Source organism: Pholcus phalangioides, unplaced genomic scaffold, assembly GCF_987345545.1.
Source record: "Pholcus phalangioides strain wild (caught in Gottingen) unplaced genomic scaffold, Ppha-v1.0 ptg000049l_1, whole genome shotgun sequence".
NCBI lineage: Eukaryota > Metazoa > Arthropoda > Arachnida > Araneae > Pholcidae > Pholcus > Pholcus phalangioides.
Window position 1 is genome coordinate 1,650,671 of NW_028301633.1, and position 288,358 is coordinate 1,939,028.

Sequence of the window (288,358 nt, forward strand, 5' to 3'; positions counted from 1 at the left end):
ATGGTTACCTTTTAGCTTGAAATTTTTTTTTCTCGAAAATCCACAGTACCCTCCCTTGGAAAAATGACTCCGAAAAATCATGGCATTCGAAACAGATTTTTTCGATTTTTTTCTGACGGGTACGAGTTACGCGGTTGCGGTTGACTTTTTCTTATTCGAAATCAGATTCTCTATAAAATGCACCTAATGGTTTCCTTTTAGCTTGAAATTTTTTTTTCTCGAAAATCCACAGTACCCTCCCTTGGAAAAATGACTCCGAAAAATCATGGCATTCGAAACAGATTTTTTTCGATTTTTTTCTGACAGGTACGAGTTACGCGGTTGCGGTTGACTTTTTCTTATTCGAAATCAGATTCTCTATAAAATGCACCTAATGGTTTCCTTTTAGCTTGAAATTTTTTTTTCTCGAAAATCCACAGTACCCTCCCTTGGAAAAATGACTCCGAAAAATCATGGCATTCGAAACAGATTTTTTCGATTTTTTTCTGACGGGTACGAGTTACGCGGTTGCGGTTGACTTTTTCTTATTCGAAATCAGATTCTCTATAAAATGCACCTAATGGTTTCCTTTTAGCTTGAAATTTTTTTTTCTCGAAAATCCACAGTACCCTCCCTTGGAAAAATGACTCCGAAAAATCATGGCATTCGAAACAGATTTTTTCGATTTTTTTCTCACGGGTACGAGTTACGCGGTTGCGGTTGACTTTTTCTTATTCGAAATCAGATTCTCTATAAAATGCACCTAATGGTTTCCTTTTAGCTTGAAATTTTTTTTTCTCGAAAATCCACAGTACCCTCCCTTGGAAAAATGACTCCGAAAAATCATGGCATTCGAAACAGATTTTTTCGATTTTTTTCTGACGGGTACGAGTTACGCGGTTGCGGTTGACTTTTTCTTATTCGAAATCAGATTCTCTATAAAATGCACCTAATGGTTTCCTTTTAGCTTGAAATTTTTTTTTCTCGAAAATCCACAGTACCCTCCCTTGGAAAAATGACTTCAAAAAATCATGGCATTCGAAACAGATTTTTTCGATTTTTTTCTGACGGGTACGAGTTACGCGGTTGCGGTTGACTTTTTCTTATTCGAAATCAGATTCTCTATAAAATGCACCTAATGGTTTCCTTTTAGCTTGAAATTTTTTTTTCTCGAAAATCCACAGTACCCTCCCTTGGAAAAATGACTCCGAAAAATCATGGCATTCGAAACAGATTTTTTTCGATTTTTTTCTGACGGGTACGAGTTACGCGGTTGCGGTTGACTTTTTCTTATTCGAAATCAGATTCTCTATAAAATGCACCTAATGGTTTCCTTTTAGCTTGAAATTTTTTTTTCTCGAAAATCCACAGTACCCTCCCTTGGAAAAATGACTCCGAAAAATCATGGCATTCGAAACAGATTTTTTCGATTTTTTTCTCACGGGTACGAGTTACGCGGTTGCGGTTGACTTTTTCTTATTCGAAATCAGATTCTCTATAAAATGCACCTAATGGTTTCCTTTTAGCTTGAAATTTTTTTTTCTCGAAAATCCACAGTACCCTCCCTTGGAAAAATGACTCCGAAAAATCATGGCATTCGAAACAGATTTTTTCGATTTTTTTCTCACGGGTACGAGTTACGCGGTTGCGGTTGACTTTTTCTTATTCGAAATCAGATTCTCTATAAAATGCACCTAATGGTTACCTTTTAGCTTGAAATTTTTTTTTCTCGAAAATCCACAGTACCCTCCCTTGGAAAAATGACTCCGAAAAATCATGGCATTCGAAACAGATTTTTTCGATTTTTTTCTGACGGGTACGAGTTACGCGGTTGCGGTTGACTTTTTCTTATTCGAAATCAGATTCTCTATAAAATGCACCTAATGGTTTCCTTTTAGCTTGAAATTTTTTTTTCTCGAAAATCCACAGTACCCTCCCTTGGAAAAATGACTCCGAAAAATTCATGGCATTCGAAACAGATTTTTTCGATTTTTTTCTGACGGGTACGAGTTACGCGGTTGCGGTTGACTTTTTCTTATTCGAAATCAGATTCTCTATAAAATGCACCTAATGGTTTCCTTTTAGCTTGAAATTTTTTTTTCTCGAAAATCCACAGTACCCTCCCTTGGAAAAATGACTCCGAAAAATCATGGCATTCGAAACAGATTTTTTTCGATTTTTTTCTGACAGGTACGAGTTACGCGGTTGCGGTTGACTTTTTCTTATTCGAAATCAGATTCTCTATAAAATGCACCTAATGGTTTCCTTTTAGCTTGAAATTTTTTTTTCTCGAAAATCCACAGTACCCTCCCTTGGAAAAATGACTCCGAAAAATCATGGCATTCGAAACAGATTTTTTCGATTTTTTTCTCACGGGTACGAGTTACGCGGTTGCGGTTGACTTTTTCTTATTCGAAATCAGATTCTCTATAAAATGCACCTAATGGTTTCCTTTTAGCTTGAAATTTTTTTTTCTCGAAAATCCACAGTACCCTCCCTTGGAAAAATGACTCCGAAAAATCATGGCATTCGAAACAGATTTTTTCGATTTTTTTCTGACGGGTACGAGTTACGCGGTTGCGGTTGACTTTTTCTTATTCGAAATCAGATTCTCTATAAAATGCACCTAATGGTTTCCTTTTAGCTTGAAATTTTTTTTTCTCGAAAATCCACAGTACCCTCCCTTGGAAAAATGACTCCGAAAAATTCATGGCATTCGAAACAGATTTTTTCGATTTTTTTCTGACGGGTACGAGTTACGCGGTTGCGGTTGACTTTTTCTTATTCGAAATCAGATTCTCTATAAAATGCACCTAATGGTTTCCTTTTAGCTTGAAATTTTTTTTTCTCGAAAATCCACAGTACCCTCCCTTGGAAAAATGACTCCGAAAAATCATGGCATTCGAAACAGATTTTTTTCGATTTTTTTCTGACAGGTACGAGTTACGCGGTTGCGGTTGACTTTTTCTTATTCGAAATCAGATTCTCTATAAAATGCACCTAATGGTTTCCTTTTAGCTTGAAATTTTTTTTTCTCGAAAATCCACAGTACCCTCCCTTGGAAAAATGACTTCAAAAAATCATGGCATTCGAAACAGATTTTTTCGATTTTTTTCTGACGGGTACGAGTTACGCGGTTGCGGTTGACTTTTTCTTATTCGAAATCAGATTCTCTATAAAATGCACCTAATGGTTTCCTTTTAGCTTGAAATTTTTTTTTCTCGAAAATCCACAGTACCCTCCCTTGGAAAAATGACTCCGAAAAATCATGGCATTCGAAACAGATTTTTTCGATTTTTTTCTGACGGGTACGAGTTACGCGGTTGCGGTTGACTTTTTCTTATTCGAAATCAGATTCTCTATAAAATGCACCTAATGGTTTCCTTTTAGCTTGAAATTTTTTTTCTCGAAAATCCACAGTACCCTCCCTTGGAAAAATGACTCCGAAAAATCATGGCATTCGAAACAGATTTTTTTCGATTTTTCTCTGACAGGTACGAGTTACGCGGTTGCGGTTGACTTTTTCTTATTCGAAATCAGATTCTCTATAAAATGCACCTAATGGTTTCCTTTTAGCTTGAAATTTTTTTTTCTCGAAAATCCACAGTACCCTCCCTTGGAAAAATGACTCCGAAAAATCATGGCATTCGAAACAGATTTTTTCGATTTTTTTCTCACGGGTACGAGTTACGCGGTTGCGGTTGACTTTTTCTTATTCGAAATCAGATTCTCTATAAAATGCACCTAATGGTTTCCTTTTAGCTTGAAATTTTTTTTTCTCGAAAATCCACAGTACCCTCCCTTGGAAAAATGACTCCGAAAAATCATGGCATTCGAAACAGATTTTTTCGATTTTTTTCTGACGGGTACGAGTTACGCGGTTGCGGTTGACTTTTTCTTATTCGAAATCAGATTCTCTATAAAATGCACCTAATGGTTTCCTTTTAGCTTGAAATTTTTTTTTCTCGAAAATCCACAGTACCCTCCCTTGGAAAAATGACTCCGAAAAATCATGGCATTCGAAACAGATTTTTTTCGATTTTTTTCTGACAGGTACGAGTTACGCGGTTGCGGTTGACTTTTTCTTATTCGAAATCAGATTCTCTATAAAATGCACCTAATGGTTTCCTTTTAGCTTGAAATTTTTTTTTCTCGAAAATCCACAGTACCCTCCCTTGGAAAAATGACTTCAAAAAATCATGGCATTCGAAACAGATTTTTTCGATTTTTTTCTGACGGGTACGAGTTACGCGGTTGCGGTTGACTTTTTCTTATTCGAAATCAGATTCTCTATAAAATGCACCTAATGGTTTCCTTTTAGCTTGAAATTTTTTTTTCTCGAAAATCCACAGTACCCTCCCTTGGAAAAATGACTCCGAAAAATCATGGCATTCGAAACAGATTTTTTCGATTTTTTTCTGACGGGTACGAGTTACGCGGTTGCGGTTGACTTTTTCTTATTCGAAATCAGATTCTCTATAAAATGCACCTAATGGTTTCCTTTTAGCTTGAAATTTTTTTTTCTCGAAAATCCACAGTACCCTCCCTTGGAAAAATGACTCCGAAAAATCATGGCATTCGAAACAGATTTTTTTCGATTTTTTTCTGACAGGTACGAGTTACGCGGTTGCGGTTGACTTTTTCTTATTCGAAATCAGATTCTCTATAAAATGCACCTAATGGTTTCCTTTTAGCTTGAAATTTTTTTTTCTCGAAAATCCACAGTACCCTCCCTTGGAAAAATGACTCCGAAAAATCATGGCATTCGAAACAGATTTTTTCGATTTTTTTCTCACGGGTACGAGTTACGCGGTTGCGGTTGACTTTTTCTTATTCGAAATCAGATTCTCTATAAAATGCACCTAATGGTTTCCTTTTAGCTTGAAATTTTTTTTTCTCGAAAATCCACAGTACCCTCCCTTGGAAAAATGACTCCGAAAAATCATGGCATTCGAAACAGATTTTTTCGATTTTTTTCTCACGGGTACGAGTTACGCGGTTGCGGTTGACTTTTTCTTATTCGAAATCAGATTCTCTATAAAATGCACCTAATGGTTTCCTTTTAGCTTGAAATTTTTTTTTCTCGAAAATCCACAGTACCCTCCCTTGGAAAAATGACTCCGAAAAATCATGGCATTCGAAACAGATTTTTTCGATTTTTTTCTGACGGGTACGAGTTACGCGGTTGCGGTTGACTTTTTCTTATTCGAAATCAGATTCTCTATAAAATGCACCTAATGGTTTCCTTTTAGCTTGAAATTTTTTTTTCTCGAAAATCCACAGTACCCTCCCTTGGAAAAATGACTCCGAAAAATCATGGCATTCGAAACAGATTTTTTCGATTTTTTTCTCACGGGTACGAGTTACGCGGTTGCGGTTGACTTTTTCTTATTCGAAATCAGATTCTCTATAAAATGCACCTAATGGTTTCCTTTTAGCTTGAAATTTTTTTTTCTCGAAAATCCACAGTACCCTCCCTTGGAAAAATGACTTCAAAAAATCATGGCATTCGAAACAGATTTTTTCGATTTTTTTCTGACGGGTACGAGTTACGCGGTTGCGGTTGACTTTTTCTTATTCGAAATCAGATTCTCTATAAAATGCACCTAATGGTTTCCTTTTAGCTTGAAATTTTTTTTTCTCGAAAATCCACAGTACCCTCCCTTGGAAAAATGACTCCGAAAAATCATGGCATTCGAAACAGATTTTTTTCGATTTTTTTCTGACGGGTACGAGTTACGCGGTTGCGGTTGACTTTTTCTTATTCGAAATCAGATTCTCTATAAAATGCACCTAATGGTTTCCTTTTAGCTTGAAATTTTTTTTTCTCGAAAATCCACAGTACCCTCCCTTGGAAAAATGACTCCGAAAAATCATGGCATTCGAAACAGATTTTTTCGATTTTTTTCTCACGGGTACGAGTTACGCGGTTGCGGTTGACTTTTTCTTATTCGAAATCAGATTCTCTATAAAATGCACCTAATGGTTTCCTTTTAGCTTGAAATTTTTTTTTCTCGAAAATCCACAGTACCCTCCCTTGGAAAAATGACTTCAGAAAATAATGGCATTCGAAACAGATTTTTTCGATTTTTTTCTGACGGGTACGAGTTACGCGGTTGCGGTTGACTTTTTCTTATTCGAAATCAGATTCTCTATAAAATGCACCTAATGGTTTCCTTTTAGCTTGAAATTTTTTTTTCTCGAAAATCCACAGTACCCTCCCTTGGAAAAATGACTCCGAAAAATCATGGCATTCGAAACAGATTTTTTTCGATTTTTTTCTGACGGGTACGAGTTACGCGGTTGCGGTTGACTTTTTCTTATTCGAAATCAGATTCTCTATAAAATGCACCTAATGGTTTCCTTTTAGCTTGAAATTTTTTTTTCTCGAAAATCCACAGTACCCTCCCTTGGAAAAATGACTCCGAAAAATCATGGCATTCGAAACAGATTTTTTCGATTTTTTTCTCACGGGTACGAGTTACGCGGTTGCGGTTGACTTTTTCTTATTCGAAATCAGATTCTCTATAAAATGCACCTAATGGTTTCCTTTTAGCTTGAAATTTTTTTTTCTCGAAAATCCACAGTACCCTCCCTTGGAAAAATGACTCCGAAAAATCATGGCATTCGAAACAGATTTTTTCGATTTTTTTCTCACGGGTACGAGTTACGCGGTTGCGGTTGACTTTTTCTTATTCGAAATCAGATTCTCTATAAAATGCACCTAATGGTTACCTTTTAGCTTGAAATTTTTTTTTCTCGAAAATCCACAGTACCCTCCCTTGGAAAAATGACTCCGAAAAATCATGGCATTCGAAACAGATTTTTTCGATTTTTTTCTGACGGGTACGAGTTACGCGGTTGCGGTTGACTTTTTCTTATTCGAAATCAGATTCTCTATAAAATGCACCTAATGGTTTCCTTTTAGCTTGAAATTTTTTTTTCTCGAAAATCCACAGTACCCTCCCTTGGAAAAATGACTCCGAAAATTCATGGCATTCGAAACAGATTTTTTCGATTTTTTTCTGACGGGTACGAGTTACGCGGTTGCGGTTGACTTTTTCTTATTCGAAATCAGATTCTCTATAAAATGCACCTAATGGTTTCCTTTTAGCTTGAAATTTTTTTTTCTCGAAAATCCACAGTACCCTCCCTTGGAAAAATGACTCCGAAAAATCATGGCATTCGAAACAGATTTTTTTCGATTTTTTTCTGACAGGTACGAGTTACGCGGTTGCGGTTGACTTTTTCTTATTCGAAATCAGATTCTCTATAAAATGCACCTAATGGTTTCCTTTTAGCTTGAAATTTTTTTTTCTCGAAAATCCACAGTACCCTCCCTTGGAAAAATGACTCCGAAAAATCATGGCATTCGAAACAGATTTTTTCGATTTTTTTCTCACGGGTACGAGTTACGCGGTTGCGGTTGACTTTTTCTTATTCGAAATCAGATTCTCTATAAAATGCACCTAATGGTTTCCTTTTAGCTTGAAATTTTTTTTTCTCGAAAATCCACAGTACCCTCCCTTGGAAAAATGACTCCGAAAAATCATGGCATTCGAAACAGATTTTTTCGATTTTTTTCTGACGGGTACGAGTTACGCGGTTGCGGTTGACTTTTTCTTATTCGAAATCAGATTCTCTATAAAATGCACCTAATGGTTTCCTTTTAGCTTGAAATTTTTTTTTCTCGAAAATCCACAGTACCCTCCCTTGGAAAAATGACTTCAAAAAATCATGGCATTCGAAACAGATTTTTTCGATTTTTTTCTGACGGGTACGAGTTACGCGGTTGCGGTTGACTTTTTCTTATTCGAAATCAGATTCTCTATAAAATGCACCTAATGGTTTCCTTTTAGCTTGAAATTTTTTTTTCTCGAAAATCCACAGTACCCTCCCTTGGAAAAATGACTCCGAAAAATCATGGCATTCGAAACAGATTTTTTCGATTTTTTTCTGACGGGTACGAGTTACGCGGTTGCGGTTGACTTTTTCTTATTCGAAATCAGATTCTCTATAAAATGCACCTAATGGTTTCCTTTTAGCTTGAAATTTTTTTTTCTCGAAAATCCACAGTACCCTCCCTTGGAAAAATGACTCCGAAAAATCATGGCATTCGAAACAGATTTTTTTCGATTTTTTTCTGACAGGTACGAGTTACGCGGTTGCGGTTGACTTTTTCTTATTCGAAATCAGATTCTCTATAAAATGCACCTAATGGTTTCCTTTTAGCTTGAAATTTTTTTTTCTCGAAAATCCACAGTACCCTCCCTTGGAAAAATGACTCCGAAAAATCATGGCATTCGAAACAGATTTTTTCGATTTTTTTCTCACGGGTACGAGTTACGCGGTTGCGGTTGACTTTTTCTTATTCGAAATCAGATTCTCTATAAAATGCACCTAATGGTTTCCTTTTAGCTTGAAATTTTTTTTTCTCGAAAATCCACAGTACCCTCCCTTGGAAAAATGACTCCGAAAAATCATGGCATTCGAAACAGATTTTTTCGATTTTTTTCTGACGGGTACGAGTTACGCGGTTGCGGTTGACTTTTTCTTATTCGAAATCAGATTCTCTATAAAATGCACCTAATGGTTTCCTTTTAGCTTGAAATTTTTTTTTCTCGAAAATCCACAGTACCCTCCCTTGGAAAAATGACTCCGAAAAATCATGGCATTCGAAACAGATTTTTTCGATTTTTTTCTCACGGGTACGAGTTACGCGGTTGCGGTTGACTTTTTCTTATTCGAAATCAGATTCTCTATAAAATGCACCTAATGGTTTCCTTTTAGCTTGAAATTTTTTTTTCTCGAAAATCCACAGTACCCTCCCTTGGAAAAATGACTCCGAAAAATCATGGCATTCGAAACAGATTTTTTCGATTTTTTTCTCACGGGTACGAGTTACGCGGTTGCGGTTGACTTTTTCTTATTCGAAATCAGATTCTCTATAAAATGCACCTAATGGTTTCCTTTTAGCTTGAAATTTTTTTTTCTCGAAAATCCACAGTACCCTCCCTTGGAAAAATGACTCCGAAAAATCATGGCATTCGAAACAGATTTTTTTCGATTTTTTTCTGACAGGTACGAGTTACGCGGTTGCGGTTGACTTTTTCTTATTCGAAATCAGATTCTCTATAAAATGCACCTAATGGTTTCCTTTTAGCTTGAAATTTTTTTTTCTCGAAAATCCACAGTACCCTCCCTTGGAAAAATGACTCCGAAAAATCATGGCATTCGAAACAGATTTTTTCGATTTTTTTCTCACGGGTACGAGTTACGCGGTTGCGGTTGACTTTTTCTTATTCGAAATCAGATTCTCTATAAAATGCACCTAATGGTTTCCTTTTAGCTTGAAATTTTTTTTTCTCGAAAATCCACAGTACCCTCCCTTGGAAAAATGACTCCGAAAAATCATGGCATTCGAAACAGATTTTTTCGATTTTTTTCTGACGGGTACGAGTTACGCGGTTGCGGTTGACTTTTTCTTATTCGAAATCAGATTCTCTATAAAATGCACCTAATGGTTTCCTTTTAGCTTGAAATTTTTTTTTCTCGAAAATCCACAGTACCCTCCCTTGGAAAAATGACTTCAAAAAATCATGGCATTCGAAACAGATTTTTTCGATTTTTTTCTGACGGGTACGAGTTACGCGGTTGCGGTTGACTTTTTCTTATTCGAAATCAGATTCTCTATAAAATGCACCTAATGGTTTCCTTTTAGCTTGAAATTTTTTTTTCTCGAAAATCCACAGTACCCTCCCTTGGAAAAATGACTCCGAAAAATCATGGCATTCGAAACAGATTTTTTCGATTTTTTTCTGACGGGTACGAGTTACGCGGTTGCGGTTGACTTTTTCTTATTCGAAATCAGATTCTCTATAAAATGCACCTAATGGTTTCCTTTTAGCTTGAAATTTTTTTTTCTCGAAAATCCACAGTACCCTCCCTTGGAAAAATGACTCCGAAAAATCATGGCATTCGAAACAGATTTTTTTCGATTTTTTTCTGACAGGTACGAGTTACGCGGTTGCGGTTGACTTTTTCTTATTCGAAATCAGATTCTCTATAAAATGCACCTAATGGTTTCCTTTTAGCTTGAAATTTTTTTTTCTCGAAAATCCACAGTACCCTCCCTTGGAAAAATGACTCCGAAAAATCATGGCATTCGAAACAGATTTTTTCGATTTTTTTCTCACGGGTACGAGTTACGCGGTTGCGGTTGACTTTTTCTTATTCGAAATCAGATTCTCTATAAAATGCACCTAATGGTTTCCTTTTAGCTTGAAATTTTTTTTTCTCGAAAATCCACAGTACCCTCCCTTGGAAAAATGACTCCGAAAAATCATGGCATTCGAAACAGATTTTTTCGATTTTTTTCTGACGGGTACGAGTTACGCGGTTGCGGTTGACTTTTTCTTATTCGAAATCAGATTCTCTATAAAATGCACCTAATGGTTTCCTTTTAGCTTGAAATTTTTTTTTCTCGAAAATCCACAGTACCCTCCCTTGGAAAAATGACTCCGAAAAATCATGGCATTCGAAACAGATTTTTTCGATTTTTTTCTCACGGGTACGAGTTACGCGGTTGCGGTTGACTTTTTCTTATTCGAAATCAGATTCTCTATAAAATGCACCTAATGGTTTCCTTTTAGCTTGAAATTTTTTTTTCTCGAAAATCCACAGTACCCTCCCTTGGAAAAATGACTCCGAAAAATCATGGCATTCGAAACAGATTTTTTCGATTTTTTTCTCACGGGTACGAGTTACGCGGTTGCGGTTGACTTTTTCTTATTCGAAATCAGATTCTCTATAAAATGCACCTAATGGTTTCCTTTTAGCTTGAAATTTTTTTTTCTCGAAAATCCACAGTACCCTCCCTTGGAAAAATGACTCCGAAAAATCATGGCATTCGAAACAGATTTTTTCGATTTTTTTCTGACGGGTACGAGTTACGCGGTTGCGGTTGACTTTTTCTTATTCGAAATCAGATTCTCTATAAAATGCACCTAATGGTTTCCTTTTAGCTTGAAATTTTTTTTTCTCGAAAATCCACAGTACCCTCCCTTGGAAAAATGACTCCGAAAAATCATGGCATTCGAAACAGATTTTTTCGATTTTTTTCTCACGGGTACGAGTTACGCGGTTGCGGTTGACTTTTTCTTATTCGAAATCAGATTCTCTATAAAATGCACCTAATGGTTTCCTTTTAGCTTGAAATTTTTTTTTCTCGAAAATCCACAGTACCCTCCCTTGGAAAAATGACTCCGAAAAATCATGGCATTCGAAACAGATTTTTTCGATTTTTTTCTCACGGGTACGAGTTACGCGGTTGCGGTTGACTTTTTCTTATTCGAAATCAGATTCTCTATAAAATGCACCTAATGGTTTCCTTTTAGCTTGAAATTTTTTTTTCTCGAAAATCCACAGTACCCTCCCTTGGAAAAATGACTCCGAAAAATCATGGCATTCGAAACAGATTTTTTCGATTTTTTTCTCACGGGTACGAGTTACGCGGTTGCGGTTGACTTTTTCTTATTCGAAATCAGATTCTCTATAAAATGCACCTAATGGTTTCCTTTTAGCTTGAAATTTTTTTTTCTCGAAAATCCACAGTACCCTCCCTTGAAAAAATGACTCCGAAAAATCATGGCATTCGAAACAGATTTTTTCGATTTTTTTCTGACGGGTACGAGTTACGCGGTTGCGGTTGACTTTTTCTTATTCGAAATCAGATTCTCTATAAAATGCACCTAATGGTTTCCTTTTAGCTTGAAATTTTTTTTTCTCGAAAATCCACAGTACCCTCCCTTGGAAAAATGACTCCGAAAAATCATGGCATTCGAAACAGATTTTTTCGATTTTTTTCTCACGGGTACGAGTTACGCGGTTGCGGTTGACTTTTTCTTATTCGAAATCAGATTCTCTATAAAATGCACCTAATGGTTTCCTTTTAGCTTGAAATTTTTTTTTCTCGAAAATCCACAGTACCCTCCCTTGGAAAAATGACTCCGAAAAATCATGGCATTCGAAACAGATTTTTTCGATTTTTTTCTCACGGGTACGAGTTACGCGGTTGCGGTTGACTTTTTCTTATTCGAAATCAGATTCTCTATAAAATGCACCTAATGGTTTCCTTTTAGCTTGAAATTTTTTTTTCTCGAAAATCCACAGTACCCTCCCTTGGAAAAATGACTCCGAAAAATCATGGCATTCGAAACAGATTTTTTCGATTTTTTTCTCACGGGTACGAGTTACGCGGTTGCGGTTGACTTTTTCTTATTCGAAATCAGATTCTCTATAAAATGCACCTAATGGTTTCCTTTTAGCTTGAAATTTTTTTTTCTCGAAAATCCACAGTACCCTCCCTTGGAAAAATGACTCCGAAAAATCATGGCATTCGAAACAGATTTTTTCGATTTTTTTCTGACGGGTACGAGTTACGCGGTTGCGGTTGACTTTTTCTTATTCGAAATCAGATTCTCTATAAAATGCACCTAATGGTTTCCTTTTAGCTTGAAATTTTTTTTTCTCGAAAATCCACAGTACCCTCCCTTGGAAAAATGACTCCGAAAAATCATGGCATTCGAAACAGATTTTTTCGATTTTTTTCTCACGGGTACGAGTTACGCGGTTGCGGTTGACTTTTTCTTATTCGAAATCAGATTCTCTATAAAATGCACCTAATGGTTTCCTTTTAGCTTGAAATTTTTTTTTCTCGAAAATCCACAGTACCCTCCCTTGGAAAAATGACTTCAAAAAATCATGGCATTCGAAACAGATTTTTTCGATTTTTTTCTGACGGGTACGAGTTACGCGGTTGCTGTTGACTTTTTCTTATTCGAAATCAGATTCTCTATAAAATGCACCTAATGGTTTCCTTTTAGCTTGAAATTTTTTTTTCTCGAAAATCCACAGTACCCTCCCTTGGAAAAATGACTCCGAAAAATCATGGCATTCGAAACAGATTTTTTTCGATTTTTTTCTGACGGGTACGAGTTACGCGGTTGCGGTTGACTTTTTCTTATTCGAAATCAGATTCTCTATAAAATGCACCTAATGGTTTCCTTTTAGCTTGAAATTTTTTTTTCTCGAAAATCCACAGTACCCTCCCTTGGAAAAATGACTCCGAAAAATCATGGCATTCGAAACAGATTTTTTCGATTTTTTTCTCACGGGTACGAGTTACGCGGTTGCGGTTGACTTTTTCTTATTCGAAATCAGATTCTCTATAAAATGCACCTAATGGTTTCCTTTTAGCTTGAAATTTTTTTTTCTCGAAAATCCACAGTACCCTCCCTTGGAAAAATGACTCCGAAAAATCATGGCATTCGAAACAGATTTTTTCGATTTTTTTCTGACGGGTACGAGTTACGCGGTTGCGGTTGACTTTTTCTTATTCGAAATCAGATTCTCTATAAAATGCACCTAATGGTTTCCTTTTAGCTTGAAATTTTTTTTTCTCGAAAATCCACAGTACCCTCCCTTGGAAAAATGACTCCGAAAAATCATGGCATTCGAAACAGATTTTTTCGATTTTTTTCTCACGGGTACGAGTTACGCGGTTGCGGTTGACTTTTTCTTATTCGAAATCAGATTCTCTATAAAATGCACCTAATGGTTTCCTTTTAGCTTGAAATTTTTTTTTCTCGAAAATCCACAGTACCCTCCCTTGAAAAAATGACTCCGAAAAATCATGGCATTCGAAACAGATTTTTTCGATTTTTTTCTCACGGGTACGAGTTACGCGGTTGCGGTTGACTTTTTCTTATTCGAAATCAGATTCTCTATAAAATGCACCTAATGGTTTCCTTTTAGCTTGAAATTTTTTTTTCTCGAAAATCCACAGCACCCTCCCTTGGAAAAATGACTCCGAAAAATCATGGCATTCGAAACAGATTTTTTCGATTTTTTTCTCACGGGTACGAGTTACGCGGTTGCGGTTGACTTTTTCTTATTCGAAATCAGATTCTCTATAAAATGCACCTAATGGTTTCCTTTTAGCTTGAAATTTTTTTTTCTCGAAAATCCACAGTACCCTCCCTTGGAAAAATGACTCCGAAAAATCATGGCATTCGAAACAGATTTTTTCGATTTTTTTCTCACGGGTACGAGTTACGCGGTTGCGGTTGACTTTTTCTTATTCGAAATCAGATTCTCTATAAAATGCACCTAATGGTTTCCTTTTAGCTTGAAATTTTTTTTTCTCGAAAATCCACAGTACCCTCCCTTGAAAAAATGACTCCGAAAAATCATGGCATTCGAAACAGATTTTTTCGATTTTTTTCTGACGGGTACGAGTTACGCGGTTGCGGTTGACTTTTTCTTATTCGAAATCAGATTCTCTATAAAATGCACCTAATGGTTTCCTTTTAGCTTGAAATTTTTTTTTCTCGAAAATCCACAGTACCCTCCCTTGGAAAAATGACTCCGAAAAATCATGGCATTCGAAACAGATTTTTTCGATTTTTTTCTGACGGGTACGAGTTACGCGGTTGCGGTTGACTTTTTCTTATTCGAAATCAGATTCTCTATAAAATGCACCTAATGGTTTCCTTTTAGCTTGAAATTTTTTTTTCTCGAAAATCCACAGTACCCTCCCTTGGAAAAATGACTCCGAAAAATCATGGCATTCGAAACAGATTTTTTCGATTTTTTTCTCACGGGTACGAGTTACGCGGTTGCGGTTGACTTTTTCTTATTCGAAATCAGATTCTCTATAAAATGCACCTAATGGTTTCCTTTTAGCTTGAAATTTTTTTTTCTCGAAAATCCACAGTACCCTCCCTTGGAAAAATGACTTCAAAAAATCATGGCATTCGAAACAGATTTTTTCGATTTTTTTCTGACGGGTACGAGTTACGCGGTTGCGGTTGACTTTTTCTTATTCGAAATCAGATTCTCTATAAAATGCACCTAATGGTTTCCTTTTAGCTTGAAATTTTTTTTTCTCGAAAATCCACAGTACCCTCCCTTGGAAAAATGACTCCGAAAAATCATGGCATTCGAAACAGATTTTTTTCGATTTTTTTCTGACGGGTACGAGTTACGCGGTTGCGGTTGACTTTTTCTTATTCGAAATCAGATTCTCTATAAAATGCACCTAATGGTTTCCTTTTAGCTTGAAATTTTTTTTTCTCGAAAATCCACAGTACCCTCCCTTGGAAAAATGACTCCGAAAAATCATGGCATTCGAAACAGATTTTTTCGATTTTTTTCTCACGGGTACGAGTTACGCGGTTGCGGTTGACTTTTTCTTATTCGAAATCAGATTCTCTATAAAATGCACCTAATGGTTTCCTTTTAGCTTGAAATTTTTTTTTCTCGAAAATCCACAGTACCCTCCCTTGGAAAAATGACTCCGAAAAATCATGGCATTCGAAACAGATTTTTTCGATTTTTTTCTCACGGGTACGAGTTACGCGGTTGCGGTTGACTTTTTCTTATTCGAAATCAGATTCTCTATAAAATGCACCTAATGGTTTCCTTTTAGCTTGAAATTTTTTTTTCTCGAAAATCCACAGTACCCTCCCTTGGAAAAATGACTCCGAAAAATCATGGCATTCGAAACAGATTTTTTCGATTTTTTTCTCACGGGTACGAGTTACGCGGTTGCGGTTGACTTTTTCTTATTCGAAATCAGATTCTCTATAAAATGCACCTAATGGTTTCCTTTTAGCTTGAAATTTTTTTTTCTCGAAAATCCACAGTACCCTCCCTTGGAAAAATGACTCCGAAAAATCATGGCATTCGAAACAGATTTTTTCGATTTTTTTCTGACGGGTACGAGTTACGCGGTTGCGGTTGACTTTTTCTTATTCGAAATCAGATTCTCTATAAAATGCACCTAATGGTTTCCTTTTAGCTTGAAATTTTTTTTTCTCGAAAATCCACAGTACCCTCCCTTGGAAAAATGACTCCGAAAAATTCATGGCATTCGAAACAGATTTTTTCGATTTTTTTCTGACGGGTACGAGTTACGCGGTTGCGGTTGACTTTTTCTTATTCGAAATCAGATTCTCTATAAAATGCACCTAATGGTTTCCTTTTAGCTTGAAATTTTTTTTTCTCGAAAATCCACAGTACCCTCCCTTGGAAAAATGACTCCGAAAAATCATGGCATTCGAAACAGATTTTTTTCTGACAGGTACGAGTTACGCGGTTGCGGTTGACTTTTTCTTATTCGAAATCAGATTCTCTATAAAATGCACCTAATGGTTTCCTTTTAGCTTGAAATTTTTTTTTCTCGAAAATCCACAGTACCCTCCCTTGGAAAAATGACTTCAAAAAATCATGGCATTCGAAACAGATTTTTTCGATTTTTTTCTGACGGGTACGAGTTACGCGGTTGCGGTTGACTTTTTCTTATTCGAAATCAGATTCTCTATAAAATGCACCTAATGGTTTCCTTTTAGCTTGAAATTTTTTTTTCTCGAAAATCCACAGTACCCTCCCTTGGAAAAATGACTCCGAAAAATCATGGCATTCGAAACAGATTTTTTCGATTTTTTTCTGACGGGTACGAGTTACGCGGTTGCGGTTGACTTTTTCTTATTCGAAATCAGATTCTCTATAAAATGCACCTAATGGTTTCCTTTTAGCTTGAAATTTTTTTTTCTCGAAAATCCACAGTACCCTCCCTTGGAAAAATGACTCCGAAAAATCATGGCATTCGAAACAGATTTTTTTCGATTTTTTTCTGACGGGTACGAGTTACGCGGTTGCGGTTGACTTTTTCTTATTCGAAATCAGATTCTCTATAAAATGCACCTAATGGTTTCCTTTTAGCTTGAAATTTTTTTTTCTCGAAAATCCACAGTACCCTCCCTTGGAAAAATGACTCCGAAAAATCATGGCATTCGAAACAGATTTTTTCGATTTTTTTCTCACGGGTACGAGTTACGCGGTTGCGGTTGACTTTTTCTTATTCGAAATCAGATTCTCTATAAAATGCACCTAATGGTTTCCTTTTAGCTTGAAATTTTTTTTTCTCGAAAATCCACAGTACCCTCCCTTGGAAAAATGACTCCGAAAAATCATGGCATTCGAAACAGATTTTTTCGATTTTTTTCTCACGGGTACGAGTTACGCGGTTGCGGTTGACTTTTTCTTATTCGAAATCAGATTCTCTATAAAATGCACCTAATGGTTACCTTTTAGCTTGAAATTTTTTTTTCTCGAAAATCCACAGTACCCTCCCTTGGAAAAATGACTCCGAAAAATCATGGCATTCGAAACAGATTTTTTCGATTTTTTTCTGACGGGTACGAGTTACGCGGTTGCGGTTGACTTTTTCTTATTCGAAATCAGATTCTCTATAAAATGCACCTAATGGTTTCCTTTTAGCTTGAAATTTTTTTTTCTCGAAAATCCACAGTACCCTCCCTTGGAAAAATGACTCCGAAAATTCATGGCATTCGAAACAGATTTTTTCGATTTTTTTCTGACGGGTACGAGTTACGCGGTTGCGGTTGACTTTTTCTTATTCGAAATCAGATTCTCTATAAAATGCACCTAATGGTTTCCTTTTAGCTTGAAATTTTTTTTTCTCGAAAATCCACAGTACCCTCCCTTGGAAAAATGACTCCGAAAAATCATGGCATTCGAAACAGATTTTTTTCGATTTTTTTCTGACAGGTACGAGTTACGCGGTTGCGGTTGACTTTTTCTTATTCGAAATCAGATTCTCTATAAAATGCACCTAATGGTTTCCTTTTAGCTTGAAATTTTTTTTTCTCGAAAATCCACAGTACCCTCCCTTGGAAAAATGACTCCGAAAAATCATGGCATTCGAAACAGATTTTTTCGATTTTTTTCTCACGGGTACGAGTTACGCGGTTGCGGTTGACTTTTTCTTATTCGAAATCAGATTCTCTATAAAATGCACCTAATGGTTTCCTTTTAGCTTGAAATTTTTTTTTCTCGAAAATCCACAGTACCCTCCCTTGGAAAAATGACTCCGAAAAATCATGGCATTCGAAACAGATTTTTTCGATTTTTTTCTCACGGGTACGAGTTACGCGGTTCCGGTTGACTTTTTCTTATTCGAAATCAGATTCTCTATAAAATGCACCTAATGGTTTCCTTTTAGCTTGAAATTTTTTTTTCTCGAAAATCCACAGTACCCTCCCTTGGAAAAATGACTCCGAAAAATCATGGCATTCGAAACAGATTTTTTCGATTTTTTTCTCACGGGTACGAGTTACGCGGTTGCGGTTGACTTTTTCTTATTCGAAATCAGATTCTCTATAAAATGCACCTAATGGTTTCCTTTTAGCTTGAAATTTTTTTTTCTCGAAAATCCACAGTACCCTCCCTTGAAAAAATGACTCCGAAAAATCATGGCATTCGAAACAGATTTTTTCGATTTTTTTCTGACGGGTACGAGTTACGCGGTTGCGGTTGACTTTTTCTTATTCGAAATCAGATTCTCTATAAAATGCACCTAATGGTTTCCTTTTAGCTTGAAATTTTTTTTTCTCGAAAATCCACAGTACCCTCCCTTGGAAAAATGACTCCGAAAAATCATGGCATTCGAAACAGATTTTTTCGATTTTTTTCTCACGGGTACGAGTTACGCGGTTGCGGTTGACTTTTTCTTATTCGAAATCAGATTCTCTATAAAATGCACCTAATGGTTTCCTTTTAGCTTGAAATTTTTTTTTCTCGAAAATCCACAGCACCCTCCCTTGGAAAAATGACTCCGAAAAATCATGGCATTCGAAACAGATTTTTTCGATTTTTTTCTCACGGGTACGAGTTACGCGGTTGCGGTTGACTTTTTCTTATTCGAAATCAGATTCTCTATAAAATGCACCTAATGGTTTCCTTTTAGCTTGAAATTTTTTTTTCTCGAAAATCCACAGTACCCTCCCTTGGAAAAATGACTCCGAAAAATCATGGCATTCGAAACAGATTTTTTCGATTTTTTTCTCACGGGTACGAGTTACGCGGTTGCGGTTGACTTTTTCTTATTCGAAATCAGATTCTCTATAAAATGCACCTAATGGTTTCCTTTTAGCTTGAAATTTTTTTTTCTCGAAAATCCACAGTACCCTCCCTTGAAAAAATGACTCCGAAAAATCATGGCATTCGAAACAGATTTTTTCGATTTTTTTCTGACGGGTACGAGTTACGCGGTTGCGGTTGACTTTTTCTTATTCGAAATCAGATTCTCTATAAAATGCACCTAATGGTTTCCTTTTAGCTTGAAATTTTTTTTTCTCGAAAATCCACAGTACCCTCCCTTGGAAAAATGACTCCGAAAAATCATGGCATTCGAAACAGATTTTTTCGATTTTTTTCTCACGGGTACGAGTTACGCGGTTGCGGTTGACTTTTTCTTATTCGAAATCAGATTCTCTATAAAATGCACCTAATGGTTTCCTTTTAGCTTGAAATTTTTTTTTCTCGAAAATCCACAGCACCCTCCCTTGGAAAAATGACTCCGAAAAATCATGGCATTCGAAACAGATTTTTTCGATTTTTTTCTCACGGGTACGAGTTACGCGGTTGCGGTTGACTTTTTCTTATTCGAAATCAGATTCTCTATAAAATGCACCTAATGGTTTCCTTTTAGCTTGAAATTTTTTTTTCTCGAAAATCCACAGTACCCTCCCTTGGAAAAATGACTCCGAAAAATCATGGCATTCGAAACAGATTTTTTCGATTTTTTTCTCACGGGTACGAGTTACGCGGTTGCGGTTGACTTTTTCTTATTCGAAATCAGATTCTCTATAAAATGCACCTAATGGTTTCCTTTTAGCTTGAAATTTTTTTTTCTCGAAAATCCACAGTACCCTCCCTTGGAAAAATGACTCCGAAAAATCATGGCATTCGAAACAGATTTTTTCGATTTTTTTCTGACGGGTACGAGTTACGCGGTTGCGGTTGACTTTTTCTTATTCGAAATCAGATTCTCTATAAAATGCACCTAATGGTTTCCTTTTAGCTTGAAATTTTTTTTTCTCGAAAATCCACAGTACCCTCCCTTGGAAAAATGACTCCGAAAAATCATGGCATTCGAAACAGATTTTTTCGATTTTTTTCTCACGGGTACGAGTTACGCGGTTGCGGTTGACTTTTTCTTATTCGAAATCAGATTCTCTATAAAATGCACCTAATGGTTTCCTTTTAGCTTGAAATTTTTTTTTCTCGAAAATCCACAGTACCCTCCCTTGGAAAAATGACTTCAAAAAATCATGGCATTCGAAACAGATTTTTTCGATTTTTTTCTGACGGGTACGAGTTACGCGGTTGCGGTTGACTTTTTCTTATTCGAAATCAGATTCTCTATAAAATGCACCTAATGGTTTCCTTTTAGCTTGAAATTTTTTTTTCTCGAAAATCCACAGTACCCTCCCTTGGAAAAATGACTCCGAAAAATCATGGCATTCGAAACAGATTTTTTTCGATTTTTTTCTGACGGGTACGAGTTACGCGGTTGCGGTTGACTTTTTCTTATTCGAAATCAGATTCTCTATAAAATGCACCTAATGGTTTCCTTTTAGCTTGAAATTTTTTTTTCTCGAAAATCCACAGTACCCTCCCTTGGAAAAATGACTCCGAAAAATCATGGCATTCGAAACAGATTTTTTCGATTTTTTTCTCACGGGTACGAGTTACGCGGTTGCGGTTGACTTTTTCTTATTCGAAATCAGATTCTCTATAAAATGCACCTAATGGTTTCCTTTTAGCTTGAAATTTTTTTTTCTCGAAAATCCACAGTACCCTCCCTTGGAAAAATGACTCCGAAAAATCATGGCATTCGAAACAGATTTTTTCGATTTTTTTCTCACGGGTACGAGTTACGCGGTTGCGGTTGACTTTTTCTTATTCGAAATCAGATTCTCTATAAAATGCACCTAATGGTTTCCTTTTAGCTTGAAATTTTTTTTTCTCGAAAATCCACAGTACCCTCCCTTGGAAAAATGACTCCGAAAAATCATGGCATTCGAAACAGATTTTTTCGATTTTTTTCTCACGGGTACGAGTTACGCGGTTGCGGTTGACTTTTTCTTATTCGAAATCAGATTCTCTATAAAATGCACCTAATGGTTTCCTTTTAGCTTGAAATTTTTTTTTCTCGAAAATCCACAGTACCCTCCCTTGGAAAAATGACTCCGAAAAATCATGGCATTCGAAACAGATTTTTTCGATTTTTTTCTGACGGGTACGAGTTACGCGGTTGCGGTTGACTTTTTCTTATTCGAAATCAGATTCTCTATAAAATGCACCTAATGGTTTCCTTTTAGCTTGAAATTTTTTTTTCTCGAAAATCCACAGTACCCTCCCTTGGAAAAATGACTCCGAAAAATTCATGGCATTCGAAACAGATTTTTTCGATTTTTTTCTGACGGGTACGAGTTACGCGGTTGCGGTTGACTTTTTCTTATTCGAAATCAGATTCTCTATAAAATGCACCTAATGGTTTCCTTTTAGCTTGAAATTTTTTTTTCTCGAAAATCCACAGTACCCTCCCTTGGAAAAATGACTCCGAAAAATCATGGCATTCGAAACAGATTTTTTTCTGACAGGTACGAGTTACGCGGTTGCGGTTGACTTTTTCTTATTCGAAATCAGATTCTCTATAAAATGCACCTAATGGTTTCCTTTTAGCTTGAAATTTTTTTTTCTCGAAAATCCACAGTACCCTCCCTTGGAAAAATGACTTCAAAAAATCATGGCATTCGAAACAGATTTTTTCGATTTTTTTCTGACGGGTACGAGTTACGCGGTTGCGGTTGACTTTTTCTTATTCGAAATCAGATTCTCTATAAAATGCACCTAATGGTTTCCTTTTAGCTTGAAATTTTTTTTTCTCGAAAATCCACAGTACCCTCCCTTGGAAAAATGACTCCGAAAAATCATGGCATTCGAAACAGATTTTTTCGATTTTTTTCTGACGGGTACGAGTTACGCGGTTGCGGTTGACTTTTTCTTATTCGAAATCAGATTCTCTATAAAATGCACCTAATGGTTTCCTTTTAGCTTGAAATTTTTTTTTCTCGAAAATCCACAGTACCCTCCCTTGGAAAAATGACTCCGAAAAATCATGGCATTCGAAACAGATTTTTTTCGATTTTTTTCTGACAGGTACGAGTTACGCGGTTGCGGTTGACTTTTTCTTATTCGAAATCAGATTCTCTATAAAATGCACCTAATGGTTTCCTTTTAGCATGAAATTTTTTTTTCTCGAAAATCCACAGTACCCTCCCTTGGAAAAATGACTCCGAAAAATCATGGCATTCGAAACAGATTTTTTCGATTTTTTTCTCACGGGTACGAGTTACGCGGTTGCGGTTGACTTTTTCTTATTCGAAATCAGATTCTCTATAAAATGCACCTAATGGTTTCCTTTTAGCTTGAAATTTTTTTTTCTCGAAAATCCACAGTACCCTCCCTTGGAAAAATGACTCCGAAAAATCATGGCATTCGAAACAGATTTTTTCGATTTTTTTCTGACGGGTACGAGTTACGCGGTTGCGGTTGACTTTTTCTTATTCGAAATCAGATTCTCTATAAAATGCACCTAATGGTTTCCTTTTAGCTTGAAATTTTTTTTTCTCGAAAATCCACAGTACCCTCCCTTGGAAAAATGACTCCGAAAAATCATGGCATTCGAAACAGATTTTTTCGATTTTTTTCTCACGGGTACGAGTTACGCGGTTGCGGTTGACTTTTTCTTATTCGAAATCAGATTCTCTATAAAATGCACCTAATGGTTTCCTTTTAGCTTGAAATTTTTTTTTCTCGAAAATCCACAGTACCCTCCCTTGGAAAAATGACTCCGAAAAATCATGGCATTCGAAACAGATTTTTTCGATTTTTTTCTCACGGGTACGAGTTACGCGGTTGCGGTTGACTTTTTCTTATTCGAAATCAGATTCTCTATAAAATGCACCTAATGGTTTCCTTTTAGCTTGAAATTTTTTTTTCTCGAAAATCCACAGTACCCTCCCTTGGAAAAATGACTTCAAAAAATCATGGCATTCGAAACAGATTTTTTCGATTTTTTTCTGACGGGTACGAGTTACGCGGTTGCGGTTGACTTTTTCTTATTCGAAATCAGATTCTCTATAAAATGCACCTAATGGTTTCCTTTTAGCTTGAAATTTTTTTTTCTCGAAAATCCACAGTACCCTCCCTTGGAAAAATGACTCCGAAAAATCATGGCATTCGAAACAGATTTTTTTCGATTTTTTTCTGACGGGTACGAGTTACGCGGTTGCGGTTGACTTTTTCTTATTCGAAATCAGATTCTCTATAAAATGCACCTAATGGTTTCCTTTTAGCTTGAAATTTTTTTTTCTCGAAAATCCACAGTACCCTCCCTTGGAAAAATGACTCCGAAAAATCATGGCATTCGAAACAGATTTTTTCGATTTTTTTCTCACGGGTACGAGTTACGCGGTTGCGGTTGACTTTTTCTTATTCGAAATCAGATTCTCTATAAAATGCACCTAATGGTTTCCTTTTAGCTTGAAATTTTTTTTTCTCGAAAATCCACAGTACCCTCCCTTGGAAAAATGACTCCGAAAAATCATGGCATTCGAAACAGATTTTTTCGATTTTTTTCTCACGGGTACGAGTTACGCGGTTGCGGTTGACTTTTTCTTATTCGAAATCAGATTCTCTATAAAATGCACCTAATGGTTTCCTTTTAGCTTGAAATTTTTTTTTCTCGAAAATCCACAGTACCCTCCCTTGGAAAAATGACTCCGAAAAATCATGGCATTCGAAACAGATTTTTTCGATTTTTTTCTCACGGGTACGAGTTACGCGGTTGCGGTTGACTTTTTCTTATTCGAAATCAGATTCTCTATAAAATGCACCTAATGGTTTCCTTTTAGCTTGAAATTTTTTTTTCTCGAAAATCCACAGTACCCTCCCTTGGAAAAATGACTCCGAAAAATCATGGCATTCGAAACAGATTTTTTCGATTTTTTTCTGACGGGTACGAGTTACGCGGTTGCGGTTGACTTTTTCTTATTCGAAATCAGATTCTCTATAAAATGCACCTAATGGTTTCCTTTTAGCTTGAAATTTTTTTTTCTCGAAAATCCACAGTACCCTCCCTTGGAAAAATGACTCCGAAAAATTCATGGCATTCGAAACAGATTTTTTCGATTTTTTTCTGACGGGTACGAGTTACGCGGTTGCGGTTGACTTTTTCTTATTCGAAATCAGATTCTCTATAAAATGCACCTAATGGTTTCCTTTTAGCTTGAAATTTTTTTTTCTCGAAAATCCACAGTACCCTCCCTTGGAAAAATGACTCCGAAAAATCATGGCATTCGAAACAGATTTTTTTCTGACAGGTACGAGTTACGCGGTTGCGGTTGACTTTTTCTTATTCGAAATCAGATTCTCTATAAAATGCACCTAATGGTTTCCTTTTAGCTTGAAATTTTTTTTTCTCGAAAATCCACAGTACCCTCCCTTGGAAAAATGACTTCAAAAAATCATGGCATTCGAAACAGATTTTTTCGATTTTTTTCTGACGGGTACGAGTTACGCGGTTGCGGTTGACTTTTTCTTATTCGAAATCAGATTCTCTATAAAATGCACCTAATGGTTTCCTTTTAGCTTGAAATTTTTTTTTCTCGAAAATCCACAGTACCCTCCCTTGGAAAAATGACTCCGAAAAATCATGGCATTCGAAACAGATTTTTTCGATTTTTTTCTGACGGGTACGAGTTACGCGGTTGCGGTTGACTTTTTCTTATTCGAAATCAGATTCTCTATAAAATGCACCTAATGGTTTCCTTTTAGCTTGAAATTTTTTTTTCTCGAAAATCCACAGTACCCTCCCTTGGAAAAATGACTCCGAAAAATCATGGCATTCGAAACAGATTTTTTTCGATTTTTTTCTGACAGGTACGAGTTACGCGGTTGCGGTTGACTTTTTCTTATTCGAAATCAGATTCTCTATAAAATGCACCTAATGGTTTCCTTTTAGCTTGAAATTTTTTTTTCTCGAAAATCCACAGTACCCTCCCTTGGAAAAATGACTCCGAAAAATTCATGGCATTCGAAACAGATTTTTTCGATTTTTTTCTGACGGGTACGAGTTACGCGGTTGCGGTTGACTTTTTCTTATTCGAAATCAGATTCTCTATAAAATGCACCTAATGGTTTCCTTTTAGCTTGAAATTTTTTTTTCTCGAAAATCCACAGTACCCTCCCTTGGAAAAATGACTCCGAAAAATCATGGCATTCGAAACAGATTTTTTTCGATTTTTTTCTGACAGGTACGAGTTACGCGGTTGCGGTTGACTTTTTCTTATTCGAAATCAGATTCTCTATAAAATGCACCTAATGGTTTCCTTTTAGCTTGAAATTTTTTTTTCTCGAAAATCCACAGTACCCTCCCTTGGAAAAATGACTTCAAAAAATCATGGCATTCGAAACAGATTTTTTCGATTTTTTTCTGACGGGTACGAGTTACGCGGTTGCGGTTGACTTTTTCTTATTCGAAATCAGATTCTCTATAAAATGCACCTAATGGTTTCCTTTTAGCTTGAAATTTTTTTTTCTCGAAAATCCACAGTACCCTCCCTTGGAAAAATGACTCCGAAAAATCATGGCATTCGAAACAGATTTTTTCGATTTTTTTCTGACGGGTACGAGTTACGCGGTTGCGGTTGACTTTTTCTTATTCGAAATCAGATTCTCTATAAAATGCACCTAATGGTTTCCTTTTAGCTTGAAATTTTTTTTTCTCGAAAATCCACAGTACCCTCCCTTGGAAAAATGACTCCGAAAAATCATGGCATTCGAAACAGATTTTTTTCGATTTTTTTCTGACAGGTACGAGTTACGCGGTTGCGGTTGACTTTTTCTTATTCGAAATCAGATTCTCTATAAAATGCACCTAATGGTTTCCTTTTAGCTTGAAATTTTTTTTTCTCGAAAATCCACAGTACCCTCCCTTGGAAAAATGACTCCGAAAAATCATGGCATTCGAAACAGATTTTTTCGATTTTTTTCTCACGGGTACGAGTTACGCGGTTGCGGTTGACTTTTTCTTATTCGAAATCAGATTCTCTATAAAATGCACCTAATGGTTTCCTTTTAGCTTGAAATTTTTTTTTCTCGAAAATCCACAGTACCCTCCCTTGGAAAAATGACTCCGAAAAATCATGACATTCGAAACAGATTTTTTCGATTTTTTTCTCACGGGTACGAGTTACGCGGTTGCGGTTGACTTTTTCTTATTCGAAATCAGATTCTCTATAAAATGCACCTAATGGTTTCCTTTTAGCTTGAAATTTTTTTTTCTCGAAAATCCACAGTACCCTCCCTTGGAAAAATGACTCCGAAAAATCATGGCATTCGAAACAGATTTTTTCGATTTTTTTCTGACGGGTACGAGTTACGCGGTTGCGGATGACTTTTTCTTATTCGAAATCAGATTCTCTATAAAATGCACCTAATGGTTTCCTTTTAGCTTGAAATTTTTTTTTCTCGAAAATCCACAGTACCCTCCCTTGGAAAAATGACTCCGAAAAATCATGGCATTCGAAACAGATTTTTTTCGATTTTTTTCTGACAGGTACGAGTTACGCGGTTGCGGTTGACTTTTTCTTATTCGAAATCAGATTCTCTATAAAATGCACCTAATGGTTTCCTTTTAGCTTGAAATTTTTTTTTCTCGAAAATCCACAGTACCCTCCCTTGGAAAAATGACTTCAAAAAATCATGGCATTCGAAACAGATTTTTTCGATTTTTTTCTGACGGGTACGAGTTACGCGGTTGCGGTTGACTTTTTCTTATTCGAAATCAGATTCTCTATAAAATGCACCTAATGGTTTCCTTTTAGCTTGAAATTTTTTTTTCTCGAAAATCCACAGTACCCTCCCTTGGAAAAATGACTCCGAAAAATCATGGCATTCGAAACAGATTTTTTCGATTTTTTTCTGACGGGTACGAGTTACGCGGTTGCGGTTGACTTTTTCTTATTCGAAATCAGATTCTCTATAAAATGCACCTAATGGTTTCCTTTTAGCTTGAAATTTTTTTTTCTCGAAAATCCACAGTACCCTCCCTTGGAAAAATGACTCCGAAAAATCATGGCATTCGAAACAGATTTTTTTCGATTTTTTTCTGACAGGTACGAGTTACGCGGTTGCGGTTGACTTTTTCTTATTCGAAATCAGATTCTCTATAAAATGCACCTAATGGTTTCCTTTTAGCTTGAAATTTTTTTTTCTCGAAAATCCACAGTACCCTCCCTTGGAAAAATGACTCCGAAAAATCATGGCATTCGAAACAGATTTTTTCGATTTTTTTCTCACGGGTACGAGTTACGCGGTTGCGGTTGACTTTTTCTTATTCGAAATCAGATTCTCTATAAAATGCACCTAATGGTTTCCTTTTAGCTTGAAATTTTTTTTTCTCGAAAATCCACAGTACCCTCCCTTGGAAAAATGACTCCGAAAAATCATGGCATTCGAAACAGATTTTTTCGATTTTTTTCTGACGGGTACGAGTTACGCGGTTGCGGTTGACTTTTTCTTATTCGAAATCAGATTCTCTATAAAATGCACCTAATGGTTTCCTTTTAGCTTGAAATTTTTTTTTCTCGAAAATCCACAGTACCCTCCCTTGGAAAAATGACTCCGAAAAATCATGGCATTCGAAACAGATTTTTTCGATTTTTTTCTCACGGGTACGAGTTACGCGGTTGCGGTTGACTTTTTCTTATTCGAAATCAGATTCTATATAAAATGCACCTAATGGTTTCCTTTTAGCTTGAAATTTTTTTTTCTCGAAAATCCACAGTACCCTCCCTTGGAAAAATGACTCCGAAAAATCATGGCATTCGAAACAGATTTTTTCGATTTTTTTCTCACGGGTACGAGTTACGCGGTTGCGGTTGACTTTTTCTTATTCGAAATCAGATTCTCTATAAAATGCACCTAATGGTTTCCTTTTAGCTTGAAATTTTTTTTTCTCGAAAATCCACAGTACCCTCCCTTGAAAAAATGACTCCGAAAAATCATGGCATTCGAAACAGATTTTTTCGATTTTTTTCTGACGGGTACGAGTTACGCGGTTGCGGTTGACTTTTTCTTATTCGAAATCAGATTCTCTATAAAATGCACCTAATGGTTTCCTTTTAGCTTGAAATTTTTTTTTCTCGAAAATCCACAGTACCCTCCCTTGGAAAAATGACTCCGAAAAATCATGGCATTCGAAACAGATTTTTTCGATTTTTTTCTCACGGGTACAAGTTACGCGGTTGCGGTTGACTTTTTCTTATTCGAAATCAGATTCTCTATAAAATGCACCTAATGGTTTCCTTTTAGCTTGAAAATTTTTTTGCTCGAAAATCCACAGTACCCTCCCTTGGAAAAATGACTCCGAAAAATCATGGCATTCGAAACAGATTTTTTCGATTTTTTTCTGACGGGTACGAGTTACGCGGTTGCGGTTGACTTTTTCTTATTCGAAATCAGATTCTCTATAAAATGCACCTAATGGTTTCCTTTTAGCTTGAAATTTTTTTTTCTCGAAAATCCACAGTACCCTCCCTTGGAAAAATGACTCCGAAAAATCATGGCATTCGAAACAGATTTTTTCGATTTTTTTCTCACGGGTACGAGTTACGCGGTTGCGGTTGACTTTTTCTTATTCGAAATCAGATTCTCTATAAAATGCACCTAATGGTTTCCTTTTAGCTTGAAATTTTTTTTTCTCGAAAATCCACAGTACCCTCCCTTGGAAAAATGACTCCGAAAAATCATGGCATTCGAAACAGATTTTTTCGATTTTTTTCTCACGGGTACGAGTTACGCGGTTGCGGTTGACTTTTTCTTATTCGAAATCAGATTCTCTATAAAATGCACCTAATGGTTTCCTTTTAGCTTGAAATTTTTTTTTCTCGAAAATCCACAGTACCCTCCCTTGGAAAAATGACTCCGAAAAATCATGGCATTCGAAACAGATTTTTTCGATTTTTTTCTCACGGGTACGAGTTACGCGGTTGCGGTTGACTTTTTCTTATTCGAAATCAGATTCTCTATAAAATGCACCTAATGGTTTCCTTTTAGCTTGAAATTTTTTTTTCTCGAAAATCCACAGTACCCTCCCTTGGAAAAATGACTCCGAAAAATCATGGCATTCGAAACAGATTTTTTCGATTTTTTTCTCACGGGTACGAGTTACGCGGTTGCGGTTGACTTTTTCTTATTCGAAATCAGATTCTCTATAAAATGCACCTAATGGTTTCCTTTTAGCTTGAAATTTTTTTTTCTCGAAAATCCACAGTACCCTCCCTTGGAAAAATGACTCCGAAAAATCATGGCATTCGAAACAGATTTTTTCGATTTTTTTCTCACGGGTACGAGTTACGCGGTTGCGGTTGACTTTTTCTTATTCGAAATCAGATTCTCTATAAAATGCACCTAATGGTTTCCTTTTAGCTTGAAATTTTTTTTTCTCGAAAATCCACAGTACCCTCCCTTGGAAAAATGACTCCGAAAAATCATGGCATTCGAAACAGATTTTTTCGATTTTTTTCTCACGGGTACGAGTTACGCGGTTGCGGTTGACTTTTTCTTATTCGAAATCAGATTCTCTATAAAATGCACCTAATGGTTTCCTTTTAGCTTGAAATTTTTTTTTCTCGAAAATCCACAGTACCCTCCCTTGGAAAAATGACTCCGAAAAATCATGGCATTCGAAACAGATTTTTTCGATTTTTTTCTCACGGGTACGAGTTACGCGGTTGCGGTTGACTTTTTCTTATTCGAAATCAGATTCTCTATAAAATGCACCTAATGGTTTCCTTTTAGCTTGAAATTTTTTTTTCTCGAAAATCCACAGTACCCTCCCTTGGAAAAATGACTCCGAAAAATCATGGCATTCGAAACAGATTTTTTCGATTTTTTTCTCACGGGTACGAGTTACGCGGTTGCGGTTGACTTTTTCTTATTCGAAATCAGATTCTCTATAAAATGCACCTAATGGTTTCCTTTTAGCTTGAAATTTTTTTTTCTCGAAAATCCACAGTACCCTCCCTTGGAAAAATGACTCCGAAAAATCATGGCATTCGAAACAGATTTTTTCGATTTTTTTCTGACGGGTACGAGTTACGCGGTTGCGGTTGACTTTTTCTTATTCGAAATCAGATTCTCTATAAAATGCACCTAATGGTTTCCTTTTAGCTTGAAATTTTTTTTTCTCGAAAATCCACAGTACCCTCCCTTGGAAAAATGACTCCGAAAAATCATGGCATTCGAAACAGATTTTTTCGATTTTTTTCTCACGGGTACGAGTTACGCGGTTGCGGTTGACTTTTTCTTATTCGAAATCAGATTCTCTATAAAATGCACCTAATGGTTTCCTTTTAGCTTGAAATTTTTTTTTCTCGAAAATCCACAGTACCCTCCCTTGGAAAAATGACTCCGAAAAATCATGGCATTCGAAACAGATTTTTTCGATTTTTTTCTGACGGGTACGAGTTACGCGGTTGCGGTTGACTTTTTCTTATTCGAAATCAGATTCTCTATAAAATGCACCTAATGGTTTCCTTTTAGCTTGAAATTTTTTTTTCTCGAAAATCCACAGTACCCTCCCTTGGAAAAATGACTCCGAAAAATCATGGCATTCGAAACAGATTTTTTCGATTTTTTTCTCACGGGTACGAGTTACGCGGTTGCGGTTGACTTTTTCTTATTCGAAATCAGATTCTCTATAAAATGCACCTAATGGTTTCCTTTTAGCTTGAAATTTTTTTTTCTCGAAAATCCACAGTACCCTCCCTTGGAAAAATGACTCCGAAAAATCATGGCATTCGAAACAGATTTTTTCGATTTTTTTCTGACGGGTACGAGTTACGCGGTTGCGGTTGACTTTTTCTTATTCGAAATCAGATTCTCTATAAAATGCACCTAATGGTTTCCTTTTAGCTTGAAATTTTTTTTTCTCGAAAATCCACAGTACCCTCCCTTGGAAAAATGACTCCGAAAAATCATGGCATTCGAAACAGATTTTTTCGATTTTTTTCTGACGGGTACGAGTTACGCGGTTGCGGTTGACTTTTTCTTATTCGAAATCAGATTCTCTATAAAATGCACCTAATGGTTTCCTTTTAGCTTGAAATTTTTTTTTCTCGAAAATCCACAGTACCCTCCCTTGGAAAAATGACTCCGAAAAATCATGGCATTCGAAACAGATTTTTTCGATTTTTTTCTCACGGGTACGAGTTACGCGGTTGCGGTTGACTTTTTCTTATTCGAAATCAGATTCTCTATAAAATGCACCTAATGGTTTCCTTTTAGCTTGAAATTTTTTTTTCTCGAAAATCCACAGTACCCTCCCTTGGAAAAATGACTCCGAAAAATCATGGCATTCGAAACAGATTTTTTCGATTATTTTCTGACGGGTACGAGTTACGCGGTTGCGGTTGACTTTTTCTTATTCGAAATCAGATTCTCTATAAAATGCACCTAATGGTTTCCTTTTAGCTTGAAATTTTTTTTTCTCGAAAATCCACAGTACCCTCCCTTGAAAAAATGACTCCGAAAAATCATGGCATTCGAAACAGATTTTTTCGATTTTTTTCTGACAGCTACGAGTTCCGCGGTTGCGGTTGACTTTTTCTTATTCGAAATCAGATTCTCTATAAAATGCACCTAATGGTTTCCTTTTAGCTTGAAAATTTTTTTTCTCGAAAATCCACAGTACCCTCCCTTGGAAAAATGACTCCGAAAAATCATGGCATTCGAAACAGATTTTTTCGATTTTTTTCTGACGGGTACGAGTTACGCGGTTGCGGTTGACTTTTTCTTATTCGAAATCAGATTCTCTATAAAATGCACCTAATGGTTTCCTTTTAGCTTGAAATTTTTTTTTCTCGAAAATCCACAGTACCCTCCCTTGGAAAAATGACTCCGAAAAATCATGGCATTCGAAACAGATTTTTTCGATTTTTTTCTCACGGGTACGAGTTACGCGGTTGCGGTTGACTTTTTCTTATTCGAAATCAGATTCTCTATAAAATGCACCTAATGGTTTCCTTTTAGCTTGAAATTTTTTTTTCTCGAAAATCCACAGTACCCTCCCTTGGAAAAATGACTCCGAAAAATCATGGCATTCGAAACAGATTTTTTCGATTTTTTTCTCACGGGTACGAGTTACGCGGTTGCGGTTGACTTTTTCTTATTCGAAATCAGATTCTCTATAAAATGCACCTAATGGTTTCCTTTTAGCTTGAAATTTTTTTTTCTCGAAAATCCACAGTACCCTCCCTTGGAAAAATGACTCCGAAAAATCATGGCATTCGAAACAGATTTTTTCGATTTTTTTCTCACGGGTACGAGTTACGCGGTTGCGGTTGACTTTTTCTTATTCGAAATCAGATTCTCTATAAAATGCACCTAATGGTTTCCTTTTAGCTTGAAATTTTTTTTTCTCGAAAATCCACAGTACCCTCCCTTGGAAAAATGACTCCGAAAAATCATGGCATTCGAAACAGATTTTTTCGATTTTTTTCTCACGGGTACGAGTTACGCGGTTGCGGTTGACTTTTTCTTATTCGAAATCAGATTCTCTATAAAATGCACCTAATGGTTTCCTTTTAGCTTGAAATTTTTTTTTCTCGAAAATCCACAGTACCCTCCCTTGGAAAAATGACTCCGAAAAATCATGGCATTCGAAACAGATTTTTTCGATTTTTTTCTCACGGGTACGAGTTACGCGGTTGCGGTTGACTTTTTCTTATTCGAAATCAGATTCTCTATAAAATGCACCTAATGGTTTCCTTTTAGCTTGAAATTTTTTTTTCTCGAAAATCCACAGTACCCTCCCTTGGAAAAATGACTCCGAAAAATCATGGCATTCGAAACAGATTTTTTCGATTATTTTCTGACGGGTACGAGTTACGCGGTTGCGGTTGACTTTTTCTTATTCGAAATCAGATTCTCTATAAAATGCACCTAATGGTTTCCTTTTAGCTTGAAATTTTTTTTTCTCGAAAATCCACAGTACCCTCCCTTGAAAAAATGACTCCGAAAAATCATGGCATTCGAAACAGATTTTTTCGATTTTTTTCTGACAGCTACGAGTTCCGCGGTTGCGGTTGACTTTTTCTTATTCGAAATCAGATTCTCTATAAAATGCACCTAATGGTTTCCTTTTAGCTTGAAAATTTTTTTTCTCGAAAATCCACAGTACCCTCCCTTGGAAAAATGACTCCGAAAAATCATGGCATTCGAAACAGATTTTTTCGATTTTTTTCTGACGGGTACGAGTTACGCGGTTGCGGTTGACTTTTTCTTATTCGAAATCAGATTCTCTATAAAATGCACCTAATGGTTTCCTTTTAGCTTGAAATTTTTTTTTCTCGAAAATCCACAGTACCCTCCCTTGGAAAAATGACTCCGAAAAATCATGGCATTCGAAACAGATTTTTTCGATTTTTTTCTCACGGGTACGAGTTACGCGGTTGCGGTTGACTTTTTCTTATTCGAAATCAGATTCTCTATAAAATGCACCTAATGGTTTCCTTTTAGCTTGAAATTTTTTTTTCTCGAAAATCCACAGTACCCTCCCTTGGAAAAATGACTCCGAAAAATCATGGCATTCGAAACAGATTTTTTCGATTTTTTTCTCACGGGTACGAGTTACGCGGTTGCGGTTGACTTTTTCTTATTCGAAATCAGATTCTCTATAAAATGCACCTAATGGTTTCCTTTTAGCTTGAAATTTTTTTTTCTCGAAAATCCACAGTACCCTCCCTTGGAAAAATGACTCCGAAAAATCATGGCATTCGAAACAGATTTTTTCGATTTTTTTCTGACGGGTACGAGTTACGCGGTTGCGGTTGACTTTTTCTTATTTGAAATCAGATTCTCTATAAAATGCACCTAATGGTTTCCTTTTAGCTTGAAATTTTTTTTTCTCGAAAATCCACAGTACCCTCCCTTGGAAAAATGACTCCGAAAAATCATGGCATTCGAAACAGATTTTTTCGATTTTTTTCTCACGGGTACGAGTTACGCGGTTGCGGTTGACTTTTTCTTATTCGAAATCAGATTCTCTATAAAATGCACCTAATGGTTTCCTTTTAGCTTGAAATTTTTTTTTCTCGAAAATCCACAGTACCCTCCCTTGGAAAAATGACTCCGAAAAATCATGGCATTCGAAACAGATTTTTTCGATTTTTTTCTCACGGGTACGAGTTACGCGGTTGCGGTTGACTTTTTCTTATTCGAAATCAGATTCTCTATAAAATGCACCTAATGGTTTCCTTTTAGCTTGAAATTTTTTTTTCTCGAAAATCCACAGTACCCTCCCTTGGAAAAATGACTCCGAAAAATCATGGCATTCGAAACAGATTTTTTCGATTTTTTTCTGACGGGTACGAGTTACGCGGTTGCGGTTGACTTTTTCTTATTCGAAATCAGATTCTCTATAAAATGCACCTAATGGTTTCCTTTTAGCTTGAAATTTTTTTCTCTCGAAAATCCACAGTACCCTCCCTTGGAAAAATGACTCCGAAAAATTCATGGCATTCGAAACAGATTTTTTCGATTTTTTTCTGACGGGTACGAGTTACGCGGTTGCGGTTGACTTTTTCTTATTCGAAATCAGATTCTCTATAAAATGCACCTAATGGTTTCCTTTTAGCTTGAAATTTTTTTTTCTCGAAAATCCACAGTACCCTCCCTTGGAAAAATGACTCCGAAAAATCATGGCATTCGAAACAGATTTTTTTCGATTTTTTTCTGACAGGTACGAGTTACGCGGTTGCGGTTGACTTTTTCTTATTCGAAATCAGATTCTCTATAAAATGCACCTAATGGTTTCCTTTTAGCTTGAAATTTTTTTTTCTCGAAAATCCACAGTACCCTCCCTTGGAAAAATGACTTCAAAAAATCATGGCATTCGAAACAGATTTTTTCGATTTTTTTCTGACGGGTACGAGTTACGCGGTTGCGGTTGACTTTTTCTTATTCGAAATCAGATTCTCTATAAAATGCACCTAATGGTTTCCTTTTAGCTTGAAATTTTTTTTTCTCGAAAATCCACAGTACCCTCCCTTGGAAAAATGACTCCGAAAAATCATGGCATTCGAAACAGATTTTTTCGATTTTTTTCTGACGGGTACGAGTTACGCGGTTGCGGTTGACTTTTTCTTATTCGAAATCAGATTCTCTATAAAATGCACCTAATGGTTTCCTTTTAGCTTGAAATTTTTTTTTCTCGAAAATCCACAGTACCCTCCCTTGGAAAAATGACTCCGAAAAATCATGGCATTCGAAACAGATTTTTTCGATTTTTTTCTGACGGGTACGAGTTACGCGGTTGCGGTTGACTTTTTCTTATTTGAAATCAGATTCTCTATAAAATGCACCTAATGGTTTCCTTTTAGCTTGAAATTTTTTTTTCTCGAAAATCCACAGTACCCTCCCTTGGAAAAATGACTCCGAAAAATCATGGCATTCGAAACAGATTTTTTCGATTTTTTTCTCACGGGTACGAGTTACGCGGTTGCGGTTGACTTTTTCTTATTCGAAATCAGATTCTCTATAAAATGCACCTAATGGTTTCCTTTTAGCTTGAAATTTTTTTTTCTCGAAAATCCACAGTACCCTCCCTTGGAAAAATGACTCCGAAAAATCATGGCATTCGAAACAGATTTTTTTCGATTTTTTTCTGACAGGTACGAGTTACGCGGTTGCGGTTGACTTTTTCTTATTCGAAATCAGATTCTCTATAAAATGCACCTAATGGTTTCCTTTTAGCTTGAAATTTTTTTTTCTCGAAAATCCACAGTACCCTCCCTTGGAAAAATGACTTCAAAAAATCATGGCATTCGAAACAGATTTTTTCGATTTTTTTCTGACGGGTACGAGTTACGCGGTTGCGGTTGACTTTTTCTTATTCGAAATCAGATTCTCTATAAAATGCACCTAATGGTTTCCTTTTAGCTTGAAATTTTTTTTTCTCGAAAATCCACAGTACCCTCCCTTGGAAAAATGACTCCGAAAAATCATGGCATTCGAAACAGATTTTTTCGATTTTTTTCTGACGGGTACGAGTTACGCGGTTGCGGTTGACTTTTTCTTATTCGAAATCAGATTCTCTATAAAATGCACCTAATGGTTTCCTTTTAGCTTGAAATTTTTTTTTCTCGAAAATCCACAGTACCCTCCCTTGGAAAAATGACTCCGAAAAATCATGGCATTCGAAACAGATTTTTTCGATTTTTTTCTGACGGGTACGAGTTACGCGGTTGCGGTTGACTTTTTCTTATTTGAAATCAGATTCTCTATAAAATGCACCTAATGGTTTCCTTTTAGCTTGAAATTTTTTTTTCTCGAAAATCCACAGTACCCTCCCTTGGAAAAATGACTCCGAAAAATCATGGCATTCGAAACAGATTTTTTCGATTTTTTTCTCACGGGTACGAGTTACGCGGTTGCGGTTGACTTTTTCTTATTCGAAATCAGATTCTCTATAAAATGCACCTAATGGTTTCCTTTTAGCTTGAAATTTTTTTTTCTCGAAAATCCACAGTACCCTCCCTTGGAAAAATGACTCCGAAAAATCATGGCATTCGAAACAGATTTTTTCGATTTTTTTCTCACGGGTACGAGTTACGCGGTTGCGGTTGACTTTTTCTTATTCGAAATCAGATTCTCTATAAAATGCACCTAATGGTTTCCTTTTAGCTTGAAATTTTTTTTTCTCGAAAATCCACAGTACCCTCCCTTGGAAAAATGACTCCGAAAAATCATGGCATTCGAAACAGATTTTTTCGATTTTTTTCTGACGGGTACGAGTTACGCGGTTGCGGTTGACTTTTTCTTATTCGAAATCAGATTCTCTATAAAATGCACCTAATGGTTTCCTTTTAGCTTGAAATTTTTTTCTCTCGAAAATCCACAGTACCCTCCCTTGGAAAAATGACTCCGAAAAATTCATGGCATTCGAAACAGATTTTTTCGATTTTTTTCTGACGGGTACGAGTTACGCGGTTGCGGTTGACTTTTTCTTATTCGAAATCAGATTCTCTATAAAATGCACCTAATGGTTTCCTTTTAGCTTGAAATTTTTTTTTCTCGAAAATCCACAGTACCCTCCCTTGGAAAAATGACTCCGAAAAATCATGGCATTCGAAACAGATTTTTTTCGATTTTTTTCTGACAGGTACGAGTTACGCGGTTGCGGTTGACTTTTTCTTATTCGAAATCAGATTCTCTATAAAATGCACCTAATGGTTTCCTTTTAGCTTGAAATTTTTTTTTCTCGAAAATCCACAGTACCCTCCCTTGGAAAAATGACTTCAAAAAATCATGGCATTCGAAACAGATTTTTTCGATTTTTTTCTGACGGGTACGAGTTACGCGGTTGCGGTTGACTTTTTCTTATTCGAAATCAGATTCTCTATAAAATGCACCTAATGGTTTCCTTTTAGCTTGAAATTTTTTTTTCTCGAAAATCCACAGTACCCTCCCTTGGAAAAATGACTCCGAAAAATCATGGCATTCGAAACAGATTTTTTCGATTTTTTTCTGACGGGTACGAGTTACGCGGTTGCGGTTGACTTTTTCTTATTCGAAATCAGATTCTCTATAAAATGCACCTAATGGTTTCCTTTTAGCTTGAAATTTTTTTTTCTCGAAAATCCACAGTACCCTCCCTTGGAAAAATGACTCCGAAAAATCATGGCATTCGAAACAGATTTTTTTCGATTTTTTTCTGACAGGTACGAGTTACGCGGTTGCGGTTGACTTTTTCTTATTCGAAATCAGATTCTCTATAAAATGCACCTAATGGTTTCCTTTTAGCTTGAAATTTTTTTTTCTCGAAAATCCACAGTACCCTCCCTTGGAAAAATGACTCCGAAAAATCATGGCATTCGAAACAGATTTTTTCGATTTTTTTCTCACGGGTACGAGTTACGCGGTTGCGGTTGACTTTTTCTTATTCGAAATCAGATTCTCTATAAAATGCACCTAATGGTTTCCTTTTAGCTTGAAATTTTTTTTTCTCGAAAATCCACAGTACCCTCCCTTGGAAAAATGACTCCGAAAAATCATGGCATTCGAAACAGATTTTTTCGATTTTTTTCTCACGGGTACGAGTTACGCGGTTGCGGTTGACTTTTTCTTATTCGAAATCAGATTCTCTATAAAATGCACCTAATGGTTTCCTTTTAGCTTGAAATTTTTTTTTCTCGAAAATCCACAGTACCCTCCCTTGGAAAAATGACTCCGAAAAATCATGGCATTCGAAACAGATTTTTTCGATTTTTTTCTGACGGGTACGAGTTACGCGGTTGCGGTTGACTTTTTCTTATTCGAAATCAGATTCTCTATAAAATGCACCTAATGGTTTCCTTTTAGCTTGAAATTTTTTTTTCTCGAAAATCCACAGTACCCTCCCTTGAAAAAATGACTCCGAAAAATCATGGCATTCGAAACAGATTTTTTCGATTTTTTTCTGACAGCTACGAGTTCCGCGGTTGCGGTTGACTTTTTCTTATTCGAAATCAGATTCTCTATAAAATGCACCTAATGGTTTCCTTTTAGCTTGAAAATTTTTTTTCTCGAAAATCCACAGTACCCTCCCTTGGAAAAATGACTCCGAAAAATCATGGCATTCGAAACAGATTTTTTCGATTTTTTTCTGACAGGTACGAGTTACGCGGTTGCGGTTGACTTTTTCTTATTCGAAATCAGATTCTCTATAAAATGCACCTAATGGTTTCCTTTTAGCTTGAAATTTTTTTTTCTCGAAAATCCACAGTACCCTCCCTTGGAAAAATGACTCCGAAAAATCATGGCATTCGAAACAGATTTTTTCGATTATTTTCTGACGGGTACGAGTTACGCGGTTGCGGTTGACTTTTTCTTATTCGAAATCAGATTCTCTATAAAATGCACCTAATGGTTTCCTTTTAGCTTGAAATTTTTTTTTCTCGAAAATCCACAGTACCCTCCCTTGAAAAAATGACTCCGAAAAATCATGGCATTCGAAACAGATTTTTTCGATTTTTTTCTGACAGCTACGAGTTCCGCGGTTGCGGTTGACTTTTTCTTATTCGAAATCAGATTCTCTATAAAATGCACCTAATGGTTTCCTTTTAGCTTGAAAATTTTTTTTCTCGAAAATCCACAGTACCCTCCCTTGGAAAAATGACTCCGAAAAATCATGGCATTCGAAACAGATTTTTTCGATTTTTTTCTGACGGGTACGAGTTACGCGGTTGCGGTTGACTTTTTCTTATTCGAAATCAGATTCTCTATAAAATGCACCTAATGGTTTCCTTTTAGCTTGAAATTTTTTTTTCTCGAAAATCCACAGTACCCTCCCTTGGAAAAATGACTCCGAAAAATCATGGCATTCGAAACAGATTTTTTCGATTTTTTTCTCACGGGTACGAGTTACGCGGTTGCGGTTGACTTTTTCTTATTCGAAATCAGATTCTCTATAAAATGCACCTAATGGTTTCCTTTTAGCTTGAAATTTTTTTTTCTCGAAAATCCACAGTACCCTCCCTTGGAAAAATGACTCCGAAAAATCATGGCATTCGAAACAGATTTTTTCGATTTTTTTCTCACGGGTACGAGTTACGCGGTTGCGGTTGACTTTTTCTTATTCGAAATCAGATTCTCTATAAAATGCACCTAATGGTTTCCTTTTAGCTTGAAATTTTTTTTTCTCGAAAATCCACAGTACCCTCCCTTGGAAAAATGACTCCGAAAAATCATGGCATTCGAAACAGATTTTTTCGATTTTTTTCTGACGGGTACGAGTTACGCGGTTGCGGTTGACTTTTTCTTATTCGAAATCAGATTCTCTATAAAATGCACCTAATGGTTTCCTTTTAGCTTGAAATTTTTTTTTCTCGAAAATCCACAGTACCCTCCCTTGGAAAAATGACTCCGAAAAATCATGGCATTCGAAACAGATTTTTTCGATTTTTTTCTCACGGGTACGAGTTACGCGGTTGCGGTTGACTTTTTCTTATTCGAAATCAGATTCTCTATAAAATGCACCTAATGGTTTCCTTTTAGCTTGAAATTTTTTTTTCTCGAAAATCCACAGTACCCTCCCTTGGAAAAATGACTCCGAAAAATCATGGCATTCGAAACAGATTTTTTCGATTTTTTTCTCACGGGTACGAGTTACGCGGTTGCGGTTGACTTTTTCTTATTCGAAATCAGATTCTCTATAAAATGCACCTAATGGTTTCCTTTTAGCTTGAAATTTTTTTTTCTCGAAAATCCACAGTACCCTCCCTTGGAAAAATGACTCCGAAAAATCATGGCATTCGAAACAGATTTTTTCGATTTTTTTCTCACGGGTACGAGTTACGCGGTTGCGGTTGACTTTTTCTTATTCGAAATCAGATTCTCTATAAAATGCACCTAATGGTTTCCTTTTAGCTTGAAATTTTTTTTTCTCGAAAATCCACAGTACCCTCCCTTGGAAAAATGACTCCGAAAAATCATGGCATTCGAAACAGATTTTTTCGATTATTTTCTGACGGGTACGAGTTACGCGGTTGCGGTTGACTTTTTCTTATTCGAAATCAGATTCTCTATAAAATGCACCTAATGGTTTCCTTTTAGCTTGAAATTTTTTTTTCTCGAAAATCCACAGTACCCTCCCTTGAAAAAATGACTCCGAAAAATCATGGCATTCGAAACAGATTTTTTCGATTTTTTTCTGACAGCTACGAGTTCCGCGGTTGCGGTTGACTTTTTCTTATTCGAAATCAGATTCTCTATAAAATGCACCTAATGGTTTCCTTTTAGCTTGAAAATTTTTTTTCTCGAAAATCCACAGTACCCTCCCTTGGAAAAATGACTCCGAAAAATCATGGCATTCGAAACAGATTTTTTCGATTTTTTTCTCACGGGTACGAGTTACGCGGTTGCGGTTGACTTTTTCTTATTCGAAATCAGATTCTCTATAAAATGCACCTAATGGTTTCCTTTTAGCTTGAAATTTTTTTTTCTCGAAAATCCACAGTACCCTCCCTTGGAAAAATGACTCCGAAAAATCATGGCATTCGAAACAGATTTTTTCGATTTTTTTCTGACGGGTACGAGTTACGCGGTTGCGGTTGACTTTTTCTTATTCGAAATCAGATTCTCTATAAAATGCACCTAATGGTTTCCTTTTAGCTTGAAATTTTTTTTTCTCGAAAATCCACAGTACCCTCCCTTGGAAAAATGACTCCGAAAAATCATGGCATTCGAAACAGATTTTTTCGATTTTTTTCTCACGGGTACGAGTTACGCGGTTGCGGTTGACTTTTTCTTATTCGAAATCAGATTCTCTATAAAATGCACCTAATGGTTTCCTTTTAGCTTGAAATTTTTTTTTCTCGAAAATCCACAGTACCCTCCCTTGGAAAAATGACTCCGAAAAATCATGGCATTCGAAACAGATTTTTTCGATTTTTTTCTCACGGGTACGAGTTACGCGGTTGCGGTTGACTTTTTCTTATTCGAAATCAGATTCTCTATAAAATGCACCTAATGGTTTCCTTTTAGCTTGAAATTTTTTTTTCTCGAAAATCCACAGTACCCTCCCTTGGAAAAATGACTCCGAAAAATCATGGCATTCGAAACAGATTTTTTCGATTTTTTTCTCACGGGTACGAGTTACGCGGTTGCGGTTGACTTTTTCTTATTCGAAATCAGATTCTCTATAAAATGCACCTAATGGTTTCCTTTTAGCTTGAAATTTTTTTTTCTCGAAAATCCACAGTACCCTCCCTTGGAAAAATGACTCCGAAAAATCATGGCATTCGAAACAGATTTTTTCGATTATTTTCTGACGGGTACGAGTTACGCGGTTGCGGTTGACTTTTTCTTATTCGAAATCAGATTCTCTATAAAATGCACCTAATGGTTTCCTTTTAGCTTGAAATTTTTTTTTCTCGAAAATCCACAGTACCCTCCCTTGAAAAAATGACTCCGAAAAATCATGGCATTCGAAACAGATTTTTTCGATTTTTTTCTGACAGCTACGAGTTCCGCGGTTGCGGTTGACTTTTTCTTATTCGAAATCAGATTCTCTATAAAATGCACCTAATGGTTTCCTTTTAGCTTGAAAATTTTTTTTCTCGAAAATCCACAGTACCCTCCCTTGGAAAAATGACTCCGAAAAATCATGGCATTCGAAACAGATTTTTTCGATTTTTTTCTGACGGGTACGAGTTACGCGGTTGCGGTTGACTTTTTCTTATTCGAAATCAGATTCTCTATAAAATGCACCTAATGGTTTCCTTTTAGCTTGAAATTTTTTTTTCTCGAAAATCCACAGTACCCTCCCTTGGAAAAATGACTCCGAAAAATCATGGCATTCGAAACAGATTTTTTCGATTTTTTTCTGACGGGTACGAGTTACGCGGTTGCGGTTGACTTTTTCTTATTCGAAATCAGATTCTCTATAAAATGCACCTAATGGTTTCCTTTTAGCTTGAAATTTTTTTTTCTCGAAAATCCACAGTACCCTCCCTTGGAAAAATGACTCCGAAAAATCATGGCATTCGAAACAGATTTTTTCGATTTTTTTCTCACGGGTACGAGTTACGCGGTTGCGGTTGACTTTTTCTTATTCGAAATCAGATTCTCTATAAAATGCACCTAATGGTTTCCTTTTAGCTTGAAATTTTTTTTTCTCGAAAATCCACAGTACCCTCCCTTGGAAAAATGACTCCGAAAAATCATGGCATTCGAAACAGATTTTTTCGATTTTTTTCTCACGGGTACGAGTTACGCGGTTGCGGTTGACTTTTTCTTATTCGAAATCAGATTCTCTATAAAATGCACCTAATGGTTTCCTTTTAGCTTGAAATTTTTTTTTCTCGAAAATCCACAGTACCCTCCCTTGGAAAAATGACTCCGAAAAATCATGGCATTCGAAACAGATTTTTTCGATTTTTTTCTCACGGGTACGAGTTACGCGGTTGCGGTTGACTTTTTCTTATTCGAAATCAGATTCTCTATAAAATGCACCTAATGGTTTCCTTTTAGCTTGAAATTTTTTTTTCTCGAAAATCCACAGTACCCTCCCTTGGAAAAATGACTCCGAAAAATCATGGCATTCGAAACAGATTTTTTCGATTATTTTCTGACGGGTACGAGTTACGCGGTTGCGGTTGACTTTTTCTTATTCGAAATCAGATTCTCTATAAAATGCACCTAATGGTTTCCTTTTAGCTTGAAATTTTTTTTTCTCGAAAATCCACAGTACCCTCCCTTGAAAAAATGACTCCGAAAAATCATGGCATTCGAAACAGATTTTTTCGATTTTTTTCTCACGGGTACGAGTTACGCGGTTGCGGTTGACTTTTTCTTATTCGAAATCAGATTCTCTATAAAATGCACCTAATGGTTTCCTTTTAGCTTGAAATTTTTTTTTCTCGAAAATCCACAGTACCCTCCCTTGGAAAAATGACTCCGAAAAATCATGGCATTCGAAACAGATTTTTTCGATTTTTTTCTCACGGGTACGAGTTACGCGGTTGCGGTTGACTTTTTCTTATTCGAAATCAGATTCTCTATAAAATGCACCTAATGGTTTCCTTTTAGCTTGAAATTTTTTTTTCTCGAAAATCCACAGTACCCTCCCTTGGAAAAATGACTCCGAAAAATCATGGCATTCGAAACAGATTTTTTCGATTTTTTTCTCACGGGTACGAGTTACGCGGTTGCGGTTGACTTTTTCTTATTCGAAATCAGATTCTCTATAAAATGCACCTAATGGTTTCCTTTTAGCTTGAAATTTTTTTTTCTCGAAAATCCACAGTACCCTCCCTTGGAAAAATGACTCCGAAAAATCATGGCATTCGAAACAGATTTTTTCGATTTTTTTCTCACGGGTACGAGTTACGCGGTTGCGGTTGACTTTTTCTTATTCGAAATCAGATTCTCTATAAAATGCACCTAATGGTTTCCTTTTAGCTTGAAATTTTTTTTTCTCGAAAATCCACAGTACCCTCCCTTGGAAAAATGACTCCGAAAAATCATGGCATTCGAAACAGATTTTTTCGATTTTTTTCTCACGGGTACGAGTTACGCGGTTGCGGTTGACTTTTTCTTATTCGAAATCAGATTCTCTATAAAATGCACCTAATGGTTTCCTTTTAGCTTGAAATTTTTTTTTCTCGAAAATCCACAGTACCCTCCCTTGGAAAAATGACTCCGAAAAATCATGGCATTCGAAACAGATTTTTTCGATTTTTTTCTCACGGGTACGAGTTACGCGGTTGCGGTTGACTTTTTCTTATTCGAAATCAGATTCTCTATAAAATGCACCTAATGGTTTCCTTTTAGCTTGAAATTTTTTTTTCTCGAAAATCCACAGTACCCTCCCTTGGAAAAATGACTCCGAAAAATCATGGCATTCGAAACAGATTTTTTCGATTATTTTCTGACGGGTACGAGTTACGCGGTTGCGGTTGACTTTTTCTTATTCGAAATCAGATTCTCTATAAAATGCACCTAATGGTTTCCTTTTAGCTTGAAATTTTTTTTTCTCGAAAATCCACAGTACCCTCCCTTGAAAAAATGACTCCGAAAAATCATGGCATTCGAAACAGATTTTTTCGATTTTTTTCTGACAGCTACGAGTTCCGCGGTTGCGGTTGACTTTTTCTTATTCGAAATCAGATTCTCTATAAAATGCACCTAATGGTTTCCTTTTAGCTTGAAAATTTTTTTTCTCGAAAATCCACAGTACCCTCCCTTGGAAAAATGACTCCGAAAAATCATGGCATTCGAAACAGATTTTTTCGATTTTTTTCTGACGGGTACGAGTTACGCGGTTGCGGTTGACTTTTTCTTATTCGAAATCAGATTCTCTATAAAATGCACCTAATGGTTTCCTTTTAGCTTGAAATTTTTTTTTCTCGAAAATCCACAGTACCCTCCCTTGGAAAAATGACTCCGAAAAATCATGGCATTCGAAACAGATTTTTTCGATTTTTTTCTCACGGGTACGAGTTACGCGGTTGCGTTTGACTTTTTCTTATTCGAAATCAGATTCTCTATAAAATGCACCTAATGGTTTCCTTTTAGCTTGAAATTTTATTTTCTCGAAAATCCACAGTACCCTCCCTTGGAAAAATGACTCCGAAAAATCATGGCATTCGAAACAGATTTTTTCGATTTTTTTCTCACGGGTACGAGTTACGCGGTTGCGGTTGACTTTTTCTTATTCGAAATCAGATTCTCTATAAAATGCACCTAATGGTTTCCTTTTAGCTTGAAATTTTTTTTTCTCGAAAATCCACAGTACCCTCCCTTGGAAAAATGACTCCGAAAAATCATGGCATTCGAAACAGATTTTTTCGATTTTTTTCTGACGGGTACGAGTTACGCGGTTGCGGTTGACTTTTTCTTATTCGAAATCAGATTCTCTATAAAATGCACCTAATGGTTTCCTTTTAGCTTGAAATTTTTTTTTCTCGAAAATCCACAGTACCCTCCCTTGGAAAAATGACTCCGAAAAATCATGGCATTCGAAACAGATTTTTTCGATTTTTTTCTCACGGGTACGAGTTACGCGGTTGCGGTTGACTTTTTCTTATTCGAAATCAGATTCTCTATAAAATGCACCTAATGGTTTCCTTTTAGCTTGAAATTTTTTTTTCTCGAAAATCCACAGTACCCTCCCTTGGAAAAATGACTCCGAAAAATCATGGCATTCGAAACAGATTTTTTCGATTTTTTTCTGACGGGTACGAGTTACGCGGTTGCGGTTGACTTTTTCTTATTCGAAATCAGATTCTCTATAAAATGCACCTAATGGTTTCCTTTTAGCTTGAAATTTTTTTTTCTCGAAAATCCACAGTACCCTCCCTTGGAAAAATGACTCCGAAAAATCATGGCATTCGAAACAGATTTTTTCGATTTTTTTCTCACGGGTACGAGTTACGCGGTTGCGGTTGACTTTTTCTTATTCGAAATCAGATTCTCTATAAAATGCACCTAATGGTTTCCTTTTAGCTTGAAATTTTTTTTTCTCGAAAATCCACAGTACCCTCCCTTGGAAAAATGACTCCGAAAAATCATGGCATTCGAAACAGATTTTTTCGATTTTTTTCTCACGGGTACGAGTTACGCGGTTGCGGTTGACTTTTTCTTATTCGAAATCAGATTCTCTATAAAATGCACCTAATGGTTTCCTTTTAGCTTGAAATTTTTTTTTCTCGAAAATCCACAGTACCCTCCCTTGGAAAAATGACTCCGAAAAATCATGGCATTCGAAACAGATTTTTTCGATTTTTTTCTCACGGGTACGAGTTACGCGGTTGCGGTTGACTTTTTCTTATTCGAAATCAGATTCTCTATAAAATGCACCTAATGGTTTCCTTTTAGCTTGAAATTTTTTTTTCTCGAAAATCCACAGTACCCTCCCTTGGAAAAATGACTCCGAAAAATCATGGCATTCGAAACAGATTTTTTCGATTTTTTTCTCACGGGTACGAGTTACGCGGTTGCGGTTGACTTTTTCTTATTCGAAATCAGATTCTCTATAAAATGCACCTAATGGTTTCCTTTTAGCTTGAAATTTTTTTTTCTCGAAAATCCACAGTACCCTCCCTTGGAAAAATGACTCCGAAAAATCATGGCATTCGAAACAGATTTTTTCGATTTTTTTCTCACGGGTACGAGTTACGCGGTTGCGGTTGACTTTTTCTTATTCGAAATCAGATTCTCTATAAAATGCACCTAATGGTTTCCTTTTAGCTTGAAATTTTTTTTTCTCGAAAATCCACAGTACCCTCCCTTGGAAAAATGACTCCGAAAAATCATGGCATTCGAAACAGATTTTTTCGATTTTTTTCTCACGGGTACGAGTTACGCGGTTGCGGTTGACTTTTTCTTATTCGAAATCAGATTCTCTATAAAATGCACCTAATGGTTTCCTTTTAGCTTGAAATTTTTTTTTCTCGAAAATCCACAGTACCCTCCCTTGGAAAAATGACTCCGAAAAATCATGGCATTCGAAACAGATTTTTTCGATTATTTTCTGACGGGTACGAGTTACGCGGTTGCGGTTGACTTTTTCTTATTCGAAATCAGATTCTCTATAAAATGCACCTAATGGTTTCCTTTTAGCTTGAAAATTTTTTTTCTCGAAAATCCACAGTACCCTCCCTTGAAAAAATGACTCCGAAAAATCATGGCATTCGAAACAGATTTTTTCGATTTTTTTCTGACAGCTACGAGTTCCGCGGTTGCGGTTGACTTTTTCTTATTCGAAATCAGATTCTCTATAAAATGCACCTAATGGTTTCCTTTTAGCTTGAAAATTTTTTTTCTCGAAAATCCACAGTACCCTCCCTTGGAAAAATGACTCCGAAAAATCATGGCATTCGAAACAGATTTTTTCGATTTTTTTCTGACGGGTACGAGTTACGCGGTTGCGGTTGACTTTTTCTTATTCGAAATCAGATTCTCTATAAAATGCACCTAATGGTTTCCTTTTAGCTTGAAATTTTTTTTTCTCGAAAATCCACAGTACCCTCCCTTGGAAAAATGACTCCGAAAAATCATGGCATTCGAAACAGATTTTTTCGATTTTTTTCTCACGGGTACGAGTTACGCGGTTGCGTTTGACTTTTTCTTATTCGAAATCAGATTCTCTATAAAATGCACCTAATGGTTTCCTTTTAGCTTGAAATTTTTTTTTCTCGAAAATCCACAGTACCCTCCCTTGGAAAAATGACTCCGAAAAATCATGGCATTCGAAACAGATTTTTTCGATTTTTTTCTCACGGGTACGAGTTACGCGGTTGCGGTTGACTTTTTCTTATTCGAAATCAGATTCTCTATAAAATGCACCTAATGGTTTCCTTTTAGCTTGAAATTTTTTTTTCTCGAAAATCCACAGTACCCTCCCTTGGAAAAATGACTCCGAAAAATCATGGCATTCGAAACAGATTTTTTCGATTTTTTTCTGACGGGTACGAGTTACGCGGTTGCGGTTGACTTTTTCTTATTCGAAATCAGATTCTCTATAAAATGCACCTAATGGTTTCCTTTTAGCTTGAAATTTTTTTTTCTCGAAAATCCACAGTACCCTCCCTTGGAAAAATGACTCCGAAAAATCATGGCATTCGAAACAGATTTTTTCGATTTTTTTCTCACGGGTACGAGTTACGCGGTTGCGGTTGACTTTTTCTTATTCGAAATCAGATTCTCTATAAAATGCACCTAATGGTTTCCTTTTAGCTTGAAATTTTTTTTTCTCGAAAATCCACAGTACCCTCCCTTGGAAAAATGACTCCGAAAAATCATGGCATTCGAAACAGATTTTTTCGATTTTTTTCTCACGGGTACGAGTTACGCGGTTGCGGTTGACTTTTTCTTATTCGAAATCAGATTCTCTATAAAATGCACCTAATGGTTTCCTTTTAGCTTGAAATTTTTTTTTGTCGAAAATCCACAGTACCCTCCCTTGGAAAAATGACTCCGAAAAATCATGGCATTCGAAACAGATTTTTTCGATTTTTTTCTCACGGGTACGAGTTACGCGGTTGCGGTTGACTTTTTCTTATTCGAAATCAGATTCTCTATAAAATGCACCTAATGGTTTCCTTTTAGCTTGAAATTTTTTTTTCTCGAAAATCCACAGTACCCTCCCTTGGAAAAATGACTCCGAAAAATCATGGCATTCGAAACAGATTTTTTCGATTTTTTTCTGACGGGTACGAGTTACGCGGTTGCGGTTGACTTTTTCTTATTCGAAATCAGATTCTCTATAAAATGCACCTAATGGTTTCCTTTTAGCTTGAAATTTTTTTTTCTCGAAAATCCACAGTACCCTCCCTTGGAAAAATGACTCCGAAAAATCATGGCATTCGAAACAGATTTTTTCGATTTTTTTCTCACGGGTACGAGTTACGCGGTTGCGGTTGACTTTTTCTTATTCGAAATCAGATTCTCTATAAAATGCACCTAATGGTTTCCTTTTAGCTTGAAATTTTTTTTTCTCGAAAATCCACAGTACCCTCCCTTGGAAAAATGACTCCGAAAAATCATGGCATTCGAAACAGATTTTTTCGATTTTTTTCTCACGGGTACGAGTTACGCGGTTGCGGTTGACTTTTTCTTATTCGAAATCAGATTCTCTATAAAATGCACCTAATGGTTTCCTTTTAGCTTGAAATTTTTTTTTCTCGAAAATCCACAGTACCCTCCCTTGGAAAAATGACTCCGAAAAATCATGGCATTCGAAACAGATTTTTTCGATTTTTTTCTCACGGGTACGAGTTACGCGGTTGCGGTTGACTTTTTCTTATTCGAAATCAGATTCTCTATAAAATGCACCTAATGGTTTCCTTTTAGCTTGAAATTTTTTTTTCTCGAAAATCCACAGTACCCTCCCTTGGAAAAATGACTCCGAAAAATCATGGCATTCGAAACAGATTTTTTCGATTATTTTCTGACGGGTACGAGTTACGCGGTTGCGGTTGACTTTTTCTTATTCGAAATCAGATTCTCTATAAAATGCACCTAATGGTTTCCTTTTAGCTTGAAATTTTTTTTTCTCGAAAATCCACAGTACCCTCCCTTGAAAAAATGACTCCGAAAAATCATGGCATTCGAAACAGATTTTTTCGATTTTTTTCTGACAGCTACGAGTTCCGCGGTTGCGGTTGACTTTTTCTTATTCGAAATCAGATTCTCTATAAAATGCACCTAATGGTTTCCTTTTAGCTTGAAAATTTTTTTTCTCGAAAATCCACAGTACCCTCCCTTGGAAAAATGACTCCGAAAAATCATGGCATTCGAAACAGATTTTTTCGATTTTTTTCTCACGGGTACGAGTTACGCGGTTGCGGTTGACTTTTTCTTATTCGAAATCAGATTCTCTATAAAATGCACCTAATGGTTTCCTTTTAGCTTGAAATTTTTTTTTCTCGAAAATCCACAGTACCCTCCCTTGGAAAAATGACTCCGAAAAATCATGGCATTCGAAACAGATTTTTTCGATTTTTTTCTGACGGGTACGAGTTACGCGGTTGCGGTTGACTTTTTCTTATTCGAAATCAGATTCTCTATAAAATGCACCTAATGGTTTCCTTTTAGCTTGAAATTTTTTTTTCTCGAAAATCCACAGTACCCTCCCTTGGAAAAATGACTCCGAAAAATCATGGCATTCGAAACAGATTTTTTCGATTTTTTTCTCACGGGTACGAGTTACGCGGTTGCGGTTGACTTTTTCTTATTCGAAATCAGATTCTCTATAAAATGCACCTAATGGTTTCCTTTTAGCTTGAAATTTTTTTTTCTCGAAAATCCACAGTACCCTCCCTTGGAAAAATGACTCCGAAAAATCATGGCATTCGAAACAGATTTTTTCGATTATTTTCTGACGGGTACGAGTTACGCGGTTGCGGTTGACTTTTTCTTATTCGAAATCAGATTCTCTATAAAATGCACCTAATGGTTTCCTTTTAGCTTGAAATTTTTTTTTCTCGAAAATCCACAGTACCCTCCCTTGAAAAAATGACTCCGAAAAATCATGGCATTCGAAACAGATTTTTTCGATTTTTTTCTGACAGCTACGAGTTCCGCGGTTGCGGTTGACTTTTTCTTATTCGAAATCAGATTCTCTATAAAATGCACCTAATGGTTTCCTTTTAGCTTGAAAATTTTTTTTCTCGAAAATCCACAGTACCCTCCCTTGGAAAAATGACTCCGAAAAATCATGGCATTCGAAACAGATTTTTTCGATTTTTTTCTGACGGGTACGAGTTACGCGGTTGCGGTTGACTTTTTCTTATTCGAAATCAGATTCTCTATAAAATGCACCTAATGGTTTCCTTTTAGCTTGAAATTTTTTTTTCTCGAAAATCCACAGTACCCTCCCTTGGAAAAATGACTCCGAAAAATCATGGCATTCGAAACAGATTTTTTCGATTTTTTTCTCACGGGTACGAGTTACGCGGTTGCGGTTGACTTTTTCTTATTCGAAATCAGATTCTCTATAAAATGCACCTAATGGTTTCCTTTTAGCTTGAAATTTTTTTTTCTCGAAAATCCACAGTACCCTCCCTTGGAAAAATGACTCCGAAAAATCATGGCATTCGAAACAGATTTTTTCGATTTTTTTCTCACGGGTACGAGTTACGCGGTTGCGGTTGACTTTTTCTTATTCGAAATCAGATTCTCTATAAAATGCACCTAATGGTTTCCTTTTAGCTTGAAATTTTTTTTCTCGAAAATCCACAGTACCCTCCCTTGGAAAAATGACTCCGAAAAATCATGGCATTCGAAACAGATTTTTTCGATTTTTTTCTGACGGGTACGAGTTACGCGGTTGCGGTTGACTTTTTCTTATTCGAAATCAGATTCTCTATAAAATGCACCTAATGGTTTCCTTTTAGCTTGAAATTTTTTTTTCTCGAAAATCCACAGTACCCTCCCTTGGAAAAATGACTCCGAAAAATCATGGCATTCGAAACAGATTTTTTCGATTTTTTTCTCACGGGTACGAGTTACGCGGTTGCGGTTGACTTTTTCTTATTCGAAATCAGATTCTCTATAAAATGCACCTAATGGTTTCCTTTTAGCTTGAAATTTTTTTTTCTCGAAAATCCACAGTACCCTCCCTTGGAAAAATGACTCCGAAAAATCATGGCATTCGAAACAGATTTTTTCGATTTTTTTCTCACGGGTACGAGTTACGCGGTTGCGGTTGACTTTTTCTTATTCGAAATCAGATTCTCTATAAAATGCACCTAATGGTTTCCTTTTAGCTTGAAATTTTTTTTTCTCGAAAATCCACAGTACCCTCCCTTGGAAAAATGACTCCGAAAAATCATGGCATTCGAAACAGATTTTTTCGATTTTTTTCTGACGGGTACGAGTTACGCGGTTGCGGTTGACTTTTTCTTATTCGAAATCAGATTCTCTATAAAATGCACCTAATGGTTTCCTTTTAGCTTGAAATTTTTTTTTCTCGAAAATCCACAGTACCCTCCCTTGGAAAAATGACTCCGAAAAATTCATGGCATTCGAAACAGATTTTTTCGATTTTTTTCTGACGGGTACGAGTTACGCGGTTGCGGTTGACTTTTTCTTATTCGAAATCAGATTCTCTATAAAATGCACCTAATGGTTTCCTTTTAGCTTGAAATTTTTTTTTCTCGAAAATCCACAGTACCCTCCCTTGGAAAAATGACTCCGAAAAATCATGGCATTCGAAACAGATTTTTTTCGATTTTTTTCTGACAGGTACGAGTTACGCGGTTGCGGTTGACTTTTTCTTATTCGAAATCAGATTCTCTATAAAATGCACCTAATGGTTTCCTTTTAGCTTGAAATTTTTTTTTCTCGAAAATCCACAGTACCCTCCCTTGGAAAAATGACTTCAAAAAATCATGGCATTCGAAACAGATTTTTTCGATTTTTTTCTGACGGGAACGAGTTACGCGGTTGCGGTTGACTTTTTCTTATTCGAAATCAGATTCTCTATAAAATGCACCTAATGGTTTCCTTTTAGCTTGAAATTTTTTTTTCTCGAAAATCCACAGTACCCTCCCTTGGAAAAATGACTCCGAAAAATCATGGCATTCGAAACAGATTTTTTCGATTTTTTTCTGACGGGTACGAGTTACGCGGTTGCGGTTGACTTTTTCTTATTCGAAATCAGATTCTCTATAAAATGCACCTAATGGTTTCCTTTTAGCTTGAAATTTTTTTTTCTCGAAAATCCACAGTACCCTCCCTTGGAAAAATGACTCCGAAAAATCATGGCATTCGAAACAGATTTTTTTCGATTTTTTTCTGACAGGTACGAGTTACGCGGTTGCGGTTGACTTTTTCTTATTCGAAATCAGATTCTCTATAAAATGCACCTAATGGTTTCCTTTTAGCTTGAAATTTTTTTTTCTCGAAAATCCACAGTACCCTCCCTTGGAAAAATGACTCCGAAAAATCATGGCATTCGAAACAGATTTTTTCGATTTTTTTCTCACGGGTACGAGTTACGCGGTTGCGGTTGACTTTTTCTTATTCGAAATCAGATTCTCTATAAAATGCACCTAATGGTTTCCTTTTAGCTTGAAATTTTTTTTTCTCGAAAATCCACAGTACCCTCCCTTGGAAAAATGACTCCGAAAAATCATGGCATTCGAAACAGATTTTTTCGATTTTTTTCTCACGGGTACGAGTTACGCGGTTGCGGTTGACTTTTTCTTATTCGAAATCAGATTCTCTATAAAATGCACCTAATGGTTTCCTTTTAGCTTGAAATTTTTTTTTCTCGAAAATCCACAGTACCCTCCCTTGGAAAAATGACTCCGAAAAATCATGGCATTCGAAACAGATTTTTTCGATTTTTTTCTGACGGGTACGAGTTACGCGGTTGCGGTTGACTTTTTCTTATTCGAAATCAGATTCTCTATAAAATGCACCTAATGGTTTCCTTTTAGCTTGAAATTTTTTTTTCTCGAAAATCCACAGTACCCTCCCTTGGAAAAATGACTCCGAAAAATCATGGCATTCGAAACAGATTTTTTTCGATTTTTTTCTGACAGGTACGAGTTACGCGGTTGCGGTTGACTTTTTCTTATTCGAAATCAGATTCTCTATAAAATGCACCTAATGGTTTCCTTTTAGCTTGAAATTTTTTTTTCTCGAAAATCCACAGTACCCTCCCTTGGAAAAATGACTTCAAAAAATCATGGCATTCGAAACAGATTTTTTCGATTTTTTTCTGACGGGTACGAGTTACGCGGTTGCGGTTGACTTTTTCTTATTCGAAATCAGATTCTCTATAAAATGCACCTAATGGTTTCCTTTTAGCTTGAAATTTTTTTTTCTCGAAAATCCACAGTACCCTCCCTTGGAAAAATGACTCCGAAAAATCATGGCATTCGAAACAGATTTTTTTCGATTTTTTTCTGACAGGTACGAGTTACGCGGTTGCGGTTGACTTTTTCTTATTCGAAATCAGATTCTCTATAAAATGCACCTAATGGTTTCCTTTTAGCTTGAAATTTTTTTTTCTCGAAAATCCACAGTACCCTCCCTTGGAAAAATGACTCCGAAAAATCATGGCATTCGAAACAGATTTTTTCGATTTTTTTCTCACGGGTACGAGTTACGCGGTTGCGGTTGACTTTTTCTTATTCGAAATCAGATTCTCTATAAAATGCACCTAATGGTTTCCTTTTAGCTTGAAATTTTTTTTTCTCGAAAATCCACAGTACCCTCCCTTGGAAAAATGACTCCGAAAAATCATGGCATTCGAAACAGATTTTTTCGATTTTTTTCTGACGGGTACGAGTTACGCGGTTGCGGTTGACTTTTTCTTATTCGAAATCAGATTCTCTATAAAATGCACCTAATGGTTTCCTTTTAGCTTGAAATTTTTTTTTCTCGAAAATCCACAGTACCCTCCCTTGGAAAAATGACTCCGAAAAATCATGGCATTCGAAACAGATTTTTTCGATTATTTTCTGACGGGTACGAGTTACGCGGTTGCGGTTGACTTTTTCTTATTCGAAATCAGATTCTCTATAAAATGCACCTAATGGTTTCCTTTTAGCTTGAAATTTTTTTTTCTCGAAAATCCACAGTACCCTCCCTTGGAAAAATGACTCCGAAAAATCATGGCATTCGAAACAGATTTTTTCGATTTTTTTCTCACGGGTACGAGTTACGCGGTTGCGGTTGACTTTTTCTTATTCGAAATCAGATTCTCTATAAAATGCACCTAATGGTTTCCTTTTAGCTTGAAATTTTTTTTTCTCGAAAATCCACAGTACCCTCCCTTGGAAAAATGACTCCGAAAAATCATGGCATTCGAAACAGATTTTTTCGATTTTTTTCTCACGGGTACGAGTTACGCGGTTGCGGTTGACTTTTTCTTATTCGAAATCAGATTCTCTATAAAATGCACCTAATGGTTTCCTTTTAGCTTGAAATTTTTTTTCTCGAAAATCCACAGTACCCTCCCTTGGAAAAATGACTCCGAAAAATCATGGCATTCGAAACAGATTTTTTCGATTTTTTTCTCACGGGTACGAGTTACGCGGTTGCGGTTGACTTTTTCTTATTCGAAATCAGATTCTCTATAAAATGCACCTAATGGTTTCCTTTTAGCTTGAAATTTTTTTTTCTCGAAAATCCACAGTACCCTCCCTTGGAAAAATGACTCCGAAAAATCATGGCATTCGAAACAGATTTTTTCGATTTTTTTCTGACGGGTACGAGTTACGCGGTTGCGGTTGACTTTTTCTTATTCGAAATCAGATTCTCTATAAAATGCACCTAATGGTTTCCTTTTAGCTTGAAATTTTTTTTTCTCGAAAATCCACAGTACCCTCCCTTGGAAAAATGACTCCGAAAAATTCATGGCATTCGAAACAGATTTTTTCGATTTTTTTCTGACGGGTACGAGTTACGCGGTTGCGGTTGACTTTTTCTTATTCGAAATCAGATTCTCTATAAAATGCACCTAATGGTTTCCTTTTAGCTTGAAATTTTTTTTTCTCGAAAATCCACAGTACCCTCCCTTGGAAAAATGACTCCGAAAAATCATGGCATTCGAAACAGATTTTTTTCGATTTTTTTCTGACAGGTACGAGTTACGCGGTTGCGGTTGACTTTTTCTTATTCGAAATCAGATTCTCTATAAAATGCACCTAATGGTTTCCTTTTAGCTTGAAATTTTTTTTTCTCGAAAATCCACAGTACCCTCCCTTGGAAAAATGACTTCAAAAAATCATGGCATTCGAAACAGATTTTTTCGATTTTTTTCTGACGGGAACGAGTTACGCGGTTGCGGTTGACTTTTTCTTATTCGAAATCAGATTCTCTATAAAATGCACCTAATGGTTTCCTTTTAGCTTGAAATTTTTTTTTCTCGAAAATCCACAGTACCCTCCCTTGGAAAAATGACTCCGAAAAATCATGGCATTCGAAACAGATTTTTTCGATTTTTTTCTGACGGGTACGAGTTACGCGGTTGCGGTTGACTTTTTCTTATTCGAAATCAGATTCTCTATAAAATGCACCTAATGGTTTCCTTTTAGCTTGAAATTTTTTTTTCTCGAAAATCCACAGTACCCTCCCTTGGAAAAATGACTCCGAAAAATCATGGCATTCGAAACAGATTTTTTTCGATTTTTTTCTGACAGGTACGAGTTACGCGGTTGCGGTTGACTTTTTCTTATTCGAAATCAGATTCTCTATAAAATGCACCTAATGGTTTCCTTTTAGCTTGAAATTTTTTTTTCTCGAAAATCCACAGTACCCTCCCTTGGAAAAATGACTCCGAAAAATCATGGCATTCGAAACAGATTTTTTCGATTTTTTTCTCACGGGTACGAGTTACGCGGTTGCGGTTGACTTTTTCTTATTCGAAATCAGATTCTCTATAAAATGCACCTAATGGTTTCCTTTTAGCTTGAAATTTTTTTTTCTCGAAAATCCACAGTACCCTCCCTTGGAAAAATGACTCCGAAAAATCATGGCATTCGAAACAGATTTTTTCGATTTTTTTCTCACGGGTACGAGTTACGCGGTTGCGGTTGACTTTTTCTTATTCGAAATCAGATTCTCTATAAAATGCACCTAATGGTTTCCTTTTAGCTTGAAATTTTTTTTTCTCGAAAATCCACAGTACCCTCCCTTGGAAAAATGACTCCGAAAAATCATGGCATTCGAAACAGATTTTTTCGATTTTTTTCTGACGGGTACGAGTTACGCGGTTGCGGTTGACTTTTTCTTATTCGAAATCAGATTCTCTATAAAATGCACCTAATGGTTTCCTTTTAGCTTGAAATTTTTTTTTCTCGAAAATCCACAGTACCCTCCCTTGGAAAAATGACTCCGAAAAATCATGGCATTCGAAACAGATTTTTTTCGATTTTTTTCTGACAGGTACGAGTTACGCGGTTGCGGTTGACTTTTTCTTATTCGAAATCAGATTCTCTATAAAATGCACCTAATGGTTTCCTTTTAGCTTGAAATTTTTTTTTCTCGAAAATCCACAGTACCCTCCCTTGGAAAAATGACTTCAAAAAATCATGGCATTCGAAACAGATTTTTTCGATTTTTTTCTGACGGGTACGAGTTACGCGGTTGCGGTTGACTTTTTCTTATTCGAAATCAGATTCTCTATAAAATGCACCTAATGGTTTCCTTTTAGCTTGAAATTTTTTTTTCTCGAAAATCCACAGTACCCTCCCTTGGAAAAATGACTCCGAAAAATCATGGCATTCGAAACAGATTTTTTTCGATTTTTTTCTGACAGGTACGAGTTACGCGGTTGCGGTTGACTTTTTCTTATTCGAAATCAGATTCTCTATAAAATGCACCTAATGGTTTCCTTTTAGCTTGAAATTTTTTTTTCTCGAAAATCCACAGTACCCTCCCTTGGAAAAATGACTCCGAAAAATCATGGCATTCGAAACAGATTTTTTCGATTTTTTTCTCACGGGTACGAGTTACGCGGTTGCGGTTGACTTTTTCTTATTCGAAATCAGATTCTCTATAAAATGCACCTAATGGTTTCCTTTTAGCTTGAAATTTTTTTTTCTCGAAAATCCACAGTACCCTCCCTTGGAAAAATGACTCCGAAAAATCATGGCATTCGAAACAGATTTTTTTCGATTTTTTTCTGACAGGTACGAGTTACGCGGTTGCGGTTGACTTTTTCTTATTCGAAATCAGATTCTCTATAAAATGCACCTAATGGTTTCCTTTTAGCTTGAAATTTTTTTTTCTCGAAAATCCACAGTACCCTCCCTTGGAAAAATGACTCCGAAAAATCATGGCATTCGAAACAGATTTTTTCGATTTTTTTCTCACGGGTACGAGTTACGCGGTTGCGGTTGACTTTTTCTTATTCGAAATCAGATTCTCTATAAAATGCACCTAATGGTTTCCTTTTAGCTTGAAATTTTTTTTTCTCGAAAATCCACAGTACCCTCCCTTGGAAAAATGACTCCGAAAAATCATGGCATTCGAAACAGATTTTTTCGATTTTTTTCTCACGGGTACGAGTTACGCGGTTGCGGTTGACTTTTTCTTATTCGAAATCAGATTCTCTATAAAATGCACCTAATGGTTTCCTTTTAGCTTGAAATTTTTTTTTCTCGAAAATCCACAGTACCCTCCCTTGGAAAAATGACTCCGAAAAATCATGGCATTCGAAACAGATTTTTTCGATTTTTTTCTGACGGGTACGAGTTACGCGGTTGCGGTTGACTTTTTCTTATTCGAAATCAGATTCTCTATAAAATGCACCTAATGGTTTCCTTTTAGCTTGAAATTTTTTTTTCTCGAAAATCCACAGTACCCTCCCTTGGAAAAATGACTCCGAAAAATCATGGCATTCGAAACAGATTTTTTTCGATTTTTTTCTGACAGGTACGAGTTACGCGGTTGCGGTTGACTTTTTCTTATTCGAAATCAGATTCTCTATAAAATGCACCTAATGGTTTCCTTTTAGCTTGAAATTTTTTTTTCTCGAAAATCCACAGTACCCTCCCTTGGAAAAATGACTTCAAAAAATCATGGCATTCGAAACAGATTTTTTCGATTTTTTTCTGACGGGTACGAGTTACGCGGTTGCGGTTGACTTTTTCTTATTCGAAATCAGATTCTCTATAAAATGCACCTAATGGTTTCCTTTTAGCTTGAAATTTTTTTTTCTCGAAAATCCACAGTACCCTCCCTTGGAAAAATGACTCCGAAAAATCATGGCATTCGAAACAGATTTTTTTCGATTTTTTTCTGACAGGTACGAGTTACGCGGTTGCGGTTGACTTTTTCTTATTCGAAATCAGATTCTCTATAAAATGCACCTAATGGTTTCCTTTTAGCTTGAAATTTTTTTTTCTCGAAAATCCACAGTACCCTCCCTTGGAAAAATGACTCCGAAAAATCATGGCATTCGAAACAGATTTTTTCGATTTTTTTCTCACGGGTACGAGTTACGCGGTTGCGGTTGACTTTTTCTTATTCGAAATCAGATTCTCTATAAAATGCACCTAATGGTTTCCTTTTAGCTTGAAATTTTTTTTTCTCGAAAATCCACAGTACCCTCCCTTGGAAAAATGACTCCGAAAAATCATGGCATTCGAAACAGATTTTTTCGATTTTTTTCTGACGGGTACGAGTTACGCGGTTGCGGTTGACTTTTTCTTATTCGAAATCAGATTCTCTATAAAATGCACCTAATGGTTTCCTTTTAGCTTGAAATTTTTTTTTCTCGAAAATCCACAGTACCCTCCCTTGGAAAAATGACTCCGAAAAATCATGGCATTCGAAACAGATTTTTTCGATTATTTTCTGACGGGTACGAGTTACGCGGTTGCGGTTGACTTTTTCTTATTCGAAATCAGATTCTCTATAAAATGCACCTAATGGTTTCCTTTTAGCTTGAAATTTTTTTTTCTCGAAAATCCACAGTACCCTCCCTTGGAAAAATGACTCCGAAAAATCATGGCATTCGAAACAGATTTTTTCGATTTTTTTCTCACGGGTACGAGTTACGCGGTTGCGGTTGACTTTTTCTTATTCGAAATCAGATTCTCTATAAAATGCACCTAATGGTTTCCTTTTAGCTTGAAATTTTTTTTTCTCGAAAATCCACAGTACCCTCCCTTGGAAAAATGACTCCGAAAAATCATGGCATTCGAAACAGATTTTTTCGATTTTTTTCTCACGGGTACGAGTTACGCGGTTGCGGTTGACTTTTTCTTATTCGAAATCAGATTCTCTATAAAATGCACCTAATGGTTTCCTTTTAGCTTGAAATTTTTTTTCTCGAAAATCCACAGTACCCTCCCTTGGAAAAATGACTCCGAAAAATCATGGCATTCGAAACAGATTTTTTCGATTTTTTTCTGACGGGTACGAGTTACGCGGTTGCGGTTGACTTTTTCTTATTCGAAATCAGATTCTCTATAAAATGCACCTAATGGTTTCCTTTTAGCTTGAAATTTTATTTTCTCGAAAATCCACAGTACCCTCCCTTGGAAAAATGACTCCGAAAAATCATGGCATTCGAAACAGATTTTTTCGATTTTTTTCTGACGGGTACGAGTTACGCGGTTGCGGTTGACTTTTTCTTATTCGAAATCAGATTCTCTATAAAATGCACCTAATGGTTTCCTTTTAGCTTGAAATTTTTTTTTCTCGAAAATCCACAGTACCCTCCCTTGAAAAAATGACTCCGAAAAATCATGGCATTCGAAACAGATTTTTTCGATTATTTTCTGACGGGTACGAGTTACGCGGTTGCGGTTGACTTTTTCTTATTCGAAATCAGATTCTCTATAAAATGCACCTAATGGTTTCCTTTTAGCTTGAAATTTTTTTTTCTCGAAAATCCACAGTACCCTCCCTTGGAAAAATGACTCCGAAAAATCATGGCATTCGAAACAGATTTTTTCGATTTTTTTCTCACGGGTACGAGTTACGCGGTTGCGGTTGACTTTTTCTTATTCGAAATCAGATTCTCTATAAAATGCACCTAATGGTTTCCTTTTAGCTTGAAATTTTTTTTTCTCGAAAATCCACAGTACCCTCCCTTGGAAAAATGACTCCGAAAAATCATGGCATTCGAAACAGATTTTTTCGATTTTTTTCTCACGGGTACGAGTTACGCGGTTGCGGTTGACTTTTTCTTATTCGAAATCAGATTCTCTATAAAATGCACCTAATGGTTTCCTTTTAGCTTGAAATTTTTTTTCTCGAAAATCCACAGTACCCTCCCTTGGAAAAATGACTCCGAAAAATCATGGCATTCGAAACAGATTTTTTCGATTTTTTTCTGACGGGTACGAGTTACGCGGTTGCGGTTGACTTTTTCTTATTCGAAATCAGATTCTCTATAAAATGCACCTAATGGTTTCCTTTTAGCTTGAAATTTTATTTTCTCGAAAATCCACAGTACCCTCCCTTGGAAAAATGACTCCGAAAAATCATGGCATTCGAAACAGATTTTTTCGATTTTTTTCTGACGGGTACGAGTTACGCGGTTGCGGTTGACTTTTTCTTATTCGAAATCAGATTCTCTATAAAATGCACCTAATGGTTTCCTTTTAGCTTGAAATTTTTTTTTCTCGAAAATCCACAGTACCCTCCCTTGAAAAAATGACTCCGAAAAATCATGGCATTCGAAACAGATTTTTTCGATTTTTTTCTGACGGGTACGAGTTACGCGGTTGCGGTTGACTTTTTCTTATTCGAAATCAGATTCTCTATAAAATGCACCTAATGGTTTCCTTTTAGCTTGAAATTTTTTTTTCTCGAAAATCCACAGTACCCTCCCTTGGAAAAATGACTCCGAAAAATCATGGCATTCGAAACAGATTTTTTCGATTTTTTTCTGACGGGTACGAGTTACGCGGTTGCGGTTGACTTTTTCTTATTCGAAATCAGATTCTCTATAAAATGCACCTAATGGTTTCCTTTTAGCTTGAAATTTTTTTTTCTCGAAAATCCACAGTACCCTCCCTTGGAAAAATGACTCCGAAAAATCATGGCATTCGAAACAGATTTTTTAGATTTTTTTCTCACGGGTACAAGTTACGCGGTTGCGGTTGACTTTTTCTTATTCGAAATCAGATTCTCTATAAAATGCACCTAATGGTTTCCTTTTAGCTTGAAAATTTTTTTGCTCGAAAATCCACAGTACCCTCCCTTGGAAAAATGACTCCGAAAAATCATGGCATTCGAAACAGATTTTTTCGATTTTTTTCTGACGGGTACGAGTTACGCGGTTGCGGTTGACTTTTTCTTATTCGAAATCAGATTCTCTATAAAATGCACCTAATGGTTTCCTTTTAGCTTGAAATTTTTTTTTCTCGAAAATCCACAGTACCCTCCCTTGGAAAAATGACTCCGAAAAATCATGGCATTCGAAACAGATTTTTTCGATTTTTTTCTCACGGGTACAAGTTACGCGGTTGCGGTTGACTTTTTCTTATTCGAAATCAGATTCTCTATAAAATGCACCTAATGGTTTCCTTTTAGCTTGAAAATTTTTTTGCTCGAAAATCCACAGTACCCTCCCTTGGAAAAATGACTCCGAAAAATCATGGCATTCGAAACAGATTTTTTCGATTTTTTTCTGACGGGTACGAGTTACGCGGTTGCGGTTGACTTTTTCTTATTCGAAATCAGATTCTCTATAAAATGCACCTAATGGTTTCCTTTTAGCTTGAAATTTTTTTTTCTCGAAAATCCACAGTACCCTCCCTTGGAAAAATGACTCCGAAAAATCATGGCATTCGAAACAGATTTTTTCGATTTTTTTCTCACGGGTACGAGTTACGCGGTTGCGGTTGACTTTTTCTTATTCGAAATCAGATTCTCTATAAAATGCACCTAATGGTTTCCTTTTAGCTTGAAATTTTTTTTTCTCGAAAATCCACAGTACCCTCCCTTGGAAAAATGACTCCGAAAAATCATGGCATTCGAAACAGATTTTTTCGATTTTTTTCTCACGGGTACGAGTTACGCGGTTGCGGTTGACTTTTTCTTATTCGAAATCAGATTCTCTATAAAATGCACCTAATGGTTTCCTTTTAGCTTGAAATTTTTTTTTCTCGAAAATCCACAGTACCCTCCCTTGGAAAAATGACTCCGAAAAATCATGGCATTCGAAACAGATTTTTTCGATTTTTTTCTCACGGGTACGAGTTACGCGGTTGCGGTTGACTTTTTCTTATTCGAAATCAGATTCTCTATAAAATGCACCTAATGGTTTCCTTTTAGCTTGAAATTTTTTTTTCTCGAAAATCCACAGTACCCTCCCTTGGAAAAATGACTCCGAAAAATCATGGCATTCGAAACAGATTTTTTCGATTTTTTTCTGACGGGTACGAGTTACGCGGTTGCGGTTGACTTTTTCTTATTCGAAATCAGATTCTCTATAAAATGCACCTAATGGTTTCCTTTTAGCTTGAAATTTTTTTTTCTCGAAAATCCACAGTACCCTCCCTTGGAAAAATGACTCCGAAAAATCATGGCATTCGAAACAGATTTTTTCGATTTTTTTCTCACGGGTACGAGTTACGCGGTTGCGGTTGACTTTTTCTTATTCGAAATCAGATTCTCTATAAAATGCACCTAATGGTTTCCTTTTAGCTTGAAATTTTTTTTTCTCGAAAATCCACAGTACCCTCCCTTGGAAAAATGACTCCGAAAAATCATGGCATTCGAAACAGATTTTTTCGATTTTTTTCTCACGGGTACGAGTTACGCGGTTGCGGTTGACTTTTTCTTATTCGAAATCAGATTCTCTATAAAATGCACCTAATGGTTTCCTTTTAGCTTGAAATTTTTTTTTCTCGAAAATCCACAGTACCCTCCCTTGGAAAAATGACTCCGAAAAATCATGGCATTCGAAACAGATTTTTTCGATTTTTTTCTCACGGGTACGAGTTACGCGGTTGCGGTTGACTTTTTCTTATTCGAAATCAGATTCTCTATAAAATGCACCTAATGGTTTCCTTTTAGCTTGAAATTTTTTTTTCTCGAAAATCCACAGTACCCTCCCTTGGAAAAATGACTCCGAAAAATCATGGCATTCGAAACAGATTTTTTCGATTTTTTTCTGACGGGTACGAGTTACGCGGTTGCGGTTGACTTTTTCTTATTCGAAATCAGATTCTCTATAAAATGCACCTAATGGTTTCCTTTTAGCTTGAAATTTTTTTTTCTCGAAAATCCACAGTACCCTCCCTTGGAAAAATGACTCCGAAAAATCATGGCATTCGAAACAGATTTTTTCGATTTTTTTCTCACGGGTACGAGTTACGCGGTTGCGGTTGACTTTTTCTTATTCGAAATCAGATTCTCTATAAAATGCACCTAATGGTTTCCTTTTAGCTTGAAATTTTTTTTTCTCGAAAATCCACAGTACCCTCCCTTGGAAAAATGACTCCGAAAAATCATGGCATTCGAAACAGATTTTTTCGATTTTTTTCTGACGGGTACGAGTTACGCGGTTGCGGTTGACTTTTTCTTATTCGAAATCAGATTCTCTATAAAATGCACCTAATGGTTTCCTTTTAGCTTGAAATTTTTTTTTCTCGAAAATCCACAGTACCCTCCCTTGGAAAAATGACTCCGAAAAATCATGGCATTCGAAACAGATTTTTTCGATTTTTTTCTCACGGGTACGAGTTACGCGGTTGCGGTTGACTTTTTCTTATTCGAAATCAGATTCTCTATAAAATGCACCTAATGGTTTCCTTTTAGCTTGAAATTTTTTTTTCTCGAAAATCCACAGTACCCTCCCTTGGAAAAATGACTCCGAAAAATCATGGCATTCGAAACAGATTTTTTCGATTTTTTTCTCACGGGTACGAGTTACGCGGTTGCGGTTGACTTTTTCTTATTCGAAATCAGATTCTCTATAAAATGCACCTAATGGTTTCCTTTTAGCTTGAAATTTTTTTTTCTCGAAAATCCACAGTACCCTCCCTTGGAAAAATGACTCCGAAAAATCATGGCATTCGAAACAGATTTTTTCGATTTTTTTCTCACGGGTACGAGTTACGCGGTTGCGGTTGACTTTTTCTTATTCGAAATCAGATTCTCTATAAAATGCACCTAATGGTTTCCTTTTAGCTTGAAATTTTTTTTTCTCGAAAATCCACAGTACCCTCCCTTGGAAAAATGACTCCGAAAAATCATGGCATTCGAAACAGATTTTTTCGATTATTTTCTGACGGGTACGAGTTACGCGGTTGCGGTTGACTTTTTCTTATTCGAAATCAGATTCTCTATAAAATGCACCTAATGGTTTCCTTTTAGCTTGAAATTTTTTTTTCTCGAAAATCCACAGTACCCTCCCTTGAAAAAATGACTCCGAAAAATCATGGCATTCGAAACAGATTTTTTCGATTTTTTTCTGACAGCTACGAGTTCCGCGGTTGCGGTTGACTTTTTCTTATTCGAAATCAGATTCTCTATAAAATGCACCTAATGGTTTCCTTTTAGCTTGAAAATTTTTTTTCTCGAAAATCCACAGTACCCTCCCTTGGAAAAATGACTCCGAAAAATCATGGCATTCGAAACAGATTTTTTCGATTTTTTTCTCACGGGTACGAGTTACGCGGTTGCGGTTGACTTTTTCTTATTCGAAATCAGATTCTCTATAAAATGCACCTAATGGTTTCCTTTTAGCTTGAAATTTTTTTTTCTCGAAAATCCACAGTACCCTCCCTTGGAAAAATGACTCCGAAAAATCATGGCATTCGAAACAGATTTTTTCGATTTTTTTCTGACGGGTACGAGTTACGCGGTTGCGGTTGACTTTTTCTTATTCGAAATCAGATTCTCTATAAAATGCACCTAATGGTTTCCTTTTAGCTTGAAATTTTTTTTTCTCGAAAATCCACAGTACCCTCCCTTGGAAAAATGACTCCGAAAAATCATGGCATTCGAAACAGATTTTTTCGATTTTTTTCTCACGGGTACGAGTTACGCGGTTGCGGTTGACTTTTTCTTATTCGAAATCAGATTCTCTATAAAATGCACCTAATGGTTTCCTTTTAGCTTGAAATTTTTTTTTCTCGAAAATCCACAGTACCCTCCCTTGGAAAAATGACTCCGAAAAATCATGGCATTCGAAACAGATTTTTTCGATTTTTTTCTCACGGGTACGAGTTACGCGGTTGCGGTTGACTTTTTCTTATTCGAAATCAGATTCTCTATAAAATGCACCTAATGGTTTCCTTTTAGCTTGAAATTTTTTTTTCTCGAAAATCCACAGTACCCTCCCTTGGAAAAATGACTCCGAAAAATCATGGCATTCGAAACAGATTTTTTCGATTTTTTTCTCACGGGTACGAGTTACGCGGTTGCGGTTGACTTTTTCTTATTCGAAATCAGATTCTCTATAAAATGCACCTAATGGTTTCCTTTTAGCTTGAAATTTTTTTTTCTCGAAAATCCACAGTACCCTCCCTTGGAAAAATGACTCCGAAAAATCATGGCATTCGAAACAGATTTTTTCGATTATTTTCTGACGGGTACGAGTTACGCGGTTGCGGTTGACTTTTTCTTATTCGAAATCAGATTCTCTATAAAATGCACCTAATGGTTTCCTTTTAGCTTGAAATTTTTTTTTCTCGAAAATCCACAGTACCCTCCCTTGAAAAAATGACTCCGAAAAATCATGGCATTCGAAACAGATTTTTTCGATTTTTTTCTGACAGCTACGAGTTCCGCGGTTGCGGTTGACTTTTTCTTATTCGAAATCAGATTCTCTATAAAATGCACCTAATGGTTTCCTTTTAGCTTGAAAATTTTTTTTCTCGAAAATCCACAGTACCCTCCCTTGGAAAAATGACTCCGAAAAATCATGGCATTCGAAACAGATTTTTTCGATTTTTTTCTGACGGGTACGAGTTACGCGGTTGCGGTTGACTTTTTCTTATTCGAAATCAGATTCTCTATAAAATGCACCTAATGGTTTCCTTTTAGCTTGAAATTTTTTTTTCTCGAAAATCCACAGTACCCTCCCTTGGAAAAATGACTCCGAAAAATCATGGCATTCGAAACAGATTTTTTCGATTTTTTTCTCACGGGTACGAGTTACGCGGTTGCGGTTGACTTTTTCTTATTCGAAATCAGATTCTCTATAAAATGCACCTAATGGTTTCCTTTTAGCTTGAAATTTTTTTTTCTCGAAAATCCACAGTACCCCCCTCCCTTGGAAAAATGACTCCGAAAAATCATGGCATTCGAAACAGATTTTTTCGATTTTTTTCTCACGGGTACGAGTTACGCGGTTGCGGTTGACTTTTTCTTATTCGAAATCAGATTCTCTATAAAATGCACCTAATGGTTTCCTTTTAGCTTGAAATTTTTTTTTCTCGAAAATCCACAGTACCCTCCCTTGGAAAAATGACTCCGAAAAATCATGGCATTCGAAACAGATTTTTTCGATTTTTTTCTGACGGGTACGAGTTACGCGGTTGCGGTTGACTTTTTCTTATTCGAAATCAGATTCTCTATAAAATGCACCTAATGGTTTCCTTTTAGCTTGAAATTTTTTTTTCTCGAAAATCCACAGTACCCTCCCTTCGAAAAATGACTCCGAAAAATCATGGCATTCGAAACAGATTTTTTCGATTATTTTCTGACGGGTACGAGTTACGCGGTTGCGGTTGACTTTTTCTTATTCGAAATCAGATTCTCTATAAAATGCACCTAATGGTTTCCTTTTAGCTTGAAATTTTTTTTTCTCGAAAATCCACAGTACCCTCCCTTGAAAAAATGACTCCGAAAAATCATGGCATTCGAAACAGATTTTTTCGATTTTTTTCTGACAGCTACGAGTTCCGCGGTTGCGGTTGACTTTTTCTTATTCGAAATCAGATTCTCTATAAAATGCACCTAATGGTTTCCTTTTAGCTTGAAAATTTTTTTTCTCGAAAATCCACAGTACCCTCCCTTGGAAAAATGACTCCGAAAAATCATGGCATTCGAAACAGATTTTTTCGATTATTTTCTGACGGGTACGAGTTACGCGGTTGCGGTTGACTTTTTCTTATTCGAAATCAGATTCTCTATAAAATGCACCTAATGGTTTCCTTTTAGCTTGAAATTTTTTTTTCTCGAAAATCCACAGTACCCTCCCTTGAAAAAATGACTCCGAAAAATCATGGCATTCGAAACAGATTTTTTCGATTTTTTTCTGACAGCTACGAGTTCCGCGGTTGCGGTTGACTTTTTCTTATTCGAAATCAGATTCTCTATAAAATGCACCTAATGGTTTCCTTTTAGCTTGAAAATTTTTTTTCTCGAAAATCCACAGTACCCTCCCTTGGAAAAATGACTCCGAAAAATCATGGCATTCGAAACAGATTTTTTCGATTTTTTTCTGACGGGTACGAGTTACGCGGTTGCGGTTGACTTTTTCTTATTCGAAATCAGATTCTCTATAAAATGCACCTAATGGTTTCCTTTTAGCTTGAAATTTTTTTTTCTCGAAAATCCACAGTACCCTCCCTTGGAAAAATGACTCCGAAAAATCATGGCATTCGAAACAGATTTTTTCGATTTTTTTCTCACGGGTACGAGTTACGCGGTTGCGGTTGACTTTTTCTTATTCGAAATCAGATTCTCTATAAAATGCACCTAATGGTTTCCTTTTAGCTTGAAATTTTTTTTTCTCGAAAATCCACAGTACCCCCCTCCCTTGGAAAAATGACTCCGAAAAATCATGGCATTCGAAACAGATTTTTTCGATTTTTTTCTCACGGGTACGAGTTACGCGGTTGCGGTTGACTTTTTCTTATTCGAAATCAGATTCTCTATAAAATGCACCTAATGGTTTCCTTTTAGCTTGAAATTTTTTTTTCTCGAAAATCCACAGTACCCTCCCTTGGAAAAATGACTCCGAAAAATCATGGCATTCGAAACAGATTTTTTCGATTTTTTTCTGACGGGTACGAGTTACGCGGTTGCGGTTGACTTTTTCTTATTCGAAATCAGATTCTCTATAAAATGCACCTAATGGTTTCCTTTTAGCTTGAAATTTTTTTTTCTCGAAAATCCACAGTACCCTCCCTTCGAAAAATGACTCCGAAAAATCATGGCATTCGAAACAGATTTTTTCGATTATTTTCTGACGGGTACGAGTTACGCGGTTGCGGTTGACTTTTTCTTATTCGAAATCAGATTCTCTATAAAATGCACCTAATGGTTTCCTTTTAGCTTGAAATTTTTTTTTCTCGAAAATCCACAGTACCCTCCCTTGAAAAAATGACTCCGAAAAATCATGGCATTCGAAACAGATTTTTTCGATTTTTTTCTGACAGCTACGAGTTCCGCGGTTGCGGTTGACTTTTTCTTATTCGAAATCAGATTCTCTATAAAATGCACCTAATGGTTTCCTTTTAGCTTGAAAATTTTTTTTCTCGAAAATCCACAGTACCCTCCCTTGGAAAAATGACTCCGAAAAATCATGGCATTCGAAACAGATTTTTTCGATTTTTTTCTGACGGGTACGAGTTACGCGGTTGCGGTTGACTTTTTCTTATTCGAAATCAGATTCTCTATAAAATGCACCTAATGGTTTCCTTTTAGCTTGAAATTTTTTTTTCTCGAAAATCCACAGTACCCTCCCTTGGAAAAATGACTCCGAAAAATCATGGCATTCGAAACAGATTTTTTCGATTTTTTTCTCACGGGTACGAGTTACGCGGTTGCGGTTGACTTTTTCTTATTCGAAATCAGATTCTCTATAAAATGCACCTAATGGTTTCCTTTTAGCTTGAAATTTTTTTTTCTCGAAAATCCACAGTACCCTCCCTTGGAAAAATGACTCCGAAAAATCATGGCATTCGAAACAGATTTTTTCGATTTTTTTCTCACGGGTACGAGTTACGCGGTTGCGGTTGACTTTTTCTTATTCGAAATCAGATTCTCTATAAAATGCACCTAATGGTTTCCTTTTAGCTTGAAATTTTTTTTTCTCGAAAATCCACAGTACCCTCCCTTGGAAAAATGACTCCGAAAAATCATGGCATTCGAAACAGATTTTTTCGATTTTTTTCTGACGGGTACGAGTTACGCGGTTGCGGTTGACTTTTTCTTATTCGAAATCAGATTCTCTATAAAATGCACCTAATGGTTTCCTTTTAGCTTGAAATTTTTTTTTCTCGAAAATCCACAGTACCCTCCCTTGGAAAAATGACTCCGAAAAATCATGGCATTCGAAACAGATTTTTTCGATTTTTTTCTCACGGGTACGAGTTACGCGGTTGCGGTTGACTTTTTCTTATTCGAAATCAGATTCTCTATAAAATGCACCTAATGGTTTCCTTTTAGCTTGAAATTTTTTTTTCTCGAAAATCCACAGTACCCTCCCTTGGAAAAATGACTCCGAAAAATCATGGCATTCGAAACAGATTTTTTCGATTTTTTTCTCACGGGTACGAGTTACGCGGTTGCGGTTGACTTTTTCTTATTCGAAATCAGATTCTCTATAAAATGCACCTAATGGTTTCCTTTTAGCTTGAAATTTTTTTTTCTCGAAAATCCACAGTACCCTCCCTTGGAAAAATGACTCCGAAAAATCATGGCATTCGAAACAGATTTTTTCGATTTTTTTCTCACGGGTACGAGTTACGCGGTTGCGGTTGACTTTTTCTTATTCGAAATCAGATTCTCTATAAAATGCACCTAATGGTTTCCTTTTAGCTTGAAATTTTTTTTTCTCGAAAATCCACAGTACCCTCCCTTGGAAAAATGACTCCGAAAAATCATGGCATTCGAAACAGATTTTTTCGATTTTTTTCTGACGGGTACGAGATACGCGGTTGCGGTTGACTTTTTCTTATTCGAAATCAGATTCTCTATAAAATGCACCTAATGGTTTCCTTTTAGCTTGAAATTTTTTTCTCTCGAAAATCCACAGTACCCTCCCTTGAAAAAATGACTCCGAAAAATCATGGCATTCGAAACAGATTTTTTCGATTTTTTTCTGACAGCTACGAGTTCCGCGGTTGCGGTTGACTTTTTCTTATTCGAAATCAGATTCTCTATAAAATGCACCTAATGGTTTCCTTTTAGCTTGAAAATTTTTTTTCTCGAAAATCCACAGTACCCTCCCTTGGAAAAATGACTCCGAAAAATCATGGCATTCGAAACAGATTTTTTCGATTTTTTTCTGACGGGTACGAGTTACGCGGTTGCGGTTGACTTTTTCTTATTCGAAATCAGATTCTCTATAAAATGCACCTAATGGTTTCCTTTTAGCTTGAAATTTTTTTTTCTCGAAAATCCACAGTACCCTCCCTTGGAAAAATGACTCCGAAAAATCATGGCATTCGAAACAGATTTTTTCGATTTTTTTCTCACGGGTACGAGTTACGCGGTTGCGGTTGACTTTTTCTTATTCGAAATCAGATTCTCTATAAAATGCACCTAATGGTTTCCTTTTAGCTTGAAATTTTTTTTTCTCGAAAATCCACAGTACCCTCCCTTGGAAAAATGACTCCGAAAAATCATGGCATTCGAAACAGATTTTTTCGATTTTTTTCTCACGGGTACGAGTTACGCGGTTGCGGTTGACTTTTTCTTATTCGAAATCAGATTCTCTATAAAATGCACCTAATGGTTTCCTTTTAGCTTGAAATTTTTTTTTCTCGAAAATCCACAGTACCCTCCCTTGGAAAAATGACTCCGAAAAATCATGGCATTCGAAACAGATTTTTTTCGATTTTTTTCTGACGGGTACGAGTTACGCGGTTGCGGTTGACTTTTTCTTATTCGAAATCAGATTCTCTATAAAATGCACCTAATGGTTTCCTTTTAGCTTGAAATTTTTTTTTCTCGAAAATCCACAGTACCCTCCCTTGGAAAAATGACTCCGAAAAATCATGGCATTCGAAACAGATTTTTTCGATTTTTTTCTGACGGGTACGAGTTACGCGGTTGCGGTTGACTTTTTCTTATTCGAAATCAGATTCTCTATAAAATGCACCTAATGGTTTCCTTTTAGCTTGAAATTTTTTTTTCTCGAAAATCCACAGTACCCTCCCTTGGAAAAATGACTCCGAAAAATTCATGGCATTCGAAACAGATTTTTTCCATTTTTTTCTGACGGGTACGAGTTACGCGGTTGCGGTTGACTTTTTCTTATTCGAAATCAGATTCTCTATAAAATGCACCTAATGGTTTCCTTTTAGCTTGAAACTTTTTTTTCTCGAAAATCCACAGTACCCTCCCTTGGAAAAATGACTCCGAAAAATCATGGCATTCGAAACAGATTTTTTCGATTTTTTTCTCACGGGTACGAGTTACGCGGTTGCGGTTGACTTTTTCTTATTCGAAATCAGATTCTCTATAAAATGCACGTAATGGTTTCCTTTTAGCTTGAAATTTTTTTTTCTCGAAAATCCACAGTACCCTCCCTTGGAAAAATGACTCCGAAAAATCATGGCATTCGAAACAGATTTTTTCGATTTTTTTCTCACGGGTACGAGTTACGCGGTTGCGGTTGACTTTTTCTTATTCGAAATCAGATTCTCTATAAAATGCACCTAATGGTTTCCTTTTAGCTTGAAATTTTTTTTTCTCGAAAATCCACAGTACCCTCCCTTGGAAAAATGACTCCGAAAAATCATGGCATTCGAAACAGATTTTTTCGATTTTTTTCTCACGGGTACGAGTTACGCGGTTGCGGTTGACTTTTTCTTATTCGAAATCAGATTCTCTATAAAATGCACCTAATGGTTTCCTTTTAGCTTGAAATTTTTTTTTCTCGAAAATCCACAGTACCCTCCCTTGGAAAAATGACTCCGAAAAATCATGGCATTCGAAACAGATTTTTTCGATTTTTTTCTGACGGGTACGAGTTACGCGGTTGCGGTTGACTTTTTCTTATTCGAAATCAGATTCTCTATAAAATGCACCTAATGGTTTCCTTTTAGCTTGAAATTTTTTTTTCTCGAAAATCCACAGTACCCTCCCTTGGAAAAATGACTCCGAAAAATTCATGGCATTCGAAACAGATTTTTTCCATTTTTTTCTGACGGGTACGAGTTACGCGGTTGCGGTTGACTTTTTCTTATTCGAAATCAGATTCTCTATAAAATGCACCTAATGGTTTCCTTTTAGCTTGAAACTTTTTTTTCTCGAAAATCCACAGTACCCTCCCTTGGAAAAATGACTCCGAAAAATCATGGCATTCGAAACAGATTTTTTCGATTTTTTTCTCACGGGTACGAGTTACGCGGTTGCGGTTGACTTTTTCTTATTCGAAATCAGATTCTCTATAAAATGCACCTAATGGTTTCCTTTTAGCTTGAAATTTTTTTTTCTCGAAAATCCACAGTACCCTCCCTTGGAAAAATGACTCCGAAAAATCATGGCATTCGAAACAGATTTTTTCGATTTTTTTCTCACGGGTACGAGTTACGCGGTTGCGGTTGACTTTTTCTTATTCGAAATCAGATTCTCTATAAAATGCACCTAATGGTTTCCTTTTAGCTTGAAATTTTTTTTTCTCGAAAATCCACAGTACCCTCCCTTGGAAAAATGACTCCGAAAAATCATGGCATTCGAAACAGATTTTTTCGATTTTTTTCTGACGGGTACGAGTTACGCGGTTGCGGTTGACTTTTTCTTATTCGAAATCAGATTCTCTATAAAATGCACCTAATGGTTTCCTTTTAGCTTGAAATTTTTTTTTCTCGAAAATCCACAGTAACCTCCCTTGAAAAAATGACTCCGAAAAATCATGGCATTCGAAACAGATTTTTTCGATTTTTTTCTGACGGGTACGAGTTACGCGGTTGCGGTTGACTTTTTCTTATTCGAAATCAGATTCTCTATAAAATGCACCTAATGGTTTCCTTTTAGCTTGAAATTTTTTTTTCTCGAAAATCCACAGTACCCTCCCTTGGAAAAATGACTCCGAAAAATCATGGCATTCGAAACAGATTTTTTCGATTTTTTTCTGACGGGTACGAGTTACGCGGTTGCGGTTGACTTTTTCTTATTCGAAATCAGATTCTCTATAAAATGCACCTAATGGTTTCCTTTTAGCTTGAAATTTTTTTTTCTCGAAAATCCACAGTACCCTCCCTTGGAAAAATGACTCCGAAAAATTCATGGCATTCGAAACAGATTTTTTCCATTTTTTTCTGACGGGTACGAGTTACGCGGTTGCGGTTGACTTTTTCTTATTCGAAATCAGATTCTCTATAAAATGCACCTAATGGTTTCCTTTTAGCTTGAAACTTTTTTTTCTCGAAAATCCACAGTACCCTCCCTTGGAAAAATGACTCCGAAAAATCATGGCATTCGAAACAGATTTTTTCGATTTTTTTCTCACGGGTACGAGTTACGCGGTTGCGGTTGACTTTTTCTTATTCGAAATCAGATTCTCTATAAAATGCACGTAATGGTTTCCTTTTAGCTTGAAATTTTTTTTTCTCGAAAATCCACAGTACCCTCCCTTGGAAAAATGACTCCGAAAAATCATGGCATTCGAAACAGATTTTTTCGATTTTTTTCTCACGGGTACGAGTTACGCGGTTGCGGTTGACTTTTTCTTATTCGAAATCAGATTCTCTATAAAATGCACCTAATGGTTTCCTTTTAGCTTGAAATTTTTTTTTCTCGAAAATCCACAGTACCCTCCCTTGGAAAAATGACTCCGAAAAATCATGGCATTCGAAACAGATTTTTTCGATTTTTTTCTCACGGGTACGAGTTACGCGGTTGCGGTTGACTTTTTCTTATTCGAAATCAGATTCTCTATAAAATGCACCTAATGGTTTCCTTTTAGCTTGAAATTTTTTTTTCTCGAAAATCCACAGTACCCTCCATTGGAAAAATGACTCCGAAAAATCATGGCATTCGAAACAGATTTTTTCGATTTTTTTCTGACGGGTACGAGTTACGCGGTTGCGGTTGACTTTTTCTTATTCGAAATCAGATTCTCTATAAAATGCACCTAATGGTTTCCTTTTAGCTTGAAATTTTTTTTTCTCGAAAATCCACAGTACCCTCCCTTGGAAAAATGACTCCGAAAAATTCATGGCATTCGAAACAGATTTTTTCCATTTTTTTGTGACGGGTACGAGTTACGCGGTTGCGGTTGACTTTTTCTTATTCGAAATCAGATTCTCTATAAAATGCACCTAATGGTTTCCTTTTAGCTTGAAACTTTTTTTTCTCGAAAATCCACAGTACCCTCCCTTGGAAAAATGACTCCGAAAAATCATGGCATTCGAAACAGATTTTTTCGATTTTTTTCTCACGGGTACGAGTTACGCGGTTGCGGTTGACTTTTTCTTATTCGAAATCAGATTCTCTATAAAATGCACCTAATGGTTTCCTTTTAGCTTGAAATTTTTTTTTCTCGAAAATCCACAGTACCCTCCCTTGGAAAAATGACTCCGAAAAATCATGGCATTCGAAACAGATTTTTTCGATTTTTTTCTCACGGGTACGAGTTACGCGGTTGCGGTTGACTTTTTCTTATTCGAAATCAGATTCTCTATAAAATGCACCTAATGGTTTCCTTTTAGCTTGAAATTTTTTTTTCTCGAAAATCCACAGTACCCTCCCTTGGAAAAATGACTCCGAAAAATCATGGCATTCGAAACAGATTTTTTCGATTTTTTTCTGACGGGTACGAGTTACGCGGTTGCGGTTGACTTTTTCTTATTCGAAATCAGATTCTCTATAAAATGCACCTAATGGTTTCCTTTTAGCTTGAAATTTTTTTTTCTCGAAAATCCACAGTAACCTCCCTTGAAAAAATGACTCCGAAAAATCATGGCATTCGAAACAGATTTTTTCGATTTTTTTCTGACGGGTACGAGTTACGCGGTTGCGGTTGACTTTTTCTTATTCGAAATCAGATTCTCTATAAAATGCACCTAATGGTTTCCTTTTAGCTTGAAATTTTTTTTTCTCGAAAATCCACAGTACCCTCCCTTGGAAAAATGACTCCGAAAAATCATGGCATTCGAAACAGATTTTTTCGATTTTTTTCTCACGGGTACAAGTTACGCGGTTGCGGTTGACTTTTTCTTATTCGAAATCAGATTCTCTATAAAATGCACCTAATGGTTTCCTTTTAGCTTGAAAATTTTTTTTCTCGAAAATCCACAGTACCCTCCCTTGGAAAAATGACTCCGAAAAATCATGGCATTCGAAACAGATTTTTTCGATTTTTTTCTCACGGGTACGAGTTACGCGGTTGCGGTTGACTTTTTCTTATTCGAAATCAGATTCTCTATAAAATGCACCTAATGGTTTCCTTTTAGCTTGAAATTTTTTTTTCTCGAAAATCCACAGTACCCTCCCTTGGAAAAATGACTCCGAAAAATCATGGCATTCGAAACAGATTTTTTCGATTTTTTTCTGACGGGTACGAGTTACGCGGTTGCGGTTGACTTTTTCTTATTCGAAATCAGATTCTCTATAAAATGCACCTAATGGTTTCCTTTTAGCTTGAAATTTTTTTTTCTCGAAAATCCACAGTACCCTCCCTTGGAAAAATGACTCCGAAAAATCATGGCATTCGAAACAGATTTTTTCGATTTTTTTCTCACGGGTACGAGTTACGCGGTTGCGGTTGACTTTTTCTTATTCGAAATCAGATTCTCTATAAAATGCACCTAATGGTTTCCTTTTAGCTTGAAATTTTTTTTTCTCGAAAATCCACAGTACCCTCCCTTGGAAAAATGACTCCGAAAAATCATGGCATTCGAAACAGATTTTTTCGATTTTTTTCTCACGGGTACGAGTTACGCGGTTGCGGTTGACTTTTTCTTATTCGAAATCAGATTCTCTATAAAATGCACCTAATGGTTTCCTTTTAGCTTGAAATTTTTTTTTCTCGAAAATCCACAGTACCCTCCCTTGGAAAAATGACTCCGAAAAATCATGGCATTCGAAACAGATTTTTTCGATTTTTTTCTGACGGGTACGAGTTACGCGGTTGCGGTTGACTTTTTCTTATTCGAAATCAGATTCTCTATAAAATGCACCTAATGGTTTCCTTTTAGCTTGAAATTTTTTTTTCTCGAAAATCCACAGTACCCTCCCTTGGAAAAATGACTCCGAAAAATCATGGCATTCGAAACAGATTTTTTCGATTTTTTTCTCACGGGTACGAGTTACGCGGTTGCGGTTGACTTTTTCTTATTCGAAATCAGATTCTCTATAAAATGCACCTAATGGTTTCCTTTTAGCTTGAAATTTTTTTTTCTCGAAAATCCACAGTACCCTCCCTTGGAAAAATGACTCCGAAAAATCATGGCATTCGAAACAGATTTTTTCGATTTTTTTCTGACGGGTACGAGTTACGCGGTTGCGGTTGACTTTTTCTTATTCGAAATCAGATTCTCTATAAAATGCACCTAATGGTTTCCTTTTAGCTTGAAATTTTTTTTTCTCGAAAATCCACAGTACCCTCCCTTGAAAAAATGACTCCGAAAAATCATGGCATTCGAAACAGATTTTTTCGATTTTTTTCTGACGGGTACGAGTTACGCGGTTGCGGTTGACTTTTTCTTATTCGAAATCAGATTCTCTATAAAATGCACCTAATGGTTTCCTTTTAGCTTGAAATTTTTTTTTCTCGAAAATCCACAGTACCCTCCCTTGGAAAAATGACTCCGAAAAATCATGGCATTCGAAACAGATTTTTTCGATTTTTTTCTCACGGGTACGAGTTACGCGGTTGCGGTTGACTTTTTCTTATTCGAAATCAGATTCTCTATAAAATGCACCTAATGGTTTCCTTTTAGCTTGAAATTTTTTTTTCTCGAAAATCCACAGTACCCTCCCTTGGAAAAATGACTCCGAAAAATCATGGCATTCGAAACAGATTTTTTCGATTTTTTTCTGACGGGTACGAGTTACGCGGTTGCGGTTGACTTTTTCTTATTCGAAATCAGATTCTCTATAAAATGCACCTAATGGTTTCCTTTTAGCTTGAAATTTTTTTTTCTCGAAAATCCACAGTACCCTCCCTTGGAAAAATGACTCCGAAAAATCATGGCATTCGAAACAGATTTTTTCGATTTTTTTCTCACGGGTACGAGTTACGCGGTTGCGGTTGACTTTTTCTTATTCGAAATCAGATTCTCTATAAAATGCACCTAATGGTTTCCTTTTAGCTTGAAATTTTTTTTTCTCGAAAATCCACAGTACCCTCCCTTGGAAAAATGACTCCGAAAAATCATGGCATTCGAAACAGATTTTTTCGATTATTTTCTGACGAGTTACGCGGTTGCGGTTGACTTTTTCTTATTCGAAATCAGATTCTCTATAAAATGCACCTAATGGTTTCCTTTTAGCTTGAAATTTTTTTTTCTCGAAAATCCACAGTACCCTCCCTTGGAAAAATGACTCCGAAAAATCATGGCATTCGAAACAGATTTTTTCGATTTTTTTTCTGACGAGTTACGCGGTTGCGGTTGACTTTTTCTTATTCGAAATCAGATTCTATATAAAATGCACCTAATGGTTTCCTTTTAGCTTGAAATTTTTTTTTCTCGAAAATCCACAGTACCCTCCCTTGGAAAAATAACTCCGAAAAATCATGGCATTCGAAACAGATTTTTTCGATTTTTTTCTCACGGGTACAAGTTACGCGGTTGCGGTTGACTTTTTCTTATTCGAAATCAGATTCTCTATAAAATGCACCTAATGGTTTCCTTTTAGCTTGAAAATTTTTTTTCTCGAAAATCCACAGTACCCTCCCTTGGAAAAATGACTCCGAAAAATCATGGCATTCGAAACAGATTTTTTCGATTTTTTTCTGACGGGTACGAGTTACGCGGTTGCGGTTGACTTTTTCTTATTCGAAATCAGATTCTCTATAAAATGCACCTAATGGTTTCCTTTTAGCTTGAAATTTTTTTTTCTCGAAAATCCACAGTACCCTCCCTTGGAAAAATGACTCCGAAAAATCATGGCATTCGAAACAGATTTTTTCGATTTTTTTCTCACGGGTACGAGTTACGCGGTTGCGGTTGACTTTTTCTTATTCGAAATCAGATTCTCTATAAAATGCACCTAATGGTTTCCTTTTAGCTTGAAATTTTTTTTTCTCGAAAATCCACAGTACCCTCCCTTGGAAAAATGACTCCGAAAAATCATGGCATTCGAAACAGATTTTTTCGATTATTTTCTGACGAGTTACGCGGTTGCGGTTGACTTTTTCTTATTCGAAATCAGATTCTCTATAAAATGCACCTAATGGTTTCCTTTTAGCTTGAAATTTTTTTTTCTCGAAAATCCACAGTACCCTCCCTTGGAAAAATGACTCCGAAAAATCATGGCATTCGAAACAGATTTTTTCGATTTTTTTTCTGACGAGTTACGCGGTTGCGGTTGGCTTTTTCTTATTCGAAATCAGATTCTCTATAAAATGCACCTAATGGTTTCCTTTTAGCTTGAAATTTTTTTTTCTCGAAAATCCACAGTACCCTCCCTTGGAAAAATGACTCCGAAAAATCATGGCATTCCAAACAGATTTTTTCGATTTTTTTCTGACGGGTACGAGTTACGCGGTTGCGGTTGACTTTTTCTTATTCGAAATCAGATTCTCTATAAAATGCACCTAATGGTTTCCTTTTAGCTTGAAATTTTTTTTTCTCGAAAATCCACAGTACCCTCCCTTGGAAAAATAACTCCGAAAAATCATGGCATTCGAAACAGATTTTTTCGATTTTTTTCTCACGGGTACAAGTTACGCGGTTGCGGTTGACTTTTTCTTATTCGAAATCAGATTCTCTATAAAATGCACCTAATGGTTTCCTTTTAGCTTGAAAATTTTTTTTCTCGAAAATCCACAGTACCCTCCCTTGGAAAAATGACTCCGAAAAATCATGGCATTCGAAACAGATTTTTTCGATTTTTTTCTGACGGGTACGAGTTACGCGGTTGCGGTTGACTTTTTCTTATTCGAAATCAGATTCTCTATAAAATGCACCTAATGGTTTCCTTTTAGCTTGAAATTTTTTTTTCTCGAAAATCCACAGTACCCTCCCTTGGAAAAATGACTCCGAAAAATCATGGCATTCGAAACAGATTTTTTCGATTTTTTTCTCACGGGTACGAGTTACGCGGTTGCGGTTGACTTTTTCTTATTCGAAATCAGATTCTCTATAAAATACACCTAATGGTTTCCTTTTAGCTTGAAATTTTTTTTTCTCGAAAATCCACAGTACCCTCCCTTGGAAAAATGACTCCGAAAAATCATGGCATTCGAAACAGATTTTTTCGATTTTTTTCTGACGGGTACGAGTTCCGCGGTTGCGGTTGACTTTTTCTTATTCGAAATCAGATTCTCTATAAAATGCACCTAATGGTTTCCTTTTAGCTTGAAAATTTTTTTTCTCGAAAATCCACAGTACCCTCCCTTGGAAAAATGACTCCGAAAAATCATGGCATTCGAAACAGATTTTTTCGATTTTTTTCTGACGGGTACGAGTTACGCGGTTGCGGTTGACTTTTTCTTATTCGAAATCAGATTCTCTATAAAATGCACCTAATGGTTTCCTTTTAGCTTGAAATTTTTTTTTCTCGAAAATCCACAGTACCCTCCCTTGGAAAAATGACTCCGAAAAATCATGGCATTCGAAACAGATTTTTTCGATTTTTTTCTCACGGGTACGAGTTACGCGGTTGCGGTTGACTTTTTCTTATTCGAAATCAGATTCTCTATAAAATGCACCTAATGGTTTCCTTTTAGCTTGAAATTTTTTTTTCTCGAAAATCCACAGTACCCTCCCTTGGAAAAATGACTCCGAAAAATCATGGCATTCGAAACAGATTTTTTCGATTTTTTTCTCACGGGTACGAGTTACGCGGTTGCGGTTGACTTTTTCTTATTCGAAATCAGATTCTCTATAAAATGCACCTAATGGTTTCCTTTTAGCTTGAAATTTTTTTTTCTCGAAAATCCACAGTACCCTCCCTTGGAAAAATGACTCCGAAAAATCATGGCATTCGAAACAGATTTTTTCGATTTTTTTCTGACGGGTACGAGTTACGCGGTTGCGGTTGACTTTTTCTTATTCGAAATCAGATTCTCTATAAAATGCACCTAATGGTTTCCTTTTAGCTTGAAATTTTTTTTTCTCGAAAATCCACAGTACCCTCCCTTGGAAAAATGACTCCGAAAAATCATGGCATTCGAAACAGATTTTTTCGATTTTTTTCTCACGGGTACGAGTTACGCGGTTGCGGTTGACTTTTTCTTATTCGAAATCAGATTCTCTATAAAATGCACCTAATGGTTTCCTTTTAGCTTGAAATTTTTTTTTCTCGAAAATCCACAGTACCCTCCCTTGGAAAAATGACTCCGAAAAATCATGGCATTCGAAACAGATTTTTTCGATTTTTTTCTGACGGGTACGAGTTACGCGGTTGCGGTTGACTTTTTCTTATTCGAAATCAGATTCTCTATAAAATGCACCTAATGGTTTCCTTTTAGCTTGAAATTTTTTTTTCTCGAAAATCCACAGTACCCTCCCTTGGAAAAATGACTCCGAAAAATCATGGCATTCGAAACAGATTTTTTCGATTTTTTTCTGACGGGTACGAGTTACGCGGTTGCGGTTGACTTTTTCTTATTCGAAATCAGATTCTCTATAAAATGCACCTAATGGTTTCCTTTTAGCTTGAAATTTTTTTTTCTCGAAAATCCACAGTACCCTCCCTTGGAAAAATGACTCCGAAAAATCATGGCATTCGAAACAGATTTTTTCGATTTTTTTCTGACGGGTACGAGTTACGCGGTTGCGGTTGACTTTTTCTTATTCGAAATCAGATTCTCTATAAAATGCACCTAATGGTTTCCTTTTAGCTTGAAATTTTTTTTTCTCGAAAATCCACAGTACCCTCCCTTGGAAAAATGACTCCGAAAAATCATGGCATTCGAAACAGATTTTTTCGATTTTTTTTCTGACGAGTTACGCGGTTGCGGTTGACTTTTTCTTATTCGAAATCAGATTCTCTATAAAATGCACCTAATGGTTTCCTTTTAGCTTGAAATTTTTTTTTCTCGAAAATCCACAGTACCCTCCCTTGGAAAAATGACTCCGAAAAATCATGGCATTCCAAACAGATTTTTTCGATTTTTTTCTGACGGGTACGAGTTACGCGGTTGCGGTTGACTTTTTCTTATTCGAAATCAGATTCTCTATAAAATGCACCTAATGGTTTCCTTTTAGCTTGAAATTTTTTTTTCTCGAAAATCCACAGTACCCTCCCTTGGAAAAATGACTCCGAAAAATCATGGCATTCGAAACAGATTTTTTCGATTTTTTTCTCACGGGTACGAGTTACGCGGTTGCGGTTGACTTTTTCTTATTCGAAATCAGATTCTCTATAAAATACACCTAATGGTTTCCTTTTAGCTTGAAATTTTTTTTTCTCGAAAATCCACAGTACCCTCCCTTGGAAAAATGACTCCGAAAAATCATGGCATTCGAAACAGATTTTTTCGATTTTTTTCTGACGGGTACGAGTTCCGCGGTTGCGGTTGACTTTTTCTTATTCGAAATCAGATTCTCTATAAAATGCACCTAATGGTTTCCTTTTAGCTTGAAAATTTTTTTTCTCGAAAATCCACAGTACCCTCCCTTGGAAAAATGACTCCGAAAAATCATGGCATTCGAAACAGATTTTTTCGATTTTTTTCTGACGGGTACGAGTTACGCGGTTGCGGTTGACTTTTTCTTATTCGAAATCAGATTCTCTATAAAATGCACCTAATGGTTTCCTTTTAGCTTGAAATTTTTTTTTCTCGAAAATCCACAGTACCCTCCCTTGGAAAAATGACTCCGAAAAATCATGGCATTCGAAACAGATTTTTTCGATTTTTTTCTCACGGGTACGAGTTACGCGGTTGCGGTTGACTTTTTCTTATTCGAAATCAGATTCTCTATAAAATGCACCTAATGGTTTCCTTTTAGCTTGAAATTTTTTTTTCTCGAAAATCCACAGTACCCTCCCTTGGAAAAATGACTCCGAAAAATCATGGCATTCGAAACAGATTTTTTCGATTTTTTTCTCACGGGTACGAGTTACGCGGTTGCGGTTGACTTTTTCTTATTCGAAATCAGATTCTCTATAAAATGCACCTAATGGTTTCCTTTTAGCTTGAAATTTTTTTTTCTCGAAAATCCACAGTACCCTCCCTTGGAAAAATGACTCCGAAAAATCATGGCATTCGAAACAGATTTTTTCGATTTTTTTCTGACGGGTACGAGTTACGCGGTTGCGGTTGACTTTTTCTTATTCGAAATCAGATTCTCTATAAAATGCACCTAATGGTTTCCTTTTAGCTTGAAATTTTTTTTTCTCGAAAATCCACAGTACCCTCCCTTGGAAAAATGACTCCGAAAAATCATGGCATTCGAAACAGATTTTTTCGATTTTTTTCTCACGGGTACGAGTTACGCGGTTGCGGTTGACTTTTTCTTATTCGAAATCAGATTCTCTATAAAATGCACCTAATGGTTTCCTTTTAGCTTGAAATTTTTTTTTCTCGAAAATCCACAGTACCCTCCCTTGGAAAAATGACTCCGAAAAATCATGGCATTCGAAACAGATTTTTTCGATTTTTTTCTGACGGGTACGAGTTACGCGGTTGCGGTTGACTTTTTCTTATTCGAAATCAGATTCTCTATAAAATGCACCTAATGGTTTCCTTTTAGCTTGAAATTTTTTTTCTCGAAAATCCACAGTACCCTCCCTTGGAAAAATGACTACGAAAAATCATGGCATTCGAAACAGATTTTTTCGATTTTTTTCTCACGGGTACGAGTTACGCGGTTGCGGTTGACTTTTTCTTATTCGAAATCAGATTCTCTATAAAATGCACCTAATGGTTTCCTTTTAGCTTGAAATTTTTTTTTCTCGAAAATCCACAGTACCCTCCCTTGGAAAAATGACTCCGAAAAATCATGGCATTCGAAACAGATTTTTTCGATTTTTTTCTGACGGGTACGAGTTACGCGGTTGCGGTTGACTTTTTCTTATTCGAAATCAGATTCTCTATAAAATGCACCTAATGGTTTCCTTTTAGCTTGAAATTTTTTTTTTCTCGAAAATCCACAGTACCCTCCCTTGAAAAAATGACTCCGAAAAATCATGGCATTCGAAACAGATTTTTTCGATTTTTTTCTCACGGGTACGAGTTACGCGGTTGCGGTTGACTTTTTCTTATTCGAAATCAGATTCTCTATAAAATGCACCTAATGGTTTCCTTTTAGCTTGAAATTTTTTTTTCTCGAAAATCCACAGTACCCTCCCTTGGAAAAATGACTCCGAAAAATCATGGCATTCGAAACAGATTTTTTCGATTTTTTTCTCACGGGTACGAGTTACGCGGTTGCGGTTGACTTTTTCTTATTCGAAATCAGATTCTCTATAAAATGCACCTAATGGTTTCCTTTTAGCTTGAAATTTTTTTTTCTCGAAAATCCACAGTACCCTCCCTTGGAAAAATGACTCCGAAAAATCATGGCATTCGAAACAGATTTTTTTCTGACAGGTACGAGTTACGCGGTTGCGGTTGACTTTTTCTTATTCGAAATCAGATTCTCTATAAAATGCACCTAATGGTTTCCTTTTAGCTTGAAATTTTTTTTTCTCGAAAATCCACAGTACCCTCCCTTGGAAAAATGACTTCAAAAAATCATGGCATTCGAAACAGATTTTTTCGATTTTTTTCTGACGGGTACGAGTTACGCGGTTGCGGTTGACTTTTTCTTATTCGAAATCAGATTCTCTATAAAATGCACCTAATGGTTTCCTTTTAGCTTGAAATTTTTTTTTCTCGAAAATCCACAGTACCCTCCCTTGGAAAAATGACTCCGAAAAATCATGGCATTCGAAACAGATTTTTTCGATTATTTTCTGACGAGTTACGCGGTTGCGGTTGACTTTTTCTTATTCGAAATCAGATTCTCTATAAAATGCACCTAATGGTTTCCTTTTAGCTTGAAATTTTTTTTTCTCGAAAATCCACAGTACCCTCCCTTGGAAAAATGACTCCGAAAAATCATGGCATTCGAAACAGATTTTTTCGATTTTTTTTCTGACGAGTTACGCGGTTGCGGTTGACTTTTTCTTATTCGAAATCAGATTCTATATAAAATGCACCTAATGGTTTCCTTTTAGCTTGAAATTTTTTTTTCTCGAAAATCCACAGTACCCTCCCTTGGAAAAATAACTCCGAAAAATCATGGCATTCGAAACAGATTTTTTCGATTTTTTTCTCACGGGTACAAGTTACGCGGTTGCGGTTGACTTTTTCTTATTCGAAATCAGATTCTCTATAAAATGCACCTAATGGTTTCCTTTTAGCTTGAAAATTTTTTTTCTCGAAAATCCACAGTACCCTCCGTTGGAAAAATTACTCCGAAAAATCATGGCATTCGAAACAGATTTTTTCGATTTTTTTCTGACGGGTACGAGTTACGCGGTTGCGGTTGACTTTTTCTTATTCGAAATCAGATTCTCTATAAAATGCACCTAATGGTTTCCTTTTAGCTTGAAATTTTTTTTTCTCGAAAATCCACAGTACCCTCCCTTGGAAAAATGACTCCGAAAAATCATGGCATTCGAAACAGATTTTTTCGATTTTTTTCTCACGGGTACGAGTTACGCGGTTGCGGTTGACTTTTTCTTATTCGAAATCAGATTCTCTATAAAATGCACCTAATGGTTTCCTTTTAGCTTGAAATTTTTTTTTCTCGAAAATCCACAGTACCCTCCCTTGGAAAAATGACTCCGAAAAATCATGGCATTCGAAACAGATTTTTTCGATTTTTTTCTCACGGGTACGAGTTACGCGGTTGCGGTTGACTTTTTCTTATTCGAAATCAGATTCTCTATAAAATGCACCTAATGGTTTCCTTTTAGCTTGAAATTTTTTTTTCTCGAAAATCCACAGTACCCTCCCTTGGAAAAATGACTCCGAAAAATCATGGCATTCGAAACAGATTTTTTCGATTTTTTTCTCACGGGTACGAGTTACGCGGTTGCGGTTGACTTTTTCTTATTCGAAATCAGATTCTCTATAAAATGCACCTAATGGTTTCCTTTTAGCTTGAAATTTTTTTTTCTCGAAAATCCACAGTACCCTCCCTTGGAAAAATGACTCCGAAAAATCATGGCATTCGAAACAGATTTTTTCGATTTTTTTCTCACGGGTACGAGTTACGCGGTTGCGGTTGACTTTTTCTTATTCGAAATCAGATTCTCTATAAAATGCACCTAATGGTTTCCTTTTAGCTTGAAATTTTTTTTTCTCGAAAATCCACAGTACCCTCCCTTGGAAAAATGACTCCGAAAAATCATGGCATTCGAAACAGATTTTTTCGATTTTTTTCTGACGGGTACGAGTTACGCGGTTGCGGTTGACTTTTTCTTATTCGAAATCAGATTCTCTATAAAATGCACCTAATGGTTTCCTTTTAGCTTGAAATTTTTTTTTCTCGAAAATCCACAGTACCCTCCCTTGGAAAAATGACTCCGAAAAATCATGGCATTCGAAACAGATTTTTTCGATTTTTTTCTCACGGGTACGAGTTACGCGGTTGCGGTTGACTTTTTCTTATTCGAAATCAGATTCTCTATAAAATGCACCTAATGGTTTCCTTTTAGCTTGAAATTTTTTTTTCTCGAAAATCCACAGTACCCTCCCTTGGAAAAATGACTCCGAAAAATCATGGCATTCGAAACAGATTTTTTCGATTTTTTTCTGACGGGTACGAGTTACGCGGTTGCGGTTGACTTTTTCTTATTCGAAATCAGATTCTCTATAAAATGCACCTAATGGTTTCCTTTTAGCTTGAAATTTTTTTTTCTCGAAAATCCACAGTACCCTCCCTTGAAAAAATGACTCCGAAAAATCATGGCATTCGAAACAGATTTTTTCGATTTTTTTCTGACGGGTACGAGTTACGCGGTTGCGGTTGACTTTTTCTTATTCGAAATCAGATTCTCTATAAAATGCACCTAATGGTTTCCTTTTAGCTTGAAATTTTTTTTTCTCGAAAATCCACAGTACCCTCCCTTGGAAAAATGACTCCGAAAAATCATGGCATTCGAAACAGATTTTTTCGATTTTTTTCTCACGGGTACGAGTTACGCGGTTGCGGTTGACTTTTTCTTATTCGAAATCAGATTCTCTATAAAATGCACCTAATGGTTTCCTTTTAGCTTGAAATTTTTTTTTCTCGAAAATCCACAGTACCCTCCCTTGGAAAAATGACTCCGAAAAATCATGGCATTCGAAACAGATTTTTTCGATTATTTTCTGACGAGTTACGCGGTTGCGGTTGACTTTTTCTTATTCGAAATCAGATTCTCTATAAAATGCACCTAATGGTTTCCTTTTAGCTTGAAATTTTTTTTTCTCGAAAATCCACAGTACCCTCCCTTGGAAAAATGACTCCGAAAAATCATGGCATTCGAAACAGATTTTTTCGATTTTTTTTCTGACGAGTTACGCGGTTGCGGTTGACTTTTTCTTATTCGAAATCAGATTCTATATAAAATGCACCTAATGGTTTCCTTTTAGCTTGAAATTTTTTTTTCTCGAAAATCCACAGTACCCTCCCTTGGAAAAATAACTCCGAAAAATCATGGCATTCGAAACAGATTTTTTCGATTTTTTTCTCACGGGTACAAGTTACGCGGTTGCGGTTGACTTTTTCTTATTCGAAATCAGATTCTCTATAAAATGCACCTAATGGTTTCCTTTTAGCTTGAAAATTTTTTTTCTCGAAAATCCACAGTACCCTCCCTTGGAAAAATGACTCCGAAAAATCATGGCATTCGAAACAGATTTTTTCGATTTTTTTCTGACGGGTACGAGTTACGCGGTTGCGGTTGACTTTTTCTTATTCGAAATCAGATTCTCTATAAAATGCACCTAATGGTTTCCTTTTAGCTTGAAATTTTTTTTTCTCGAAAATCCACAGTACCCTCCCTTGGAAAAATGACTCCGAAAAATCATGGCATTCGAAACAGATTTTTTCGATTTTTTTCTCACGGGTACGAGTTACGCGGTTGCGGTTGACTTTTTCTTATTCGAAATCAGATTCTCTATAAAATGCACCTAATGGTTTCCTTTTAGCTTGAAATTTTTTTTTCTCGAAAATCCACAGTACCCTCCCTTGGAAAAATGACTCCGAAAAATCATGGCATTCGAAACAGATTTTTTCGATTATTTTCTGACGAGTTACGCGGTTGCGGTTGACTTTTTCTTATTCGAAATCAGATTCTCTATAAAATGCACCTAATGGTTTCCTTTTAGCTTGAAATTTTTTTTTCTCGAAAATCCACAGTACCCTCCCTTGGAAAAATGACTCCGAAAAATCATGGCATTCGAAACAGATTTTTTCGATTTTTTTTCTGACGAGTTACGCGGTTGCGGTTGACTTTTTCTTATTCGAAATCAGATTCTCTATAAAATGCACCTAATGGTTTCCTTTTAGCTTGAAATTTTTTTTTCTCGAAAATCCACAGTACCCTCCCTTGGAAAAATGACTCCGAAAAATCATGGCATTCCAAACAGATTTTTTCGATTTTTTTCTGACGGGTACGAGTTACGCGGTTGCGGTTGACTTTTTCTTATTCGAAATCAGATTCTCTATAAAATGCACCTAATGGTTTCCTTTTAGCTTGAAATTTTTTTTTCTCGAAAATCCACAGTACCCTCCCTTGGAAAAATAACTCCGAAAAATCATGGCATTCGAAACAGATTTTTTCGATTTTTTTCTCACGGGTACAAGTTACGCGGTTGCGGTTGACTTTTTCTTATTCGAAATCAGATTCTCTATAAAATGCACCTAATGGTTTCCTTTTAGCTTGAAAATTTTTTTTCTCGAAAATCCACAGTACCCTCCCTTGGAAAAATGACTCCGAAAAATCATGGCATTCGAAACAGATTTTTTCGATTTTTTTCTCACGGGTACGAGTTACGCGGTTGCGGTTGACTTTTTCTTATTCGAAATCAGATTCTCTATAAAATACACCTAATGGTTTCCTTTTAGCTTGAAATTTTTTTTTCTCGAAAATCCACAGTACCCTCCCTTGGAAAAATGACTCCGAAAAATCATGGCATTCGAAACAGATTTTTTCGATTTTTTTCTCACGGGTACGAGTTACGCGGTTGCGGTTGACTTTTTCTTATTCGAAATCAGATTCTCTATAAAATGCACCTAATGGTTTCCTTTTAGCTTGAAATTTTTTTTTCTTGAAAATCCACAGTACCCTCCCTTGGAAAAATGACTCCGAAAAATCATGGCATTCGAAACAGATTTTTTCGATTTTTTTCTGACGGGTACGAGTTACGCGGTTGCGGTTGACTTTTTCTTATTCGAAATCAGATTCTCTATAAAATGCACCTAATGGTTTCCTTTTAGCTTGAAATTTTTTTTTCTCGAAAATCCACAGTACCCTCCCTTGGAAAAATGACTCCGAAAAATCATGGCATTCGAAACAGATTTTTTCGATTTTTTTCTCACGGGTACGAGTTACGCGGTTGCGGTTGACTTTTTCTTATTCGAAATCAGATTCTCTATAAAATGCACCTAATGGTTTCCTTTTAGCTTGAAATTTTTTTTTCTCGAAAATCCACAGTACCCTCCCTTGGAAAAATGACTCCGAAAAATCATGGCATTCGAAACAGATTTTTTCGATTTTTTTCTCACGGGTACGAGTTACGCGGTTGCGGTTGACTTTTTCTTATTCGAAATCAGATTCTCTATAAAATGCACCTAATGGTTTCCTTTTAGCTTGAAATTTTTTTTTTCTCGAAAATCCACAGTACCCTCCCTTGGAAAAATGACTCCGAAAATTCATGGCACTCGAAACAGATTTTTTCGATTTTTTTCTCACGGGTACGAGTTACGCGGTTGCGGTTGACTTTTTCTTATTCGAAATCAGATTCTCTATAAAATGCACCTAATGGTTTCCTTTTAGCTTGAAATTTTTTTTTCTCGAAAATCCACAGTACCCTCCCTTGGAAAAATGACTCCGAAAAATCATGGCATTCGAAACAGATTTTTTCGATTTTTTTCTGACGGGTACGAGTTACGCGGTTGCGGTTGACTTTTTCTTATTCGAAATCAGATTCTCTATAAAATGCACCTAATGGTTTCCTTTTAGCTTGAAATTTTTTTTTCTCGAAAATCCACAGTACCCTCCCTTGGAAAAATGACTCCGAAAAATCATGGCATTCGAAACAGATTTTTTCGATTTTTTTCTCACGGGTACGAGTTACGCGGTTGCGGTTGACTTTTTCTTATTCGAAATCAGATTCTCTATAAAATGCACCTAATGGTTTCCTTTTAGCTTGAAATTTTTTTTTCTCGAAAATCCACAGTACCCTCCCTTGGAAAAATGACTCCGAAAAATCATGGCATTCGAAACAGATTTTTTCGATTTTTTTCTCACGGGTACGAGTTACGCGGTTGCGGTTGACTTTTTCTTATTCGAAATCAGATTCTCTATAAAATGCACCTAATGGTTTCCTTTTAGCTTGAAATTTTTTTTTCTCGAAAATCCACAGTACCCTCCCTTGGAAAAATGACTCCGAAAAATCATGGCATTCGAAACAGATTTTTTCGATTTTTTTCTGACGGGTACGAGTTACGCGGTTGCGGTTGACTTTTTCTTATTCGAAATCAGATTCTCTATAAAATGCACCTAATGGTTTCCTTTTAGCTTGAAATTTTTTTTTCTCGAAAATCCACAGTATCCTCCCTTGAAAAAATGACTCCGAAAAATCATGGCATTCGAAACAGATTTTTTCGATTTTTTTCTCACGGGTACAAGTTACGCGGTTGCGGTTGACTTTTTCTTATTCGAAATCAGATTCTCTATAAAATGCACCTAATGGTTTCCTTTTAGCTTGAAAATTTTTTTTCTCGAAAATCCACAGTACCCTCCCTTGGAAAAATGACTCCGAAAAATTCATGGCATTCGAAACAGATTTTTTCCATTTTTTTCTGACGGGTACGAGTTACGCGGTTGCGGTTGACTTTTTCTTATTCGAAATCAGATTCTCTATAAAATGCACCTAATGGTTTCCTTTTAGCTTGAAATTTTTTTTTCTCGAAAATCCACAGTACCCTCCCTTGGAAAAATGACTCCGAAAAATCATGGCATTCGAAACAGATTTTTTCGATTTTTTTCTCACGGGTACGAGTTACGCGGTTGCGGTTGACTTTTTCTTATTCGAAATCAGATTCTCTATAAAATGCACCTAATGGTTTCCTTTTAGCTTGAAATTTTTTTTTCTCGAAAATCCACAGTACCCTCCCTTGGAAAAATGACTCCGAAAAATCATGGCATTCGAAACAGATTTTTTCGATTTTTTTCTGACGGGTACGAGTTACGCGGTTGCGGTTGACTTTTTCTTATTCGAAATCAGATTCTCTATAAAATGCACCTAATGGTTTCCTTTTAGCTTGAAATTTTTTTTTCTCGAAAATCCACAGTATCCTCCCTTGAAAAAATGACTCCGAAAAATCATGGCATTCGAAACAGATTTTTTCGATTTTTTTCTCACGGGTACAAGTTACGCGGTTGCGGTTGACTTTTTCTTATTCGAAATCAGATTCTCTATAAAATGCACCTAATGGTTTCCTTTTAGCTTGAAAATTTTTTTTCTCGAAAATCCACAGTACCCTCCCTTGGAAAAATGACTCCGAAAAATCATGGCATTCGAAACAGATTTTTTCGATTTTTTTCTGACGGGTACGAGTTACGCGGTTGCGGTTGACTTTTTCTTATTCGAAATCAGATTCTCTATAAAATGCACCTAATGGTTTCCTTTTAGCTTGAAATTTTTTTTTCTCGAAAATCCACAGTACCCTCCCTTGGAAAAATGACTCCGAAAAATCATGGCATTCGAAACAGATTTTTTCGATTTTTTTCTCACGGGTACGAGTTACGCGGTTGCGGTTGACTTTTTCTTATTCGAAATCAGATTCTCTATAAAATGCACCTAATGGTTTCCTTTTAGCTTGAAATTTTTTTTTCTCGAAAATCCACAGTACCCTCCCTTGGAAAAATGACTCCGAAAAATCATGGCATTCGAAACAGATTTTTTCGATTTTTTTCTCACGGGTACGAGTTACGCGGTTGCGGTTGACTTTTTCTTATTCGAAATCAGATTCTCTATAAAATGCACCTAATGGTTTCCTTTTAGCTTGAAATTTTTTTTTCTCGAAAATCCACAGTACCCTCCCTTGGAAAAATGACTCCGAAAAATTCATGGCATTCGAAACAGATTTTTTCCATTTTTTTCTGACGGGTACGAGTTACGCGGTTGCGGTTGACTTTTTCTTATTCGAAATCAGATTCTCTATAAAATGCACCTAATGGTTTCCTTTTAGCTTGAAACTTTTTTTTCTCGAAAATCCACAGTACCCTCCCTTGGAAAAATGACTCCGAAAAATCATGGCATTCGAAACAGATTTTTTCGATTTTTTTCTCACGGGTACGAGTTACGCGGTTGCGGTTGACTTTTTCTTATTCGAAATCAGATTCTCTATAAAATGCACCTAATGGTTTCCTTTTAGCTTGAAATTTTTTTTTCTCGAAAATCCACAGTACCCTCCCTTGGAAAAATGACTCCGAAAAATCATGGCATTCGAAACAGATTTTTTCGATTTTTTTCTCACGGGTACGAGTTACGCGGTTGCGGTTGACTTTTTCTTATTCGAAATCAGATTCTCTATAAAATGCACCTAATGGTTTCCTTTTAGCTTGAAATTTTTTTTTTCTCGAAAATCCACAGTACCCTCCCTTGGAAAAATGACTCCGAAAAATCATGGCATTCGAAACAGATTTTTTCGATTTTTTTCTGACGGGTACGAGTTACGCGGTTGCGGTTGACTTTTTCTTATTCGAAATCAGATTCTCTATAAAATGCACCTAATGGTTTCCTTTTAGCTTGAAATTTTTTTTTCTCGAAAATCCACAGTACCCTCCCTTGAAAAAATGACTCCGAAAAATCATGGCATTCGAAACAGATTTTTTCGATTTTTTTCTGACGGGTACGAGTTACGCGGTTGCGGTTGACTTTTTCTTATTCGAAATCAGATTCTCTATAAAATGCACCTAATGGTTTCCTTTTAGCTTGAAATTTTTTTTTCTCGAAAATCCACAGTACCCTCCCTTGGAAAAATGACTCCGAAAAATCATGGCATTCGAAACAGATTTTTTCGATTTTTTTCTCACGGGTACAAGTTACGCGGTTGCGGTTGACTTTTTCTTATTCGAAATCAGATTCTCTATAAAATGCACCTAATGGTTTCCTTTTAGCTTGAAAATTTTTTTTCTCGAAAATCCACAGTACCCTCCCTTGGAAAAATGACTCCGAAAAATCATGGCATTCGAAACAGATTTTTTCGATTTTTTTCTCACGGGTACGAGTTACGCGGTTGCGGTTGACTTTTACTTATTCGAAATCAGATTCTCTATAAAATGCACCTAATGGTTTCCTTTTAGCTTGAAATTATTTTTTCTCGAAAATCCACAGTACCCTCCCTTGGAAAAATGACTCCGAAAAATCATGGCATTCGAAACAGATTTTTTCGATTTTTTTCTGACGGGTACGAGTTACGCGGTTGCGGTTGACTTTTTCTTATTCGAAATCAGATTCTCTATAAAATGCACCTAATGGTTTCCTTTTAGCTTGAAATTTTTTTTTCTCGAAAATCCACAGTACCCTCCCTTGGAAAAATGACTCCGAAAAATCATGGCATTCGAAACAGATTTTTTCGATTTTTTTCTCACGGGTACGAGTTACGCGGTTGCGGTTGACTTTTTCTTATTCGAAATCAGATTCTCTATAAAATGCACCTAATGGTTTCCTTTTAGCTTGAAATTTTTTTTTCTCGAAAATCCACAGTACCCTCCCTTGGAAAAATGACTCCGAAAAATCATGGCATTCCAAACAGATTTTTTCGATTTTTTTCTCACGGGTACGAGTTACGCGGTTGCGGTTGACTTTTTCTTATTCGAAATCAGATTCTCTATAAAATGCACCTAATGGTTTCCTTTTAGCTTGAAATTTTTTTTTCTCGAAAATCCACAGTACCCTCCCTTGGAAAAATGACTCCGAAAAATCATGGCATTCCAAACAGATTTTTTCGATTTTTTTCTGACGGGTACGAGTTACGCGGTTGCGGTTGACTTTTTCTTATTCGAAATCAGATTCTCTATAAAATGCACCTAATGGTTTCCTTTTTGCTTGAAATTTTTTTTTCTCGAAAATCCACAGTACCCTCCCTTGGAAAAATAACTCCGAAAAATCATGGCATTCGAAACAGATTTTTTCGATTTTTTTCTCACGGGTACAAGTTACGCGGTTGCGGTTGACTTTTTCTTATTCGAAATCAGATTCTCTATAAAATGCACCTAATGGTTTCCTTTTAGCTTGAAAATTTTTTTTCTCGAAAATCCACAGTACCCTCCCTTGGAAAAATGACTCCAAAAAATCATGGCATTCGAAACAGATTTTTTCGATTTTTTTCTGACGGGTACGAGTTACGCGGTTGCGGTTGACTTTTTCTTATTCGAAATCAGATTCTCTATAAAATGCACCTAATGGTTTCCTTTTAGCTTGAAATTTTTTTTTCTCGAAAATCCACAGTACCCTCCCTTGGAAAAATGACTCCGAAAAATCATGGCATTCGAAACAGATTTTTTCGATTTTTTTCTCACGGGTACGAGTTACGCGGTTGCGGTTGACTTTTTCTTATTCGAAATCAGATTCTCTATAAAATACACCTAATGGTTTCCTTTTAGCTTGAAATTTTTTTTTCTCGAAAATCCACAGTACCCTCCCTTGGAAAAATGACTCCGAAAAATCATGGCATTCGAAACAGATTTTTTCGATTTTTTTCTCACGGGTACGAGTTACGCGGTTGCGGTTGACTTTTTCTTATTCGAAATCAGATTCTCTATAAAATGCACCTAATGGTTTCCTTTTAGCTTGAAATTTTTTTTTCTCGAAAATCCACAGTACCCTCCCTTGGAAAAATGACTCCGAAAAATCATGGCATTCGAAACAGATTTTTTCGATTTTTTTCTCACGGGTACGAGTTACGCGGTTGCGGTTGACTTTTTCTTATTCGAAATCAGATTCTCTATAAAATGCACCTAATGGTTTCCTTTTAGCTTGAAATTTTTTTTTCTCGAAAATCCACAGTACCCTCCCTTGGAAAAATGACTCCGAAAAATCATGGCATTCGAAACAGATTTTTTCGATTTTTTTCTCACGGGTACGAGTTACGCGGTTGCGGTTGACTTTTTCTTATTCGAAATCAGATTCTCTATAAAATGCACCTAATGGTTTCCTTTTAGCTTGAAATTTTTTTTTCTCGAAAATCCACAGTACCCTCCCTTGGAAAAATGACTCCGAAAAATCATGGCATTCGAAACAGATTTTTTCGATTTTTTTCTGACGGGTACGAGTTACGCGGTTGCGGTTGACTTTTTCTTATTCGAAATCAGATTCTCTATAAAATGCACCTAATGGTTTCCTTTTAGCTTGAAATTTTTTTTTCTCGAAAATCCACAGTACCCTCCCTTGGAAAAATGACTCCGAAAAATCATGGCATTCGAAACAGATTTTTTGGATTTTTTTCTCACGGGTACGAGTTACGCGGTAGCGGTTGACTTTTTCTTATTCGAAATCAGATTCTCTATAAAATGCACCTAATGGTTTCCTTTTAGCTTGAAATTTTTTTTTCTCGAAAATCCACAGTACCCTCCCTTGGAAAAATGACTCCGAAAAATCATGGCATTCGAAACAGATTTTTTCGATTTTTTTCTGACGGGTACGAGTTACGCGGTTGCGGTTGACTTTTTCTTATTCGAAATCAGATTCTCTATAAAATGCACCTAATGGTTTCCTTTTAGCTTGAAATTTTTTTTTCTCGAAAATCCACAGTACCCTCCCTTGAAAAAATGACTCCGAAAAATCATGGCATTCGAAACAGATTTTTTCGATTTTTTTCTGACGGGTACGAGTTACGCGGTTGCGGTTGACTTTTTCTTATTCGAAATCAGATTCTCTATAAAATGCACCTAATGGTTTCCTTTTAGCTTGAAACTTTTTTTTCTCGAAAATCCACAGTACCCTCCCTTGGAAAAATGACTCCGAAAAATCATGGCATTCGAAACAGATTTTTTCGATTTTTTTCTCACGGGTACGAGTTACGCGGTTGCGGTTGACTTTTTCTTATTCGAAATCAGATTCTCTATAAAATGCACCTAATGGTTTCCTTTTAGCTTGAAATTTTTTTTTCTCGAAAATCCACAGTACCCTCCCTTGGAAAAATGACTCCGAAAAATCATGGCATTCGAAACAGATTTTTTCGATTTTTTTCTCACGGGTACGAGTTACGCGGTTGCGGTTGACTTTTTCTTATTCGAAATCAGATTCTCTATAAAATGCACCTAATGGTTTCCTTTTAGCTTGAAACTTTTTTTTCTCGAAAATCCACAGTACCCTCCCTTGAAAAAATGACTCCGAAAAATCATGGCATTCGAAACAGATTTTTTCGATTTTTTTCTGACGGGTACGAGTTACGCGGTTGCGGTTGACTTTTTCTTATTCGAAATCAGATTCTCTATAAAATGCACCTAATGGTTTCCTTTTAGCTTGAAACTTTTTTTTCTCGAAAATCCACAGTACCCTCCCTTGGAAAAATGACTCCGAAAAATCATGGCATTCGAAACAGATTTTTTCGATTTTTTTCTCACGGGTACGAGTTACGCGGTTGCGGTTGACTTTTTCTTATTCGAAATCAGATTCTCTATAAAATGCACCTAATGGTTTCCTTTTAGCTTGAAATTTTTTTTTCTCGAAAATCCACAGTACCCTCCCTTGGAAAAATGACTCCGAAAAATCATGGCATTCGAAACAGATTTTTTCGATTTTTTTCTCACGGGTACGAGTTACGCGGTTGCGGTTGACTTTTTCTTATTCGAAATCAGATTCTCTATAAAATGCACCTAATGGTTTCCTTTTAGCTTGAAATTTTTTTTTCTCGAAAATCCACAGTACCCTCCCTTGGAAAAATGACTCCGAAAAATCATGGCATTCGAAACAGATTTTTTCGATTTTTTTCTCACGGGTACGAGTTACGCGGTTGCGGTTGACTTTTTCTTATTCGAAATCAGATTCCCTATAAAATGCACCTAATGGTTTCCTTTTAGCTTGAAATTTTTTTTTCTCGAAAATCCACAGTACCCTCCCTTGGAAAAATGACTCCGAAAAATCATGGCATTCGAAACAGATTTTTTCGATTTTTTTCTGACGGGTACGAGTTACGCGGTTGCGGTTGACTTTTTCTTATTCGAAATCAGATTCTCTATAAAATGCACCTAATGGTTTCCTTTTAGCTTGAAATTTTTTTTTCTCGAAAATCCACAGTACCCTCCCTTGGAAAAATGACTCCGAAAAATCATGGCATTCGAAACAGATTTTTTCGATTTTTTTCTCACGGGTACGAGTTACGCGGTTGCGGTTGACTTTTTCTTATTCGAAATCAGATTCTCTATAAAATGCACCTAATGGTTTCCTTTTAGCTTGAAATTTTTTTTTCTCGAAAATCCACAGTACCCTCCCTTGGAAAAATGACTCCGAAAAATCATGGCATTCGAAACAGATTTTTTCGATTTTTTTCGGACGGGTACGAGTTACGCGGTTGCGGTTGACTTTTTCTTATTCGAAATCAGATTCTCTATAAAATGCACCTAATGGTTTCCTTTTAGCTTGAAATTTTTTTTTCTCGAAAATCCACAGTACCCTCCCTTGAAAAAATGACTCCGAAAAATCATGGCATTCGAAACAGATTTTTTCGATTTTTTTCTGACGGGTACGAGTTACGCGGTTGCGGTTGACTTTTTCTTATTCGAAATCAGATTCTCTATAAAATGCACCTAATGGTTTCCTTTTAGCTTGAAACTTTTTTTTCTCGAAAATCCACAGTACCCTCCCTTGGAAAAATGACTCCGAAAAATCATGGCATTCGAAACAGATTTTTTCGATTTTTTTCTCACGGGTACGAGTTACGCGGTTGCGGTTGACTTTTTCTTATTCGAAATCAGATTCTCTATAAAATGCACCTAATGGTTTCCTTTTAGCTTGAAATTTTTTTTTCTCGAAAATCCACAGTACCCTCCCTTGGAAAAATGACTCCGAAAAATCATGGCATTCGAAACAGATTTTTTCGATTTTTTTCTCACGGGTACGAGTTACGCGGTTGCGGTTGACTTTTTCTTATTCGAAATCAGATTCTCTATAAAATGCACCTAATGGTTTCCTTTTAGCTTGAAATTTTTTTTTTCTCGAAAATCCACAGTACCCTCCCTTGGAAAAATGACTCCGAAAAATCATGGCATTCGAAACAGATTTTTTCGATTTTTTTCTGACGGGTACGAGTTACGCGGTTGCGGTTGACTTTTTCTTATTCGAAATCAGATTCTCTATAAAATGCACCTAATGGTTTCCTTTTAGCTTGAAATTTTTTTTTCTCGAAAATCCACAGTACCCTCCCTTGAAAAAATGACTCCGAAAAATCATGGCATTCGAAACAGATTTTTTCGATTTTTTTCTGACGGGTACGAGTTACGCGGTTGCGGTTGACTTTTTCTTATTCGAAATCAGATTCTCTATAAAATGCACCTAATGGTTTCCTTTTAGCTTGAAACTTTTTTTTCTCGAAAATCCACAGTACCCTCCCTTGGAAAAATGACTCCGAAAAATCATGGCATTCGAAACAGATTTTTTCGATATTTTTCTCACGGGTACGAGTTACGCGGTTGCGGTTGACTTTTTCTTATTCGAAATCAGATTCTCTATAAAATGCAGCTAATGGTTTCCTTTTAGCTTGAAATTTTTTTTTCTCGAAAATCCACAGTACCCTCCCTTGGAAAAATGACTCCGAAAAATCATGGCATTCGAAACAGATTTTTTCGATTTTTTTCTCACGGGTACGAGTTACGCGGTTGCGGTTGACTTTTTCTTATTCGAAATCAGATTCTCTATAAAATGCACCTAATGGTTTCCTTTTAGCTTGAAATTTTTTTTTCTCGAAAATCCACAGTACCCTCCCTTGGAAAAATGACTCCGAAAAATCATGGCATTCGAAACAGATTTTTTCGATTTTTTTCTGACGGGTACGAGTTACGCGGTTGCGGTTGACTTTTTCTTATTCGAAATCAGATTCTCTATAAAATGCACCTAATGGTTTCCTTTTAGCTTGAAATTTTTTTTTCTCGAAAATCCACAGTACCCTCCCTTGAAAAAATGACTCCGAAAAATCATGGCATTCGAAACAGATTTTTTCGATTTTTTTCTGACGGGTACGAGTTACGCGGTTGCGGTTGACTTTTTCTTATTCGAAATCAGATTCTCTATAAAATGCACCTAATGGTTTCCTTTTAGCTTGAAACTTTTTTTTCTCGAAAATCCACAGTACCCTCCCTTGGAAAAATGACTCCGAAAAATCATGGCATTCGAAACAGATTTTTTCGATTTTTTTCTCACGGGTACGAGTTACGCGGTTGCGGTTGACTTTTTCTTATTCGAAATCAGATTCTCTATAAAATGCACCTAATGGTTTCCTTTTAGCTTGAAATTTTTTTTTCTCGAAAATCCACTGTACCCTCCCTTGGAAAAATGACTCCGAAAAATCATGGCATTCGAAACAGATTTTTTCGATTTTTTTCTCACGGGTACGAGTTACGCGGTTGCGGTTGACTTTTTCTTATTCGAAATCAGATTCTCTATAAAATGCACCTAATGGTTTCCTTTTAGCTTGAAATTTTTTTTTTCTCGAAAATCCACAGTACCCTCCCTTGGAAAAATGACTCCGAAAAATCATGGCATTCGAAACAGATTTTTTCGATTTTTTTCTGACGGGTACGAGTTACGCGGTTGCGGTTGACTTTTTCTTATTCGAAATCAGATTCTCTATAAAATGCACCTAATGGTTTCCTTTTAGCTTGAAACTTTTTTTTCTCGAAAATCCACAGTACCCTCCCTTGGAAAAATGACTCCGAAAAATCATGGCATTCGAAACAGATTTTTTCGATTATTTTCTGACGAGTTACGCGGTTGCGGTTGACTTTTTCTTATTCGAAATCAGATTCTCTATAAAATGCACCTAATGGTTTCCTTTTAGCTTGAAATTTTTTTTTCTCGAAAATCCACAGTACCCTCCCTTGGAAAAATGACTCCGAAAAATCATGGCATTCGAAACAGATTTTTTCGATTTTTTTTCTGACGAGTTACGCGGTTGCGGTTGACTTTTTCTTATTCGAAATCAGATTCTCTATAAAATGCACCTAATGGTTTCCTTTTAGCTTGAAATTTTTTTTTCTCGAAAATCCACAGTACCCTCCCTTGGAAAAATGACTCCGAAAAATCATGGCATTCGAAACAGATTTTTTCGATTTTTTTCTGACGGGTACGAGTTACGCGGTTGCGGTTGACTTTTTCTTATTCGAAATCAGATTCTCTATAAAATGCACCTAATGGTTTCCTTTTAGCTTGAAATTTTTTTTTCTCGAAAATCCACAGTACCCTCCCTTGGAAAAATGACTCCGAAAAATCATGGCATTCGAAACAGATTTTTTCGATTTTTTTCTCACGGGTACGAGTTACGCGGTTGCGGTTGACTTTTTCTTATTCGAAATCAGATTCTCTATAAAATGCACCTAATGGTTTCCTTTTAGCTTGAAATTTTTTTTTCTCGAAAATCCACAGTACCCTCCCTTGGAAAAATGACTCCGAAAAATCATGGCATTCGAAACAGATTTTTTCGATTTTTTTCTGACGGGTACGAGTTACGCGGTTGCGGTTGACTTTTTCTTATTCGAAATCAGATTCTCTATAAAATGCACCTAATGGTTTCCTTTTAGCTTGAAATTTTTTTTTCTCGAAAATCCACAGTACCCTCCCTTGGAAAAATGACTCCGAAAAATCATGGCATTCGAAACAGATTTTTTCGATATTTTTCTCACGGGTACGAGTTACGCGGTTGCGGTTGACTTTTTCTTATTCGAAATCAGATTCTCTATAAAATGCACCTAATGGTTTCCTTTTAGCTTGAAATTTTTTTTTCTCGAAAATCCACAGTACCCTCCCTTGGAAAAATGACTCCGAAAAATCATGGCATTCGAAACAGATTTTTTCGATTTTTTTCTCACGGGTACGAGTTACGCGGTTGCGGTTGACTTTTTCTTATTCGAAATCAGATTCTCTATAAAATGCACCTAATGGTTTCCTTTTAGCTTGAAATTTTTTTTTCTCGAAAATCCACAGTACCCTCCCTTGGAAAAATAACTCCGAAAAATCATGGCATTCGAAACAGATTTTTTCGATTTTTTTCTCACGGGTACAAGTTACGCGGTTGCGGTTGACTTTTTCTTATTCGAAATCAGATTCTCTATAAAATGCACCTAATGGTTTCCTTTTAGCTTGAAATTTTTTTTTCTCGAAAATCCACAGTACCCTCCCTTGGAAAAATGACTCCGAAAAATCATGGCATTCGAAACAGATTTTTTCGATTTTTTTCTCACGGGTACGAGTTACGCGGTTGCGGTTGACTTTTTCTTATTCGAAATCAGATTCTCTATAAAATGCACCTAATGGTTTCCTTTTAGCTTGAAATTTTTTTTTCTCGAAAATCCACAGTACCCTCCCTTGGAAAAATGACTCCGAAAAATCATGGCATTCGAAACAGATTTTTTCGATTTTTTTCTCACGGGTACGAGTTACGCGGTTGCGGTTGACTTTTTCTTATTCGAAATCAGATTCTCTATAAAATGCACCTAATGGTTTCCTTTTAGCTTGAAATTTTTTTTTCTCGAAAATCCACAGTACCCTCCCTTGGAAAAATGACTCCGAAAAATCATGGCATTCGAAACAGATTTTTTCGATTTTTTTCTGACGGGTACGAGTTACGCGGTTGCGGTTGACTTTTTCTTATTCGAAATCAGATTCTCTATAAAATGCACCTAATGGTTTCCTTTTAGCTTGAAATTTTTTTTTCTCGAAAATCCACAGTACCCTCCCTTGGAAAAATGACTCCGAAAAATCATGGCATTCGAAACAGATTTTTTCGATTTTTTTCTCACGGGTACGAGTTACGCGGTTGCGGTTGACTTTTTCTTATTCGAAATCAGATTCTCTATAAAATGCACCTAATGGTTTCCTTTTAGCTTGAAATTTTTTTTTCTCGAAAATCCACAGTACCCTCCCTTGGAAAAATGACTCCGAAAAATCATGGCATTCGAAACAGATTTTTTCGATTTTTTTCTGACGGGTACGAGTTACGCGGTTGCGGTTGACTTTTTCTTATTCGAAATCAGATTCTCTATAAAATGCACCTAATGGTTTCCTTTTAGCTTGAAATTTTTTTTTCTCGAAAATCCACAGTACCCTCCCTTGGAAAAATGACTCCGAAAAATCATGGCATTCGAAACAGATTTTTTCGATTTTTTTCTCACGGGTACGAGTTACGCGGTTGCGGTTGACTTTTTCTTATTCGAAATCAGATTCTCTATAAAATGCACCTAATGGTTTCCTTTTAGCTTGAAATTTTTTTTTCTCGAAAATCCACAGTACCCTCCCTTGGAAAAATGACTCCGAAAAATCATGGCATTCGAAACAGATTTTTTCGATTTTTTTCTCACGGGTACGAGTTACGCGGTTGCGGTTGACTTTTTCTTATTCGAAATCAGATTCTCTATAAAATGCACCTAATGGTTTCCTTTTAGCTTGAAATTTTTTTTTCTCGAAAATCCACAGTACCCTCCCTTGGAAAAATGACTCCGAAAAATCATGGCACTCGAAACAGATTTTTTCGATTTTTTTCTCACGGGTACGAGTTACGCGGTTGCGGTTGACTTTTTCTTATTCGAAATCAGATTCTCTATAAAATGCACCTAATGGTTTCCTTTTAGCTTGAAATTTTTTTTTCTCGAAAATCCACAGTACCCTCCCTTGGAAAAATGACTCCGAAAAATCATGGCATTCGAAACAGATTTTTTCGATTTTTTTCTCACGGGTACGAGTTACGCGGTTGCGGTTGACTTTTTCTTATTCGAAATCAGATTCTCTATAAAATGCACCTAATGGTTTCCTTTTAGCTTGAAATTTTTTTTTCTCGAAAATCCACAGTACCCTCCCTTGGAAAAATGACTCCGAAAAATCATGGCATTCGAAACAGATTTTTTCGATTTTTTTCTCACGGGTACGAGTTACGCGGTTGCGGTTGACTTTTTCTTATTCGAAATCAGATTCTCTATAAAATGCACCTAATGGTTTCCTTTTAGCTTGAAATTTTTTTTTCTCGAAAATCCACAGTACCCTCCCTTGGAAAAATGACTCCGAAAAATCATGGCATTCGAAACAGATTTTTTCGATTTTTTTCTGACGGGTACGAGTTACGCGGTTGCGGTTGACTTTTTCTTATTCGAAATCAGATTCTCTATAAAATGCACCTAATGGTTTCCTTTTAGCTTGAAATTTTTTTTTCTCGAAAATCCACAGTACCCTCCCTTGGAAAAATGACTCCGAAAAATCATGGCATTCGAAACAGATTTTTTCGATTTTTTTCTGACGGGTACGAGTTACGCGGTTGCGGTTGACTTTTTCTTATTCGAAATCAGATTCTCTATAAAATGCACCTAATGGTTTCCTTTTAGCTTGAAATTTTTTTTTCTCGAAAATCCACAGTACCCTCCCTTGAAAAAATGACTCCGAAAAATCATGGCATTCGAAACAGATTTTTTCGATTTTTTTCTCACGGGTACAAGTTACGCGGTTGCGGTTGACTTTTTCTTATTCGAAATCAGATTCTCTATAAAATGCACCTAATGGTTTCCTTTTAGCTTGAAAATTTTTTTTCTCGAAAATCCACAGTACCCTCCCTTGGAAAAATGACTCCGAAAAATCATGAAATTCGAAACAGATTTTTTCGATTTTTTTCTGACGGGTACGAGTTACGCGGTTGCGGTTGACTTTTTCTTATTCGAAATCAGATTCTCTATAAAATGCACCTAATGGTTTCCTTTTAGCTTGAAATTTTTTTTTCTCGAAAATCCACAGTACCCTCCCTTGGAAAAATGACTCCGAAAAATCATGGCATTCGAAACAGATTTTTTCGATTTTTTTCTCACGGGTACAAGTTACGCGGTTGCGGTTGACTTTTTCTTATTCGAAATCAGATTCTCTATAAAATGCACCTAATGGTTTCCTTTTAGCTTGAAAATTTTTTTTCTCGAAAATCCACAGTACCCTCCCTTGGAAAAATGACTCCGAAAAATCATGGCATTCGAAACAGATTTTTTCGATTTTTTTCTGACGGGTACGAGTTACGCGGTTGCGGTTGACTTTTTCTTATTCGAAATCAGATTCTCTATAAAATGCACCTAATGGTTTCCTTTTAGCTTGAAAATTTTTTTTCTCGAAAATCCACAGTACCCTCCCTTGGAAAAATGACTCCGAAAAATCATGGCATTCGAAACAGATTTTTTCGATTTTTTTCTGACGGGTACGAGTTACGCGGTTGCGGTTGACTTTTTCTTATTCGAAATCAGATTCTCTATAAAATGCACCTAATGGTTTCCTTTTAGCTTGAAATTTTTTTTTCTCGAAAATCCACAGTACCCTCCCTTGGAAAAATGACTCCGAAAAATCATGAAATTCGAAACAGATTTTTTCGATTTTTTTCTGACGGGTACGAGTTACGCGGTTGCGGTTGACTTTTTCTTATTCGAAATCAGATTCTCTATAAAATGCACCTAATGGTTTCCTTTTAGCTTGAAATTTTTTTTTCTCGAAAATCCACAGTACCCTCCCTTGGAAAAATGACTCCGAAAAATCATGGCATTCGAAACAGATTTTTTCGATTTTTTTCTCACGGGTACGAGTTACGCGGTTGCGGTTGACTTTTTCTTATTCGAAATCAGATTCTCTATAAAATGCACCTAATGGTTTCCTTTTAGCTTGAAATTTTTTTTCTCGAAAATCCACAGTACCCTCCCTTGGAAAAATGACTCCGAAAAATCATGGCATTCGAAACAGATTTTTTCGATTTTTTTCTCACGGGTACGAGTTACGCGGTTGCGGTTGACTTTTTCTTATTCGAAATCAGATTCTCTATAAAATGCACCTAATGGTTTCCTTTTAGCTTGAAATTTTTTTTTCTCGAAAATCCACAGTACCCTCCCTTGGAAAAATGACTCCGAAAAATCATGGCATTCGAAACAGATTTTTTCGATTTTTTTCTGACGGGTACGAGTTACGCGGTTGCGGTTGACTTTTTCTTATTCGAAATCAGATTCTCTATAAAATGCACCTAATGGTTTCCTTTTAGCTTGAAATTTTTTTTTCTCGAAAATCCACAGTACCCTCCCTTGGAAAAATGACTCCGAAAAATCATGGCATTCGAAACAGATTTTTTCGATTTTTTTCTCACGGGTACGAGTTACGCGGTTGCGGTTGACTTTTTCTTATTCGAAATCAGATTCTCTATAAAATGCACCTAATGGTTTCCTTTTAGCTTGAAATTTTTTTTTCTCGAAAATCCACAGTACCCTCCCTTGGAAAAATGACTCCGAAAAATCATGGCATTCGAAACAGATTTTTTCGATTTTTTTCTCACGGGTACGAGTTACGCGGTTGCGGTTGACTTTTTCTTATTCGAAATCAGATTCTCTATAAAATGCACCTAATGGTTTCCTTTTAGCTTGAAATTTTTTTTTCTCGAAAATCCACAGTACCCTCCCTTGGAAAAATGACTCCGAAAAATCATGGCATTCGAAACAGATTTTTTCGATTTTTTTCTGACGGGTACGAGTTACGCGGTTGCGGTTGACTTTTTCTTATTCGAAATCAGATTCTCTATAAAATGCACCTAATGGTTTCCTTTTAGCTTGAAATTTTTTTTTCTCGAAAATCCACAGTACCCTCCCTTGGAAAAATGACTCCGAAAAATCATGGCATTCGAAACAGATTTTTTCGATTTTTTTCTCACGGGTACGAGTTACGCGGTTGCGGTTGACTTTTTCTTATTCGAAATCAGATTCTCTATAAAATGCACCTAATGGTTTCCTTTTAGCTTGAAATTTTTTTTTCTCGAAAATCCACAGTACCCTCCCTTGGAAAAATGACTCCGAAAAATCATGGCATTCGAAACAGATTTTTTCGATTTTTTTCTGACGGGTACGAGTTACGCGGTTGCGGTTGACTTTTTCTTATTCGAAATCAGATTCTCTATAAAATGCACCTAATGGTTTCCTTTTAGCTTGAAATTTTTTTTTCTCGAAAATCCACAGTACCCTCCCTTGGAAAAATGACTCCGAAAAATCATGGCATTCGAAACAGATTTTTTCGATTTTTTTCTGACGGGTACGAGTTACGCGGTTGCGGTTGACTTTTTCTTATTCGAAATCAGATTCTCTATAAAATGCACCTAATGGTTTCCTTTTAGCTTGAAATTTTTTTTTCTCGAAAATCCACAGTACCCTCCCTTGAAAAAATGACTCCGAAAAATCATGGCATTCGAAACAGATTTTTTCGATTTTTTTCTGACGGGTACGAGTTACGCGGTTGCGGTTGACTTTTTCTTATTCGAAATCAGATTCTCTATAAAATGCACCTAATGGTTTCCTTTTAGCTTGAAAATTTTTTTTCTCGAAAATCCACAGTACCCTCCCTTGGAAAAATGACTCCGAAAAATCATGGCATTCGAAACAGATTTTTTCGATTTTTTTCTCACGGGTACGAGTTACGCGGTTGCGGTTGACTTTTTCTTATTCGAAATCAGATTCTCTATAAAATGCACCTAATGGTTTCCTTTTAGCTTGAAATTTTTTTTTCTCGAAAATCCACAGTACCCTCCCTTGGAAAAATGACTCCGAAAAATCATGGCATTCGAAACAGATTTTTTCGATTTTTTTCTGACGGGTACGAGTTACGCGGTTGCGGTTGACTTTTTCTTATTCGAAATCAGATTCTCTATAAAATGCACCTAATGGTTTCCTTTTAGCTTGAAATTTTTTTTTCTCGAAAATCCACAGTACCCTCCCTTGAAAAAATGACTCCGAAAAATCATGGCATTCGAAACAGATTTTTTCGATTTTTTTCTGACGGGTACGAGTTACGCGGTTGCGGTTGACTTTTTCTTATTCGAAATCAGATTCTCTATAAAATGCACCTAATGGTTTCCTTTTAGCTTGAAATTTTTTTTTCTCGAAAATCCACAGTACCCTCCCTTGGAAAAATGACTCCGAAAAATCATGGCATTCGAAACAGATTTTTTCGATTTTTTTCTCACGGGTACGAGTTACGCGGTTGCGGTTGACTTTTTCTTATTCGAAATCAGATTCTCTATAAAATGCACCTAATGGTTTCCTTTTTGCTTGAAATTTTTTTTTCTCGAAAATCCACAGTACCCTCCCTTGGAAAAATGACTCCGAAAAATCATGGCATTCGAAACAGATTTTTTCGATTTTTTTCTCACGGGTACGAGTTACGCGGTTGCGGTTGACTTTTTCTTATTCGAAATCAGATTCTCTATAAAATGCACCTAATGGTTTCCTTTTAGCTTGAAATTTTTTTTTCTCGAAAATCCACAGTACCCTCCCTTGGAAAAATGACTCCGAAAAATCATGGCATTCGAAACAGATTTTTTCGATTTTTTTCTGACGGGTACGAGTTACGCGGTTGCGGTTGACTTTTTCTTATTCGAAATCAGATTCTCTATAAAATGCACCTAATGGTTTCCTTTTAGCTTGAAATTTTTTTTTCTCGAAAATCCACAGTACCCTCCCTTGGAAAAATGACTCCGAAAAATCATGGCATTCGAAACAGATTTTTTCGATTTTTTTCTCACGGGTACGAGTTACGCGGTTGCGGTTGACTTTTTCTTATTCGAAATCAGATTCTCTATAAAATGCACCTAATGGTTTCCTTTTAGCTTGAAATTTTTTTTTCTCGAAAATCCACAGTACCCTCCCTTGGAAAAATGACTCCGAAAAATCATGGCATTCGAAACAGATTTTTTCGATTTTTTTCTCACGGGTACGAGTTACGCGGTTGCGGTTGACTTTTTCTTATTCGAAATCAGATTCTCTATAAAATGCACCTAATGGTTTCCTTTTAGCTTGAAATTTTCTTTTCTCGAAAATCCACAGTACCCTCCCTTGGAAAAATGACTCCGAAAAATCATGGCATTCGAAACAGATTTTTTCGATTTTTTTCTCACGGGTACGAGTTACGCGGTTGCGGTTGACTTTTTCTTATTCGAAATCAGATTCTCTATAAAATGCACCTAATGGTTTCCTTTTAGCTTGAAATTTTTTTTTCTCGAAAATCCACAGTACCCTCCCTTGGAAAAATGACTCCGAAAAATCATGGCATTCGAAACAGATTTTTTCGATTTTTTTCTGACGGGTACGAGTTACGCGGTTGCGGTTGACTTTTTCTTATTCGAAATCAGATTCTCTATAAAATGCACCTAATGGTTTCCTTTTAGCTTGAAATTTTTTTTTCTCGAAAATCCACAGTACCCTCCCTTGAAAAAATGACTCCGAAAAATCATGGCATTCGAAACAGATTTTTTCGATTTTTTTCTGACGGGTACGAGTTACGCGGTTGCGGTTGACTTTTTCTTATTCGAAATCAGATTCTCTATAAAATGCACCTAATGGTTTCCTTTTAGCTTGAAATTTTTTTTTCTCGAAAATCCACAGTACCCTCCCTTGGAAAAATGACTCCGAAAAATCATGGCATTCGAAACAGATTTTTTCGATTTTTTTCTCACGGGTACGAGTTACGCGGTTGCGGTTGACTTTTTCTTATTCGAAATCAGATTCTCTATAAAATGCACCTAATGGTTTCCTTTTAGCTTGAAATTTTTTTTTCTCGAAAATCCACAGTACCCTCCCTTGGAAAAATGACTCCGAAAAATCATGGCATTCGAAACAGATTTTTTCGATTTTTTTCTCACGGGTACGAGTTACGCGGTTGCGGTTGACTTTTTCTTATTCGAAATCAGATTCTCTATAAAATGCACCTAATGGTTTCCTTTTAGCTTGAAATTTTTTTTTCTCGAAAATCCACAGTACCCTCCCTTGGAAAAATGACTCCGAAAAATCATGGCATTCGAAACAGATTTTTCCGATTTTTTTCTCACGGGTACGAGTTACGCGGTTGCGGTTGACTTTTTCTTATTCGAAATCAGATTCTCTATAAAATGCACCTAATGGTTTCCTTTTAGCTTGAAATTTTTTTTTCTCGAAAATCCACAGTACCCTCCCTTGGAAAAATGACTCCGAAAAATCATGGCATTCGAAACAGATTTTTTCGATTTTTTTCTGACGGGTACGAGTTACGCGGTTGCGGTTGACTTTTTCTTATTCGAAATCAGATTCTCTATAAAATGCACCTAATGGTTTCCTTTTAGCTTGAAATTTTTTTTTCTCGAAAATCCACAGTACCCTCCCTTGGAAAAATGACTCCGAAAAATCATGGCATTCGAAACAGATTTTTTCGATTTTTTTCTCACGGGTACGAGTTACGCGGTTGCGGTTGACTTTTTCTTATTCGAAATCAGATTCTCTATAAAATGCACCTAATGGTTTCCTTTTAGCTTGAAATTTTTTTTTCTCGAAAATCCACAGTACCCTCCCTTGGAAAAATGACTCCGAAAAATCATGGCATTCGAAACAGATTTTTTCGATTTTTTTCTGACGGGTACGAGTTACGCGGTTGCGGTTGACTTTTTCTTATTCGAAATCAGATTCTCTATAAAATGCACCTAATGGTTTCCTTTTAGCTTGAAATTTTTTTTTCTCGAAAATCCACAGTACCCTCCCTTGGAAAAATGACTCCGAAAAATCATGGCATTCGAAACAGATTTTTTCGATTTTTTTCTGACGGGTACGAGTTACGCGGTTGCGGTTGACTTTTTCTTATTCGAAATCAGATTCTCTATAAAATGCACCTAATGGTTTCCTTTTAGCTTGAAATTTTTTTTTCTCGAAAATCCACAGTACCCTCCCTTGAAAAAATGACTCCGAAAAATCATGGCATTCGAAACAGATTTTTTCGATTTTTTTCTGACGGGTACGAGTTACGCGGTTGCGGTTGACTTTTTCTTATTCGAAATCAGATTCTCTATAAAATGCACCTAATGGTTTCCTTTTAGCTTGAAAATTTTTTTTCTCGAAAATCCACAGTACCCTCCCTTGGAAAAATGACTCCGAAAAATCATGGCATTCGAAACAGATTTTTTCGATTTTTTTCTCACGGGTACGAGTTACGCGGTTGCGGTTGACTTTTTCTTATTCGAAATCAGATTCTCTATAAAATGCACCTAATGGTTTCCTTTTAGCTTGAAATTTTTTTTTCTCGAAAATCCACAGTACCCTCCCTTGGAAAAATGACTCCGAAAAATCATGGCATTCGAAACAGATTTTTTCGATTTTTTTCTGACGGGTACGAGTTACGCGGTTGCGGTTGACTTTTTCTTATTCGAAATCAGATTCTCTATAAAATGCACCTAATGGTTTCCTTTTAGCTTGAAATTTTTTTTTCTCGAAAATCCACAGTACCCTCCCTTGAAAAAATGACTCCGAAAAATCATGGCATTCGAAACAGATTTTTTCGATTTTTTTCTGACGGGTACGAGTTACGCGGTTGCGGTTGACTTTTTCTTATTCGAAATCAGATTCTCTATAAAATGCACCTAATGGTTTCCTTTTAGCTTGAAATTTTTTTTTCTCGAAAATCCACAGTACCCTCCCTTGGAAAAATGACTCCGAAAAATCATGGCATTCGAAACAGATTTTTTCGATTTTTTTCTCACGGGTACGAGTTACGCGGTTGCGGTTGACTTTTTCTTATTCGAAATCAGATTCTCTATAAAATGCACCTAATGGTTTCCTTTTTGCTTGAAATTTTTTTTTCTCGAAAATCCACAGTACCCTCCCTTGGAAAAATGACTCCGAAAAATCATGGCATTCGAAACAGATTTTTTCGATTTTTTTCTCACGGGTACGAGTTACGCGGTTGCGGTTGACTTTTTCTTATTCGAAATCAGATTCTCTATAAAATGCACCTAATGGTTTCCTTTTAGCTTGAAATTTTTTTTTCTCGAAAATCCACAGTACCCTCCCTTGGAAAAATGACTCCGAAAAATCATGGCATTCGAAACAGATTTTTTCGATTTTTTTCTGACGGGTACGAGTTACGCGGTTGCGGTTGACTTTTTCTTATTCGAAATCAGATTCTCTATAAAATGCACCTAATGGTTTCCTTTTAGCTTGAAATTTTTTTTTCTCGAAAATCCACAGTACCCTCCCTTGGAAAAATGACTCCGAAAAATCATGGCATTCGAAACAGATTTTTTCGATTTTTTTCTCACGGGTACGAGTTACGCGGTTGCGGTTGACTTTTTCTTATTCGAAATCAGATTCTCTATAAAATGCACCTAATGGTTTCCTTTTAGCTTGAAATTTTTTTTTCTCGAAAATCCACAGTACCCTCCCTTGGAAAAATGACTCCGAAAAATCATGGCATTCGAAACAGATTTTTTCGATTTTTTTCTCACGGGTACGAGTTACGCGGTTGCGGTTGACTTTTTCTTATTCGAAATCAGATTCTCTATAAAATGCACCTAATGGTTTCCTTTTAGCTTGAAATTTTCTTTTCTCGAAAATCCACAGTACCCTCCCTTGGAAAAATGACTCCGAAAAATCATGGCATTCGAAACAGATTTTTTCGATTTTTTTCTCACGGGTACGAGTTACGCGGTTGCGGTTGACTTTTTCTTATTCGAAATCAGATTCTCTATAAAATGCACCTAATGGTTTCCTTTTAGCTTGAAATTTTTTTTTCTCGAAAATCCACAGTACCCTCCCTTGGAAAAATGACTCCGAAAAATCATGGCATTCGAAACAGATTTTTTCGATTTTTTTCTGACGGGTACGAGTTACGCGGTTGCGGTTGACTTTTTCTTATTCGAAATCAGATTCTCTATAAAATGCACCTAATGGTTTCCTTTTAGCTTGAAATTTTTTTTTCTCGAAAATCCACAGTACCCTCCCTTGAAAAAATGACTCCGAAAAATCATGGCATTCGAAACAGATTTTTTCGATTTTTTTCTGACGGGTACGAGTTACGCGGTTGCGGTTGACTTTTTCTTATTCGAAATCAGATTCTCTATAAAATGCACCTAATGGTTTCCTTTTAGCTTGAAATTTTTTTTTCTCGAAAATCCACAGTACCCTCCCTTGGAAAAATGACTCCGAAAAATCATGGCATTCGAAACAGATTTTTTCGATTTTTTTCTCACGGGTACGAGTTACGCGGTTGCGGTTGACTTTTTCTTATTCGAAATCAGATTCTCTATAAAATGCACCTAATGGTTTCCTTTTAGCTTGAAATTTTTTTTTCTCGAAAATCCACAGTACCCTCCCTTGGAAAAATGACTCCGAAAAATCATGGCATTCGAAACAGATTTTTTCGATATTTTTCTCACGGGTACGAGTTACGCGGTTGCGGTTGACTTTTTCTTATTCGAAATCAGATTCTCTATAAAATGCACCTAATGGTTTCCTTTTAGCTTGAAATTTTTTTTTCTCGAAAATCCACAGTACCCTCCCTTGAAAAAATGACTCCGAAAAATCATGGCATTCGAAACAGATTTTTTCGATTTTTTTCTGACGGGTACGAGTTACGCGGTTGCGGTTGACTTTTTCTTATTCGAAATCAGATTCTCTATAAAATGCACCTAATGGTTTCCTTTTAGCTTGAAATTTTTTTTTCTCGAAAATCCACAGTACCCTCCCTTGGAAAAATGACTCCGAAAAATCATGGCATTCGAAACAGATTTTTTCGATTTTTTTCTCACGGGTACGAGTTACGCGGTTGCGGTTGACTTTTTCTTATTCGAAATCAGATTCTCTATAAAATGCACCTAATGGTTTCCTTTTAGCTTGAAATTTTTTTTTCTCGAAAATCCACAGTACCCTCCCTTGAAAAAATGACTCCGAAAAATCATGGCATTCGAAACAGATTTTTTCGATTTTTTTCTGACGGGTACGAGTTACGCGGTTGCGGTTGACTTTTTCTTATTCGAAATCAGATTCTCTATAAAATGCACCTAATGGTTTCCTTTTAGCTTGAAATTTTTTTTTCTCGAAAATCCACAGTACCCTCCCTTGGAAAAATGACTCCGAAAAATCATGGCATTCGAAACAGATTTTTTCGATTTTTTTCTCACGGGTACGAGTTACGCGGTTGCGGTTGACTTTTTCTTATTCGAAATCAGATTCTCTATAAAATGCACCTAATGGTTTCCTTTTAGCTTGAAATTTTTTTTTCTCGAAAATCCACAGTACCCTCCCTCGGAAAAATGACTCCGAAAAATCATGGCATTCGAAACAGATTTTTTCGATTTTTTTCTCACGGGTACGAGTTACGCGGTTGCGGTTGACTTTTTCTTATTCGAAATCAGATTCTCTATAAAATGCACCTAATGGTTTCCTTTTAGCTTGAAATTTTTTTTTCTCGAAAATCCACAGTACCCTCCCTTGGAAAAATAACTCCGAAAAATCATGGCATTCGAAACAGATTTTTTCGATTTTTTTCTCACGGGTACAAGTTACGCGGTTGCGGTTGACTTTTTCTTATTCGAAATCAGATTCTCTATAAAATGCACCTAATGGTTTCCTTTTAGCTTGAAATTTTTTTTTCTCGAAAATCCACAGTACCCTCCCTTGAAAAAATGACTCCGAAAAATCATGGCATTCGAAACAGATTTTTTCGATTTTTTTCTGACGGGTACGAGTTACGCGGTTGCGGTTGACTTTTTCTTATTCGAAATCAGATTCTCTATAAAATGCACCTAATGGTTTCCTTTTAGCTTGAAATTTTTTTTTCTCGAAAATCCACAGTACCCTCCCTTGGAAAAATGACTCCGAAAAATCATGGCATTCGAAACAGATTTTTTCGATTTTTTTCTCACGGGTACGAGTTACGCGGTTGCGGTTGACTTTTTCTTATTCGAAATCAGATTCTCTATAAAATGCACCTAATGGTTTCCTTTTAGCTTGAAATTTTTTTTTCTCGAAAATCCACAGTACCCTCCCTTGGAAAAATGACTCCGAAAAATCATGGCATTCGAAACAGATTTTTTCGATTTTTTTCTGACGGGTACGAGTTACGCGGTTGCGGTTGACTTTTTCTTATTCGAAATCAGATTCTCTATAAAATGCACCTAATGGTTTCCTTTTAGCTTGAAATTTTTTTTTCTCGAAAATCCACAGTACCCTCCCTTGGAAAAATGACTCCGAAAAATCATGGCATTCGAAACAGATTTTTTCGATTTTTTTCTCACGGGTACGAGTTACGCGGTTGCGGTTGACTTTTTCTTATTCGAAATCAGATTCTCTATAAAATGCACCTAATGGTTTCCTTTTAGCTTGAAATTTTTTTTTCTCGAAAATCCACAGTACCCTCCCTTGGAAAAATGACTCCGAAAAATCATGGCATTCGAAACAGATTTTTTCGATTTTTTTCTCACGGGTACGAGTTACGCGGTTGCGGTTGACTTTTTCTTATTCGAAATCAGATTCTCTATAAAATGCACCTAATGGTTTCCTTTTAGCTTGAAATTTTTTTTTCTCGAAAATCCACAGTACCCTCCCTTGGAAAAATGACTCCGAAAAATCATGGCATTCGAAACAGATTTTTTCGATTTTTTTCTGACGGGTACGAGTTACGCGGTTGCGGTTGACTTTTTCTTATTCGAAATCAGATTCTCTATAAAATGCACCTAATGGTTTCCTTTTAGCTTGAAATTTTTTTTTCTCGAAAATCCACAGTACCCTCCCTTGGAAAAATGACTCCGAAAAATCATGGCATTCGAAACAGATTTTTTTCGATTTTTTTCTGACGGGTACGAGTTACGCGGTTGCGGTTGACTTTTTCTTATTCGAAATCAGATTCTCTATAAAATGCACCTAATGGTTTCCTTTTAGCTTGAAATTTTTTTTTCTCGAAAATCCACAGTACCCTCCCTTGGAAAAATGACTCCGAAAAATCATGGCATTCGAAACAGATTTTTTCGATTTTTTTCTGACGGGTACGAGTTACGCGGTTGCGGTTGACTTTTTCTTATTCGAAATCAGATTCTCTATAAAATGCACCTAATGGTTTCCTTTTAGCTTGAAATTTTTTTTTCTCGAAAATCCACAGTACCCTCCCTTGGAAAAATGACTCCGAAAAATCATGGCATTCGAAACAGATTTTTTTCGATTTTTTTCTCACGGGTACGAGTTACGCGGTTGCGGTTGACTTTTTCTTATTCGAAATCAGATTCTCTATAAAATGCACCTAATGGTTTCCTTTTAGCTTGAAATTTTTTTTTCTCGAAAATCCACAGTACCCTCCCTTGAAAAAATGACTCCGAAAAATCATGGCATTCGAAACAGATTTTTTCGATTTTTTTCTCACGGGTACGAGTTACGCGGTTGCGGTTGACTTTTTCTTATTCGAAATCAGATTCTCTATAAAATGCACCTAATGGTTTCCTTTTAGCTTGAAATTTTTTTTTCTCGAAAATCCACAGTACCCTCCCTTGGAAAAATGACTCCGAAAAATCATGGCATTCGAAACAGATTTTTTCGATTTTTTTCTCACGGGTACGAGTTACGCGGTTGCGGTTGACTTTTTCTTATTCGAAATCAGATTCTCTATAAAATGCACCTAATGGTTTCCTTTTAGCTTGAAATTTTTTTTTCTCGAAAATCCACAGTACCCTCCCTTGGAAAAATGACTCCGAAAAATCATGGCATTCGAAACAGATTTTTTCGATTTTTTTCTGACGGGTACGAGTTACGCGGTTGCGGTTGACTTTTTCTTATTCGAAATCAGATTCTCTATAAAATGCACCTAATGGTTTCCTTTTAGCTTGAAATTTTTTTTTCTCGAAAATCCACAGTACCCTCCCTTGGAAAAATGACTCCGAAAAATCATGGCATTCGAAACAGATTTTTTTCGATTTTTTTCTGACGGGTACGAGTTACGCGGTTGCGGTTGACTTTTTCTTATTCGAAATCAGATTCTCTATAAAATGCACCTAATGGTTTCCTTTTAGCTTGAAATTTTTTTTTCTCGAAAATCCACAGTACCCTCCCTTGAAAAAATGACTCCGAAAAATCATGGCATTCGAAACAGATTTTTTCGATTTTTTTCTGACGGGTACGAGTTACGCGGTTGCGGTTGACTTTTTCTTATTCGAAATCAGATTCTCTATAAAATGCACCTAATGGTTTCCTTTTAGCTTGAAATTTTTTTTTCTCGAAAATCCACAGTACCCTCCCTTGGAAAAATGACTCCGAAAAATCATGGCATTCGAAACAGATTTTTTCGATTTTTTTCTGACGGGTACGAGTTACGCGGTTGCGGTTGACTTTTTCTTATTCGAAATCAGATTCTCTATAAAATGCACCTAATGGTTTCCTTTTAGCTTGAAATTTTTTTTTCTCGAAAATCCACAGTACCCTCCCTTGGAAAAATGACTCCGAAAAATCATGGCATTCGAAACAGATTTTTTCGATTTTTTTCTGACGGGTACGAGTTACGCGGTTGCGGTTGACTTTTTCTTATTCGAAATCAGATTCTCTATAAAATGCACCTAATGGTTTCCTTTTAGCTTGAAATTTTTTTTTTCTCGAAAATCCACAGTACCCTCCCTTGGAAAAATGACTCCGAAAAATCATGGCATTCGAAACAGATTTTTTCGATTTTTTTCTGACGGGTACGAGTTACGCGGTTGCGGTTGACTTTTTCTTATTCGAAATCAGATTCTCTATAAAATGCACCTAATGGTTTCCTTTTAGCTTGAAATTTTTTTTTTCTCGAAAATCCACAGTACCCTCCCTTGGAAAAATGACTCCGAAAAATCATGGCATTCGAAACAGATTTTTTCGATTTTTTTCTCACGGGTACGAGTTACGCGGTTGCGGTTGACTTTTTCTTATTCGAAATCAGATTCTCTATAAAATGCACCTAATGGTTTCCTTTTAGCTTGAAATTTTTTTTTCTCGAAAATCCACAGTACCCTCCCTTGGAAAAATGACTCCGAAAAATCATGGCATTCGAAACAGATTTTTTTCGATTTTTTTCTGACGGGTACGAGTTACGCGGTTGCGGTTGACTTTTTCTTATTCGAAATCAGATTCTCTATAAAATGCACCTAATGGTTTCCTTTTAGCTTGAAATTTTTTTTTCTCGAAAATCCACAGTACCCTCCCTTGGAAAAATGACTCCGAAAAATCATGGCATTCGAAACAGATTTTTTTCGATTTTTTTCTGACGGGTACGAGTTACGCGGTTGCGGTTGACTTTTTCTTATTCGAAATCAGATTCTCTATAAAATGCACCTAATGGTTTCCTTTTAGCTTGAAATTTTTTTTTCTCGAAAATCCACAGTACCCTCCCTTGAAAAAATGACTCCGAAAAATCATGGCATTCGAAACAGATTTTTTCGATTTTTTTCTGACGGGTACGAGTTACGCGGTTGCGGTTGACTTTTTCTTATTCGAAATCAGATTCTCTATAAAATGCACCTAATGGTTTAATTTAAGCTTGAAATTTTTTTTTCTCGAAAATCCACAGTACCCTCCCTTGGAAAAATGACTCCGAAAAATCATGGCATTCGAAACAGATTTCTTCGATTTTTTTCTGACGGGTACGAGTTACGCGGTTGCGGTTGACTTTTTCTTATTCGAAATCAGATTCTCTATAAAATGCACCTAATGGTTTCCTTTTAGCTTGAAATTTTTTTTTCTCGAAAATCCACAGTACCCTCCCTTGGAAAAATGACTCCGAAAAATCATGGCATTCGAAACAGATTTTTTCGATTTTTTTCTGACGGGTACGAGTTACGCGGTTGCGGTTGACTTTTTCTTATTCGAAATCAGATTCTCTATAAAATGCACCTAATGGTTTCCTTTTAGCTTGAAATTTTTTTTTCTCGAAAATCCACAGTACCCTCCCTTGGAAAAATGACTCCGAAAAATCATGGCATTCGAAACAGATTTTTTCGATTTTTTTCTCACGGGTACGAGTTACGCGGTTGCGGTTGACTTTTTCTTATTCGAAATCAGATTCTCTATAAAATGCACCTAATGGTTTCCTTTTAGCTTGAAATTTTTTTTTCTCGAAAATCCACAGTACCCTCCCTTGGAAAAATGACTCCGAAAAATCATGGCATTCGAAACAGATTTTTTCGATTTTTTTCTGACGGGTACGAGTTACGCGGTTGCGGTTGACTTTTTCTTATTCGAAATCAGATTCTCTATAAAATGCACCTAATGGTTTCCTTTTAGCTTGAAATTTTTTTTTCTCGAAAATCCACAGTACCCTCCCTTGGAAAAATGACTCCGAAAAATCATGGCATTCGAAACAGATTTTTTCGATTTTTTTCTCACGGGTACGAGTTACGCGGTTGCGGTTGACTTTTTCTTATTCGAAATCAGATTCTCTATAAAATGCACCTAATGGTTTCCTTTTAGCTTGAAATTTTTTTTTCTCGAAAATCCACAGTACCCTCCCTTGGAAAAATGACTCCGAAAAATCATGGCATTCGAAACAGATTTTTTCGATTTTTTTCTCACGGGTACGAGTTACGCGGTTGCGGTTGACTTTTTCTTATTCGAAATCAGATTCTCTATAAAATGCACCTAATGGTTTCCTTTTAGCTTGAAATTTTTTTTTCTCGAAAATCCACAGTACCCTCCCTTGGAAAAATGACTCCGAAAAATCATGGCATTCGAAACAGATTTTTTCGATTTTTTTCTCACGGGTACGAGTTACGCGGTTGCGGTTGACTTTTTCTTATTCGAAATCAGATTCTCTATAAAATGCACCTAATGGTTTCCTTTTAGCTTGAAATTTTTTTTTCTCGAAAATCCACAGTACCCTCCCTTGGAAAAATGACTCCGAAAAATCATGGCATTCGAAACAGATTTTTTCGATTTTTTTCTCACGGGTACGAGTTACGCGGTTGCGGTTGACTTTTTCTTATTCGAAATCAGATTCTCTATAAAATGCACCTAATGGTTTCCTTTTAGCTTGAAATTTTTTTTTCTCGAAAATCCACAGTACCCTCCCTTGGAAAAATGACTCCGAAAAATCATGGCATTCGAAACAGATTTTTTCGATTTTTTTCTCACGGGTACGAGTTACGCGGTTGCGGTTGACTTTTTCTTATTCGAAATCAGATTCTCTATAAAATGCACCTAATGGTTTCCTTTTAGCTTGAAATTTTTTTTTCTCGAAAATCCACAGTACCCTCCCTTGGAAAAATGACTCCGAAAAATCATGGCATTCGAAACAGATTTTTTCGATTTTTTTCTGACGGGTACGAGTTACGCGGTTGCGGTTGACTTTTTCTTATTCGAAATCAGATTCTCTATAAAATGCACCTAATGGTTTCCTTTTAGCTTGAAATTTTTTTTTCTCGAAAATCCACAGTACCCTCCCTTGGAAAAATGACTCCGAAAAATCATGGCATTCGAAACAGATTTTTTCGATTTTTTTCTGACGGGTACGAGTTACGCGGTTGCGGTTGACTTTTTCTTATTCGAAATCAGATTCTCTATAAAATGCACCTAATGGTTTCCTTTTAGCTTGAAATTTTTTTTTCTCGAAAATCCACAGTACCCTCCCTTGGAAAAATGACTCCGAAAAATCATGGCATTCGAAACAGATTTTTTCGATTTTTTTCTCACGGGTACGAGTTACGCGGTTGCGGTTGACTTTTTCTTATTCGAAATCAGATTCTCTATAAAATGCACCTAATGGTTTCCTTTTAGCTTGAAATTTTTTTTTCTCGAAAATCCACAGTACCCTCCCTTGGAAAAATGACTCCGAAAAATCATGGCATTCGAAACAGATTTTTTCGATTTTTTTCTCACGGGTACGAGTTACGCGGTTGCGGTTGACTTTTTCTTATTCGAAATCAGATTCTCTATAAAATGCACCTAATAGTTTCCTTTTAGCTTGAAATTTTTTTTTCTCGAAAATCCCTCCCTTGGAAAAATGACTCCGAAAAATCATGGCATTCGAAACAGATTTTTTCGATTTTTTTCTGACGGGTACGAGTTACGCGGTTGCGGTTGACTTTTTCTTATTCGAAATCAGATTCTCTATAAAATGCACCTAATGGTTTCCTTTTAGCTTGAAATTTTTTTTTCTCGAAAATCCACAGTACCCTCCCTTGGAAAAATGACTCCGAAAAATCATGGCATTCGAAACAGATTTTTTTCGATTTTTTTCTGACGGGTACGAGTTACGCGGTTGCGGTTGACTTTTTCTTATTCGAAATCAGATTCTCTATAAAATGCACCTAATGGTTTCCTTTTAGCTTGAAATTTTTTTTTCTCGAAAATCCACAGTACCCTCCCTTGAAAAAATGACTCCGAAAAATCATGGCATTCGAAACAGATTTTTTCGATTTTTTTCTGACGGGTACGAGTTACGCGGTTGCGGTTGACTTTTTCTTATTCGAAATCAGATTCTCTATAAAATGCACCTAATGGTTTCCTTTTAGCTTGAAATTTTTTTTTCTCGAAAATCCACAGTACCCTCCCTTGGAAAAATGACTCCGAAAAATCATGGCATTCGAAACAGATTTTTTCGATTTTTTTCTGACGGGTACGAGTTACGCGGTTGCGGTTGACTTTTTCTTATTCGAAATCAGATTCTCTATAAAATGCACCTAATGGTTTCCTTTTAGCTTGAAATTTTTTTTTCTCGAAAATCCACAGTACCCTCCCTTGGAAAAATGACTCCGAAAAATCATGGCATTCGAAACAGATTTTTTCGATTTTTTTCGAGTACGAGTTACGCGGTTGCGGTTGACTTTTTCTTATTCGAAATCAGATTCTCTATAAAATGCACCTAATGGTTTCCTTTTAGCTTGAAATTTTTTTTTCTCGAAAATCCACAGTACCCTCCCTTGGAAAAATGACTCCGAAAAATCATGGCATTCGAAACAGATTTTTTCGATTTTTTTCTGACGGGTACGAGTTACGCGGTTGCGGTTGACTTTTTCTTATTCGAAATCAGATTCTCTATAAAATGCACCTAATGGTTTCCTTTTAGCTTGAAATTTTTTTTTCTCGAAAATCCACAGTACCCTCCCTTGGAAAAATGACTCCGAAAAATCATGGCATTCGAAACAGATTTTTTCGATTTTTTTCTGACGGGTACGAGTTACGCGGTTGCGGTTGACTTTTTCTTATTCGAAATCAGATTCTCTATAAAATGCACCTAATGGTTTCCTTTTAGCTTGAAATTTTTTTTTCTCGAAAATCCACAGTACCCTCCCTTGGAAAAATGACTCCGAAAAATCATGGCATTCGAAACAGATTTTTTCGATTTTTTTCTCACGGGTACGAGTTACGCGGTTGCGGTTGACTTTTTCTTATTCGAAATCAGATTCTCTATAAAATGCACCTAATGGTTTCCTTTTAGCTTGAAATTTTTTTTTCTCGAAAATCCACAGTACCCTCCCTTGGAAAAATGACTCCGAAAAATCATGGCATTCGAAACAGATTTTTTCGATTTTTTTCTGACGGGTACGAGTTACGCGGTTGCGGTTGACTTTTTCTTATTCGAAATCAGATTCTCTATAAAATGCACCTAATGGTTTCCTTTTAGCTTGAAATTTTTTTTTCTCGAAAATCCACAGTACCCTCCCTTGGAAAAATGACTCCGAAAAATCATGGCATTCGAAACAGATTTTTTTCGATTTTTTTCTGACGGGTACGAGTTACGCGGTTGCGGTTGACTTTTTCTTATTCGAAATCAGATTCTCTATAAAATGCACCTAATGGTTTCCTTTTAGCTTGAAATTTTTTTTTCTCGAAAATCCACAGTACCCTCCCTTGAAAAAATGACTCCGAAAAATCATGGCATTCGAAACAGATTTTTTCGATTTTTTTCTCACGGGTACGAGTTACGCGGTTGCGGTTGACTTTTTCTTATTCGAAATCAGATTCTCTATAAAATGCACCTAATGGTTTCCTTTTAGCTTGAAATTTTTTTTTCTCGAAAATCCACAGTACCCTCCCTTGGAAAAATGACTCCGAAAAATCATGGCATTCGAAACAGATTTTTTCGATTTTTTTCTGACGGGTACGAGTTACGCGGTTGCGGTTGACTTTTTCTTATTCGAAATCAGATTCTCTATAAAATGCACCTAATGGTTTCCTTTTAGCTTGAAATTTTTTTTTCTCGAAAATCCACAGTACCCTCCCTTGAAAAAATGACTCCGAAAAATCATGGCATTCGAAACAGATTTTTTCGATTTTTTTCTGACGGGTACGAGTTACGCGGTTGCGGTTGACTTTTTCTTATTCGAAATCAGATTCTCTATAAAATGCACCTAATGGTTTCCTTTTAGCTTGAAATTTTTTTTTCTCGAAAATCCACAGTACCCTCCCTTGGAAAAATGACTCCGAAAAATCATGGCATTCGAAACAGATTTTTTCGATTTTTTTCTGACGGGTACGAGTTACGCGGTTGCGGTTGACTTTTTCTTATTCGAAATCAGATTCTCTATAAAATGCACCTAATGGTTTCCTTTTAGCTTGAAATTTTTTTTTCTCGAAAATCCACAGTACCCTCCCTTGGAAAAATGACTCCGAAAAATCATGGCATTCGAAACAGATTTTTTCGATTTTTTTCTGACGGGTACGAGTTACGCGGTTGCGGTTGACTTTTTCTTATTCGAAATCAGATTCTCTATAAAATGCACCTAATGGTTTCCTTTTAGCTTGAAATTTTTTTTTCTCGAAAATCCACAGTACCCTCCCTTGGAAAAATGACTCCGAAAAATCATGGCATTCGAAACAGATTTTTTCGATTTTTTTCTCACGGGTACGAGTTACGCGGTTGCGGTTGACTTTTTCTTATTCGAAATCAGATTCTCTATAAAATGCACCTAATGGTTTCCTTTTAGCTTGAAATTTTTTTTTCTCGAAAATCCACAGTACCCTCCCTTGGAAAAATGACTCCGAAAAATCATGGCATTCGAAACAGATTTTTTCGATTTTTTTCTCACGGGTACGAGTTACGCGGTTGCGGTTGACTTTTTCTTATTCGAAATCAGATTCTCTATAAAATGCACCTAATGGTTTCCTTTTAGCTTGAAATTTTTTTTTCTCGAAAATCCACAGTACCCTCCCTTGGAAAAATGACTCCGAAAAATCATGGCATTCGAAACAGATTTTTTCGATTTTTTTCTGACGGGTACGAGTTACGCGGTTGCGGTTGACTTTTTCTTATTCGAAATCAGATTCTCTATAAAATGCACCTAATGGTTTCCTTTTAGCTTGAAATTTTTTTTTCTCGAAAATCCACAGTACCCTCCCTTGGAAAAATGACTCCGAAAAATCATGGCATTCGAAACAGATTTTTTTCGATTTTTTTCTGACGGGTACGAGTTACGCGGTTGCGGTTGACTTTTTCTTATTCGAAATCAGATTCTCTATAAAATGCACCTAATGGTTTCCTTTTAGCTTGAAATTTTTTTTTCTCGAAAATCCACAGTACCCTCCCTTGGAAAAATGACTCCGAAAAATCATGGCATTCGAAACAGATTTTTTCGATTTTTTTCTCACGGGTACGAGTTACGCGGTTGCGGTTGACTTTTTCTTATTCGAAATCAGATTCTCTATAAAATGCACCTAATGGTTTCCTTTTAGCTTGAAATTTTTTTTTCTCGAAAATCCACAGTACCCTCCCTTGGAAAAATGACTCCGAAAAATTCATGGCATTCGAAACAGATTTTTTCGATTTTTTTCTGACGGGTACGAGTTACGCGGTTGCGGTTGACTTTTTCTTATTCGAAATCAGATTCTCTATAAAATGCACCTAATGGTTTCCTTTTAGCTTGAAATTTTTTTTTCTCGAAAATCCACAGTACCCTCCCTTGGAAAAATGACTCCGAAAAATCATGGCATTCGAAACAGATTTTTTTCGATTTTTTTCTGACAGGTACGAGTTACGCGGTTGCGGTTGACTTTTTCTTATTCGAAATCAGATTCTCTATAAAATGCACCTAATGGTTTCCTTTTAGCTTGAAATTTTTTTTTCTCGAAAATCCACAGTACCCTCCCTTGGAAAAATGACTTGAAAAAATCATGGCATTCGAAACAGATTTTTTCGATTTTTTTCTGACGGGTACGAGTTACGCGGTTGCGGTTGACTTTTTCTTATTCGAAATCAGATTCTCTATAAAATGCACCTAATGGTTTGCTTTTAGCTTGAAATTTTTTTTTCTCGAAAATCCACAGTACCCTCCCTTGGAAAAATGACTCCGAAAAATCATGGCATTCGAAACAGATTTTTTCGATTTTTTTCTGACGGGTACGAGTTACGCGGTTGCGGTTGACTTTTTCTTATTCGAAATCAGATTCTCTATAAAATGCACCTAATGGTTTCCTTTTAGCTTGAAATTTTTTTTTCTCGAAAATCCACAGTACCCTCCCTTGGAAAAATGACTCCGAAAAATCATGGCATTCGAAACAGATTTTTTTCGATTTTTTTCTGACAGGTACGAGTTACGCGGTTGCGGTTGACTTTTTCTTATTCGAAATCAGATTCTCTATAAAATGCACCTAATGGTTTCCTTTTAGCTTGAAATTTTTTTTTCTCGAAAATCCACAGTACCCTCCCTTGGAAAAACGACTTGAAAAAATCATGGCATTCGAAACAGATTTTTTCGATTTTTTTCTGACGGGTACGAGTTACGCGGTTGCGGTTGACTTTTTCTTATTCGAAATCAGATTCTCTATAAAATGCACCTAATGGTTTCCTTTTAGCTTGAAATTTTTTTTCTCGAAAATCCACAGTACCCTCCCTTGGAAAAATGACTCCGAAAAATCATGGCATTCGAAACAGATTTTTTCGATTTTTTTCTGACGGGTACGAGTTACGCGGTTGCGGTTGACTTTTTCTTATTCGAAATCAGATTCTCTATAAAATGCACCTAATGGTTTCCTTTTAGCTTGAAATTTTTTTTTCTCGAAAATCCACAGTACCCTCCCTTGGAAAAATGACTCCGAAAAATTCATGGCATTCGAAACAGATTTTTTCGATTTTTTTCTGACGGGTACGAGTTACGCGGTTGCGGTTGACTTTTTCTTATTCGAAATCAGATTCTCTATAAAATGCACCTAATGGTTTCCTTTTAGCTTGAAATTTTTTTTTCTCGAAAATCCACAGTACCCTCCCTTGGAAAAATGACTCCGAAAAATTCATGGCATTCGAAACAGATTTTTTCGATTTTTTTCTGACGGGTACGAGTTACGCGGTTGCGGTTGACTTTTTCTTATTCGAAATCAGATTCTCTATAAAATGCACCTAATGGTTTCCTTTTAGCTTGAAATTTTTTTTTCTCGAAAATCCACAGTACCCTCCCTTGGAAAAATGACTCCGAAAAATCATGGCATTCGAAACAGATTTTTTTCGATTTTTTTCTGACAGGTACGAGTTACGCGGTTGCGGTTGACTTTTTCTTATTCGAAATCAGATTCTCTATAAAATGCACCTAATGGTTTCCTTTTAGCTTGAAATTTTTTTTTCTCGAAAATCCACAGTACCCTCCCTTGGAAAAATGACTTGAAAAAATCATGGCATTCGAAACAGATTTTTTCGATTTTTTTCTGACGGGTACGAGTTACGCGGTTGCGGTTGACTTTTTCTTATTCGAAATCAGATTCTCTATAAAATGCACCTAATGGTTTCCTTTTAGCTTGAAATTTTTTTTTCTCGAAAATCCACAGTACCCTCCCTTGGAAAAATGACTCCGAAAAATCATGGCATTCGAAACAGATTTTTTCGATTTTTTTCTGACGGGTACGAGTTACGCGGTTGCGGTTGACTTTTTCTTATTCGAAATCAGATTCTCTATAAAATGCACCTAATGGTTTCCTTTTAGCTTGAAATTTTTTTTTCTCGAAAATCCACAGTACCCTCCCTTGGAAAAATGACTCCGAAAAATCATGGCATTCGAAACAGATTTTTTTCGATTTTTTTCTGACAGGTACGAGTTACGCGGTTGCGGTTGACTTTTTCTTATTCGAAATCAGATTCTCTATAAAATGCACCTAATGGTTTCCTTTTAGCTTGAAATTTTTTTTTCTCGAAAATCCACAGTACCCTCCCTTGGAAAAATGACTTGAAAAAATCATGGCATTCGAAACAGATTTTTTCGATTTTTTTCTGACGGGTACGAGTTACGCGGTTGCGGTTGACTTTTTCTTATTCGAAATCAGATTCTCTATAAAATGCACCTAATGGTTTCCTTTTAGCTTGAAATTTTTTTTCTCGAAAATCCACAGTACCCTCCCTTGGAAAAATGACTCCGAAAAATCATGGCATTCGAAACAGATTTTTTCGATTTTTTTCTGACGGGTACGAGTTACGCGGTTGCGGTTGACTTTTTCTTATTCGAAATCAGATTCTCTATAAAATGCACCTAATGGTTTCCTTTTAGCTTGAAATTTTTTTTTCTCGAAAATCCACAGTACCCTCCCTTGGAAAAATGACTCCGAAAAATTCATGGCATTCGAAACAGATTTTTTCGATTTTTTTCTGACGGGTACGAGTTACGCGGTTGCGGTTGACTTTTTCTTATTCGAAATCAGATTCTCTATAAAATGCACCTAATGGTTTCCTTTTAGCTTGAAATTTTTTTTTCTCGAAAATCCACAGTACCCTCCCTTGGAAAAATGACTCCGAAAAATTCATGGCATTCGAAACAGATTTTTTCGATTTTTTTGTGACGGGTACGAGTTACGCGGTTGCGGTTGACTTTTTCTTATTCGAAATCAGATTCTCTATAAAATGCACCTAATGGTTTCCTTTTAGCTTGAAATTTTTTTTTCTCGAAAATCCACAGTACCCTCCCTTGGAAAAATGACTCCGAAAAATCATGGCATTCGAAACAGATTTTTTCGATTTTTTTCTGACGGGTACGAGTTACGCGGTTGCGGTTGACTTTTTCTTATTCGAAATCAGATTCTCTATAAAATGCACCTAATGGTTTCCTTTTAGCTTGAAATTTTTTTTTCTCGAAAATCCACAGTACCCTCCCTTGGAAAAATGACTCCGAAAAATCATGGCATTCGAAACAGATTTTTTCGATTTTTTTCTGACGGGTACGAGTTACGCGGTTGCGGTTGACTTTTTCTTATTCGAAATCAGATTCTCTATAAAATGCACCTAATGGTTTCCTTTTAGCTTGAAATTTTTTTTTCTCGAAAATCCACAGTACCCTCCCTTGGAAAAATGACTCCGAAAAATCATGGCATTCGAAACAGATTTTTTCGATTTTTTTCTCACGGGTACGAGTTACGCGGTTGCGGTTGACTTTTTCTTATTCGAAATCAGATTCTCTATAAAATGCACCTAATGGTTTCCTTTTAGCTTGAAATTTTTTTTTCTCGAAAATCCACAGTACCCTCCCTTGGAAAAATGACTCCGAAAAATCATGGCATTCGAAACAGATTTTTTCGATTTTTTTCTCACGGGTACGAGTTACGCGGTTGCGGTTGACTTTTTCTTATTCGAAATCAGATTCTCTATAAAATGCACCTAATGGTTTCCTTTTAGCTTGAAATTTTTTTTTCTCGAAAATCCACAGTACCCTCCCTTGAAAAAATGACTCCGAAAAATCATGGCATTCGAAACAGATTTTTTCGATTTTTTTCTGACGGGTACGAGTTACGCGGTTGCGGTTGACTTTTTCTTATTCGAAATCAGATTCTCTATAAAATGCACCTAATGGTTTCCTTTTAGCTTGAAATTTTTTTTTCTCGAAAATCCACAGTACCCTCCCTTGGAAAAATGACTCCGAAAAATCATGGCATTCGAAACAGATTTTTTCGATTTTTTTCTGACGGGTACGAGTTACGCGGTTGCGGTTGACTTTTTCTTATTCGAAATCAGATTCTCTATAAAATGCACCTAATGGTTTCCTTTTAGCTTGAAATTTTTTTTTCTCGAAAATCCACAGTACCCTCCCTTGGAAAAATGACTCCGAAAAATCATGGCATTCGAAACAGATTTTTTCGATTTTTTTCTCACGGGTACGAGTTACGCGGTTGCGGTTGACTTTTTCTTATTCGAAATCAGATTCTCTATAAAATGCACCTAATGGTTTCCTTTTAGCTTGAAATTTTTTTTTCTCGAAAATCCACAGTACCCTCCCTTGGAAAAATGACTCCGAAAAATCATGGCATTCGAAACAGATTTTTTCGATTTTTTTCTCACGGGTACGAGTTACGCGGTTGCGGTTGACTTTTTCTTATTCGAAATCAGATTCTCTATAAAATGCACCTAATGGTTTCCTTTTAGCTTGAAATTTTTTTTTCTCGAAAATCCACAGTACCCTCCCTTGGAAAAATGACTCCGAAAAATTCATGGCATTCGAAACAGATTTTTTCGATTTTTTTCTGACGGGTACGAGTTACGCGGTTGCGGTTGACTTTTTCTTATTCGAAATCAGATTCTCTATAAAATGCACCTAATGGTTTCCTTTTAGCTTGAAATTTTTTTTTCTCGAAAATCCACAGTACCCTCCCTTGGAAAAATGACTCCGAAAAATCATGGCATTCGAAACAGATTTTTTTCGATTTTTTTCTGACAGGTACGAGTTACGCGGTTGCGGTTGACTTTTTCTTATTCGAAATCAGATTCTCTATAAAATGCACCTAATGGTTTCCTTTTAGCTTGAAATTTTTTTTTCTCGAAAATCCACAGTACCCTCCCTTGGAAAAATGACTTGAAAAAATCATGGCATTCGAAACAGATTTTTTCGATTTTTTTCTGACGGGTACGAGTTACGCGGTTGCGGTTGACTTTTTCTTATTCGAAATCAGATTCTCTATAAAATGCACCTAATGGTTTCCTTTTAGCTTGAAATTTTTTTTCTCGAAAATCCACAGTACCCTCCCTTGGAAAAATGACTCCGAAAAATCATGGCATTCGAAACAGATTTTTTCGATTTTTTTCTGACGGGTACGAGTTACGCGGTTGCGGTTGACTTTCTCTTATTCGAAATCAGATTCTCTATAAAATGCACCTAATGGTTTCCTTTTAGCTTGAAATTTTTTTTTCTCGAAAATCCACAGTACCCTCCCTTGGAAAAATGACTCCGAAAAATTCATGGCATTCGAAACAGATTTTTTCGATTTTTTTCTGACGGGTACGAGTTACGCGGTTGCGGTTGACTTTTTCTTATTCGAAATCAGATTCTCTATAAAATGCACCTAATGGTTTCCTTTTAGCTTGAAATTTTTTTTTCTCGAAAATCCACAGTACCCTCCCTTGGAAAAATGACTCCGAAAAATCATGGCATTCGAAACAGATTTTTTCGATTTTTTTCTGACGGGTACGAGTTACGCGGTTGCGGTTGACTTTTTCTTATTCGAAATCAGATTCTCTATAAAATGCACCTAATGGTTTCCTTTTAGCTTGAAATTTTTTTTTCTCGAAAATCCACAGTACCCTCCCTTGGAAAAATGACTCCGAAAAATCATGGCATTCGAAACAGATTTTTTCGATTTTTTTCTGACGGGTACGAGTTACGCGGTTGCGGTTGACTTTTTCTTATTCGAAATCAGATTCTCTATAAAATGCACCTAATGGTTTCCTTTTAGCTTGAAATTTTTTTTTCTCGAAAATCCACAGTACCCTCCCTTGGAAAAATGACTCCGAAAAATCATGGCATTCGAAACAGATTTTTTCGATTTTTTTCTCACGGGTACGAGTTACGCGGTTGCGGTTGACTTTTTCTTATTCGAAATCAGATTCTCTATAAAATGCACCTAATGGTTTCCTTTTAGCTTGAAATTTTTTTTTCTCGAAAATCCACAGTACCCTCCCTTGGAAAAATGACTCCGAAAAATCATGGCATTCGAAACAGATTTTTTCGATTTTTTTCTCACGGGTACGAGTTACGCGGTTGCGGTTGACTTTTTCTTATTCGAAATCAGATTCTCTATAAAATGCACCTAATGGTTTCCTTTTAGCTTGAAATTTTTTTTTCTCGAAAATCCACAGTACCCTCCCTTGAAAAAATGACTCCGAAAAATCATGGCATTCGAAACAGATTTTTTCGATTTTTTTCTGACGGGTACGAGTTACGCGGTTGCGGTTGACTTTTTCTTATTCGAAATCAGATTCTCTATAAAATGCACCTAATGGTTTCCTTTTAGCTTGAAATTTTTTTTTCTCGAAAATCCACAGTACCCTCCCTTGGAAAAATGACTCCGAAAAATCATGGCATTCGAAACAGATTTTTTCGATTTTTTTCTGACGGGTACGAGTTACGCGGTTGCGGTTGACTTTTTCTTATTCGAAATCAGATTCTCTATAAAATGCACCTAATGGTTTCCTTTTAGCTTGAAATTTTTTTTTCTCGAAAATCCACAGTACCCTCCCTTGGAAAAATGACTCCGAAAAATCATGGCATTCGAAACAGATTTTTTCGATTTTTTTCTCACGGGTACGAGTTACGCGGTTGCGGTTGACTTTTTCTTATTCGAAATCAGATTCTCTATAAAATGCACCTAATGGTTTCCTTTTAGCTTGAAATTTTTTTTTCTCGAAAATCCACAGTACCCTCCCTTGGAAAAATGACTCCGAAAAATCATGGCATTCGAAACAGATTTTTTCGATTTTTTTCTCACGGGTACGAGTTACGCGGTTGCGGTTGACTTTTTCTTATTCGAAATCAGATTCTCTATAAAATGCACCTAATGGTTTCCTTTTAGCTTGAAATTTTTTTTTCTCGAAAATCCACAGTACCCTCCCTTGGAAAAATGACTCCGAAAAATCATGGCATTCGAAACAGATTTTTTCGATTTTTTTCTCACGGGTACGAGTTACGCGGTTGCGGTTGACTTTTTCTTATTCGAAATCAGATTCTCTATAAAATGCACCTAATGGTTTCCTTTTAGCTTGAAATTTTTTTTTCTCGAAAATCCACAGTACCCTCCCTTGGAAAAATGACTCCGAAAAATCATGGCATTCGAAACAGATTTTTTCGATTTTTTTCTGACGGGTACGAGTTACGCGGTTGCGGTTGACTTTTTCTTATTCGAAATCAGATTCTCTATAAAATGCACCTAATGGTTTCCTTTTAGCTTGAAATTTTTTTTTCTCGAAAATCCACAGTACCCTCCCTTGGAAAAATGACTCCGAAAAATCATGGCATTCGAAACAGATTTTTTTCGATTTTTTTCTGACGGGTACGAGTTACGCGGTTGCGGTTGACTTTTTCTTATTCGAAATCAGATTCTCTATAAAATGCACCTAATGGTTTCCTTTTAGCTTGAAATTTTTTTTTCTCGAAAATCCACAGTACCCTCCCTTGGAAAAATGACTCCGAAAAATCATGGCATTCGAAACAGATTTTTTCGATTTTTTTCTCACGGGTACGAGTTACGCGGTTGCGGTTGACTTTTTCTTATTCGAAATCAGATTCTCTATAAAATGCACCTAATGGTTTCCTTTTAGCTTGAAATTTTTTTTTCTCGAAAATCCACAGTACCCTCCCTTGGAAAAATGACTCCGAAAAATTCATGGCATTCGAAACAGATTTTTTCGATTTTTTTCTGACGGGTACGAGTTACGCGGTTGCGGTTGACTTTTTCTTATTCGAAATCAGATTCTCTATAAAATGCACCTAATGGTTTCCTTTTAGCTTGAAATTTTTTTTTCTCGAAAATCCACAGTACCCTCCCTTGGAAAAATGACTCCGAAAAATCATGGCATTCGAAACAGATTTTTTTCGATTTTTTTCTGACAGGTACGAGTTACGCGGTTGCGGTTGACTTTTTCTTATTCGAAATCAGATTCTCTATAAAATGCACCTAATGGTTTCCTTTTAGCTTGAAATTTTTTTTTCTCGAAAATCCACAGTACCCTCCCTTGGAAAAATGACTTGAAAAAATCATGGCATTCGAAACAGATTTTTTCGATTTTTTTCTGACGGGTACGAGTTACGCGGTTGCGGTTGACTTTTTCTTATTCGAAATCAGATTCTCTATAAAATGCACCTAATGGTTTCCTTTTAGCTTGAAATTTTTTTTCTCGAAAATCCACAGTACCCTCCCTTGGAAAAATGACTCCGAAAAATCATGGCATTCGAAACAGATTTTTTCGATTTTTTTCTGACGGGTACGAGTTACGCGGTTGCGGTTGACTTTTTCTTATTCGAAATCAGATTCTCTATAAAATGCACCTAATGGTTTCCTTTTAGCTTGAAATTTTTTTTTCTCGAAAATCCACAGTACCCTCCCTTGGAAAAATGACTCCGAAAAATTCATGGCATTCGAAACAGATTTTTTCGATTTTTTTCTGACGGGTACGAGTTACGCGGTTGCGGTTGACTTTTTCTTATTCGAAATCAGATTCTCTATAAAATGCACCTAATGGTTTCCTTTTAGCTTGAAATTTTTTTTTCTCGAAAATCCACAGTACCCTCCCTTGGAAAAATGACTCCGAAAAATCATGGCATTCGAAACAGATTTTTTCGATTTTTTTCTGACGGGTACGAGTTACGCGGTTGCGGTTGACTTTTTCTTATTCGAAATCAGATTCTCTATAAAATGCACCTAATGGTTTCCTTTTAGCTTGAAATTTTTTTTTCTCGAAAATCCACAGTACCCTCCCTTGGAAAAATGACTCCGAAAAATCATGGCATTCGAAACAGATTTTTTCGATTTTTTTCTGACGGGTACGAGTTACGCGGTTGCGGTTGACTTTTTCTTATTCGAAATCAGATTCTCTATAAAATGCACCTAATGGTTTCCTTTTAGCTTGAAATTTTTTTTTCTCGAAAATCCACAGTACCCTCCCTTGGAAAAATGACTCCGAAAAATCATGGCATTCGAAACAGATTTTTTCGATTTTTTTCTGACGGGTACGAGTTACGCGGTTGCGGTTGACTTTTTCTTATTCGAAATCAGATTCTCTATAAAATGCACCTAATGGTTTCCTTTTAGCTTGAAATTTTTTTTTCTCGAAAATCCACAGTACCCTCCCTTGGAAAAATGACTCCGAAAAATCATGGCATTCGAAACAGATTTTTTCGATTTTTTTCTGACGGGTACGAGTTACGCGGTTGCGGTTGACTTTTTCTTATTCGAAATCAGATTCTCTATAAAATGCACCTAATGGTTTCCTTTTAGCTTGAAATTTTTTTTTCTCGAAAATCCACAGTACCCTCCCTTGGAAAAATGACTCCGAAAAATCATGGCATTCGAAACAGATTTTTTCGATTTTTTTCTCACGGGTACGAGTTACGCGGTTGCGGTTGACTTTTTCTTATTCGAAATCAGATTCTCTATAAAATGCACCTAATGGTTTCCTTTTAGCTTGAAATTTTTTTTTCTCGAAAATCCACAGTACCCTCCCTTGGAAAAATGACTCCGAAAAATCATGGCATTCGAAACAGATTTTTTCGATTTTTTTCTCACGGGTACGAGTTACGCGGTTGCGGTTGACTTTTTCTTATTCGAAATCAGATTCTCTATAAAATGCACCTAATGGTTTCCTTTTAGCTTGAAATTTTTTTTTCTCGAAAATCCACAGTACCCTCCCTTGGAAAAATGACTCCGAAAAATCATGGCATTCGAAACAGATTTTTTTCGATTTTTTTCTGACGGGTACGAGTTACGCGGTTGCGGTTGACTTTTTCTTATTCGAAATCAGATTCTCTATAAAATGCACCTAATGGTTTCCTTTTAGCTTGAAATTTTTTTTTCTCGAAAATCCACAGTACCCTCCCTTGGAAAAATGACTCCGAAAAATCATGGTATTCGAAACAGATTTTTTCGATTTTTTTCTCACGGGTACGAGTTACGCGGTTGCGGTTGACTTTTTCTTATTCGAAATCAGATTCTCTATAAAATGCACCTAATGGTTTCCTTTTAGCTTGAAATTTTTTTTTCTCGAAAATCCACAGTACCCTCCCTTGGAAAAATGACTCCGAAAAATTCATGGCATTCGAAACAGATTTTTTCGATTTTTTTCTGACGGGTACGAGTTACGCGGTTGCGGTTGACTTTTTCTTATTCGAAATCAGATTCTCTATAAAATGCACCTAATGGTTTCCTTTTAGCTTGAAATTTTTTTTTCTCGAAAATCCACAGTACCCTCCCTTGGAAAAATGACTCCGAAAAATCATGGCATTCGAAACAGATTTTTTCGATTTTTTTCTCACGGGTACGAGTTACGCGGTTGCGGTTGACTTTTTCTTATTCGAAATCAGATTCTCTATAAAATGCACCTAATGGTTTCCTTTTAGCTTGAAATTTTTTTTTCTCGAAAATCCACAGTACCCTCCCTTGGAAAAATGACTCCGAAAAATTCATGGCATTCGAAACAGATTTTTTCGATTTTTTTCTGACGGGTACGAGTTACGCGGTTGCGGTTGACTTTTTCTTATTCGAAATCAGATTCTCTATAAAATGCACCTAATGGTTTCCTTTTAGCTTGAAATTTTTTTTTCTCGAAAATCCACAGTACCCTCCCTTGGAAAAATGACTCCGAAAAATCATGGCATTCGAAACAGATTTTTTCGATTTTTTTCTCACGGGTACGAGTTACGCGGTTGCGGTTGACTTTTTCTTATTCGAAATCAGATTCTCTATAAAATGCACCTAATGGTTTCCTTTTAGCTTGAAATTTTTTTTTCTCGAAAATCCACAGTACCCTCCCTTGGAAAAATGACTCCGAAAAATTCATGGCATTCGAAACAGATTTTTTCGATTTTTTTCTGACGGGTACGAGTTACGCGGTTGCGGTTGACTTTTTCTTATTCGAAATCAGATTCTCTATAAAATGCACCTAATGGTTTCCTTTTAGCTTGAAATTTTTTTTTCTCGAAAATCCACAGTACCCTCCCTTGGAAAAATGACTTGAAAAAATCATGGCATTCGAAACAGATTTTTTCGATTTTTTTCTGACGGGTACGAGTTACGCGGTTGCGGTTGACTTTTTCTTATTCGAAATCAGATTCTCTATAAAATGCACCTAATGGTTTCCTTTTAGCTTGAAATTTTTTTTCTCGAAAATCCACAGTACCCTCCCTTGGAAAAATGACTCCGAAAAATCATGGCATTCGAAACAGATTTTTTCGATTTTTTTCTGACGGGTACGAGTTACGCGGTTGCGGTTGACTTTTTCTTATTCGAAATCAGATTCTCTATAAAATGCACCTAATGGTTTCCTTTTAGCTTGAAATTTTTTTTTCTCGAAAATCCACAGTACCCTCCCTTGGAAAAATGACTCCGAAAAATTCATGGCATTCGAAACAGATTTTTTCGATTTTTTTCTCACGGGTACGAGTTACGCGGTTGCGGTTGACTTTTTCTTATTCGAAATCAGATTCTCTATAAAATGCACCTAATGGTTTCCTTTTAGCTTGAAATTTTTTTTTCTCGAAAATCCACAGTACCCTCCCTTGGAAAAATGACTCCGAAAAATTCATGGCATTCGAAACAGATTTTTTCGATTTTTTTCTGACGGGTACGAGTTACGCGGTTGCGGTTGACTTTTTCTTATTCGAAATCAGATTCTCTATAAAATGCACCTAATGGTTTCCTTTTAGCTTGAAATTTTTTTTTCTCGAAAATCCACAGTACCCTCCCTTGGAAAAATGACTCCGAAAAATCATGGCATTCGAAACAGATTTTTTCGATTTTTTTCTCACGGGTACGAGTTACGCGGTTGCGGTTGACTTTTTCTTATTCGAAATCAGATTCTCTATAAAATGCACCTAATGGTTTCCTTTTAGCTTGAAATTTTTTTTTCTCGAAAATCCACAGTACCCTCCCTTGGAAAAATGACTCCGAAAAATTCATGGCATTCGAAACAGATTTTTTCGATTTTTTTCTGACGGGTACGAGTTACGCGGTTGCGGTTGACTTTTTCTTATTCGAAATCAGATTCTCTATAAAATGCACCTAATGGTTTCCTTTTAGCTTGAAATTTTTTTTTCTCGAAAATCCACAGTACCCTCCCTTGGAAAAATGACTCCGAAAAATCATGGCATTCGAAACAGATTTTTTTCGATTTTTTTCTGACAGGTACGAGTTACGCGGTTGCGGTTGACTTTTTCTTATTCGAAATCAGATTCTCTATAAAATGCACCTAATGGTTTCCTTTTAGCTTGAAATTTTTTTTTCTCGAAAATCCACAGTACCCTCCCTTGGAAAAATGACTTGAAAAAATCATGGCATTCGAAACAGATTTTTTCGATTTTTTTCTGACGGGTACGAGTTACGCGGTTGCGGTTGACTTTTTCTTATTCGAAATCAGATTCTCTATAAAATGCACCTAATGGTTTCCTTTTAGCTTGAAATTTTTTTTTCTCGAAAATCCACAGTACCCTCCCTTGGAAAAATGACTCCGAAAAATCATGGCATTCGAAACAGATTTTTTCGATTTTTTTCTGACGGGTACGAGTTACGCGGTTGCGGTTGACTTTTTCTTATTCGAAATCAGATTCTCTATAAAATGCACCTAATGGTTTCCTTTTAGCTTGAAATTTTTTTTTCTCGAAAATCCACAGTACCCTCCCTTGGAAAAATGACTCCGAAAAATTCATGGCATTCGAAACAGATTTTTTCGATTTTTTTCTGACGGGTACGAGTTACGCGGTTGCGGTTGACTTTTTCTTATTCGAAATCAGATTCTCTATAAAATGCACCTAATGGTTTCCTTTTAGCTTGAAATTTTTTTTTCTCGAAAATCCACAGTACCCTCCCTTGGAAAAATGACTCCGAAAAATCATGGCATTCGAAACAGATTTTTTTCGATTTTTTTCTCACGGGTACGAGTTACGCGGTTGCGGTTGACTTTTTCTTATTCGAAATCAGATTCTCTATAAAATGCACCTAATGGTTTCCTTTTAGCTTGAAATTTTTTTTTCTCGAAAATCCACAGTACCCTCCCTTGGAAAAATGACTTGAAAAAATCATGGCATTCGAAACAGATTTTTTCGATTTTTTTCTGACGGGTACGAGTTACGCGGTTGCGGTTGACTTTTTCTTATTCGAAATCAGATTCTCTATAAAATGCACCTAATGGTTTCCTTTTAGCTTGAAATTTTTTTTTCTCGAAAATCCACAGTACCCTCCCTTGGAAAAATGACTCCGAAAAATCATGGCATTCGAAACAGATTTTTTCGATTTTTTTCTGACGGGTACGAGTTACGCGGTTGCGGTTGACTTTTTCTTATTCGAAATCAGATTCTCTATAAAATGCACCTAATGGTTTCCTTTTAGCTTGAAATTTTTTTTTCTCGAAAATCCACAGTACCCTCCCTTGGAAAAATGACTTGAAAAAATCATGGCATTCGAAACAGATTTTTTCGATTTTTTTCTGACGGGTACGAGTTACGCGGTTGCGGTTGACTTTTTCTTATTCGAAATCAGATTCTCTATAAAATGCACCTAATGGTTTCCTTTTAGCTTGAAATTTTTTTTTCTCGAAAATCCACAGTACCCTCCCTTGGAAAAATGACTCCGAAAAATCATGGCATTCGAAACAGATTTTTTCGATTTTTTTCTGACGGGTACGAGTTACGCGGTTGCGGTTGACTTTTTCTTATTCGAAATCAGATTCTCTATAAAATGCACCTAATGGTTTCCTTTTAGCTTGAAATTTTTTTTTCTCGAAAATCCACAGTACCCTCCCTTGGAAAAATGACTCCGAAAAATTCATGGCATTCGAAACAGATTTTTTCGATTTTTTTCTGACGGGTACGAGTTACGCGGTTGCGGTTGACTTTTTCTTATTCGAAATCAGATTCTCTATAAAATGCACCTAATGGTTTCCTTTTAGCTTGAAATTTTTTTTTCTCGAAAATCCACAGTACCCTCCCTTGGAAAAATGACTCCGAAAAATCATGGCATTCGAAACAGATTTTTTTCGATTTTTTTCTCACGGGTACGAGTTACGCGGTTGCGGTTGACTTTTTCTTATTCGAAATCAGATTCTCTATAAAATGCACCTAATGGTTTCCTTTTAGCTTGAAATTTTTTTTTCTCGAAAATCCACAGTACCCTCCCTTGGAAAAATGACTTGAAAAAATCATGGCATTCGAAACAGATTTTTTCGATTTTTTTCTGACGGGTACGAGTTACGCGGTTGCGGTTGACTTTTTCTTATTCGAAATCAGATTCTCTATAAAATGCACCTAATGGTTTCCTTTTAGCTTGAAATTTTTTTTTCTCGAAAATCCACAGTACCCTCCCTTGGAAAAATGACTCCGAAAAATCATGGCATTCGAAACAGATTTTTTCGATTTTTTTCTGACGGGTACGAGTTACGCGGTTGCGGTTGACTTTTTCTTATTCGAAATCAGATTCTCTATAAAATGCACCTAATGGTTTCCTTTTAGCTTGAAATTTTTTTTTCTCGAAAATCCACAGTACCCTCCCTTGGAAAAATGACTCCGAAAAATTCATGGCATTCGAAACAGATTTTTTCGATTTTTTTCTGACGGGTACGAGTTACGCGGTTGCGGTTGACTTTTTCTTATTCGAAATCAGATTCTCTATAAAATGCACCTAATGGTTTCCTTTTAGCTTGAAATTTTTTTTTCTCGAAAATCCACAGTACCCTCCCTTGGAAAAATGACTCCGAAAAATCATGGCATTCGAAACAGATTTTTTCGATTTTTTTCTGACGGGTACGAGTTACGCGGTTGCGGTTGACTTTTTCTTATTCGAAATCAGATTCTCTATAAAATGCACCTAATGGTTTCCTTTTAGCTTGAAATTTTTTTTTCTCGAAAATCCACAGTACCCTCCCTTGGAAAAATGACTCCGAAAAATCATGGCATTCGAAACAGATTTTTTCGATTTTTTTCTGACGGGTACGAGTTACGCGGTTGCGGTTGACTTTTTCTTATTCGAAATCAGATTCTCTATAAAATGCACCTAATGGTTTCCTTTTAGCTTGAAATTTTTTTTTCTCGAAAATCCACAGTACCCTCCCTTGGAAAAATGACTCCGAAAAATCATGGCATTCGAAACAGATTTTTTTCGATTTTTTTCTGACGGGTACGAGTTACGCGGTTGCGGTTGACTTTTTCTTATTCGAAATCAGATTCTCTATAAAATGCACCTAATGGTTTCCTTTTAGCTTGAAATTTTTTTTTCTCGAAAATCCACAGTACCCTCCCTTGGAAAAATGACTCCGAAAAATCATGGCATTCGAAACAGATTTTTTCGATTTTTTTCTCACGGGTACGAGTTACGCGGTTGCGGTTGACTTTTTCTTATTCGAAATCAGATTCTCTATAAAATGCACCTAATGGTTTCCTTTTAGCTTGAAATTTTTTTTTCTCGAAAATCCACAGTACCCTCCCTTGGAAAAATGACTCCGAAAAATTCATGGCATTCGAAACAGATTTTTTCGATTTTTTTCTGACGGGTACGAGTTACGCGGTTGCGGTTGACTTTTTCTTATTCGAAATCAGATTCTCTATAAAATGCACCTAATGGTTTCCTTTTAGCTTGAAATTTTTTTTTCTCGAAAATCCACAGTACCCTCCCTTGGAAAAATGACTCCGGAAAATCATGGCATTCGAAACAGATTTTTTTCGATTTTTTTCTGACAGGTACGAGTTACGCGGTTGCGGTTGACTTTTTCTTATTCGAAATCAGATTCTCTATAAAATGCACCTAATGGTTTCCTTTTAGCTTGAAATTTTTTTTTCTCGAAAATCCACAGTACCCTCCCTTGGAAAAATGACTTGAAAAAATCATGGCATTCGAAACAGATTTTTTCGATTTTTTTCTGACGGGTACGAGTTACGCGGTTGCGGTTGACTTTTTCTTATTCGAAATCAGATTCTCTATAAAATGCACCTAATGGTTTCCTTTTAGCTTGAAATTTTTTTTCTCGAAAATCCACAGTACCCTCCCTTGGAAAAATGACTCCGAAAAATCATGGCATTCGAAACAGATTTTTTCGATTTTTTTCTGACGGGTACGAGTTACGCGGTTGCGGTTGACTTTTTCTTATTCGAAATCAGATTCTCTATAAAATGCACCTAATGGTTTCCTTTTAGCTTGAAATTTTTTTTTCTCGAAAATCCACAGTACCCTTCCTTGGAAAAATGACTCCGAAAAATCATGGCATTCGAAACAGATTTTTTCGATTTTTTTCTGACGGGTACGAGTTACGCGGTTGCAGTTGACTTTTTCTTATTCGAAATCAGATTCTCTATAAAATGCACCTAATGGTTTCCTTTTAGCTTGAAATTTTTTTTTCTCGAAAATCCACAGTACCCTCCCTTGGAAAAATGACTCCGAAAAATCATGGCATTCGAAACAGATTTTTTTCGATTTTTTTCTGACAGGTACGAGTTACGCGGTTGCGGTTGACTTTTTCTTATTCGAAATCAGATTCTCTATAAAATGCACCTAATGGTTTCCTTTTAGCTTGAAATTTTTTTTTCTCGAAAATCCACAGTACCCTCCCTTGGAAAAATGACTTGAAAAAATCATGGCATTCGAAACAGATTTTTTCGATTTTTTTCTGACGGGTACGAGTTACGCGGTTGCGGTTGACTTTTTCTTATTCGAAATCAGATTCTCTATAAAATGCACCTAATGGTTTCCTTTTAGCTTGAAATTTTTTTTCTCGAAAATCCACAGTACCCTCCCTTGGAAAAATGACTCCGAAAAATCATGGCATTCGAAACAGATTTTTTCGATTTTTTTCTGACGGGTACGAGTTACGCGGTTGCGGTTGACTTTTTCTTATTCGAAATCAGATTCTCTATAAAATGCACCTAATGGTTTCCTTTTAGCTTGAAATTTTTTTTTCTCGAAAATCCACAGTACCCTTTCTTGGAAAAATGACTCCGAAAAATCATGGCATTCGAAACAGATTTTTTTCGATTTTTTTCTGACAGGTACGAGTTACGCGGTTGCGGTTGACTTTTTCTTATTCGAAATCAGATTCTCTATAAAATGCACCTAATGGTTTCCTTTTAGCTTGAAATTTTTTTTTCTCGAAAATCCACAGTACCCTCCCTTGGAAAAATGACTCCGAAAAATCATGGCATTCGAAACAGATTTTTTTCGATTTTTTTCTGACAGGTACGAGTTACGCGGTTGCGGTTGACTTTTTCTTATTCGAAATCAGATTCTCTATAAAATGCACCTAATGGTTTCCTTTTAGCTTGAAATTTTTTTTTCTCGAAAATCCACAGTACCCTCCCTTGGAAAAATGACTCCGAAAAATCATGGCATTCGAAACAGATTTTTTTCGATTTTTTTCTGACAGGTACGAGTTACGCGGTTGCGGTTGACTTTTTCTTATTCGAAATCAGATTCTCTATAAAATGCACCTAATGGTTTCCTTTTAGCTTGAAATTTTTTTTTCTCGAAAATCCACAGTACCCTCCCTTGGAAAAATGACTCCGAAAAATCATGGCATTCGAAACAGATTTTTTCGATTTTTTTCTGACGGGTACGAGTTACGCGGTTGCGGTTGACTTTTTCTTATTCGAAATCAGATTCTCTATAAAATGCACCTAATGGTTTCCTTTTAGCTTGAAATTTTTTTTTCTCGAAAATCCACAGTACCCTCCCTTGGAAAAATGACTCCGAAAAATCATGGCATTCGAAACAGATTTTTTTCGATTTTTTTCTGACAGGTACGAGTTACGCGGTTGCGGTTGACTTTTTCTTATTCGAAATCAGATTCTCTATAAAATGCACCTAATGGTTTCCTTTTAGCTTGAAATTTTTTTTTCTCGAAAATCCACAGTACCCTCCCTTGGAAAAATGACTCCGAAAAATCATGGCATTCGAAACAGATTTTTTTCGATTTTTTTCTGACAGGTACGAGTTACGCGGTTGCGGTTGACTTTTTCTTATTCGAAATCAGATTCTCTATAAAATGCACCTAATGGTTTCCTTTTAGCTTGAAATTTTTTTTTCTCGAAAATCCACAGTACCCTCCCTTGGAAAAATGACTCCGAAAAATCATGGCATTCGAAACAGATTTTTTTCGATTTTTTTCTGACAGGTACGAGTTACGCGGTTGCGGTTGACTTTTTCTTATTCGAAATCAGATTCTCTATAAAATGCACCTAATGGTTTCCTTTTAGCTTGAAATTTTTTTTTCTCGAAAATCCACAGTACCCTCCCTTGGAGAAATGACTCCGAAAAATCATGGCATTCGAAACAGATTTTTTTCGATTTTTTTCTGACGGGTACGAGTTACGCGGTTGCGGTTGACTTTTTCTTATTCGAAATCAGATTCTCTATAAAATGCACCTAATGGTTTCCTTTTAGCTTGAAATTTTTTTTTCTCGAAAATCCACAGTACCCTCCCTTGGAAAAATGACTCCGAAAAATCATGGCATTCGAAACAGATTTTTTCGATTTTTTTTCTGACGGGTACGAGTTACGCGGTTGCGGTTGACTTTTTCTTATTCGAAATCAGATTCTCTATAAAATGCACCTAATGGTTTCCTTTTAGCTTGAAATTTTTTTTTCTCGAAAATCCACAGTACCCTCCCTTGGAAAAATGACTCCGAAAAATTCATGGCATTCGAAACAGATTTTTTCGATTTTTTTCTGACGGGTACGAGTTACGCGGTTGCGGTTGACTTTTTCTTATTCGAAATCAGATTCTCTATAAAATGCACCTAATGGTTTCCTTTTAGCTTGAAATTTTTTTTTCTCGAAAATCCACAGTACCCTCCCTTGGAAAAATGACTCCGAAAAATCATGGCATTCGAAACAGATTTTTTTCTATTTTTTTCTGACAGGTACGAGTTACGCGGTTGCGGTTGACTTTTTCTTATTCGAAATCAGATTCTCTATAAAATGCACCTAATGGTTTCCTTTTAGCTTGAAATTTTTTTTTCTCGAAAATCCACAGTACCCTCCCTTGGAAAAATGACTTGAAAAAATCATGGCATTCGAAACAGATTTTTTCGATTTTTTTCTGACGGGTACGAGTTACGCGGTTGCGGTTGACTTTTTCTTATTCGAAATCAGATTCTCTATAAAATGCACCTAATGGTTTCCTTTTAGCTTGAAATTTTTTTTTCTCGAAAATCCACAGTACCCTCCCTTGGAAAAATGACTTGAAAAAATCATGGCATTCGAAACAGATTTTTTCGATTTTTTTCTGACGGGTACGAGTTACGCGGTTGCGGTTGACTTTTTCTTATTCGAAATCAGATTCTCTATAAAATGCACCTAATGGTTTCCTTTTAGCTTGAAATTTTTTTTCTCGAAAATCCACAGTACCCTCCCTTGGAAAAATGACTCCGAAAAATCATGGCATTCGAAACAGATTTTTTCGATTTTTTTCTGACGGGTACGAGTTACGCGGTTGCGGTTGACTTTTTCTTATTCGAAATCAGATTCTCTATAAAATGCACCTAATGGTTTCCTTTTAGCTTGAAATTTTTTTTTCTCGAAAATCCACAGTACCCTCCCTTGGAAAAATGACTCCGAAAAATTCATGGCATTCGAAACAGATTTTTTCGATTTTTTTCTGACGGGTACGAGTTACGCGGTTGCGGTTGACTTTTTCTTATTCGAAATCAGATTCTCTATAAAATGCACCTAATGGTTTCCTTTTAGCTTGAAATTTTTTTTTCTCTAAAATCCACAGTACCCTCCCTTGGAAAAATGACTCCGAAAAATCATGGCATTCGAAACAGATTTTTTTCGATTTTTTTCTGACAGGTATGAGTTACGCGGTTGCGGTTGACTTTTTCTTATTCGAAATCAGATTCTCTATAAAATGCACCTAATGGTTTCCTTTTAGCTTGAAATTTTTTTTTCTCGAAAATCCACAGTACCCTCCCTTGGAAAAATGACTTCAAAAAATCATGGCATTCGAAACAGATTTTTTCGATTTTTTTCTGACGGGTACGAGTTACGCGGTTGCGGTTGACTTTTTCTTATTCGAAATCAGATTCTCTATAAAATGCACCTAATGGTTTCCTTTTAGCTTGAAATTTTTTTTTCTCGAAAATCCACAGTACCCTCCCTTGGAAAAATGACTCCGAAAAATCATGGCATTCGAAACAGATTTTTTCGATTTTTTTCTGACGGGTACGAGTTACGCGGTTGCGGTTGACTTTTTCTTATTCGAAATCAGATTCTCTATAAAATGCACCTAATGGTTTCCTTTTAGCTTGAAATTTTTTTTTCTCGAAAATCCACAGTACCCTCCCTTGGAAAAATGACTCCGAAAAATTCATGGCATTCGAAACAGATTTTTTCGATTTTTTTCTGACGGGTACGAGTTACGCGGTTGCGGTTGACTTTTTCTTATTCGAAATCAGATTCTCTATAAAATGCACCTAATGGTTTCCTTTTAGCTTGAAATTTTTTTTTCTCGAAAATCCACAGTACCCTCCCTTGGAAAAATGACTCCGAAAAATTCATGGCATTCGAAACAGATTTTTTCGATTTTTTTCTGACGGGTACGAGTTACGCGGTTGCGGTTGACTTTTTCTTATTCGAAATCAGATTCTCTATAAAATGCACCTAATGGTTTCCTTTTAGCTTGAAATTTTTTTTTCTCGAAAATCCACAGTACCCTCCCTTGGAAAAATGACTCCGAAAAATCATGGCATTCGAAACAGATTTTTTTCGATTTTTTTCTGACAGGCATGAGTTACGCGGTTGCGGTTGACTTTTTCTTATTCGAAATCAGATTCTCTATAAAATGCACCTAATGGTTTCCTTTTAGCTTGAAATTTTTTTTTCTCGAAAATCCACAGTACCCTCCCTTGGAAAAATGACTTCAAAAAATCATGGCATTCGAAACAGATTTTTTCGATTTTTTTCTGACGGGTACGAGTTACGCGGTTGCGGTTGACTTTTTCTTATTCGAAATCAGATTCTCTATAAAATGCACCTAATGGTTTCCTTTTAGCTTGAAATTTTTTTTTCTCGAAAATCCACAGTACCCTCCCTTGGAAAAATGACTCCGAAAAATCATGGCATTCGAAACAGATTTTTTCGATTTTTTTCTCACGGGTACGAGTTACGCGGTTGCGGTTGACTTTTTCTTATTCGAAATCAGATTCTCTATAAAATGCACCTAATGGTTTCCTTTTAGCTTGAAATTTTTTTTTCTCGAAAATCCACAGTACCCTCCCTTGGAAAAATGACTCCGAAAAATCATGGCATTCGAAACAGATTTTTTCGATTTTTTTCTGACGGGTACGAGTTACGCGGTTGCGGTTGACTTTTTCTTATTCGAAATCAGATTCTCTATAAAATGCACCTAATGGTTTCCTTTTAGCTTGAAATTTTTTTTTTCTCGAAAATCCACAGTACCCTCCCTTGGAAAAATGACTCCGAAAAATCATGGCATTCGAAACAGATTTTTTCGATTTTTTTCTCAAGGGTACGAGTTACGCGGTTGCGGTTGACTTTTTCTTATTCGAAATCAGATTCTCTATAAAATGCACCTAATGGTTTCCTTTTAGCTTGAAATTTTTTTTTCTCGAAAATCCACAGTACCCTCCCTTGGAAAAATGAGTCCGAAAAATCATGGCATTCGAAACAGATTTTTTCGATTTTTTTCTCACGGGTACGAGTTACGCGGTTGCGGTTGACTTTTTCTTATTCGAAATCAGATTCTCTATAAAATGCACCTAATGGTTTCCTTTTAGCTTGAAATTTTTTTTTCTCGAAAATCCACAGTACCCTCCCTTGGAAAAATGACTCCGAAAAATCATGGCATTCGAAACAGATTTTTTCGATTTTTTTCTCACGGGTACGAGTTACGCGGTTGCGGTTGACTTTTTCTTATTCGAAATCAGATTCTCTATAAAATGCACCTAATGGTTTCCTTTTAGCTTGAAATTTTTTTTTCTCGAAAATCCACAGTACCCTCCCTTGGAAAAATGACTCCGAAAAATCATGGCATTCGAAACAGATTTTTTTCGATTTTTTTCTCACGGGTACGAGTTACGCGGTTGCGGTTGACTTTTTCTTATTCGAAATCAGATTCTCTATAAAATGCACCTAATGGTTTCCTTTTAGCTTGAAATTTTTTTTTCTCGAAAATCCACAGTACCCTCCCTTGGAAAAATGACTCCGAAAAATCATGGCATTCGAAACAGATTTTTTCGATTTTTTTCTCACGGGTACGAGTTACGCGGTTGCGGTTGACTTTTTCTTATTCGAAATCAGATTCTCTATAAAATGCACCTAATGGTTTCCTTTTAGCTTGAAATTTTTTTTTCTCGAAAATCCACAGTACCCTCCCTTGGAAAAATGACTCCGAAAAATCATGGCATTCGAAACAGATTTTTTCGATTTTTTTCTCACGGGTACGAGTTAAGCGGTTGCGGTTGACTTTTTCTTATTCGAAATCAGATTCTCTATAAAATGCACCTAATGGTTTCCTTTTAGCTTGAAATTTCTTTTTCTCGAAAATCCACAGTACCCTCCCTTGGAAAAATGACTCCGAAAAATCATGGCATTCGAAACAGATTTTTTCGATTTTTTTCTCACGGGTACAAGTTACGCGGTTGCGGTTGACTTTTTCTTATTCGAAATCAGATTCTCTATAAAATGCACCTAATGGTTTCCTTTTAGCTTGAAAATTTTTTTTCTCGAAAATCCACAGTACCCTCCCTTGGAAAAATGACTCCGAAAAATCATGGCATTCGAAACAGATTTTTTCGATTTTTTTCTCACGGGTACAAGTTACGCGGTTGCGGTTGACTTTTTCTTATTCGAAATCAGATTCTCTATAAAATGCACCTAATGGTTTCCTTTTAGCTTGAAAATTTTTTTTCTCGAAAATCCACAGTACCCTCCCTTGGAAAAATGACTCCGAAAAATCATGGCATTCGAAACAGATTTTTTCGATTTTTTTCTGACAGGTACGAGTTACGCGGTTGCGGTTGACTTTTTCTTATTCGAAATCAGATTCTCTATAAAATGCACCTAATGGTTTCCTTTTAGCTTGAAATTTTTTTTTCTCGAAAATCCACAGTACCCTCCCTTGGAAAAATGACTTGAAAAAATCATGGCATTCGAAACAGATTTTTTCGATTTTTTTCTGACGGGTACGAGTTACGCGGTTGCGGTTGACTTTTTCTTATTCGAAATCAGATTCTCTATAAAATGCACCTAATGGTTTCCTTTTAGCTTGAAATTTTTTTTTCTCGAAAATCCACAGTACCCTCCCTTGGAAAAATGACTCCGAAAAATCATGGCATTCGAAACAGATTTTTTCGATTTTTTTCTGACGGGTACGAGTTACGCGGTTGCGGTTGACTTTTTCTTATTCGAAATCAGATTCTCTATAAAATGCACCTAATGGTTTCCTTTTAGCTTGAAATTTTTTTTTCTCGAAAATCCACAGTACCCTCCCTTGGAAAAATGACTCCGAAAAATCATGGCATTCGAAACAGATTTTTTCGATTTTTTTCTCACGGGTACGAGTTACGCGGTTGCGGTTGACTTTTTCTTATTCGAAATCAGATTCTCTATAAAATGCACCTAATGGTTTCCTTTTAGCTTGAAATTTTTTTTTCTCGAAAATCCACAGTACCCTCCCTTGGAAAAATGACTCCGAAAAATCATGGCATTCGAAACAGATTTTTTCGATTTTTTTCTCACGGGTACGAGTTACGCGGTTGCGGTTGACTTTTTCTTATTCGAAATCAGATTCTCTATAAAATGCACCTAATGGTTTCCTTTTAGCTTGAAATTTTTTTTTCTCGAAAATCCACAGTACCCTCCCTTGGAAAAATGACTCCGAAAAATCATGGCATTCGAAACAGATTTTTTCGATTTTTTTCTGACGGGTACGAGTTACGCGGTTGCGGTTGACTTTTTCTTATTCGAAATCAGATTCTCTATAAAATGCACCTAATGGTTTCCTTTTAGCTTGAAATTTTTTTTTCTCGAAAATCCACAGTACCCTCCCTTGGAAAAATGACTCCGAAAAATCATGGCATTCGAAACAGATTTTTTTCGATTTTTTTCTGACGGGTACGAGTTACGCGGTTGCGGTTGACTTTTTCTTATTCGAAATCAGATTCTCTATAAAATGCACCTAATGGTTTCCTTTTAGCTTGAAATTTTTTTTTCTCGAAAATCCACAGTACCCTCCCTTGGAAAAATGACTCCGAAAAATCATGGCATTCGAAACAGATTTTTTCGATTTTTTTCTGACGGGTACGAGTTACGCGGTTGCGGTTGACTTTTTCTTATTCGAAATCAGATTCTCTATAAAATGCACCTAATGGTTTCCTTTTAGCTTGAAATTTTTTTTTCTCGAAAATCCACAGTACCCTCCCTTGGAAAAATGACTCCGAAAAATTCATGGCATTCGAAACAGATTTTTTCGATTTTTTTCTGACGGGTACGAGTTACGCGGTTGCGGTTGACTTTTTCTTATTCGAAATCAGATTCTCTATAAAATGCACCTAATGGTTTCCTTTTAGCTTGAAATTTTTTTTTCTCGAAAATCCACAGTACCCTCCCTTGGAAAAATGACTCCGAAAAATCATGGCATTCGAAACAGATTTTTTTCGATTTTTTTCTGACGGGTACGAGTTACGCGGTTGCGGTTGACTTTTTCTTATTCGAAATCAGATTCTCTATAAAATGCACCTAATGGTTTCCTTTTAGCTTGAAATTTTTTTTTCTCGAAAATCCACAGTACCCCTCCCTTGGAAAAATGACTCCGAAAAATTCATGGCATTCGAAACAGATTTTTTCGATTTTTTTCTGACGGGTACGAGTTACGCGGTTGCGGTTGACTTTTTCTTATTCGAAATCAGATTCTCTATAAAATGCACCTAATGGTTTCCTTTTAGCTTGAAATTTTTTTTTCTCGAAAATCCACAGTACCCTCCCTTGGAAAAATGACTCCGAAAAATCATGGCATTCGAAACAGATTTTTTCGATTTTTTTCTCACGGGTACAAGTTACGCGGTTGCGGTTGACTTTTTCTTATTCGAAATCAGATTCTCTATAAAATGCACCTAATGGTTTCCTTTTAGCTTGAAAATTTTTTTTCTAGAAAATCCACAGTACCCTCCCTTGGAAAAATGACTCCGAAAAATCATGGCATTCGAAACAGATTTTTTCGATTTTTTTCTGACAGGTACGAGTTACGCGGTTGCGGTTGACTTTTTCTTATTCGAAATCAGATTCTCTATAAAATGCACCTAATGGTTTCCTTTTAGCTTGAAATTTTTTTTTCTCGAAAATCCACAGTACCCTCCCTTGGAAAAATGACTTGAAAAAATCATGGCATTCGAAACAGATTTTTTCGATTTTTTTCTGACGGGTACGAGTTACGCGGTTGCGGTTGACTTTTTCTTATTCGAAATCAGATTCTCTATAAAATGCACCTAATGGTTTCCTTTTAGCTTGAAATTTTTTTTTTCTCGAAAATCCACAGTACCCTCCCTTGGAAAAATGACTCCGAAAAATCATGGCATTCGAAACAGATTTTTTCGATTTTTTTCTGACGGGTACGAGTTACGCGGTTGCGGTTGACTTTTTCTTATTCGAAATCAGATTCTCTATAAAATGCACCTAATGGTTTCCTTTTAGCTTGAAATTTTTTTTTCTCGAAAATCCACAGTATCCTCCCTTGGAAAAATGACTCCGAAAAATTCATGGCATTCGAAACAGATTTTTTCGATTTTTTTCTGACGGGTACGAGTTACGCGGTTGCGGTTGACTTTTTCTTATTCGAAATCAGATTCTCTATAAAATGCACCTAATGGTTTCCTTTTAGCTTGAAATTTTTTTTTCTCGAAAATCCACAGTACCCTCCCTTGGAAAAATGACTCCGAAAAATCATGGCATTCGAAACAGATTTTTTTCGATTTTTTTCTGACAGGTATGAGTTACGCGGTTGCGGTTGACTTTTTCTTATACGAAATCAGATTCTCTATAAAATGCACCTAATGGTTTCCTTTTAGCTTGAAATTTTTTTTTCTCGAAAATCCACAGTACCCTCCCTTGGAAAAATGACTCCGAAAAATCATGGCATTCGAAACAGATTTTTTCGATTTTTTTCTGACGGGTACGAGTTACGCGGTTGCGGTTGACTTTTTCTTATTCGAAATCAGATTCTCTATAAAATGCACCTAATGGTTTCCTTTTAGCTTGAAATTTTTTTTTCTCGAAAATCCACAGTACCCTCCCTTGGAACAATGACTCCGAAAAATCATGGCATTCGAAACAGATTTTTTCGATTTTTTTCTCACGGGTACGAGTTACGCGGTTGCGGTTGACTTTTTCTTATTCGAAATCAGATTCTCTATAAAATGCACCTAATGGTTTCCTTTTCGCTTGAAATTTTTTTTTCTCGAAAATCCACAGTACCCTCCCTTGGAAAAATGACTTCAAAAAATCATGGCATTCGAAACAGATTTTTTCGATTTTTTTCTGATGGGTACGAGTTACGCGGTTGCGGTTGACTTTTTCTTATTCGAAATCAGATTCTCTATAAAATGCACCTAATGGTTTCCTTTTAGCTTGAAATTTTTTTTTCTCGAAAATCCACAGTACCCTCCCTTGGAAAAATGACTCCGAAAAATCATGGCATTCGAAACAGATTTTTTCGATTTTTTTCTCACGGGTACGAGTTACGCGGTTGCGGTTGACTTTTTCTTATTCGAAATCAGATTCTCTATAAAATGCACCTAATGGTTTCCTTTTAGCTTGAAATTTTTTTTTCTCGAAAATCCACAGTACCCTCCCTTGGAAAAATGACTCCGAAAAATCATGGCATTCGAAACAGATTTTTTCGATTTTTTTCTCACGGGTACGAGTTACGCGGTTGCGGTTGACTTTTTCTTATTCGAAATCAGATTCTCTATAAAATGCACCTAATGGTTTCCTTTTAGCTTGAAATTTTTTTTTCTCGAAAATCCACAGTACCCTCCCTTGGAAAAATGACTCCGAAAAATCATGGCATTCGAAACAGATTTTTTTCGATTTTTTTCTGACGGGTACGAGTTACGCGGTTGCGGTTGACTTTTTCTTATTCGAAATCAGATTCTCTATAAAATGCACCTAATGGTTTCCTTTTAGCTTGAAATTTTTTTTTCTCGAAAATCCACAGTACCCTCCCTTGGAAAAATGACTCCGAAAAATCATGGCATTCGAAACAGATTTTTTCGATTTTTTTCTGACGGGTACGAGTTACGCGGTTGCGGTTGACTTTTTCTTATTCGAAATCAGATTCTCTATAAAATGCACCTAATGGTTTCCTTTTAGCTTGAAATTTTTTTTTCTCCAAAATCCACAGTACCCTCCCTTGGAAAAATGACTTCAAAAAATCATGGCATTCGAAACAGATTTTTTCGATTTTTTTCTGACGGGTACGAGTTACGCGGTTGCGGTTGACTTTTTCTTATTCGAAATCAGATTCTCTATAAAATGCACCTAATGGTTTCCTTTTAGCTTGAAATTTTTTTTTCTCGAAAATCCACAGTACCCTCCCTTGGAAAAATGACTCCGAAAAATCATGGCATTCGAAACAGATTTTTTCGATTTTTTTCTCACGGGTACGAGTTACGCGGTTGCGGTTGACTTTTTCTTATTCGAAATCAGATTCTCTATAAAATGCACCTAATGGTTTCCTTTTAGCTTGAAATTTTTTTTTCTCGAAAATCCACAGTACCCTCCCTTGGAAAAATGACTCCGAAAAATCATGGCATTCGAAACAGATTTTTTCGATTTTTTTCTCACGGGTACGAGTTAAGCGGTTGCGGTTGACTTTTTCTTATTCGAAATCAGATTCTCTATAAAATGCACCTAATGGTTTCCTTTTAGCTTGAAATTTTTTTTTCTCGAAAATCCACAGTACCCTCCCTTGGAAAAATGACTCCGAAAAATCATGGCATTCGAAACAGATTTTTTCGATTTTTTTCTCACGGGTACAAGTTACGCGGTTGCGGTTGACTTTTTCTTATTCGAAATCAGATTCTCTATAAAATGCACCTAATGGTTTCCTTTTAGCTTGAAAATTTTTTTTCTCGAAAATCCACAGTACCCTCCCTTGGAAAAATGACTCCGAAAAATCATGGCATTCGAAACAGATTTTTTCGATTTTTTTCTCACGGGTACGAGTTACGCGGTTGCGGTTGACTTTTTCTTATTCGAAATCAGATTCTCTATAAAATGCACCTAATGGTTTCCTTTTAGCTTGAAATTTTTTTTTCTCGAAAATCCACAGTACCCTCCCTTGGAAAAATGACTTGAAAAAATCATGGCATTCGAAACAGATTTTTTCGATTTTTTTCTGACGGGTACGAGTTACGCGGTTGCGGTTGACTTTTTCTTATTCGAAATCAGATTCTCTATAAAATGCACCTAATGGTTTCCTTTTAGCTTGAAATTTTTTTTTCTCGAAAATCCACAGTACCCTCCCTTGGAAAAATGACTCCGAAAAATCATGGCATTCGAAACAGATTTTTTCGATTTTTTTCTGACGGGTACGAGTTACGCGGTTGCGGTTGACTTTTTCTTATTCGAAATCAGATTCTCTATAAAATGCACCTAATGGTTTCCTTTTAGCTTGAAATTTTTTTTTCTCGAAAATCCACAGTACCCCTCCCTTGGAAAAATGACTCCGAAAAATCATGGCATTCGAAACAGATTTTTTCGATTTTTTTCTGACGGGTACGAGTTACGCGGTTGCGGTTGACTTTTTCTTATTCGAAATCAGATTCTCTATAAAATGCACCTAATGGTTTCCTTTTAGCTTGAAATTTTTTTTTCTCGAAAATCCACAGTACCCTCCCTTGGAAAAATGACTCCGAAAAATCATGGCATTCGAAACAGATTTTTTCGATTTTTTTCTGACGGGTACGAGTTACGCGGTTGCGGTTGACTTTTTCTTATTCGAAATCAGATTCTCTATAAAATGCACCTAATGGTTTCCTTTTAGCTTGAAAATTTTTTTTCTCGAAAATCCACAGTACCCTCCCTTGGAAAAATGACTCCGAAAAATCATGGCATTCGAAACAGATTTTTTTCGATTTTTTTCTGACAGGTACGAGTTACGCGGTTGCGGTTGACTTTTTCTTATTCGAAATCAGATTCTCTATAAAATGCACCTAATGGTTTCCTTTTAGCTTGAAATTTTTTTTTCTCGAAAATCCACAGTACCCTCCCTTGGAAAAATGACTCCGAAAAATAATGGCATTCGAAACAGATTTTTTTCGATTTTTTTCTGACAGGTACGAGTTACGCGGTTGCGGTTGACTTTTTCTTATTCGAAATCAGATTCTCTATAAAATGCACCTAATGGTTTCCTTTTAGCTTGAAATTTTTTTTTCTCGAAAATCCACAGTACCCTCCCTTGGAAAAATGACTCCGAAAAATCATGGCATTCGAAACAGATTTTTTCGATTTTTTTCTGACGGGTACGAGTTTCGCGGTTGCGGTTGACTTTTTCTTATTCGAAATCAGATTCTCTATAAAATGCACCTAATGGTTTCCTTTTAGCTTGAAATTTTTTTTTCTCGAAAATCCACAGTACCCTCCCTTGGAAAAATGACTCCGAAAAATTCATGGCATTCGAAACAGATTTTTTCGATTTTTTTCTGACGGGTACGAGTTACGCGGTTGCGGTTGACTTTTTCTTATTCGAAATCAGATTCTCTATAAAATGCACCTAATGGTTTCCTTTTAGCTTGAAATTTTTTTTTCTCGAAAATCCACAGTACCCCTCCCTTGGAAAAATGACTCCGAAAAATTCATGGCATTCGAAACAGATTTTTTTCGATTTTTTTCTGACAGGTATGAGTTACGCGGTTGCGGTTGACTTTTTCTTATTCGAAATCAGATTCTCTATAAAATGCACCTAATGGTTTCCTTTTAGCTTGAAATTTTTTTTTCTCGAAAATCCACAGTACCCTCCATTGGAAAAATGACTCCGAAAAATCATGGCATTCGAAACAGATTTTTTCGATTTTTTTCTGACGGGTACGAGTTACGCGGTTGCGGTTGACTTTTTCTTATTCGAAATCAGATTCTCTATAAAATGCACCTAATGGTTTCCTTTTAGCTTGAAATTTTTTTTTCTCGAAAATCCACAGTACCCTCCCTTGGAAAAATGACTCCGAAAAATCATGGCATTCGAAACAGATTTTTTCGATTTTTTTCTCACGGGTACGAGTTACGCGGTTGCGGTTGACTTTTTCTTATTCGAAATCAGATTCTCTATAAAATGCACCTAATGGTTTCCTTTTCGCTTGAAATTTTTTTTTCTCGAAAATCCACAGTACCCTCCCTTGGAAAAATGACTTCAAAAAATCATGGCATTCGAAACAGATTTTTTCGATTTTTTTCTGATGGGTACGAGTTACGCGGTTGCGGTTGACTTTTTCTTATTCGAAATCAGATTCTCTATAAAATGCACCTAATGGTTTCCTTTTAGCTTGAAATTTTTTTTTCTCGAAAATCCACAGTACCCTCCCTTGGAAAAATGACTCCGAAAAATCATGGCATTCGAAACAGATTTTTTCGATTTTTTTCTCACGGGTACGAGTTACGCGGTTGCGGTTGACTTTTTCTTATTCGAAATCAGATTCTCTATAAAATGCACCTAATGGTTTCCTTTTAGCTTGAAATTTTTTTTTCTCGAAAATCCACAGTACCCTCCCTTGGAAAAATGACTCCGAAAAATCATGGCATTCGAAACAGATTTTTTCGATTTTTTTCTCACGGGTACGAGTTACGCGGTTGCGGTTGACTTTTTCTTATTCGAAATCAGATTCTCTATAAAATGCACCTAATTGTTTCCTTTTAGCTTGAAATTTTTTTTTCTCGAAAATCCACAGTACCCTCCCTTGGAAAAATGACTCCGAAAAATCATGGCATTCGAAACAGATTTTTTCGATTTTTTTCTCACGGGTACGAGTTACGCGGTTGCGGTTGACTTTTTCTTATTCGAAATCAGATTCTCTATAAAATGCACCTAATGGTTTCCTTTTAGCTTGAAATTTTTTTTTCTCGAAAATCCACAGTACCCTCCCTTGGAAAAATGACTTCAAAAAATCATGGCATTCGAAACAGATTTTTTCGATTTTTTTCTGACGGGTACGAGTTACGCGGTTGCGGTTGACTTTTTCTTATTCGAAATCAGATTCTCTATAAAATGCACCTAATGGTTTCCTTTTAGCTTGAAATTTTTTTTTCTCGAAAATCCACAGTACCCTCCCTTGGAAAAATGACTTCAAAAAATCATGGCATTCGAAACAGATTTTTTCGATTTTTTTCTGACGGGTACGAGTTACGCGGTTGCGGTTGACTTTTTCTTATTCGAAATCAGATTCTCTATAAAATGCACCTAATGGTTTCCTTTTAGCTTGAAATTTTTTTTTCTCGAAAATCCACAGTACCCTCCCTTGGAAAAATGACTCCGAAAAATCATGGCATTCGAAACAGATTTTTTCGATTTTTTTCTCACGGGTACGAGTTACGCGGTTGCGGTTGACTTTTTCTTATTCGAAATCAGATTCTCTATAAAATGCACCTAATGGTTTCCTTTTAGCTTGAAATTTTTTTTTCTCGAAAATCCACAGTACCCTCCCTTGGAAAAATGACTCCGAAAAATCATGGCATTCGAAACAGATTTTTTCGATTTTTTTCTCACGGGTACGAGTTAAGCGGTTGCGGTTGACTTTTTCTTATTCGAAATCAGATTCTCTATAAAATGCACCTAATGGTTTCCTTTTAGCTTGAAATTTTTTTTTCTCGAAAATCCACAGTACCCTCCCTTGGAAAAATGACTCCGAAAAATCATGGCATTCGAAACAGACTTTTTCGATTTTTTTCTCACGGGTACAAGTTACGCGGTTGCGGTTGACTTTTTCTTATTCGAAATCAGATTCTCTATAAAATGCACCTAATGGTTTCCTTTTAGCTTGAAAATTTTTTTTCTCGAAAATCCACAGTACCCTCCCTTGGAAAAATGACTCCGAAAAATCATGGCATTCGAAACAGATTTTTTCGATTTTTTTCTCACGGGTACGAGTTACGCGGTTGCGGTTGACTTTTTCTTATTCGAAATCAGATTCTCTATAAAATGCACCTAATGGTTTCCTTTTAGCTTGAAATTTTTTTTTCTCGAAAATCCACAGTACCCTCCCTTGGAAAAATGACTCCGAAAAATCATGGCATTCGAAACAGATTTTTTCGATTTTTTTCTCACGGGTACGAGTTACGCGGTTGCGGTTGACTTTTTCTTATTCGAAATCAGATTCTCTATAAAATGCACCTAATGGTTTCCTTTTAGCTTGAAATTTTTTTTTCTCGAAAATCCACAGTACCCTCCCTTGGAAAAATGACTTCAAAAAATCATGGCATTCGAAACAGATTTTTTCGATTTTTTTCTGACGGGTACGAGTTACGCGGTTGCGGTTGACTTTTTCTTATTCGAAATCAGATTCTCTATAAAATGCACCTAATGGTTTCCTTTTAGCTTGAAATTTTTTTTTCTCGAAAATCCACAGTACCCTCCCTTGGAAAAATGACTCCGAAAAATCATGGCATTCGAAACAGATTTTTTCGATTTTTTTCTCACGGGTACGAGTTACGCGGTTGCGGTTGACTTTTTCTTATTCGAAATCAGATTCTCTATAAAATGCACCTAATGGTTTCCTTTTAGCTTGAAATTTTTTTTTCTCGAAAATCCACAGTACCCTCCCTTGGAAAAATGACTCCGAAAAATCATGGCATTCGAAACAGATTTTTTCGATTTTTTTCTCACGGGTACGAGTTACGCGGTTGCGGTTGACTTTTTCTTATTCGAAATCAGATTCTCTATAAAATGCACCTAATGGTTTCCTTTTAGCTTGAAATTTTTTTTTCTCGAAAATCCACAGTACCCTCACTTGGAAAAATGACTCCGAAAAATTCATGGCATTCGAAACAGATTTTTTCGATTTTTTTCTGACGGGTACGAGTTACGCGGTTGCGGTTGACTTTTTCTTATTCGAAATCAGATTCTCTATAAAATGCACCTAATGGTTTCCTTTTAGCTTGAAATTTTTTTTTCTCGAAAATCCACAGTACCCTCCCTTGGAAAAATGACTCCGAAAAATTCATGGCATTCGAAACAGATTTTTTCGATTTTTTTCTGACGGGTACGAGTTACGCGGTTGCGGTTGACTTTTTCTTATTCGAAATCAGATTCTCTATAAAATGCACCTAATGGTTTCCTTTTAGCTTGAAATTTTTTTTTCTCGAAAATCCACAGTACCCTCCCTTGGAAAAATGACTCCGAAAAATCATGGCATTCGAAACAGATTTTTTTCGATTTTTTTCTGACAGGTACGAGTTACGCGGTTGCGGTTGACTTTTTCTTATTCGAAATCAGATTCTCTATAAAATGCACCTAATGGTTTCCTTTTAGCTTGAAATTTTTTTTTCTCGAAAATCCACAGTACCCTCCCTTGGAAAAATGACTCCGAAAAATCATGGCATTCGAAACAGATTTTTTCGATTTTTTTCTCACGGGTACGAGTTACGCGGTTGCGGTTGACTTTTTCTTATTCGAAATCAGATTCTCTATAAAATGCACCTAATGGTTTCCTTTTAGCTTGAAATTTTTTTTTCTCGAAAATCCACAGTACCCTCCCTTGGAAAAATGACTCCGAAAAATCATGGCATTCGAAACAGATTTTTTCGATTTTTTTCTGACGGGTACGAGTTACGCGGTTGCGGTTGACTTTTTCTTATTCGAAATCAGATTCTCTATAAAATGCACCTAATGGTTTCCTTTTAGCTTGAAATTTTTTTTTCTCGAAAATCCACAGTACCCTCCCTTGGAAAAATGACTCCGAAAAATCATGGCATTCGAAACAGATTTTTTCGATTTTTTTCTCACGGGTACGAGTTACGCGGTTGCGGTTGACTTTTTCTTATTCGAAATCAGATTCTCTATAAAATGCACCTAATGGTTTCCTTTTAGCTTGAAATTTTTTTTTCTCGAAAATCCACAGTACCCTCCCTTGGAAAAATGACTCCGAAAAATCATGGCATTCGAAACAGATTTTTTCGATTTTTTTCTCACGGGTACGAGTTACGCGGTTGCGGTTGACTTTTTCTTATTCGAAATCAGATTCTCTATAAAATGCACCTAATGGTTTCCTTTTAGCTTGAAATTTTTTTTTCTCGAAAATCCACAGTACCCTCCCTTGGAAAAATGACTCCGAAAAATCATGGCATTCGAAACAGATTTTTTCGATTTTTTTCTCACGGGTACGAGTTAAGCGGTTGCGGTTGACTTTTTCTTATTCGAAATCAGATTCTCTATAAAATGCACCTAATGGTTTCCTTTTAGCTTGAAATTTTTTTTTCTCGAAAATCCACAGTACCCTCCCTTGGAAAAATGACTCCGAAAAATCATGGCATTCGAAACAGATTTTTTCGATTTTTTTCTGACGGGTACGAGTTACGCGGTTGCGGTTGACTTTTTCTTATTCGAAATCAGATTCTCTATAAAATGCACCTAATGGTTTCCTTTTAGCTTGAAATTTTTTTTTCTCGAAAATCCACAGTACCCTCCCTTGAAAAAATGACTCCGAAAAATCATGGCATTCGAAACAGATTTTTTCGATTTTTTTCTGACGGGTACGAGTTACGCGGTTGCGGTTGACTTTTTCTTATTCGAAATCAGATTCTCTATAAAATGCACCTAATGGTTTCCTTTTAGCTTGAAATTTTTTTTCTCGAAAATCCACAGTACCCTCCCTTGGAAAAATGACTCCGAAAAATCATGGCATTCGAAACAGATTTTTTCGATTTTTTTCTGACGGGTACGAGTTACGCGGTTGCGGTTGACTTTTTCTTATTCGAAATCAGATTCTCTATAAAATGCACCTAATGGTTTCCTTTTAGCTTGAAATTTTTTTTTCTCGAAAATCCACAGTACCCTCCCTTGGAAAAATGACTCCGAAAAATCATGGCATTCGAAACAGATTTTTTCGATTTTTTTCTGACGGGTACGAGTTACGCGGTTGCGGTTGACTTTTTCTTATTCGAAATCAGATTCTCTATAAAATGCACCTAATGGTTTCCTTTTAGCTTGAAATTTTTTTTTCTCGAAAATCCACAGTACCCTCCCTTGGAAAAATGACTCCGAAAAATCATGGCATTCGAAACAGATTTTTTCGATTTTTTTCTGACGGGTACGAGTTACGCGGTTGCGGTTGACTTTTTCTTATTCGAAATCAGATTCTCTATAAAATGCACCTAATGGTTTCCTTTTAGCTTGAAATTTTTTTTTCTCGAAAATCCACAGTACCCTCCCTTGGAAAAATGACTCCGAAAAATCATGGCATTCGAAACAGATTTTTTCGATTTTTTTCTCACGGGTACGAGTTACGCGGTTGCGGTTGACTTTTTCTTATTCGAAATCAGATTCTCTATAAAATGCACCTAATGGTTTCCTTTTAGCTTGAAATTTTTTTTTCTCGAAAATCCACAGTACCCTCCCTTGGAAAAATGACTCCGAAAAATCATGGCATTCGAAACAGATTTTTTCGATTTTTTTCTGACGGGTACGAGTTACGCGGTTGCGGTTGACTTTTTCTTATTCGAAATCAGATTCTCTATAAAATGCACCTAATGGTTTCCTTTTAGCTTGAAATTTTTTTTTCTCGAAAATCCACAGTACCCTCCCTTGGAAAAATGACTCCGAAAAATCATGGCATTCGAAACAGATTTTTTCGATTTTTTTCTCACGGGTACGAGTTACGCGGTTGCGGTTGACTTTTTCTTATTCGAAATCAGATTCTCTATAAAATGCACCTAATGGTTTCCTTTTAGCTTGAAATTTTTTTTTCTCGAAAATCCACAGTACCCTCCCTTGGAAAAATGACTCCGAAAAATCATGGCATTCGAAACAGATTTTTTCGATTTTTTTCTCACGGGTACGAGTTACGCGGTTGCGGTTGACTTTTTCTTATTCGAAATCAGATTCTCTATAAAATGCACCTAATGGTTTCCTTTTAGCTTGAAATTTTTTTTTCTCGAAAATCCACAGTACCCTCCCTTGGAAAAATGACTCCGAAAAATCATGGCATTCGAAACAGATTTTTTCGATTTTTTTCTCACGGGTACGAGTTAAGCGGTTGCGGTTGACTTTTTCTTATTCGAAATCAGATTCTCTATAAAATGCACCTAATGGTTTCCTTTTAGCTTGAAATTTTTTTTTCTCGAAAATCCACAGTACCCTCCCTTGGAAAAATGACTCCGAAAAATCATGGCATTCGAAACAGATTTTTTCGATTTTTTTCTGACGGGTACGAGTTACGCGGTTGCGGTTGACTTTTTCTTATTCGAAATCAGATTCTCTATAAAATGCACCTAATGGTTTCCTTTTAGCTTGAAATTTTTTTTTCTCGAAAATCCACAGTACCCTCCCTTGAAAAAATGACTCCGAAAAATCATGGCATTCGAAACAGATTTTTTCGATTTTTTTCTGACGGGTACGAGTTACGCGGTTGCGGTTGACTTTTTCTTATTCGAAATCAGATTCTCTATAAAATGCACCTAATGGTTTCCTTTTAGCTTGAAATTTTTTTTTCTCGAAAATCCACAGTACCCTCCCTTGGAAAAATGACTTGAAAAAATCATGGCATTCGAAACAGATTTTTTCGATTTTTTTCTCACGGGTACGAGTTACGCGGTTGCGGTTGACTTTTTCTTATTCGAAATCAGATTCTCTATAAAATGCACCTAATGGTTTCCTTTTAGCTTGAAATTTTTTTTTCTCGAAAATCCACAGTACCCTCCCTTGGAAAAATGACTCCGAAAAATCATGGCATTCGAAACAGATTTTTTCGATTTTTTTCTGACGGGTACGAGTTACGCGGTTGCGGTTGACTTTTTCTTATTCGAAATCAGATTCTCTATAAAATGCACCTAATGGTTTCCTTTTAGCTTGAAATTTTTTTTCTCGAAAATCCACAGTACCCTCCCTTGGAAAAATGACTCCGAAAAATCATGGCATTCGAAACAGATTTTTTCGATTTTTTTCTCACGGGTACGAGTTACGCGGTTGCGGTTGACTTTTTCTTATTCGAAATCAGATTCTCTATAAAATGCACCTAATGGTTTCCTTTTAGCTTGAAATTTTTTTTTCTCGAAAATCCACAGTACCCTCCCTTGGAAAAATGACTCCGAAAAATCATGGCATTCGAAACAGATTTTTTCGATTTTTTTCTCACGGGTACGAGTTACGCGGTTGCGGTTGACTTTTTCTTATTCGAAATCAGATTCTCTATAAAATGCACCTAATGGTTTCCTTTTAGCTTGAAATTTTTTTTTCTCGAAAATCCACAGTACCCTCCCTTGGAAAAATGACTCCGAAAAATCATGGCATTCGAAACAGATTTTTTCGATTTTTTTCTCACGGGTACGAGTTAAGCGGTTGCGGTTGACTTTTTCTTATTCGAAATCAGATTCTCTATAAAATGCACCTAATGGTTTCCTTTTAGCTTGAAATTTTTTTTTCTCGAAAATCCACAGTACCCTCCCTTGGAAAAATGACTCCGAAAAATCATGGCATTCGAAACAGATTTTTTCGATTTTTTTCTGACGGGTACGAGTTACGCGGTTGCGGTTGACTTTTTCTTATTCGAAATCAGATTCTCTATAAAATGCACCTAATGGTTTCCTTTTAGCTTGAAATTTTTTTTTCTCGAAAATCCACAGTACCCTCCCTTGAAAAAATGACTCCGAAAAATCATGGCATTCGAAACAGATTTTTTCGATTTTTTTCTGACGGGTACGAGTTACGCGGTTGCGGTTGACTTTTTCTTATTCGAAATCAGATTCTCTATAAAATGCACCTAATGGTTTCCTTTTAGCTTGAAATTTTTTTTCTCGAAAATCCACAGTACCCTCCCTTGGAAAAATGACTCCGAAAAATCATGGCATTCGAAACAGATTTTTTCGATTTTTTTCTCACGGGTACAAGTTACGCGGTTGCGGTTGACTTTTTCTTATTCGAAATCAGATTCTCTATAAAATGCACCTAATGGTTTCCTTTTAGCTTGAAATTTTTTTTTCTCGAAAATCCACAGTACCCTCCCTTGGAAAAATGACTCCGAAAAATCATGGCATTCGAAACAGATTTTTTCGATTTTTTTCTGACGGGTACGAGTTACGCGGTTGCGGTTGACTTTTTCTTATTCGAAATCAGATTCTCTATAAAATGCACCTAATGGTTTCCTTTTAGCTTGAAATTTTTTTTTCTCGAAAATCCACAGTACCCTCCCTTGGAAAAATGACTCCGAAAAATCATGGCATTCGAAACAGATTTTTTCGATTTTTTTCTGACGGGTACGAGTTACGCGGTTGCGGTTGACTTTTTCTTATTCGAAATCAGATTCTCTATAAAATGCACCTAATGGTTTCCTTTTAGCTTGAAATTTTTTTTTCTCGAAAATCCACAGTACCCTCCCTTGGAAAAATGACTCCGAAAAATCATGGCATTCGAAACAGATTTTTTCGATTTTTTTCTGACGGGTACGAGTTACGCGGTTGCGGTTGACTTTTTCTTATTCGAAATCAGATTCTCTATAAAATGCACCTAATGGTTTCCTTTTAGCTTGAAATTTTTTTTTCTCGAAAATCCACAGTACCCTCCCTTGGAAAAATGACTCCGAAAAATCATGGCATTCGAAACAGATTTTTTCGATTTTTTTCTGACGGGTACGAGTTACGCGGTTGCGGTTGACTTTTTCTTATTCGAAATCAGATTCTCTATAAAATGCACCTAATGGTTTCCTTTTAGCTTGAAATTTTTTTTTCTCGAAAATCCACAGTACCCTCCCTTGGAAAAATGACTCCGAAAAATTCATGGCATTCGAAACAGATTTTTTCGATTTTTTTCTGACGGGTACGAGTTACGCGGTTGCGGTTGACTTTTTCTTATTCGAAATCAGATTCTCTATAAAATGCACCTAATGGTTTCCTTTTAGCTTGAAATTTTTTTTTCTCGAAAATCCACAGTACCCTCCCTTGGAAAAATGACTCCGAAAAATAATGGCATTCGAAACAGATTTTTTTCGATTTTTTTCTGACAGGTACGAGTTACGCGGTTGCGGTTGACTTTTTCTTATTCGAAATCAGATTCTCTATAAAATGCACCTAATGGTTTCCTTTTAGCTTGAAATTTTTTTTTCTCGAAAATCCACAGTACCCTCCCTTGGAAAAATGACTTGAAAAAATCATGGCATTCGAAACAGATTTTTTCGATTTTTTTCTGACGGGTACGAGTTACGCGGTTGCGGTTGACTTTTTCTTATTCGAAATCAGATTCTCTATAAAATGCACCTAATGGTTTCCTTTTAGCTTGAAATTTTTTTTTCTCGAAAATCCACAGTACCCTCCCTTGGAAAAATGACTCCGAAAAATCATGGCATTCGAAACAGATTTTTTCGATTTTTTTCTGACGGGTACGAGTTACGCGGTTGCGGTTGACTTTTTCTTATTCGAAATCAGATTCTCTATAAAATGCACCTAATGGTTTCCTTTTAGCTTGAAATTTTTTTTTCTCGAAAATCCACAGTACCCCTCCCTTGGAAAAATGACTCGGAAAAATTCATGGCATTCGAAACAGATTTTTTCGATTTTTTTCTGACGGGTACGAGTTACGCGGTTGCGGTTGACTTTTTCTTATTCGAAATCAGATTCTCTATAAAATGCACCTAATGGTTTCCTTTTAGCTTGAAATTTTTTTTTCTCGAAAATCCACAGTACCCTCCCTTGGAAAAATGACTCCGAAAAATCATGGCATTCGAAACAGATTTTTTCGATTTTTTTCTCACGGGTACAAGTTACGCGGTTGCGGTTGACTTTTTCTTATTCGAAATCAGATTCTCTATAAAATGCACCTAATGGTTTCCTTTTAGCTTGAAAATTTTTTTTCTCGAAAATCCACAGTACCCTCCCTTGGAAAAATGACTCCGAAAAATCATGGCATTCGAAACAGATTTTTTTCGATTTTTTTCTGACAGGTACGAGTTACGCGGTTGCGGTTGACTTTTTCTTATTCGAAATCAGATTCTCTATAAAATGCACCTAATGGTTTCCTTTTAGCTTGAAATTTTTTTTTCTCGAAAATCCACAGTACCCTCCCTTGGAAAAATGACTTGAAAAAATCATGGCATTCGAAACAGATTTTTTCGATTTTTTTCTGACGGGTACGAGTTACGCGGTTGCGGTTGACTTTTTCTTATTCGAAATCAGATTCTCTATAAAATGCACCTAATGGTTTCCTTTTAGCTTGAAATTTTTTTTTCTCGAAAATCCACAGTACCCTCCCTTGGAAAAATGACTCCGAAAAATCATGGCATTCGAAACAGATTTTTTCGATTTTTTTCTGACGGGTACGAGTTACGCGGTTGCGGTTGACTTTTTCTTATTCGAAATCAGATTCTCTATAAAATGCACCTAATGGTTTCCTTTTAGCTTGAAATTTTTTTTTCTCGAAAATCCACAGTACCCTCCCTTGGAAAAATGACTCCGAAAAATTCATGGCATTCGAAACAGATTTTTTCGATTTTTTTCTGACGGGTACGAGTTACGCGGTTGCGGTTGACTTTTTCTTATTCGAAATCAGATTCTCTATAAAATGCACCTAATGGTTTCCTTTTAGCTTGAAATTTTTTTTTCTCGAAAATCCACAGTACCCTCCCTTGGAAAAATGACTCCGAAAAATCATGGCATTCGAAACAGATTTTTTTCGATTTTTTTCTGACAGGTATGAGTTACGCGGTTGCGGTTGACTTTTTCTTATTCGAAATCAGATTCTCTATAAAATGCACCTAATGGTTTCCTTTTAGCTTGAAATTTTTTTTTCTCGAAAATCCACAGTACCCTCCATTGGAAAAATGACTCCGAAAAATCATGGCATTCGAAACAGATTTTTTCGATTTTTTTCTGACGGGTACGAGTTACGCGGTTGCGGTTGACTTTTTCTTATTCGAAATCAGATTCTCTATAAAATGCACCTAATGGTTTCCTTTTAGCTTGAAATTTTTTTTTCTCGAAAATCCACAGTACCCTCCCTTGGAAAAATGACTCCGAAAAATCATGGCATTCGAAACAGATTTTTTCGATTTTTTTCTCACGGGTACGAGTTACGCGGTTGCGGTTGACTTTTTCTTATCCGAAATCAGATTCTCTATAAAATGCACCTAATGGTTTCCTTTTCGCTTGAAATTTTTTTTTCTCGAAAATCCACAGTACCCTCCCTTGGAAAAATGACTTCAAAAAATCATGGCATTCGAAACAGATTTTTTCGATTTTTTTCTGACGGGTACGTGTTACGCGGTTGCGGTTGACTTTTTCTTATTCGAAATCAGATTCTCTATAAAATGCACCTAATGGTTTCCTTTTAGCTTGAAATTTTTTTTTCTCGAAAATCCACAGTACCCTCCCTTGGAAAAATGACTCCGAAAAATCATGGCATTCGAAACAGATTTTTTCGATTTTTTTCTCACGGGTACGAGTTACGCGGTTGCGGTTGACTTTTTCTTATTCGAAATCAGATTCTCTATAAAATGCACCTAATGGTTTCCTTTTAGCTTGAAATTTTTTTTTCTCGAAAATCCACAGTACCCTCCCTTGGAAAAATGACTCCGAAAAATCATGGCATTCGAAACAGATTTTTTCGATTTTTTCTGACGGGTACGAGTTACGCGGTTGCGGTTGACTTTTTCTTATTCGAAATCAGATTCTCTATAAAATGCACCTAATGGTTTCCTTTTAGCTTGAAATTTTTTTTTCTCGAAAATCCACAGTACCCTCCCTTGGAAAAATGACTTCAAAAAATCATGGCATTCGAAACAGATTTTTTCGATTTTTTTCTGACGGGTACGAGTTACGCGGTTGCGGTTGACTTTTTCTTATTCGAAATCAGATTCTCTATAAAATGCACCTAATGGTTTCCTTTTAGCTTGAAATTTTTTTTTCTCGAAAATCCACAGTACCCTCCCTTGGAAAAATGACTCCGAAAAATCATGGCATTCGAAACAGATTTTTTCGATTTTTTTCTCACGGGTACGAGTTACGCGGTTGCGGTTGACTTTTTCTTATTCGAAATGAGATTCTCTATAAAATGCACCTAATGGTTTCCTTTTAGCTTGAAATTTTTTTTTCTCGAAAATCCACAGTACCCTCCCTTGGAAAAATGACTCCGAAAAATCATGGCATTCGAAACAGATTTTTTCGATTTTTTTCTGACGGGTACGAGTTACGCGGTTGCGGTTGACTTTTTCTTATTCGAAATCAGATTCTCTATAAAATGCACCTAATGGTTTCCTTTTAGCTTGAAATTTTTTTTTCTCGAAAATCCACAGTACCCTCCCTTGGAAAAATGACTCCGAAAAATTCATGGCATTCGAAACAGATTTTTTCGATTTTTTTCTGACGGGTACGAGTTACGCGGTTGCGGTTGACTTTTTCTTATTCGAAATCAGATTCTCTATAAAATGCACCTAATGGTTTCCTTTTAGCTTGAAATTTTTTTTTCTCGAAAATCCACAGTACCCTCCCTTGGAAAAATGACTCCGAAAAATTCATGGCATTCGAAACAGATTTTTTCGATTTTTTTCTGACGGGTACGAGTTACGCGGTTGCGGTTGACTTTTTCTTATTCGAAATCAGATTCTCTATAAAATGCACCTAATGGTTTCCTTTTAGCTTGAAATTTTTTTTTCTCGAAAATCCACAGTACCCTCCCTTGGAAAAATGACTCCGAAAAATCATGGCATTCGAAACAGATTTTTTTCGATTTTTTTCTGACAGGTACGAGTTACGCGGTTGCGGTTGACTTTTTCTTATTCGAAATCAGATTCTCTATAAAATGCACCTAATGGTTTCCTTTTAGCTTGAAATTTTTTTTTCTCGAAAATCCACAGTACCCTCCCTTGGAAAAATGACTCCGAAAAATCATGGCATTCGAAACAGATTTTTTCGATTTTTTTCTGACGGGTACGAGTTACGCGGTTGCGGTTGACTTTTTCTTATTCGAAATCAGATTCTCTATAAAATGCACCTAATGGTTTCCTTTTAGCTTGAAATTTTTTTTTCTCGAAAATCCACAGTACCCTCCCTTGGAAAAATGACTCCGAAAAATCATGGCATTCGAAACAGATTTTTTCGATTTTTTTCTCACGGGTACGAGTTACGCGGTTGCGGTTGACTTTTTCTTATTCGAAATCAGATTCTCTATAAAATGCACCTAATGGTTTCCTTTTAGCTTGAAATTTTTTTTTCTCGAAAATCCACAGTACCCTCCCTTGGAAAAATGACTCCGAAAAATCATGGCATTCGAAACAGATTTTTTCGATTTTTTTCTCACGGGTACGAGTTACGCGGTTGCGGTTGACTTTTTCTTATTCGAAATCAGATTCTCTATAAAATGCACCTAATGGTTTCCTTTTAGCTTGAAATTTTTTTTTCTCGAAAATCCACAGTACCCTCCCTTGGAAAAATGACTCCGAAAAATCATGGCATTCGAAACAGATTTTTTCGATTTTTTTCTCACGGGTACGAGTTAAGCGGTTGCGGTTGACTTTTTCTTATTTGAAATCAGATTCTCTATAAAATGCACCTAATGGTTTCCTTTTAGCTTGAAATTTTTTTTTCTCGAAAATCCACAGTACCCTCCCTTGGAAAAATGACTCCGAAAAATCATGGCATTCGAAACAGATTTTTTCGATTTTTTTCTGACGGGTACGAGTTACGCGGTTGCGGTTGACTTTTTCTTATTCGAAATCAGATTCTCTATAAAATGCACCTAATGGTTTCCTTTTAGCTTGAAATTTTTTTTTCTCGAAAATCCACAGTACCCTCCCTTGAAAAAATGACTCCGAAAAATCATGGCATTCGAAACAGATTTTTTCGATTTTTTTCTGACGGGTACGAGTTACGCGGTTGCGGTTGACTTTTTCTTATTCGAAATCAGATTCTCTATAAAATGCACCTAATGGTTTCCTTTTAGCTTGAAATTTTTTTTTCTCGAAAATCCACAGTACCCTCCCTTGGAAAAATGACTCCGAAAAATCATGGCATTCGAAACAGATTTTTTCGATTTTTTTCTCACGGGTACAAGTTACGCGGTTGCGGTTGACTTTTTCTTATTCGAAATCAGATTCTCTATAAAATGCACCTAATGGTTTCCTTTTAGCTTGAAAATTTTTTTTCTCGAAAATCCACAGTACCCTCCCTTGGAAAAATGACTCCGAAAAATCATGGCATTCGAAACAGATTTTTTCGATTTTTTTCTGACGGGTACGAGTTACGCGGTTGCGGTTGACTTTTTCTTATTCGAAATCAGATTCTCTATAAAATGCACCTAATGGTTTCCTTTTAGCTTGAAATTTTTTTTTCTCGAAAATCCACAGTACCCTCCCTTGGAAAAATGACTCCGAAAAATCATGGCATTCGAAACAGATTTTTTCGATTTTTTTCTCACGGGTACGAGTTACGCGGTTGCGGTTGACTTTTTCTTATTCGAAATCAGATTCTCTATAAAATGCACCTAATGGTTTCCTTTTAGCTTGAAATTTTTTTTTCTCGAAAATCCACAGTACCCTCCCTTGGAAAAATGACTCCGAAAAATCATGGCATTCGAAACAGATTTTTTCGATTTTTTTCTCACGGGTACGAGTTACGCGGTTGCGGTTGACTTTTTCTTATTCGAAATCAGATTCTCTATAAAATGCACCTAATGGTTTCCTTTTAGCTTGAAATTTTTTTTTCTCGAAAATCCACAGTACCCTCTCTTGGAAAAATTACTCCGAAAAATCATGGCATTCGAAACAGATTTTTTCGATTTTTTTCTCACGGGTACGAGTTACGCGGTTGCGGTTGACTTTTTCTTATTCGAAATCAGATTCTCTATAAAATGCACCTAATGGTTTCCTTTTAGCTTGAAATTTTTTTTTCTCGAAAATCCACAGTACCCTCCCTTGGAAAAATGACTCCGAAAAATCATGGCATTCGAAACAGATTTTTTCGATTTTTTTCTCACGGGTACGAGTTACGCGGTTGCGGTTGACTTTTTCTTATTCGAAATCAGATTCTCTATAAAATGCACCTAATGGTTTCCTTTTAGCTTGAAATTTTTTTTTCTCGAAAATCCACAGTACCCTCCCTTGGAAAAATGACTCCGAAAAATCATGGCATTCGAAACAGATTTTTTCGATTTTTTTCTCACGGGTACGAGTTACGCGGTTGCGGTTGACTTTTTCTTATTCGAAATCAGATTCTCTATAAAATGCACCTAATGGTTTCCTTTTAGCTTGAAATTTTTTTTTCTCGAAAATCCACAGTACCCTCCCTTGGAAAAATGACTCCGAAAAATCATGGCATTCGAAACAGATTTTTTCGATTTTTTTCTCACGGGTACGAGTTAAGCGGTTGCGGTTGACTTTTTCTTATTCGAAATCAGATTCTCTATAAAATGCACCTAATGGTTTCCTTTTAGCTTGAAATTTTTTTTTCTCGAAAATCCACAGTACCCTCCCTTGGAAAAATGACTCCGAAAAATCATGGCATTCGAAACAGATTTTTTCGATTTTTTTCTGACGGGTACGAGTTACGCGGTTGCGGTTGACTTTTTCTTATTCGAAATCAGATTCTCTATAAAATGCACCTAATGGTTTCCTTTTAGCTTGAAATTTTTTTTTCTCGAAAATCCACAGTACCCTCCCTTGAAAAAATGACTCCGAAAAATCATGGCATTCGAAACAGATTTTTTCGATTTTTTTCTGACGGGTACGAGTTACGCGGTTGCGGTTGACTTTTTCTTATTCGAAATCAGATTCTCTATAAAATGCACCTAATGGTTTCCTTTTAGCTTGAAATTTTTTTTTCTCGAAAATCCACAGTACCCTCCCTTGGAAAAATGACTCCGAAAAATCATGGCATTCGAAACAGATTTTTTCGATTTTTTTCTCACGGGTACAAGTTACGCGGTTGCGGTTGACTTTTTCTTATTCGAAATCAGATTCTCTATAAAATGCACCTAATGGTTTCCTTTTAGCTTGAAAATTTTTTTTCTCGAAAATCCACAGTACCCTCCCTTGGAAAAATGACTCCGAAAAATCATGGCATTCGAAACAGATTTTTTCGATTTTTTTCTGACGGGTACGAGTTACGCGGTTGCGGTTGACTTTTTCTTATTCGAAATCAGATTCTCTATAAAATGCACCTAATGGTTTCCTTTTAGCTTGAAATTTTTTTTTCTCGAAAATCCACAGTACCCTCCCTTGGAAAAATGACTCCGAAAAATCATGGCATTCGAAACAGATTTTTTCGATTTTTTTCTGACGGGTACGAGTTACGCGGTTGCGGTTGACTTTTTCTTATTCGAAATCAGATTCTCTATAAAATGCACCTAATGGTTTCCTTTTAGCTTGAAATTTTTTTTTCTCGAAAATCCACAGTACCCTCCCTTGGAAAAATGACTCCGAAAAATCATGGCATTCGAAACAGATTTTTTCGATTTTTTTCTCACGGGTACGAGTTACGCGGTTGCGGTTGACTTTTTCTTATTCGAAATCAGATTCTCTATAAAATGCACCTAATGGTTTCCTTTTAGCTTGAAATTTTTTTTTCTCGAAAATCCACAGTACCCTCCCTTGGAAAAATGACTCCGAAAAATCATGGCATTCGAAACAGATTTTTTCGATTTTTTTCTGACGGGTACGAGTTACGCGGTTGCGGTTGACTTTTTCTTATTCGAAATCAGATTCTCTATAAAATGCACCTAATGGTTTCCTTTTAGCTTGAAATTTTTTTTTCTCGAAAATCCACAGTACCCTCCCTTGGAAAAATGACTCCGAAAAATCATGGCATTCGAAACAGATTTTTTCGATTTTTTTCTCACGGGTACGAGTTAAGCGGTTGCGGTTGACTTTTTCTTATTCGAAATCAGATTCTCTATAAAATGCACCTAATGGTTTCCTTTTAGCTTGAAATTTTTTTTTCTCGAAAATCCACAGTACCCTCCCTTGGAAAAATGACTCCGAAAAATCATGGCATTCGAAACAGATTTTTTCGATTTTTTTCTGACGGGTACGAGTTACGCGGTTGCGGTTGACTTTTTCTTATTCGAAATCAGATTCTCTATAAAATGCACCTAATGGTTTCCTTTTAGCTTGAAATTTTTTTTTCTCGAAAATCCACAGTACCCTCCCTTGAAAAAATGACTCCGAAAAATCATGGCATTCGAAACAGATTTTTTCGATTTTTTTCTGACGGGTACGAGTTACGCGGTTGCGGTTGACTTTTTCTTATTCGAAATCAGATTCTCTATAAAATGCACCTAATGGTTTCCTTTTAGCTTGAAAATTTTTTTTCTCGAAAATCCACAGTACCCTCCCTTGGAAAAATGACTCCGAAAAATCATGGCATTCGAAACAGATTTTTTCGATTTTTTTCTGACGGGTACGAGTTACGCGGTTGCGGTTGACTTTTTCTTATTCGAAATCAGATTCTCTATAAAATGCACCTAATGGTTTCCTTTTAGCTTGAAATTTTTTTTTTCTCGAAAATCCACAGTACCCTCCCTTGGAAAAATGACTCCGAAAAATCATGGCATTCGAAACAGATTTTTTCGATTTTTTTCTCACGGGTACGAGTTACGCGGTTGCGGTTGACTTTTTCTTATTCGAAATCAGATTCTCTATAAAATGCACCTAATGGTTTCCTTTTAGCTTGAAATTTTTTTTTCTCGAAAATCCACAGTACCCTCCCTTGGAAAAATGACTCAGAAAAATCATGGCATTCGAAACAGATTTTTTCGATTTTTTTCTCACGGGTACGAGTTACGCGGTTGCGGTTGACTTTTTCTTATTCGAAATCAGATTCTCTATAAAATGCACCTAATGGTTTCCTTTTAGCTTGAAATTTTTTTTTCTCGAAAATCCACAGTACCCTCCCTTGGAAAAATGACTCCGAAAAATCATGGCATTCGAAACAGATTTTTTCGATTTTTTTCTCACGGGTACGAGTTACGCGGTTGCGGTTGACTTTTTCTTATTCGAAATCAGATTCTCTATAAAATGCACCTAATGGTTTCCTTTTAGCTTGAAATTTTTTTTTCTCGAAAATCCACAGTACCCTCCCTTGGAAAAATTACTCCGAAAAATCATGGCATTCGAAACAGATTTTTTCGATTTTTTTCTCACGGGTACGAGTTACGCGGTTGCGGTTGACTTTTTCTTATTCGAAATCAGATTCTCTATAAAATGCACCTAATGGTTTCCTTTTAGCTTGAAATTTTTTTTTCTCGAAAATCCACAGTACCCTCCCTTGGAAAAATGACTCCGAAAAATCATGGCATTCGAAACAGATTTTTTCGATTTTTTTCTCACGGGTACGAGTTACGCGGTTGCGGTTGACTTTTTCTTATTCGAAATCAGATTCTCTATAAAATGCACCTAATGGTTTCCTTTTAGCTTGAAATTTTTTTTTCTCGAAAATCCACAGTACCCTCCCTTGGAAAAATGACTCCGAAAAATCATGGCATTCGAAACAGATTTTTTCGATTTTTTTCTCACGGGTACGAGTTACGCGGTTGCGGTTGACTTTTTCTTATTGGAAATCAGATTCTCTATAAAATGCACCTAATGGTTTCCTTTTAGCTTGAAATTTTTTTTTCTCGAAAATCCACAGTACCCTCCCTTGGAAAAATGACTCCGAAAAATCATGGCATTCGAAACAGATTTTTTCGATTTTTTTCTCACGGGTACGAGTTAAGCGGTTGCGGTTGACTTTTTCTTATTCGAAATCAGATTCTCTATAAAATGCACCTAATGGTTTCCTTTTAGCTTGAAATTTTTTTTTCTCGAAAATCCACAGTACCCTCCCTTGGAAAAATGACTCCGAAAAATCATGGCATTCGAAACAGATTTTTTCGATTTTTTTCTGACGGGTACGAGTTACGCGGTTGCGGTTGACTTTTTCTTATTCGAAATCAGATTCTCTATAAAATGCACCTAATGGTTTCCTTTTAGCTTGAAATTTTTTTTTCTCGAAAATCCACAGTACCCTCCCTTGGAAAAATGACTCCGAAAAATCATGGCATTCGAAACAGATTTTTTCGATTTTTTTCTGACGGGTACGAGTTACGCGGTTGCGGTTGACTTTTTCTTATTCGAAATCAGATTCTCTATAAAATGCACCTAATGGTTTCCTTTTAGCTTGAAATTTTTTTTTCTCGAAAATCCACAGTACCCTCCCTTGGAAAAATGACTCCGAAAAATCATGGCATTCGAAACAGATTTTTTCGATTTTTTTCTCACGGGTACGAGTTAAGCGGTTGCGGTTGACTTTTTCTTATTCGAAATCAGATTCTCTATAAAATGCACCTAATGGTTTCCTTTTTGCTTGAAATTTTTTTTTCTCGAAAATCCACAGTACCCTCCCTTGGAAAAATGACTCCGAAAAATCATGGCATTCGAAACAGATTTTTTCGATTTTTTTCTGACGGGTACGAGTTACGCGGTTGCGGTTGACTTTTTCTTATTCGAAATCAGATTCTCTATAAAATGCACCTAATGGTTTCCTTTTAGCTTGAAATTTTTTTTTCTCGAAAATCCACAGTACCCTCCCTTGAAAAAATGACTCCGAAAAATCATGGCATTCGAAACAGATTTTTTCGATTTTTTTCTGACGGGTACGAGTTACGCGGTTGCGGTTGACTTTTTCTTATTCGAAATCAGATTCTCTATAAAATGCACCTAATGGTTTCCTTTTAGCTTGAAATTTTTTTTTCTCGAAAATCCACAGTACCCTCCCTTGGAAAAATGACTCCGAAAAATCATGGCATTCGAAACAGATTTTTTCGATTTTTTTCTCACGGGTACAAGTTACGCGGTTGCGGTTGACTTTTTCTTATTCGAAATCAGATTCTCTATAAAATGCACCTAATGGTTTCCTTTTAGCTTGAAATTTTTTTTTCTCGAAAATCCACAGTACCCTCCCTTGGAAAAATGACTCCGAAAAATCATGGCATTCGAAACAGATTTTTTCGATTTTTTTCTCACGGGTACGAGTTACGCGGTTGCGGTTGACTTTTTCTTATTCGAAATCAGATTCTCTATAAAATGCACCTAATGGTTTCCTTTTAGCTTGAAATTTTTTTTTCTCGAAAATCCACAGTACCCTCCCTTGGAAAAATGACTCCGAAAAATCATGGCATTCGAAACAGATTTTTTCGATTTTTTTCTGACGGGTACGAGTTACGCGGTTGCGGTTGACTTTTTCTTATTCGAAATCAGATTCTCTATAAAATGCACCTAATGGTTTCCTTTTAGCTTGAAATTTTTTTTTCTCGAAAATCCACAGTACCCTCCCTTGAAAAAATGACTCCGAAAAATCATGGCATTCGAAACAGATTTTTTCGATTTTTTTCTGACGGGTACGAGTTACGCGGTTGCGGTTGACTTTTTCTTATTCGAAATCAGATTCTCTATAAAATGCACCTAATGGTTTCCTTTTAGCTTGAAATTTTTTTTCTCGAAAATCCACAGTACCCTCCCTTGGAAAAATGACTCCGAAAAATCATGGCATTCGAAACAGATTTTTTCGATTTTTTTCTCACGGGTACAAGTTACGCGGTTGCGGTTGACTTTTTCTTATTCGAAATCAGATTCTCTATAAAATGCACCTAATGGTTTCCTTTTAGCTTGAAAATTTTTTTTCTCGAAAATCCACAGTACCCTCCCTTGGAAAAATGACTCCGAAAAATCATGGCATTCGAAACAGATTTTTTCGATTTTTTTCTGACGGGTACGAGTTACGCGGTTGCGGTTGACTTTTTCTTATTCGAAATCAGATTCTCTATAAAATGCACCTAATGGTTTCCTTTTAGCTTGAAATTTTTTTTTCTCGAAAATCCACAGTACCCTCCCTTGGAAAAATGACTCCGAAAAATCATGGCATTCGAAACAGATTTTTTCGATTTTTTTCTCACGGGTACGAGTTACGCGGTTGCGGTTGACTTTTTCTTATTCGAAATCAGATTCTCTATAAAATGCACCTAATGGTTTCCTTTTAGCTTGAAATTTTTTTTTCTCGAAAATCCACAGTACCCTCCCTTGGAAAAATGACTCCGAAAAATTCATGGCATTCGAAACAGATTTTTTCGATTTTTTTCTGACGGGTACGAGTTACGCGGTTGCGGTTGACTTTTTCTTATTCGAAATCAGATTCTCTATAAAATGCACCTAATGGTTTCCTTTTTGCTTGAAATTTTTTTTTCTCGAAAATCCACAGTACCCTCCCTTGGAAAAATGACTCCGAAAAATCATGGCATTCGAAACAGATTTTTTTCGATTTTTTTCTGACAGGTACGAGTTACGCGGTTGCGGTTGACTTTTTCTTATTCGAAATCAGATTCTCTATAAAATGCACCTAATGGTTTCCTTTTAGCTTGAAATTTTTTTTTCTCGAAAATCCACAGTACCCTCCCTTGGAAAAATGACTTGAAAAAATCATGGCATTCGAAACAGATTTTTTCGATTTTTTTCTGACGGGTACGAGTTACGCGGTTGCGGTTGACTTTTTCTTATTCGAAATCAGATTCTCTATAAAATGCACCTAATGGTTTCCTTTTAGCTTGAAATTTTTTTTTCTCGAAAATCCACAGTACCCTCCCTTGGAAAAATGACTCCGAAAAATTCATGGCATTCGAAACAGATTTTTTCGATTTTTTTCTGACGGGTACGAGTTACGCGGTTGCGGTTGACTTTTTCTTATTCGAAATCAGATTCTCTATAAAATGCACCTAATGGTTTCCTTTTAGCTTGAAATTTTTTTTTCTCGAAAATCCACAGTACCCTCCCTTGGAAAAATGACTCCGAAAAATCATGGCATTCGAAACAGATTTTTTTCGATTTTTTTCTGACAGGTACGAGTTACGCGGTTGCGGTTGACTTTTTCTTATTCGAAATCAGATTCTCTATAAAATGCACCTAATGGTTTCCTTTTAGCTTGAAATTTTTTTTTCTCGAAAATCCACAGTACCCTCCCTTGGAAAAATGACTCCGAAAAATCATGGCATTCGAAACAGATTTTTTCGATTTTTTTCTGACGGGTACGAGTTACGCGGTTGCGGTTGACTTTTTCTTATTCGAAATCAGATTCTCTATAAAATGCACCTAATGGTTTCCTTTTAGCTTGAAATTTTTTTTTCTCGAAAATCCACAGTACCCTCCCTTGGAAAAATGACTCCGAAAAATCATGGCATTCGAAACAGATTTTTTCGATTTTTTTCTCACGGGTACGAGTTACGCGGTTGCGGTTGACTTTTTCTTATTCGAAATCAGATTCTCTATAAAATGCACCTAATGGTTTCCTTTTAGCTTGAAAATTTTTTTTCTCGAAAATCCACAGTACCCTCCCTTGGAAAAATGACTCCGAAAAATCATGGCATTCGAAACAGATTTTTTCGATTTTTTTCTGACGGGTACGAGTTACGCGGTTGCGGTTGACTTTTTCTTATTCGAAATCAGATTCTCTATAAAATGCACCTAATGGTTTCCTTTTAGCTTGAAATTTTTTTTTCTCGAAAATCCACAGTACCCTCCCTTGGAAAAATGACTCCGAAAAATCATGGCATTCGAAACAGATTTTTTCGATTTTTTTCTCACGGGTACGAGTTACGCGGTTGCGGTTGACTTTTTCTTATTCGAAATCAGATTCTCTATAAAATGCACCTAATGGTTTCCTTTTAGCTTGAAATTTTTTTTTCTCGAAAATCCACAGTACCCTCCCTTGGAAAAATGACTGCGAAAAATCATGGCATTCGAAACAGATTTTTTCGATTTTTTTCTCACGGGTACGAGTTACGCGGTTGCGGTTGACTTTTTCTTATTCGAAATCAGATTCTCTATAAAATGCACCTAATGGTTTCCTTTTAGCTTGAAATTTTTTTTTCTCGAAAATCCACAGTACCCTCCCTTGGAAAAATGACTCCGAAAAATCATGGCATTCGAAACAGATTTTTTCGATTTTTTTCTCACGGGTACGAGTTACGCGGTTGCGGTTGACTTTTTCTTATTCGAAATCAGATTCTCTATAAAATGCACCTAATGGTTTCCTTTTAGCTTGAAATTTTTTTTTCTCGAAAATCCACAGTACCCTCCCTTGGAAAAATGACTCCGAAAAATCATGGCATTCGAAACAGATTTTTTCGATTTTTTTCTGACGGGTACGAGTTACGCGGTTGCGGTTGACTTTTTCTTATTCGAAATCAGATTCTCTATAAAATGCACCTAATGGTTTCCTTTTAGCTTGAAATTTTTTTTTCTCGAAAATCCACAGTACCCTCCCTTGGAAAAATGACTCCGAAAAATCATGGCATTCGAAACAGATTTTTTCGATTTTTTTCTGACGGGTACGAGTTACGCGGTTGCGGTTGACTTTTTCTTATTCGAAATCAGATTCTCTATAAAATGCACCTAATGGTTTCCTTTTAGCTTGAAATTTTTTTTTCTCGAAAATCCACAGTACCCTCCCTTGGAAAAATGACTCCGAAAAATTCATGGCATTCGAAACAGATTTTTTCGATTTTTTTCTGACGGGTACGAGTTACGCGGTTGCGGTTGACTTTTTCTTATTCGAAATCAGATTCTCTATAAAATGCACCTAATGGTTTCCTTTTAGCTTGAAATTTTTTTTTCTCGAAAATCCACAGTACCCTCCCTTGGAAAAATGACTCCGAAAAATCATGGCATTCGAAACAGATTTTTTTCGATTTTTTTCTGACAGGTACGAGTTACGCGGTTGCGGTTGACTTTTTCTTATTCGAAATCAGATTCTCTATAAAATGCACCTAATGGTTTCCTTTTAGCTTGAAATTTTTTTTTCTCGAAAATCCACAGTACCCTCCCTTGGAAAAATGACTTGAAAAAATCATGGCATTCGAAACAGATTTTTTCGATTTTTTTCTGACGGGTACGAGTTACGCGGTTGCGGTTGACTTTTTCTTATTCGAAATCAGATTCTCTATAAAATGCACCTAATGGTTTCCTTTTAGCTTGAAATTTTTTTTTCTCGAAAATCCACAGTACCCTCCCTTGGAAAAATGACTCCGAAAAATCATGGCATTCGAAACAGATTTTTTCGATTTTTTTCTGACGGGTACGAGTTACGCGGTTGCGGTTGACTTTTTCTTATTCGAAATCAGATTCTCTATAAAATGCACCTAATGGTTTCCTTTTAGCTTGAAATTTTTTTTTCTCGAAAATCCACAGTACCCTCCCTTGGAAAAATGACTCCGAAAAATCATGGCATTCGAAACAGATTTTTTCGATTTTTTTCTCACGGGTACGAGTTACGCGGTTGCGGTTGACTTTTTCTTATTCGAAATCAGATTCTCTATAAAATGCACCTAATGGTTTCCTTTTAGCTTGAAATTTTTTTTTCTCGAAAATCCACAGTACCCTCCCTTGGAAAAATGACTCCGAAAAATCATGGCATTCGAAACAGATTTTTTCGATTTTTTTCTCACGGGTACGAGTTACGCGGTTGCGGTTGACTTTTTCTTATTCGAAATCAGATTCTCTATAAAATGCACCTAATGGTTTCCTTTTAGCTTGAAATTTTTTTTTCTCGAAAATCCACAGTACCCTCCCTTGGAAAAATGACTCCGAAAAATCATGGCATTCGAAACAGATTTTTTCGATTTTTTTCTGACGGGTACGAGTTACGCGGTTGCGGTTGACTTTTTCTTATTCGAAATCAGATTCTCTATAAAATGCACCTAATGGTTTCCTTTTAGCTTGAAATTTTTTTTTCTCGAAAATCCACAGTACCCTCCCTTGGAAAAATGACTCCGAAAAATCATGGCATTCGAAACAGATTTTTTCGATTTTTTTCTGACGGGTACGAGTTACGCGGTTGCGGTTGACTTTTTCTTATTCGAAATCAGATTCTCTATAAAATGCACCTAATGGTTTCCTTTTAGCTTGAAATTTTTTTTTCTCGAAAATCCACAGTACCCTCCCTTGGAAAAATGACTCCGAAAAATTCATGGCATTCGAAACAGATTTTTTCGATTTTTTTCTCACGGGTACGAGTTACGCGGTTGCGGTTGACTTTTTCTTATTCGAAATCAGATTCTCTATAAAATGCACCTAATGGTTTCCTTTTAGCTTGAAATTTTTTTTTCTCGAAAATCCACAGTACCCTCCCTTGGAAAAATGACTCCGAAAAATCATGGCATTCGAAACAGATTTTTTTCGATTTTTTTCTGACAGGTACGAGTTACGCGGTTGCGGTTGACTTTTTCTTATTCGAAATCAGATTCTCTATAAAATGCACCTAATGGTTTCCTTTTAGCTTGAAATTTTTTTTTCTCGAAAATCCACAGTACCCTCCCTTGGAAAAATGACTTGAAAAAATCATGGCATTCGAAACAGATTTTTTCGATTTTTTTCTCACGGGTACGAGTTACGCGGTTGCGGTTGACTTTTTCTTATTCGAAATCAGATTCTCTATAAAATGCACCTAATGGTTTCCTTTTAGCTTGAAATTTTTTTTTCTCGAAAATCCACAGTACCCTCCCTTGGAAAAATGACTCCGAAAAATTCATGGCATTCGAAACAGATTTTTTCGATTTTTTTCTGACGGGTACGAGTTACGCGGTTGCGGTTGACTTTTTCTTATTCGAAATCAGATTCTCTATAAAATGCACCTAATGGTTTCCTTTTAGCTTGAAATTTTTTTTTCTCGAAAATTCACAGTACCCTCCCTTGGAAAAATGACTCCGAAAAATCATGGCATTCGAAACAGATTTTTTTCGATTTTTTTCTGACAGGTACGAGTTACGCGGTTGCGGTTGACTTTTTCTTATTCGAAATCAGATTCTCTATAAAATGCACCTAATGGTTTCCTTTTAGCTTGAAATTTTTTTTTCTCGAAAATCCACAGTACCCTCCCTTGGAAAAATGACTCCGAAAAATCATGGCATTCGAAACAGATTTTTTCGATTTTTTTCTCACGGGTACGAGTTACGCGGTTGCGGTTGACTTTTTCTTATTCGAAATCAGATTCTCTATAAAATGCACCTAATGGTTTCCTTTTAGCTTGAAATTTTTTTTTCTCGAAAATCCACAGTACCCTCCCTTGGAAAAATGACTCCGAAAAATCATGGCATTCGAAACAGATTTTTTCGATTTTTTTCTCACGGGTACGAGTTACGCGGTTGCGGTTGACTTTTTCTTATTCGAAATCAGATTCTCTATAAAATGCACCTAATGGTTTCCTTTTAGCTTGAAATTTTTTTTTCTCGAAAATCCACAGTACCCTCCCTTGGAAAAATGACTCCGAAAAATCATGGCATTCGAAACAGATTTTTTCGATTTTTTTCTCACGGGTACGAGTTACGCGGTTGCGGTTGACTTTTTCTTATTCGAAATCAGATTCTCTATAAAATGCACCTAATGGTTTCCTTTTAGCTTGAAATTTTTTTTTCTCGAAAATCCACAGTACCCTCCCTTGGAAAAATGACTCCGAAAAATCATGGCATTCGAAACAGATTTTTTCGATTTTTTTCTCACGGGTACGAGTTACGCGGTTGCGGTTGACTTTTTCTTATTCGAAATCAGATTCTCTATAAAATGCACCTAATGGTTTCCTTTTAGCTTGAAATTTTTTTTTCTCGAAAATCCACAGTACCCTCCCTTGGAAAAATGACTCCGAAAAATCATGGCATTCGAAACAGATTTTTTCGATTTTTTTCTGACGGGTACGAGTTACGCGGTTGCGGTTGACTTTTTCTTATTCGAAATCAGATTCTCTATAAAATGCACCTAATGGTTTCCTTTTAGCTTGAAATTTTTTTTTCTCGAAAATCCACAGTACCCTCCCTTGGAAAAATGACTCCGAAAAATCATGGCATTCGAAACAGATTTTTTCGATTTTTTTCTGACGGGTACGAGTTACGCGGTTGCGGTTGACTTTTTCTTATTCGAAATCAGATTCTCTATAAAATGCACCTAATGGTTTCCTTTTAGCTTGAAATTTTTTTTTCTCGAAAATCCACAGTACCCTCCCTTGGAAAAATGACTCCGAAAAATTCATGGCATTCGAAACAGATTTTTTCGATTTTTTTCTCACGGGTACGAGTTACGCGGTTGCGGTTGACTTTTTCTTATTCGAAATCAGATTCTCTATAAAATGCACCTAATGGTTTCCTTTTAGCTTGAAATTTTTTTTTCTCGAAAATCCACAGTACCCTCCCTTGGAAAAATGACTCCGAAAAATCATGGCATTCGAAACAGATTTTTTTCGATTTTTTTCTGACAGGTACGAGTTACGCGGTTGCGGTTGACTTTTTCTTATTCGAAATCAGATTCTCTATAAAATGCACCTAATGGTTTCCTTTTAGCTTGAAATTTTTTTTTCTCGAAAATCCACAGTACCCTCCCTTGGAAAAATGACTTGAAAAAATCATGGCATTCGAAACAGATTTTTTCGATTTTTTTCTCACGGGTACGAGTTACGCGGTTGCGGTTGACTTTTTCTTATTCGAAATCAGATTCTCTATAAAATGCACCTAATGGTTTCCTTTTAGCTTGAAATTTTTTTTTCTCGAAAATCCACAGTACCCTCCCTTGGAAAAATGACTCCGAAAAATTCATGGCATTCGAAACAGATTTTTTCGATTTTTTTCTGACGGGTACGAGTTACGCGGTTGCGGTTGACTTTTTCTTATTCGAAATCAGATTCTCTATAAAATGCACCTAATGGTTTCCTTTTAGCTTGAAATTTTTTTTTCTCGAAAATTCACAGTACCCTCCCTTGGAAAAATGACTCCGAAAAATCATGGCATTCGAAACAGATTTTTTTCGATTTTTTTCTGACAGGTACGAGTTACGCGGTTGCGGTTGACTTTTTCTTATTCGAAATCAGATTCTCTATAAAATGCACCTAATGGTTTCCTTTTAGCTTGAAATTTTTTTTTCTCGAAAATCCACAGTACCCTCCCTTGGAAAAATGACTCCGAAAAATCATGGCATTCGAAACAGATTTTTTCGATTTTTTTCTCACGGGTACGAGTTACGCGGTTGCGGTTGACTTTTTCTTATTCGAAATCAGATTCTCTATAAAATGCACCTAATGGTTTCCTTTTAGCTTGAAATTTTTTTTTCTCGAAAATCCACAGTACCCTCCCTTGGAAAAATGACTCCGAAAAATCATGGCATTCGAAACAGATTTTTTCGATTTTTTTCTCACGGGTACGAGTTACGCGGTTGCGGTTGACTTTTTCTTATTCGAAATCAGATTCTCTATAAAATGCACCTAATGGTTTCCTTTTAGCTTGAAATTTTTTTTTCTCGAAAATCCACAGTACCCTCCCTTGGAAAAATGACTCCGAAAAATCATGGCATTCGAAACAGATTTTTTCGATTTTTTTCTCACGGGTACGAGTTACGCGGTTGCGGTTGACTTTTTCTTATTCGAAATCAGATTCTCTATAAAATGCACCTAATGGTTTCCTTTTAGCTTGAAATTTTTTTTTCTCGAAAATCCACAGTACCCTCCCTTGGAAAAATGACTCCGAAAAATCATGGCATTCGAAACAGATTTTTTCGATTTTTTTCTGACGGGTACGAGTTACGCGGTTGCGGTTGACTTTTTCTTATTCGAAATCAGATTCTCTATAAAATGCACCTAATGGTTTCCTTTTAGCTTGAAATTTTTTTTTCTCGAAAATCCACAGTACCCTCCCTTGGAAAAATGACTCCGAAAAATCATGGCATTCGAAACAGATTTTTTTCGATTTTTTTCTGACGGGTACGAGTTACGCGGTTGCGGTTGACTTTTTCTTATTCGAAATCAGATTCTCTATAAAATGCACCTAATGGTTTCCTTTTAGCTTGAAATTTTTTTTTCTCGAAAATCCACAGTACCCTCCCTTGGAAAAATGACTCCGAAAAATCATGGCATTCGAAACAGATTTTTCCGATTTTTTTCTGACGGGTACGAGTTACGCGGTTGCGGTTGACTTTTTCTTATTCGAAATCAGATTCTCTATAAAATGCACCTAATGGTTTCCTTTTAGCTTGAAATTTTTTTTTCTCGAAAATCCACAGTACCCTCCCTTGGAAAAATGACTCCGAAAAATTCATGGCATTCGAAACAGATTTTTTCGATTTTTTTCTGACGGGTACGAGTTACGCGGTTGCGGTTGACTTTTTCTTATTCGAAATCAGATTCTCTATAAAATGCACCTAATGGTTTCCTTTTAGCTTGAAATTTTTTTTTCTCGAAAATCCACAGTACCCTCCCTTGGAAAAATGACTCCGAAAAATCATGGCATTCGAAACAGATTTTTTCGATTTTTTTCTGACAGGTACGAGTTACGCGGTTGCGGTTGACTTTTTCTTATTCGAAATCAGATTCTCTATAAAATGCACCTAATGGTTTCCTTTTAGCTTGAAATTTTTTTTTCTCGAAAATCCACAGTACCCTCCCTTGGAAAAATGACTTGAAAAAATCATGGCATTCGAAACAGATTTTTTCGATTTTTTTCTCACGGGTACGAGTTACGCGGTTGCGGTTGACTTTTTCTTATTCGAAATCAGATTCTCTATAAAATGCACCTAATGGTTTCCTTTTAGCTTGAAATTTTTTTTTCTCGAAAATCCACAGTACCCTCCCTTGGAAAAATGACTCCGAAAAATTATGGCATTCGAAACAGATTTTTTCGATTTTTTTCTGACGGGTACGAGTTACGCGGTTGCGGTTGACTTTTTCTTATTCGAAATCAGATTCTCTATAAAATGCACCTAATGGTTTCCTTTTAGCTTGAAATTTTTTTTTCTCGAAAATCCACAGTACCCTCCCTTGGAAAAATGACTCCGAAAAATTCATGGCATTCGAAACAGATTTTTTCGATTTTTTTCTGACGGGTACGAGTTACGCGGTTGCGGTTGACTTTTTCTTATTCGAAATCAGATTCTCTATAAAATGCACCTAATGGTTTCCTTTTAGCTTGAAATTTTTTTTTCTCGAAAATCCACAGTACCCTCCCTTGGAAAAATGACTCCGAAAAATCATGGCATTCGAAACAGATTTTTTTCGATTTTTTTCTGACAGGTACGAGTTACGCGGTTGCGGTTGACTTTTTCTTATTCGAAATCAGATTCTCTATAAAATGCACCTAATGGTTTCCTTTTAGCTTGAAATTTTTTTTTCTCGAAAATCCACAGTACCCTCCCTTGGAAAAATGACTCCGAAAAATCATGGCATTCGAAACAGATTTTTTCGATTTTTTTCTGACGGGTACGAGTTACGCGGTTGCGGTTGACTTTTTCTTATTCGAAATCAGATTCTCTATAAAATGCACCTAATGGTTTCCTTTTAGCTTGAAATTTTTTTTTCTCGAAAATCCACAGTACCCTCCCTTGGAAAAATGACTCCGAAAAATCATGGCATTCGAAACAGATTTTTTCGATTTTTTTCTCACGGGTACGAGTTACGCGGTTGCGGTTGACTTTTTCTTATTCGAAATCAGATTCTCTATAAAATGCACCTAATGGTTTCCTTTTCGCTTGAAATTTTTTTTTCTCGAAAATCCACAGTACCCTCCCTTGGAAAAATGACTTCAAAAAATCATGGCATTCGAAACAGATTTTTTCGATTTTTTTCTGATGGGTACGAGTTACGCGGTTGCGGTTGACTTTTTCTTATTCGAAATCAGATTCTCTATAAAATGCACCTAATGGTTTCCTTTTAGCTTGAAATTTTTTTTTCTCGAAAATCCACAGTACCCTCCCTTGGAAAAATGACTCCGAAAAATCATGGCATTCGAAACAGATTTTTTCGATTTTTTTCTCACGGGTACGAGTTACGCGGTTGCGGTTGACTTTTTCTTATTCGAAATCAGATTCTCTATAAAATGCACCTAATGGTTTCCTTTTAGCTTGAAATTTTTTTTTCTCGAAAATCCACAGTACCCTCCCTTGGAAAAATGACTCCGAAAAATCATGGCATTCGAAACAGATTTTTTCGATTTTTTTCTGACGGGTACGAGTTACGCGGTTGCGGTTGACTTTTTCTTATTCGAAATCAGATTCTCTATAAAATGCACCTAATGGTTTCCTTTTAGCTTGAAATTTTTTTTTCTCGAAAATCCACAGTACCCTCCCTTGGAAAAATGACTTCAAAAAATCATGGCATTCGAAACAGATTTTTTCGATTTTTTTCTGACGGGTACGAGTTACGCGGTTGCGGTTGACTTTTTCTTATTCGAAATCAGATTCTCTATAAAATGCACCTAATGGTTTCCTTTTAGCTTGAAATTTTTTTTTCTCGAAAATCCACAGTACCCTCCCTTGGAAAAATGACTCCGAAAAATCATGGCATTCGAAACAGATTTTTTCGATTTTTTTCTGACGGGTACGAGTTACGCGGTTGCGGTTGACTTTTTCTTATTCGAAATCAGATTCTCTATAAAATGCACCTAATGGTTTCCTTTTAGCTTGAAATTTTTTTTTCTCGAAAATCCACAGTACCCTCCCTTGGAAAAATGACTCCGAAAAATCATGGCATTCGAAACAGATTTTTTTCGATTTTTTTCTGACAGGTACGAGTTACGCGGTTGCGGTTGACTTTTTCTTATTCGAAATCAGATTCTCTATAAAATGCACCTAATGGTTTCCTTTTAGCTTGAAATTTTTTTTTCTCGAAAATCCACAGTACCCTCCCTTGGAAAAATGACTTCAAAAAATCATGGCATTCGAAACAGATTTTTTCGATTTTTTTCTGACGGGTACGAGTTACGCGGTTGCGGTTGACTTTTTCTTATTCGAAATCAGATTCTCTATAAAATGCACCTAATGGTTTCCTTTTAGCTTGAAATTTTTTTTTCTCGAAAATCCACAGTACCCTCCCTTGGAAAAATGACTCCGAAAAATCATGGCATTCGAAACAGATTTTTTCGATTTTTTTCTGACGGGTACGAGTTACGCGGTTGCGGTTGACTTTTTCTTATTCGAAATCAGATTCTCTATAAAATGCACCTAATGGTTTCCTTTTAGCTTGAAATTTTTTTTTCTCGAAAATCCACAGTACCCTCCCTTGGAAAAATGACTTGAAAAAATCATGGCATTCGAAACAGATTTTTTCGATTTTTTTCTGACGGGTACGAGTTACGCGGTTGCGGTTGACTTTTTCTTATTCGAAATCAGATTCTCTATAAAATGCACCTAATGGTTTCCTTTTAGCTTGAAATTTTTTTTTCTCGAAAATCCACAGTACCCTCCCTTGGAAAAATGACTCCGAAAAATTATGGCATTCGAAACAGATTTTTTCGATTTTTTTCTGACGGGTACGAGTTACGCGGTTGCGGTTGACTTTTTCTTATTCGAAATCAGATTCTCTATAAAATGCACCTAATGGTTTCCTTTTAGCTTGAAATTTTTTTTTCTCGAAAATCCACAGTACCCTCCCTTGGAAAAATGACTCCGAAAAATTCATGGCATTCGAAACAGATTTTTTCGATTTTTTTCTGACGGGTACGAGTTACGCGGTTGCGGTTGACTTTTTCTTATTCGAAATCAGATTCTCTATAAAATGCACCTAATGGTTTCCTTTTAGCTTGAAATTTTTTTTTCTCGAAAATCCACAGTACCCTCCCTTGGAAAAATGACTCCGAAAAATCATGGCATTCGAAACAGATTTTTTTCGATTTTTTTCTGACAGGTACGAGTTACGCGGTTGCGGTTGACTTTTTCTTATTCGAAATCAGATTCTCTATAAAATGCACCTAATGGTTTCCTTTTAGCTTGAAATTTTTTTTTCTCGAAAATCCACAGTACCCTCCCTTGGAAAAATGACTCCGAAAAATCATGGCATTCGAAACAGATTTTTTCGATTTTTTTCTGACGGGTACGAGTTACGCGGTTGCGGTTGACTTTTTCTTATTCGAAATCAGATTCTCTATAAAATGCACCTAATGGTTTCCTTTTAGCTTGAAATTTTTTTTTCTCGAAAATCCACAGTACCCTCCCTTGGAAAAATGACTCCGAAAAATCATGGCATTCGAAACAGATTTTTTCGATTTTTTTCTCACGGGTACGAGTTACGCGGTTGCGGTTGACTTTTTCTTATTCGAAATCAGATTCTCTATAAAATGCACCTAATGGTTTCCTTTTCGCTTGAAATTTTTTTTTCTCGAAAATCCACAGTACCCTCCCTTGGAAAAATGACTTCAAAAAATCATGGCATTCGAAACAGATTTTTTCGATTTTTTTCTGATGGGTACGAGTTACGCGGTTGCGGTTGACTTTTTCTTATTCGAAATCAGATTCTCTATAAAATGCACCTAATGGTTTCCTTTTAGCTTGAAATTTTTTTTTCTCGAAAATCCACAGTACCCTCCCTTGGAAAAATGACTCCGAAAAATCATGGCATTCGAAACAGATTTTTTCGATTTTTTTCTGACGGGTACGAGTTACGCGGTTGCGGTTGACTTTTTCTTATTCGAAATCAGATTCTCTATAAAATGCACCTAATGGTTTCCTTTTAGCTTGAAATTTTTTTTTCTCGAAAATCCACAGTACCCTCCCTTGGAAAAATGACTCCGAAAAATCATGGCATTCGAAACAGATTTTTTCGATTTTTTTCTGACGGGTACGAGTTACGCGGTTGCGGTTGACTTTTTCTTATTCGAAATCAGATTCTCTATAAAATGCACCTAATGGTTTCCTTTTAGCTTGAAATTTTTTTTTCTCGAAAATCCACAGTACCCTCCCTTGGAAAAATGACTCCGAAAAATCATGGCATTCGAAACAGATTTTTTCGATTTTTTTCTCACGGGTACGAGTTACGCGGTTGCGGTTGACTTTTTCTTATTCGAAATCAGATTCTCTATAAAATGCACCTAATGGTTTCCTTTTCGCTTGAAATTTTTTTTTCTCGAAAATCCACAGTACCCTCCCTTGGAAAAATGACTTCAAAAAATCATGGCATTCGAAACAGATTTTTTCGATTTTTTTCTGATGGGTACGAGTTACGCGGTTGCGGTTGACTTTTTCTTATTCGAAATCAGATTCTCTATAAAATGCACCTAATGGTTTCCTTTTAGCTTGAAATTTTTTTTTCTCGAAAATCCACAGTACCCTCCCTTGGAAAAATGACTCCGAAAAATCATGGCATTCGAAACAGATTTTTTCGATTTTTTTCTCACGGGTACGAGTTACGCGGTTGCGGTTGACTTTTTCTTATTCGAAATCAGATTCTCTATAAAATGCACCTAATGGTTTCCTTTTAGCTTGAAATTTTTTTTTCTCGAAAATCCACAGTACCCTCCCTTGGAAAAATGACTCCGAAAAATCATGGCATTCGAAACAGATTTTTTCGATTTTTTTCTGACGGGTACGAGTTACGCGGTTGCGGTTGACTTTTTCTTATTCGAAATCAGATTCTCTATAAAATGCACCTAATGGTTTCCTTTTAGCTTGAAATTTTTTTTTCTCGAAAATCCACAGTACCCTCCCTTGGAAAAATGACTCCGAAAAATCATGGCATTCGAAACAGATTTTTTCGATTTTTTTCTGACGGGTACGAGTTACGCGGTTGCGGTTGACTTTTTCTTATTCGAAATCAGATTCTCTATAAAATGCACCTAATGGTTTCCTTTTAGCTTGAAATTTTTTTTTCTCGAAAATCCACAGTACCCTCCCTTGGAAAAATGACTCCGAAAAATCATGGCATTCGAAACAGATTTTTTCGATTTTTTTCTCACGGGTACGAGTTACGCGGTTGCGGTTGACTTTTTCTTATTCGAAATCAGATTCTCTATAAAATGCACCTAATGGTTTCCTTTTCGCTTGAAATTTTTTTTTCTCGAAAATCCACAGTACCCTCCCTTGGAAAAATGACTCCGAAAAATCATGGCATTCGAAACAGATTTTTTCGATTTTTTTCTCACGGGTACGAGTTACGCGGTTGCGGTTGACTTTTTCTTATTCGAAATCAGATTCTCTATAAAATGCACCTAATGGTTTCCTTTTAGCTTGAAATTTTTTTTTCTCGAAAATCCACAGTACCCTCCCTTGGAAAAATGACTCCGAAAAATCATGGCATTCGAAACAGATTTTTTCGATTTTTTTCTGACGGGTACGAGTTACGCGGTTGCGGTTGACTTTTTCTTATTCGAAATCAGATTCTCTATAAAATGCACCTAATGGTTTCCTTTTAGCTTGAAATTTTTTTTTCTCGAAAATCCACAGTACCCTCCCTTGGAAAAATGACTTCAAAAAATCATGGCATTCGAAACAGATTTTTTCGATTTTTTTCTGACGGGTACGAGTTACGCGGTTGCGGTTGACTTTTTCTTATTCGAAATCAGATTCTCTATAAAATGCACCTAATGGTTTCCTTTTAGCTTGAAATTTTTTTTTCTCGAAAATCCACAGTACCCTCCCTTGGAAAAATGACTCCGAAAAATCATGGCATTCGAAACAGATTTTTTCGATTTTTTTCTGACGGGTACGAGTTACGCGGTTGCGGTTGACTTTTTCTTATTCGAAATCAGATTCTCTATAAAATGCACCTAATGGTTTCCTTTTAGCTTGAAATTTTTTTTTCTCGAAAATCCACAGTACCCTCCCTTGGAAAAATGACTCCGAAAAATCATGGCATTCGAAACAGATTTTTTCGATTTTTTTCTCACGGGTACGAGTTACGCGGTTGCGGTTGACTTTTTCTTATTCGAAATCAGATTCTCTATAAAATGCACCTAATGGTTTCCTTTTCGCTTGAAATTTTTTTTTCTCGAAAATCCACAGTACCCTCCCTTGGAAAAATGACTCCGAAAAATCATGGCATTCGAAACAGATTTTTTCGATTTTTTTCTCACGGGTACGAGTTACGCGGTTGCGGTTGACTTTTTCTTATTCGAAATCAGATTCTCTATAAAATGCACCTAATGGTTTCCTTTTAGCTTGAAATTTTTTTTTCTCGAAAATCCACAGTACCCTCCCTTGGAAAAATGACTCCGAAAAATCATGGCATTCGAAACAGATTTTTTCGATTTTTTTCTGACGGGTACGAGTTACGCGGTTGCGGTTGACTTTTTCTTATTCGAAATCAGATTCTCTATAAAATGCACCTAATGGTTTCCTTTTAGCTTGAAATTTTTTTTTCTCGAAAATCCACAGTACCCTCCCTTGGAAAAATGACTTCAAAAAATCATGGCATTCGAAACAGATTTTTTCGATTTTTTTCTGACAGGTACGAGTTACGCGGTTGCGGTTGACTTTTTCTTATTCGAAATCAGATTCTCTATAAAATGCACCTAATGGTTTCCTTTTAGCTTGAAATTTTTTTTTCTCGAAAATCCACAGTACCCTCCCTTGGAAAAATGACTTCAAAAAATCATGGCATTCGAAACAGATTTTTTCGATTTTTTTCTGACGGGTACGAGTTACGCGGTTGCGGTTGACTTTTTCTTATTCGAAATCAGATTCTCTATAAAATGCACCTAATGGTTTCCTTTTAGCTTGAAATTTTTTTTTCTCGAAAATCCACAGTACCCTCCCTTGGAAAAATGACTCCGAAAAATCATGGCATTCGAAACAGATTTTTTCGATTTTTTTCTCACGGGTACGAGTTACGCGGTTGCGGTTGACTTTTTCTTATTCGAAATCAGATTCTCTATAAAATGCACCTAATGGTTTCCTTTTAGCTTGAAATTTTTTTTTCTCGAAAATCCACAGTACCCTCCCTTGGAAAAATGACTCCGAAAAATCATGGCATTCGAAACAGATTTTTTCGATTTTTTTCTGACGGGTACGAGTTACGCGGTTGCGGTTGACTTTTTCTTATTCGAAATCAGATTCTCTATAAAATGCACCTAATGGTTTCCTTTTAGCTTGAAATTTTTTTTTCTCGAAAATCCACAGTACCCTCCCTTGGAAAAATGACTCCGAAAAATCATGGCATTCGAAACAGATTTTTTCGATTTTTTTCTGACGGGTACGAGTTACGCGGTTGCGGTAGACTTTTTCTTATTCGAAATCAGATTCTCTATAAAATGCACCTAATGGTTTCCTTTTAGCTTGAAATTTTTTTTTCTCGAAAATCCACAGTACCCTCCCTTGGAAAAATGACTCCGAAAAATCATGGCATTCGAAACAGATTTTTTCGATTTTTTTCTCACGGGTACGAGTTACGCGGTTGCGGTTGACTTTTTCTTATTCGAAATCAGATTCTCTATAAAATGCACCTAATGGTTTCCTTTTAGCTTGAAATTTTTTTTTCTCGAAAATCCACAGTACCCTCCCTTGGAAAAATGACTCCGAAAAATCATGGCATTCGAAACAGATTTTTTCGATTTTTTTCTCACGGGTACGAGTTACGCGGTTGCGGTTGACTTTTTCTTATTCGAAATCAGATTCTCTATAAAATGCACCTAATGGTTTCCTTTTAGCTTGAAATTTTTTTTTTCTCGAAAATCCACAGTACCCTCCCTTGGAAAAATGACTCCGAAAAATCATGGCATTCGAAACAGATTTTTTCGATTTTTTTCTGACGGGTACGAGTTACGCGGTTGCGGTTGACTTTTTCTTATTCGAAATCAGATTCTCTATAAAATGCACCTAATGGTTTCCTTTTAGCTTGAAATTTTTTTTTCTCGAAAATCCACAGTACCCTCCCTTGGAAAAATGACTCCGAAAAATCATGGCATTCGAAACAGATTTTTTTCGATTTTTTTCTGACGGGTACGAGTTACGCGGTTGCGGTTGACTTTTTCTTATTCGAAATCAGATTCTCTATAAAATGCACCTAATGGTTTCCTTTTAGCTTGAAATTTTTTTTTCTCGAAAATCCACAGTACCCTCCCTTGGAAAAATGACTCCGAAAAATCATGGCATTCGAAACAGATTTTTTCGATTTTTTTCTCACGGGTACGAGTTACGCGGTTGCGGTTGACTTTTTCTTATTCGAAATCAGATTCTCTATAAAATGCACCTAATGGTTTCCTTTTAGCTTGAAATTTTTTTTTTCTCGAAAATCCACAGTACCCTCCCTTGGAAAAATGACTCCGAAAAATTCATGGCATTCGAAACAGATTTTTTCGATTTTTTTCTGACGGGTACGAGTTACGCGGTTGCGGTTGACTTTTTCTTATTCGAAATCAGATTCTCTATAAAATGCACCTAATGGTTTCCTTTTAGCTTGAAATTTTTTTTCTCGAAAATCCACAGTACCCTCCCTTGGAAAAATGACTCCGAAAAATCATGGCATTCGAAACAGATTTTTTTCGATTTTTTTCTGACAGGTACGAGTTACGCGGTTGCGGTTGACTTTTTCTTATTCGAAATCAGATTCTCTATAAAATGCACCTAATGGTTTCCTTTTAGCTTGAAATTTTTTTTTCTCGAAAATCCACAGTACCCTCCCTTGGAAAAATGACTCCGAAAAATCATGGCATTCGAAACAGATTTTTTTCGATTTTTTTCTGACGGGTACGAGTTACGCGGTTGCGGTTGACTTTTTCTTATTCGAAATCAGATTCTCTATAAAATGCACCTAATGGTTTCCTTTTAGCTTGAAATTTTTTTTTCTCGAAAATCCACAGTACCCTCCCTTGGAAAAATGACTCCGAAAAATCATGGCATTCGAAACAGATTTTTTCGATTTTTTTCTGACGGGTACGAGTTACGCGGTTGCGGTTGACTTTTTCTTATTCGAAATCAGATTCTCTATAAAATGCACCTAATGGTTTCCTTTTAGCTTGAAATTTTTTTTTTCTCGAAAATCCACAGTACCCTCCCTTGGAAAAATGACTCCGAAAAATTCATGGCATTCGAAACAGATTTTTTCGATTTTTTTCTGACGGGTACGAGTTACGCGGTTGCGGTTGACTTTTTCTTATTCGAAATCAGATTCTCTATAAAATGCACCTAATGGTTTCCTTTTAGCTTGAAATTTTTTTTTCTCGAAAATCCACAGTACCCTCCCTTGGAAAAATGACTCCGAAAAATCATGGCATTCGAAACAGATTTTTTCGATTTTTTTCTGACGGGTACGAGTTACGCGGTTGCGGTTGACTTTTTCTTATTCGAAATCAGATTCTCTATAAAATGCACCTAATGGTTTCCTTTTAGCTTGAAATTTTTTTTTCTCGAAAATCCACAGTACCCTCCCTTGGAAAAATGACTCCGAAAAATCATGGCATTCGAAACAGATTTTTTCGATTTTTTTCTCACGGGTACGAGTTACGCGGTTGCGGTTGACTTTTTCTTATTCGAAATCAGATTCTCTATAAAATGCACCTAATGGTTTCCTTTTCGCTTGAAATTTTTTTTTCTCGAAAATCCACAGTACCCTCCCTTGGAAAAATGACTTCAAAAAATCATGGCATTCGAAACAGATTTTTTCGATTTTTTTCTGATGGGTACGAGTTACGCGGTTGCGGTTGACTTTTTCTTATTCGAAATCAGATTCTCTATAAAATGCACCTAATGGTTTCCTTTTAGCTTGAAATTTTTTTTTCTCGAAAATCCACAGTACCCTCCCTTGGAAAAATGACTCCGAAAAATCATGGCATTCGAAACAGATTTTTTCGATTTTTTTCTCACGGGTACGAGTTACGCGGTTGCGGTTGACTTTTTCTTATTCGAAATTAGATTCTCTATAAAATGCACCTAATGGTTTCCTTTTAGCTTGAAATTTTTTTTTCTCGAAAATCCACAGTACCCTCCCTTGGAAAAATGACTCCGAAAAATCATGGCATTCGAAACAGATTTTTTCGATTTTTTTCTGACGGGTACGAGTTACGCGGTTGCGGTTGACTTTTTCTTATTCGAAATCAGATTCTCTATAAAATGCACCTAATGGTTTCCTTTTAGCTTGAAATTTTTTTTTCTCGAAAATCCACAGTACCCTCCCTTGGAAAAATGACTTCAAAAAATCATGGCATTCGAAACAGATTTTTTCGATTTTTTTCTGACGGGTACGAGTTACGCGGTTGCGGTTGACTTTTTCTTATTCGAAATCAGATTCTCTATAAAATGCACCTAATGGTTTCCTTTTAGCTTGAAATTTTTTTTTCTCGAAAATCCACAGTACCCTCCCTTGGAAAAATGACTTCAAAAAATCATGGCATTCGAAACAGATTTTTTCGATTTTTTTCTGACGGGTACGAGTTACGCGGTTGCGGTTGACTTTTTCTTATTCGAAATCAGATTCTCTATAAAATGCACCTAATGGTTTCCTTTTAGCTTGAAATTTTTTTTTCTCGAAAATCCACAGTACCCTCCCTTGGAAAAATGACTCCGAAAAATCATGGCATTCGAAACAGATTTTTTCGATTTTTTTCTCACGGGTACGAGTTACGCGGTTGCGGTTGACTTTTTCTTATTCGAAATCAGATTCTCTATAAAATGCACCTAATGGTTTCCTTTTAGCTTGAAATTTTTTTTTCTCGAAAATCCACAGTACCCTCCCTTGGAAAAATGACTCCGAAAAATCATGGCATTCGAAACAGATTTTTTCGATTTTTTTCTGACGGGTACGAGTTACGCGGTTGCGGTTGACTTTTTCTTATTCGAAATCAGATTCTCTATAAAATGCACCTAATGGTTTCCTTTTAGCTTGAAATTTTTTTTTCTCGAAAATCCACAGTACCCTCCCTTGGAAAAATGACTTCAAAAAATCATGGCATTCGAAACAGATTTTTTCGATTTTTTTCTGACGGGTACGAGTTACGCGGTTGCGGTTGACTTTTTCTTATTCGAAATCAGATTCTCTATAAAATGCACCTAATGGTTTCCTTTTAGCTTGAAATTTTTTTTTCTCGAAAATCCACAGTACCCTCCCTTGGAAAAATGACTCCGAAAAATTCATGGCATTCGAAACAGATTTTTTCGATTTTTTTCTGACGGGTACGAGTTACGCGGTTGCGGTTGACTTTTTCTTATTCGAAATCAGATTCTCTATAAAATGCACCTAATGGTTTCCTTTTAGCTTGAAATTTTTTTTTCTCGAAAATCCACAGTACCCTCCCTTGGAAAAATGACTCCGAAAAATCATGGCATTCGAAACAGATTTTTTCGATTTTTTTCTGACGGGTACGAGTTACGCGGTTGCGGTTGACTTTTTCTTATTCGAAATCAGATTCTCTATAAAATGCACCTAATGGTTTCCTTTTAGCTTGAAATTTTTTTTTCTCGAAAATCCACAGTACCCTCCCTTGGAAAAATGACTCCGAAAAATCATGGCATTCGAAACAGATTTTTTCGATTTTTTTCTCACGGGTACGAGTTACGCGGTTGCGGTTGACTTTTTCTTATTCGAAATCAGATTCTCTATAAAATGCACCTAATGGTTTCCTTTTCGCTTGAAATTTTTTTTTCTCGAAAATCCACAGTACCCTCCCTTGGAAAAATGACTTCAAAAAATCATGGCATTCGAAACAGATTTTTTCGATTTTTTTCTGATGGGTACGAGTTACGCGGTTGCGGTTGACTTTTTCTTATTCGAAATCAGATTCTCTATAAAATGCACCTAATGGTTTCCTTTTAGCTTGAAATTTTTTTTTCTCGAAAATCCACAGTACCCTCCCTTGGAAAAATGACTCCGAAAAATCATGGCATTCGAAACAGATTTTTTCGATTTTTTTCTCACGGGTACGAGTTACGCGGTTGCGGTTGACTTTTTCTTATTCGAAATTAGATTCTCTATAAAATGCACCTAATGGTTTCCTTTTAGCTTGAAATTTTTTTTTCTCGAAAATCCACAGTACCCTCCCTTGGAAAAATGACTCCGAAAAATCATGGCATTCGAAACAGATTTTTTCGATTTTTTTCTGACGGGTACGAGTTACGCGGTTGCGGTTGACTTTTTCTTATTCGAAATCAGATTCTCTATAAAATGCACCTAATGGTTTCCTTTTAGCTTGAAATTTTTTTTTCTCGAAAATCCACAGTACCCTCCCTTGGAAAAATGACTTCAAAAAATCATGGCATTCGAAACAGATTTTTTCGATTTTTTTCTCACGGGTACGAGTTACGCGGTTGCGGTTGACTTTTTCTTATTCGAAATCAGATTCTCTATAAAATGCACCTAATGGTTTCCTTTTAGCTTGAAATTTTTTTTTCTCGAAAATCCACAGTACCCTCCCTTGGAAAAATGACTTCAAAAAATCATGGCATTCGAAACAGATTTTTTCGATTTTTTTCTGACGGGTACGAGTTACGCGGTTGCGGTTGACTTTTTCTTATTCGAAATCAGATTCTCTATAAAATGCACCTAATGGTTTCCTTTTAGCTTGAAATTTTTTTTTCTCGAAAATCCACAGTACCCTCCCTTGGAAAAAAGACTCCGAAAAATCATGGCATTCGAAACAGATTTTTTCGATTTTTTTCTCACGGGTACGAGTTACGCGGTTGCGGTTGACTTTTTCTTATTCGAAATCAGATTCTCTATAAAATGCACCTAATGGTTTCCTTTTAGCTTGAAATTTTTTTTTCTCGAAAATCCACAGTACCCTCCCTTGGAAAAATGACTCCGAAAAATCATGGCATTCGAAACAGATTTTTTCGATTTTTTTCTGACGGGTACGAGTTACGCGGTTGCGGTTGACTTTTTCTTATTCGAAATCAGATTCTCTATAAAATGCACCTAATGGTTTCCTTTTAGCTTGAAATTTTTTTTTCTCGAAAATCCACAGTACCCTCCCTTGGAAAAATGACTTCAAAAAATCATGGCATTCGAAACAGATTTTTTCGATTTTTTTCTGACGGGTACGAGTTACGCGGTTGCGGTTGACTTTTTCTTATTCGAAATCAGATTCTCTATAAAATGCACCTAATGGTTTCCTTTTAGCTTGAAATTTTTTTTTCTCGAAAATCCACAGTACCCTCCCTTGGAAAAATGACTCCGAAAAATTCATGGCATTCGAAACAGATTTTTTCGATTTTTTTCTGACGGGTACGAGTTACGCGGTTGCGGTTGACTTTTTCTTATTCGAAATCAGATTCTCTATAAAATGCACCTAATGGTTTCCTTTTAGCTTGAAATTTTTTTTTCTCGAAAATCCACAGTACCCTCCCTTGGAAAAATGACTCCGAAAAATCATGGCATTCGAAACAGATTTTTTCGATTTTTTTCTGACGGGTACGAGTTACGCGGTTGCGGTTGACTTTTTCTTATTCGAAATCAGATTCTCTATAAAATGCACCTAATGGTTTCCTTTTAGCTTGAAATTTTTTTTTCTCGAAAATCCACAGTACCCTCCCTTGGAAAAATGACTCCGAAAAATCATGGCATTCGAAACAGATTTTTTCGATTTTTTTCTCACGGGTACGAGTTACGCGGTTGCGGTTGACTTTTTCTTATTCGAAATCAGATTCTCTATAAAATGCACCTAATGGTTTCCTTTTCGCTTGAAATTTTTTTTTCTCGAAAATCCACAGTACCCTCCCTTGGAAAAATGACTTCAAAAAATCATGGCATTCGAAACAGATTTTTTCGATTTTTTTCTGATGGGTACGAGTTACGCGGTTGCGGTTGACTTTTTCTTATTCGAAATCAGATTCTCTATAAAATGCACCTAATGGTTTCCTTTTAGCTTGAAATTTTTTTTTCTCGAAAATCCACAGTACCCTCCCTTGGAAAAATGACTCCGAAAAATTCATGGCATTCGAAACAGATTTTTTCGATTTTTTTCTGACGGGTACGAGTTACGCGGTTGCGGTTGACTTTTTCTTATTCGAAATCAGATTCTCTATAAAATGCAACTAATGGTTTCCTTTTAGCTTGAAATTTTTTTTTCTCGAAAATCCACAGTACCCTCCCTTGGAAAAATGACTCCGAAAAATCATGGCATTCGAAACAGATTTTTTCGATTTTTTTCTGACGGGTACGAGTTACGCGGTTGCGGTTGACTTTTTCTTATTCGAAATCAGATTCTCTATAAAATGCACCTAATGGTTTCCTTTTAGCTTGAAATTTTTTTTTCTCGAAAATCCACAGTACCCTCCCTTGGAAAAATGACTCCGAAAAATCATGGCATTCGAAACAGATTTTTTCGATTTTTTTCTCACGGGTACGAGTTACGCGGTTGCGGTTGACTTTTTCTTATTCGAAATCAGATTCTCTATAAAATGCACCTAATGGTTTCCTTTTAGCTTGAAATTTTTTTTTCTCGAAAATCCACAGTACCCTCCCTTGGAAAAATGACTTCAAAAAATCATGGCATTCGAAACAGATTTTTTCGATTTTTTTCTGACGGGTACGAGTTACGCGGTTGCGGTTGACTTTTTCTTATTCGAAATCAGATTCTCTATAAAATGCACCTAATGGTTTCCTTTTAGCTTGAAATTTTTTTTTCTCGAAAATCCACAGTACCCTCCCTTGGAAAAATGACTTCAAAAAATCATGGCATTCGAAACAGATTTTTTCGATTTTTTTCTGACGGGTACGAGTTACGCGGTTGCGGTTGACTTTTTCTTATTCGAAATCAGATTCTCTATAAAATGCACCTAATGGTTTCCTTTTAGCTTGAAATCTTTTTTTCTCGAAAATCCACAGTACCCTCCCTTGGAAAAATGACTCCGAAAAATCATGGCATTCGAAACAGATTTTTTCGATTTTTTTCTCACGGGTACGAGTTACGCGGTTGCGGTTGACTTTTTCTTATTCGAAATCAGATTCTCTATAAAATGCACCTAATGGTTTCCTTTTAGCTTGAAATTTTTTTTTCTCGAAAATCCACAGTACCCTCCCTTGGAAAAATGACTCCGAAAAATCATGGCATTCGAAACAGATTTTTTCGATTTTTTTCTGACGGGTACGAGTTACGCGGTTGCGGTTGACTTTTTCTTATTCGAAATCAGATTCTCTATAAAATGCACCTAATGGTTTCCTTTTAGCTTGAAATTTTTTTTTCTCGAAAATCCACAGTACCCTCCCTTGGAAAAATGACTTCAAAAAATCATGGCATTCGAAACAGATTTTTTCGATTTTTTTCTGACGGGTACGAGTTACGCGGTTGCGGTTGACTTTTTCTTATTCGAAATCAGATTCTCTATAAAATGCACCTAATGGTTTCCTTTTAGCTTGAAATTTTTTTTTCTCGAAAATCCACAGTACCCTCCCTTGGAAAAATGACTCCGAAAAATTCATGGCATTCGAAACAGATTTTTTCGATTTTTTTCTGACGGGTACGAGTTACGCGGTTGCGGTTGACTTTTTCTTATTCGAAATCAGATTCTCTATAAAATGCACCTAATGGTTTCCTTTTAGCTTGAAATTTTTTTTTCTCGAAAATCCACAGTACCCTCCCTTGGAAAAATGACTCCGAAAAATCATGGCATTCGAAACAGATTTTTTCGATTTTTTTCTGACGGGTACGAGTTACGCGGTTGCGGTTGACTTTTTCTTATTCGAAATCAGATTCTCTATAAAATGCACCTAATGGTTTCCTTTTAGCTTGAAATTTTTTTTTCTCGAAAATCCACAGTACCCTCCCTTGGAAAAATGACTCCGAAAAATCATGGCATTCGAAACAGATTTTTTCGATTTTTTTCTCACGGGTACGAGTTACGCGGTTGCGGTTGACTTTTTCTTATTCGAAATCAGATTCTCTATAAAATGCACCTAATGGTTTCCTTTTCGCTTGAAATTTTTTTTTCTCGAAAATCCACAGTACCCTCCCTTGGAAAAATGACTTCAAAAAATCATGGCATTCGAAACAGATTTTTTCGATTTTTTTCTGATGGGTACGAGTTACGCGGTTGCGGTTGACTTTTTCTTATTCGAAATCAGATTCTCTATAAAATGCACCTAATGGTTTCCTTTTAGCTTGAAATTTTTTTTTCTCGAAAATCCACAGTACCCTCCCTTGGAAAAATGACTCCGAAAAATTCATGGCATTCGAAACAGATTTTTTCGATTTTTTTCTGACGGGTACGAGTTACGCGGTTGCGGTTGACTTTTTCTTATTCGAAATCAGATTCTCTATAAAATGCACCTAATGGTTTCCTTTTAGCTTGAAATTTTTTTTTCTCGAAAATCCACAGTACCCTCCCTTGGAAAAATGACTCCGAAAAATCATGGCATTCGAAACAGATTTTTTCGATTTTTTTCTGACGGGTACGAGTTACGCGGTTGCGGTTGACTTTTTCTTATTCGAAATCAGATTCTCTATAAAATGCACCTAATGGTTTCCTTTTAGCTTGAAATTTTTTTTTCTCGAAAATCCACAGTACCCTCCCTTGGAAAAATGACTCCGAAAAATCATGGCATTCGAAACAGATTTTTTCGATTTTTTTCTCACGGGTACGAGTTACGCGGTTGCGGTTGACTTTTTCTTATTCGAAATCAGATTCTCTATAAAATGCACCTAATGGTTTCCTTTTAGCTTGAAATTTTTTTTTCTCGAAAATCCACAGTACCCTCCCTTGGAAAAATGACTTCAAAAAATCATGGCATTCGAAACAGATTTTTTCGATTTTTTTCTGACGGGTACGAGTTACGCGGTTGCGGTTGACTTTTTCTTATTCGAAATCAGATTCTCTATAAAATGCACCTAATGGTTTCCTTTTAGCTTGAAATTTTTTTTTCTCGAAAATCCACAGTACCCTCCCTTGGAAAAATGACTTCAAAAAATCATGGCATTCGAAACAGATTTTTTCGATTTTTTTCTGACGGGTACGAGTTACGCGGTTGCGGTTGACTTTTTCTTATTCGAAATCAGATTCTCTATAAAATGCACCTAATGGTTTCCTTTTAGCTTGAAATTTTTTTTTCTCGAAAATCCACAGTACCCTCCCTTGGAAAAATGACTTCAAAAAATCATGGCATTCGAAACAGATTTTTTCGATTTTTTTCTGACGGGTACGAGTTACGCGGTTGCGGTTGACTTTTTCTTATTCGAAATCAGATTCTCTATAAAATGCACCTAATGGTTTCCTTTTAGCTTGAAATTTTTTTTTCTCGAAAATCCACAGTACCCTCCCTTGGAAAAATGACTCCGAAAAATCATGGCATTCGAAACAGATTTTTTCGATTTTTTTCTCACGGGTACGAGTTACGCGGTTGCGGTTGACTTTTTCTTATTCGAAATCAGATTCTCTATAAAATGCACCTAATGGTTTCCTTTTAGCTTGAAATTTTTTTTTCTCGAAAATCCACAGTACCCTCCCTTGGAAAAATGACTCCGAAAAATCATGGCATTCGAAACAGATTTTTTCGATTTTTTTCTGACGGGTACGAGTTACGCGGTTGCGGTTGACTTTTTCTTATTCGAAATCAGATTCTCTATAAAATGCACCTAATGGTTTCCTTTTAGCTTGAAATTTTTCTTTCTCGAAAATCCACAGTACCCTCCCTTGGAAAAATGACTCCGAAAAATTCATGGCATTCGAAACAGATTTTTTCGATTTTTTTCTGACGGGTACGAGTTACGCGGTTGCGGTTGACTTTTTCTTATTCGAAATCAGATTCTCTATAAAATGCACCTAATGGTTTCCTTTTAGCTTGAAATTTTTTTTTCTCGAAAATCCACAGTACCCTCCCTTGGAAAAATGACTCCGAAAAATCATGGCATTCGAAACAGATTTTTTCGATTTTTTTCTGACGGGTACGAGTTACGCGGTTGCGGTTGACTTTTTCTTATTCGAAATCAGATTCTCTATAAAATGCACCTAATGGTTTCCTTTTAGCTTGAAATTTTTTTTTCTCGAAAATCCACAGTACCCTCCCTTGGAAAAATGACTCCGAAAAATCATGGCATTCGAAACAGATTTTTTCGATTTTTTTCTCACGGGTACGAGTTACGCGGTTGCGGTTGACTTTTTCTTATTCGAAATCAGATTCTCTATAAAATGCACCTAATGGTTTCCTTTTCGCTTGAAATTTTTTTTTCTCGAAAATCCACAGTACCCTCCCTTGGAAAAATGACTTCAAAAAATCATGGCATTCGAAACAGATTTTTTCGATTTTTTTCTGATGGGTACGAGTTACGCGGTTGCGGTTGACTTTTTCTTATTCGAAATCAGATTCTCTATAAAATGCACCTAATGGTTTCCTTTTAGCTTGAAATTTTTTTTTCTCGAAAATCCACAGTACCCTCCCTTGGAAAAATGACTCCGAAAAATCATGGCATTCGAAACAGATTTTTTCGATTTTTTTCTCACGGGTACGAGTTACGCGGTTGCGGTTGACTTTTTCTTATTCGAAATCAGATTCTCTATAAAATGCACCTAATGGTTTCCTTTTAGCTTGAAATTTTTTTTTCTCGAAAATCCACAGTACCCTCCCTTGGAAAAATGACTCCGAAAAATCATGGCATTCGAAACAGATTTTTTCGATTTTTTTCTCACGGGTACGAGTTACGCGGTTGCGGTTGACTTTTTCTTATTCGAAATCAGATTCTCTATAAAATGCACCTAATGGTTTCCTTTTAGCTTGAAATTTTTTTTTCTCGAAAATCCACAGTACCCTCCCTTGGAAAAATGACTCCGAAAAATCATGGCATTCGAAACAGATTTTTTCGATTTTTTTCTGACGGGTACGAGTTACGCGGTTGCGGTTGACTTTTTCTTATTCGAAATCAGATTCTCTATAAAATGCACCTAATGGTTTCCTTTTAGCTTGAAATTTTTTTTTCTCGAAAATCCACAGTACCCTCCCTTGGAAAAATGACTTCAAAAAATCATGGCATTCGAAACAGATTTTTTCGATTTTTTTCTGACGGGTACGAGTTACGCGGTTGCGGTTGACTTTTTCTTATTCGAAATCAGATTCTCTATAAAATGCACCTAATGGTTTCCTTTTAGCTTGAAATTTTTTTTTCTCGAAAATCCACAGTACCCTCCCTTGGAAAAATGACTTCAAAAAATCATGGCATTCGAAACAGATTTTTTCGATTTTTTTCTGACGGGTACGAGTTACGCGGTTGCGGTTGACTTTTTCTTATTCGAAATCAGATTCTCTATAAAATGCACCTAATGGTTTCCTTTTAGCTTGAAATTTTTTTTTCTCGAAAATCCACAGTACCCTCCCTTGGAAAAATGACTCCGAAAAATCATGGCATTCGAAACAGATTTTTTCGATTTTTTTCTCACGGGTACGAGTTACGCGGTTGCGGTTGACTTTTTCTTATTCGAAATCAGATTCTCTATAAAATGCACCTAATGGTTTCCTTTTAGCTTGAAATTTTTTTTTCTCGAAAATCCACAGTACCCTCCCTTGGAAAAATGACTCCGAAAAATCATGGCATTCGAAACAGATTTTTTCGATTTTTTTCTGACGGGTACGAGTTACGCGGTTGCGGTTGACTTTTTCTTATTCGAAATCAGATTCTCTATAAAATGCACCTAATGGTTTCCTTTTAGCTTGAAATTTTTTTTTCTCGAAAATCCACAGTACCCTCCCTTGGAAAAATGACTTCAAAAAATCATGGCATTCGAAACAGATTTTTTCGATTTTTTTCTGACGGGTACGAGTTACGCGGTTGCGGTTGACTTTTTCTTATTCGAAATCAGATTCTCTATAAAATGCACCTAATGGTTTCCTTTTAGCTTGAAATTTTTTTTTCTCGAAAATCCACAGTACCCTCCCTTGGAAAAATGACTCCGAAAAATCATGGCATTCGAAACAGATTTTTTCGATTTTTTTCACACGGGTACGAGTTACGCGGTTGCGGTTGACTTTTTCTTATTCGAAATCAGATTCTCTATAAAATGCACCTAATGGTTTCCTTTTAGCTTGAAATTTTTTTTTCTCGAAAATCCACAGTACCCTCCCTTGGAAAAATGACTTCAAAAAATCATGGCATTCGAAACAGATTTTTTCGATTTTTTTCTGACGGGTACGAGTTACGCGGTTGCGGTTGACTTTTTCTTATTCGAAATCAGATTCTCTATAAAATGCACCTAATGGTTACCTTTTAGCTTGAAATTTTTTTTTCTCGAAAATCCACAGTACCCTCCCTTGGAAAAATGACTCCGAAAAATCATGGCATTCGAAACAGATTTTTTCGATTTTTTTCACACGGGTACGAGTTACGCGGTTGCGGTTGACTTTTTCTTATTCGAAATCAGATTCTCTATAAAATGCACCTAATGGTTTCCTTTTAGCTTGAAATTTTTTTTTCTCGAAAATCCACAGTACCCTCCCTTGGAAAAATGACTCCGAAAAATCATGGCATTCGAAACAGATTTTTTCGATTTTTTTCTCACGGGTACGAGTTACGCGGTTGCGGTTGACTTTTTCTTATTCGAAATCAGATTCTCTATAAAATGCACCTAATGGTTTCCTTTTAGCTTGAAATTTTTTTTTCTCGAAAATCCACAGTACCCTCCCTTGGAAAAATGACTCCGAGAAATCATGGCATTCGAAACAGATTTTTTCGATTTTTTTCTGACGGGTACGAGTTACGCGGTTGCGGTTGACTTTTTCTTATTCGAAATCAGATTCTCTATAAAATGCACCTAATGGTTTCCTTTTAGCTTGAAATTTTTTTTTCTCGAAAATCCACAGTACCCTCCCTTGGAAAAATGACTCCGAAAAATCATGGCATTCGAAACAGATTTTTTCGATTTTTTTCTGACGGGTACGAGTTACGCGGTTGCGGTTGACTTTTTCTTATTCGAAATCAGATTCTCTATAAAATGCACCTAATGGTTTCCTTTTAGCTTGAAATTTTGTTTTCTCGAAAATCCACAGTACCCTCCCTTGGAAAAATGACTCCGAAAAATCATGGCATTCGAAACAGATTTTTTTCGATTTTTTTCTGACAGGTACGAGTTACGCGGTTGCGGTTGACTTTTTCTTATTCGAAATCAGATTCTCTATAAAATGCACCTAATGGTTTCCTTTTAGCTTGAAATTTTTTTTTCTCGAAAATCCACAGTACCCTCCCTTGGAGAAATGACTCCGAAAAATCATGGCATTCGAAACAGATTTTTTCGATTTTTTTCTGACGGGTACGAGTTACGCGGTTGCGGTTGACTTTTTCTTATTCGAAATCAGATTCTCTATAAAATGCACCTAATGGTTTCCTTTTAGCTTGAAATTTTTTTTTCTCGAAAATCCACAGTACCCTCCCTTGGAAAAATGACTTCAAAAAATCATGGCATTCGAAACAGATTTTTTCGATTTTTTTCTGACGGGTACGAGTTACGCGGTTGCGGTTGACTTTTTCTTATTCGAAATCAGATTCTCTATAAAATGCACCTAATGGTTTCCTTTTAGCTTGAAATTTTTTTTTCTCGAAAATCCACAGTACCCTCCCTTGGAAAAATGACTCCGAAAAATCATGGCATTCGAAACAGATTTTTTCGATTTTTTTCACACGGGTACGAGTTACGCGGTTGCGGTTGACTTTTTCTTATTCGAAATCAGATTCTCTATAAAATGCACCTAATGGTTTCCTTTTAGCTTGAAATTTTTTTTTCTCGAAAATCCACAGTACCCTCCCTTGGAAAAATGACTTCAAAAAATCATGGCATTCGAAACAGATTTTTTCGATTTTTTTCTGACGGGTACGAGTTACGCGGTTGCGGTTGACTTTTTCTTATTCGAAATCAGATTCTCTATAAAATGCACCTAATGGTTTCCTTTTAGCTTGAAATTTTTTTTTCTCGAAAATCCACAGTACCCTCCCTTGGAAAAATGACTCCGAAAAATCATGGCATTCGAAACAGATTTTTTCGATTTTTTTCACACGGGTACGAGTTACGCGGTTGCGGTTGACTTTTTCTTATTCGAAATCAGATTCTCTATAAAATGCACCTAATGGTTTCCTTTTAGCTTGAAATTTTTTTTTCTCGAAAATCCACAGTACCCTCCCTTGGAAAAATGACTTCAAAAAATCATGGCATTCGAAACAGATTTTTTCGATTTTTTTCTGACGGGTACGAGTTACGCGGTTGCGGTTGACTTTTTCTTATTCGAAATCAGATTCTCTATAAAATGCACCTAATGGTTACCTTTTAGCTTGAAATTTTTTTTTCTCGAAAATCCACAGTACCCTCCCTTGGAAAAATGACTCCGAAAAATCATGGCATTCGAAACAGATTTTTTCGATTTTTTTCACACGGGTACGAGTTACGCGGTTGCGGTTGACTTTTTCTTATTCGAAATCAGATTCTCTATAAAATGCACCTAATGGTTTCCTTTTAGCTTGAAATTTTTTTTTCTCGAAAATCCACAGTACCCTCCCTTGGAAAAATGACTCCGAAAAATCATGGCATTCGAAACAGATTTTTTCGATTTTTTTCTCACGGGTACGAGTTACGCGGTTGCGGTTGACTTTTTCTTATTCGAAATCAGATTCTCTATAAAATGCACCTAATGGTTTCCTTTTAGCTTGAAATTTTTTTTTCTCGAAAATCCACAGTACCCTCCCTTGGAAAAATGACTCCGAAAAATCATGGCATTCGGAACAGATTTTTTCGATTTTTTTCTGACGGGTACGAGTTACGCGGTTGCGGTTGACTTTTTCTTATTCGAAATCAGATTCTCTATAAAATGCACCTAATGGTTTCCTTTTAGCTTGAAATTTTTTTTTCTCGAAAATCCACAGTACCCTCCCTTGGAAAAATGACTTCAAAAAATCATGGCATTCGAAACAGATTTTTTCGATTTTTTTCTGACGGGTACGAGTTACGCGGTTGCGGTTGACTTTTTCTTATTCGAAATCAGATTCTCTATAAAATGCACCTAATGGTTTCCTTTTAGCTTGAAATTTTTTTTTCTCGAAAATCCACAGTACCCTCCCTTGGAAAAATGACTCCGAAAAATCATGGCATTCGAAACAGATTTTTTCGATTTTTTTCACACGGGTACGAGTTACGCGGTTGCGGTTGACTTTTTCTTATTCGAAATCAGATTCTCTATAAAATGCACCTAATGGTTTCCTTTTAGCTTGAAATTTTTTTTTCTCGAAAATCCACAGTACCCTCCCTTGGAAAAATGACTCCGAAAAATCATGGCATTCGAAACAGATTTTTTCGATTTTTTTCACACGGGTACGAGTTACGCGGTTGCGGTTGACTTTTTCTTATTCGAAATCAGATTCTCTATAAAATGCACCTAATGGTTTCCTTTTAGCTTGAAATTTTTTTTTCTCGAAAATCCACAGTACCCTCCCTTGGAAAAATGACTCCGAAAAATCATGGCATTCGAAACAGATTTTTTCGATTTTTTTCTCACGGGTACGAGTTACGCGGTTGCGGTTGACTTTTTCTTATTCGAAATCAGATTCTCTATAAAATGCACCTAATGGTTTCCTTTTAGCTTGAAATTTTTTTTTCTCGAAAATCCACAGTACCCTCCCTTGGAAAAATGACTCCGAAAAATCATGGCATTCGAAACAGATTTTTTCGATTTTTTTCTGACGGGTACGAGTTACGCGGTTGCGGTTGACTTTTTCTTATTCGAAATCAGATTCTCTATAAAATGCACCTAATGGTTTCCTTTTAGCTTGAAATTTTTTTTTCTCGAAAATCCACAGTACCCTCCCTTGGAAAAATGACTCCGAAAAATCATGGCATTCGAAACAGATTTTTTCGATTTTTTTCTGACGGGTACGAGTTACGCGGTTGCGGTTGACTTTTTCTTATTCGAAATCAGATTCTCTATAAAATGCACCTAATGGTTTCCTTTTAGCTTGAAATTTTGTTTTCTCGAAAATCCACAGTACCCTCCCTTGGAAAAATGACTCCGAAAAATCATGGCATTCGAAACAGATTTTTTTCGATTTTTTTCTGACAGGTACGAGTTACGCGGTTGCGGTTGACTTTTTCTTATTCGAAATCAGATTCTCTATAAAATGCACCTAATGGTTTCCTTTTAGCTTGAAATTTTTTTTTCTCGAAAATCCACAGTATAATCCTCCCTTGGAAAAATGTCTTCAAAAAATCATGGCATTCGAAACAGATTTTTTCGATTTTTTTCTGACGGGTACGAGTTACGCGGTTGCGGTTGACTTTTTCTTATTCGAAATCAGATTCTCTATAAAATGCACCTAATGGTTTCCTTTTAGCTTGAAATTTTTTTTTCTCGAAAATCCACAGTACCCTCCCTTGGAAAAATGACTCCGAAAAATCATGGCATTCGAAACAGATTTTTTCGATTTTTTTCTGACGGGTACGAGTTACGCGGTTGCGGTTGACTTTTTCTTATTCGAAATCAGATTCTCTATAAAATGCACCTAATGGTTTCCTTTTAGCTTGAAATTTTTTTTTCTCGAAAATCCACAGTACCCTCCCTTGGAAAAATGACTTCAAAAAATCATGGCATTCGAAACAGATTTTTTCGATTTTTTTCTGACGGGTACGAGTTACGCGGTTGCGGTTGACTTTTTCTTATTCGAAATCAGATTCTCTATAAAATGCACCTAATGGTTTCCTTTTAGCTTGAAATTTTTTTTTCTCGAAAATCCACAGTACCCTCCCTTGGAAAAATGACTCCGAAAAATCATGGCATTCGAAACAGATTTTTTTCGATTTTTTTCTGACAGGTACGAGTTACGCGGTTGCGGTTGACTTTTTCTTATTCGAAATCAGATTCTCTATAAAATGCACCTAATGGTTTCCTTTTAGCTTGAAATTTTTTTTTCTCGAAAATCCACAGTACCCTCCCTTGGAAAAATGACTCCGAAAAATCATGGCATTCGAAACAGATTTTTTCGATTTTTTTCTGACGGGTACGAGTTACGCGGTTGCGGTTGACTTTTTCTTATTCGAAATCAGATTCTCTATAAAATGCACCTAATGGTTTCCTTTTAGCTTGAAATTTTTTTTTCTCGAAAATCCACAGTACCCTCCCTTGGAAAAATGACTCCGAAAAATCATGGCATTCGAAACAGATTTTTTTCGATTTTTTTCTGACAGGTACGAGTTACGCGGTTGCGGTTGACTTTTTCTTATTCGAAATCAGATTCTCTATAAAATGCACCTAATGGTTTCCTTTTAGCTTGAAATTTTTTTTTCTCGAAAATCCACAGTACCCTCCCTTGGAAAAATGACTTCAAAAAATCATGGCATTCGAAACAGATTTTTTCGATTTTTTTCTGACGGGTACGAGTTACGCGGTTGCGGTTGACTTTTTCTTATTCGAAATCAGATTCTCTATAAAATGCACCTAATGGTTTCCTTTTAGCTTGAAATTGTTTTTTCTCGAAAATCCACAGTACCCTCCCTTGGAAAAATGACTCCGAAAAATCATGGCATTCGAAACAGATTTTTTCGATTTTTTTCTGACGGGTACGAGTTACGCGGTTGCGGTTGACTTTTTCTTATTCGAAATCAGATTCTCTATAAAATGCACCTAATGGTTTCCTTTTAGCTTGAAATTTTTTTTTCTCGAAAATCCACAGTACCCTCCCTTGGAAAAATGACTCCGAAAAATCATGGCATTCGAAACAGATTTTTTTCGATTTTTTTCTGACAGGTACGAGTTACGCGGTTGCGGTTGACTTTTTCTTATTCGAAATCAGATTCTCTATAAAATGCACCTAATGGTTTCCTTTTAGCTTGAAATTTTTTTTTCTCGAAAATCCACAGTACCCTCCCTTGGAAAAATGACTCCGAAAAATCATGGCATTCGAAACAGATTTTTTCGATTTTTTTCTGACGGGTACGAGTTACGCGGTTGCGGTTGACTTTTTCTTATTCGAAATCAGATTCTCTATAAAATGCACCTAATGGTTTCCTTTTAGCTTGAAATTTTTTTTTCTCGAAAATCCACAGTACCCTCCCTTGGAAAAATGACTCCGAAAAATCATGGCATTCGAAACAGATTTTTTTCGATTTTTTTCTGACAGGTACGAGTTACGCGGTTGCGGTTGACTTTTTCTTATTCGAAATCAGATTCTCTATAAAATGCACCTAATGGTTTCCTTTTAGCTTGAAATTTTTTTTTCTCGAAAATCCACAGTACCCTCCCTTGGAAAAATGACTCCGAAAAATCATGGCATTCGAAACAGATTTTTTCGATTTTTTTCTGACGGGTACGAGTTACGCGGTTGCGGTTGACTTTTTCTTATTCGAAATCAGATTCTCTATAAAATGCACCTAATGGTTTCCTTTTAGCTTGAAATTTTTTTTTCTCGAAAATCCACAGTACCCTCCCTTGGAAAAATGACTTCAAAAAATCATGGCATTCGAAACAGATTTTTTCGATTTTTTTCTGACGGGTACGAGTTACGCGGTTGCGGTTGACTTTTTCTTATTCGAAATCAGATTCTCTATAAAATGCACCTAATGGTTTCCTTTTAGCTTGAAATTTTTTTTTCTCGAAAATCCACAGTACCCTCCCTTGGAAAAATGACTCCGAAAAATCATGGCATTCGAAACAGATTTTTTCGATTTTTTTCTGACGGGTACGAGTTACGCGGTTGCGGTTGACTTTTTCTTATTCGAAATCAGATTCTCTATAAAATGCACCTAATGGTTTCCTTTTAGCTTGAAATTGTTTTTTCTCGAAAATCCACAGTACCCTCCCTTGGAAAAATGACTCCGAAAAATCATGGCATTCGAAACAGATTTTTTCGATTTTTTTCTGACGGGTACGAGTTACGCGGTTGCGGTTGACTTTTTCTTATTCGAAATCAGATTCTCTATAAAATGCACCTAATGGTTTCCTTTTAGCTTGAAATTTTTTTTTCTCGAAAATCCACAGTACCCTCCCTTGGAAAAATGACTCCGAAAAATCATGGCATTCGAAACAGATTTTTTTCGATTTTTTTCTGACAGGTACGAGTTACGCGGTTGCGGTTGACTTTTTCTTATTCGAAATCAGATTCTCTATAAAATGCACCTAATGGTTTCCTTTTAGCTTGAAATTTTTTTTTCTCGAAAATCCACAGTACCCTCCCTTGGAAAAATGACTCCGAAAAATCATGGCATTCGAAACAGATTTTTTCGATTTTTTTCTGACGGGTACGAGTTACGCGGTTGCGGTTGACTTTTTCTTATTCGAAATCAGATTCTCTATAAAATGCACCTAATGGTTTCCTTTTAGCTTGAAATTTTTTTTTCTCGAAAATCCACAGTACCCTCCCTTGGAAAAATGACTTCAAAAAATCATGGCATTCGAAACAGATTTTTTCGATTTTTTTCTGACGGGTACGAGTTACGCGGTTGCGGTTGACTTTTTCTTATTCGAAATCAGATTCTCTATAAAATGCACCTAATGGTTTCCTTTTAGCTTGAAATTGTTTTTTCTCGAAAATCCACAGTACCCTCCCTTGGAAAAATGACTCCGAAAAATCATGGCATTCGAAACAGATTTTTTCGATTTTTTTCTGACGGGTACGAGTTACGCGGTTGCGGTTGACTTTTTCTTATTCGAAATCAGATTCTCTATAAAATGCACCTAATGGTTTCCTTTTAGCTTGAAATTTTTTTTTCTCGAAAATCCACAGTACCCTCCCTTGGAAAAATGACTCCGAAAAATCATGGCATTCGAAACAGATTTTTTTCGATTTTTTTCTGACAGGTACGAGTTACGCGGTTGCGGTTGACTTTTTCTTATTCGAAATCAGATTCTCTATAAAATGCACCTAATGGTTTCCTTTTAGCTTGAAATTTTTTTTTCTCGAAAATCCACAGTACCCTCCCTTGGAAAAATGACTCCGAAAAATCATGGCATTCGAAACAGATTTTTTCGATTTTTTTCTGACGGGTACGAGTTACGCGGTTGCGGTTGACTTTTTCTTATTCGAAATCAGATTCTCTATAAAATGCACCTAATGGTTTCCTTTTAGCTTGAAATTTTTTTTTCTCGAAAATCCACAGTACCCTCCCTTGGAAAAATGACTCCGAAAAATCATGGCATTCGAAACAGATTTTTTTCGATTTTTTTCTGACAGGTACGAGTTACGCGGTTGCGGTTGACTTTTTCTTATTCGAAATCAGATTCTCTATAAAATGCACCTAATGGTTTCCTTTTAGCTTGAAATTTTTTTTTCTCGAAAATCCACAGTACCCTCCCTTGGAAAAATGACTCCGAAAAATCATGGCATTCGAAACAGATTTTTTCGATTTTTTTCTGACGGGTACGAGTTACGCGGTTGCGGTTGACTTTTTCTTATTCGAAATCAGATTCTCTATAAAATGCACCTAATGGTTTCCTTTTAGCTTGAAATTTTTTTTTCTCGAAAATCCACAGTACCCTCCCTTGGAAAAATGACTTCAAAAAATCATGGCATTCGAAACAGATTTTTTCGATTTTTTTCTGACGGGTACGAGTTACGCGGTTGCGGTTGACTTTTTCTTATTCGAAATCAGATTCTCTATAAAATGCACCTAATGGTTTCCTTTTAGCTTGAAATTTTTTTTTCTCGAAAATCCACAGTACCCTCCCTTGGAAAAATGACTCCGAAAAATCATGGCATTCGAAACAGATTTTTTCGATTTTTTTCTGACGGGTACGAGTTACGCGGTTGCGGTTGACTTTTTCTTATTCGAAATCAGATTCTCTATAAAATGCACCTAATGGTTTCCTTTTAGCTTGAAATTGTTTTTTCTCGAAAATCCACAGTACCCTCCCTTGGAAAAATGACTCCGAAAAATCATGGCATTCGAAACAGATTTTTTCGATTTTTTTCTGACGGGTACGAGTTACGCGGTTGCGGTTGACTTTTTCTTATTCGAAATCAGATTCTCTATAAAATGCACCTAATGGTTTCCTTTTAGCTTGAAATTTTTTTTTCTCGAAAATCCACAGTACCCTCCCTTGGAAAAATGACTCCGAAAAATCATGGCATTCGAAACAGATTTTTTTCGATTTTTTTCTGACAGGTACGAGTTACGCGGTTGCGGTTGACTTTTTCTTATTCGAAATCAGATTCTCTATAAAATGCACCTAATGGTTTCCTTTTAGCTTGAAATTTTTTTTTCTCGAAAATCCACAGTACCCTCCCTTGGAAAAATGACTCCGAAAAATCATGGCATTCGAAACAGATTTTTTCGATTTTTTTCTGACGGGTACGAGTTACGCGGTTGCGGTTGACTTTTTCTTATTCGAAATCAGATTCTCTATAAAATGCACCTAATGGTTTCCTTTTAGCTTGAAATTTTTTTTTCTCGAAAATCCACAGTACCCTCCCTTGGAAAAATGACTCCGAAAAATCATGGCATTCGAAACAGATTTTTTTCGATTTTTTTCTGACAGGTACGAGTTACGCGGTTGCGGTTGACTTTTTCTTATTCGAAATCAGATTCTCTATAAAATGCACCTAATGGTTTCCTTTTAGCTTGAAATTTTTTTTTCTCGAAAATCCACAGTACCCTCCCTTGGAAAAATGACTTCAAAAAATCATGGCATTCGAAACAGATTTTTTCGATTTTTTTCTGACGGGTACGAGTTACGCGGTTGCGGTTGACTTTTTCTTATTCGAAATCAGATTCTCTATAAAATGCACCTAATGGTTTCCTTTTAGCTTGAAATTTTTTTTTCTCGAAAATCCACAGTACCCTCCCTTGGAAAAATGACTCCGAAAAATCATGGCATTCGAAACAGATTTTTTCGATTTTTTTCTGACGGGTACGAGTTACGCGGTTGCGGTTGACTTTTTCTTATTCGAAATCAGATTCTCTATAAAATGCACCTAATGGTTTCCTTTTAGCTTGAAATTTTTTTTTCTCGAAAATCCACAGTACCCTCCCTTGGAAAAATGACTCCGAAAAATCATGGCATTCGAAACAGATTTTTTTCGATTTTTTTCTGACAGGTACGAGTTACGCGGTTGCGGTTGACTTTTTCTTATTCGAAATCAGATTCTCTATAAAATGCACCTAATGGTTTCCTTTTAGCTTGAAATTTTTTTTTCTCGAAAATCCACAGTACCCTCCCTTGGAAAAATGACTCCAAAAAATCATGGCATTCGAAACAGATTTTTTCGATTTTTTTCTGACGGGTACGAGTTACGCGGTTGCGGTTGACTTTTTCTTATTCGAAATCAGATTCTCTATAAAATGCACCTAATGGTTTCCTTTTAGCTTGAAATTGTTTTTTCTCGAAAATCCACAGTACCCTCCCTTGGAAAAATGACTCCGAAAAATCATGGCATTCGAAACAGATTTTTTCGATTTTTTTCTGACGGGTACGAGTTACGCGGTTGCGGTTGACTTTTTCTTATTCGAAATCAGATTCTCTATAAAATGCACCTAATGGTTTCCTTTTAGCTTGAAATTTTTTTTTCTCGAAAATCCACAGTACCCTCCCTTGGAAAAATGACTCCGAAAAATCATGGCATTCGAAACAGATTTTTTTCGATTTTTTTCTGACAGGTACGAGTTACGCGGTTGCGGTTGACTTTTTCTTATTCGAAATCAGATTCTCTATAAAATGCACCTAATGGTTTCCTTTTAGCTTGAAATTTTTTTTTCTCGAAAATCCACAGTACCCTCCCTTGGAAAAATGACTCCGAAAAATCATGGCATTCGAAACAGATTTTTTCGATTTTTTTCTGACGGGTACGAGTTACGCGGTTGCGGTTGACTTTTTCTTATTCGAAATCAGATTCTCTATAAAATGCACCTAATGGTTTCCTTTTAGCTTGAAATTTTTTTTTCTCGAAAATCCACAGTACCCTCCCTTGGAAAAATGACTCCGAAAAATCATGGCATTCGAAACAGATTTTTTTCGATTTTTTTCTGACAGGTACGAGTTACGCGGTTGCGGTTGACTTTTTCTTATTCGAAATCAGATTCTCTATAAAATGCACCTAATGGTTTCCTTTTAGCTTGAAATTTTTTTTTCTCGAAAATCCACAGTACCCTCCCTTGGAAAAATGACTTCAAAAAATCATGGCATTCGAAACAGATTTTTTCGATTTTTTTCTGACGGGTACGAGTTACGCGGTTGCGGTTGACTTTTTCTTATTCGAAATCAGATTCTGTATAAAATGCACCTAATGGTTTCCTTTTAGCTTGAAATTGTTTTTTCTCGAAAATCCACAGTACCCTCCCTTGGAAAAATGACTCCGAAAAATCATGGCATTCGAAACAGATTTTTTCGATTTTTTTCTGACGGGTACGAGTTACGCGGTTGCGGTTGACTTTTTCTTATTCGAAATCAGATTCTCTATAAAATGCACCTAATGGTTTCCTTTTAGCTTGAAATTTTTTTTTCTCGAAAATCCACAGTACCCTCCCTTGGAAAAATGACTCCGAAAAATTCATGGCATTCGAAACAGATTTTTTTCGATTTTTTTCTGACAGGTACGAGTTACGCGGTTGCGGTTGACTTTTTCTTATTCGAAATCAGATTCTCTATAAAATGCACCTAATGGTTTCCTTTTAGCTTGAAATTTTTTTTTCTCGAAAATCCACAGTACCCTCCCTTGGAAAAATGACTTCAAAAAATCATGGCATTCGAAACAGATTTTTTCGATTTTTTTCTGACGGGTACGAGTTACGCGGTTGCGGTTGACTTTTTCTTATTCGAAATCAGATTCTCTATAAAATGCACCTAATGGTTTCCTTTTAGCTTGAAATTTTTTTTTCTCGAAAATCCACAGTACCCTCCCTTGGAAAAATGACTCCGAAAAATCATGGCATTCGAAACAGATTTTTTCGATTTTTTTCTGACGGGTACGAGTTACGCGGTTGCGGTTGACTTTTTCTTATTCGAAATCAGATTCTCTATAAAATGCACCTAATGGTTTCCTTTTAGCTTGAAATTTTTTTTTCTCGAAAATCCACAGTACCCTCCCTTGGAAAAATGACTCCGAAAAATTCATGGCATTCGAAACAGATTTTTTCGATTTTTTTCTGACGGGTACGAGTTACGCGGTTGCGGTTGACTTTTTCTTATTCGAAATCAGATTCTCTATAAAATGCACCTAATGGTTTCCTTTTAGCTTGAAATTTTTTTTTCTCGAAAATCCACAGTACCCTCCCTTGGAAAAATGACTCCGAAAAATCATGGCATTCGAAACAGATTTTTTAGATTTTTTTCTCACGGGTACGAGTTACGCGGTTGCGGTTGACTTTTTCTTATTCGAAATCAGATTCTCTATAAAATGCACCTAATGGTTTCCTTTTAGCTTGAAATTTTTTTTCTCGAAAATCCACAGTACCCTCCCTTGGAAAAATGACTCCGAAAAATCATGGCATTCGAAACAGATTTTTTCGATTTTTTTCTGACGGGTACGAGTTACGCGGTTGCGGTTGACTTTTTCTTATTCGAAATCAGATTCTCTATAAAATGCACCTAATGGCTTCCTTTTAGCTTGAAATTTTTTTTTCTCGAAAATCCACAGTACCCTCCCTTGGAAAAATGACTCCGAAAAATCATGGCATTCGAAACAGATTTTTTCGATTTTTTTCTCACGGGTACGAGTTACGCGGTTGCGGTTGACTTTTTCTTATTCGAAATCAGATTCTCTATAAAATGCACCTAATGGTTTCCTTTTAGCTTGAAATTTTTTTTTCTCGAAAATCCACAGTACCCTCCCTTGGAAAAATGACTCCGAAAAATCATGGCATTCGAAACAGATTTTTTCGATTTTTTTCTCACGGGTACGAGTTACGCGGTTGCGGTTGACTTTTTCTTATTCGAAATCAGATTCTCTATAAAATGCACCTAATGGTTTCCTTTTAGCTTGAAATTTTTTTTTCTCGAAAATCCACAGTACCCTCCCTTGGAAAAATGACTCCGAAAAATCATGGCATTCGAAACAGATTTTTTCGATTTTTTTCTGACGGGTACGAGTTACGCGGTTGCGTTTGACTTTTTCTTATTCGAAATCAGATTCTCTATAAAATGCACCTAATGGTTTCCTTTTAGCTTGAAATTTTTTTTTCTCGAAAATCCACAGTACCCTCCCTTGGAAAAATGACTTCAAAAAATCATGGCATTCGAAACAGATTTTTTCGATTTTTTTCTGACGGGTACGAGTTACGCGGTTGCGGTTGACTTTTTCTTATTCGAAATCAGATTCTCTATAAAATGCACCTAATGGTTTCCTTTTAGCTTGAAATTTTTTTTTCTCGAAAATCCACAGTACCCTCCCTTGGAAAAATGACTCCGAAAAATCATGGCATTCGAAACAGATTTTTTAGATTTTTTTCTCACGGGTACGAGTTACGCGGTTGCGGTTGACTTTTTCTTATTCGAAATCAGATTCTCTATAAAATGCACCTAATGGTTTCCTTTTAGCTTGAAATTTTTTTTTCTCGAAAATCCACAGTACCCTCCCTTGGAAAAATGACTCCGAAAAATCATGGCATTCGAAACAGATTTTTTCGATTTTTTTCTCACGGGTACGAGTTACGCGGTTGCGGTTGACTTTTTCTTATTCGAAATCAGATTCTCTATAAAATGCACCTAATGGTTTCCTTTTAGCTTGAAATTTTTTTTTCTCGAAAATCCACAGTACCCTCCCTTGGAAAAATGACTCCGAAAAATCATGGCATTCGAAACAGATTTTTTCGATTTTTTTCTGACGGGTACGAGTTACGCGGTTGCGGTTGACTTTTTCTTATTCGAAATCAGATTCTCTATAAAATGCACCTAATGGTTTCCTTTTAGCTTGAAATTTTTTTTTCTCGAAAATCCACAGTACCCTCCCTTGGAAAAATGACTCCGAAAAATCATGGCATTCGAAACAGATTTTTTCGATTTTTTTCTGACGGGTACGAGTTACGCGGTTGCGGTTGACTTTTTCTTATTCGAAATCAGATTCTCTATAAAATGCACCTAATGGTTTCCTTTTAGCTAGAAATTTTTTTTTCTCGAAAATCCACAGTACCCTCCCTTGGAAAAATGACTCCGAAAAATTCATGGCATTCGAAACAGATTTTTTCGATTTTTTTCTGACGGGTACGAGTTACGCGGTTGCGGTTGACTTTTTCTTATTCGAAATCAGATTCTCTATAAAATGCACCTAATGGTTTCCTTTTAGCTTGAAATTTTTTTTTCTCGAAAATCCACAGTACCCTCCCTTGGAAAAATGACTCCGAAAAATCATGGCATTCGAAACAGATTTTTTCGATTTTTTTCTCACGGGTACGAGTTACGCGGTTGCGGTTGACTTTTTCTTATTCGAAATCAGATTCTCTATAAAATGCACCTAATGGTTTCCTTTTAGCTTGAAATTTTTTTTTCTCGAAAATCCACAGTACCCTCCCTTGGAAAAATGACTCCGAAAAATCATGGCATTCGAAACAGATTTTTTCGATTTTTTTCTCACGGGTACGAGTTACGCGGTTGCGGTTGACTTTTTCTTATTCGAAATCAGATTCTCTATAAAATGCACCTAATGGTTTCCTTTTAGCTTGAAATTTTTTTTTTCTCGAAAATCCACAGTACCCTCCCTTGGAAAAATGACTCCGAAAAATCATGGCATTCGAAACAGATTTTTTCGATTTTTTTCTCACGGGTACGAGTTACGCGGTTGCGGTTGACTTTTTCTTATTCGAAATCAGATTCTCTATAAAATGCACCTAATGGTTTCCTTTTAGCTTGAAATTTTTTTTTCTCGAAAATCCACAGTACCCTCCCTTGGAAAAATGACTCCGAAAAATCATGGCATTCGAAACAGAATTTTTCGATTTTTTTCTGACGGGTACGAGTTACGCGGTTGCGGTTGACTTTTTCTTATTCGAAATCAGATTATGTATAAAATGCACCTAATGGTTTCCTTTTAGCTTGAAATTTTTTTTTCTCGAAAATCCACAGTACCCTCCCTTGGAAAAATGACTCCGAAAAATTCATGGCATTCGAAACAGATTTTTTCGATTTTTTTCTGACGGGTACGAGTTACGCGGTTGCGGTTGACTTTTTCTTATTCGAAATCAGATTCTCTATAAAATGCACCTAATGGTTTCCTTTTAGCAAGAAATTTTTTTTTCTCGAAAATCCACAGTACCCTCCCTTGGAAAAATGACTCCGAAAAATCATGGCATTCGAAACAGATTTTTTCGATTTTTTTCTGACGGGTACGAGTTACGCGGTTGCGGTTGACTTTTCCTTATTCGAAATCAGATTCTCTATAAAATGCACCTAATGGTTTCCTTTTAGCTTTAAATTTTTTTTTCTCGAAAATCCACAGTACCCTCCCTTGGAAAAATGACTCCGAAAAATCATGGCATTCGAAACAGATTTTTTCGATTTTTTTCTGACGGGTACGAGTTACGCGGTTGCGGTTGACTTTTTCTTATTCGAAATCAGATTCTCTATAAAATGCACCTAATGGTTTCCTTTTAGCTTGAAATTTTTTTTTCTCGAAAATCCACAGTACCCTCCCTTGGAAAAATGACTCCGAAAAATCATGGCATTCGAAACAGATTTTTTCGATTTTTTTCTCACGGGTACGAGTTACGCGGTTGCGGTTGACTTTTTCTTATTCGAAATCAGATTCTCTATAAAATGCACCTAATGGTTTCCTTTTAGCTTGAAATTTTTTTTTCTCGAAAATCCACAGTACCCTCCCTTGGAAAAATGACTCCGAAAAACCATGGCATTCGAAACAGATTTTTTCGATTTTTTTCTGACGGGTACGAGTTACGCGGTTGCGGTTGACTTTTTCTTATTCGAAATCAGATTCTCTATAAAATGCACCTAATGGTTTCCTTTTAGCTTGAAATTTTTTTTTCTCGAAAATCCACAGTACCCTCCCTTGGAAAAATGTCTCCGAAAAATCATGGCATCCGAAACAGATTTTTTCGATTTTTTTCTGACGGGTACGAGTTACGCGGTTGCGGTTGACTTTTTCTTATTCGAAATCAGATTCTCTATAAAATGCACCTAATGGTTTCCTTTTAGCTTGAAATTTTTTTTTCTCGAAAATCCACAGTACCCTCCCTTGGAAAAATGACTCCGAAAAATCATGGCATTCGAAACAGATTTTTTCGATTTTTTTCTGACGGGTACGAGTTACGCGGTTGCGGTTGACTTTTTCTTATTCGAAATCAGATTCTCTATAAAATGCACCTAATGGTTTCCTTTTAGCTTGAAATTTTTTTTTCTCGAAAATCCACAGTACCCTCCCTTGGAAAAATGACTCCGAAAAATTCATGGCATTCGAAACAGATTTTTTCGATTTTTTTCTGACGGGTACGAGTTACGCGGTTGCGGTTGACTTTTTCTTATTCGAAATCAGATTCTCTATAAAATGCACCTAATGGTTTCCTTTTAGCTTGAAATTTTTTTTTCTCGAAAATCCACAGTACCCTCCCTTGGAAAAATGACTCCGAAAAATCATGGCATTCGAAACAGATTTTTTCGATTTTTTTCTGACGGGTACGAGTTACGCGGTTGCGGTTGACTTTTTCTTATTCGAAATCAGATTCTCTATAAAATGCACCTAATGGTTTCCTTTTAGCTTGAAATTTTTTTTTCTCGAAAATCCACAGTACCCTCCCTTGGAAAAATGACTCCGAAAAATCATGGCATTCGAAACAGATTTTTTCGATTTTTTTCTGACGGGTACGAGTTACGCGGTTGCGGTTGACTTTTTCTTATTCGAAATCAGATTCTCTATAAAATGCACCTAATGGTTTCCTTTTAGCTTGAAATTTTTTTTTCTCGAAAATCCACAGTACCCTCCCTTGGAAAAATGACTTCAAAAAATCATGGCATTCGAAACAGATTTTTTCGATTTTTTTCTGACGGGTACGAGTTACGCGGTTGCGGTTGACTTTTTCTTATTCGAAATCAGATTCTCTATAAAATGCACCTAATGGTTTCCTTTTAGCTTGAAATTTTTTTTTCTCGAAAATCCACAGTACCCTCCCTTGGAAAAATGACTCCGAAAAATCATGGCATTCGAAACAGAATTTTTCGATTTTTTTCTGACGGGTACGAGTTACGCGGTTGCGGTTGACTTTTTCTTATTCGAAATCAGATTCTGTATAAAATGCACCTAATGGTTTCCTTTTAGCTTGAAATTTTTTTTTCTCGAAAATCCACAGTACCCTCCCTTGGAAAAATGACTCCGAAAAATTCATGGCATTCGAAACAGATTTTTTCGATTTTTTTCTGACGGGTACGAGTTACGCGGTTGCGGTTGACTTTTTCTTATTCGAAATCAGATTCTCTATAAAATGCACCTAATGGTTTCCTTTTAGCAAGAAATTTTTTTTTCTCGAAAATCCACAGTACCCTCCCTTGGAAAAATGACTCCGAAAAATCATGGCATTCGAAACAGATTTTTTCGATTTTTTTCTGACGGGTACGAGTTACGCGGTTGCGGTTGACTTTTTCTTATTCGAAATCAGATTCTCTATAAAATGCACCTAATGGTTTCCTTTTAGCTTGAAATTTTTTTTTCTCGAAAATCCACAGTACCCTCCCTTGGAAAAATGACTCCGAAAAATTCATGGCATTCGAAACAGATTTTTTCGATTTTTTTCTGACGGGTACGAGTTACGCGGTTGCGGTTGACTTTTTCTTATTCGAAATCAGATTCTCTATAAAATGCACCTAATGGTTTCCTTTTAGCTTGAAATTTTTTTTTCTCGAAAATCCACAGTACCCTCCCTTGGAAAAATGACTCCGAAAAATCATGGCATTCGAAACAGATTTTTTAGATTTTTTTCTCACGGGTACGAGTTACGCGGTTGCGGTTGACTTTTTCTTATTCGAAATCAGATTCTCTATAACATGCACCTAATGGTTTCCTTTTAGCTTGAAATTTTTTTTTCTCGAAAATCCACAGTACCCTCCCTTGGAAAAATGACTCCGAAAAATCATGGCATTCGAAACAGATTTTTTCGATTTTTTTCTGACGGGTACGAGTTACGCGGTTGCGGTTGACTTTTTCTTATTCGAAATCAGATTCTCTATAAAATGCACCTAATGGTTTCCTTTTAGCTTGAAATTTTTTTTTCTCGAAAATCCACAGTACCCTCCCTTGGAAAAATGACTCCGAAAAATCATGGCATTCGAAACAGATTTTTTCGATTTTTTTCTCACGGGTACGAGTTACGCGGTTGCGGTTGACTTTTTCTTATTCGAAATCAGATTCTCTATAAAATGCACCTAATGGTTTCCTTTTAGCTTGAAATTTTTTTTTCTCGAAAATCCACAGTACCCTCCCTTGGAAAAATGACTCCGAAAAATCATGGCATTCGAAACAGATTTTTTCGATTTTTTTCTGACGGGTACGAGTTACGGGGTTGCGGTTGACTTTTTCTTATTCGAAATCAGATTCTCTATAAAATGCACCTAATGGTTTCCTTTTAGCTTGAAATTTTTTTTTCTCGAAAATCCACAGTACCCTCCCTTCGAAAAATGACTCCGAAAAATTCATGGCATTCGAAACAGATTTTTTCGATTTTTTTCTGACGGGTACGAGTTACGCGGTTGCGGTTGACTTTTTCTTATTCGAAATCAGATTCTCTATAAAATGCACCTAATGGTTTCCTTTTAGCTTGAAATTTTTTTTTCTCGAAAATCCACAGTACCCTCCCTTGGAAAAATGACTTCAAAAAATCATGGCATTCGAAACAGATTTTTTCGATTTTTTTCTGACGGGTACGAGTTACGCGGTTGCGGTTGACTTTTTCTTATTCGAAATCAGATTCTCTATAAAATGCACCTAATGGTTTCCTTTTAGCTTGAAATTTTTTTTTCTCGAAAATCCACAGTACCCTCCCTTGGAAAAATGACTCCGAAAAATCATGGCATTCGAAACAGATTTTTTCGATTTTTTTCTGACGGGTACGAGTTACGCGGTTGCGGTTGACTTTTTCTTATTCGAAATCAGATTCTCTATAAAATGCACCTAATGGTTTCCTTTTAGCTTGAAATTTTTTTTTCTCGAAAATCCACAGTACCCTCCCTTGGAAAAATGACTCCGAAAAATCATGGCATTCGAAACAGATTTTTTTCGATTTTTTTCTGACAGGTACGAGTTACGCGGTTGCGGTTGACTTTTTCTTATTCGAAATCAGATTCTCTATAAAATGCACCTAATGGTTTCCTTTTAGCTTGAAATTTTTTTTTCTCGAAAATCCACCTTGGAAAAATGACTCCGAAAAATCATGGCATTCGAAACAGATTTTTTCGATTTTTTTCTCACGGGTACGAGTTACGCGGTTGCGGTTGACTTTTTCTTATTCGAAATCAGATTCTCTATAAAATGCACCTAATGGTTTCCTTTTAGCTTGAAATTTTTTTTTCTCGAAAATCCACAGTACCCTCCCTTGGAAAAATGACTCCGAAAAATTCATGGCATTCGAAACAGATTTTTTCGATTTTTTTCTGACGGGTACGAGTTACGCGGTTGCGGTTGACTTTTTCTTATTCGAAATCAGATTCTCTATAAAATGCACCTAATGGTTTCCTTTTAGCTTGAAATTTTTTTTTCTCGAAAATCCACAGTACCCTCCCTTGGAAAAATGACTACGAAAAATCATGGCATTCGAAACAGATTTTTTCGATTTTTTTCTGACGGGTACGAGTTACGCGGTTGCGGTTGACTTTTTCTTATTCGAAATCAGATTCTCTATAAAATGCACCTAATGGTTTCCTTTTAGCTTGAAATTTTTTTTTCTCGAAAATCCACAGTACCCTCCCTTGGAAAAATGACTCCGAAAAATCATGGCATTCGAAACAGATTTTTTCGATTTTTTTCTGACGGGTACGAGTTACGCGGTTGCGGTTGACTTTTTCTTATTCGAAATCAGATTCTCTATAAAATGCACCTAATGGTTTCCTTTTAGCTTGAAATTTTTTTTTCTCGAAAATCCACAGTACCCTCCCTTGGAAAAATGACTCCGAAAAATTCATGGCATTCGAAACAGATTTTTTCGATTTTTTTCTGACGGGTACGAGTTACGCGGTTGCGGTTGACTTTTTCTTATTCGAAATCAGATTCTCTATAAAATGCACCTAATGGTTTCCTTTTAGCTTGAAATTTTTTTTTCTCGAAAATCCACAGTACCCTCCCTTGGAAAAATGACTCCGAAAAATCATGGCATTCGAAACAGATTTTTTCGATTTTTTTCTGACGGGTACGAGTTACGCGGTTGCGGTTGACTTTTTCTTATTCGAAATCAGATTCTCTATAAAATGCACCTAATGGTTTCCTTTTAGCTTGAAATTTTTTTTTCTCGAAAATCCACAGTACCCTCCCTTGGAAAAATGACTCCGAAAAATCATGGCATTCGAAACAGATTTTTTCGATTTTTTTCTCACGGGTACGAGTTACGCGGTTGCGGTTGACTTTTTCTTATTCGAAATCAGATTCTCTATAAAATGCACCTAATGGTTTCCTTTTAGCTTGAAATTTTTTTTTCTCGAAAATCCACAGTACCCTCCCTTGGAAAAATGACTCCGAAAAATCATGGCATTCGAAACAGATTTTTTCGATTTTTTTCTGACGGGTACGAGTTACGGGGTTGCGGTTGACTTTTTCTTATTCGAAATCAGATTCTCTATAAAATGCACCTAATGGTTTCCTTTTAGCTTGAAATTTTTTTTTCTCGAAAATCCACAGTACCCTCCCTTCGAAAAATGACTCCGAAAAATTCATGGCATTCGAAACAGATTTTTTCGATTTTTTTCTGACGGGTACGAGTTACGCGGTTGCGGTTGACTTTTTCTTATTCGAAATCAGATTCTCTATAAAATGCACCTAATGGTTTCCTTTTAGCTTGAAATTTTTTTTTCTCGAAAATCCACAGTACCCTCCCTTGGAAAAATGACTTCAAAAAATCATGGCATTCGAAACAGATTTTTTCGATTTTTTTCTGACGGGTACGAGTTACGCGGTTGCGGTTGACTTTTTCTTATTCGAAATCAGATTCTCTATAAAATGCACCTAATGGTTTCCTTTTAGCTTGAAATTTTTTTTTCTCGAAAATCCACAGTACCCTCCCTTGGAAAAATGACTCCGAAAAATCATGGCATTCGAAACAGATTTTTTCGATTTTTTTCTGACGGGTACGAGTTACGCGGTTGCGGTTGACTTTTTCTTATTCGAAATCAGATTCTCTATAAAATGCACCTAATGGTTTCCTTTTAGCTTGAAATTTTTTTTTCTCGAAAATCCACAGTACCCTCCCTTGGAAAAATGACTCCGAAAAATCATGGCATTCGAAACAGATTTTTTTCGATTTTTTTCTGACAGGTACGAGTTACGCGGTTGCGGTTGACTTTTTCTTATTCGAAATCAGATTCTCTATAAAATGCACCTAATGGTTTCCTTTTAGCTTGAAATTTTTTTTTCTCGAAAATCCACCTTGGAAAAATGACTCCGAAAAATCATGGCATTCGAAACAGATTTTTTCGATTTTTTTCTCACGGGTACGAGTTACGCGGTTGCGGTTGACTTTTTCTTATTCGAAATCAGATTCTCTATAAAATGCACCTAATGGTTTCCTTTTAGCTTGAAATTTTTTTTTCTCGAAAATCCACAGTACCCTCCCTTGGAAAAATGACTCCGAAAAATTCATGGCATTCGAAACAGATTTTTTCGATTTTTTTCTGACGGGTACGAGTTACGCGGTTGCGGTTGACTTTTTCTTATTCGAAATCAGATTCTCTATAAAATGCACCTAATGGTTTCCTTTTAGCTTGAAATTTTTTTTTCTCGAAAATCCACAGTACCCTCCCTTGGAAAAATGACTACGAAAAATCATGGCATTCGAAACAGATTTTTTCGATTTTTTTCTGACGGGTACGAGTTACGCGGTTGCGGTTGACTTTTTCTTATTCGAAATCAGATTCTCTATAAAATGCACCTAATGGTTTCCTTTTAGCTTGAAATTTTTTTTTCTCGAAAATCCACAGTACCCTCCCTTGGAAAAATGACTCCGAAAAATCATGGCATTCGAAACAGATTTTTTCGATTTTTTTCTGACGGGTACGAGTTACGCGGTTGCGGTTGACTTTTTCTTATTCGAAATCAGATTCTCTATAAAATGCACCTAATGGTTTCCTTTTAGCTTGAAATTTTTTTTTCTCGAAAATCCACAGTACCCTCCCTTGGAAAAATGACTCCGAAAAATTCATGGCATTCGAAACAGATTTTTTCGATTTTTTTCTGACGGGTACGAGTTACGCGGTTGCGGTTGACTTTTTCTTATTCGAAATCAGATTCTCTATAAAATGCACCTAATGGTTTCCTTTTAGCTTGAAATTTTTTTTTCTCGAAAATCCACAGTACCCTCCCTTGGAAAAATGACTTCAAAAAATCATGGCATTCGAAACAGATTTTTTCGATTTTTTTCTGAGGGGTACGAGTTACGCGGTTGCGGTTGACTTTTTCTTATTCGAAATCAGATTCTCTATAAAATGCACCTAATGGTTTCCTTTTAGCTTGAAATTTTTTTTTCTCGAAAATCCACAGTACCCTCCCTTGGAAAAATGACTCCGAAAAATTCATGGCATTCGAAACAGATTTTTTCGATTTTTTTCTGACGGGTACGAGTTACGCGGTTGCGGTTGACTTTTTCTTATTCGAAATCAGATTCTCTATAAAATGCACCTAATGGTTTCCTTTTAGCTTGAAATTTTTTTTTCTCGAAAATCCACAGTACCCTCCCTTGGAAAAATGACTCCGAAAAATCATGGCATTCGAAACAGATTTTTTCGATTTTTTTCTGACGGGTACGAGTTACGCGGTTGCGGTTGACTTTTTCTTATTCGAAATCAGATTCTCTATAAAATGCACCTAATGGTTTCCTTTTAGCTTGAAATTTTTTTTTCTCGAAAATCCACAGTACCCTCCCTTGGAAAAATGACTCCGAAAAATTCATGGCATTCGAAACAGATTTTTTCGATTTTTTTCTGACGGGTACGAGTTACGCGGTTGCGGTTGACTTTTTCTTATTCGAAATCAGATTCTCTATAAAATGCACCTAATGGTTTCCTTTTAGCTTGAAATTTTTTTTTCTCGAAAATCCACAGTACCCTCCCTTGGAAAAATGACTCCGAAAAATCATGGCATTCGAAACAGATTTTTTCGATTTTTTTCTGACGGGTACGAGTTACGCGGTTGCGGTTGACTTTTTCTTATTCGAAATCAGATTCTCTATAAAATGCACCTAATGGTTTCCTTTTAGCTTGAAATTTTTTTTTCTCGAAAATCCACAGTACCCTCCCTTGGAAAAATGACTCCGAAAAATTCATGGCATTCGAAACAGATTTTTTCGATTTTTTTCTGACGGGTACGAGTTACGCGGTTGCGGTTGACTTTTTCTTATTCGAAATCAGATTCTCTATAAAATGCACCTAATGGTTTCCTTTTAGCTTGAAATTTTTTTTTCTCGAAAATCCACAGTACCCTCCCTTGGAAAAATGACTCCGAAAAATCATGGCATTCGAAACAGATTTTTTCGATTTTTTTCTGACGGGTACGAGTTACGCGGTTGCGGTTGACTTTTTCTTATTCGAAATCAGATTCTCTATAAAATGCACCTAATGGTTTCCTTTTAGCTTGAAATTTTTTTTTCTCGAAAATCCACAGTACCCTCCCTTGGAAAAATGACTCCGAAAAATCATGGCATTCGAAACAGATTTTTTCGATTTTTTTCTGACGGGTACGAGTTACGCGGTTGCGGTTGACTTTTTCTTATTCGAAATCAGATTCTCTATAAAATGCACCTAATGGTTTCCTTTTAGCTTGAAATTTTTTTTTCTCGAAAATCCACAGTACCCTCCCTTGGAAAAATGACTCCGAAAAATTCATGGCATTCGAAACAGATTTTTTCGATTTTTTTCTGACGGGTACGAGTTACGCGGTTGCGGTTGACTTTTTCTTATTCGAAATCAGATTCTCTATAAAATGCACCTAATGGTTTCCTTTTAGCTTGAAATTTTTTTTTCTCGAAAATCCACAGTACCCTCCCTTGGAAAAATGACTCCGAAAAATCATGGCATTCGAAACAGATTTTTTAGATTTTTTTCTCACGGGTACGAGTTACGCGGTTGCGGTTGACTTTTTCTTATTCGAAATCAGATTCTCTATAACATGCACCTAATGGTTTCCTTTTAGCTTGAAATTTTTTTTTCTCGAAAATCCACAGTACCCTCCCTTGGAAAAATGACTCCGAAAAATCATGGCATTCGAAACAGATTTTTTCGATTTTTTTCTGACGGGTACGAGTTACGCGGTTGCGGTTGACTTTTTCTTATTCGAAATCAGATTCTCTATAAAATGCACCTAATGGTTTCCTTTTAGCTTGAAATTTTTTTTTCTCGAAAATCCACAGTACCCTCCCTTGGAAAAATGACTCCGAAAAATCATGGCATTCGAAACAGATTTTTTCGATTTTTTTCTCACGGGTACGAGTTACGCGGTTGCGGTTGACTTTTTCTTATTCGAAATCAGATTCTCTATAAAATGCACCTAATGGTTTCCTTTTAGCTTGAAATTTTTTTTTCTCGAAAATCCACAGTACCCTCCCTTGGAAAAATGACTCCGAAAAATCATGGCATTCGAAACAGATTTTTTCGATTTTTTTCTGACGGGTACGAGTTACGGGGTTGCGGTTGACTTTTTCTTATTCGAAATCAGATTCTCTATAAAATGCACCTAATGGTTTCCTTTTAGCTTGAAATTTTTTTTTCTCGAAAATCCACAGTACCCTCCCTTCGAAAAATGACTCCGAAAAATTCATGGCATTCGAAACAGATTTTTTCGATTTTTTTCTGACGGGTACGAGTTACGCGGTTGCGGTTGACTTTTTCTTATTCGAAATCAGATTCTCTATGAAATGCACCTAATGGTTTCCTTTTAGCTTGAAATTTTTTTTTCTCGAAAATCCACAGTACCCTCCCTTGGAAAAATGACTTCAAAAAATCATGGCATTCGAAACAGATTTTTTCGATTTTTTTCTGACGGGTACGAGTTACGCGGTTGCGGTTGACTTTTTCTTATTCGAAATCAGATTCTCTATAAAATGCACCTAATGGTTTCCTTTTAGCTTGAAATTTTTTTTTCTCGAAAATCCACAGTACCCTCCCTTGGAAAAATGACTCCGAAAAATCATGGCATTCGAAACAGATTTTTTCGATTTTTTTCTGACGGGTACGAGTTACGCGGTTGCGGTTGACTTTTTCTTATTCGAAATCAGATTCTCTATAAAATGCACCTAATGGTTTCCTTTTAGCTTGAAATTTTTTTTTCTCGAAAATCCACAGTACCCTCCCTTGGAAAAATGACTCCGAAAAATCATGGCATTCGAAACAGATTTTTTCGATTTTTTTCTGACGGGTACGAGTTACGCGGTTGCGGTTGACTTTTTCTTATTCGAAATCAGATTCTCTATAAAATGCACCTAATGGTTTCCTTTTAGCTTGAAATTTTTTTTTCTCGAAAATCCACAGTACCCTCCCTTGGAAAAATGACTCCGAAAAATCATGGCATTCGAAACAGATTTTTTCGATTTTTTTCTGACGGGTACGAGTTACGCGGTTGCGGTTGACTTTTTCTTATTCGAAATCAGATTCTCTATAAAATGCACCTAATGGTTTCCTTTTAGCTTGAAATTTTTTTTTCTCGAAAATCCACAGTACCCTCCCTTGGAAAAATGACTCCGAAAAATTCATGGCATTCGAAACAGATTTTTTCGATTTTTTTCTGACGGGTACGAGTTACGCGGTTGCGGTTGACTTTTTCTTATTCGAAATCAGATTCTCTATAAAATGCACCTAATGGTTTCCTTTTAGCTTGAAATTTTTTTTTCTCGAAAATCCACAGTACCCTCCCTTGGAAAAATGACTCCGAAAAATCATGGCATTCGAAACAGATTTTTTAGATTTTTTTCTCACGGGTACGAGTTACGCGGTTGCGGTTGACTTTTTCTTATTCGAAATCAGATTCTCTATAACATGCACCTAATGGTTTCCTTTTAGCTTGAAATTTTTTTTTCTCGAAAATCCACAGTACCCTCCCTTGGAAAAATGACTCCGAAAAATCATGGCATTCGAAACAGATTTTTTCGATTTTTTTCTGACGGGTACGAGTTACGCGGTTGCGGTTGACTTTTTCTTATTCGAAATCAGATTCTCTATAAAATGCACCTAATGGTTTCCTTTTAGCTTGAAATTTTTTTTTCTCGAAAATCCACAGTACCCTCCCTTGGAAAAATGACTCCGAAAAATCATGGCATTCGAAACAGATTTTTTCGATTTTTTTCTCACGGGTACGAGTTACGCGGTTGCGGTTGACTTTTTCTTATTCGAAATCAGATTCTCTATAAAATGCACCTAATGGTTTCCTTTTAGCTTGAAATTTTTTTTTCTCGAAAATCCACAGTACCCTCCCTTGGAAAAATGACTCCGAAAAATCATGGCATTCGAAACAGATTTTTTCGATTTTTTTCTGACGGGTACGAGTTACGGGGTTGCGGTTGACTTTTTCTTATTCGAAATCAGATTCTCTATAAAATGCACCTAATGGTTTCCTTTTAGCTTGAAATTTTTTTTTCTCGAAAATCCACAGTACCCTCCCTTCGAAAAATGACTCCGAAAAATTCATGGCATTCGAAACAGATTTTTTCGATTTTTTTCTGACGGGTACGAGTTACGCGGTTGCGGTTGACTTTTTCTTATTCGAAATCAGATTCTCTATGAAATGCACCTAATGGTTTCCTTTTAGCTTGAAATTTTTTTTTCTCGAAAATCCACAGTACCCTCCCTTGGAAAAATGACTTCAAAAAATCATGGCATTCGAAACAGATTTTTTCGATTTTTTTCTGACGGGTACGAGTTACGCGGTTGCGGTTGACTTTTTCTTATTCGAAATCAGATTCTCTATAAAATGCACCTAATGGTTTCCTTTTAGCTTGAAATTTTTTTTTCTCGAAAATCCACAGTACCCTCCCTTGGAAAAATGACTCCGAAAAATCATGGCATTCGAAACAGATTTTTTCGATTTTTTTCTGACGGGTACGAGTTACGCGGTTGCGGTTGACTTTTTCTTATTCGAAATCAGATTCTCTATAAAATGCACCTAATGGTTTCCTTTTAGCTTGAAATTTTTTTTTCTCGAAAATCCACAGTACCCTCCCTTGGAAAAATGACTCCGAAAAATCATGGCATTCGAAACAGATTTTTTTCGATTTTTTTCTGACAGGTACGAGTTACGCGGTTGCGGTTGACTTTTTCTTATTCGAAATCAGATTCTCTATAAAATGCACCTAATGGTTTCCTTTTAGCTTGAAATTTTTTTTTCTCGAAAATCCACCTTGGAAAAATGACTCCGAAAAATCATGGCATTCGAAACAGATTTTTTCGATTTTTTTCTCACGGGTACGAGTTACGCGGTTGCGGTTGACTTTTTCTTATTCGAAATCAGATTCTCTATAAAATGCACCTAATGGTTTCCTTTTAGCTTGAAATTTTTTTTTCTCGAAAATCCACAGTACCCTCCCTTGGAAAAATGACTCCGAAAAATTCATGGCATTCGAAACAGATTTTTTCGATTTTTTTCTGACGGGTACGAGTTACGCGGTTGCGGTTGACTTTTTCTTATTCGAAATCAGATTCTCTATAAAATGCACCTAATGGTTTCCTTTTAGCTTGAAATTTTTTTTTCTCGAAAATCCACAGTACCCTCCCTTGGAAAAATGACTCCGAAAAATCATGGCATTCGAAACAGATTTTTTCGATTTTTTTCTCACGGGTACGAGTTACGCGGTTGCGGTTGACTTTTTCTTATTCGAAATCAGATTCTCTATAAAATGCACCTAATGGTTTCCTTTTAGCTTGAAATTTTTTTTTCTCGAAAATCCACAGTACCCTCCCTTGGAAAAATGACTCCGAAAAATCATGGCATTCGAAACAGATTTTTTCGATTTTTTTCTGACGGGTACGAGTTACGGGGTTGCGGTTGACTTTTTCTTATTCGAAATCAGATTCTCTATAAAATGCACCTAATGGTTTCCTTTTAGCTTGAAATTTTTTTTTCTCGAAAATCCACAGTACCCTCCCTTCGAAAAATGACTCCGAAAAATTCATGGCATTCGAAACAGATTTTTTCGATTTTTTTCTGACGGGTACGAGTTACGCGGTTGCGGTTGACTTTTTCTTATTCGAAATCAGATTCTCTATGAAATGCACCTAATGGTTTCCTTTTAGCTTGAAATTTTTTTTTCTCGAAAATCCACAGTACCCTCCCTTGGAAAAATGACTTCAAAAAATCATGGCATTCGAAACAGATTTTTTCGATTTTTTTCTGACGGGTACGAGTTACGCGGTTGCGGTTGACTTTTTCTTATTCGAAATCAGATTCTCTATAAAATGCACCTAATGGTTTCCTTTTAGCTTGAAATTTTTTTTTCTCGAAAATCCACAGTACCCTCCCTTGGAAAAATGACTCCGAAAAATCATGGCATTCGAAACAGATTTTTTCGATTTTTTTCTGACGGGTACGAGTTACGCGGTTGCGGTTGACTTTTTCTTATTCGAAATCAGATTCTCTATAAAATGCACCTAATGGTTTCCTTTTAGCTTGAAATTTTTTTTTCTCGAAAATCCACAGTACCCTCCCTTGGAAAAATGACTCCGAAAAATCATGGCATTCGAAACAGATTTTTTTCGATTTTTTTCTGACAGGTACGAGTTACGCGGTTGCGGTTGACTTTTTCTTATTCGAAATCAGATTCTCTATAAAATGCACCTAATGGTTTCCTTTTAGCTTGAAATTTTTTTTTCTCGAAAATCCACCTTGGAAAAATGACTCCGAAAAATCATGGCATTCGAAACAGATTTTTTCGATTTTTTTCTCACGGGTACGAGTTACGCGGTTGCGGTTGACTTTTTCTTATTCGAAATCAGATTCTCTATAAAATGCACCTAATGGTTTCCTTTTAGCTTGAAATTTTTTTTTCTCGAAAATCCACAGTACCCTCCCTTGGAAAAATGACTCCGAAAAATTCATGGCATTCGAAACAGATTTTTTCGATTTTTTTCTGACGGGTACGAGTTACGCGGTTGCGGTTGACTTTTTCTTATTCGAAATCAGATTCTCTATAAAATGCACCTAATGGTTTCCTTTTAGCTTGAAATTTTTTTTTCTCGAAAATCCACAGTACCCTCCCTTGGAAAAATGACTACGAAAAATCATGGCATTCGAAACAGATTTTTTCGATTTTTTTCTGACGGGTACGAGTTACGCGGTTGCGGTTGACTTTTTCTTATTCGAAATCAGATTCTCTATAAAATGCACCTAATGGTTTCCTTTTAGCTTGAAATTTTTTTTTCTCGAAAATCCACAGTACCCTCCCTTGGAAAAATGACTCCGAAAAATCATGGCATTCGAAACAGATTTTTTCGATTTTTTTCTGACGGGTACGAGTTACGCGGTTGCGGTTGACTTTTTCTTATTCGAAATCAGATTCTCTATAAAATGCACCTAATGGTTTCCTTTTAGCTTGAAATTTTTTTTTCTCGAAAATCCACAGTACCCTCCCTTGGAAAAATGACTCCGAAAAATTCATGGCATTCGAAACAGATTTTTTCGATTTTTTTCTGACGGGTACGAGTTACGCGGTTGCGGTTGACTTTTTCTTATTCGAAATCAGATTCTCTATAAAATGCACCTAATGGTTTCCTTTTAGCTTGAAATTTTTTTTTCTCGAAAATCCACAGTACCCTCCCTTGGAAAAATGACTCCGAAAAATCATGGCATTCGAAACAGATTTTTTTCGATTTTTTTCTGACAGGTACGAGTTACGCGGTTGCGGTTGACTTTTTCTTATTCGAAATCAGATTCTCTATAAAATGCACCTAATGGTTTCCTTTTAGCTTGAAATTTTTTTTTCTCGAAAATCCACAGTACCCTCCCTTGGAAAAATGACTTCAAAAAATCATGGCATTCGAAACAGATTTTTTCGATTTTTTTCTGACGGGTACGAGTTACGCGGTTGCGGTTGACTTTTTCTTATTCGAAATCAGATTCTCTATAAAATGCACCTAATGGTTTCCTTTTAGCTTGAAATTTTTTTTTCTCGAAAATCCACAGTACCCTCCCTTGGAAAAATGACTCCGAAAAATTCATGGCATTCGAAACAGATTTTTTCGATTTTTTTCTGACGGGTACGAGTTACGCGGTTGCGGTTGACTTTTTCTTATTCGAAATCAGATTCTCTATAAAATGCACCTAATGGTTTCCTTTTAGCTTGAAATTTTTTTTTCTCGAAAATCCACAGTACCCTCCCTTGGAAAAATGACTCCGAAAAATCATGGCATTCGAAACAGATTTTTTCGATTTTTTTCTGACGGGTACGAGTTACGCGGTTGCGGTTGACTTTTTCTTATTCGAAATCAGATTCTCTATAAAATGCACCTAATGGTTTCCTTTTAGCTTGAAATTTTTTTTTCTCGAAAATCCACAGTACCCTCCCTTGGAAAAATGACTCCGAAAAATTCATGGCATTCGAAACAGATTTTTTCGATTTTTTTCTGACGGGTACGAGTTACGCGGTTGCGGTTGACTTTTTCTTATTCGAAATCAGATTCTCTATAAAATGCACCTAATGGTTTCCTTTTAGCTTGAAATTTTTTTTTCTCGAAAATCCACAGTACCCTCCCTTGGAAAAATGACTCCGAAAAATCATGGCATTCGAAACAGATTTTTTCGATTTTTTTCTGACGGGTACGAGTTACGCGGTTGCGGTTGACTTTTTCTTATTCGAAATCAGATTCTCTATAAAATGCACCTAATGGTTTCCTTTTAGCTTGAAATTTTTTTTTCTCGAAAATCCACAGTACCCTCCCTTGGAAAAATGACTCCGAAAAATTCATGGCATTCGAAACAGATTTTTTCGATTTTTTTCTGACGGGTACGAGTTACGCGGTTGCGGTTGACTTTTTCTTATTCGAAATCAGATTCTCTATAAAATGCACCTAATGGTTTCCTTTTAGCTTGAAATTTTTTTTTCTCGAAAATCCACAGTACCCTCCCTTGGAAAAATGACTCCGAAAAATCATGGCATTCGAAACAGATTTTTTCGATTTTTTTCTGACGGGTACGAGTTACGCGGTTGCGGTTGACTTTTTCTTATTCGAAATCAGATTCTCTATAAAATGCACCTAATGGTTTCCTTTTAGCTTGAAATTTTTTTTTCTCGAAAATCCACAGTACCCTCCCTTGGAAAAATGACTCCGAAAAATCATGGCATTCGAAACAGATTTTTTCGATTTTTTTCTGACGGGTACGAGTTACGCGGTTGCGGTTGACTTTTTCTTATTCGAAATCAGATTCTCTATAAAATGCACCTAATGGTTTCCTTTTAGCTTGAAATTTTTTTTTCTCGAAAATCCACAGTACCCTCCCTTGGAAAAATGACTCCGAAAAATTCATGGCATTCGAAACAGATTTTTTCGATTTTTTTCTGACGGGTACGAGTTACGCGGTTGCGGTTGACTTTTTCTTATTCGAAATCAGATTCTCTATAAAATGCACCTAATGGTTTCCTTTTAGCTTGAAATTTTTTTTTCTCGAAAATCCACAGTACCCTCCCTTGGAAAAATGACTCCGAAAAATCATGGCATTCGAAACAGATTTTTTTCGATTTTTTTCTGACAGGTACGAGTTACGCGGTTGCGGTTGACTTTTTCTTATTCGAAATCAGATTCTCTATAAAATGCACCTAATGGTTTCCTTTTAGCTTGAAATTTTTTTTTCTCGAAAATCCACAGTACCCTCCCTTGGAAAAATGACTTCAAAAAATCATGGCATTCGAAACAGATTTTTTCGATTTTTTTCTGACGGGTACGAGTTACGCGGTTGCGGTTGACTTTTTCTTATTCGAAATCAGATTCTCTATAAAATGCACCTAATGGTTTCCTTTTAGCTTGAAATTTTTTTTTCTCGAAAATCCACAGTACCCTCCCTTGGAAAAATGACTCCGAAAAATCATGGCATTCGAAACAGATTTTTTCGATTTTTTTCTGACGGGTACGAGTTACGCGGTTGCGGTTGACTTTTTCTTATTCGAAATCAGATTCTCTATAAAATGCACCTAATGGTTTCCTTTTAGCTTGAAATTTTTTTTTCCCGAAAATCCACAGTACCCTCCCTTGGAAAAATGACTCCGAAAAATCATGGCATTCGAAACAGATTTTTTCGATTTTTTTCTGACGGGTACGAGTTACGCGGTTGCGGTTGACTTTTTCTTATTCGAAATCAGATTCTCTATAAAATGCACCTAATGGTTTCCTTTTAGCTTGAAATTTTTTTTTCTCGAAAATCCACAGTACCCTCCCTTGGAAAAATGACTTCAAAAAATCATGGCATTCGAAACAGATTTTTTCGATTTTTTTCTGACGGGTACGAGTTACGCGGTTGCGGTTGACTTTTTCTTATTCGAAATCAGATTCTCTATAAAATGCACCTAATGGTTTCCTTTTAGCTTGAAATTTTTTTTTCTCGAAAATCCACAGTACCCTCCCTTGGAAAAATGACTCCGAAAAATTCATGGCATTCGAAACAGATTTTTTCGATTTTTTTCTGACGGGTACGAGTTACGCGGTTGCGGTTGACTTTTTCTTATTCGAAATCAGATTCTCTATAAAATGCACCTAATGGTTTCCTTTTAGCTTGAAATTTTTTTTTCTCGAAAATCCACAGTACCCTCCCTTGGAAAAATGACTCCGAAAAATCATGGCATTCGAAACAGATTTTTTCGATTTTTTTCTGACGGGTACGAGTTACGCGGTTGCGGTTGACTTTTTCTTATTCGAAATCAGATTCTCTATAAAATGCACCTAATGGTTTCCTTTTAGCTTGAAATTTTTTTTTCTCGAAAATCCACAGTACCCTCCCTTGGAAAAATGACTCCGAAAAATTCATGGCATTCGAAACAGATTTTTTCGATTTTTTTCTGACGGGTACGAGTTACGCGGTTGCGGTTGACTTTTTCTTATTCGAAATCAGATTCTCTATAAAATGCACCTAATGGTTTCCTTTTAGCTTGAAATTTTTTTTTCTCGAAAATCCACAGTACCCTCCCTTGGAAAAATGACTCCGAAAAATCATGGCATTCGAAACAGATTTTTTCGATTTTTTTCTGACGGGTACGAGTTACGCGGTTGCGGTTGACTTTTTCTTATTCGAAATCAGATTCTCTATAAAATGCACCTAATGGTTTCCTTTTAGCTTGAAATTTTTTTTTCTCGAAAATCCACAGTACCCTCCCTTGGAAAAATGACTCCGAAAAATTCATGGCATTCGAAACAGATTTTTTCGATTTTTTTCTGACGGGTACGAGTTACGCGGTTGCGGTTGACTTTTTCTTATTCGAAATCAGATTCTCTATAAAATGCACCTAATGGTTTCCTTTTAGCTTGAAATTTTTTTTTCTCGAAAATCCACAGTACCCTCCCTTGGAAAAATGACTCCGAAAAATCATGGCATTCGAAACAGATTTTTTCGATTTTTTTCTGACGGGTACGAGTTACGCGGTTGCGGTTGACTTTTTCTTATTCGAAATCAGATTCTCTATAAAATGCACCTAATGGTTTCCTTTTAGCTTGAAATTTTTTTTTCTCGAAAATCCACAGTACCCTCCCTTGGAAAAATGACTCCGAAAAATCATGGCATTCGAAACAGATTTTTTTCGATTTTTTTCTGACAGGTACGAGTTACGCGGTTGCGGTTGACTTTTTCTTATTCGAAATCAGATTCTCTATAAAATGCACCTAATGGTTTCCTTTTAGCTTGAAATTTTTTTTTCTCGAAAATCCACCTTGGAAAAATGACTCCGAAAAATCATGGCATTCGAAACAGATTTTTTCGATTTTTTTCTCACGGGTACGAGTTACGCGGTTGCGGTTGACTTTTTCTTATTCGAAATCAGATTCTCTATAAAATGCACCTAATGGTTTCCTTTTAGCTTGAAATTTTTTTTTCTCGAAAATCCACAGTACCCTCCCTTGGAAAAATGACTCCGAAAAATTCATGGCATTCGAAACAGATTTTTTCGATTTTTTTCTGACGGGTACGAGTTACGCGGTTGCGGTTGACTTTTTCTTATTCGAAATCAGATTCTCTATAAAATGCACCTAATGGTTTCCTTTTAGCTTGAAATTTTTTTTTCTCGAAAATCCACAGTACCCTCCCTTGGAAAAATGACTCCGAAAAATCATGGCATTCGAAACAGATTTTTTCGATTTTTTTCTCACGGGTACGAGTTACGCGGTTGCGGTTGACTTTTTCTTATTCGAAATCAGATTCTCTATAAAATGCACCTAATGGTTTCCTTTTAGCTTGAAATTTTTTTTTCTCGAAAATCCACAGTACCCTCCCTTGGAAAAATGACTCCGAAAAATCATGGCATTCGAAACAGATTTTTTCGATTTTTTTCTGACGGGTACGAGTTACGGGGTTGCGGTTGACTTTTTCTTATTCGAAATCAGATTCTCTATAAAATGCACCTAATGGTTTCCTTTTAGCTTGAAATTTTTTTTTCTCGAAAATCCACAGTACCCTCCCTTCGAAAAATGACTCCGAAAAATTCATGGCATTCGAAACAGATTTTTTCGATTTTTTTCTGACGGGTACGAGTTACGCGGTTGCGGTTGACTTTTTCTTATTCGAAATCAGATTCTCTATGAAATGCACCTAATGGTTTCCTTTTAGCTTGAAATTTTTTTTTCTCGAAAATCCACAGTACCCTCCCTTGGAAAAATGACTTCAAAAAATCATGGCATTCGAAACAGATTTTTTCGATTTTTTTCTGACGGGTACGAGTTACGCGGTTGCGGTTGACTTTTTCTTATTCGAAATCAGATTCTCTATAAAATGCACCTAATGGTTTCCTTTTAGCTTGAAATTTTTTTTTCTCGAAAATCCACAGTACCCTCCCTTGGAAAAATGACTCCGAAAAATCATGGCATTCGAAACAGATTTTTTCGATTTTTTTCTGACGGGTACGAGTTACGCGGTTGCGGTTGACTTTTTCTTATTCGAAATCAGATTCTCTATAAAATGCACCTAATGGTTTCCTTTTAGCTTGAAATTTTTTTTTCTCGAAAATCCACAGTACCCTCCCTTGGAAAAATGACTCCGAAAAATCATGGCATTCGAAACAGATTTTTTTCGATTTTTTTCTGACAGGTACGAGTTACGCGGTTGCGGTTGACTTTTTCTTATTCGAAATCAGATTCTCTATAAAATGCACCTAATGGTTTCCTTTTAGCTTGAAATTTTTTTTTCTCGAAAATCCACCTTGGAAAAATGACTCCGAAAAATCATGGCATTCGAAACAGATTTTTTCGATTTTTTTCTCACGGGTACGAGTTACGCGGTTGCGGTTGACTTTTTCTTATTCGAAATCAGATTCTCTATAAAATGCACCTAATGGTTTCCTTTTAGCTTGAAATTTTTTTTTCTCGAAAATCCACAGTACCCTCCCTTGGAAAAATGACTCCGAAAAATTCATGGCATTCGAAACAGATTTTTTCGATTTTTTTCTGACGGGTACGAGTTACGCGGTTGCGGTTGACTTTTTCTTATTCGAAATCAGATTCTCTATAAAATGCACCTAATGGTTTCCTTTTAGCTTGAAATTTTTTTTTCTCGAAAATCCACAGTACCCTCCCTTGGAAAAATGACTACGAAAAATCATGGCATTCGAAACAGATTTTTTCGATTTTTTTCTGACGGGTACGAGTTACGCGGTTGCGGTTGACTTTTTCTTATTCGAAATCAGATTCTCTATAAAATGCACCTAATGGTTTCCTTTTAGCTTGAAATTTTTTTTTCTCGAAAATCCACAGTACCCTCCCTTGGAAAAATGACTCCGAAAAATCATGGCATTCGAAACAGATTTTTTCGATTTTTTTCTGACGGGTACGAGTTACGCGGTTGCGGTTGACTTTTTCTTATTCGAAATCAGATTCTCTATAAAATGCACCTAATGGTTTCCTTTTAGCTTGAAATTTTTTTTTCTCGAAAATCCACAGTACCCTCCCTTGGAAAAATGACTCCGAAAAATTCATGGCATTCGAAACAGATTTTTTCGATTTTTTTCTGACGGGTACGAGTTACGCGGTTGCGGTTGACTTTTTCTTATTCGAAATCAGATTCTCTATAAAATGCACCTAATGGTTTCCTTTTAGCTTGAAATTTTTTTTTCTCGAAAATCCACAGTACCCTCCCTTGGAAAAATGACTCCGAAAAATCATGGCATTCGAAACAGATTTTTTTCGATTTTTTTCTGACAGGTACGAGTTACGCGGTTGCGGTTGACTTTTTCTTATTCGAAATCAGATTCTCTATAAAATGCACCTAATGGTTTCCTTTTAGCTTGAAATTTTTTTTTCTCGAAAATCCACAGTACCCTCCCTTGGAAAAATGACTTCAAAAAATCATGGCATTCGAAACAGATTTTTTCGATTTTTTTCTGACGGGTACGAGTTACGCGGTTGCGGTTGACTTTTTCTTATTCGAAATCAGATTCTCTATAAAATGCACCTAATGGTTTCCTTTTAGCTTGAAATTTTTTTTTCTCGAAAATCCACAGTACCCTCCCTTGGAAAAATGACTCCGAAAAATTCATGGCATTCGAAACAGATTTTTTCGATTTTTTTCTGACGGGTACGAGTTACGCGGTTGCGGTTGACTTTTTCTTATTCGAAATCAGATTCTCTATAAAATGCACCTAATGGTTTCCTTTTAGCTTGAAATTTTTTTTTCTCGAAAATCCACAGTACCCTCCCTTGGAAAAATGACTCCGAAAAATCATGGCATTCGAAACAGATTTTTTCGATTTTTTTCTGACGGGTACGAGTTACGCGGTTGCGGTTGACTTTTTCTTATTCGAAATCAGATTCTCTATAAAATGCACCTAATGGTTTCCTTTTAGCTTGAAATTTTTTTTTCTCGAAAATCCACAGTACCCTCCCTTGGAAAAATGACTCCGAAAAATTCATGGCATTCGAAACAGATTTTTTCGATTTTTTTCTGACGGGTACGAGTTACGCGGTTGCGGTTGACTTTTTCTTATTCGAAATCAGATTCTCTATAAAATGCACCTAATGGTTTCCTTTTAGCTTGAAATTTTTTTTTCTCGAAAATCCACAGTACCCTCCCTTGGAAAAATGACTCCGAAAAATCATGGCATTCGAAACAGATTTTTTCGATTTTTTTCTGACGGGTACGAGTTACGCGGTTGCGGTTGACTTTTTCTTATTCGAAATCAGATTCTCTATAAAATGCACCTAATGGTTTCCTTTTAGCTTGAAATTTTTTTTTCTCGAAAATCCACAGTACCCTCCCTTGGAAAAATGACTCCGAAAAATTCATGGCATTCGAAACAGATTTTTTCGATTTTTTTCTGACGGGTACGAGTTACGCGGTTGCGGTTGACTTTTTCTTATTCGAAATCAGATTCTCTATAAAATGCACCTAATGGTTTCCTTTTAGCTTGAAATTTTTTTTTCTCGAAAATCCACAGTACCCTCCCTTGGAAAAATGACTCCGAAAAATCATGGCATTCGAAACAGATTTTTTCGATTTTTTTCTGACGGGTACGAGTTACGCGGTTGCGGTTGACTTTTTCTTATTCGAAATCAGATTCTCTATAAAATGCACCTAATGGTTTCCTTTTAGCTTGAAATTTTTTTTTCTCGAAAATCCACAGTACCCTCCCTTGGAAAAATGACTCCGAAAAATCATGGCATTCGAAACAGATTTTTTCGATTTTTTTCTGACGGGTACGAGTTACGCGGTTGCGGTTGACTTTTTCTTATTCGAAATCAGATTCTCTATAAAATGCACCTAATGGTTTCCTTTTAGCTTGAAATTTTTTTTTCTCGAAAATCCACAGTACCCTCCCTTGGAAAAATGACTCCGAAAAATTCATGGCATTCGAAACAGATTTTTTCGATTTTTTTCTGACGGGTACGAGTTACGCGGTTGCGGTTGACTTTTTCTTATTCGAAATCAGATTCTCTATAAAATGCACCTAATGGTTTCCTTTTAGCTTGAAATTTTTTTTTCTCGAAAATCCACAGTACCCTCCCTTGGAAAAATGACTCCGAAAAATCATGGCATTCGAAACAGATTTTTTTCGATTTTTTTCTGACAGGTACGAGTTACGCGGTTGCGGTTGACTTTTTCTTATTCGAAATCAGATTCTCTATAAAATGCACCTAATGGTTTCCTTTTAGCTTGAAATTTTTTTTTCTCGAAAATCCACAGTACCCTCCCTTGGAAAAATGACTTCAAAAAATCATGGCATTCGAAACAGATTTTTTCGATTTTTTTCTGACGGGTACGAGTTACGCGGTTGCGGTTGACTTTTTCTTATTCGAAATCAGATTCTCTATAAAATGCACCTAATGGTTTCCTTTTAGCTTGAAATTTTTTTTTCTCGAAAATCCACAGTACCCTCCCTTGGAAAAATGACTCCGAAAAATCATGGCATTCGAAACAGATTTTTTCGATTTTTTTCTGACGGGTACGAGTTACGCGGTTGCGGTTGACTTTTTCTTATTCGAAATCAGATTCTCTATAAAATGCACCTAATGGTTTCCTTTTAGCTTGAAATTTTTTTTTCCCGAAAATCCACAGTACCCTCCCTTGGAAAAATGACTCCGAAAAATCATGGCATTCGAAACAGATTTTTTCGATTTTTTTCTGACGGGTACGAGTTACGCGGTTGCGGTTGACTTTTTCTTATTCGAAATCAGATTCTCTATAAAATGCACCTAATGGTTTCCTTTTAGCTTGAAATTTTTTTTTCTCGAAAATCCACAGTACCCTCCCTTGGAAAAATGACTTCAAAAAATCATGGCATTCGAAACAGATTTTTTCGATTTTTTTCTGACGGGTACGAGTTACGCGGTTGCGGTTGACTTTTTCTTATTCGAAATCAGATTCTCTATAAAATGCACCTAATGGTTTCCTTTTAGCTTGAAATTTTTTTTTCTCGAAAATCCACAGTACCCTCCCTTGGAAAAATGACTCCGAAAAATTCATGGCATTCGAAACAGATTTTTTCGATTTTTTTCTGACGGGTACGAGTTACGCGGTTGCGGTTGACTTTTTCTTATTCGAAATCAGATTCTCTATAAAATGCACCTAATGGTTTCCTTTTAGCTTGAAATTTTTTTTTCTCGAAAATCCACAGTACCCTCCCTTGGAAAAATGACTCCGAAAAATCATGGCATTCGAAACAGATTTTTTCGATTTTTTTCTGACGGGTACGAGTTACGCGGTTGCGGTTGACTTTTTCTTATTCGAAATCAGATTCTCTATAAAATGCACCTAATGGTTTCCTTTTAGCTTGAAATTTTTTTTTCTCGAAAATCCACAGTACCCTCCCTTGGAAAAATGACTCCGAAAAATTCATGGCATTCGAAACAGATTTTTTCGATTTTTTTCTGACGGGTACGAGTTACGCGGTTGCGGTTGACTTTTTCTTATTCGAAATCAGATTCTCTATAAAATGCACCTAATGGTTTCCTTTTAGCTTGAAATTTTTTTTTCTCGAAAATCCACAGTACCCTCCCTTGGAAAAATGACTCCGAAAAATCATGGCATTCGAAACAGATTTTTTCGATTTTTTTCTGACGGGTACGAGTTACGCGGTTGCGGTTGACTTTTTCTTATTCGAAATCAGATTCTCTATAAAATGCACCTAATGGTTTCCTTTTAGCTTGAAATTTTTTTTTCTCGAAAATCCACAGTACCCTCCCTTGGAAAAATGACTCCGAAAAATTCATGGCATTCGAAACAGATTTTTTCGATTTTTTTCTGACGGGTACGAGTTACGCGGTTGCGGTTGACTTTTTCTTATTCGAAATCAGATTCTCTATAAAATGCACCTAATGGTTTCCTTTTAGCTTGAAATTTTTTTTTCTCGAAAATCCACAGTACCCTCCCTTGGAAAAATGACTCCGAAAAATCATGGCATTCGAAACAGATTTTTTCGATTTTTTTCTGACGGGTACGAGTTACGCGGTTGCGGTTGACTTTTTCTTATTCGAAATCAGATTCTCTATAAAATGCACCTAATGGTTTCCTTTTAGCTTGAAATTTTTTTTTCTCGAAAATCCACAGTACCCTCCCTTGGAAAAATGACTCCGAAAAATCATGGCATTCGAAACAGATTTTTTCGATTTTTTTCTGACGGGTACGAGTTACGCGGTTGCGGTTGACTTTTTCTTATTCGAAATCAGATTCTCTATAAAATGCACCTAATGGTTTCCTTTTAGCTTGAAATTTTTTTTTCTCGAAAATCCACAGTACCCTCCCTTGGAAAAATGACTCCGAAAAATTCATGGCATTCGAAACAGATTTTTTCGATTTTTTTCTGACGGGTACGAGTTACGCGGTTGCGGTTGACTTTTTCTTATTCGAAATCAGATTCTCTATAAAATGCACCTAATGGTTTCCTTTTAGCTTGAAATTTTTTTTTCTCGAAAATCCACAGTACCCTCCCTTGGAAAAATGACTCCGAAAAATCATGGCATTCGAAACAGATTTTTTTCGATTTTTTTCTGACAGGTACGAGTTACGCGGTTGCGGTTGACTTTTTCTTATTCGAAATCAGATTCTCTATAAAATGCACCTAATGGTTTCCTTTTAGCTTGAAATTTTTTTTTCTCGAAAATCCACAGTACCCTCCCTTGGAAAAATGACTTCAAAAAATCATGGCATTCGAAACAGATTTTTTCGATTTTTTTCTGACGGGTACGAGTTACGCGGTTGCGGTTGACTTTTTCTTATTCGAAATCAGATTCTCTATAAAATGCACCTAATGGTTTCCTTTTAGCTTGAAATTTTTTTTTCTCGAAAATCCACAGTACCCTCCCTTGGAAAAATGACTCCGAAAAATCATGGCATTCGAAACAGATTTTTTCGATTTTTTTCTGACGGGTACGAGTTACGCGGTTGCGGTTGACTTTTTCTTATTCGAAATCAGATTCTCTATAAAATGCACCTAATGGTTTCCTTTTAGCTTGAAATTTTTTTTTCCCGAAAATCCACAGTACCCTCCCTTGGAAAAATGACTCCGAAAAATCATGGCATTCGAAACAGATTTTTTCGATTTTTTTCTGACGGGTACGAGTTACGCGGTTGCGGTTGACTTTTTCTTATTCGAAATCAGATTCTCTATAAAATGCACCTAATGGTTTCCTTTTAGCTTGAAATTTTTTTTTCTCGAAAATCCACAGTACCCTCCCTTGGAAAAATGACTTCAAAAAATCATGGCATTCGAAACAGATTTTTTCGATTTTTTTCTCACGGGTACGAGTTACGCGGTTGCGGTTGACTTTTTCTTATTCGAAATCAGATTCTCTATAAAATGCACCTAATGGTTTCCTTTTAGCTTGAAATTTTTTTTTCTCGAAAATCCACAGTACCCTCCCTTGGAAAAATGACTCCGAAAAATCATGGCATTCGAAACAGATTTTTTCGATTTTTTTCTGACGGGTACGAGTTACGCGGTTGCGGTTGACTTTTTCTTATTCGAAATCAGATTCTCTATAAAATGCACCTAATGGTTTCCTTTTAGCTTGAAATTTTTTTTTCTCGAAAATCCACAGTACCCTCCCTTGGAAAAATGACTCCGAAAAATTCATGGCATTCGTAACAGATTTTTTCGATTTTTTTCTGACGGGTACGAGTTACGCGGTTGCGGTTGACTTTTTCTTATTCGAAATCAGATTCTCTATAAAATGCACCTAATGGTTTCCTTTTAGCTTGAAATTTTTTTTTCTCGAAAATCCACAGTACCCTCCCTTGGAAAAATGACTCCGAAAAATCATGGCATTCGAAACAGATTTTTTCGATTTTTTTCTGACGGGTACGAGTTACGCGGTTGCGGTTGACTTTTTCTTATTCGAAATCAGATTCTCTATAAAATGCACCTAATGGTTTCCTTTTAGCTTGAAATTTCTTTTTCTCGAAAATCCACAGTACCCTCCCTTGGAAAAATGACTTCAAAAAATCATGGCATTCGAAACAGATTTTTTCGATTTTTTTCTGACGGGTACGAGTTACGCGGTTGCGGTTGACTTTTTCTTATTCGAAATCAGATTCTCTATAAAATGCACCTAATGGTTTCCTTTTAGCTTGAAATTTTTTTTTCTCGAAAATCCACAGTACCCTCCCTTGGAAAAATGACTCCGAAAAATCATGGCATTCGAAACAGATTTTTTCGATTTTTTTCTGACGGGTACGAGTTACGCGGTTGCGGTTGACTTTTTCTTATTCGAAATCAGATTCTCTATAAAATGCACCTAATGGTTTCCTTTTAGCTTGAAATTTTTTTTTCTCGAAAATCCACAGTACCCTCCCTTGGAAAAATGACTCCGAAAAATTCATGGCATTCGAAACAGATTTTTTCGATTTTTTTCTGACGGGTACGAGTTACGCGGTTGCGGTTGACTTTTTCTTATTCGAAATCAGATTCTCTATAAAATGCACCTAATGGTTTCCTTTTAGCTTGAAATTTTTTTTTCTCGAAAATCCACAGTACCCTCCCTTGGAAAAATGACTCCGAAAAATCATGGCATTCGAAACAGATTTTTTCGATTTTTTTCTGACGGGTACGAGTTACGCGGTTGCGGTTGACTTTTTCTTATTCGAAATCAGATTCTCTATAAAATGCACCTAATGGTTTCCTTTTAGCTTGAAATTTTTTTTTCTCGAAAATCCACAGTACCCTCCCTTGGAAAAATGACTCCGAAAAATTCATGGCATTCGAAACAGATTTTTTCGATTTTTTTCTGACGGGTACGAGTTACGCGGTTGCGGTTGACTTTTTCTTATTCGAAATCAGATTCTCTATAAAATGCACCTAATGGTTTCCTTTTAGCTTGAAATTTTTTTTTCTCGAAAATCCACAGTACCCTCCCTTGGAAAAATGACTCCGAAAAATCATGGCATTCGAAACAGATTTTTTCGATTTTTTTCTGACGGGTACGAGTTACGCGGTCGCGGTTGACTTTTTCTTATTCGAAATCAGATTCTCTATAAAATGCACCTAATGGTTTCCTTTTAGCTTGAAATTTTTTTTTCTCGAAAATCCACAGTACCCTCCCTTGGAAAAATGACTCCGAAAAATCATGGCATTCGAAACAGATTTTTTTCGATTTTTTTCTGACAGGTACGAGTTACGCGGTTGCGGTTGACTTTTTCTTATTCGAAATCAGATTCTCTATAAAATGCACCTAATGGTTTCCTTTTAGCTTGAAATTTTTTTTTCTCGAAAATCCACAGTACCCTCCCTTGGAAAAATGACTCCGAAAAATCATGGCATTCGAAACAGATTTTTTCGATTTTTTTCTGACGGGTACGAGTTACGCGGTTGCGGTTGACTTTTTCTTATTCGAAATCAGATTCTCTATAAAATGCACCTAATGGTTTCCTTTTAGCTTGAAATTTTTTTTTCTCGAAAATCCACAGTACCCTCCCTTGGAAAAATGACTCCGAAAAATTCATGGCATTCGAAACAGATTTTTTCGATTTTTTTCTGACGGGTACGAGTTACGCGGTTGCGGTTGACTTTTTCTTATTCGAAATCAGATTCTCTATAAAATGCACCTAATGGTTTCCTTTTAGCTTGAAATTTTTTTTTCTCGAAAATCCACAGTACCCTCCCTTGGAAAAATGACTCCGAAAAATCATGGCATTCGAAACAGATTTTTTTCGATTTTTTTCTGACAGGTACGAGTTACGCGGTTGCGGTTGACTTTTTCTTATTCGAAATCAGATTCTCTATAAAATGCACCTAATGGTTTCCTTTTAGCTTGAAATTTTTTTTTCTCGAAAATCCACAGTACCCTCCCTTGGAAAAATGACTTCAAAAAATCATGGCATTCGAAACAGATTTTTTCGATTTTTTTCTGACGGGTACGAGTTACGCGGTTGCGGTTGACTTTTTCTTATTCGAAATCAGATTCTCTATAAAATGCACCTAATGGTTTCCTTTTAGCTTGAAATTTTTTTTTCTCGAAAATCCACAGTACCCTCCCTTGGAAAAATGACTCCGAAAAATTCATGGCATTCGAAACAGATTTTTTCGATTTTTTTCTGACGGGTACGAGTTACGCGGTTGCGGTTGACTTTTTCTTATTCGAAATCAGATTCTTTATAAAATGCACCTAATGGTTTCCTTTTAGCTTGAAATTTTTTTTTCTCGAAAATCCACAGTACCCTCCCTTGGAAAAATGACTCCGAAAAATCATGGCATTCGAAACAGATTTTTTCGATTTTTTTCTGACGGGTACGAGTTACGCGGTTGCGGTTGACTTTTTCTTATTCGAAATCAGATTCTCTATAAAATGCACCTAATGGTTTCCTTTTAGCTTGAAATTTTTTTTTCTCGAAAATCCACAGTACCCTCCCTTGGAAAAATGACTCCGAAAAATCGTGGCATTCGAAACAGATTTTTTTCGATTTTTTTCTGACAGGTACGAGTTACGCGGTTGCGGTTGACTTTTTCTTATTCGAAATCAGATTCTCTATAAAATGCACGTAATGGTTTCCTTTTAGCTTGAAATTTTTTTTTCTCGAAAATCCACAGTACCCTCCCTTGGAAAAATGACTTCAAAAAATCATGGCATTCGAAACAGATTTTTTCGATTTTTTTCTGACGGGTACGAGTTACGCGGTTGCGGTTGACTTTTTCTTATTCGAAATCAGATTCTCTATAAAATGCACCTAATGGTTTCCTTTTAGCTTGAAATTTTTTTTTCTCGAAAATCCACAGTACCCTCCCTTGGAAAAATGACTCCGAAAAATCATGGCATTCGAAACAGATTTTTTCGATTTTTTTCTGACGGGTACGAGTTACGCGGTTGCGGTTGACTTTTTCTTATTCGAAATCAGATTCTCTATAAAATGCACCTAATGGTTTCCTTTTAGCTTGAAATTTTTTTTTCTCGAAAATCCACAGTACCCTCCCTTGGAAAAATGACTCCGAAAAATCATGGCATTCGAAACAGATTTTTTCGATTTTTTTCTGACGGGTACGAGTTACGCGGTTGCGGTTGACTTTTTCTTATTCGAAATCAGATTCTCTATAAAATGCACCTAATGGTTTCCTTTTAGCTTGAAATTTTTTTTTCTCGAAAATCCACAGTACCCTCCCTTGGAAAAATGACTCCGAAAAATTCATGGCATTCGTAACAGATTTTTTCGATTTTTTTCTGACGGGTACGAGTTACGCGGTTGCGGTTGACTTTTTCTTATTCGAAATCAGATTCTCTATAAAATGCACCTAATGGTTTCCTTTTAGCTTGAAATTTTTTTTTCTCGAAAATCCACAGTACCCTCCCTTGGAAAAATGACTCCGAAAAATCATGGCATTCGAAACAGATTTTTTAGATTTTTTTCTCACGGGTACGAGTTACGCGGTTGCGGTTGACTTTTTCTTATTCGAAATCAGATTCTCTATAAAATGCACCTAATGGTTTCCTTTTAGCTTGAAATTTTTTTTTCTCGAAAATCCACAGTACCCTCCCTTGGAAAAATGACTTCAAAAAATCATGGCATTCGAAACAGATTTTTTCGATTTTTTTCTGACGGGTACGAGTTACGCGGTTGCGGTTGACTTTTTCTTATTCGAAATCAGATTCTCTATAAAATGCACCTAATGGTTTCCTTTTAGCTTGAAATTTTTTTTTCTCGAAAATCCACAGTACCCTCCCTTGGAAAAATGACTCCGAAAAATCATGGCATTCGAAACAGATTTTTTCGATTTTTTTCTCACGGGTACGAGTTACGCGGTTGCGGTTGACTTTTTCTTATTCGAAATCAGATTCTCTATAAAATGCACCTAATGGTTTCCTTTTAGCTTGAAATTTTTTTTTCTCGAAAATCCACAGTACCCTCCCTTGGAAAAATGACTCCGAAAAATCATGGCATTCGAAACAGATTTTTTCGATTTTTTTCTGACGGGTACGAGTTACGCGGTTGCGGTTGACTTTTTCTTATTCGAAATCAGATTCTCTATAAAATGCACCTAATGGTTTCCTTTTAGCTTGAAATTTTTTTTTCTCGAAAATCCACAGTACCCTCCCTTGGAAAAATGACTCCGAAAAATCATGGCATTCGAAACAGATTTTTTCGATTTTTTTCTGACGGGTACGAGTTACGCGGTTGCGGTTGACTTTTTCTTATTCGAAATCAGATTCTCTATAAAATGCACCTAATGGTTTCCTTTTAGCTTGAAATTTTTTTTTCTCGAAAATCCACAGTACCCTCCCTTGGAAAAATGTCTCCGAAAAATCATGGCATTCGAAACAGATTTTTTAGATTTTTTTCTCACGGGTACGAGTTACGCGGTTGCGGTTGACTTTTTCTTATTCGAAATCAGATTCTCTATAAAATGCACCTAATGGTTTCCTTTTAGCTTGAAATTTTTTTTTCTCGAAAATCCACAGTACCCTCCCTTGGAAAAATGACTCCGAAAAATTCATGGCATTCGAAACAGATTTTTTCGATTTTTTTCTGACGGGTACGAGTTACGCGGTTGCGGTTGACTTTTTCTTATTCGAAATCAGATTCTCTATAAAATGCACCTAATGGTTTCCTTTTAGCTTGAAATTTTTTTTTCTCGAAAATCCACAGTACCCTCCCTTGGAAAAATGACTCCGAAAAATCATGGCATTCGAAACAGATTTTTTCGATTTTTTTCTGACGGGTACGAGTTACGCGGTTGCGGTTGACTTTTTCTTATTCGAAATCAGATTCTCTATAAAATGCACCTAATGGTTTCCTTTTAGCTTGAAATTTTTTTTTCTCGAAAATCCACAGTACCCTCCCTTGGAAAAATGACTCCGAAAAATCATGGCATTCGAAACAGATTTTTTTCGATTTTTTTCTGACAGGTACGAGTTACGCGGTTGCGGTTGACTTTTTCTTATTCGAAATCAGATTCTCTATAAAATGCACCTAATGGTTTCCTTTTAGCTTGAAATTTTTTTTTCTCGAAAATCCACAGTACCCTCCCTTGGAAAAATGACTTCAAAAAATCATGGCATTCGAAACAGATTTTTTCGATTTTTTTCTGACGGGTACGAGTTACGCGGTTGCGGTTGACTTTTTCTTATTCGAAATCAGATTCTCTATAAAATGCACCTAATGGTTTCCTTTTAGCTTGAAATTTTTTTTTCTCGAAAATCCACAGTACCCTCCCTTGGAAAAATGACTCCGAAAAATCATGGCATTCGAAACAGATTTTTTCGATTTTTTTCTGACGGGTACGAGTTACGCGGTTGCGGTTGACTTTTTCTTATTCGAAATCAGATTCTCTATAAAATGCACCTAATGGTTTCCTTTTAGCTTGAAATTTTTTTTTCTCGAAAATCCACAGTACCCTCCCTTGGAAAAATGACTCCGAAAAATTCATGGCATTCGAAACAGATTTTTTCGATTTTTTTCTGACGGGTACGAGTTACGCGGTTGCGGTTGACTTTTTCTTATTCGAAATCAGATTCTCTATAAAATGCACCTAATGGTTTCCTTTTAGCTTGAAATTTTTTTTTCTCGAAAATCCACAGTACCCTCCCTTGGAAAAATGACTCCGAAAAATCATGGCATTCGAAACAGATTTTTTTCGATTTTTTTCTGACAGGTACGAGTTACGCGGTTGCGGTTGACTTTTTCTTATTCGAAATCAGATTCTCTATAAAATGCACCTAATGGTTTCCTTTTAGCTTGAAATTTTTTTTTCTCGAAAATCCACAGTACCCTCCCTTGGAAAAATGACTTCAAAAAATCATGGCATTCGAAACAGATTTTTTCGATTTTTTTCTGACGGGTACGAGTTACGCGGTTGCGGTTGACTTTTTCTTATTCGAAATCAGATTCTCTATAAAATGCACCTAATGGTTTCCTTTTAGCTTGAAATTTTTTTTTCTCGAAAATCCACAGTACCCTCCCTTGGAAAAATGACTCCGAAAAATTCATGGCATTCGAAACAGATTTTTTCGATTTTTTTCTGACGGGTACGAGTTACGCGGTTGCGGTTGACTTTTTCTTATTCGAAATCAGATTCTCTATAAAATGCACCTAATGGTTTCCTTTTAGCTTGAAATTTTTTTTTCTCGAAAATCCACAGTACCCTCCCTTGGAAAAATGACTCCGAAAAATCATGGCATTCGAAACAGATTTTTTCGATTTTTTTCTGACGGGTACGAGTTACGCGGTTGCGGTTGACTTTTTCTTATTCGAAATCAGATTCTCTATAAAATGCACCTAATGGTTTCCTTTTAGCTTGAAATTTTTTTTTCTCGAAAATCCACAGTACCCTCCCTTGGAAAAATGACTCCGAAAAATCGTGGCATTCGAAACAGATTTTTTTCGATTTTTTTCTGACAGGTACGAGTTACGCGGTTGCGGTTGACTTTTTCTTATTCGAAATCAGATTCTCTATAAAATGCACGTAATGGTTTCCTTTTAGCTTGAAATTTTTTTTTCTCGAAAATCCACAGTACCCTCCCTTGGAAAAATGACTTCAAAAAATCATGGCATTCGAAACAGATTTTTTCGATTTTTTTCTGACGGGTACGAGTTACGCGGTTGCGGTTGACTTTTTCTTATTCGAAATCAGATTCTCTATAAAATGCACCTAATGGTTTCCTTTTAGCTTGAAATTTTTTTTTCTCGAAAATCCACAGTACCCTCCCTTGGAAAAATGACTCCGAAAAATCATGGCATTCGAAACAGATTTTTTCGATTTTTTTCTGACGGGTACGAGTTACGCGGTTGCGGTTGACTTTTTCTTATTCGAAATCAGATTCTCTATAAAATGCACCTAATGGTTTCCTTTTAGCTTGAAATTTTTTTTTCTCGAAAATCCACAGTACCCTCCCTTGGAAAAATGACTCCGAAAAATCATGGCATTCGAAACAGATTTTTTCGATTTTTTTCTGACGGGTACGAGTTACGCGGTTGCGGTTGACTTTTTCTTATTCGAAATCAGATTCTCTATAAAATGCACCTAATGGTTTCCTTTTAGCTTGAAATTTTTTTTTCTCGAAAATCCACAGTACCCTCCCTTGGAAAAATGACTCCGAAAAATTCATGGCATTCGAAACAGATTTTTTCGATTTTTTTCTGACGGGTACGAGTTACGCGGTTGCGGTTGACTTTTTCTTATTCGAAATCAGATTCTCTATAAAATGCACCTAATGGTTTCCTTTTAGCTTGAAATTTTTTTTTCTCGAAAATCCACAGTACCCTCCCTTGGAAAAATGACTCCGAAAAATCATGGCATTCGAAACAGATTTTTTCGATTTTTTTCTCACGGGTACGAGTTACGCGGTTGCGGTTGACTTTTTCTTATTCGAAATCAGATTCTCTATAAAATGCACCTAATGGTTTCCTTTTAGCTTGAAATTTTTTTTTCTCGAAAATCCACAGTACCCTCCCTTGGAAAAATGACTCCGAAAAATCATGGCATTCGAAACAGATTTTTTCGATTTTTTTCTCACGGGTACGAGTTACGCGGTTGCGGTTGACTTTTTCTTATTCGAAATCAGATTCTCTATAAAATGCACCTAATGGTTTCCTTTTAGCTTGAAATTTTTTTTTCTCGAAAATCCACAGTACCCTCCCTTGGAAAAATGACTCCGAAAAATCATGGCATTCGAAACAGATTTTTTCGATTTTTTTCTCACGGGTACGAGTTACGCGGTTGCGGTTGACTTTTTCTTATTCGAAATCAGATTCTCTATAAAATGCACCTAATGGTTTCCTTTTAGCTTGAAATTTTTTTTTCTCGAAAATCCACAGTACCCTCCCTTGGAAAAATGACTCCGAAAAATCATGGCATTCGAAACAGATTTTTTCGATTTTTTTCTGACGGGTACGAGTTACGCGGTTGCGGTTGACTTTTTCTTATTCGAAATCAGATTCTCTATAAAATGCACCTAATGGTTTCCTTTTAGCTTGAAATTTTTTTTTCTCGAAAATCCACAGTACCCTCCCTTGGAAAAATGACTCCGAAAAATTCATGGCATTCGAAACAGATTTTTTCGATTTTTTTCTGACGGGTACGAGTTACGCGGTTGCGGTTGACTTTTTCTTATTCGAAATCAGATTCTCTATAAAATGCACCTAATGGTTTCCTTTTAGCTTGAAATTTTTTTTTCTCGAAAATCCACAGTACCCTCCCTTGGAAAAATGACTCCGAAAAATCATGGCATTCGAAACAGATTTTTTAGATTTTTTTCTCACGGGTACGAGTTACGCGGTTGCGGTTGACTTTTTCTTATTCGAAATCAGATTCTCTATAAAATGCACCTAATGGTTTCCTTTTAGCTTGAAATTTTTTTTTCTCGAAAATCCACAGTACCCTCCCTTGGAAAAATGACTCCGAAAAATCATGGCATTCGAAACAGATTTTTTAGATTTTTTTCTCACGGGTACGAGTTACGCGGTTGCGGTTGACTTTTTCTTATTCGAAATCAGATTCTCTATAAAATGCACCTAATGGTTTCCTTTTAGCTTGAAATTTTTTTTTCTCGAAAATCCACAGTACCCTCCCTTGGAAAAATGACTCCGAAAAATCATGGCATTCGAAACAGATTTTTTCGATTTTTTTCTCACGGGTACGAGTTACGCGGTTGCGGTTGACTTTTTCTTATTCGAAATCAGATTCTCTATAAAATGCACCTAATGGTTTCCTTTTAGCTTGAAATTTTTTTTTCTCGAAAATCCACAGTACCCTCCCTTGGAAAAATGACTCCGAAAAATTCATGGCATTCGAATCAGATTTTTTCGATTTTTTTCTGACGGGTACGAGTTACGCGGTTGCGGTTGACTTTTTCTTATTCGAAATCAGATTCTCTATGAAATGCACCTAATGGTTTCCTTTTAGCTTGAAATTTTTTTTTCTCGAAAATCCACAGTACCCTCCCTTGGAAAAATGACTCCGAAAAATCATGGCATTCGAAACAGATTTTTCGATTTTTTTCTCACGGGTACGAGTTACGCGGTTGCGGTTGACTTTTTCTTATTCGAAATCAGATTCTCTATAAAATGCACCTAATGGTTTCCTTTTAGCTTGAAATTTTTTTTTCTCGAAAATCCACAGTACCCTCCCTTGGAAAAATGACTCCGAAAAATCATGGCATTCGAAACAGATTTTTTCGATTTTTTTCTCACGGGTACGAGTTACGCGGTTGCGGTTGACTTTTTCTTATTCGAAATCAGATTCTCTATAAAATGCACCTAATGGTTTCCTTTTAGCTTGAAATTTTTTTTTCTCGAAAATCCACAGTACCCTCCCTTGGAAAAATGACTCCGAAAAATCATGGCATTCGAAACAGATTTTTTCGATTTTTTTCTCACGGGTACGAGTTACGCGGTTGCGGTTGACTTTTTCTTATTCGAAATCAGATTCTCTATAAAATGCACCTAATGGTTTCCTTTTAGCTTGAAATTTTTTTTTCTCGAAAATCCACAGTACCCTCCCTTGGAAAAATGACTCCGAAAAATCATGGCATTCGAAACAGATTTTTTCGATTTTTTTCTGACGGGTACGAGTTACACGGTTGCGGTTGACTTTTTCTTATTCGAAATCAGATTCTCTATAAAATGCACCTAATGGTTTCCTTTTAGCTTGAAATTTTTTTTTCTCGAAAATCCACAGTACCCTCCCTTGGAAAAATGACTCCGAAAAATTCATGGCATTCGAATCAGATTTTTTCGATTTTTTTCTGACGGGTACGAGTTACGCGGTTGCGGTTGACTTTTTCTTATTCGAAATCAGATTCTCTATAAAATGCACCTAATGGTTTCCTTTTAGCTTGAAATTTTTTTTTCTCGAAAATCCACAGTACCCTCCCTTGGAAAAATGACTCCGAAAAATCATGGCATTCGAAACAGATTTTTTCGATTTTTTTCTCACGGGTACGAGTTACGCGGTTGCGGTTGACTTTTTCTTATTCGAAATCAGATTCTCTATAAAATGCACCTAATGGTTTCCTTTTAGCTTGAAATTTTTTTTTCTCGAAAATCCACAGTACCCTCCCTCCCTTGGAAAAATGACTCCGAAAAATCATGGCATTCGAAACAGATTTTTTAGATTTTTTTCTCACGGGTACGAGTTACGCGGTTCCGGTTGACTTTTTCTTATTCGAAATCAGATTCTCTATAAAATGCACCTAATGGTTTCCTTTTAGCTTGAAATTTTTTTTTCTCGAAAATCCACAGTACCCTCCCTTGGAAAAATGACTCCGAAAAATCATGGCATTCGAAACAGATTTTTTCGATTTTTTTCTCACGGGTACGAGTTACGCGGTTGCGGTTGACTTTTTCTTATTCGAAATCAGATTCTCTATAAAATGCACCTAATGGTTTCCTTTTAGCTTGAAATTTTTTTTTCTCGAAAATCCACAGTACCCTCCCTTGGAAAAATGACTCCGAAAAATCATGGCATTCGAAACAGATTTTTTCGATTTTTTTCTCACGGGTACGAGTTACGCGGTTGCGGTTGACTTTTTCTTATTCGAAATCAGATTCTCTATAAAATGCACCTAATGGTTTCCTTTTAGCTTGAAATTTTTTTTTCTCGAAAATCCACAGTACCCTCCCTTGGAAAAATGACTCCGAAAAATCATGGCATTCGAAACAGATTTTTTCGATTTTTTTCTCACGGGTACGAGTTACGCGGTTGCGGTTGACTTTTTCTTATTCGAAATCAGATTCTCTATAAAATGCACCTAATGGTTTCCTTTTAGCTTGAAATTTTTTTTTCTCGAAAATCCACAGTACCCTCCCTTGGAAAAATGACTCCGAAAAATCATGGCATTCGAAACAGATTTTTTCGATTTTTTTCTCACGGGTACGAGTTACGCGGTTGCGGTTGACTTTTTCTTATTCGAAATCAGATTCTCTATAAAATGCACCTAATGGTTTCCTTTTAGCTTGAAATTTTTTTTTCTCGAAAATCCACAGTACCCTCCCTTGGAAAAATGACTCCGAAAAATCATGGCATTCGAAACAGATTTTTTTCGATTTTTTTCTCACGGGTACGAGTTACGCGGTTGCGGTTGACTTTTTCTTATTCGAAATCAGATTCTCTATAAAATGCACCTAATGGTTTCCTTTTAGCTTGAAATTTTTTTTTCTCGAAAATCCACAGTACCCTCCCTTGGAAAAATGACTCCGAAAAATCATGGCATTCGAAACAGATTTTTTCGATTTTTTTCTGACGGGTACGAGTTACGCGGTTGCGGTTGACTTTTTCTTATTCGAAATCAGATTCTCTATAAAATGCACCTAATGGTTTCCTTTTTGCTTGAAATTTTTTTTTCTCGAAAATCCACAGTACCCTCCCTTGGAAAAATGACTTCAAAAAATCATGGCATTCGAAACAGATTTTTTCGATTTTTTTCTCACGGGTACGAGTTACGCGGTTGCGGTTGACTTTTTCTTATTCGAAATCAGATTCTCTATAAAATGCACCTAATGGTTTCCTTTTAGCTTGAAATTTTTTTTTCTCGAAAATCCACAGTACCCTCCCTTGGAAAAATGACTCCGAAAAATCATGGCATTCGAAACAGATTTTTTCGATTTTTTTCTGACGGGTACGAGTTACGCGGTTGCGGTTGACTTTTTCTTATTCGAAATCAGATTCTCTATAAAATGCACCTAATGGTTTCCTTTTAGCTTGAAATTTTTTTTTCTCGAAAATCCACAGTACCCTCCCTTGGAAAAATGACTCCGAAAAATTCATGGCATTCGAAACAGATTTTTTCGATTTTTTTCTGACGGGTACGAGTTACGCGGTTGCGGTTGACTTTTTCTTATTCGAAATCAGATTCTCTATAAAATGCACCTAATGGTTTCCTTTTAGCTTGAAATTTTTTTTTCTCGAAAATCCACAGTACCCTCCCTTGGAAAAATGACTCCGAAAAATCATGGCATTCGAAACAGATTTTTTCGATTTTTTTCTCACGGGTACGAGTTACGCGGTTGCGGTTGACTTTTTCTTATTGGAAATCAGATTCTCTATAAAATGCACCTAATGGTTTCCTTTTAGCTTGAAATTTTTTTTTCTCGAAAATCCACAGTACCCTCCCTTGGAAAAATGACTCCGAAAAATCATGGCATTCGAAACAGATTTTTTCGATTTTTTTCTCACGGGTACGAGTTACGCGGTTGCGGTTGACTTTTTCTTATTCGAAATCAGATTCTCTATAAAATGCACCTAATGGTTTCCTTTTAGCTTGAAATTTTTTTTCTCGAAAATCCACAGTACCCTCCCTTGGAAAAATGACTCCGAAAAATCATGGCATTCGAAACGGTTTTTTTCGATTTTTTTCTCACGGGTACGAGTTACGCGGTTGCGGTTGACTTTTTCTTATTCGAAATCAGATTCTCTATAAAATGCACCTAATGGTTTCCTTTTAGCTTGAAATTTTTTTTTCTCGAAAATCCACAGTACCCTCCCTTGGAGAAATGACTCCGAAAAATCATGGCATTCGAAACAGATTTTTTTCGATTTTTTTCTGACAGGTACGAGTTACGCGGTTGCGGTTGACTTTTTCTTATTCGAAATCAGATTCTCTATAAAATGCACCTAATGGTTTCCTTTTCGCTTGAAATTTTTTTTTCTCGAAAATCCACAGTACCCTCCCTTGGAAAAATGACTCCGAAAAATCATGGCATTCGAAACAGATTTTTTCGATTTTTTTTCTCACGGGTACGAGTTACGCGGTTGCGGTTGACTTTTTCTTATTCGAAATCAGATTCTCTATAAAATGCACCTAATGGTTTCCTTTTTGCTTGAAATTTTTTTTTCTCGAAAATCCACAGTACCCTCCCTTGGAAAAATGACTTCAAAAAATCATGGCATTCGAAACAGATTTTTTCGATTTTTTTCTGACGGGTACGAGTTACGCGGTTGCGGTTGACTTTTTCTTATTCGAAATCAGATTCTCTATAAAATGCACCTAATGGTTTCCTTTTAGCTTGAAATTTTTTTTTCTCGAAAATCCACAGTACCCTCCCTTGGAAAAATGACTCCGAAAAATCATGGCATTCGAAACAGATTTTTTCGATTTTTTTCTCACGGGTACGAGTTACGCGGTTGCGGTTGACTTTTTCTTATTCGAAATCAGATTCTCTATAAAATGCACCTAATGGTTTCCTTTTAGCTTGAAATTTTTTTTTCTCGAAAATCCACAGTACCCTCCCTTGGAAAAATGACTCCGAAAAATCATGGCATTCGAAACAGATTTTTTCGATTTTTTTCTCACGGGTACGAGTTACGCGGTTGCGGTTGACTTTTTCTTATTCGAAATCAGATTCTCTATAAAATGCACCTAATGGTTTCCTTTTAGCTTGAAATTTTTTTTTCTCGAAAATCCACAGTACCCTCCCTTGGAAAAATGACTCCGAAAAATCATGGCATTCGAAACAGATTTTTTTCGATTTTTTTCTGACGGGTACGAGTTACGCGGTTGCGGTTGACTTTTTCTTATTCGAAATCAGATTCTCTATAAAATGCACCTAATGGTTTCCTTTTAGCTTGAAATTTTTTTTTCTCGAAAATCCACAGTACCCTCCCTTGGAAAAATGACTCCGAAAAATCATGGCATTCGAAACAGATTTTTTCGATTTTTTTCTGACGGGTACGAGTTACGCGGTTGCGGTTGACTTTTTCTTATTCGAAATCAGATTCTCTATAAAATGCACCTAATGGTTTCCTTTTTGCTTGAAATTTTTTTTTCTCGAAAATCCACAGTACCCTCCCTTGGAAAAATGACTTCAAAAAATCATGGCATTCGAAACAGATTTTTTCGATTTTTTTCTGACGGGTACGAGTTACGCGGTTGCGGTTGACTTTTTCTTATTCGAAATCAGATTCTCTATAAAATGCACCTAATGGTTTCCTTTTAGCTTGAAATTTTTTTTTCTCGAAAATCCACAGTACCCTCCCTTGGAAAAATGACTCCGAAAAATCATGGCATTCGAAACAGATTTTTTCGATTTTTTTCTGACGGGTACGAGTTACGCGGTTGCGGTTGACTTTTTCTTATTCGAAATCAGATTCTCTATAAAATGCACCTAATGGTTTCCTTTTAGCTTGAAATTTTTTTTTCTCGAAAATCCACAGTACCCTCCCTTGGAAAAATGACTCCGAAAAATCATGGCATTCGAAACAGATTTTTTCGATTTTTTTTCTCACGGGTACGAGTTACGCGGTTGCGGTTGACTTTTTCTTATTCGAAATCAGATTCTCTATAAAATGCACCTAATGGTTTCCTTTTAGCTTGAAATTTTTTTTTCTCGAAAATCCACAGTACCCTCCCTTGGAAAAATGACTCCGAAAAATCATGGCATTCGAAACAGATTTTTTCGATTTTTTTCTCACGGGTACGAGTTACGCGGTTGCGGTTGACTTTTTCTTATTCGAAATCAGATTCTCTATAAAATGCACCTAATGGTTTCCTTTTAGCTTGAAATTTTTTTTTCTCGAAAATCCACAGTACCCTCCCTTGGAAAAATGACTCCGAAAAATCATGGCATTCGAAACAGATTTTTTTCGATTTTTTTCTGACGGGTACGAGTTACGCGGTTGCGGTTGACTTTTTCTTATTCGAAATCAGATTCTCTATAAAATGCACCTAATGGTTTCCTTTTAGCTTGAAATTTTTTTTTCTCGAAAATCCACAGTACCCTCCCTTGGAAAAATGACTCCGAAAAATCATGGCATTCGAAACAGATTTTTTCGATTTTTTTCTGACGGGTACGAGTTACGCGGTTGCGGTTGACTTTTTCTTATTCGAAATCAGATTCTCTATAAAATGCACCTAATGGTTTCCTTTTTGCTTGAAATTTTTTTTTCTCGAAAATCCACAGTACCCTCCCTTGGAAAAATGACTTCAAAAAATCATGGCATTCGAAACAGATTTTTTCGATTTTTTTCTGACGGGTACGAGTTACGCGGTTGCGGTTGACTTTTTCTTATTCGAAATCAGATTCTCTATAAAATGCACCTAATGGTTTCCTTTTAGCTTGAAATTTTTTTTTCTCGAAAATCCACAGTACCCTCCCTTGGAAAAATGACTCCGAAAAATCATGGCATTCGAAACAGATTTTTTCGATTTTTTTCTGACGGGTACGAGTTACGCGGTTGCGGTTGACTTTTTCTTATTCGAAATCAGATTCTCTATAAAATGCACCTAATGGTTTCCTTTTAGCTTGAAATTTTTTTTTCTCGAAAATCCACAGTACCCTCCCTTGGAAAAATGACTCCGAAAAATTCATGGCATTCGAAACAGATTTTTTCGATTTTTTTCTGACGGGTACGAGTTACGCGGTTGCGGTTGACTTTTTCTTATTCGAAATCAGATTCTCTATAAAATGCACCTAATGGTTTCCTTTTAGCTTGAAATTTTTTTTTCTCGAAAATCCACAGTACCCTCCCTTGGAAAAATGACTCCGAAAAATCATGGCATTCGAAACAGATTTTTTCGATTTTTTTCTCACGGGTACGAGTTACGCGGTTGCGGTTGACTTTTTCTTATTGGAAATCAGATTCTCTATAAAATGCACCTAATGGTTTCCTTTTAGCTTGAAATTTTTTTTTCTCGAAAATCCACAGTACCCTCCCTTGGAAAAATGACTCCGAAAAATCATGGCATTCGAAACAGATTTTTTCGATTTTTTTCTCACGGGTACGAGTTACGCGGTTGCGGTTGACTTTTTCTTATTCGAAATCAGATTCTCTATAAAATGCACCTAATGGTTTCCTTTTAGCTTGAAATTTTTTTTCTCGAAAATCCACAGTACCCTCCCTTGGAAAAATGACTCCGAAAAATCATGGCATTCGAAACGGTTTTTTTCGATTTTTTTCTCACGGGTACGAGTTACGCGGTTGCGGTTGACTTTTTCTTATTCGAAATCAGATTCTCTATAAAATGCACCTAATGGTTTCCTTTTAGCTTGAAATTTTTTTTTCTCGAAAATCCACAGTACCCTCCCTTGGAAAAATGACTCCGAAAAATCATGGCATTCGAAACAGATTTTTTTCGATTTTTTTCTGACCGGTACGAGTTACGCGGTTGCGGTTGACTTTTTCTTATTCGAAATCAGATTCTCTATAAAATGCACCTAATGGTTTCCTTTTAGCTTGAAATTTTTTTTTCTCGAAAATCCACAGTACCCTCCCTTGGAGAAATGACTCCGAAAAATCATGGCATTCGAAACAGATTTTTTTCGATTTTTTTCTGACAGGTACGAGTTACGCGGTTGCGGTTGACTTTTTCTTATTCGAAATCAGATTCTCTATAAAATGCACCTAATGGTTTCCTTTTAGCTTGAAATTTTTTTTTCTCGAAAATCCACAGTACCCTCCCTTGGAAAAATGACTCCGAAAAATCATGGCATTCGAAACAGATTTTTTCGATTTTTTTCTCACGGGTACGAGTTACGCGGTTGCGGTTGACTTTTTCTTATTCGAAATCAGATTCTCTATAAAATGCACCTAATGGTTTCCTTTTAGCTTGAAATTTTTTTTTCTCGAAAATCCACAGTACCCTCCCTTGGAAAAATGACTCCGAAAAATCATGGCATTCGAAACAGATTTTTTCGATTTTTTTCTCACGGGTACGAGTTACGCGGTTGCGGTTGACTTTTTCTTATTCGAAATCAGATTCTCTATAAAATGCACCTAATGGTTTCCTTTTCGCTTGAAATTTTTTTTTCTCGAAAATCCACAGTACCCTCCCTTGGAAAAATGACTCCGAAAAATCATGGCATTCGAAACAGATTTTTTCGATTTTTTTCTCACGGGTACGAGTTACGCGGTTGCGGTTGACTTTTTCTTATTCGAAATCAGATTCTCTATAAAATGCACCTAATGGTTTCCTTTTTGCTTGAAATTTTTTTTTCTCGAAAATCCACAGTACCCTCCCTTGGAAAAATGACTTCAAAAAATCATGGCATTCGAAACAGATTTTTTCGATTTTTTTCTGACGGGTACGAGTTACGCGGTTGCGGTTGACTTTTTCTTATTCGAAATCAGATTCTCTATAAAATGCACCTAATGGTTTCCTTTTAGCTTGAAATTTTTTTTTCCCGAAAATCCACAGTACCCTCCCTTGGAAAAATGACTCCGAAAAATCATGGCATTCGAAACAGATTTTTTCGATTTTTTTCTCACGGGTACGAGTTACGCGGTTGCGGTTGACTTTTTCTTATTCGAAATCAGATTCTCTATAAAATGCACCTAATGGTTTCCTTTTAGCTTGAAATTTTTTTTTCTCGAAAATCCACAGTACCCTCCCTTGGAAAAATGACTCCGAAAAATCATGGCATTCGAAACAGATTTTTTCGATTTTTTTCTCACGGGTACGAGTTACGCGGTTGCGGTTGACTTTTTCTTATTCGAAATCAGATTCTCTATAAAATGCACCTAATGGTTTCCTTTTAGCTTGAAATTTTTTTTTCTCGAAAATCCACAGTACCCTCCCTTGGAAAAATGACTCCGAAAAATCATGGCATTCGAAACAGATTTTTTCGATTTTTTTCTCACGGGTACGAGTTACGCGGTTGCGGTTGACTTTTTCTTATTCGAAATCAGATTCTCTATAAAATGCACCTAATGGTTTCCTTTTAGCTTGAAATTTTTTTTTCTCGAAAATCCACAGTACCCTCCCTTGGAAAAATGACTCCGAAAAATCATGGCATTCGAAACAGATTTTTTTCGATTTTTTTCTGACGGGTACGAGTTACGCGGTTGCGGTTGACTTTTTCTTATTCGAAATCAGATTCTCTATAAAATGCACCTAATGGTTTCCTTTTAGCTTGAAATTTTTTTTTCTCGAAAATCCACAGTACCCTCCCTTGGAAAAATGACTCCGAAAAATCATGGCATTCGAAACAGATTTTTTCGATTTTTTTCTGACGGGTACGAGTTACGCGGTTGCGGTTGACTTTTTCTTATTCGAAATCAGATTCTCTATAAAATGCACCTAATGGTTTCCTTTTTGCTTGAAATTTTTTTTTCTCGAAAATCCACAGTACCCTCCCTTGGAAAAATGACTTCAAAAAATCATGGCATTCGAAACAGATTTTTTCGATTTTTTTCTGACGGGTACGAGTTACGCGGTTGCGGTTGACTTTTTCTTATTCGAAATCAGATTCTCTATAAAATGCACCTAATGGTTTCCTTTTAGCTTGAAATTTTTTTTTCTCGAAAATCCACAGTACCCTCCCTTGGAAAAATGACTCCGAAAAATCATGGCATTCGAAACAGATTTTTTCGATTTTTTTCTGACGGGTACGAGTTACGCGGTTGCGGTTGACTTTTTCTTATTCGAAATCAGATTCTCTATAAAATGCACCTAATGGTTTCCTTTTAGCTTGAAATTTTTTTTTCTCGAAAATCCACAGTACCCTCCCTTGGAAAAATGACTCCGAAAAATCATGGCATTCGAAACAGATTTTTTTCGATTTTTTTCTGACAGGTACGAGTTACGCGGTTGCGGTTGACTTTTTCTTATTCGAAATCAGATTCTCTATAAAATGCACCTAATGGTTTCCTTTTAGCTTGAAATTTTTTTTTCTCGAAAATCCACAGTACCCTCCCTTGGAAAAATGACTCCAAAAAATCATGGCATTCGAAACAGATTTTTTCGATTTTTTTCTGACGGGTACGAGTTACGCGGTTGCGGTTGACTTTTTCTTATTCGAAATCAGATTCTCTATAAAATGCACCTAATGGTTTCCTTTTCGCTTGAAATTTTTTTTTCTCGGAAATCCACAGTACCCTCCCTTGGAAAAATGACTCCGAAAAATCATGGCATTCGAAACAGATTTTTTCGATTTTTTCCTCACGGGTACGAGTTACGCGGTTCCGGTTGACTTTTTCTTATTCGAAATCAGATTCTCTATAAAATGCACCTAATGGTTTCCTTTTAGCTTGAAATTTTTTTTTCTCGAAAATCCACAGTACCCTCCGTTGGAAAAATGACTCCGAAAAATCATGGCATTCGAAACAGATTTTTTCGATTTTTTTCTCACGGGTAGGAGTTACGCGGTTGCGGTTGACTTTTTCTTATTCGAAATCAGATTCTCTATAAAATGCACCTAATGGTTTCCTTTTAGCTTGAAATTTTTTTTTCTCGAAAATCCACAGTACCCTCCCTTGGAAAAATGACTCCGAAAAATCATGGCATTCGAAACAGATTTTTTCGATTTTTTTCTGACGGGTACGAGTTACGCGGTTGCGGTTGACTTTTTCTTATTCGAAATCAGATTCTCTATAAAATGCACCTAATGGTTTCCTTTTAGCTTGAAATTTTTTTTTCTCGAAAATCCACAGTACCCTCCCTTGGAAAAATGACTCCGAAAAATTCATGGCATTCGAAACAGATTTTTTCGATTTTTTTCTGACGGGTACGAGTTACGCGGTTGCGGTTGACTTTTTCTTATTCGAAATCAGATTCTCTATAAAATGCACCTAATGGTTTCCTTTTAGCTTGAAATTTTTTTTTCTCGAAAATCCACAGTACCCTCCCTTGGAAAAATGACTCCGAAAAATCATGGCATTCGAAACAGATTTTTTCGATTTTTTTCTGACGGGTACGAGTTACGCGGTTGCGGTTGACTTTTTCTTATTCGAAATCAGATTCTCTATAAAATGCACCTAATGGTTTCCTTTTAGCTTGAAATTTTTTTTTCTCGAAAATCCACAGTACCCTCCCTTGGAAAAATGACTCCGAAAAATCATGGCATTCGAAACAGATTTTTTCGATTTTTTTCTCACGGGTACGAGTTACGCGGTTGCGGTTGACTTTTTCTTATTCGAAATCAGATTCTCTATAAAATGCACCTAATGGTTTCCTTTTAGCTTGAAATTTTTTTTTCTCGAAAATCCACAGTACCCTCCCTTGGAAAAATGACTCCGAAAAATCATGGCATTCGAAACAGATTTTTTCGATTTTTTTCTCACGGGTACGAGTTACGCGGTTGCGGTTGACTTTTTCTTATTCGAAATCAGATTCTCTATAAAATGCACCTAATGGTTTCCTTTTAGCTTGAAATTTTTTTTTCTCGAAAATCCACAGTACCCTCCCTTGGAAAAATGACTCCGAAAAATCATGGCATTCGAAACAGATTTTTTCGATTTTTTTCTCACGGGTACGAGTTACGCGGTTGCGGTTAACTTTTTCTTATTCGAAATCAGATTCTCTATAAAATGCACCTAATGGTTTCCTTTTTGCTTGAAATTTTTTTTTCTCGAAAATCCACAGTACCCTCCCTTGGAAAAATGACTTCAAAAAATCATGGCATTCGAAACAGATTTTTTCGATTTTTTTCTGACGGGTACGAGTTACGCGGTTGCGGTTGACTTTTTCTTATTCGAAATCAGATTCTCTATAAAATGCACCTAATGGTTTCCTTTTAGCTTGAAATTTTTTTTTCTCGAAAATCCACAGTACCCTCCCTTGGAAAAATGACTCCGAAAAATCATGGCATTCGAAACAGATTTTTTCGATTTTTTTCTGACGGGTACGAGTTACGCGGTTGCGGTTGACTTTTTCTTATTCGAAATCAGATTCTCTATAAAATGCACCTAATGGTTTCCTTTTAGCTTGAAATTTTTTTTTCTCGAAAATCCACAGTACCCTCCCTTGGAAAAATGACTCCGAAAAATTCATGGCATTCGAAACAGATTTTTTCGATTTTTTTCTGACGGGTACGAGTTACGCGGTTGCGGTTGACTTTTTCTTATTCGAAATCAGATTCTCTATAAAATGCACCTAATGGTTTCCTTTTAGCTTGAAATTTTTTTTTCTCGAAAATCCACAGTACCCTCCCTTGGAAAAATGACTCCGAAAAATCATGGCATTCGAAACAGATTTTTTCGATTTTTTTCTCACGGGTACGAGTTACGCGGTTGCGGTTGACTTTTTCTTATTGGAAATCAGATTCTCTATAAAATGCACCTAATGGTTTCCTTTTAGCTTGAAATTTTTTTTTCTCGAAAATCCACAGTACCCTCCCTTGGAAAAATGACTCCGAAAAATCATGGCATTCGAAACAGATTTTTTCGATTTTTTTCTCACGGGTACGAGTTACGCGGTTGCGGTTGACTTTTTCTTATTCGAAATCAGATTCTCTATAAAATGCACCTAATGGTTTCCTTTTAGCTTGAAATTTTTTTTCTCGAAAATCCACAGTACCCTCCCTTGGAAAAATGACTCCGAAAAATCATGGCATTCGAAACGGTTTTTTTCGATTTTTTTCTCACGGGTACGAGTTACGCGGTTGCGGTTGACTTTTTCTTATTCGAAATCAGATTCTCTATAAAATGCACCTAATGGTTTCCTTTTAGCTTGAAATTTTTTTTTCTCGAAAATCCACAGTACCCTCCCTTGGAAAAATGACTCCGAAAAATCATGGCATTCGAAACAGATTTTTTTCGATTTTTTTCTGACCGGTACGAGTTACGCGGTTGCGGTTGACTTTTTCTTATTCGAAATCAGATTCTCTATAAAATGCACCTAATGGTTTCCTTTTAGCTTGAAATTTTTTTTTCTCGAAAATCCACAGTACCCTCCCTTGGAGAAATGACTCCGAAAAATCATGGCATTCGAAACAGATTTTTTTCGATTTTTTTCTGACAGGTACGAGTTACGCGGTTGCGGTTGACTTTTTCTTATTCGAAATCAGATTCTCTATAAAATGCACCTAATGGTTTCCTTTTAGCTTGAAATTTTTTTTTCTCGAAAATCCACAGTACCCTCCCTTGGAAAAATGACTCCAAAAAATCATGGCATTCGAAACAGATTTTTTCGATTTTTTTCTGACGGGTACGAGTTACGCGGTTGCGGTTGACTTTTTCTTATTCGAAATCAGATTCTCTATAAAATGCACCTAATGGTTTCCTTTTAGCTTGAATTTTTTTTTTCTCGGAAATCCACAGTACCCTCCCTCCCTTGGAAAAATGACTCCGAAAAATCATGGCATTCGAAACAGATTTTTTCGATTTTTTCCTCACGGGTACGAGTTACGCGGTTCCGGTTGACTTTTTCTTATTCGAAATCAGATTCTCTATAAAATGCACCTAATGGTTTCCTTTTAGCTTGAAATTTTTTTTTCTCGAAAATCCACAGTACCCTCCGTTGGAAAAATGACTCCGAAAAATCATGGCATTCGAAACAGATTTTTTCGATTTTTTTCTCACGGGTAGGAGTTACGCGGTTGCGGTTGACTTTTTCTTATTCGAAATCAGATTCTCTATAAAATGCACCTAATGGTTTCCTTTTAGCTTGAAATTTTTTTTCTCGAAAATCCACAGTACCCTCCCTTGGAAAAATGACTCCGAAAAATCATGGCATTCGAAACAGATTTTTTCGATTTTTTTCTGACGGGTACGAGTTACGCGGTTGCGGTTGACTTTTTCTTATTCGAAATCAGATTCTCTATAAAATGCACCTAATGGTTTCCTTTTAGCTTGAAATTTTTTTTTCTCGAAAATCCACAGTACCCTCCCTTGGAAAAATGACTCCGAAAAATCATGGCATTCGAAACAGATTTTTTCGATTTTTTTCTCACGGGTACGAGTTACGCGGTTGCGGTTGACTTTTTCTTATTCGAAATCAGATTCTCTATAAAATGCACCTAATGGTTTCCTTTTAGCTTGAAATTTTTTTTTCTCGAAAATCCACAGTACCCTCCCTTGGAAAAATGACTCCGAAAAATCATGGCATTCGAAACAGATTTTTTCGATTTTTTTCTCACGGGTACGAGTTACGCGGTTGCGGTTGACTTTTTCTTATTCGAAATCAGATTCTCTATAAAATGCACCTAATGGTTTCCTTTTAGCTTGAAATTTTTTTTTCTCGAAAATCCACAGTACCCTCCCTTGGAAAAATGACTCCGAAAAATCATGGCATTCGAAACAGCTTTTTTCGATTTTTTTCTCACGGGTACGAATTACACGGTTGCGGTTGACTTTTTCTTATTCGAAATCAGATTCTCTATAAAATGCACCTAATGGTTTCCTTTTAGCTTGAAATTTTTTTTTCTCGAAAATCCACAGTACCCTCCCTTGGAAAAATGACTCCGAAAAATCATGGCATTCGAAACAGATTTTTTCGATTTTTTTCTCACGGGTACGAGTTACGCGGTTGCGGTTGACTTTTTCTTATTCGAAATCAGATTCTCTATAAAATGCACCTAATGGTTTCCTTTTAACTTGAAATTTTTTTTTCTCGAAAATCCACAGTACCCTCCCTTGGAAAAATGACTCCGAAAAATCATGGCATTCGAAACAGATTTTTTTCGATTTTTTTCTGACGGGTACGAGTTACGCGGTTGCGGTTGACTTTTTCTTATTCGAAATCAGATTCTCTATAAAATGCACCTAATGGTTTCCTTTTAGCTTGAAATTTTTTTTTCTCGAAAATCCACAGTACCCTCCCTTGGAAAAATGACTCCGAAAAATCATGGCATTCGAAACAGATTTTTTCGATTTTTTTCTGACGGGTACGAGTTACGCGGTTGCGGTTGACTTTTTCTTATTCGAAATCAGATTCTCTATAAAATGCACCTAATGGTTTCCTTTTAGCTTGAAATTTTTTTTTCTCGAAAATCCACAGTACCCTCCGTTGGAAAAATGACTCCGAAAAATCATGGCATTCGAAACAGATTTTTTCGATTTTTTTCTCACGGGTACGAGTTACGCGGTTGCGGTTGACTTTTTCTTATTCGAAATCAGATTCTCTATAAAATGCACCTAATGGTTTCCTTTTAGCTTGAAATTTTTTTTTCTCGAAAATCCACAGTACCCTCCCTTGGAAAAATGACTCCAAAAAATCATGGCATTCGAAACAGATTTTTTCGATTTTTTTCTGACGGGTACGAGTTACGCGGTTGCGGTTGACTTTTTCTTATTCGAAATCAGATTCTCTATAAAATGCACCTAATGGTTTCCTTTTAGCTTGAAATTTTTTTTTCTCGAAAATCCACAGTACCCTCCCTCCCTTGGAAAAATGACTCCGAAAAATCATGGCATTCGAAACAGATTTTTTCGATTTTTTTCTCACGGGTACGAGTTACGCGGTTGCGGTTGACTTTTTCTTATTCGAAATCAGATTCTCTATAAAATGCACCTAATGGTTTCCTTTTAGCTTGAAATTTTTTTTTCTCGAAAATCCACAGTACCCTCCCTTGGAAAAATGACTCCGAAAAATCATGGCATTCGAAACAGATTTTTTCGATTTTTTTCTCACGGGTACGAGTTACGCGGTTGCGGTTGACTTTTTCTTATTCGAAATCAGATTCTCTATAAAATGCACCTAATGGTTTCCTTTTAGCTTGAAATTTTTTTTTCTCGAAAATCCACAGTACCCTCCCTTGGAAAAATGACTCCGAAAAATCATGGCATTCGAAACAGATTTTTTCGATTTTTTTCTCACGGGTACGAGTTACGCGGTTGCGGTTGACTTTTTCTTATTCGAAATCAGATTCTCTATAAAATGCACCTAATGGTTTCCTTTTAGCTTGAAATTTTTTTTTCTCGAAAATCCACAGTACCCTCCCTTGGAAAAATGACTCCGAAAAATCATGGCATTCGAAACAGATTTTTTCGATTTTTTTCTCACGGGTACGAGTTACGCGGTTGCGGTTGACTTTTTCTTATTCGAAATCAGATTCTCTATAAAATGCACCTAATGGTTTCCTTTTAGCTTGAAATTTTTTTTTCTCGAAAATCCACAGTACCCTCCCTTGGAAAAATGACTCCGAAAAATCATGGCATTCGAAACAGATTTTTTCGATTTTTTTCTCACGGGTACGAGTTACGCGGTTGCGGTTGACTTTTTCTTATTCGAAATCAGATTCTCTATAAAATGCACCTAATGGTTTCCTTTTCGCTTGAAATTTTTTTTTCTCGAAAATCCACAGTACCCTCCCTTGGAGAAATGACTCCGAAAAATCATGGCATTCGAAACAGATTTTTTCGATTTTTTTCTCACGGGTACGAGTTACGCGGTTGCGGTTGACTTTTTCTTATTCGAAATCAGATTCTCTATAAAATGCACCTAATGGTTTCCTTTTTGCTTGAAATTTTTTTTTCTCGAAAATCCACAGTACCCTCCCTTGGAAAAATGACTTCAAAAAATCATGGCATTCGAAACAGATTTTTTCGATTTTTTTCTGACGGGTACGAGTTACGCGGTTGCGGTTGACTTTTTCTTATTCGAAATCAGATTCTCTATAAAATGCACCTAATGGTTTCCTTTTAGCTTGAAATTTTTTTTTCTCGAAAATCCACAGTACCCTCCCTTGGAAAAATGACTCCGAAAAATCATGGCATTCGAAACAGATTTTTTCGATTTTTTTCTCACGGGTACGAGTTACGCGGTTGCGGTTGACTTTTTCTTATTCGAAATCAGATTCTCTATAAAATGCACCTAATGGTTTCCTTTTAGCTTGAAATTTTTTTTTCTCGAAAATCCACAGTACACTCCCTTGGAAAAATGACTCCGAAAAATCATGGCATTCGAAACAGATTTTTTCGATTTTTTTCTCACGGGTACGAGTTACGCGGTTGCGGTTGACTTTTTCTTATTCGAAATCAGATTCTCTATAAAATGCACCTAATGGTTTCCTTTTAGCTTGAAATTTTTTTTTCTCGAAAATCCACAGTACCCTCCCTTGGAAAAATGACTCCGAAAAATCATGGCATTCGAAACAGATTTTTTCGATTTTTTTCTCACGGGTACGAGTTACGCGGTTGCGGTTAACTTTTTCTTATTCGAAATCAGATTCTCTATAAAATGCACCTAATGGTTTCCTTTTTGCTTGAAATTTTTTTTTCTCGAAAATCCACAGTACCCTCCCTTGGAAAAATGACTTCAAAAAATCATGGCATTCGAAACAGATTTTTTCGATTTTTTTCTGACGGGTACGAGTTACGCGGTTGCGGTTGACTTTTTCTTATTCGAAATCAGATTCTCTATAAAATGCACCTAATGGTTTCCTTTTAGCTTGAAATTTTTTTTTCTCGAAAATCCACAGTACCCTCCCTTGGAAAAATGACTCCGAAAAATCATGGCATTCGAAACAGATTTTTTCGATTTTTTTCTGACGGGTACGAGTTACGCGGTTGCGGTTGACTTTTTCTTATTCGAAATCAGATTCTCTATAAAATGCACCTAATGGTTTCCTTTTAGCTTGAAATTTTTTTTTCTCGAAAATCCACAGTACCCTCCCTTGGAAAAATGACTCCGAAAAATCATGGCATTCGAAACAGATTTTTTCGATTTTTTTCTCACGGGTACGAGTTACGCGGTTGCGGTTGACTTTTTCTTATTGGAAATCAGATTCTCTATAAAATGCACCTAATGGTTTCCTTTTAGCTTGAAATTTTTTTTTCTCGAAAATCCACAGTACCCTCCCTTGGAAAAATGACTCCGAAAAATCATGGCATTCGAAACAGATTTTTTCGATTTTTTTCTCACGGGTACGAGTTACGCGGTTGCGGTTGACTTTTTCTTATTCGAAATCAGATTCTCTATAAAATGCACCTAATGGTTTCCTTTTAGCTTGAAATTTTTTTTCTCGAAAATCCACAGTACCCTCCCTTGGAAAAATGACTCCGAAAAATCATGGCATTCGAAACGGTTTTTTTCGATTTTTTTCTCACGGGTACGAGTTACGCGGTTGCGGTTGACTTTTTCTTATTCGAAATCAGATTCTCTATAAAATGCACCTAATGGTTTCCTTTTAGCTTGAAATTTTTTTTTCTCGAAAATCCACAGTACCCTCCCTTGGAAAAATGACTCCGAAAAATCATGGCATTCGAAACAGATTTTTTTCGATTTTTTTCTGACCGGTACGAGTTACGCGGTTGCGGTTGACTTTTTCTTATTCGAAATCAGATTCTCTATAAAATGCACCTAATGGTTTCCTTTTAGCTTGAAATTTTTTTTTCTCGAAAATCCACAGTACCCTCCCTTGGAGAAATGACTCCGAAAAATCATGGCATTCGAAACAGATTTTTTTCGATTTTTTTCTGACAGGTACGAGTTACGCGGTTGCGGTTGACTTTTTCTTATTCGAAATCAGATTCTCTATAAAATGCACCTAATGGTTTCCTTTTAGCTTGAAATTTTTTTTTCTCGAAAATCCACAGTACCCTCCCTTGGAAAAATGACTCCAAAAAATCATGGCATTCGAAACAGATTTTTTCGATTTTTTTCTGACGGGTACGAGTTACGCGGTTGCGGTTGACTTTTTCTTATTCGAAATCAGATTCTCTATAAAATGCACCTAATGGTTTCCTTTTAGCTTGAATTTTTTTTTTCTCGGAAATCCACAGTACCCTCCCTCCCTTGGAAAAATGACTCCGAAAAATCATGGCATTCGAAACAGATTTTTTCGATTTTTTCCTCACGGGTACGAGTTACGCGGTTCCGGTTGACTTTTTCTTATTCGAAATCAGATTCTCTATAAAATGCACCTAATGGTTTCCTTTTAGCTTGAAATTTTTTTTTCTCGAAAATCCACAGTACCCTCCGTTGGAAAAATGACTCCGAAAAATCATGGCATTCGAAACAGATTTTTTCGATTTTTTTCTCACGGGTAGGAGTTACGCGGTTGCGGTTGACTTTTTCTTATTCGAAATCAGATTCTCTATAAAATGCACCTAATGGTTTCCTTTTAGCTTGAAATTTTTTTTTCTCGAAAATCCACAGTACCCTCCCTTGGAAAAATGACTCCGAAAAATCATGGCATTCGAAACAGATTTTTTCGATTTTTTTCTGACGGGTACGAGTTACGCGGTTGCGGTTGACTTTTTCTTATTCGAAATCAGATTCTCTATAAAATGCACCTAATGGTTTCCTTTTAGCTTGAAATTTTTTTTTCTCGAAAATCCACAGTACCCTCCCTTGGAAAAATGACTCCGAAAAATCATGGCATTCGAAACAGATTTTTTCGATTTTTTTCTCACGGGTACGAGTTACGCGGTTGCGGTTGACTTTTTCTTATTCGAAATCAGATTCTCTATAAAATGCACCTAATGGTTTCCTTTTAGCTTGAAATTTTTTTTTCTCGAAAATCCACAGTACCCTCCCTTGGAAAAATGACTCCGAAAAATCATGGCATTCGAAACAGATTTTTTCGATTTTTTTCTGACGGGTACGAGTTACGCGGTTGCGGTTGACTTTTTCTTATTCGAAATCAGATTCTCTATAAAATGCACCTAATGGTTTCCTTTTAGCTTGAAATTTTTTTTTCTCGAAAATCCACAGTACCCTCCCTTGGAAAAATGACTCCGAAAAATCATGGCATTCGAAACAGATTTTTTCGATTTTTTTCTGACGGGTACGAGTTACGCGGTTGCGGTTGACTTTTTCTTATTCGAAATCAGATTCTCTATAAAATGCACCTAATGGTTTCCTTTTAGCTTGAAATTTTTTTTTCTCGAAAATCCACAGTACCCTCGCTTGGAAAAATGACTCCGAAAAATCATGGCATTCGAAACAGATTTTTTCGATTTTTTTCTGACGGGTACGAGTTACGCGGTTGCGGTTGACTTTTTCTTATTCGAAATCAGATTCTCTATAAAATGCACCTAATGGTTTCCTTTTAGCTTGAAATTTTTTTTTCTCGAAAATCCACAGTACCCTCCCTTGGAAAAATGACTCCGAAAAATCATGGCATTCGAAACAGATTTTTTCGATTTTTTTCTCACGGGTACGAGTTACGCGGTTGCGGTTGACTTTTTCTTATTCGAAATCAGATTCTCTATAAAATGCACCTAATGGTTTCCTTTTAGCTTGAAATTTTTTTTTCTCGAAAATCCACAGCACCCTCCCTTCGAAAAATGACTCCGAAAAATCATGGCATTCGAAACAGATTTTTTTCGATTTTTTTCTGACCGGTACGAGTTACGCGGTTGCGGTTGACTTTTTCTTATTCGAAATCAGATTCTCTATAAAATGCACCTAATGGTTTCCTTTTAGCTTGAAATTTTTTTTTCTCGAAAATCCACAGTACCCTCCCTTGGAAAAATGACTCCAAAAAATCATGGCATTCGAAACAGATTTTTTCGATTTTTTTCTGACGGGTACGAGTTACGCGGTTGCGGTTGACTTTTTCTTATTCGAAATCAGATTCTCTATAAAATGCACCTAATGGTTTCCTTTTAGCTTGAAATTTTTTTTTCTCGAAAATCCACAGTACCCTCCCTTGGAAAAATGACTCCGAAAAATCATGGCATTCGAAACAGATTTTTTTCGATTTTTTTCTGACAGGTACGAGTTACGCGGTTGCGGTTGACTTTTTCTTATTCGAAATCAGATTCTCTATAAAATGCACCTAATGGTTTCCTTTTAGCTTGAAATTTTTTTTTCTCGAAAATTCACAGTACCCTCCCTTGGAAAAATGACTCCAAAAAATCATGGCATTCGAAACAGATTTTCTCGATTTTTTTCTGACGGGTACGAGTTACGCGGTTGCGGTTGACTTTTTCTTATTCGAAATCAGATTCTCTATAAAATGCACCTAATGGTTTCCTTTTAGCTTGAAATTTTTTTTTCTCGAAAATCCACAGTACCCTCCCTCCCTTGGAAAAATGACTCCGAAAAATCATGGCATTCGAAACAGATTTTTTCGATTTTTTTCTCACGGGTACGAGTTACGCGGTTGCGGTTGACTTTTTCTTATTCGAAATCAGATTCTCTATAAAATGCACCTAATGGTTTCCTTTTAGCTTGAAATTTTTTTTTCTCGAAAATCCACAGTACCCTCCCTTGGAAAAATGACTCCGAAAAATCATGGCATTCGAAACAGATTTTTTCGATTTTTTTCTCACGGGTACGAGTTACGCGGTTGCGGTTGACTTTTTCTTATTCGAAATCAGATTCTCTATAAAATGCACCTAATGGTTTCCTTTTAGCTTGAAATTTTTTTTTCTCGAAAATCCACAGTACCCTCCCTTGGAAAAATGACTCCGAAAAATCATGGCATTCGAAACAGATTTTTTCGATTTTTTTCTCACGGGTACGAGTTACGCGGTTGCGGTTGACTTTTTCTTATTCGAAATCAGATTCTCTATAAAATGCACCTAATGGTTTCCTTTTAGCTTGAAATTTTTTTTTCTCGAAAATCCACAGTACCCTCCCTTGGAAAAATGACTCCGAAAAATCATGGCATTCGAAACAGATTTTTTCGATTTTTTTCTCACGGGTACGAGTTACGCGGTTGCGGTTGACTTTTTCTTATTCGAAATCAGATTCTCTATAAAATGCACCTAATGGTTTCCTTTTAGCTTGAAATTTTTTTTTCTCGAAAATCCACAGTACCCTCCCTTGGAAAAATGACTCCGAAAAATCATGGCATTCGAAACAGATTTTTTCGATTTTTTTCTCACGGGTACGAGTTACGCGGTTGCGGTTGACTTTTTCTTATTCGAAATCAGATTCTCTATAAAATGCACCTAATGGTTTCCTTTTAGCTTGAAATTTTTTTTTCTCGAAAATCCACAGTACCCTCCCTTGGAAAAATGACTCCGAAAAATCATGGCATTCGAAACAGATTTTTTCGATTTTTTTCTCACGGGTACGAGTTACGCGGTTGCGGTTGACTTTTTCTTATTCGAAATCAGATTCTCTATAAAATGCACCTAATGGTTTCCTTTTAGCTTGAAATTTTTTTTTCTCGAAAATCCACAGTACCCTCCCTTGGAAAAATGACTCCGAAAAATCATGGCATTCGAAACAGATTTTTTCGATTTTTTTCTCACGGGTACGAGTTACGCGGTTGCGGTTGACTTTTTCTTATTCGAAATCAGATTCTCTATAAAATGCACCTAATGGTTTCCTTTTAGCTTGAAATTTTTTTTTCTCGAAAATCCACAGTACCCTCCCTTGGAAAAATGACTCCGAAAAATCATGGCATTCGAAACAGATTTTTTTCGATTTTTTTCTGACGGGTACGAGTTACGCGGTTGCGGTTGACTTTTTCTTATTCGAAATCAGATCCTCTATAAAATGCACCTAATGGTTTCCTTTTAGCTTGAAATTTTTTTTTCTCGAAAATCCACAGTACCCTCCCTTGGAAAAATGACTCCGAAAAATCATGGCATTCGAAACAGATTTTTTCGATTTTTTTCTCACGGGTACGAGTTACGCGGTTGCGGTTGACTTTTTCTTATTCGAAATCAGATTCTCTATAAAATGCACCTAATGGTTTCCTTTTAGCTTGAAATTTTTTTTTCTCGAAAATCCACAGTACCCTCCCTTGGAAAAATGACTCCGAAAAATTCATGGCATTCGAAACAGATTTTTTCGATTTTTTTCTGACGGGTACGAGTTACGCGGTTGCGGTTGACTTTTTCTTATTCGAAATCAGATTCTCTATAAAATGCACCTAATGGTTTCCTTTTAGCTTGAAATTTTTTTTTCTCGAAAATCCACAGTACCCTCCCTTGGAAAAATGACTCCGAAAAATCATGGCATTCGAAACAGATTTTTTCGATTTTTTTCTCACGGGTACGAGTTACGCGGTTGCGGTTGACTTTTTCTTATTCGAAATCAGATTCTCTATAAAATGCACCTAATGGTTTCCTTTTAGCTTGAAATTTTTTTTTCTCGAAAATCCACAGTACCCTCCCTTGGAAAAATGACTCCGAAAAATCATGGCATTCGAAACAGATTTTTTCGATTTTTTTCTCACGGGTACGAGTTACGCGGTTGCGGTTGACTTTTTCTTATTCGAAATCAGATTCTCTATAAAATGCACCTAATGGTTTCCTTTTAGCTTGAAATTTTTTTTTCTCGAAAATCCACAGTACCCTCCCTTGGAAAAATGACTCCGAAAAATCATGGCATTCGAAACAGATTTTTTCGATTTTTTTCTCACGGGTACGAGTTACGCGGTTCCGGTTGACTTTTTCTTATTCGAAATCAGATTCTCTATAAAATGCACCTAATGGTTTCCTTTTAGCTTGAAATTTTTTTTTCTCGAAAATCCACAGTACCCTCCCTTGGAAAAATGACTCCGAAAAATCATGGCATTCGAAACAGATTTTTTCGATTTTTTTCTCACGGGTACGAGTTACGCGGTTGCGGTTGACTTTTTCTTATTCGAAATCAGATTCTCTATAAAATGCACCTAATGGTTTCCTTTTAGCTTGAAATTTTTTTTTCTCGAAAATCCACAGTACCCTCCCTTGGAAAAATGACTCCGAAAAATCATGGCATTCGAAACAGATTTTTTCGATTTTTTTCTCACGGGTACGAGTTACGCGGTTGCGGTTGACTTTTTCTTATTCGAAATCAGATTCTCTATAAAATGCACCTAATGGTTTCCTTTTAGCTTGAAATTTTTTTTTCTCGAAAATCCACAGTACCCTCCCTTGGAAAAATGACTCCGAAAAATCATGGCATTCGAAACAGATTTTTTCGATTTTTTTCTCACGGGTACGAGTTACGCGGTTGCGGTTGACTTTTTCTTATTCGAAATCAGATTCTCTATAAAATGCACCTAATGGTTTCCTTTTAGCTTGAAATTTTTTTTTCTCGAAAATCCACAGTACCCTCCCTTGGAAAAATGACTCCGAAAAATCATGGCATTCGAAACAGCTTTTTTCGATTTTTTTCTCACGGGTACGAATTACGCGGTTGCGGTTGACTTTTTCTTATTCGAAATCAGATTCTCTATAAAATGCACCTAATGGTTTCCTTTTAGCTTGAAATTTTTTTTTCTCGAAAATCCACAGTACCCTCCCTTGGAAAAATGACTCCGAAAAATCATGGCATTCGAAACAGATTTTTTCGATTTTTTTTTCACGGGTACGAGTTACGCGGTTGCGGTTGACTTTTTCTTATTCGAAATCAGATTCTCTATAAAATGCACCTAATGGTTTCCTTTTAGCTTGAAATTTTTTTTTCTCGAAAATCCACAGTACCCTCCCTTGGAAAAATGACTCCGAAAAATCATGGCATTCGAAACAGATTTTTTCGATTTTTTTCTCACGGGTACGAGTTACGCGGTTGCGGTTGACTTTTTCTTATTCGAAATCAGATTCTCTATAAAATGCACCTAATGGTTTCCTTTTAGCTTGAAATTTTTTTTTCTCGAAAATCCACAGTACCCTCCCTTGGAAAAATGACTCCGAAAAATCATGGCATTCGAAACAGATTTTTTCGATTTTTTTTCTCACGGGTACGAGTTACGCGGTTGCGGTTGACTTTTTCTTATTCGAAATCAGATTCTCTATAAAATGCACCTAATGGTTTCCTTTTAGCTTGAAATTTTTTTTTCTCGAAAATCCACAGTACCCTCCCTTGGAAAAATGACTCCGAAAAATCATGGCATTCGAAACAGATTTTTTTCGATTTTTTTCTGACGGTTACGAGTTACGCGGTTGCGGTTGACTTTTTCTTATTCGAAATCAGATTCTCTATAAAATGCACCTAATGGTTTCCTTTTAGCTTGAAATTTTTTTTTCTCGAAAATCCACAGTACCCTCCCTTGGAAAAATGACTCCGAAAAATCATGGCATTCGAAACAGATTTTTTCGATTTTTTTCTGACGGGTACGAGTTACGCGGTTGCGGTTGACTTTTTCTTATTCGAAATCAGATTCTCTATAAAATGCACCTAATGGTTTCCTTTTAGCTTGAAATTTTTTTTTCTCGAAAATCCACAGTACCCTCCCTTGGAAAAATGACTCCGAAAAATTCATGGCATTCGAAACAGATTTTTTCGATTTTTTTCTGACGGGTACGAGTTACGCGGTTGCGGTTGACTTTTTCTTATTCGAAATCAGATTCTCTATAAAATGCACCTAATGGTTTCCTTTTAGCTTGAAATTTTTTTTTCTCGAAAATCCACAGTACCCTCCGTTGGAAAAATGACTCCGAAAAATCATGGCATTCGAAACAGATTTTTTCGATTTTTTTCTGACGGGTACGAGTTACGCGGTTGCGGTTGACTTTTTCTTATTCGAAATCAGATTCTCTATAAAATGCACCTAATGGTTTCCTTTTAGCTTGAAATTTTTTTTTCTCGAAAATCCACAGTACCCTCCCTTGGAAAAATGACTCCGAAAAATCATGGCATTCGAAACAGATTTTTTCGATTTTTTTCTGACGGGTACGAGTTACGCGGTTGCGGTTGACTTTTTCTTATTCGAAATCAGATTCTCTATAAAATGCACCTAATGGTTTCCTTTTAGCTTGAAATTTTTTTTTCTCGAAAATCCACAGTACCCTCCCTTGGAAAAATGACTCCGAAAAATTCATGGCATTCGAAACAGATTTTTTCGATTTTTTTCTGACGGGTACGAGTTACGCGGTTGCGGTTGACTTTTTCTTATTCGAAATCAGATTCTCTATAAAATGCACCTAATGGTTTCCTTTTAGCTTGAAATTTTTTTTTCTCGAAAATCCACAGTACCCTCCCTTGGAAAAATGACTCCGAAAAATCATGGCATTCGAAACAGATTTTTTCGATTTTTTTCTCACGGGTACGAGTTACGCGGTTGCGGTTGACTTTTTCTTATTGGAAATCAGATTCTGTATAAAATGCACCTAATGGTTTCCTTTTAGCTTGAAATTTTTTTTTCTCGAAAATCCACAGTACCCTCCCTTGGAAAAATGACTCCGAAAAATCATGGCATTCGAAACAGATTTTTTCGATTTTTTTCTCACGGGTACGAGTTACGCGGTTGCGGTTGACTTTTTCTTATTCGAAATCAGATTCTCTATAAAATGCACCTAATGGTTTCCTTTTAGCTTGAAATTTTTTTTCTCGAAAATCCACAGTACCCTCCCTTGGAAAAATGACTCCGAAAAATCATGGCATTCGAAACGGTTTTTTTCGATTTTTTTCTCACGGGTACGAGTTACGCGGTTGCGGTTGACTTTTTCTTATTCGAAATCAGATTCTCTATAAAATGCACCTAATGGTTTCCTTTTAGCTTGAAATTTTTTTTTCTCGAAAATCCACAGTACCCTCCCTTGGAAAAATGACTCCGAAAAATCATGGCATTCGAAACAGATTTTTTTCGATTTTTTTCTGACCGGTACGAGTTACGCGGTTGCGGTTGACTTTTTCTTATTCGAAATCAGATTCTCTATAAAATGCACCTAATGGTTTCCTTTTAGCTTGAAATTTTTTTTTCTCGAAAATCCACAGTACCCTCCCTTGGAGAAATGACTCCGAAAAATCATGGCATTCGAAACAGATTTTTTTCGATTTTTTTCTGACAGGTACGAGTTACGCGGTTGCGGTTGACTTTTTCTTATTCGAAATCAGATTCTCTATAAAATGCACCTAATGGTTTCCTTTTAGCTTGAAATTTTTTTTTCTCGAAAATCCACAGTACCCTCCCTTGGAAAAATGACTCCAAAAAATCATGGCATTCGAAACAGATTTTTTCGATTTTTTTCTGACGGGTACGAGTTACGCGGTTGCGGTTGACTTTTTCTTATTCGAAATCAGATTCTCTATAAAATGCACCTAATGGTTTCCTTTTAGCTTGAATTTTTTTTTTCTCGGAAATCCACAGTACCCTCCCTCCCTTGGAAAAATGACTCCGAAAAATCATGGCATTCGAAACAGATTTTTTCGATTTTTTCCTCACGGGTACGAGTTACGCGGTTCCGGTTGACTTTTTCTTATTCGAAATCAGATTCTCTATAAAATGCACCTAATGGTTTCCTTTTAGCTTGAAATTTTTTTTTCTCGAAAATCCACAGTACCCTCCGTTGGAAAAATGACTCCGAAAAATCATGGCATTCGAAACAGATTTTTTCGATTTTTTTCTCACGGGTAGGAGTTACGCGGTTGCGGTTGACTTTTTCTTATTCGAAATCAGATTCTCTATAAAATGCACCTAATGGTTTCCTTTTAGCTTGAAATTTTTTTTTCTCGAAAATCCACAGTACCCTCCCTTGGAAAAATGACTCCGAAAAATCATGGCATTCGAAACAGATTTTTTCGATTTTTTTCTGACGGGTACGAGTTACGCGGTTGCGGTTGACTTTTTCTTATTCGAAATCAGATTCTCTATAAAATGCACCTAATGGTTTCCTTTTAGCTTGAAATTTTTTTTTCTCGAAAATCCACAGTACCCTCCCTTGGAAAAATGACTCCGAAAAATCATGGCATTCGAAACAGATTTTTTCGATTTTTTTCTCACGGGTACGAGTTACGCGGTTGCGGTTGACTTTTTCTTATTCGAAATCAGATTCTCTATAAAATGCACCTAATGGTTTCCTTTTAGCTTGAAATTTTTTTTTCTCGAAAATCCACAGTACCCTCCCTTGGAAAAATGACTCCGAAAAATCATGGCATTCGAAACAGATTTTTTCGATTTTTTTCTGACGGGTACGAGTTACGCGGTTGCGGTTGACTTTTTCTTATTCGAAATCAGATTCTCTATAAAATGCACCTAATGGTTTCCTTTTAGCTTGAAATTTTTTTTTCTCGAAAATCCACAGTACCCTCCCTTGGAAAAATGACTCCGAAAAATTCATGGCATTCGAAACAGATTTTTTCGATTTTTTTCTGACGGGTACGAGTTACGCGGTTGCGGTTGACTTTTTCTTATTCGAAATCAGATTCTCTATAAAATGCACCTAATGGTTTCCTTTTAGCTTGAAATTTTTTTTCTCGAAAATCCACAGTACCCTCCCTTGGAAAAATGACTCCGAAAAATCATGGCACTCGAAACAGATTTTTTCGATTTTTTTCTGACGGGTACGAGTTACGCGGTTGCGTTTGACTTTTTCTTATTCGAAATCAGATTCTCTATAAAATGCACCTAATGGTTTCCTTTTAGCTTGAAATTTTTTTTTCTCGAAAATCCACAGTACCCTCCCTTGGAAAAATGACTCCGAAAAATCATGGCATTCGAAACAGATTTTTTCGATTTTTTTCTGACGGGTACGAGTTACGCGGTTGCGGTTGACTTTTTCTTATTCGAAATCAGATTCTCTATAAAATGCACCTAATGGTTTCCTTTTAGCTTGAAATTTTTTTTTCTCGAAAATCCACAGTACCCTCCCTTGGAAAAATGACTCCGAAAAATCATGGCATTCGAAACAGATTTTTTCGATTTTTTTTCTCACGGGTACGAGTTACGCGGTTGCGGTTGACTTTTTCTTATTCGAAATCAGATTCTCTATAAAATGCACCTAATGGTTTCCTTTTAGCTTGAAATTTTTTTTTCTCGAAAATCCACAGCACCCTCCCTTCGAAAAATGACTCCGAAAAATCATGGCATTCGAAACAGATTTTTTTCGATTTTTTTCTGACCGGTACGAGTTACGCGGTTGCGGTTGACTTTTTCTTATTCGAAATCAGATTCTCTATAAAATGCACCTAATGGTTTCCTTTTAGCTTGAAATTTTTTTTTCTCGAAAATCCACAGTACCCTCCCTTGGAAAAATGACTCCAAAAAATCATGGCATTCGAAACAGATTTTTTCGATTTTTTTCTGACGGGTACGAGTTACGCGGTTGCGGTTGACTTTTTCTTATTCGAAATCAGATTCTCTATAAAATGCACCTAATGGTTTCCTTTTAGCTTGAAATTTTTTTTTCTCGAAAATCCACAGTACCCTCCCTTGGAAAAATGACTCCGAAAAATCATGGCATTCGAAACAGATTTTTTTCGATTTTTTTCTGACAGGTACGAGTTACGCGGTTGCGGTTGACTTTTTCTTATTCGAAATCAGATTCTCTATAAAATGCACCTAATGGTTTCCTTTTAGCTTGAAATTTTTTTTTCTCGAAAATTCACAGTACCCTCCCTTGGAAAAATGACTCCAAAAAATCATGGCATTCGAAACAGATTTTTTCGATTTTTTTCTGACGGGTACGAGTTACGCGGTTGCGGTTGACTTTTTCTTATTCGAAATCAGATTCTCTATAAAATGCACCTAATGGTTTCCTTTTAGCTTGAAATTTTTTTTTCTCGAAAATCCACAGTACCCTCCCTCCCTTGGAAAAATGACTCCGAAAAATCATGGCATTCGAAACAGATTTTTTCGATTTTTTTCTCACGGGTACGAGTTACGCGGTTGCGGTTGACTTTTTCTTATTCGAAATCAGATTCTCTATAAAATGCACCTAATGGTTTCCTTTTAGCTTGAAATTTTTTTTTCTCGAAAATCCACAGTACCCTCCCTTGGAAAAATGACTCCGAAAAATCATGGCATTCGAAACAGATTTTTTCGATTTTTTTCTCACGGGTACGAGTTACGCGGTTGCGGTTGACTTTTTCTTATTCGAAATCAGATTCTCTATAAAATGCACCTAATGGTTTCCTTTTAGCTTGAAATTTTTTTTTCTCGAAAATCCACAGTACCCTCCCTTGGAAAAATGACTCCGAAAAATCATGGCATTCGAAACAGATTTTTTCGATTTTTTTCTCACGGGTACGAGTTACGCGGTTGCGGTTGACTTTTTCTTATTCGAAATCAGATTCTCTATAAAATGCACCTAATGGTTTCCTTTTAGCTTGAAATTTTTTTTTCTCGAAAATCCACAGTACCCTCCCTTGGAAAAATGACTCCGAAAAATCATGGCATTCGAAACAGATTTTTTCGATTTTTTTCTCACGGGTACGAGTTACGCGGTTGCGGTTGACTTTTTCTTATTCGAAATCAGATTCTCTATAAAATGCACCTAATGGTTTCCTTTTAGCTTGAAATTTTTTTTTCTCGAAAATCCACAGTACCCTCCCTTGGAAAAATGACTCCGAAAAATCATGGCATTCGAAACAGATTTTTTCGATTTTTTTCTCACGGGTACGAGTTACGCGGTTGCGGTTGACTTTTTCTTATTCGAAATCAGATTCTCTATAAAATGCACCTAATGGTTTCCTTTTAGCTTGAAATTTTTTTTTCTCGAAAATCCACAGTACCCTCCCTTGGAAAAATGACTCCGAAAAATCATGGCATTCGAAACAGATTTTTTCGATTTTTTTCTCACGGGTACGAGTTACGCGGTTGCGGTTGACTTTTTCTTATTCGAAATCAGATTCTCTATAAAATGCACCTAATGGTTTCCTTTTAGCTTGAAATTTTTTTTTCTCGAAAATCCACAGTACCCTCCCTTGGAAAAATGACTCCGAAAAATCATGGTATTCGAAACAGATTTTTTCGATTTTTTTCTCACGGGTACGAGTTACGCGGTTGCGGTTGACTTTTTCTTATTCGAAATCAGATTCTCTATAAAATGCACCTAATGGTTTCCTTTTAGCTTGAAATTTTTTTTTCTCGAAAATCCACAGTACCCTCCCTTGGAAAAATGACTCCGAAAAATCATGGCATTCGAAACAGATTTTTTTCGATTTTTTTCTGACGGGTACGAGTTACGCGGTTGCGGTTGACTTTTTCTTATTCGAAATCAGATCCTCTATAAAATGCACCTAATGGTTTCCTTTTAGCTTGAAATTTTTTTTTCTCGAAAATCCACAGTACCCTCCCTTGGAAAAATGACTCCGAAAAATCATGGCATTCGAAACAGATTTTTTCGATTTTTTTCTCACGGGTACGAGTTACGCGGTTGCGGTTGACTTTTTCTTATTCGAAATCAGATTCTCTATAAAATGCACCTAATGGTTTCCTTTTAGCTTGAAATTTTTTTTTCTCGAAAATCCACAGTACCCTCCCTTGGAAAAATGACTCCGAAAAATCATGGCATTCGAAACAGATTTTTTCGATTTTTTTCTCACGGGTACGAGTTACGCGGTTGCGGTTGACTTTTTCTTATTCGAAATCAGATTCTCTATAAAATGCACCTAATGGTTTCCTTTTAGCTTGAAATTTTTTTTTCTCGAAAATCCACAGTACCCTCCCTTGGAAAAATGACTCCGAAAAATCATGGCATTCGAAACAGATTTTTTCGATTTTTTTCTCACGGGTACGAGTTACGCGGTTGCGGTTGACTTTTTCTTATTCGAAATCAGATTCTCTATAAAATGCACCTAATGGTTTCCTTTTAGCTTGAAATTTTTTTTTCTCGAAAATCCACAGTACCCTCCCTTGGAAAAATGACTCCGAAAAATCATGGCATTCGAAACAGATTTTTTCGATTTTTTTCTCACGGGTACGAGTTACGCGGTTGCGGTTGACTTTTTCTTATTCGAAATCAGATTCTCTATAAAATGCACCTAATGGTTTCCTTTTAGCTTGAAATTTTTTTTTCTCGAAAATCCACAGTACCCTCCCTTGGAAAAATGACTCCGAAAAATCATGGCATTCGAAACAGATTTTTTCGATTTTTTTCTCACGGGTACGAGTTACGCGGTTGCGGTTGACTTTTTCTTATTCGAAATCAGATTCTCTATAAAATGCACCTAATGGTTTCCTTTTAGCTTGAAATTTTTTTTTCTCGAAAATCCACAGTACCCTCCCTTGGAAAAATGACTCCGAAAAATCATGGCATTCGAAACAGATTTTTTCGATTTTTTTCTCACGGGTACGAGTTACGCGGTTGCGGTTGACTTTTTCTTATTCGAAATCAGATTCTCTATAAAATGCACCTAATGGTTTCCTTTTAGCTTGAAATTTTTTTTTCTCGAAAATCCACAGTACCCTCCCTTGGAAAAATGACTCCGAAAAATCATGGCATTCGAAACAGATTTTTTCGATTTTTTTCTCACGGGTACGAGTTACGCGGTTGCGGTTGACTTTTTCTTATTCGAAATCAGATTCTCTATAAAATGCACCTAATGGTTTCCTTTTAGCTTGAAATTTTTTTTTCTCGAAAATCCACAGTACCCTCCCTTGGAAAAATGACTCCGAAAAATCATGGCATTCGAAACAGATTTTTTTCGATTTTTTTCTGACGGGTACGAGTTACGCGGTTGCGGTTGACTTTTTCTTATTCGAAATCAGATCCTCTATAAAATGCACCTAATGGTTTCCTTTTAGCTTGAAATTTTTTTTTCTCGAAAATCCACAGTACCCTCCCTTGGAAAAATGACTCCGAAAAATCATGGCATTCGAAACAGATTTTTTTCGATTTTTTTCTGACAGGTACGAGTTACGCGGTTGCGGTTGACTTTTTCTTATTCGAAATCAGATTCTCTATAAAATGCACCTAATGGTTTCCTTTTAGCTTGAAATTTTTTTTTCTCGAAAATTCACAGTACCCTCCCTTGGAAAAATGACTCCAAAAAATCATGGCATTCGAAACAGATTTTTTCGATTTTTTTCTGACGGGTACGAGTTACGCGGTTGCGGTTGACTTTTTCTTATTCGAAATCAGATTCTCTATAAAATGCACCTAATGGTTTCCTTTTAGCTTGAAATTTTTTTTTCTCGAAAATCCACAGTACCCTCCCTCCCTTGGAAAAATGACTCCGAAAAATCATGGCATTCGAAACAGATTTTTTCGATTTTTTTCTCACGGGTACGAGTTACGCGGTTGCGGTTGACTTTTTCTTATTCGAAATCAGATTCTCTATAAAATGCACCTAATGGTTTCCTTTTAGCTTGAAATTTTTTTTTCTCGAAAATCCACAGTACCCTCCCTTGGAAAAATGACTCCGAAAAATCATGGCATTCGAAACAGATTTTTTCGATTTTTTTCTCACGGGTACGAGTTACGCGGTTGCGGTTGACTTTTTCTTATTCGAAATCAGATTCTCTATAAAATGCACCTAATGGTTTCCTTTTAGCTTGGAATTTTTTTTTCTCGAAAATCCACAGTACCCTCCCTTGGAAAAATGACTCCGAAAAATCATGGCATTCGAAACAGATTTTTTCGATTTTTTTCTCACGGGTACGAGTTACGCGGTTGCGGTTGACTTTTTCTTATTCGAAATCAGATTCTCTATAAAATGCACCTAATGGTTTCCTTTTAGCTTGAAATTTTTTTTTCTCGAAAATCCACAGTACCCTCCCTTGGAAAAATGACTCCGAAAAATCATGGCATTCGAAACAGATTTTTTCGATTTTTTTCTCACGGGTACGAGTTACGCGGTTGCGGTTGACTTTTTCTTATTCGAAATCAGATTCTCTATAAAATGCACCTAATGGTTTCCTTTTAGCTTGAAATTTTTTTTTCTCGAAAATCCACAGTACCCTCCCTTGGAAAAATGACTCCGAAAAATCATGGCATTCGAAACAGATTTTTTCGATTTTTTTCTCACGGGTACGAGTTACGCGGTTGCGGTTGACTTTTTCTTATTCGAAATCAGATTCTCTATAAAATGCACCTAATGGTTTCCTTTTAGCTTGAAATTTTTTTTTCTCGAAAATCCACAGCACCCTCCCTTCGAAAAATGACTCCGAAAAATCATGGCATTCGAAACAGATTTTTTTCGATTTTTTTCTGACCGGTACGAGTTACGCGGTTGCGGTTGACTTTTTCTTATTCGAAATCAGATTCTCTATAAAATGCACCTAATGGTTTCCTTTTAGCTTGAAATTTTTTTTTTCTCGAAAATCCACAGTACCCTCCCTTGGAAAAATGACTCCGAAAAATCATGGCATTCGAAACAGATTTTTTCGATTTTTTTCTCACGGGTACGAGTTACGCGGTTGCGGTTGACTTTTTCTTATTCGAAATCAGATTCTCTATAAAATGCACCTAATGGTTTCCTTTTAGCTTGAAATTTTTTTTTCTCGAAAATCCACAGTACCCTCCCTTGGAAAAATGACTCCGAAAAATCATGGCATTCGAAACAGATTTTTTCGATTTTTTTCTCACGGGTACGAGTTACGCGGTTGCGGTTGACTTTTTCTTATTCGAAATCAGATTCTCTATAAAATGCACCTAATGGTTTCCTTTTAGCTTGAAATTTTTTTTTCTCGAAAATCCACAGTACCCTCCCTTGGAAAAATGACTCCGAAAAATCATGGCATTCGAAACAGATT